Source organism: Pararge aegeria, chromosome 23, assembly GCF_905163445.1.
Source record: "Pararge aegeria chromosome 23, ilParAegt1.1, whole genome shotgun sequence".
In the NCBI taxonomy this organism is placed as follows: Eukaryota; Metazoa; Arthropoda; class Insecta; order Lepidoptera; family Nymphalidae; genus Pararge; species Pararge aegeria.
This window is the reverse complement of record NC_053202.1, coordinates 10218551-10506908: the sequence shown is the minus strand read 5'-3', so window position 1 is coordinate 10506908 and position 288358 is coordinate 10218551. Positions and strand designations below refer to the sequence as shown.

The following is a 288358-nucleotide window of genomic DNA, read 5'->3' as shown; positions in this document are numbered from 1 at the left end:
AGGGTTTTTTTCATTTAAAATTCTTTTCAGATTCCGATCAAACCAAGGAGGGGACTTATTTTGTTTATGCTTGATAGTAAATGGGACAAATTTTTGAATGGCAATATTTAAAATGTCATAAAAGATTTTGAGCATGGAATCAACATCAGCAATTTCTTTAAAAATGTCTTCCCAATTTTGCTGTTGCAGGTATTTACAGATAGCATCATAATCTGCTCTACGATAGTTTGGCTTAGGCATATCGATTTTGAAAGGGAGTTTTATATCATCAGTTACGGACAAAACCACTTCCAAAGGTGGGTGCAATAAGTCAATAGCAGTTAGTGCATTACTGGATTCATATACTTTACATGTAATGTTTGTTAATACTAAATCTAAAATTTTATTAGATTTATTAGGAATAACATTAGCTTGACTAAGTTTATGTAAATACATAAAGTCCAACAAGTGAGATCCAAGTCCGGGAATAATGTAACCGTCATTATTGTCCTTCAGTAATGGCCAATTGATATAACTCATGTTAAAATCTCCTAATATACAAGTATATAAGTTCTGTTCGCAGACAGCATTACTATTATCAAGGTAGCTTTCTAACGAACTCCGACTGACTGGAGGAGGCAGATATACAGCACAAAAAGCAATATTATGTTTTAAGAACTTGCCAGACTTTTTAGAGCAAATCTCAAGCGTTACCCAAACATCTTCGCAATCACTTTCCCAGATACTCATACGTTTAGATATGTATTTATTATAGACAGCTATTAAAACACCACCACCATCCTTTTTGTTTTGAAATCCAACACTTTCTCTATCTCTTCTATAAACTGTATATCTGTTATCAAACAATTCATGCGACAATATGTTGCTATTGAGCCAAGTTTCTACAAGTATAACAATATCATAATTATTACAGCTAATTTGGGTGAAAAGATTGTGAGTTTTAGTACGTAAGCCACGGACATTTTGGTAATAAATTTTTAACGACGCGTATTTTAAATTAAAAAGAAACCAGTTCTTGGTATGACATAGGTACTAAAACTAAAATTAAATGATTTTATCCAAAGAACTATTGTCTTTTATCCAGATAAAGGACGACTCTTCATCTTTGCGCACAAATATACGGCCGTTTCTGACCCAAGTAAATCTGTAATTCATCTGCTTAGCCTTAATTCTCGCAGCAGCATGAAGCATTTTGTTAGCAGGAGAAAGGTGCTCAGCAACGTAGATCTGCGTTTTTACTCCAGAAATACCAATCCGTTCACTATTTAATTTATCATCTGAGTTAGCTTTGTTATATTTTATTACAGCAGCAAGCATTCCATCTCGCAATCTAGGTGAGACGAATTCAACTACAATAGAGCGTGGTCGATTTGTTTCACGTTGTAATTTTGCAACTCTAGTGCAAGTTAAGATTTGCTCGCTTGTTAACTTACAGTTTACGACTTTCCCTATCTCAGTAACGATATTAATTAGATTTTCGTGTTTCTTTTCAGGTACGCATTGTATTTCAATGTTTTTAGCCCGAGAATGTTGTTCTAATTGACAAATTCTACCTGTTAGATCAGCAACAGTAGATTTCAAATACTTATTTTCGGTTTTCAATTCCATAAGTGAGTCTTGAGTAGATTTCTGTTCCCGTAATACGTCTTCAAATTGTTCGCTCATGTGTTCCATGGATTTAATCATATCTAACATTTCATTCTGAATTGGTTTTAATTTTTCATTTAGAGCGGCCAAAAGGGTGCTGTTCAGCTTAGAAAGCATTTCGTCAAATTTCCTCTGCATTATACTTTGGACGATGTCGCTGATGTCGTCACGCGTGATGGAGTCTGTACGCATAATCTCAGGGGGTGAATTTATGGCGGGTCGCTTATTGCACCTAGATGCTGGTACGTTACGAATAGGTGTGTTTTCATCTATACCTTTTCTTGGCAGCGAGCTAACACAGGTAGGGCATTTCCAAGATGCACATCTTTTAGGGGTGCAAAAATTTTCATCAACCCCTACGCAAGAGAGATGGTACTTTTCTTTACAGCGCGAATAAGCAAGAAATTTTTCACCATCACCCACTTCGCTACAACACCCCCAAGCAACTCCGGAAGACATGGCACAGAGGTAGTGCACCAGCAATATATATACTCGTAAATAAGTCTGTTTGGTACTAAGAAATCCTCTGAGTACTTTAAGCGTCCGAAAACTCCGTTATTTGTAATTTTTAAAGACAAACTTATAAGGCTGTATGATTGTAGGTCGTTGCCTGATTCGCCTCGAGTGTGTTGAGAAGTAATAAAAATGTCTATGACAGTCAAGACACTTTTGTATCTATTTATGCGGGTAGGTACAAAAAAAAAAAACACAATTACTCTTTAACGTCAAGACTGTAGAAATTTAATTGAAAGAATTTCATAGGAAAACGATAATGTTCCGCTGAGATAACACTTCACCTTTATCATTACACACTCAGGATCACAATAACCTTCACTTTGTATCAATACTGTATCTGAATATGTTATATTTGATTTGTTTATGTGTAGCAATACTAGTTACTGTAGTGACTTTGACATGAATATTTTTATAAATAACTGGCGTACGCAGCCCGCTTCGCCGGGCTAGATTTTGCTTTATTTTATTTAAACAATAAACTTACATCGTTAAATTTTTATATTAAATCATTTATTTCTCTCCGTATTCATTCTCTTCTTCTCGAGCGGGTGAAAATCATTATCTACACCCATGTACACCCAACAATAGAATATCATTATAGTAAATAAAAGCTGTATTTGACAGTTTGACAGTTCAAAAATAGGAGTGCTCCGATCGTCACCAAACTTTACAGGATTACTTGCCAGGTCAATCCGGAGATTCCCTGAAAGTTTCATTGAAATCGGTCCAGCCGTTTCGGAGCCTATACGGAAAATACCCACACACTTTCTCTTTTATATATATAGAAGATAGAAAATAGATATACATAAATATTTAGAATATATAAATAAACACCCAGAAACTGAAAAACATTAATGCTCATCACACATTTTCACATATAAGTAGCGTGCCCACCTGCTAAAGCACGGGAATATGGAGTGGGAGAAATGTACCCCCTTATTTTATTTTTTTATTTAAACAACTTTATTGCATATAAAGGAAATACACACTGGAACACTTACATTAACATAAATTATATGCAAAAGGCGGCCTTATCACTAACAGTGATCTCTTCCAGGCTACCTTAACTATTGGAATAAGGCAATGAGAGACGGGAAATCGCAATAATATATATATATATATATGAAAAAAAAAATATATATATATACTATATACATAAATAATTAAATAAAATAATAAATGTAATAATATAATATATATAAATATAATATATATTAGATAATAAATATGCATAAATACACACACATATACATATAATATTAACATGTTTACAGTGACAAATAGTGCCTCCTTACACGACTTTTAAAAATCCCAAGGGATTTAGAGCAATTTACACCTAAGCTTTTTTTTCGTTCAAGTAATCCTTTATATTATAATAGGACTTTTCTGTAAGCTTACGTTTTATATAAACTTTGAACTTATTGAGAGACATCTCAAAGATTTCATTTGGTAATTTGTTATAAAATAATATACAATTGCCCTTGAATGAATTAGCAATTTTGTGTAGTCTAGTAAAATGCACAAGTTTATTTTTGCACCTAATATTAACATTGTTACAGTCCATTTTCTTTTTAAATTTTGTTATATTTTTATGGACATAAATTAAAGTTTCAATGTGTATTGACTATGCACCGTCATTATTTTAACTTCTTTATATAATCAGGGTATATAGTTTTTAGCTCGACCTGCCTGTGCTAACTCTGCAGAGCGCTGGCGCACCGGTGAAATAAATATCCAAATAATATATGTGTAACAATAAACGGGGATAAATTTCTCCTATTCCATGATCCCGTGATAGGCAATATAATTAACGTGTCCACATGCTAAAGCACGGGAAAATAGAAAAGGAGAAGTTTACCCCCGTTTATTATTATTCATTTATTCAGAATATTGGTAAGAGTACAGAATTGACACAATAAACATGGTGCCACGATAACTGTTGCAGTAGTATAAACTGTGTCGCAACAATTAATGCCCACCTCCAACAATAAATGTATAGTACCAATGAAACAAAAGTAAATGCCAATAAAAAAAAAGAGAATAAGAGTCAATTAAACAAAGATAAATAAAAACATGCAGCGACTTATTTAGTGCGGGTGTGTGTGTGTGTGCAAGTGTGTATATACATGTGTGTTATTACACATATATTATTTAGATATTTATTCCACTTGTGTGCCAGTGCTCTGAGAGTTGATAAAGATGGGGGGATAATTGTCTGCTGCTTAGTTTTGCATGCAGGTGGGTCATCAACCTTGTTGGTCAATTATTTATATGAAAAAGAGGTGAAAGACAGACAGACAGAGTAGTTTCACTGTCATCACGGGGAAATGATCGCAAATACAATTAAAATTAAAACTTTACATCTACTGCTGGACTACGCTAAGGACGCGTGAGAGGTCGCCATTTCAGAACCATAGGATCCAAATGTCCATCGGTTCCTCGAGCTACGTGCCCCACCCATTCAATTCCGCGACTTGTTGAGCTATGTCTGCAATTCTAGCCACGGATGCGCCGTAGCCTTCGACCAGACCTAATCAAAGAAAATTACGAAATTAAGAATTTCTGGGATTGAAACCGGGACCTCCCACTTAAAGCCACAGCGCTCACTGTTGTGCCGGGGAGATCGACAAAAGCATTCTATAGCAAAGTCTCCTACAGATAGTTTACTTGAAATATAATTCCCAGCTTTTGTATGCGAATTTGAATTCAGTTATAAATTTATTATGTTCGAGTAACTTTGTAAACCATATTTTATTTCGGAACTTAAATTTGAAAATGTCAGCCATTCTGGCTGGCTGCTTGTGGTTTAGGCTTATGTCAAAGAGCTGGGGTGAAGATTTAATCCATAGATCTGCAAATCCTAAATTGTGGCCCATGGAATCATTTTTTTTTTGTCGTGGGTGAAAAGCTTTATGGCTACCTCTGTCCTTTTGGGCAGGACAGAGGTTATGTGAGACTCGTTTACCTGACCTAAAAACCACCACAGCATTTCCCTCTCGTTGGCTTTAGTAGACGTCCGGGGAACCCGTTGTATACTTCCTAGACGTCTACCAACCGCCCCAACCAATTGCCAGGGCTACTACGCTAAGGAGGAGGGGCTCAGGAGCTTGACCCCCTCTCAGACAGTAGGGAGACTCATATAGTAACAGGTAGCTAGGGTCCACGGAACCCTGGGATTCCGCACGATGAGAAGGGTTTCACCATGAAGGGGTCACCTTGGTGGCCAAGTGCGGATTGGTAGGCTTCACACACGTAGATTATGCAGAACTCTTAGGCATGCGGGTTTCCTCACGATATTTTCCTGGACATTTCAAACTAGTGATTTCCAGTTCTTTAAAACCCACGTAACTTCTTGAAACTTGAAAGTTATATCTATTATGTTATCTTATAGTTATAAGTTATGCCCTTATGGTTTAGGCTATTAGAGCGTCAGTTTAGCCCATCGAAATATTACGAATTTTACTTATGTAAAATAATGCCTCTTCAGAAAATTCCACTTGCTCTCTGACTATCACAGTTACTATACAGCGTTTTCTGGACCGTATCTATTTTAACGAGTTTTGCATAACATAAGGTAACCGAGTCATAAGCAGTCGGTGTCTATTCAAAAATATGTATTAGCTGGTTTCCGTAAAGTCTATCGTAATCAACATGATTACATTAGACTTTACGGAAACCAGCTAATACACCATACAGATTCTCCTGCTTTTCGCGGAGTATAGCAAAATAAGTTTAACTTTAATAATAAGAAATCTCACTTGTTTTTATAAATGATTGACTAAACTTATTTCAAATCACCATTATAAAGCCCTGATGGTAATCGCGACCACCATCGCGGAATACTAGTAAGTATTTAGCTCGTTTCCGTAAAGTCTATCGTAATCAACATGATTACATTAGACTTTACGGAAACCGGCTTATACATATTTTTTGAATGGACTCCGACTGCTTATGATTCTAAGCATTTTTTGTAGCTTAGTAAAGCTTTATGAGGCTCTGGTTTATGGACACAGTTCGGCACTTTATGGGACTTGTTTCTTGCATGCATTGCGAAATGATGCTTTGTTTATGGGTATTCCGCGATGGTTCTCTAATTACCATCAGGCCTTTATAATGGTGTTTTGAAATTAGTTTAGTCCATCAATCATAAAAACAAGTGAGATTTCTTATTAAGAATATTAAACTTATTTTGCTATAGTCCGCGAAAAGCAGGAGAATCTGTATGGTGATTACACCAAGGCAAGTATAAATTATTATACTTGCCTCAATCTTTATACTCCACACCAGACTGATCTTAGGCAATGTACCCTCTACGCACGTTTCGCTCCGAAACCGGAGCATCCTCAGGAGATGTTGACTTGACAATAAATAATTGTTAAGTTGTTAACTTAAATCCGTAAAGTAACGCCTGCTTTTATCCAATAAGTGAGATTTCATTTTAAAGTGGAATATTATAAAACAAACTATCACTTGAAGATCAGGAAAATAAACATTTTCCTTTGACGGAAACTAATCGCAGTTACAAGTTGCATCGTTAAGGCACGAATCACTCGAAAAATAATCTACAACGACTGTTTCTGACATGTTTCTCAAATAAACTTGAACCTTACATCCATGCAATAAATCACAATTTTAAAGTATGAATCGTTTTGGGTAGCCACGTTTAAATATTGGAAAATAGGACATTTTAGAAGTTCAAACTCGCGAATAAAACTGTTGCCTTGGGTTGCCTGTTAGAGAACGCTATGTAGCGTAAGGCTACAAAATTCTACCAACTATGCTGCTATTTTTTTTTTCGTTGGTCAAAGATACATTTACGCATCCGGTCTTGAAATGACTTAGGAACTGCGTCATTTTATGACGGGGACGTGGGACTTGCCAGCCGTGAGGCGACTGGAATACCCACTAAAAAAGACCAACGAAGTGTGTTCAGTGGCGTTCCTAGGGTTTTGAATTTGAGCAAGCCCAGTTACCTAAAGGACAAATTTAACTCGTCATGATCTCTAAGTCACCATTCTTGTTGTGCTAAATGACAAACCATATCAACAAATCTTTGAAAAACACTACGGTTAGGGTCAGCACGCGAATTATGATAAAGAAGTTCTATGCAATGTTTGCCAAAATTAAAAAGTAATCATAGTAATCCCAAGTGTTTCTTCAAGTTCGTCTCTCTTTAATTCTTATGATGCCTGGTAATTTATGTCGTAACTAGCCGCGTTCCAACCATTATTTTCATTAGAATTTTTTTTTCAATAATTTACCTTTTGTTCGCCAATTATTTTTTGATTTCGCCACAGAAACAATTTGCACACATTGAAACAAATTGAGCTCATTTTTAACAATATTTACTATAATTTTTAAGAAAACAAACAAGTAAAATGCATTATTCAACTCAAAAAAACAATAATAAACTCCTAACTAAGTAGTTACTCATCAATAATAATGAATCTGTCAAGTGTCAACTAGTTGTAACGCAAACAATAACACGCGTGAAGTTGTTTCAATTCGCTCGCTAGTCATCTTTACTAACTTCAACTCGCAATCTGGCATTTGATCTCCAAACTAAATTATTAAATAATCTAGATTGTCTCTGCTAAATACATTGAAATTTCTATGAGAGAGAATAGTAAAATAAAAGCCCCATATAAGCAAATGAGTGTGAGCGAGACAAAGCGGGGCCTCCGATCGCGTACGAAGACACGCGAAGAGCGCGATAGTGATAGTTCGGCGCGGCGCCGCGCCGTTCGGCTGGTTGCTACCACAGAGACTACCTGTCAGAGTAACGTAGTGCTTGCAGTAAAGTAGACAAAGAGTATATACATTATTAAGCAAAAGTTAAAACATTGTATTTATATCCTCATTGCTATCAAGTTTTAATTATTTTGTTAATTTCATTTCGGAATAGTCGAGAAAAATTTAAAAGAGATATTTATTGTAACGCAAGCCCGGCTTTTCGGCTTGTATGGTAGTACCGCCACTGAGTGTGTTGCGTATGTTATAACACCTCGGCGCTATTGAAATACTCCGGACTATACTGCTATTTGTGTTTGTATCTCTGTAACTACTTCTTTTTGGCATGTTCATTCATTCATTCAAAAACATTTCAAAGGCATGAAGCCTTAGCAGAATTCAAATTATCTATCATAATTTTTTTAAACCAAAATATGACCAATTAATCATTTCGTTAACATTAATCGAGTCATGATTTTATAACTTTTAGTAGAATAGATATATATATATTTGTAGTCATATTCGATCACATCTCCAATCATCATACTTGATCGTTCTTGTCCAGTGCAAACCAGATATTTGGTGACCCTATTTTAGAGTGCAGTGAATACTGAAAAGACAGGTTTTAAAATGCTACTACCATACTAAAGCTTGCACGTTTATATAGCTATAAATCTTCGAAAATAGGTTCTCTGATAACGCTAAATGCAAATTTATATCGAATCTGTAGACTAAGCTCAGTTTATAATGCCGGCACAATGTTGACTGTTTATGGTTTTGTCTTTATGGTAAGTGTGCTAAAGAACTTCACAATCTTGTTTCTGCTTTACCATTTTACAGTAGAAGTCGTGTGTGACATCTTAAGAAGTCGTGTGTCGTGTCATCTATAAAGGTCGTGCGTCGTGACATCTAAAGAAGTCATGCGTCGTGACATCTAATCAACTTACACTAAAATATTAACATACAGTATCTACGTTTTGGATACGAGACTCTCAGGTGCGAAATACCCTTCCGGCGTCTGTGTTTCCTGTTTCGTCTCACTTGACTAACGCTTATTCATTCGTGTCTAAATGATTAAGGCAAGAACGAATAAGTTAGATAAAATAAACAGTTGTGTGCAGCTAAGTACGTAAGTTTTTTGACGACCGCCCTGGCACAGTGGTGGGTGTATGCGTGTCTTAAGTGAGGGGTCCCGGGTACGATTCCCGGCGGGAGCCATTTTTTTTTCTGAATTTTTTCAAGTCTGATCTGGTGGGAGACTTCGGCCATGGCTTGTTACCACCCAACCGATAAAGACGTGCTGCGAAGCAAATGAGCGTTCCGGTACGATGCCGTGCAGACTTATTGTCGCGCCAGTCTTGACGGCCGACTGGCGCAGTTGGCAGCGACCCTGCTTTCTGAGTCCAAGGCCGTGGGTTCGATTCCCACAGCTGGAAAATGTTTGTGTGATGAGCATAAGTGTTTTTCAGTGTCTGGGTGTTTATATGTATTTTCTAAGTATTTATGTATATATAATTCATAAAAGTATTCATCAGTTATCTTAGTACCCATAACACAAGCTACGCTTACTTTGGGGCTAGGTGGCGATGTGTGTATTGTTGTAGTATATTTATTTATTATTATTATATTTAATGTAATGGTTTGTAGTAGAATAAAAAAAAGGAGATGTAAAGTTGAGTCCTTCGGAGATGGACTTGACAGATTTTTCATCTTCACACATTATCACCATTATCACTAACCACCCGATAGCTAAGGATAGACATACAATGAAATTATGCTTAGGTATATTGATATACTTCGCGAAAAGCAGGATAATCTGGTATGGTTTTATTTATAATTTCTTCAATCTATAAACCACATCAAACAGAACTTCATCGTAGTTTTTCATTGCAAAGTCAACATCTCCTGAGGATGCTTCGGTGTCGGTGTCGGAGAGTACATTGCCGTGTATCTGTGTGGTGTGGACTATAAAGATTAAAGAAAATATCAATAACACCGTACATATTCTCCTGCTATACGCGGAGTGTAGCAAATTAAGCTTAATTTTCATTATATATCATGGGTGGCTATAAGACTGATATAAACGGTAGGAGAGTCGTAGCTTAGTGGTGAAAGCGCTCAGGCCGCGATTGCTAGAGAGTCGCTGGTTTGAATCCTGTCGGTAGGAGAGTAGTAGCTTATTGGTAAAAGAGCTTAGGCCGCAATTGCCAGAGAGTTGCCGGTTCAAATCCTGTCGGCTCCGTAATTTTTTATATAAATTTTAAATTTATAAAATTGAAAATGTATATAAAAATTTGAAATGCAATTAAAGTATGGGTAAAAACACAAAAAATTATAAAATGGGAAAAAAGAAAGTCTGTATATCAAGCCAAACAATTTGTCATTATATAAAGCCAAATGTCGCTCTAAGTTTCGCAGGAGTTTTCCTCACGTTCAGGGAATCAGGAGGTCGCCGGGTAAATGGATTGGTCCCAAGATGATCCAAGTTAATTTACCGGCCTTCATACTAGACTTACAACCGAGCAACTTAACTTCTCTCGTTGGAGAGTCTCTCTGTGTGTTCTATTTTGTTCCTCCGATTTACCGGACCAATTGGTCTCACGATGATATAGAGTATTTTGGTCCTATGAGAAAAAATAAATATTCAGCTCATTGTACAGGGGAAAATAGTGGCCTTAGCCACCTGGTCGAAGAAGAATATCATAGCTAAAAAGTATACGCCAATAAAAAAAACGAGAAAAGTACCCGATTGTTGTTCCGTGCAGCTGAGTCCAAAGTCCAGATAGCCTTAATGGTGTGCGTGAAAATATTTATGGTTGGAAAAATAGATTGCTACAGGCACTGGTCATGGAAAATATGAATAGTTACTAAAAGTAATTTTTATTACGTTTGGCAGAATGTTGGAATGATATACATGACACCAGTTGTCTTCAATTGTAAATTATAGTGCATTCTACAGGATTGTTTTTTTAATATAAATAAGAAAACCTTCATACAGATATATAAGACATATGTAAGACTTTTATTGGAGTACGCTTTCCAGGTCTGGAGTCCCTATTTTGTTAAGGATATAGAAATGCTTGAAAAGGTTCAGAGACGAGCCACTAAACTGCCAAGAGAATTGAGAAATCTTTCATATGGGCAAAGGCTTGCAAACCTGGGACTCAGCACCCTCAAAAGTAGGCGAGAAAGAGGCGATCTCATTAAACTTATAAAATATTAAGTAAGTATTACAACATTCCGAATTTTGAGGAAATATTTTCAATAAAGAGTAACCCCAGATTAAGGGGCTATGGTCTCAAACTTGAATATCAGCAGGCATCGTCTAATCCTTCCAAGCACTTTATCAGCAATAGAGTTATACAAATGTGGAATGTCTTGCCTGAAGATGTAGTGACTGCAGAATCACTGAATCAGTTTAAGAATAGACTGGATAAACATCAAAAAGACAAAGAGCGCAAGAAATGATATAGACGCATCATCGAAAGCTGCTTAGTGTATTATATAATAATAATAATTGTTATCCACTTCGTCGGTTCATTGTAGGACTGTCTTATATATGGACCTCGTCGCAACGGCAAGGAACTACTATCGGCAACGGTAGCAGTTCGCACATTAGCGGAGCAGTTGGGGCATTATGTAGCCGATGCGGAACCAGGGGACGCCAGAGGAATCTCGCTATTATTGTAAATGTTAGTAGACCAGTCGCAATTGACCAACAAGGGGTAGATTCAATGTATCAATATTGGATAGAAGCAGGCGTTACTTTGCAAACATCATGATATGAAAATTGAGCTTAATTTGCTATCCTCCGCAAAAGCAGAAGAATTCTTCAATCCTTATACTCCACACCAAACAGATCTTCGGCAGTGTACATTCTTCACCCGTTTGCTCCAAAACCGAAGCATCCTCAGGAGATGTTGACTTTACAATGTATAATTGTTAAGTCAACAGTCCAGTCAACAAGAAGATCTGTGGTTGGTTAGGCCATGGGAGGTTGTTGGTTTTTTAAAACATTACTCATTCCTCTAACACAATTTTTTGGGTCAACAAGTTTTTGTCGTTTCATAACTTTGTCTAAACGTGAGGTCTAATATACTTGAAAGTTGTGGACGAATAAACGAAACAAGAATCGTGATAGAGGTCAACAACAGGATCAATGCAATAATTTTAATTTATTTTATAGACCGAAGCTTAATGTCTACTCCCCACGAGCAAGTGATTGCTTGTCGCCATAATATATTAAACGCTACATAACCAACGAAAAACAGAAGCGTTTGATATGAGTGGTCTTCTAGGAATGTCCTTGGGGAATACAAATGCCTTGTTAACCTGTAAAAGTTTTAGTACCTTTCTCATAATTAAGTACTTAATATAGTGTTTATTTAATAGATAATAAAATTCATTTGTTAATCGCTTTGTAATTGTCGTCCACACGCGCAATCATGGTTAGTGATGATGAAGTCTGAGATGGTAACGGGCAATCTTAAATTAATTACCAAACTAAATAACCAAGTAGCAGTTTCAGTTGTCACATGTAGTTGTGGATGAATCCATGTTACATACGCAGTGACGTAGCCGCGGCTCGCGTCAGCAGTTGACCGTGGATGTAATTTTGATACGATGGTGCTTTAAATCTACCCACTTACAATTTCCAATTTATATATTGTGCGCTCGAAGATGCAACTTTATATAATTACCCTCTTTTTGTAAGCCTGTAAGTTCCATTTAAGTGGAAATTCCTTTATGGAACAATAAATATCTTAAACCAGGAACTTATGAATAATGGCAGAAGTATTAAACCCAAACCTCTTGACAGTTTTTACTCAGTATCGTACTGGAACGCTAAATCGCTTGGAGGCGACGGCCAACCCAACTCACAAAAAGTATCTTTGGGTGGTAACTGTCCGCGACCGAGGTAGCCACTAGACCAGACCATAGAAAGTTCATAAATTACAAATTCACAAACTGCCCTTGTAGGGTAACGAACCCGATATCTCCGCTCATAAACAATTTAGGAAACAACTCTGCAAGAGTTTTTAAGACACACGCGAGTATACACGAACGAAGAAACTCACCAGATTTATTTGCAAACTCTAAAAAATTATCGCTTGATTTAAGGGGTTTTTTAAGAACCGTAAAAAATGCGGTTGACTATTAAAGTCGGATATTTTTTAATATAGTGAAAAGGATGTCAAGCATAACGAAGGTTATGGAAAATGTTGGAAGTCCCCTCAAGCAGTGGACGTTTATATTGATTGAGAAGATGGTGATGATGATGATGACGTATAGTTTTAAAAGCAATTTGAGGATGGTTTTTGTAACTCGCTGCTAAGCTAAATAACCCTCGTATTTGGAACCCTCGTAGCTTTAGTTTTAAGTTTACGAATGTGGTTACCACCATCATCTCAGTACCGTGTAATTCTTATGTACGCATCAAAAGTGCCACCTATGGGCCTACTTGAATAAAGATATTTTTGACTTTGACTTTGACTTTGAAATATAGTTTGACGGCCGACTGTCGCAGTGGGCAGCGACCCTGCTTTCCGAGTCGATTTCTGCGGTTCGATTCCCACTACTGGAAAATATTTGTGTGTTGAACATAAGAGTTTTTCAGTGTCTGGGTGTTTATCTGTATATTATAAGTATTTATGTATATTATATATATTATATATTATTAATAAAAATATTCATCAGTCATCTCAGTACCTATAACACAAGCTACGCTTAATAGTAGTAGTAGCTATGTAAGCTAGTATATTTATTTATTTATATTTATAGTTTTCCTGCAAAAAACTCGAGCCGAGACAATAAGGCTAGGAACGTTTCATATTGTACATGCAAATACGACACGCTTTATGAGCGGAATGAAGAGGGACAGTCCTACGGGAATACAATGACATTGCCAACCTACGTCTGCTATAATGTAGTTTAACATTTGGTACGAACTTAATATTTATTTTTTGACCTTGCATGTCTTCAAGTGATTTTAGAATCTAAAGTGTCTCGTGTAAAGTCCATTTTACTGTGTAATTGAAAATTGCTCACGTGAATTTTCTTCGGAAATTGCCCGACTAGTTCCGAAACCATTTGAATTTCTTAGTCGTGGCTGTGACCAAAACTTATTACTCTGTTCGACACCCCAACCCATACTTATGGGCGTACTTAACTTATACTCCCAGCGCAGATATCAATCAGAGATGACCCTGATGATCAAATAACTACCGACTTCCTACCGGCTCTTCTCGGTGGAATCTGCCCTTCCGAACCGGTGGTAGAGTCACTACAAACAGACTAAATAGACGTTTCAAAAGTACTTTTAAACTAGGCCTACATGAAATAAATAAATTTTGAATTTAAATTTTGCTGCTGGAAACGATTGAATGAACCAAAGCAGGAATAGAGAAAAATCGAAAAGGTTGCGAGAGTCGTTACCCGAGAAGAGGCTAATATTGACCCGGCTAAGTTTATTGTGGGCTCTTCTTAGACCAGGGCGCGTTTGGGACCCTCGTTGCTTTAGGTTTAAGTTGGCGAACGAAGTTATCACCGTCCCCTTAGAATTATGTAAACATATATGTATGAGTGCCTGTGATAGGCCCCCATGAATAAAGAAATTTAGAATTTTATATTTCCTAATATAATGAGAACAAAAAAGTCTGACCTCACAAACTTACAACGTTGATTTAAGAATATAATTGTGTATTAACTTACTAACATTTGTAATTGTTGAAAGAGATGTGAGAATAAAAGGCTTTTTATTTTTTATTTATTTATTATCCTTCACTGGTATCATACACATACTATGGATTGTAGCTTAGAACAAAACTTCATGCCAACAACATCAACGTCATCGAATACGAAAACGAAAACGTCATCATATGCGAAAATAAAAACGAAAACGGCATCGTATACGAAAATAAAAACGTTAATGTAAACAAAAACCATCGTATATGAAAACCAAAACGAAAACGTCATCGTATGCGCAAATGAAAACGAAAACATCTTCGAATACGAAAACGAAAACGTCATCATATGCCAAAATAAAAAAGAAAAAATAAAATCGAAAAGTCAAAGTCAAAGTCAAAGTCAAAAATATCTTTATTCAAGTAGGCCCACAGGTGGCACTTTTGATGCGTACATAAGAATTACACGGTAGTGAGATGATGGCGATAACCACATTCGTAAACTTAAAACTAAAGCTACGAGGGTTCCAAACGCGTCCCGGTCTAAGAAGAAGCCCACAACAAACTTAGCCGGGTGTTTTTTTTTTTTTTTTTGTTATCGCCATCTCACAATGTCATTTTAAATTATTAGAAGAGCAACCTGGTTAGAGCAATAATTTACACCCAAGCTTTTTTATCGTTTACGTAGTCCTTTATACTATAATAGGACTTTTCTATAAGCTTACGTTTAATACAAACTTTGAACTTTTTAAGAGACATCTCCAAGATGTCAATTGGTAGTTTATTGTAGAATTGTATGCAATTTCCTTTAAACGAATTATGAATTTTATTTAACCTAGTATATTGCACTGTAAGTTTATTCTTACTTCTAATGTTTAAATTATTGCAGTCACATTTTTTCTTAAATTTAGAAATGTTTTTATGGAAGTACATTAAATTTTCAAATATGTACTGACTATACACTGTCATTATTTTAAAATCTTTAAATTTATCTCTCAATGACTCTCTCGGACCCATTTTGTAGATAGAACGAACAGCCCTCTTCTGCAGCACGAAAATAGTGCTAAAATCAGCAGCATTACCCCAAAGTAAAATTCCATATGACATAATGCTGTGAAAGTAACTAAAATATACCAGTCTAGCAGTTTCTACGTCGGTCATATGGCGTATCTTCTTTACCGCATAGGCAGCAGAACTAAGCCTGTTCGATAAATTATTTACATGAGGTCCCCATTGAAGTTTAGAATCTAACGTTATTCCTAGAAAAACTGTCGTATCCTCCAGTTTCAGTTCCTCATTATTAAGTAGTACAGTGGTTTTCACGTGTTTAACATTAGGTAAAGTGAATTTTATACACTTGGTTTTTTTTCCGTTAAGAACCAAATTATTAGCTTCAAACCACTGTACCACTTTAGCGAGAGAGTTGTTTACGTCGTCAAAAGCTAGTTCACGTCGATTTATTTTAAAAGTCAGTGATGTATCATCGGCAAACAGAACTATCCCGTGTTTATCCTTGGCAAGGTAAGGAAGGTCATTAATGTAAATAAGGAACAGAAATGGTCCTAATATAGACCCCTGTGGGACACCTATTTTCATAACTGATCCATTAGACCGTTTTCCATTCACGTCGACTTTCTGAATTCTATCGCGTAGATAGTTACTCATTAAGTCTAGAGCTACACCCTGAATTCCATAGTGGTGTAGTTTCCTAACTAACGTTTCGTGTTGAACACAATCAAACGCCTTAGATAAGTCACAGAACACACCAAGTGCATCACGTGACTCCTCCCAGGCTTCAAATATGTTTTGTATTAGCTCAACACCTGCGTCGATTGTTGAGCGACCCCTTGTGAAACCAAATTGCTTAATATGAAGTAAATTATACTTATGAAAATGGTAAAGTAATTGATTTAAAATGAGTTTTTCAAAGATTTTACTGAAAGTGGGTAGTACGGATACTGGTCTAAAGTTAGTGGGGTCAGAAGTACTACCCGATTTAAACAATGGAACTATTTTACTAAGTTTAATTAAGTCAGGAAACACACCACAATCTATACAATTATTAAATATTAAGGCTAAATCGGGTGCAACAATATCAATTAATGATTTGACAACGTTTACGGAAATGCCCCACAGATCATTTGTTTTTTTATTAATTAATAATTTAAAGGCTTTAATAACGTCAGAGCCACTAACATGCGTGAATTTAAAAGAATGGTTACACTCAGGCACATTTTCCTTTAATAGAGAGAGAGCCATATCTGGTGAAGAGTTTAATGATTCTGTTGTGTAGACGGGAATGTTGGTAAAGAAGGTTTCAAAAGCAGTAGCCACCTCGAAATCTGTTGTTAAGGCTTTATTATCTACATTAAGTTTAAAGTTAATATTTCGTGGTGTTACTCTTCCCGTCTCCTCATTAATTATGTTCCAAGTAGTTTTGATTGCATTGCTGCTATTTTTAATTTTATTTTTGATGTATCGCGTCTTTTCTAAGTGGCAAGCGCGTTTAAAATTCTTGGAAAACAATTTAACATAATCCCCAAACTTGTCACCAGTGTTAAATTGACGTTCAGCATACAATTCGTACAGCTTTTGCCTATTTTTATGAAGTTCAACTGTCGCCCACTCACTAAAATTTAATGTATCAGTAATCACAACCGACTTACTAGTAAATATAGAATGAAATAGTCTATTAAAGGTATTGAAAAAGGAGCTGTACATTGCATTTGGAGTCGCCCCTGAGGGTAGGAATGGGAGGTCATTTACTAGGCTATATCTCATTTTCTCTATGCGGTTGGATGTTACAGGAACAAAAGTTATTTTACGTTTAGAAACATTTTTCTTTACATTTTCAAATTGAATAATTTGACCACAATGATCAGAGTCTAATTTACTAATAATATTTTTGTTTATAGGAATTATATTTGTAAAGATGTTATCCAAACAGGTGGCGCTAGTAGCAGTTATTCTTGTGGGCTCCATGAACATATTTGATAGATTGTAAGTTTTAAATAAATTCAATAACTTGATACTTAAAGAGTCATTTTCTAAAATGTTTACATTAAAATCTCCGCATATTATTAACTTTTTATTACACTTTGATATTTTAAATAACACTTCATCCATTACCTTTTCAAAAAGTTCAAAGTTTGACAAGGGTGGCCTATAAACAGTAACAATTATAAATTGCTCTAGTTCAACCGAGGCTAGCTCTATTGTCCGTTCAACAGAAAGGCTAACAATATCGTTTCTGTTTTTAAATTTTAAATTTTTATTTAATAAAATTAAAGAGCCTCCATGAATCGCTGTAACCCTGGTGAACGAACTACCAACCTGGTGGTTACCAAAATTAAACAAATATTCATGGGTTTTCAACCAGTGCTCAGTTAAACATAAAATGCTAATGTTAAAATCATTTAAAAATAATTCAATCTCTAAGTCTTTTCCTCTAATACATTGAATATTTTGGTGAACCAAGTTGATATAATTAGAATTAGATTTTTTATTATATTTTTGGTTTAATAGTACATTGTGCGACCCCTTACTATAATTTTTTTCATATATGCCTGAGGGAGACTCAGTTGTCTGCTTTTCTAAGCAAGAGAAAGCCTCTGTTGTCTCCTTAACTAGTTTAAACTAAAATGACTTGGAATAATTTCCAAGGTTTTCATGTCAAAACTATTACACTGCTCAATAAAAGCAGCTGGTTTAGCCAAGTTCTTGGCGGTTATGGTAAAAAAATACGATAGCGAAACAGCTATCTGTTGTTTAAAATAGTGTGATAGGTAATATCTATCTCGGTACAAATTATAAGTAGGATTAGCACATTTGCTAAAGTCTATAACATGAAATTTCTTATTATATGTACATAAATTGTACAAAGTCATATTTAAATTATACCTAATAGTATTTTCTTGGTGTGGCAAGTTATGAAAATAAGGAAATGTGTATAATACAATACTATTTACATTTAATGTATTTAAAGAATCAATAAGTTTAATCAGCTCAGGTTTGTTAACATTCCCTCTATTTCCCATTATGATAATTAAATTAGTTTTACAGTCAAACATATTCCTATTTCTACAAATTGCAGCTACAATAGCTTTTAAATTTGAGTTGGGTAAACAGTAGTTCAAAACTGTGTGTCCATTCAACTGAGAGTTAAGATATAAGCCCATGTTACATCCAATTTCATCGCTGTACATAATTGTTTTTATTGAACTGCTACTATGAGCATTTGCTTCAATAAAGGAATTATTATTAATATTTATGTTTTGTGATTTTGAGTTACTTAACCTGACACACACCTTTCTCACATTAGAGGGTGATGACACTGATGACACAAACTGGGGATGACTGCCTATACTATCAAAACTATGGGTAGATAGTGAAGTTAATTTACCACTGGGTTGTTCTGTCTTATGCCATTCATCTGAAGTCTGTGTGTACTCAGATATCATTTGCCTTTGATACATATCAAACTTTACTGCCAGTGTACGTAAAGAAGTCTGTAATCTGGCTATTTGTGCTTCTAGGATTTGTGTGTCCGATTCATAACTTAATCTATTACTTTCTAACTGTGAACTATACATTTTAATTTCATTCAATAATTCTAAACGTTCTTTCTTTGGTTTCAGAGATTTAACAGAATTTTTATGTACTTTTAACAGTTTCTGTGTTTTTTTAATATATCGGTTAACTTTGATATACTTTTTTAGTTTCCTACTGCTGCAGGGATTGACTACTGTGTCTGATTTGACTATCAATATATTAGGGAAGTTGGTATTAGCAGTAGACATGTCAGCAGCAGCAGTAACCAACTGTGGGGCCCTATCAACTAATTCTTCATATAGGCTTTGAGTGTGTATTGCTGTTGTGTTATGGGCTGCATCTTCCAGTTCGGTGATCTGGTGGTGGGCATCACTTAGCTCCCGCTGCAGGGTAGTAATCTGGCTCAGAGCCTCCTCATACTCAGCACGGCACTCATCAAACCTATTTACTAATAACGGAAGTCTATCCCGCTCTTCTACAATGTCTACATACTTTATGTGCAAATCCGATAGTTCTAATTTTAGTCTATTATTATTCCCAAGGACTTCTAATAATTCCTTTTCGTTTTCGTCTCTTTCATTATTCAATTGGGTGCATAGCTCCTTGCTTGCCTTTAATTCTTTCAGGGCCAATTGTAATTTGGATTGCTCCTGGCGCGCTAAGGCTCTGCGGGTCATCATTTTGTAATTAATTAATTAATGAAACAAGGAGTAATCACCCAAAGAATGCGAAATGACAGGTAGGTTTCGGTATTGCAGTGTTTTGTTATAACAATTGCAGCGTTACACTTGGATAACGGGCAATTGCATATACACGTATGTGTTTTTTATGCGCTAAATAGTTGTTTCAAAGCCAAAACAGCTACTAGCACTCTTTAAAAACACCAAAACAGAAGTTTAAAATTCAAGTTTTACTAACCTAACTGTCACTTTGTTTACATCGACGAAAACTTTTCTTACGCACTTTTAACACTTAAACTATTAATATATACTACTATTTATTATATAAACTAGGCGATTAAATTGGATTTGGGCACTAAAAACACACAAAATAAATTAAAATAACAAAATAAAGTACAGAGATCTTTGAACAGCTGTTATAGGCGGTGTTGCCACACCAAGCAATCACAATGCACAAAAGCAAAAACGTCATCGAATGCGAAAATAAAAACGAAAACGTCATCGTATGCGAAAATAAGAACGAAAACGTCATCGAATACAAAACGAAAACGTCATCATATGCGAAAATAACGACGAAAACTTCATCAAATACGAAAACGAAAAAAAAACGAAAACGTCATCGTGTGTGAAAATAAAAACGAAAACGTCATCGTATGTGAAAATAAAAACGAAAACGGCATCGTATACGAAAATAAAAACGTTAATGTAAACGAAAACCATCGTATATGAAAACCAAAACGAAAACGTCATCGTATGCGCAAATGAAAACGAAAACATCTTCGAATACGAAAACGAAAACGTCATCATATGCCAAAATAAAAACGAAAACGTCATCGTATGCGAAAATAAAAAAGAAAACGTCATCGTATTCAAAAATAAAAAAGAAAACGCCATCGTATACGAAAATAAAAAAGAAAACGTCATCGTGTGTGAAAATAAAAACGAAAACGTCATCGTATGCGAAATTAAAAACGAAAACGTCATCGTATGCGAAAATAAAAACGAAAACGTCATCATGTGTGAAAATAAAAACGAAAACGTCATGGTGTATAAAAATAAAAACTAAAATGTCATCGTATGTGAAAAAAAAGAAAGAAAACGCCATCGTATACGAAAATAAAAACGAAAACGTCATCGTGTGTGAAAATAAAAACGAAAACGTCATCGTGTATAAAAATAAAAACTAAAATGTCATCGTATGTGAAAAAAAAAAAGAAAACGCCATCGTATATGAAAATATAAAAGAAAACGTCATCGTGAGTGAAAATAAAAACGAAAACGTCATCGTATGCGAAATTAAAAACGAAAACGTCATCGTATGTGAAAATAAAACCGAAAACGTCATCGTATGTGAAAATAAAAACGAAAACGTCATCGTATGCGTAAATAAAAACAAAATGTCATCGAATGCGAAAACGAAAACGTCTTTGAGTACGAAAACGAAAATAAAAACGAAAACGTCATCGTGTGTGAAAATAAAAACGAAAACGTCATCGTATGTGAAAATAAAAACGAGAACGTCATCGTATGTGAAAATAAAAACGAAAACGCCAGCGTATGCGAAAATAAAAACGAAAACATCATCGTATGTGAAAATAAAAACGAAAACGTCATCGTATGCAAAAATAAAAACGAAAACGTCATCGTATGTGAAAATATAAACGAAAACGTCATCGTATGCGTAAATAAAAACGAAAACATCATCGAATACGAAAACGAAAACGTCTTTGAGTAAGAAAACGAAAACGTTATCGTATACGAAAGCGAAAATAAAAACGAAAACGCCATCGTATGCGAAAATAAAAACGAAAACGTCATCGTGTGTGAAAATAAAAACGAACACGTCATCGTGTGTGAAATTAAAAACGAAAACATCATCGTGTGTGAAAATAAAAACGAAAATGTCATCGTTTGTGAAAATAACAACGAAAACGCCATCGTATGCGAAAATAAAAACGATAACGTCATCGTATGTGAAAATAAAAACGAAAAAGTCATCAAATGTGAAAATAAAAACGAAAACGTCATCGTGTGTGAAAATAAAAACGAACACGTCATCGTGTGTGAAATTAAAAACGAAAACATCATCGTGTGTGAAAATAAAAACGAAAATGTCATCGTTTGTGAAAATAACAACGAAAACGCCATCGTATGCGAAAATAAAAACGAAAACGTCATCGTGTGTGAAAATAAAAACGAAATAGTAATCGTGTATGAAAATAAAAACAAAAATGTCATCGTATGTGAAAATAAAAACAAAAACGACATCGTATGCGTAAATAAAAACGAAAACATCATCGAATACGAAAACGAAAACGTCTTTGAGTAAGAAAACGAAAACGTTATCGTATTCGAAAACGAAAACGTCTTTGAGTACGAAAACGAAAACGTTATCGTATACGAAAACGAAAATAAAAACGATAACGTCATCGTGTGTGAAAATAAAAACGAGAACGTCATCGTATGTGAAAATAAAAACGAAAACGTCATCGTATGTGAAAATAAAAACGAGAACGTCATCGTATGTGAAAATAAAAACGAAAACGCCATCGTATGCGAAACTAAAAACGAAAACGTCATCGTATGCGTAAATAAAAACGAAAACATCATCGAATACAAAAACGAAAACGTCTTTGAGTAAGAAAACGAAAACGTTATCGTATACGAAAACGAAAATAAAAACGATAACGTCATCGTGTGCGAAAATAAAAACGAAAACGTCATCGTATGTGAAAATAAAAACGAAAACGTCATCGTATGCGTAAATAAAAACGAAAACATCATCGAATACGAAAACGAAAACGTCTTTGAGTAAGAAAACGAAAACGTTATCATATACGAAAACGAAAATAAAAACGATAACGTCATCGTGTGTGAAAATAAAAACAAAAACGTCATCGTATGTGAAAATAAAAACGAGAACGTCATCGTATGTGAAAATAAAAACGAAAACGCCATCGTATGCGAAACTAAAAACGAAAACGTCATCGTGTGTGAAAATAAAAACGAAAACGCCATCGTATGTGAAAATGAAAACGAAAACGCCATCGTATGTGAAAATAAAAACGAAAACACCATCGTATGCGAAAATAAAAACGAAAACGTCATCGTATGCGAAAATATCGTTTTTATTTTCGTTATCGTTTTTATTTTCGTTATCGTATACGAAAACGAAAATAAAAACGAAATAGTAATCGTGTATGAAAATAAAAACAAAAATGTCATCGTATGTGAAAATAAAAACAAAAACGACATCGTATGCGTAAATAAAAACGAAAACATCATCGAATACGAAAACGAAAACGTCTTTGAGTAAGAAAACGAAAACGTTATCGTATTCGAAAACGAAAACGTCTTTGAGTACGAAAACGAAAACGTTATCGTATACGAAAACGAAAATAAAAACGATAACGTCATCGTGTGTGAAAATAAAAACGAGAACGTCATCGTTTGTGAAAATAAAAACGAAAACGTCATCGTATGTGAAAATAAAAACGAGAACGTCATCGTATGTGAAAATAAAAACGAAAACGCCAGCGTATGCGAAACTAAAAACGAAAACGTCATCGTATGCGTAAATAAAAACGAAAACATCATCGAATACAAAAACGAAAACGTCTTTGAGTAAGAAAACGAAAACGTTATCGTATACGAAAACGAAAATAAAAACGATAACGTCATCGTGTGCGAAAATAAAAACGAAAACGTCATCGTATGTGAAAATAAAAACGAAAACGTCATCGTATGCGTAAATAAAAACGAAAACATTATCGAATACGAAAACGAAAACGTCTTTGAGTAAGAAAACGAAAACGTTATCGTATACGAAAACGAATATAAAAACGATAACGTCATCGTGTGTGAAAATAAAAACGAAAACGTCATCGTATGTGAAAATAAAACAAAAACGTCATCGTATGCGTAAATAAAAACGAAAACATCATCGAATACGAAAATGAAAACGTCTTTGAGTAAGAAAACGAAAACGTTATCGCAAACGAATACGAAAATAAAAACACTAAAAACGAGAACGTCATCGTATGTGAAAATAAAAACGAGAACGTCATCGTATGTGAAAATAAAAACGAAAACGCCATCGTATGCGAAACTAAAAACGAAAACGTCATCGTGTGTGAAAATAAAAACGAAAACGTCATCGTATGCGTAAATAAAAACAAAATGTCATCGTATGCGAAAAAAAAACGAAAACGTCATCGTATGTGAAAATAAAAACGAAAACGTCATCGTATGCGTAAATAAAAACGAAAACATTATCGAATACGAAAACGAAAACGTCTTTGAGTAAGAAAACGAAAACGTTATCGTATACGAAAACGACAATAAAAACGATAACGTCATCGTGTGTGAAAATAAAAACGAGAACGTCATCGTATGTGAAAAAAAAACGAAAACGCCATCGTATGCGAAAATAAAAACGAGAACGTCATCGTATGTGAAAATAAAAACGAAAACGCCATCGTATGCGAAACTAAAAACGAAAACGTCATCGTATGTGAAAATATAAACGAAAACGTCATCGTATGCGTAAATAAAAACGAAAACATCATCGAATACGAAAACGAAAACGTCTTTGAGTAAGAAAACGAAAACGTTATCGTATACGAAAGCGAAAATAAAAACGAAAACGCCATCGTATGCGAAAATAAAAACGAAAACGTCATCGTGTGTGAAAATAAAAACGAACACGTCATCGTGTGTGAAATTAAAAACGAAAACATCATCGTGTGTGAAAATAAAAACGAAAATGTCATCGTTTGTGAAAATAACAACGAAAACGCCATCGTATGCGAAAATAAAAACGAAAACGTCATCGTATGTGAAAATAAAAACGAAAACGTCATCAAATGTGAAAATAAAAACGAAAACGTCATCGTGTGTGAAAATAAAAACGAACACGTCATCGTGTGTGAAATTAAAAACGAAAACATCATCGTGTGTGAAAATAAAAACGAAAATGTCATCGTTTGTGAAAATAACAACGAAAACGCCATCGTATGCGAAAATAAAAACGAAAAAGTCATCGTGTGTGAAAATAAAAACGAAATAGATGCGAATTTAAAATTAAAAACGTCATCGTGTTTGAAAATAAAAACGAAAACGTTATCGTATACGAAAACGAAAATAAAAACGATAACGTCATCGTGTGTGAAATTAAAAACGAGAACGTCATCGTATGTGAAAAAAAAACGAAAACGCCATCGTATGCGAAACTAAAAACGAAAACGTCATCGTATGTGAAAATAAAAACAACAACGTCATCGTATGTGAAAATAAAAACGAAAACGCCATCGTATGCGAAAATAAAAACGAGAACGTCATCATATGTGAAAATAAAAACGAAAACGCCATCGTATGCGAAACTAAAAACGAAAATGTCATCGTATTCGAAAAAAAAACGAAAACTTCATCGTATGTGAAAATAAAAACGAAAACGTCATCGTATGCGTAAATAAAAACAAAAATATCATCGAATACGAAAACGAAAACGTCTTTGAGTAAGAAAACGAAAACGTTATCGTATACGAAAACGAAAATAAAAACGATAACGTCATCGTGTGTGAAAATAAAAACGAAAACGTCATCGTATGCGAAAATAAAAACGAAAACGCCATCGTATGCGAAAATAAAAACGAAAACGTCAACGTATGTGAAAATAAAAACGAAAACGTCATCGTATGCGAAAATAAAAACGAAAACGTCATCGTATGTGAAAATAAAAACGAAAACGTCATCGTATGCGTAAATAACAACGAAAACATCATTGAATACGAAAACGAAAACGTCTTTTAGTGAGAAAACGAAAACGTTATCGTATACGAAAACGAAAATAAAAACGATAACGTCATCGTGTGTGAAAATAAAAACGAAAACGTCATCGTATGTGAAAATAAAAACGAAAACGCCATCGTATGTGAAAATAAAAACGAAAACGTCATCGAATTCGAAAACGTCATCGTATACGTGAATGGAAACAAAAACGAAGACGTCATCGTATACGAAAATAAAAATGATATCGAAAACGTAAACGTTATCGTATACGAAAATAAAAACGAAAACGTCATCGTATGTGAAAATAAAAACGATAACGTCATCGTGTGTGAAAATAAAAACGAGAACGTCATCGTATGTGAAAATAAAAACGAAAACGCCATCGTATGTGAAAATAAAAACGAAAACGCCATCGTATGCGAAAATAAAAACGAAAACGTCATCGTATGTGAAAATAAAAACGAAAACGTCATCGTATGCGAAAATAAAAACGAAAACGTCATCGTATGTGAAAATAAAAACGATAACGTCATCGTGTGTGAAAATAAAAACGAGAACGTCATCGTATGGGAAAATAAAAACGAAAACGCCATCGTATGTGAAAATAAAAACGAAAACGCCATCGTATGCGAAAATAAAAACGAAAACGTCATCGTATGTGAAAATAAAAACGAAAACGTCATCGTATGCGAAAATAAAAACGAAAACGTTATCGTATGTGAAAATAAAAACGATAACGTCATCGTGTGTGAAAATAAAAACGAGAACGTCATCGTATGGGAAAAGAAAAACGAAAACGCCATCGTATGCGAAAATAAAAACGAAAACGTCATCGTATGCGAATTTAAAAACGAAAACGTCATCGTATGCGAATTTAAAAATGAAAACGTCATCGTATGTGAAAATAAAAACGAAAACGCCATCGTATGCGAAACTAAAAACGAAAACGTCATCGTATGCGTATTTAAAAACGAAAACGTCATCGTATGCGAATTTAAAATTGAAAACGTCATCGTGTGTGAAAATAAAAACGAAAACGTCATCGTATGCGAAAAAAAAAGAAAACGTCATCGTCTGTGAAAATAAAAACGAGAACGTCATCGTATGTGAAAATAAAAACGAAAACGCCATCGTATGCGAAACTAAAAACGAAAACGTCATCGTATGCGTATTTAAAAACGAAAACGTCATCGTATGCGAATTTAAAATTGAAAACGTCATCGTGTGTGAAAATTAAAACGAAAACGTCATTGTATGCGTAAATAAAAACGAAAACATTATCGAATACGAAAACGTCTTTGAGTACGAAAACGAAAACGTTATCGTATACGAAAACGAAAATAAAAACGAAAACGTCATCGTGTGTTAAAATAAAAACGAAAACGTCATCGTATGTGAAAATAAAAACGAAAACGTCATCGTGTGTTAAAATAAAAACGAAAACGTCATCGTATGTGAAAATAAAAACGAAAACGTCATCGTATGCGAAAATAAAAACGAAAACGTCATCGTATGTGAAAATAATAACGAAAACGTCATCGTATGCGTAAATAAAAACGAAAACATCATCGAATACGAAAACGAAAACGTCTTTGAGTAAGAAAACGAAAACGTTATCGTATACGAAAACGAAAATAAAAACGATAACGTCATCGTATGTGAAAATAAAAACGAAAACGTCATCGTATGCGTAAATAAAAACGAAAACATCATCGAATACGAAAACGAAATGTCTTTGAGTAAGAAAACGAAAACGTTATCGTATACGAAAGCGAAAATAAAAGAAAACGTCATCGTGTGTGAAAATAAAAACGAAAACGTCATCGTATGCGTAAATAAAAACGAAAACATTATCGAATACGTAAACGAAAACGTCTTTGAGTAAGAAAACGAAAACGTTATCGTATACGAAAACAAAAATAAAAACGATAACGTCATCGTGTGTGAAATTAAAAACGAGAACGTCATCGTATGTGAAAAAAAAACGAAAACGCCATCGTATGCGAAAATAATAACGAGAACGTCATCGTATGTGAAAATAAAAACGAAAACGCCATCGTATGCGAAACTAAAAACGAAAACGTCATCGTATGTGAAAATAAAAACAACAACGTCATCGTATGTGAAAATAAAAACGAAAACGCCATCGTATGCGAAAATAAAAACGAGAACGTCATCATATGTGAAAATAAAAACGAAAACGCCATCGTATGCGAAACTAAAAACGAAAACGTCATCGTATGCGAAAAAAAAACGAAAACTTCATCGTATGTGAAAATAAAAACGAAAACGTCATCGTATGCGTAAATAAAAACAAAAATATCATCGAATACGAAAACGAAAACGTCTTTGAGTAAGAAAACGAAAACGTTATCGTATACGAAAACGAAAATAAAAACGATAACGTCATCGTGTGTGAAAATAAAAACGAAAACGTCATCGTATGCGAAAATAAAAACGAAAACGCCATCGTATGCGAAAATAAAAACGAAAACGTCAACGTATGTGAAAATAAAAACGAAAACGTCATGGTATGCGAAAATAAAAACGAAAACGTCATCGTATGTGAAAATAAAAACGAAAACGTCATCGTATGCGTAAATAACAACGAAAACATCATTGAATACGAAATCGAAAACGTCTTTGAGTGAGAAAACGAAAACGTTATCGTATACGAAAACGAAAATAAAAACGATAACGTCATCGTGTGTGAAAATAAAAACGAAAACGTCATCGTATGTGAAAATAAAAACGAAAACGCCATCGTATGTGAAAATAAAAACGAAAACGTCATCGAATTCGAAAACGTCATCGTATACGTGAATGGAAACAAAAACGAAGACGTCATCGTATACGAAAATAAAAATGATATCGAAAACGTAAACGTTATCGTATACGAAAACGGCAATAAAAACGAAAACGTCATCGTGTGTGAATTTAAAAACGAAAACGTCATCGTATGCGAAAATAAAAACGAAAACGTCATCGTATGTGAAAATAAAAACGAAAACGTCATCGTATGCGTAAATAACAACGAAAACATTATTGAATACGAAAACGAAAACGTCTTAGAGTGAGAAAACGAAAACGTTATCGTAAACGAAAACGAAAATAAAAACGATAACGTCATCGTGTGTGAAAATAAAAACGAAATGGTCATCGTATGTGAAAATAAAAACGAAAACGCCATCGTATGTGAAAATAAAAACGAAAACGTCATCGAATTCGAAAACGTCATCGTATACGTGAATGGAAACAAAAACGAAGACGTCATCGTATACGAAAATAAAAATGATATCGAAAACGTAAACGTTATCGTATACGAAAACGGCAATAAAAACGAAAACGTCATCGTGTGTTAAAATAAAAACGAAAACGTCATCGTGTGTGAAAATAAAAACCAAAACGTCATCGTATGTGAAAATAAAAACGAAAACGACATCGTATGCAAAAATAAAAACGAAAACGTCATCGTATGTGAAAATAAAAACGAAAACGTCATCGTATGCGTAAATAAAAACGAAAATATCATCGAATACGAAAACGAAAACGTCTTTGAGTAAGAAAACGAAAACGTTATCGTATACGAAAACGAAAATAAAAACGATAACGTCATCGTGTGTGAAAATAAAAACGAAAACGTCATCGTATGCGAAAATAAAAACGAAAACGCCATCGTATGCGAAAATAAAAACGAAAACGTCAACGTATGTGAAAATAAAAAAAACGAAAACGTCATCGTATGCGAAAATAAAAACGAAAACGTCATCGTATGTGAAAATAAAAACGAAAACGTCAACGTATGCGTAAATAACAACGAAAACATCATTGAATACGAAAACGAAAACGTCTTTGAGTGAGAAAACGAAAACGTTATCGTATACGAAAACGAAAATAAAAACGATAACGTCATCGTGTGTGAAAATAAAAACGAAAACGTCATCGTATGTGAAAATAAAAACGAAAACGCCAACGTATGTGAAAATAAAAACGAAAACGTCATCGAATTCGAAAACGTCATCGTATACGTGAATGGAAACAAAAACGAAGACGTCATCGTATACGAAAATAAAAATGATATCGAAAACGTAAACGTTATCGTATACGAAAACGGCAATAAAAACGAAAACGTCATCGTGTGTGAAAATGAAAACGAAAACGTCATCGTATGCGAAAAAAAAACGAAAACGTCATCGTATGTGAAAATAAAAACGAAAACGTCATCGAATGCGTAAATAAAAATGAAAACATTATCGAATACGAAAACGACTTTGAGTAAGAAAACGAAAACGTTATCGTATACGAAAACGAAAATAAAAACGATAACGTCATCGTATGCGAAAACAAAAACGAAAACGTCATCGGGTGTGAAAATAAAAACGAAAACGTCATCGTATGCGAAAATAACAACGAAAATGTTATCGTATACGAAAATAAAAACGAAAACGTCATCGTGTGTAAAAATAAAAACGAAAACGTCATGGTATGTGAAAATAAAAACGAAAACGTCATCGAATACGAAAACGAAAACGTCATCAAATACGAAAAAGAAAACGTTATCGTATACGAAAACGAAAATAAAAACAAAAACGTCATCGTATATGAAAATAAAAACGAGAACGTCATCGAATACGAAATCGAAAACGTTACCGTAAACGAAAACGTCATCGTATACGTATACGAAAACGAAAATAAAAACGAAAACGTCATCGTTTGTGAAAATAAAAAGACACCGCCATCGTATGCGAAAATAAAAACGAAAACGTCATCGAATACGACAACGAAAAGGTCTTTGAGTACGAAAACGAAAACGTTATCGTATACGAAAACGAAAATAAAAACGAAAACGTCATCGTATGTGAAAATAAAAACGAAAACGACATCGTGTGCGAATTTGAAAATGAAAACGTCATCGTATGCGTAAATAAAAACGGAAACATCATCGAATACGAAAACGAAAACGTTATCGTATTCGAAAACGAAAATGACACGAAAACGTCATCGTGTGTGAAAATAAAAACGAAAACGTCATCGTATGCGAAAATAAAAACGAAAACGTCATCGTTTGCGTAAATAAAAACGAAAACATCATCGAATACGAAAACGAAAACGTCTTTAAGTAAGAAAACGAAAACGTTATCGTATGTGAAAATAAAAACAAAAACGCCATCGTATGCGAAAATAAAAACGAAAACGTAATCGAATACGAAAACGAAAACGTTATCGTAAACGAAAACGTCATCGTATACGTGTACGAAAACGAAAATAAAAACGAAAACGTCATCGTGTGTGAAAATAAAAACGAAAACGTCATCGTGTGTGAAAATAAAAACGAAAACGTCATCGTGTGTGAAAATAAAAACGAAAACGTCATCGTGTGCGAATTTTAAAATGAAAACGTCATCGTATGTGAAAATAAAAAGGAAAACGCCATCGTATGCGAAAATTAAAACGAAAACATCATTGTATGCGAAAATAAAAACGAAAACGTCATCGTATGTGAAAAAAAAAACTAAAACGTCATCGTATGCGAAAAAAAAACGAAAACGTCATCGTATGTGAAAATAAAAACGAGAACGTCATCGTATGCGTAAATAAAAACGAAAACATTATCAAAGTCAAAGTCAAAGTAAAAAATATCTTTATTCAAGTAGGCCCACAGGTGGCACTTTTGATGCGTACATAAGAATTACACGGTAGTGAGATGATGGCGATAACCACATTCGTAAACTTAAAACTAAAGCTACGAGGGTTCCAAACGCGTCCCGGTCTAAGAAGAAGCCCACAACAAACTTAGCCGGGTGTTTTTTTTTTTTTTTTGTTATCGCCATCTCACAATGTAATTTTAAATTATTAGAAGAGCAACCTGGTTAGAGCAATAATTTATACCCAAGCTTTTTTATCGTTTACGTAGTCCTTTATACTATAATAGGACTTTTCTATAAGCTTACGTTTAATATCATATCGAATACGAAAACGAAAACGTTATCGTATACGAAAACGAAAATAAAAACGAAAACGTCATCGTGTGTTAAAATAAAAACGAAAACGTCATCGTGTGTGAAAATAAAAACGAAAACGTCATCGTATGTGAAAATAAAAACGAAAACGACATCGTATGCGAAAATAAAAACGAAAACGTCATCGTATGTGAAAATAAAAACGAAAACGTCATCGTATGCGTAAATAAAAACGAAAACATCATCGAATACGAAAACGAAAACGTCTTTGAGTAAGAAAACGAAAACGTTATCGTATACGAAAACGAAAATAAAAACGATAACGTCATCGTGTGTGAAAATAAAACGAAAACGTCATCGTGTGCGAATTTTAAAATGAAAACGTCTTCGTATGTGAAAATAAAAACGAGAACGTCATCGAATACGAAAACGAAAACGTTATCGTAAACGAAAACGTCATCGTATACGTGTACGAAAATGAAAATAAAAACTAAAACGTCGTCGTGTGTGAAAATAAAAACGAAAACGTCATCGTGTGTGAAAATAAAAACAAAAACGTCATCGTGTGCGAATTTTAAAATGAAAACGTCATCGTATGTGAAAATAAAAACGAGAACGTCATCGTATGTGAAAATAAAACGAAAACGTCATCGTATGCGAAAATAAAAACGAAAACGTCATCGTGTGTGAAAATAAAAACGAAAACGTCATCGTATGCGTAAATAAAAACAAAAACGTCATCGTATGTGAAAATACATCGTCATCGTATGCGATATTTAAAAATGAAAACGTCATCGAATACGAAAACGAAAACGTCATCAAATACGAAAAAGAAAACGTTATCGTATACGAAAACGAAAATAAAAACAATAACGTCATCGTGTGTAAAAATAAAAACGAAAACGTCTTCGTATGTGAAAATAAAAACGAGAACGTCATCGTGTGTGAAAATAAAAACGAAAACGCCATCGTGTGTGAAAATAAAAACGAAAACGTCATCGAATTCGAAAACGTCATCGTATACGTAAATGAAAACAAAAACGAACACGTCATTGTATACGAAAATAAAAATGATATCGAAAACATAAACGTTATCGTATACGAAAACGGCAATAAAAACGAAAACGTCATCGTGTGTGACAATAAAAACAAAAACGTCATCGTATGTGAAAATAAAAACGAGAACGTCATCGTATGTGAAAATAAAAACGAAAACGCCATCGTATGCGAAAATAAAAACGAAAACGTCATCGTATGTGAAAATAAAAACGAAAACGTCATCGTATGCGAAAATAAAAACGAAAACGTCATCGTATGTGAAAATAAAAACGAAAACGTCATCGTATGTGTAAATAAAAACGAGAACGTCATCGTATGTGAAAATAAAAACGAAAACGCCATCGTATGCGAAAATAAAAACGAAAACGTCATCGTATGTGAAAATAAAAACGAAAACGTCATCGTATGCACAAATAAAAACGAAAACGTCATCGTATGTGAAAATAAAAACGAAAACGTCATCGTATGTGAAAATAAAAATGAAAACGTCATCGTATGCGAAAATAAAAACGAAAACGTCATCGTATGTGAAAATAAAAACGAAAACGTCATCGTATGTTAAAATAAAAACGAAAACGTCATTGTGTGTGAAAATAAAAACGAAAACATCATTGTGTGTGAAAATAAAAACGAAAACATCATCGAATACGAAAACAAAAACGTCTTTGAGTAAGAAAACGAAAACGTTATCGTATTCGAAAACAAAAATAAAAACGAAAACGTCATCGTGTTTAAAAATAAAAACGAAAACGTCTTCGTATGTGAAAATAAAAACGAGAACGTCATCGTGTGTGAAAATAAAAACGAAAACGTCATCGTGTGTGAAAATTAAAACGAAAATGTCATCGTATGTGAAAATAAAAACGAAAACGCCATCGTATGCGAAAATAAAAACGAAAACGTCATTGTGTGTGAAAATAAAAATGAAAACGTCATTGGGTGTGAAAATAAAAACGAAAACATCATCGAATACGAAAACGAAAACGTCTTTGAGTAAGAAAACGAAAACGTTATCGTATTCGAAAACAAAAATAAAAGCGAAAACGTCATCGTGTGTAAAAATAAAAACGAAAACGTCATCGTATGTGAAAATAAAATCGAGAACGTCATCGTGTGTGAAAATAAAAACGAAAACGTCATCGTGTGTGAAAATTAAAACGAAAATGTCATTGTGTGTGAAAATAAAAACGAAAACGTCATCGTGTGTGAAAATAAAAACGAAAATGTTATCGTATGCGAAAATAAAAACGAAAACGTCATCGAATACGAAAACGAAAACGTCATCGAATACGAAAACGAAAACGTCATCGAATACGAAAACGAAAACGTCTCTGAATACGAGAAAACGTTATCGTATACGAAAACGAAAATAAAAACAAAAACCTCATCGTGTGTAAAAATAAAAACGAAAACGTCATGGTATGTGAAAATAAAAACGAAAACGTCATCGAATACGAAAACGAAAACGTCATCAAATACGAAAAAGAAAACGTTATCGTATACGAAAACGAAAATAAAAACAAAAACGTCATCGTATGTGAAAATAAAAACGAGAACGTCATCGAATACGAAAACGTTATCGTAAACGAAAATGTCATCGTATACGAATACGAAAACCAAAACGAATACGTCATCGTATGCGCAAATTGAAACGAAAACGTCTTCGAATACGAAAACGAAAACGTTATCGTATACGTAAACGAAAATGTCATCGTATACGAAAATAAAAACGAAAACGTCATCGTATACGATATAGAAAAACGTCATCGTCTACCTCATGTAGATAGGCAGTAATTCTTATTTAACTTTACTTCAGTTATAAGAGGATAACTTAAGAAAAGCTAGTCTTTAACGTGAAGAGCTATCTTGAGTATTACTTATTTACAGTGAAGCACTTTCCTAGAGATTCCACTTACCTAGTTTAATCCTTAATGACCTTTACGGGTCTTCTTCACCCAGTTTGCTAAGCTTTCTGTAGCTACAAATTGTAATTTGCTGCCGTGAGAAGTTTAAAGAAATAGGCATACTTACTGTAGCTTCACAATATATTTATAACAATATAGTATTTGTAAGACAACATATTAGTCTTTATAAACAAAAAGTGGACATAAACAGTCGACTTACAAGAAATGGTCATAAATTAGTGTCATCTGCATATCGTCTGCGTAAGGTACAGGGATCATTTGTGGGATTGAGTATACGCTTTTATAATATGATTCCTAAGGTGATTTTGGACCTGCCAATGCACAAGTTTAAAGAATTTGTTAAAACACATTTATTAGAGCGAGGTTACTATACAATTGATGAATTTTTTAATGATAAGGTTGCTTGGAAGCATCCGGCTCCGCTTTCAGCTCTCACAAGATAGAAAAATGAATGTTAAAATACAAAATGTAAATTGTTGATGTTGGAAAAGAGCAACTGCTGAGTTTCTTGCCGGCTTCTTCTCGGTAGAATCTGCTTTCCGAACCGGTGGTAGAATCACTACAAACAGACAGACTTGACGTTTCAAAAGTGCTTATATTAGGCCTACTTGAAATAAATGAATTTTGAATTTGAATTTGAATTTGAATTGCCATATAAGGTTTAAGTTATATTTTAATATACGAGGTAAATATATAAACCGTTATCGTTTTCATTCAAGTAGGCTCACAAAAGGGACTTCTGATGCGTACATACATGCATACATTTTTATAATAATATTAATTATTATATAATATTAAATAAATAAATAAATATACTATGACAATACAAACAAAATCTACCCCAAGTAAGCGTAGCTTGTGTAATGGGTACTAAGATGACTGATGAATATTTTTATGAATAATATTATACATAAATACTTAGAATATACATATAAACACCCAGACACTGAAAAACAATCATGTTCATCACACTTACATTTTCCAGTAATGGGAATCGAATCCACGACCTTGGACTCAGAAAGCAGGGTCGCTGCAAACTGCACCAATCAGCCGTCAACATGTAGATGCGATTACGAATCGGGTACTTTTCTCACTCGTGTAATTTTCTGCGTAAGGAATTAATACTATGTCCAAAATGACAACAGCAAATCACCGTTTACGTTATTTTCTATGTAGAATGCGTCATTGCGGCTTATCTATTCATCTAAACTATCATTTATTTAATCCTTTATATATGTAGCGGTCTCCACATTACCGAACTAGATGGCGCCACTAAAATCCTGCATCGCGCTAGCGAAGTGTTCACAAATATTGACTATATATACAACATCCAAAGATGAATATTCGGACCTCGCACCCCGAGCACGATCACCCGCTCGGAGGAAGATCTTCCGATTGTTACGGTCGAGCGTATCACCATAGCTCCCGTACATATATAATATACTAACTTCATTATTTTATTAACCAAAGTTTTATTAGTTATCTTAATATTATCATAGCGTAATCATTAATTCTTACGAATTTTACCGTACACCATCGTTTCGTCCACAGTAGGTAACCACAATGGAAATTCATTAACCCTACCTACTCACTACGTCGATCAAGATATTCCATATTAGTAAGGATTCCCTCTATAGAGAATAGATTTACGTCAGTTAAAGTTTTAGAATTGGTAGGTACGTTCTCGAATATTGTTACATTAGATAAATAAAAATCAGGGATTTATATCCCTATATCCCTATAATATAAAGAGGAAATTTTGTAATTAAAAAAAAAAACAACTCTTAAGATATTTGCAATTATTTATTTATTCAATAAGGAAATCTTGAGTGGCAAAAATTGGTCTATAAAATTATTTCAAATTCAAAATTTGTTTATTCATGTACGCCTAGCACAGGCACTTATGAAGCATTCATACATATATGTTTACATAATTGTAAGGGGATGGTGATAACTTCGTTCTCCAACTTAAACCTAAAGCTACGAGGGTTCCAAACGCGCCCTGGTCTAAGAAGAGCCCACAACAAACTCAGCTGGGTACATTTTTTTTGTTATCACCATCTCACAGTAAATTTATATTGAGCTATTATAAGAAGCCTATTGATGATACACAAAACTTATGTACATATTATGATCGTCAGTAAAGGTGGCAAGATTACACTACTGCAACGACCTTACTTCCCCAAAGTAATCGTAACTTGTATTAGGGATACTAAGATGACTGATTTTTTTTTTCTTGAATAATATACACGCCACGCTTACGTTCTGGAATGCACTCCCTGATGATGTTTGTCGCTCTAAATCCCTATAAGCTATATTCAAAAGGCTTGTTAGGCATCACTATTTGTCATTATATTAATAATAAATAAATAAATATACTACGACAATACACACATCGCCATCTAACCCCAAAGTAAGCGTAGCTTGTGTTATGGGTACTAAGGTAGCTGTTGAATATTTTTATGAATATAATACACATAAATACTTATAATATACAGATAAACACCCAGACACTGATAAACAATTATGTTTATCACACTAACATTTTCCAATTGTTGGAATCGAACCGACGGCCTAGGACTCAGAAAGCAGTGTCGCTGCCGACTGCGCAAGTCGGCCGTCGAATTATGTTGTTTGTATAAATGCATTGATATATCTATAGAAAGTATATATAAATAAATAATTAGTTCGGAATGTAGTTAAATCTTATATACATTTTGTAATATTTTATGAAAAGTTAATTTGTAGAAATTTTAAAAAATCTAACTGTTCATCATACAACTACCTCAAATCAAAACCAACATAAAAATGTACACAGTTCAAGCAATACAATTTGTTGAATTCTCTTCTAATAATAGCCATTATGTTTTGAGAGGGCCCCAGAAATCGTGGATATAAAACGTTAAAAGCACTCGTATATTCGTATATAATAAACATTTGCCGCTTCAGCTTTGAGTCGTTACGTTGCGAAACGATTACGAAACATGTGACATCTTGCTTATGTGACATTTTGAATGACTGTGAATCGCTTTTACGATGTACAGTATCACTTTGATATGACAAGAGCTGGGAAAGATATATATCCGAATACAAGACTATATGCGTTTTGTTTCCACTGCAAGCTAGCCCTTCACAGCCGTCACACCTGGAGTAGGTATATAGTCAAAGATGGTAGCGGGCTAAACTTTTTTTAAAGTAAAAATTGACGAACCTAATCTAGCGGTGATAGCCCAGTGGTTATTACTTCGGAGGGTCGAGTTCGAATCCCAGCACGCCTCTAACTTTTCTAAGTTATGTGCGTTTTAAGCAATTCAATATTAGTTGTTTTAAGTTTAAAGAAAAACATCGTGAGGAACCCCGCGTGCCTGAGAGTTCACCATAATATTCTCAAAGGCTTGTAAAGTCCACAAATACTGTGGCAGCGTGGTAGTGGACCTATGCCTAATGTACACCAGTACCAGATAATGTAGCCCTGAGCCACTTGTTTCCAACGGCTCCCAGAGTGGCCGTTGGGGTCATCAACGCACCAACCGGTGCGGGGTTGGTATTCCAGCATCTTGGGATCTCAACGTCTATCAGTTCTCCGAGCTACGTGCCCCGCCCATTGCTACTCAAGCTTTGTGATTCGTTAAGCTATTTTTATTATTTTTTATTAGTGTTTTTACCTACACATGGAGGAATGATCAATTTTATAAATTTAAAATGCATATAAAAATTTTCGGAACCGACAGGATTTGAACCTGCGACTCTCGGGCAATCGCGGCCTGAGCGCTTTTACCAATTAAGCTACGGCTCTCCTACCGTCGCGGCCGAAAATTAGTATATGTCTTTCACATCAGTGTTATAGCGACTGTAGCGTCATCTAGTAGGAAACTTTGCAGTTTCGATCTACTTTATTCAAAGTTTTATAAATTTTAAAGTGTTAAGCTATTTCGTTATTTCTGGTGAAGTGAATAAATCGCCACAAAAGTCCAGAATTTGGACGTCAATCGGTTGAAATGATGATGATGATGAGTACATAGAAAAGTGATCGACTAATGAGGGCTTAATTGGCCTCTACTTCTTCTCATGTAATTTCATCATCCTAGTTTTGATATGATTAGTTTTTAGCATACAGAGGTACTCCGAACATAGCTCTCTCCATCGCTCGCTGAATTGCTCTGAGCCACAGGTAGTTAGTACGTATTTCAGCGTCGAAAGCTTCAGTGCTCTGGTAATCCAGAGTGCCTCTGGCGTGAGTCGAGCCCATTATTGCGCCCAATGGTCGTAAGTACAGCGAGATACGTCAGCCCGCGTTCAAACTACAATATTTTCCACTCTGTATCGGAATCCCACTCGACAGCCGGCGCTCAGTGATGTATACCGCGCCTTTCATGCTAGGGTTGCCACTTTTTTCTGTTTTTTTTTAAGTGAAACTTTTATTACGATTACATCGGCTCAAACTTTTCCGGCTATGTGTTGCATGTCGCGTGACGGTCGGCCGCGGAGTAGGGATAAAGTGATAGGCGCCCGTAGTTCGCATCAGCTGACCGTGTAGTGTTTAGTGTATAGACTATCACTCATTAGTCCCAGTGCTCCATAAAATATTGGTTACATTTATGATAAAGATGGAATTAATAATAGAATGATAATTGAAACGCGGATCAAAATGACTCAACGATCAAAAAAATATTGTTTTCAGTTTTTTGATGTGTGTATAATCTCAATCTAAATAATTGTTAAGTATTATGTATGTAGTACTCTAAGACACAGAGTTATTTAAAAAAATTAGTTGGGGACCTAGTCTACTTTTATCATTTCGCATAATCAACCCCATTTTATATATAGAATAGAATTATAGAATAGAATTAAGATTGATGAAGCGATTTATATACCCTTAATGGAATATCATTCCGAAAATTTTTAGTTAAATGTCTGTAATTGGAAAAAAAATCACTTTTACCGTGGTTTCATAAAACCACACATTGCTTTTTTTTAAAATAATAATTGACGGACCAAGCAGATTGCCTACCTGATGGTAAGTGAAAAACCATCGCCTCTAAACATAGCAAAACTTCACAGGGCATGCAACGAGCACGTCCTGCAACGGGCCGTCCTGTGTCCATTAATTTGAAGCGTAGGTGTTAAGCCATCCCATTAAAACCTCATGTACCTGTAATTATATGGTAGTTTAAATTCTTTTTAGCATTGTATAGTATACTAAGTATTAGCCAAGTACTTTTTTTTTTTGGTTAAAACTTGTTACGTGGAATTTATGCCCACTAAAGTGCCACTAAATGCCATCTTGCGCAAAAGGTGGCAACCGAGGGGTGCCACCTTTTGCTAGCCTGGGAGGGGGAGGCTCCGAGGTCTCCATAGAATTGAAGAAATCGCCACAAAAGTCCAGAGTTTGGACGTCAATCGGTTGAAATGATGATGATGATGAGTACATAGAAAAGTGATCGACTAATGAGGGCTTAATTGGCCTCTACTTCTTCTCATGTAATTTCATCATCCTATTTTTGATATGATTAGTTTTTAGCATACAGAGGTATTCCGAACATAGCTCTCTCCATCGCTCGCTGAATTGCTCTGAGCCACAGGTAGTTAGTACGTATTTCAGCTTCGAAAGCTTCAGTGCTCTGGATTAAAGTGTGCCTCTGGCGTGAGTCGAGCCCATTATTGCGCCCAATGGTCGTAAGTACAGCGAGATACGTCAGCCCGCGTTCAAACTACAATATTTTCCACTCTGTATCGGAATCCCACTCGACAGCCGGCGCTCAGTGATGTATACCGCGCCTTTCATGCTAGGGTTGCCACTTTTTTCTGTTTTTTTTTAAGTGAAACTTTTATTACGATTACATCGGCTCAAACTTTTCCGGCTATGTGTTGCATGTCGCGTGACGGTCGGCCGCGGAGTAGGGATAAAGTGATAGGCGCCCGTAGTTCGCATCAGCTGACCGTGTAGTGTTTAGTGTATAGACTATCACTCATTAGTCCCAGTGCTCCATAAAATATTGGTTACATTTATGATAAAGATGGAATTAATAATAAAATGATAATTGAAACGCGGATCAAAATGACTCAACGATTAAAAAAATATTGTTTTCAGTTTTTTGATGTGTGTATAATCTCAATCTAAATAATTGTTAAGTATTATGTATGTAGTACTCTAAGACACAGAGTTATTTAAAAAAATTAGTTGGGGACCTAGTCTACTTTTATCATTTCGCATAATCAACCCCATTTTATATATAGAATAGAATTATAGAATAGAATTAAGATTGATGAAGCGATTTATATACCCTTAATGGAATATCATTCCGAAAATTTTTAGTTAAATGTCTGTAATTGGAAAAAAAATCACTTTTACCGTGGTTTCATAAAACCACACATTGCTTTTTTTTTAAAATAATAATTGACGGACCAAGCAGATTGCCTACCTGATGGTAAGTGAAAAACCATCGCCTATAAACATAGCAAAACTTCACAGGGCATGCAACGAGCACGTCCTGCAACGGGCCGTCCTGTGTCCATTAATTTGAAGCGTAGGTGTTAAGCCATCCCATTAAAACCTCATGTACCTGTAATTATATGGTAGTTTAAATTCTTTTTAGCATTGTATAGTATACTAAGTATTAGCCAAGTACTTTTTTTTTTTGGTTAAAACTTGTTACGTGGAATTTATGCCCACTAAAGTGCCACTAAATGCCATCTTGCGCAAAAGGTGGCAACCGAGGGGTGCCACCTTTTGCTAGCCTGGGAGGCTCCGAGGTTTCCATAGAACAACACGGTGCCACCTTGCACGACACCCTCAGGTCACGTCGCGGGGGAAAGTTTTCAAGTCAACGCGAAATGTGAAGCACATCAACTTGTGCCACATTTAGCTGCTGTCAGTAACTAGTTTGGGCCTAGTTTATTCCACGTTTCATACACAGTTTCATGACAAATGATACGCAATATAAAGAATACGCAATAAAACGAAAATACGTAGAAACGTGATAGTTTTTGTGGTGGTGTAAGGTCTGAATTAGTTGGCACTTGGCAGTATGGTATAGTAACTTCAGCATGGCTCTTTTTTGGATTTCTGCACGCTGGGTATTGAACTACCGTGGTTTTTTGGACTACTAAAGTTAAAGACAATAGTCAAAGTCAAAAATATCTTTATTCAAGTAGCCTCATAGTTGGCACTTTTGATGAGTACATTACATGAGAAGTACACGGTAGTGACATGATGGCGATAACCATATTCGTAAACTTAAAACTAAAACTACGAGGTTTCCGCGTCCTGATCTAAGAAAAAGCCCACAACTAATTAAGCCGGGTGTTTTTTTGTTATCACTATCTCACATTGTCATTTAAAATTATTAGAATAGCAACCTGGTTAGAGCAATAATTCACAACCTAGCTTTTTTATCGATTACGTGGTATTTTACACGTTACCTAATAATACTTTTCTATAAGCTTACGTTTAATACAAACTTTGAACTTCTTAAGAGACATCGCCAAGATGTAATTTCCTTTAAACAAATTATGAATTTTATTTATTTTGAACTAAAGTTAATAAAGTTGTACCCTGTACATACTCCCGTTTTAGTGGTATCTTTAGTGGTAAATTAATTATTATGCTCGTGATGTCTAGTTTACTAGAATTACTGGTAAAATAAATTTGAACATCTATTTTTTCTAATTTTCGTTAACGCGTGTGACAACCCTAGCCAGTGTACGGTACACGGTTAGGAACTGTAAATAAACCCGGATGCTTTATTGCAATGGGTTCGCTAGGGTGATTATCGGATGCTTTTCAATCTTGATTTCCTTTTACAGGACGTTGCGGACGCATCGACATGGAAAACCTTTCTGTGCTTAAAAAGAAAGGCCTCCTTACAATTTTACTGAACTTATAATAAGTTTAAGTTTCTACTGCTCCATTTATAATCATCATTATCATGTCGACCCATTAATGACCCACTACAGGAAACGGGTCACCTTCCAAAATGGGTTGGGGTTAAGGCCGTCCACCACGCTGGCCCAGTGCGGATTTGTGGACTCCACATACCTTTGAGAACGTTATGTAGAACTCTCAGGCATGCAGGTTTCCTCACGATGTTTTTCTTCGCGTTTAAGCAAGTGATCATTTTAAATACTTAAAACGCACATAACTTAGGAAAGTTGGAGGTGCTGGGATTCGAACTCGGCCTTCCAAAAGTGAAGTCGAGCTCCCACTCCCACCCACTGGGCTATCACCGCTTTACTATTATAATATAAGTCAGTAATTCAGTTAGCATCATTATTTATATTTTTGTCCCTAAAATTAGCCCTTGCCTACAATCTTATATATTTTTTTTATTTTATTCCACTACAACTTATTCCTTAACTAAAATATCACCTGTTGGTGATTATGTAGTCTAAGCATACATTAAAACACATTTAACAAATCGTGGTTACTACACGATTGATGAATTCCTTAACGACATGTCTGCTTGGAAGCAGGCCACTCCGCTCTCATCTCTCACAAATCAGAAAAAATCTAAGGATTGTTAAACTTTAAATTGATGTTGAAAAAGAGCAATTTGCTGATTTTCTTGCCGGCTCTTCTCAGTGGAATCTGCCTTCCGAACCGGTGGTAGAGTCACTACACACAGATTGACTTGACGTTTCAAAAGTGCTTATTAATTAGGCCTACGTGAAATAAATGAATTTTTAATTTTGAATTTGAATTTTAAGATGGTAACGGGCTACGCTTTAAGGGGTGAAGAATTTATATTACACCCAAGATCGGTTTCCAAGCGACATCGTACAGGAAAATTCAAATCGCTAAGCGGTGGGGTGGTACCTAGTCACGGCCGAAGCCTCCAGACGTACCTTGTGGTAAGTTTTATAGTACAGTCTTAGATGTTAGCGTACTGAGCTGTTGGGGTATGGCAGTTATATTAAATACATCACCCTAATAGTCTTCTAAGCGGAATCGTTCCGGAACGCTAAATCACTTGACGGTTTGTCGGGTAACTAGCCACGGCTAAAGCTGCAACCAAATCAGGTGAGTGAAAAATTTAAGATTAATTATTCCACTGGGCATCGAACCATGGACTTTCCACTTATAAGACCACAGCGCCACTACTGAGTCAGCGAGGTTATCAACCCAGAGTAAACATCCTCAGCCGCTTAATATCCCACTTCAAAGCATAGGTCTCCTATCTCATATGGTAATTAGAAAATAGACCCACCGCGCTGTTCCAAAGCAGTTTGGTGGGCTTCAACTGAATTGTAACTGACTATGAGGTGATATCGTAGATGAGCAATATTTACGTAAAACAAAATTATCAAAGTTACCAGTAAACATTTAAAAATAAATGTACTTATGAGTATTTTTACTTGAATTAGCGGCACTATTGTATAATGTATTAACATATTTGTTCAAACTATTGATACAAGAACGTCTCATAACTAAGTGTACCATGGTTTTATTGAAAATATCAGGATGCCGATGAATAAATAATTGCAGCGAGTAATTAAACTGTTTTGTCCGCTTATTCCAGAACACTTATCACGAGAACCCGGGATGGGTCAAAATTTTTAAAGTATTCGGTAAAAAAATTTAAGTCAGCGGTAGTAATAGAGATTGTTAATCTCAAGGAGGGAAATAAAAGAAAATCAGACTGACTGGATGACTATATTCAAATTAAAGTTTCATCTCTCAGTCATGCAGGTTTCCTTACGATGTTTTCCTTCACCGTTGAAGCAAATGATATTTTAATTTCTAAGAAACGCACATAAATTATAAAAGTTAAAGGTTGGATAGAAGCAGGCTTTACATTCCGGAAATCCATGTTATATTATGAAAATTAAGCTTAATTTGCTATAGTCCGCGAAAAGCAGGAGAATTGTTATTATTAACAATTATTCATTGTAAAGTCAATATCCCCTGAGGATGCTCCGGTTTCTCAGCGAAACGGACGTAGACGGTACATTGCTGAAGATCTGTTTGGTGTGGAGTATAAGGATAGAAGAAATTATAAAATACACCATACAGATTCTCCTGCTTTTCGCGGACTATAGCAAAATTTTCATAAAAGTTAAAGGTGCGAGCTGGGATTCAAACTTGGCTCCCAAAAGTGAAGCTGAAGTCATAACCACTTGGCTATCCCCGCTTCGGTTTTTTCAGGTTATTTTAAATATACTTTTTTTTTTGTAATAGACAGACAGAGCATTACATTTTTTTCATCTTGATCAGTTAATTAACTTTTATTAACAGTTAAATAGTATTGGAAATAAAATAAATAAATAAATATACTACGACTATACACACATCACCATCTAGCCCCAAAGTAGGCGTAGCTTGTGTTATGGGTACTTACCAAGATTACTGATGAATATTTTTATGAATAATGTACATAAGCACTTATAATATACACATGACCACCCAGTCACACACAGCCCAGAATCCCGAGGATCAAAATCGAAGTAACACTGTAATTTTTTTACCGATTGGCATCCTCACTGGTATTGGTTGTGGATTGGCCGTAAGGCTTACTAGTGACTCGATTGGAATATCCAGAAAAAGGTGGTGACCATTTTTTACGGTAAAAAACTGTTTTAGCTTAAAGCTAAATCATGAAACGTCATTATCAGCGTGACGGGCAGAATTAGGACAATCCCGGACATACTGGCGCGTTTGGTCAGCCTGAGAGTAACTAATTACTTGGGGTCATAGATTAAGGACGACAGATAACTCATAGGAATGTTTGTTTATCATACGTAATGTTGCTTGATATCTATTACATATCTATCACGTATCATTAGGAGTCTTTACCATTGTTATTTACCAGCCTACCGCCAAGCGGTACGATGCGATGCCACGAAAATTCCGATCAGGGGTATGAGTTTAACATAACTACCATATATGCTGGCTTACCTGTTAGGGGGTAACAGGTAAGCCAGCTACCATCTTACACTGCGTCATCATTTTAAAGATTAGATTTAATTAGGTGAGATTGAAATCAATGAGTATCGAAATAATAAAAAAAACAAAAAAAAAATAGGCATATTGGATTATTTTATAACCTATATCTAATAGGCATGATGATAGTAATAAAGAATCGCTAAAATATTGTATTCATCCAATGATATGTGAAGTATTATGAATAACATATTTTTATTTATATTCGAAATGAGATTGGTATTTATTTTCAATAAATAAAACTGCAAATTCTAGCGATCCGCCATGACAGGTGAAACGCCAAATTTAAAATTCATAATGACGTCACTTATATATAAACATTGTTTTGTCCCGCTTGAATTTTGAATATCTGTGTGTATCAAGTGTTTTGTAATTTCAAACTATCAGTTGCTAAATATTCTGTTATCAATGCCAAAATTAAATAATCTTTAGCTATGGTACCGCCATGCGAGCGTTTTCGCAGGAAATAATTTCTTTAAATTTAATTTGCAATTTTTATCATCAAAATCTTTAATAAATTGTTCCTTCCGAACATCAAAGTGCAGTTTTTAAAAGATAGTCACCATGCCTATTACATTTCAGTATAAATAAATGTTATGGTATCCATTTTTTCTCGGGGGGTCCTGAAAGAAATATAAGTGTTATAGATTGAAACCAATACATACATTTTAACAATGCATACAAATAAAAGTAAAAAGTGATTAATAAGAATATCATAATTAACTCACGGTTTTTCCTTTTTAATAATATGACATTATTTGAAAAAATGCATTCCATTTTCATACGGGATTCGATTTTGAAAAGGGATTCGATTTTCAAAATACAGCGGTTTCAAAGAGGTAGAGCTACAGGTGCGCGTTGACCTAGCCGAACAACAGCGAACGAATCGCCGGCAGGCAGCGTTCAGGCCAGGCCAGTTCGAACTCAGCATTCCCACTGTAAGGACGTTAGTGATACGCCGCGTGAAAACCGTTCGTCGTGAAACCGAAAATACGATTTGGAAATGGCCGTTATTACAAGTTACACAGTGAAGTGTTGTGAAGTTGCGAAAAATTGTTTTGTGACTTAAAAATGTTTATTAGTTAGTTTCTAAGACTGACAAACCCTTTAATAAGTTTAATATGGTGTTGTTTTAAGTTTGTTTGCTCGAAGTTGGTGAGAATTGATAAAACAATTGAGTATCTAGTAAGTCAGTTGGACGTAATATTTTGTGATTGGACCCTGGAGGCTTGTTTAGTTGCTGCTTTGACGTAAGTAAAGTTTTTACCTTACGTTCGGAAAATTCTTGAAAATTAATCGCAAAGTTTTTGGAATGAAACTTGCTATACTTTCATGGTTTTATAAAGGTGATTTAACATTAATTATGGATGGTGAATTAGGTATATATATTTTATTAGTTTTGAACAAAAAGAAAAACTCATGTCGAAGTTATTCCATCATTGCCAATTACTTATCTAAGTATATAAGTTATAAAAAATTAGGAATTATGAATAAGTTTGTCCAACTTTATTTGTGTTGTGTGAGTGTGTTGTGTGAGTGTTGAATAATAATTTATTACTTAATCCGATTACGCGACGTGCATTTTTATGTTAATTTTCACTTATATACTTGATTCAGCGGAATGGAGAGGCACATTCTGTTATTTTTACATTAATAATTACAAACGGGTCGAATTGGTGGCTATGATATTAAATTAAAAAATACTCTCTCATTTGGAGTAGTTATTAATTTGGCATTCTGCATTAAGATTATTTATTGTTTTGATTATATTATATTTATATTTTGACATTATGTAGAGTAAGTTCTCTAAATATGGACTACCATAAGGATTTGTATAAATAAAACACAAAATAAGGAAGCGAAATCAGTCTTTTTGAATGCAATTAGTACAGAAACTATTTTAGAATTATAAGCAATACTTAAAATGTCTTAAAGAAACAAATTATTTAACAAACTAATTTTTTCTATAAAATATGACAAATTGAAACATTTTAAAATAGGCAGCTCAATATGGACCACTAGGTTTTTTAAATGGACCTATGGTGTCTAATATGGAGCACACTAAGTTTAATAGCGAATAACATCCATTTTTATTCAACAATTATAATTACGTTCCTCAGTGTAGTAGTAACAACCACCATAGATACAAATGAACCATCGGCATTCTTACATATTACGCAAGTCACTGTTGAACCTCTTTCAGCTGATGTTGTAGACTTTATTTGTCTTTTACCTTTTTCGGCCAATATTTCTGGTATTTTTGAAGGTACCACCGTTATTCCGGTCTCATCAACATTGTATATATTGTTTGCCGTATATTTGAATTTATCCATAGCTTCATCTAATAATGGATGTACATGTACATTCTTGCGTACTATGTGTACTTAACATGCATATGCAGCTAGATCGGCCTCTAACTCGGCGGGAAATGTTGCTTTCCTCCCGAGTTTCATATTTGTCACCTCCTGTAAAGGCTTCTTTTTAAAGAGATAAACGGATGAGTGTGGTTTTTGGCACATTATAGATTTTCGATGCTTTTAAGTATCCCATTTTGCGCACTTGAATAGCCAATATCGCCATAGTCATAGAATCTTTGTCCCATTTTTGCCTATTCCTTTGTTTAGGTGTTGTCGCCATATCCTAAAACAAAAAGTGAACAAGGCTTACAATATATGGTCTATGGATCATATATGCACTAGTCCATTTTCAAAACCATTCATAGGTCCATATTACAAAATGATGCAATATCAAAGTTATAATTTCGTAAAAAAATAATGTTATAAGATACAGCCACGAAATATACTAGATAAATATAAATATACTATATTACTAGACGAATAATTACTATAAAGTTTCCCGAATGGGGACAGTTCAAATATAATGATTATAATTGTAGCTGTAATAATGTTACAAAACTTACCGAAAATTTACATCAAATAGCGCTCTAATCTCAAAATGGTTGCCGCTGACACGTACGCACATCTAGCTCTGTTAGAATTCCCTGGCGGAACGCGACCAGGTAAGGCCATCAAATGCAGCTAACTTCACATTGATAACAGCGCCATCTTGCCTAATGTTGCTATGGTCCATATTATAAGACTGGTCCATATTTAGAGAACTTACTCTACCTTCTTGATGGTTTTGATTTACTTATATATAAATGTCATTCAAAATTCCATTATGATGAAAATAAGTACCGAAATAAATACTGTTGGTAACGAATATTGCCAAAAAAATTTTTTTTTTTTTATTACTTTAAATTTGAATTTTATAAATCAGCACTAATCATTTATAGAATACAAATTCAGTTTTGCATAGAAAGAGTTACTTGGCGGAAGACCATAGACTATTTAAGCTCAGTACAGGCCTTTTAGAACATAGACCCAACACGCAGCTCCAATGCAAATTCGCGGGCATCAACGGCTATTGCATTGTACGAAAATCGAATACCTTACTATCGTTTTTATATGTCCCCACGTTGTTCTAGTGGTTAGCATATTGCATTACGATTTTGAGGTCCAGGATTTGATCCCGGATCTAGCCAAGGTTTGTTTTTTCATCGAATTTTTCCGATAGACGTTCTTAGTAAGAGACCGCAGTAAGGAAATTTTCATTTTGACCTACCTCCTAGTCCCGAAAATTGACTGCGATCTTTAAGGATATCCGGAAGTAGATTCGGTAGATTCCGAAGCCTCATCCACTGACAGGACTTTTGGAGGGACTAGGACAAGCAAGCTCCGCTTTTATCTCACACAAGATAGAACAAAGATTGTTAAATTGTAAAACGACGTTGGAAAAGAGCAACTGCTGAGTTTTTTGCCGGCTTCTTCTCGGTAGAATCTGCCTTCCGAACCGGTGGTTGAGTCACTACAAACAGACATACTTGACGTTTCAAAAGTGCTTATATTAGGCCTACTTGAAACAAATGAATTTTGAATTTGAAATTTGAAGTTTGAATTTTGAATTTGAATTTTGAATTTAAATTTTGAATTTGAATTTTGAATTTGGGAGTTCCAAAAACTACGGTCCCGAGCCTCTTATTTCCAGCGGCTCCCAGTGACTCGCTTGTTCACCTCGTTGGGGGCCGAGCAACGCTGCGCTTACCAGTGGCGGGGTATACCAGTACCATAGTACCACAACGTCTCTCGGTTCTCCGAGCTGTGTGCCCCACCCATTGCCACTTCAGCTTCTCGACTCAATAAGCGATGACGGGTAACTCGAGTTTTTTTTTTTTTTTAAATTATAAATATACTACGACAATACACACATCGCCATCTAGCCCCAAAGTAAGCCTAGCTTCTATTATGGGTACTAAGATGACTGATGAATATTATTAAGAATAATATATCTACATAAATACTTAGAATCCCGAATATCTTGCTTCCAGGAAATCCCCCAAGTTACCAAGAAACGAGGAGGTAACTGGTCTCAGCTAAAGCTTTTACGAGAAAACTGACCTCCCTGGCGCAACGGTGAGCGCTGTGAATATAAGTAGGAGGTCCCAAGTTCTATTTCCGGAATAGATAATTTGCGAATTTATACTTTCTGAATTTTCTCTGGTCTGTTGGGAGGCTTTGGCCGTGGCTAGTTACCCCCTACCGACTAAGATCTGCCGCTAAGCGATTTAGTGTTCCAGTCCGATGTCGCGTAGAAACCGATTAGGGGTATAGCTACCATACTCCTAAACAGGTAAGCCAGCTTCCATCTTAGACTGCATAATCACAGTTAAGGGCTAACTTGTAGTGGAATAAAAAAAAAAGAACGAGATCAGAGGAGAGAAATTCAGTAATTATAGACTCTCAAATGGTCCGTACTAACGCGGGCTCTTGAACTACTTGCAAGACCACGCTCACCACTGCGTCATCAAGATTGACAATACTGATGATGATTTTATTCCGGTAACAGACGCAGGCATAGCACGTAATAAAAAACTCTCAAAGGCAAAGTAAACATCACTCATGTAATGTATAGTAAATATATGCCAATCATCCCAGCAAATATGTACAAGCAATTTGCTCTGATGACATAATATATAAACGCTATATTATATCTACATTAAAACTGGACGCTATAGTAACAATGCATCAAAGGTTATATTTGCCTATCAGTAATCGCGGTAGGTGTTAGTTCTCGGTCAAAGATATTAAACCTTATATCTATTAGTCACAGATAGGTCAAAGCGGCAAGGTCATAAGTTAGAAATAATGGCCAGTTGGCTTTTATTCAACCACGTTTTCAATTGCTACCAAACGTTATTTTATATAATGTTTCGTGTACCTAATTAGGGTTATTAATATCTTAATAAAATTATAAATGCAATAGTGATAGTCAGCGTAAAATAAAGCAATCTTTTACACCACAATAGATTGCGACACACATTTTTTCACGTAAGACAGTCAAAGAGCCGAATGGTATGATTTATTCTGTAATTTCTTCTCTAGTATGAGAAATGAGGCATGCGCTCGGAGGTAAGTATTAATCTGAATAGGGTAAATATGAATTCATACAGTGTATGAATTCATATTTATATTCATACAGTGTATGAATTCATATTTATATTCATACAGTGTATGAATTCATATTCATATTTATACATCATTGAAAGATGAAAAAAAAAATGTTTTTTGCAGAAAGTGGTACTTTTATACAAGTATATGAAATTAAAGTGGAGACTTATAAATTTTGCCTATTAGGCGTGCAAGGAAAATCCATCTTTACAAGATTTCATTTTTTTATGTGTTTTTATGTGTTACCAATAAAAAAATAATAAACTCTTAAAAACTCATTGACAATTTATATCATTATTACAATAATTAGGCTATTTTAATCCAGCTCCGCCTCCGGGAACCGGTTGAGGCACAAGCAGACCTGACGTTTAAAAATGTTTTAAAAGATTTTTTTATTTTATGGCCTGTGTTATCAATATAATTTTACAGTTCCTATTTTTAGAATTTTCCATCTTTTGAAAGATGAGAGCGGAGCGGCCTATTGCCATGTCGTTAAGAAATTCATCAGTCTTAACTTTAGTGTAAGATACCTTTGGGGTACTAATGGGGCTGGCTGAAAACCAGTGCTGCGCGTTTTAGTTTGCAGCTATACTGAGCCAGCTCCTTTGTCACACATTTTTTTTTTAATTTTTATACTTTAACAATTATTTTATTTCACAAATCTAACATTTTATACAAATGTGTGACAATAAATACGATTTTTCTTTCTTTCTTTGGAATCATATTATAAAAGCACATATACTCAATCTTACACATGACTTCAGTACTTTTCGCAAACAATATACTGATGTCACTAACTTAGGTACGAGTTTGTCTGTATTTCAGGTAAGTCGGTTGTCTATATCCACTTTCCATTTGGAAAGAGCTATGTTTTCCCATACAAATACTATATTGTTATAAATATATTGTGAAGCTTCAGTTAGTATGCTTATTTTTTTTATTTTTCACAGAGGGGTTCGCGTGTTTTAAGTTTAAATATTAAACAATAGCTCTTTTCTGCAATATGAATACAGTTAAAATATATAGCTTTGCCCCATTATAAGATCTCGTAAGAAATTACACTATGGTATATGGTGGATTATATAGCCATAATATGACGGTGAACTCATCCCGCAACTCTAATCTTAGCGGACATATCTTCGGTCATACTCGGACTTCATTGTCAATGACACCGGGTATTTACGTTACGTTAATTTACGTTTTTTAAATGCCAGAAAACATTATATGAATTATTGCCAAAATATATGCCCTTGTCACTTTTTTCATCGCTGTATTACTCAGTTAATGCTATTCTAGTAACATTCTATAGCACAGTGCAGTGTGGATTGGTTGATTATTATAATCATCATGCCAGCTATTGGACGTGCAATGGACATAGGATAAGTATTAGTGTGTAATTGTTCGTAAGTATGTATATAATAATAATACACCCTACCAATCGGTTTCCCTTGGTTTTCCTAATCCTAAGGTTGCCTGGAAGAGATCGCTACTAAGCGATAAGGCCGCCCTTTGTATCCTACTTTTTAAGTTTATTTTTGTTGTGTCCATTGTTTTTTTTTACTATTTGTGGTGTACAAATAAATTGTATAAATAAAATAAATAAATAAAATAGGAATTTTTTGGAGGGTCCCGAACTCCACGCTCGTGTACCGTTCACAATTAAAATATGACTTGCTTCAACGGTGAATGCAAACATCCAGCATCTTGTATTTCTTGGAGGGTCTTGATTTCCACGCTCTTGTACCATTAACAATTAAAATATGACTTGCTTTAACGGTGAATGCAAACATCCAGCATCTTGTATTTCTTGGAGGGTCTTGATTTCCACGCTCTTGTACCATTAACAATTAAAATATGACTTGCTTTAACGGTGAATGCAAACATCCAGCATCTTGTATTTCTTGGAGGGTCTTGATTTCCACGCTCTTGTACCATAAACAATTAAAATATGACTTGCTTTAACGGTGAATGCAAACATCCAGCATCTTGTATTTCTTGGAGGGTCTTGATTTCCACGCTCTTGTACCATTAACAATTAAAATATGACTTGCTTTAACGGTGAAGGCAAACATCCAGCATCTTGTATTTCTAGGAGGGTCTTGAATTCTACGCTCTTGTACCATTTACAATTAAAATATGACTTGCTTTCACGGTGAAGGCAAATATCCAGCATCTTGTATTTCTTGGAGGGTCTTGAATTCCACGCTCTTGTACCATTAACAATTAAAATATGACTTGCTTTAACGGTGAAGGCAAACATCCAGCATCTTGTATTTCTTGGAGGGTCTTGAATTCCACGCTCTTGTACCATTAACAATTAAAATATGACTTGCTTTAACGGTGAATGCAAACATCCAGCATCTTGTATTTCTTGTAGGGTCTTGAATTCCACGCTCTTGTACCTTTTATAATAAGAATATGACTCGCTTTAACTGTGACGGAAAACATCGCGAGGAAACCAGCATGCCTGAGAGTTCTCAATAATGTTCTAAATCGTGTGGAATCGTGTGGAGTCATCTTCTTAATATAATCCGGTGGATTATCCTCAGAAGATGTTGACTTTACAATGAATAATCGAACACACAGAGGGCATGGAGGGTACATTGTCGCAGATCTGTTTGGTGCGGAGTATAAAGATTGAAGAAATTATAAATAACGCCATACAGATTCTCCTGCTTTTCGCGGAGTCTAGCAAATAAAACTTAATTTTTGTAGGGCATTAGTGTTTTAGAACATACAACCACTACTCAAATCGAATGGGATTTTTATCCATTATTATAACTCGATGTCAGTGATAATAGCAGAAACCGACTGTCTATCGTTTTTTTCGAGGCACGAGTTACCGCCAATTTTATAATTCCAGCCTACTAGGTATAGATATTTCTTTAAAAAAACTCAAAACCTGTTAATCACTAGTTGAACATATCCTGTCCATCCTCTAGTGCAACGAAGGTAGTAGGTACTCTGTAATGATATCTTGTCACAACCACCTCCATATTTGTTAATTCTTAGGGCCAGTTGTCAACTGATTGTCTATCCAGTTGTACACTCATTGTGAATTAATAAGGCTGGTAGGTTAACATTAATTAGAAACAAACTTATTGAACATAAATGCTGGCAATATCACGAAATATAGCCAACATTTAAGAACGCTACTTTAGCCCGCCAATCTGCATTGAAGCACCATGGTGGGCCCAAGTTCTATATTCCGCTCCCATATCTATAAACACACACAGCAACACACATAAAATTAAAACATGTATTTGATCTTTTAGATCTGGTGAAGTTATTAAGTCATAAAAAGTGGTTTACATTTACATTTGATCAACCAGGTGTTAGAATGAAGTATTTTTAAATTCCAACCTTCGGGTAACCTAGGTAAATAATAAAAAAAAGATTTACGCTGCTTTTCCGGTAAAGAGCACTGTACTAGTGGAATCACAATAAACAAATAACAAAATTGAATTTTATTGCTTAAACATATAAAATAAGTGTGTATTGTGATATGTTCATATCTTAACATAGTATAAAACACATAGTAACACGTACTCTTTGTACGCCTAAATCGAATGCCTAATGATTGAGGCATTCGATTAAGGCGATGTCTTTAGAAGTTTCACCAACTCTCTCATAACTATTGGTAAACGGTTGGAAGTTGCCTGTGAGTCTCCTAAGATTAGGCGTAATTTTTTTGTTAGTGAAAACAGGCTTTAGACCTTTCAAACTACGCAACAGATTTTAATGCATTTGTTTTTAGCGATATATAGAGTAATTCAAGAGGAAGGTTTTTATGTAAACATACATATTATAGAAGAGAAAAGCAAAAAAATACAAAGCTTTGTCATTTTATGTCGTAACAAACATATTTTTGTGCGCTTCGATTGCAAACGTTGGCTAGACATTACGAGAGATTAAATTAATGTGCTACGGAATCTATATCTATATCTAAATCTATATCTATATATTATATATAAATGAATTGCTGTTCGTTAGTCTCACTAAAATTAGAAAACCAGCCCAAGTAAAATCAAATGACTCCTGCCACTTATTAGGTACGTGTCGTAGGTACTATGCACGTGTCAGCCTTTTATCTTTAATAGGGTTGTCATAAAAACACTTAGAATGTTTTAAATTAGTTTGTATGGCAAAATAAATATGCTTCGTTTGATTTAATATTTATACTGGGTGATTCCTTATGAAATATACTTTTGCACTCTTCAACAGTATTTCGTAATTCCGTCACACGTTGTAAAACACTTGTGAGCTCTCCATAATACTCAAAGGCGTGTGAAGTCCACCAATCCGCACGCCGCAATGGCCAGCGTGGTGGATCACGGGCTTAGACGTAGGTCTTAACAACAGAATGAGAATATTCTGGAAGAGCGGATAAGTGGTTTTTTTTAGACGACAGACGTCAGACGTCAGATAAGTTAAAAGGGTTTGTACCTCAAGAGGTAATTACGTATAAGTATGTGTCAAAACTAGCTGACCTTAAACTCGTACGTTTAGTACGGCAATGGCATTGAGCGTAGATACCGGTGGACCTAATCTCTTCAAATATTCGTTGACTCATCTTTGGTTGATATTTTGTTTACAACATTTTTCATTGATTACCTGCTGCTATTGGTCGCAGCTTGATGTGTAGCCAACAAGCCTTCCTTCATAAATGGTACTTCCAATAAATTCTCAATTCGATCCAAATTTTTTTTCTATTTTCTAAGATAAGAGCGTTCCACCAAACAAACTATTAAGCTTTATAATATTTTTATAGAGATAATGACTTCATGCAAATGTCTAGCGGGGTTTATTTCGGAGTTATGTGCGTTTTTAATTTAATCAATTCAAATGTTAGTTGTTACATTGTCAAAGGAAAAGATCGAATTTCTGGATCATCATCTTGTTGACTTTACGTCGTCTGGTAATGCAGTATCATTTAGATATAAATAATAATATAATAAATAAATATACTACGACAGTACACACATCGCCATCTAGCCCCAAAGTAAGCGTAGCTTGTGTTATGGGTACTAAGATAGCTGATGAATATTTTTTTATGAATATAATACACATAAATACTAATAATATACAGATAAACACAGAAAAACATTCATGTTCATCACACAAACATTTTCCAGTTGTGGGAATCGAAGCCGCGACCTTGGACTCAGAAAGCAGGGTCGCTGCTAACTGCGCCACTCGGCCGTCCATGATATGTTGACTTTACAATTCACAATTATTGCAAGTTCGGATTTTCTTAATGTAGTGATGATGTTCAACCAATGACTTCGCGTATATTCGTCCAGAACTAAAAATATAATGAACTAGCTGTTGCCCGCTACTTCGTCCGCTTTAGTTTTTGTTTTTTAAGTATATTTTTAATTTCTTGTAAAAAAAAACTAATTACATTAATTAGTTTTTAGTTATATTTTTTTCAATTAAGTGTATCTCTAAAAATAACTGTAGTGTTTAGGTATAAAAATGAAAAGGAAGTCCTTAAATTTTTTGAACTCGCGTTAACATTGAAGGTCGGATTGGAATAAAATTAAAAGTATTTTAGTGCTATATACCCGTAATAATAAAGCTATTCAATGATTAAGAATTAATACTGCGATATAATAAATAAATACACTACGACAATACACATGTGTGTATTGTCGTAGTGTATTTATCCATCTAGCCCCAAAGTAAGCATAGCTTGTGTTATGGGTGCTATGATGACTGATGAATTATTATATGAATAATATACATAAATACTTATAATATATAGATAAACACTGAAAAACATTAATGTTCATCACACAAACATTTTCCAGTGGTGAGATCGAACCCACGGCCTTGGCTCAGAAAGCAGGGTCGCTGCCCACTGCGCCAATCAGCCGTCAATGTAACCCACTTCTGTTTTGACCGACTTCTGCTTTCTCATAAAATTTGAGAAAACAAAAGCTTCTATTGCGACTTGACAGATAGATATGTTCTCCGCGGATTTTTTTGTACCTAATATTGAGTAGGTACTTTAATCGTGTTCTACATAATTTTAATGTATCATCATATGTTTTCGCACACGTCAAGTAATTAATTTTATAGGTAAAATTTAATTACTTTGGATTACATCATTGGAATTAAGTATTTAATTTTTTTATTAAAAATATGAAATAATTAATGCCTATGTTATTTTGTGATAGTTTAGCTGTCGTTTGGCGAAGAAATGCTTAAAATGAGCAGGTACTTTCGGAGCCTATTGGGTACAAACAAACAAAAAATATCATTCCTCTTTATTATTATAGTATAGTTATATTAGTATAGATTATGTTGTGGTAATTACTATACAAGTCTTCTACAATCAAATCCGCGTCTACGCTTTTTGCGACGTTTTAATCTTTGATGAACATTGTTTTTGCTATAGGTTTTTACGCTATCTGTCGACTTTGTAAACGTTAATGATAATATGTACCCATTTGAGATTTTAACCTATCGCGTACTAACAATTCGATTAAGTAACATGAAAGTAACCTGTATATGACAAAGCAGCGGTGGCAGATAGACTTGAGGTTAGGGCTTCAGTTATGTGCGTTTTTAATTTAAGAAATTAAAGTGTCACTTGTTTTAACGGAAAGGAAATCGTCGTGAGGAAGCATGCGCGCCTGAGAGTTCTCCATAACATTCTTAAAGGCGTGTGCAGTCTACCAATCCGCACTTGGCCAGTTCAGCGTTGTGATCTGGGGCGTAAACCTTGCTCATTCTGACAGTTAACTCGTATGCCCAATAGTGGGCCGGTATCATCAGAAAGATAATGTTATATAGAGTTCTTGCGATTATTTACCGCTTAGGACAGCCTCCAACCTCATATAATAGAGGCTTTTAGACTACCAAAGAATGTAAAACTATAAAAAAAAAGTTAAAAAGGTAAAAGTCGTTAAAGCCCACCACGCTGCTCCAATGTGGTTTGGTGGGCCGAACGATTATTATAAAGCACGACGGGTCAATTTAAACTCCGAGGCTCAACGCCAATTTCTTAACACCGGGCTTGTTGCTACCGAGAATTCTTTAACAGAAAAACCTAACAAGTTTTAACCTGACCCAGGATTCGAACCCAGGAGCTCGTGATCTGTAGTTAAACATGCTTACCACTAGACCAACGAGCCGCTCAATACGATCATAATTTTTTTTTGCCTTTTTTCGGGTAACTAACCGTGCACCTAGGTGCTTCTCCTACCGTTTGGTGAAATGGGAATTCGTATTTACCCATACACCCATTGCGTTACAGTAGGAATTAGTTCTAGGCTAATCTTTGAAATGGCCAAACCGATTTTGATTTGACTTCGAAAGATATGTTTGAATTAGAAGACTAGGTTCTTCTAACCGCGTGAAATTCTTAGTCTTTTTCGGAAATTTTCGGAGTATTTCCTAGCCTTTATTGCGTAAATATTGTAAGAGAAATCAATTTTAAAGAAAGGTAAATGGGCCTAAACTATGGGCATTGGAAAAAGAAAGAGTTGTCTTTGACATTGAATCCATATTTGACGGCCGTCTGGCGTAGTGGACAGCGACCCTGCTTTCTGACTCCTAGGCCGTGGGTTCGATTACCACAACTGGAAAGTGTTTGTGTGATGAACAAGATTGTTTTTTCAGTGTCTGGTTGTTTATCTGTATATTATAAGTTTCTTAGTACCCATAACACTAGCTACACTTACTTTGGGGCTAGATGGCGATGTGTGTATTGTTGTAGTATATTTATTTATTCATATTTTTATAAATGCAAAAGGGTGTTGTATGGTCTCCGTATCACGTATAAATAATTCTTATTCAATTAAATTTGTGGTTTGAATATGAGGTTTTTTTTTATATGTTTAGATTAGTAGGAACACTAAAAATAATTAGTAACTTACTATCTTATTCACTGAATTCGATCATAGTATGTAAACATAATCAAAAAAGTAGGTAGGTATAACAAAACAGCACATACAATTTGGCGGCCTGACCGATTCAGAATGGCGAATAAAAACAAACACATAAAATAGCTACCTATTGGTGTTGCATAAATGTATAGGTACCCCATACAATAATATTTAAAACCAAATCCAAAATAAAAATAATATGTAAAAATTATGTTTAGGTACTAAAAATAATAAAATAAATTAAGTAACTTTTTATTTTTCATCTGGCGTCTGAGTTGACAAGAGACATTTAATGTAATTTGTATGATTTTTACTTTCTGCTTTGTTTTCTGAAAAAAAAATAATGGCTAAACCGAATAAAGACGAGATTAGAGTACAAAATAAAATATTTGTAAAATCCTTATTTTGTTTGTTTATTTGTCCTTCCGTTACGCTGTAACTTAGCAACCAATCAACGTGATTTTTTGCACAGAGTTAGTTAAAAGGACGGTTCTTTTTATCCCAGGAAAACAAAAGGCTCCCATGGAATTTTCTAAAAATACGTGATAAACTTTGACAACTTTTTTTTTCTTTTTTCGCTTGGTTGTTGGATCAATCGGATACAGAAGGCAGTAGTCATCGAAACGGCGCGTATTGTGAGGAGGTTCCTCACTCTGGAGCCCTAACCGCCGGTTGCTTTTGCATTCAAAAGCCCCGCAAGCGGAGGGTTGATTTTTTTTTTATAAATTTTTAATAGTGTTTTCTATTTTATTTTTAAGCATTGTTAAAAATTTAAAAAATTAATAAGAATAAATGATAGAAAAATAAAAATTCTTATTCAATTTATTGAACAGTTTCAAGAAAGAATTAAAATTGTATTTTATTCGCGGCCAATTTTCCTGACATTGTCCTAGTGTGTGGGTGGATTTTCGATACACTTCAAACTTGTATGGGATTCAGACGATGCAAATAAACCTCATGCCTTTGTCACTAGTCTTGAATCAGAACTTGTGCAAAACATCGTCATATCCGTGATAAAGAAAATCCGCATCAAGCCTGTGAAACGATGTAGCCATAATACCACAGTAAACAATGAATGAAGACAGTCATACAGAGGTGGGCTTGGTTACACCGTTTGCGTCTGACATATCTCGGCGACAAGGGTCTTTGAGCGTGCCAGCTATATGTAGGTAATCTGTGCATTCATACTTTAGATACGCATCTACGAACACTCTATTTAGTTGTTAATGAAAAGAAAGAAAGAAATTATGAAAAATCGTATTTATTGTCACACATTTGTGTAAAATGTTACATTTGTGTCATAAAATTGTTAAATTATAAAAAAATGTGTGACAAAGGAGCTGGCTCAGTATAGCTGCGTATTAAAGCCAGCCCCATTATCTTCGTCGTCACTGAATCCTCGCGACTAAACAATAACAAAATAATCATAAAAAAGGACAAGAACATAGAATATAATATAATTGAAAATGTGCGTGTGTGTGTGTGTGTGCGTGCGTTTGTTATAGAGAACTCAACACACCATTGTATAGTGTGATCAGGATTCTTGTTCTGAATTTTAGTATTAAAGATTTTCTTTTTCCATTATTTCTTACTAGTAATACAGTTATTTTGCAAAGTGGGTAAATAATTAAACGTTTGATTAGAATAAATATACAAATGCCAGATATTTTATTACATTGATTAGCATTTTAATGATATGCTAATAAGATTATATTGGATCATAGCCAATGTTAATGACATTGTGTCTTTGGGATATTTTGTTATTAATAATGGTGCATTCTTGTATGAGCCGAATGTCAACTCATAATATTCGACATAAAACACTCATTGAAAAACTTACAAACGTACTAGTCGCCCCTACGCTTTTCCTGATTTTCTTATCATGGGACCATCTTTGAAATATCTTCTTTCCAAAAAGAATAAAAACCATCCAAATCGGTTCACAAATGACGAAGTTATCCGCGAACAAACATAAAAAAAGCATATGTACATTCGAATCGAGTAACCTCCTCCTTTTTTTAAGTCGGTTAAAAATATTCAAAATTTCTTTATTTATGTAGGCCTGTCATAGGCACTTATGAAGAGAAAAAGAAAAGGAAAGACTAACAAACAAAAAAAGTAAAGCTTTTACAAAAATGTATAACAAACTAATGTCGAATTCACTGTACATATCTAATGGTTATTAGATACTGTTCACTGTTAAAAGAGGTTTCTTTTAACAGTTAACTGTTAAAAAAGGCGCGACTTGCACGAGTGTTAATGTAATTCCATACAAAAGACGTATTTTAATACAAATTGCGATAGAGGGCGCTAATGTGTAGCACATTAGCGATAGTCACATTTTTCCAAGAACCATGGAAATAAGGCGCGCACAAAGAATACGTTTTCTATAGAAGCGAACGTAGGTAGTAATATAAAAAGTACATTGTCATTTGTATTATAAGCATGTTGCTTTAATGTTAAATGTAAAAGTGTTTCATAGTAATGGGCTTTGCTTTGCGGAAGGTAGACCTTTTGTGGAAACAACACTTTGTAATCATATTGTATAAACATAACCTACTGTACGTTATTGTATGAAAATAATATAGACCTTTGAAAAGTAGATCAATACTACAATGTTTCCTAATAGATGGCGCTACAGTATCTATAAGACTGATATAAATGCATATGCCAATTTCGGCATCGGCAGTCGCAGAGCCGTAGCTTAGTGGCCATAGCAAGAAAGTCGCAGGTTCTATTGCTGTCGATTCCGAACATTTTTATATGCACTGTAAATTTATAAAATCGATATCTCCTCCAAGTGTAGGTAGAAACACTATGAAAAATCATATTGGATAGAAGCAGGCGTTACTTTGCGGAAATCCATGATATATTATCAAAATTAAGCTTAATTTGCTATACTCCGCGAAAAGCAGGAGAATCTGTGTGGTGTAATTTATAATTTCTTCAATCTTCTTCAATTTCTTCAATCCGGAGATCTGTTTGGTGTGGAGTATAAGGATTGAAGAAATTATAAATTACACCACACAGATTCTCCTGCTTTTCGCGGAGTATAGCAAATTAAGCTTAATTTTGATAATAATGAAAAATCATTAAATTTATGAACATGTGAAAAATTATTTATTTTTCATTTCATCATCAATAGCTTAAAACGGTTCACTGCTGGGCTAAAGACCTCCCATAACCGAACGATTTGCTTATAATCCCCACGCTGGGCAGACGGCTTGATAATCGCAGTAGAAGGGAAGAGGGGTGCATAGAGGGTATGCATAGAGTATGCAGATGATATAAAATTAAGAAAATCTTCAGTCATCATCAAAAGCCTACAAGCGTCTACTGCTGAACATAGGCCTTTCCAAGAGCGCGACACTACACACGGTCCTCCGCCTTTCTCATCCAGCCGCTTCCAGCCTTTTTAAGGTCGTCTGTCCAGCTGGTCGTCCCACACTGCGCTTACCGATTCGCGGTCTCCACTCTAGAACACGTCTGTCCCAACGGCCATCGGTCCTACGACAGACATGACCTGCCCACTGCCACTTTAACTTGCTTATCCTTTGAGCTATGTCGGTGACCTTGGTTCTTCTACAGATTTCGTCGTTGCGAATTCTATCCCGAAGAGAGACTCCCAACATAGCTCGCTCCATAGCGCGTTGCGCGACTTTAAATTTGTGGATCAGGTCGACTGTCAGTGTCCACGTCTCGGCTCCATATGTCATTTCGTACTGGATACTTTGTATATATATGTATGTACATATATATACGCACGTAGGGTGCGTTGTTTTTTAACTCTCTTTGATTTGTGTAGAAGTGTTAATAACCAATTTAAACTTTAATCCTTGGTCACATTAATCTATATATATATAATGAAAATGGTCTTCGTTTGAGGCTCAATCACGCCTAAACCACTGATCGTATCGACATGAAACTACCACCATTCGATGCGAAATTTTTCCTAGATGGTTTATGGCTATCTATTTTTTGAATTCCAACATTCCTTCATTTTTTTATTGCTGTTTTACTTTTATGAACATTTATCCCGCTAATAAAAACAAAAGATAAGCATTTTCTCTTGATTCTTTTGTTTTCATGGATTTCAACAGAGTGTATTAAACGGATTATGGTTTTTTACATTCAGCTAAGAATTTACTCACGGTAGTGGAGAACGGCTGGACCAATTGGGCTTTTTTTATCTTCAGAATTGTCAGGAGAAAGTTTTGTATGTAAGAAAATTTTAAAAAAGCCCGATAAAAAGTTAAAAATTTCGATGATAATCGAAGAATTCCCATCTATATAGTCACTCACCACGAAATCTCGGGAACCATAAGACTTAGAAACGTGAAACTTGGTAGGAATATTACTTTTGCTATGTAGAGGTCAGCTATGAATAGATTTTAAGAAATTCATTCCCCAAAGGGGATTGCGGGGGCGTTAACAATGAACAATTCCCGTTTATAAACTATAGCTCCTATAGTCTTCAAATTTGGTAGGAATCTTCTGTAAGAGGTGTAGAAATAGGCTATGAACGAATTTTACGATAGCTCACCCCACAGGGGGTTGCGGGGGTGGGTATTAACAATTAATATTTTTAATTTTCCAGCTAAAGCTCCTACAAGCTCCAAATTTTGTAGGAATTTTCTATAAGTGATGTAAAAATGATTTATGAACAAATTTTACGATATCCCACCCCAAAGAAGATTGCGGGGGCGTTAACAATGAAAATTTTCAATTTCCAAGCGATAGCTCCTATAGACTCCAAATTTAGTGAGAGTGTTCTATATGTAATATAAAAATGATCTTTGAGCGGATTTTACAATGAATCACCTCCAATAAGGTTCGCGGGGGTGGGTGTTAACAATAAAAAATTTCAATTTCGAAATATAGCTTCTAAAAATTCTAAATATGGTAGGAATCTTTTATTATTCACATAAAGAACATCTCAAAATGGATTTCAATAAAGTCTACTTCCGACAGGAATTGCGGGGGTGGGTGTTAAAATCTAAAATTTTTATTTCTAACCTGTAACTTCTACAGACTCCAAATTTGGTGGGGATCTTCATGTATGTAGGGATATTCGTGTTTTTCCTTACAACAATCGTCTTTTTGGCAGCGGAGAAAAAGTCATTGAGAGGTTTCATAAACTTAACTTTACATGTAGCTATCCAATCAACGGACTAAGAATTTTACATTCATTTTACTTTTGCAGACTACATAACCGACGAATTCTTTTATTGCGGGATCGCGGAAATGTAACAGATTAAAATGAATGCATTTTCCAAGCACATGAGATGTGGAAAAGAAATTTAGTTACTTATTCCAATAGAATTCATAAAAAACATGCACAATTAATTTTCTATAAAAAATTGATGTCACGGAGAAAATTTTAGTTAACAGAAAATTCGTCGCACTTGAACCTAGACAGATTTCAACTTCACATATGAGACTTGCAATGACTTTAACTTAAACTTTCAATGCTCATTTCAAATTTTTTTCTTCATGTCAATTATTATTAATTTTTGGAAGAAAGGCACGGAAATGTTATAATGATTGCACATTGAAAGTTACAATTAATATTAGTGAGAAAAATCACCTGGATGAAAGATACAGGCTAAATCGATGGAATTTGGAATTTGAGTAAGTCTAAACAATATCGATGCTTACAGTTCTATCCGCGGGGCCTATTTATGTTCATACAAAAATAAAAAAAAAAGGAGAATAATAAAAATATGAAAAAAATAAATAAAAATGAAATATAAAATGTAATATATTTCCTTTTTCAATTCGCCCAGCGAAGCGGGCTGGAAACGGCTAGTTTCTTTATAAACTTAAAATAATTTGAAACTAATCGATAGCTTGACGATTCAATTCACAAGCTATTTAGTTTTCACGTATATTGGCCCCCAAAGACTGTCCCACTGGTTTTCTTTAAGAACGATCTTTATTTGGTGCTTTAAGTTACATTAAGAGATGATCTAAGCTCCGCTTTCATCTCTCACAAAATAGAAAATTGAATGTTAAAATGAAAAATGTTACCAGTTGATATATATTATGAAAATTAAGCTTAATTTGCATTTTAAATTCAACATTTCCTGAGGATGTTATTTCATTGTTAAGATTTTATCTTAACAATTATTCATTGTAATGTCAAAATCTCCTGAGGTTGCTCCGGTTTCGGAGCGAAAAGTGCGTAGGGGGTAAATTGCCGAATATCTGTTTTGTGTCGAGTATAAGGATTGAAGAAATTAGTAATAACACCATACAGATTCTCCTGCTCTTCGCGGAGTATAGCAAATTAAGCCTAATTTTCATAAAATATCATGGATTTCCGCAAAGTAACGCCTGCTTCTATCTAATATTTCTCACAAGATAAAAAAATGAATGTTAAAATGAAAAATATAAAATGTAAACAGTTGATGTTGAAAAAGAGCAACTTCTGAGCTTCTGGCCGGCTTCTCGGTAGAATTTGCCTGCCGAACCGGTGGTAGAGTTACTACAAACAGACTGGCGTTTCTCAAAAGTGCTTATATTAGGCCTACTTGAAAGAAATGAATTATGATTTTTTTTTCATCTGATGATCTCTGTTTTTTTTATTTGCGCCTTAAACCGTTTTATACATTACAGACAATCAGGGCTCAGTATAAAGTAGGCTACTTGTTATAGCTACCTAAAGTAATTGCTGCTAATGTAAGCAAACATTAAGATGGTACTTCGTAGAATTCAGCCCCTAATGGGGTAAAAAAAGCGTAAATTGAATGCCAAGTTAATGAACGTAGTGGACGACGTAAATTTTATGTAATAATAAATACATATTTATTATTACATAAAATTTCACATACATATTCATTTAATAATAAATCTAGCGTGATAGCACATCGGGTAGGAGCTTGACTACACTTTCGCGGGGTCGGGTTCAAATCCCAGCAAGCTTACTTACCGCTACCATCTTAGACTGCATCATCACTTACCATCAGGTGAGATTGCAGATAAGGGCTAACTTGTAGTAGAAAAAAAAAAGTTGATGGTTTATTGGTTGTTAGGGTGCGAAGGCAAGCAAACCAGCACACTCTCGCATTTATTATATTATTTATCTTATATTTTAGGACTTCATTTTTAAATTTTTTAGATTTTTATTTTTTACTAGCTGTTGCTCGCGACTTCGTCTGCGTTTGATTTAGTTTTTTGATGTGGCATTCAATTTAGTTGTAGTTCTAAAAAAAAATAAAGAATTCAGTATCGCTTAGCCTTAAATGAGGGGTTTGCTTCTATCCCCTATCTCCAACCACATTCATCAGATCAACACAGTTTGGGCAAAATTAAACACATATTATAACCTCTATAGTACAAAAATAATTATTTAAATCGGTCATAATTTGTCGGAGTTATATATAAAAAAAAATAAAGAATTCAGTATCGCTTAGCCTTAAATGAGGGGTTTGCTTCTATCCCCTATCTCCAACCACATTCATCAGATCTACACAGTTTGGGCAAAATTAAACACATATTATAACCTCTATAGTACAAAAATAATTATTTAAATCGGTCATAATTTGTCGGAGTTATAGTGTAAAATCGTCAAACACTTTCAACAAAGGAACCGAGGTTAATGTCGGGATAAAAAGTATCCTATGTTATTTCCAACACTTCCAAGAATATGTGTACATAGTTTCATGAGCATCGGTTAAGTAGTTTTTGCGCGAAAGCGTAACAAACAAACTTACATTGACATTTGTAATATTAGTAGGAATTTATAGCCTTGATATCGGGACCTCCCGCTTTTAAGACCACAGCGCAGCACTGAGTCAGGGAGGTCGTCATTTTGTACACCTAAAATGACGTTTGACTACGTGCAACGAACTCTGATAGATTAGAGTTCAGCAAAATGATGCTTCGCCAGAACTTACGCGTAGTAGGTAGGTCTAAAAATACCTCAAATTCACTAATGTGTACAGAGACAGAATTACGCAAATACACGAAACGACGCCAGGTGATAAGAAAATATGCTAAAACGAATATCATCGTATTTTTAATGAACGCGGCAAAAAGCTACGTACACATGACCTGTTGGATACGTGCGTAAAACCTTTTTTATTACAGCCAATGTGTAAGGTGGCAATATACTACCAATTATACAATTATAATGTATGACTAGCTGTTGGCTGGCAATGCCCGTATTTATTGTTTTTTCATAAATCCCACGGAAATAGATTTATAATAAACTGCCATCTGTTATAAAATAAGCTAAATCTACGTTTATTTTTAAGAATTTTTTTTAATTCTACTTCATAAATAATATGTCAGTATAAGCAGTATACGTATACGATGATCTTTGTTTAAGTCGTATGTTTTTGCTCGGTAATATTTGTGAAACTACCCGATTGTACGAACATTTTACTTTAAGCTGCATTAAGTTGTGCTTTATAGATTTATATGTGCCTTCTATAGTGTACGCTCACAACATGTTTTATTTTTAAGTTTAATGTTTTTCTCAGCTAAGCGAATTTTTTGTAATTATTTTGAGAAATAAAGATCTTAAACCACAACCGTACATTTTTCCGGGATAAAAATAGCTTATTATATTATTAGCTTACATAGTGATTCGGGGTGTATTCTATCTCCGGCTCAAATTTTAGTCTAATTGGTTCAGTAGTTTTTGCATAATTTCATGATTGAATACATTGATTAGGCCAATTTCGCAAATCACACTGCGCACTTTAAGATTACTTGGATTATACCAAACTCTTTCTGGTATATTCCAAATATTATAATCATTACCATTTTGTAAATGGTTTATTCAAAAATATTACAATATGCATCGTCTAAAATAGCATACTGACCGTAGGTTTAGAAATGGCAGTTTTGCTTTATTACGTTGGCCATAGCTACTAATTGAGAACTAAAATTTAGAACGAAAAAATGCAAGTAGATTTCACAAACCGCAATCTGTTCGTTGCGTTTTTCATATGATATGTACACGTAGCTTAAAGAGAACGGCTGATTTAGGCGAAAGGTTAATGATTTGTATGGAAATATTATTCGCTGACTAAAATAATAAAATAATAAATGTCGGCCCCACGTCCTCCAAGGTATGGAATTTTAATGATTCACTTAATATTCACCTATAATGAGTCGTGACATCGAGAGTATTTGAAGTGAATTCTGACGAGCTCTTTGCATTAATATCCCCCTCTCTGGGCTCTGATGATCGTATCTTACTGAGAAACAAATGTATGTTAAAAATATATAAATTTTAAAAACCCCTGATTTTCAATGTATTGTACATTATTCTACTAGTCAAGCCTTTCGAGGGAATTTTGATACAAATATGAAATATTCGCCATGTTGTGGCGGCAGCCATCTTGGATTTGAAATATGTCATAGTGTATAGTATTCTAGTGAATTCCTTTCATTTGAAACCCATCATTGTGATGGTTGTGAGAAAATATGTATCCGCCATTTTGTGGTGGCGGCCATCTTGGATCGACTTTAATGAAACATAGCTTAGAACGATTCTGACTAATTCCACCTTTCAAACAAAAATAAATAAATAAAAAACTGTTCATCACACACACACACACACACACACACACACACACACACACACACACACACACACACACACACGCACACACACACCCATTCACACTAACACACACATTCCTGGGTTCATTCGGAGATGAAAGTCTTTGGTTCTCTTTCTGTTTCCTTGTTTTGTTTTGGGTTAATAAACGTGAAAAATAAAGGTGCTATTTATTTATTTAGTTTTGTTACAAATTTGCATATGCACATAAAGTTTTGAATTTGAATTTAACGTTCCAGTCCAGAACTGTATTCGGTAACTGGAATAGTGTGGACCGACTTTAACAGTGAAACCAGCAATCCATTATGAGCTGTCATCGAGAATTTCGTAACCGAGAATAATTTAGTGTGTGCTCTCATTGATAATGACCAAGTCTCGCAACTCAGTTCTTTAACCATAAATAGTTGTGAGATCCTCGAATATCTCACAGCAATAAATATTACACATATTATATTAAATAAGATTGTTTAGTGCGATTTCCAAATCAATATATTTTAATAAAAACATAAAAGATTTTAAATTTTTATATGGTAACAGTAAGATGTCCTTAGGTTAGCTAATTACGTAATAAGTTAAGACAGAATGTAAGTAGGCAGTTAATAAACGCATTTTTTTTTGTTCCAATACAAGTTATCCCTTGACTGTAATCTCACCTGGTGGGAAGTGATGATGCAGCCTAAGATGGTAGTGAGCTTACTTGATTGTGTATGGTAGTGATATCCCTAATCGGTTTCTACGCGACATCACACCGAAACACTAAACCGCTTAGCGGCACGTCTTTGTCGGTAGGGTAACTAGCCGCGGCCAAAGCCAGAGAAAATTCATAAATTATAAATTCCCAAATTGTCCCTGCCGGGAATCGAACCCGGGACCTCCTACTTAAATTTAAATTTGCAGCGCTCAATTTTGCACCAGGGAGGTCGTCAAAACTGCAACCATCTGACCACTGCTGGACATAGACCTTTTGTAAAGAGTCCCAAAATCCACGGACCTGGGTCGCTTGTTTCCAGAGGCTCCTAGAGGAGGCGCCAATCCTAGTGTACCCAACTTCCATCGGTTACACGAGATTTGTAATATACATATAATCACGTGAAATTTTGAAATTGAAACCGACATAACTATTATTTTGAATCAATTATTTTATTTATTTATTTTACTTGCATCGATGACTTAACATAGTCGTGAGGCCCTATCAGGACGTTGCTATAAAAAACAGTTTGACCCTTATAATTAACACAAATACACTTCGTAGGGTTCGTAGAAATAGATAGTAGAAATATATATATATATATATGTCAGAATAATTAGTCACTATTAGAGATCGACAAGTTAATAAATCTATTTTAATATTAAACAATTGCTCAGCCAATTGTTTAATTATTGAATTGTCAAGAAAATCCATTGAAATAATGCGATTAGTTAATTAGATAATTAAGTAGTACTTCACAATAATAAAAGTTATTTATGAATATAATAGTGTTTATTATAAGCGAATTTGATCAAAGAAAGATTTGAGTTATGTTTAAATAAAATAAAACCAGCCGGAATTTGAGCCCGGAACTTCTTGCCGACAAGGTTACAGCGCGCACCGATGCGCAGACGGCCTATCAAATATTCACGACCTATTTATGTGTTAAATTGAAACAAATGATATTAATGATTACTGCTGTCAAACGGATGAGGGCAAATTTATAATTATGAGTAATGACAAAACTGTTGTTGCATCCATCAAATGTTTGTTTGTTGACTATGCTCGGCTCAACCGTTGAACCGATCTCGATCAAATTTGACATAGAAATACTTGGCATCCTAAATTCATTTTATCCCGGAAAAAATAGTTAAGTCTGAAATATAAAAAATTAAAATAATAAGTCGTATTAAGTATCAGTTTGCATTATAAGTAATGATTTTTTTATTTCTATAATATAAATAAAATATATAAATAAATAAGTAAGTATAATAATATACATAAATAAGTTATTTTGGGAGATTGAAAAACACAAAAAAGCGGAGGAAATCGCGGACAACAGCTAGTTCAATAAAAACTTATAATACCTGTGTGTAAAATCAGTTCTGCTTTTCTTGATTATTCTATTAATATAATCATCATCATCACATCCACCCACTACCGGCCATATGGAGAACCACAGACATGCAGGTTTCCCCATTAAAGCAAGTGATAATTTGCTGAAAACGCACATAACTTGGAAAGTTACAGATGCTCGGATTCGAACTCGGTCCCCGAAAGTCGATTTCCTACCCACTGGGTATTACCGCTTCTACCATCAATCTTATATAATCACCCAAACTACATAACAAAGTCGCATTCAGTACGATTATGTACCTACGTATGTTTACTGGTGAATTAAACTTTGGTGATAATATACGTATTATGGAAAATAACTAAAAAAAACGCTTACTCTTTTTGCCGTGTGGTAACGGAAGATTAGAATACAGTTAACGATTTTAAACTGTAATTTTTGTGGTTAATCAACATTTCTTAAATATAGGGTACATACCACGATAATAGTTTGGATTAACCGATATTTCGACCCAGTTCCATGGATCGTGGTCACGACGGGACTGCGTAGGTACGAGATATCAAGTCGGATGTCACGGGCAGAATCTGACTACCCGCTTTCATGTTCTTTTTGTCGGTATTTCACGAACTGTTCGCCACACTACACTGACAAGGTCTCTTTTAAATTGAGAAGCTGTACGATGCTTTCTTGGTTTGCCTAATTCTACCACTGGATTCTACACACTTGCTAATTTAAAACCGTCCTCACGATTGAAGTTTTTGTGCTTCCGAATTTCAATAGCTTCACGAACCAGTCTTGGAATATAATGACGGTCGGTGAAGAGAACTTAAGGTTTATGTAGCTCTATCCAGTGCTGGGTGCCCCCTTGTAGAATGTGCTCCCCAATCGCGGATTCACCAGCGATTTCGCCGCGCTAATCGTCCAGTCCCGTCGTGACCACGATCCATGCAACTGGGTCGAAATATCGACAGATCCAAAATATTATCGTGCTATGTACCCGTTGAACTATATTTAAGAGAGTACCAGTTGTCACCCCCAACTCTAACCTGGTTAGAGAAATAATTCACACCCAAGCTTTTTTATCGATTATGTCCTTTATACTATAATAGGACTTTTATATAAGTCGAAGTCAAAGTCAAACTATCTTTATTCAAGTTGGCCCATAGGTGGCACTTTTGATGCGTACACAAGAATTACACGGTAGTGAGATGATGGCGATAACCACATTCGTAAACTTAAAACTAAAGCTCCTTTTTCCGCGGTTTCCGTACGAGGCGATTAAGAGAATATAATATACCGAAAAACGTAAGCGAAGCGAAGCGAAGCAGTGATAGCCTAGTGTGTAAGGCTTCGGGTTTCCTTCCTTTCCTGGAGACCGAATTCGAGGCCCGGAACGCACCACAGACTTTTCGGAGTTATGTGCGTTTTTAATTTAAGAAACTTAAATATCAATTGTTTTAAACGGTAAAGGAAACCTGCATGCCTGAGAGTTCTCCACATTGTTCTGAAGGGCGCGTGAAGTCTACCATACCGCACTTGGCCAGCGTGGTTGACTGCGGCCTGAACCTTTCTCATTCTGAGGGGAGACCCGTGCTCTGCAGTGGGCAGATAAATGGGTTGATGATGGGCAGCAACGTCCTCCGTGGTACTACTACCATCCACTGTGATCACCAGAACGTCTGCCAAGTGTGATGCTTATTGGCAAACTCATGTTGGGAGAGGCTCTTTGGCCAGCTGACGGTTATTGGCTATTCCTCTCAAGGCGTCAGATGATACTACTATATTAATAATAGAACCAACTTGGGTACTTTAATATTATTGTCTCCCTATATACCCTCTTAAAACTTATTTTCTTATTCTTAACAACGCGTGAATTTATTTATATTACAAGGGTTGTTTTAGAAGTTTAAGGACTTTCTAGGTTCGAACTTCGAACTCAATTGAGTAAATCTAATCTGGAACAAGGTAAAGTTCATAAACTAAATTCTGACCTTCTGTACAGGCTTTGTATTCACTTTTATACGAATAATACCTACTTTATAGGCACGATACATGGTTATAGTTATTTATGCAACTAAAGGGGAATTATAACACTGATGTGGGGAATAATGGTATCACATGAGTGTTTTAATACCTACTTATTAACAGTTGCGTACAGGCATTAAGCGCTATTATTAATTTAACATACATACTGCGTAAATTATAAATAGGTTACATCACAAAATGTTAAATATGTACCCAAAGCATACTTTCAAAAATATATTTTTAAAAATTCCGCATAAACCGCGTGACGTCACCTGTGTGTAAATAAAGCGATCCAATGAATATATGCTTTTGTGAGGTATCATTTACTTTTTAACACTACTATTATCTTTCAAACTTTTATTTGGATAAAAAGAAAGTAATCGTTGAAAGAACACTTCCAGTAATATTTACTTCTGACACACAGATAATGTAACCGTGTTCCACACCTTTGACGTCATCTGTCTCGTTGGGAGTGAATAAAGGATTGAAAATATGATGGTTTTTAAGTTTTATTTCTTGATTTAAAATTATAAATATGCATTTTTTAATAACAATTTTAATTGGGCAATAGTTTCATGTTACGAACATTCTATATATATAAATGTTTATAATTTTTTTGGGTGCACTAAACTTCAATTATTTTTAATATTGCTTGTGGAGATCGGATAGAATAAATGACATTTCACCGTGCATAATTATGTAGTATACAGTATATATTTTTGGCAAAGTATTCGTAATAGTATACAAAAATTCAAATTAAAAAGTATATAAAAAGTAATATAAATAGAACTACGTATATAAAAGAATCCTCAAAAATAGCGAATATTACTTTGATATACCTAGAAATTATACCATTTCGTTCGGTACGGAACATTTAATTTTTTTTAATTATTCTAACAATTCATTGCTGTACACGATTGTGCCTACAAACAAAGTTCTTATCAACGTTATCAGTCATACTTTAAAATATTATCTAACTCATACGCCACTCTTAAAGACATTGAAAGATTGTGTTTCTTTGAATAACAATAATCTATACAAATAAATAAAATTGAAGTGTCTAAAATAACTGTCATATACTATGATAATTTCTATGATAATACCTACAAACGAAAATAATGGTACTTCTTGTTTGTCTGTCTTGTTGTTGATCAGGACGCGTTTGGAACCCTCGTAGCTTTAGTTTTAAGTTTACGAATGTGGTTATCGCCATCATCTCAATACCGTGTAATTCTTATGTACGCATAAAAAGTGCCACCTATGGTCTACTTGACTTTGACTTTGACTTTGACTTATGTGTTAATTGGAGATAATCTTAATAGCCGAATCGATTTTAACGAGATAAATAAATCTTCTACAATTTCTACTTTTAGTAGAACAAGAAACGAGTAAACCCTAGTAACTTCAATTACTAATATTATCTCAGAACTGGCTCTTATCTATGTGACGCATAAAGTGCATCTTTGCTTAGCAACCTTAATGAATGAATACAACATAAAAATACAGGAAGAATTATAAATAACTAGTTATACACGATGTATACAATTATTATCGCTACATACGAGTAGGTACGATCTTTTCCAGGCAACCGATGGCGTAAAACACAGCTGAGTAGCTGAGCTGATGTAGGTGGTGCATATAAAAATATTTATAAATATATACACATATTATATATACATATTAATTTTTACATAAATAATAGGTATATATAAAATGTAATAATCGTGAACACACTACACGCACGCACACACATACCGCGTACGACACCCGCCGAAGAGGCTCTCCTCTTCTGCGGGTGTCGTACGCGGCGACTTAAAGAATATATAAGCATGAATTTGACGGCCGACTAGCGCAGTAGGCATCGACCCTTCTTTCTGAGTCCTAGGTCGTGGGTTCGAATCCCACAACTGGAAAATATTTGTGTGATGAACATGATTGTTTTTCAGTGTCTGGGTGTTTATCTGTATATTATTATTATTATTATTATAGCCTCTTTATTTCCATAACACATTTTTATCAATTATTAATACATTATAATATGTGCATGCATAAAAAATGATATCTATTTATATATATATATATATATTAAATTCTTAGTAATAAATAATAAAATCAAGTTTCACTATGGACCCCTATACGGGTGAAGGCCTCCTCCATTTTTCCCCACGACTGTCTGTTCTTTGCTTTAGTTAACCAATATTCACCGGCTTTTCTTATTATTTCGTCAGCCCATCTTTCTTTCGGTCTACCTATCGGTCGGTTATCTGTATATTATAAGTATTTATTTGTATTATATTCATAAAAATATTCAACAGCTATCTTAGTACTTATAACACAACCACAAGCTACGCTTACTTTGGGGCTAGATGGTGATGTGTGTATTGTCGTAGTATACTTATTTTATTTTATTTATGAAGCAGAACAGACAGCAGTGATGTCTGTGATACTACTACCATATACTGTGATCACCAAGCCGTCCGCCCAGCGTGGTGATTCTGACCAAACCCTCCCATTGAGAGAGGCCTTAGGTCAAGCAGTGGACTGTTATAGTACGGAACTTTATCATCAGTTTCACTTGTCCAACTTCTGGGAGAACTTCCTAACTAATTTTGGTGAAATTTTGCATAGTAATACTCGTAGTTTGAGACCGAGTGATGGGCATATGATACATTTTATCCTATAGGTTCCTGCGGGAGTTTTAAAATCAAAAATAAACGTGGTCAAAGTTGCGGGCCACAGCTAGTAATATTATCTTAATATTGTCTTATATCAATCTATTTCAAGAATGAATCCCTTTTGGAGATCCTATAAAAACTTTAGACATTAAACCCAATCTCGGTAAAACTTTTACGTCCAAGAACAAAGAACTTGCGTAATTATAGATAGGGGCTCTCAATTAAGAAAAACATTTTACAAAATTTCTACGTTTTGATCGGAAACCATGGTAACATCATCAAAGTAAACGGTATAACTTATCGGACGATCACTTAGGAACGCCAAATTATCTTAGTATCTTAGCTTGTATTGTATTGCACCAAAGAACTCTATTTTCAAGCAGCCAATATACCGAACTGTATAAATTGAATTAGTAACTTTTTGTTTATATATTTATTTATTAGGACAAACCACAATGGTTCTTCTTCTTCTTCCTCTGGGCTTGTCTCCGTACTTGGTCGGCCGGAACCTTCCGTTGTACGTAACTGCAATGGTTATAGAAACAAATGACAACGATGGTCCTGCATGAGTACAAACTGTTTTGTAGATAATCATTACCATTCCATCACCCTTCATAAAATTAAAAACAGATTTTCAGAGTACAAGCAAAACAGAGGAATTACTATGTCACAAACAAAAGAACCACTTCACAAAAATAGTTGATAGATATATAATGCGCCTGTAGTGCGAGTGTGTGTGTGTGTGTGTGCGCGCGCTGATGGAACTGACTACTAAGAAGGGTTCAAATTACTCCATCATTATAATATTAACTATTAAACTAACTATTAAAATATTTCCTAACAGCTGGGTTTGAATTTCTTATCCAGTACCCTGATGCCTCTCTTAGGGTACTTTTTACGCCTGCCAAAATCCCTACTAATATTATAAATGTCAATGTAAGTTTGTTTGTTACGCTTCCACGCAAAAACTACTTAACCGATCCTCATGAAACTTTGTACACATATTCTTGGAAGTGCTAGAAGTTATATTGGATACTTTTTATCCCCACGTTAAGCTCAACCTTAAGCTAAAAGAACCGTCCTTTTGGAGAGGGGATGAAAGTGTTTGACGATTTTATACCAAAACTCAACAAGTTATAACCGATTTGAGTTATATATTTATGTACAATAGAGATTATAATATGTGTTTAATTTTGCCAAAACTTTGTGCAGATCTGATGATAGATGACAGAACTCCTCAACGGACAGCAGCAAACCTCATTTAAGGCTTATCTATACTGAATACTTGAATGCCAATTGAATGCTACATCAAAAGACAAAATCAAACGCAGACGAAGTCACAGGCAACAGCAAGTAGATAATATTGGTGTCACAGAACTGCGTAGGTCTTTCTTCAGAGGTGTTTGTACTTGACGCCACGTGCACTTGTAGGCCATACATGTAATTTGAGTGGCAAACCACTGCCATTCTAGTTCTTATATACATTGTGGTGAGCGGAAGCGCGAGGCGTTAATGAATCAACATCATATGGAAAATTAGAAAAAAAACTCAAAACTCTGATCGATTTCGGGAGATATTATAGTGCACAAATGACATGCGCACTCTTTATTCCATATCTCTTAGTCCGATGGACGGCAGTTCTGATTCGCCTCTCCAAACCCGGGACCTCCTGAACTGGAGTCGAACGAGCTCACCACTTAACAAACGAGGCAGTCACTATAAAAAGCATCGCTGTGTTCCAATAGTACATCTTTATCATCATCATTATCAACTACGCCAGTACTACATCAGCTACGTCAGTACTACAGTAGTTAGTTATCAGTATGCATTTTAATCCTTACGTTTTCTTTATTCTAAGGTTGCCTGGCAGAGATCGCTACTAAGCGATAAGGCCGCCTTTTGTATACTGACTCTGTCTATGTTTTTTTTAATTTTTCATCTGTTTTTTTTTTTGTGTGCAAATAAAGAGTATAAATAAATAAAGTGTTGCTTTGTTAATACAATCAGGTGCGCCACCCGCGTGGTCCATCAACTATGCTATAAAAAAGAAATCAAAGTTACTGACATCCGGTATACCAACTATATTTCCCACTATTCATATAAAAAAATTAAGCAAAAACACTCGAGAATACATTAGTTTCAATGTAATATTTCACGTCGCGTAACACGAAAAAACTCGCGCCTCCGCAAAAACATGTTCAAAGAAAATAAGCGTTTTATCTTAAAAAGAATCTAGAATCTAAGCCCAGGATACAAATGGCTTGGATGCGGTGAATGGAGCAATAAATCGCAGACGTGGCAACGCCCCAAGAGAACTCCTAACTTCCAAATGTACAAAAAAGGGATTGCGATTTCAAGATCAAAGTCTGGATACCCTGGCAAAAAACTAGCAGCTATTGGGTTTTCATCGTCACTATTACAACACTACGCGGTGTATTATCTACATAAATTAACAGCACCATCTTTTTGACAATTATTATAAAACAACATCTTAACCCCTGTTTTAAGATGTTGTTTTATAATAATTGTCAAAAAGATGATATTATACAGATTATTATTTAATTGTATCACCTACTCTTAAAATCACATCTTAAATATATTAAATTTGATAAATATACCTACTATTATAATACACACATCGCCATCTAGCCCAAACCAAAGTAAGCGTAGCTCTTGTTATGGTTACTAAGATAGCTGATGAATATTTTTACGAATATACTACGATATAATATTTTTGGTATATTTGTGGTAATTAAATGTCATGTTTTAGTGTTAAATTAATAAAAATGTCTGCAGATTTATGGTATTTTTAATTTCATTTCAAAATAAGAAGTAAAGTCACCATTGTAATAATGGAATACCAACGAAAATCTACAATCTTTTTAAGTCGGTGCCAGTGTAACAAACATTACTACACATCTTATATACTATTCGCTATAGCTAATAAACTATATAGTACTTAGCTCAAAAAGAACCCATTAGTTTATCCCAATTTTTTTTTTTAATTTTTTTTCGAAGAAGGCATTTTTCCATTTTTATCTTTTTTGAAGTCTACTCGAAATTATGCAGCCCATTAATATCCCATGGCTGGGCGCGTCTTATTAAGAACGTCTAAAGATCGATTAATAATTAAACTTGTAGGTAATTAAATGTATTTATAGTTAATCTATTGACATACAAAATGCTATCTCTGTTTCGTATATATTTAAGGTTATTTCTTATCAGGTATATAACTACTTGTGATACAACTTGACCTATTGTTGTTATCTGGATTAAATGGCTGCTAATTCAACGCTTAATTCCAAAATAAAAAATCCTTGCATCACCCCTAAATTGGGAATGGAACCCGGGATCAATGGTGTAAATAGTTTTTGAAGATGATATAAAAATGCTTTTCATAAACGAGTTACTAAAAATACACAGTAGGCAGTGATTTTTCGCGTGTATGGTGTGCACGCCACTGCCAGGGACCTCTTGGTTATAAAAACAGCGTCCATCACTGATACAGAGGTCGCGAAAAGTCCATATCCCAAAAACTAAATCATGTCGGGTATTGAACACGGTCGGCCCGAAAGACAGGCTGAAGAACTCACTGTACCTGATTTCTCGCAGTAATAACTGAAGCAGTGCTTCACTCACAAACTATTAATGGTTCAGCATCTTACAGACAGTATATAATGTACCTCTAAGGCATGTGAAGTATTATTTCGGTCTTCACTTACACGTTGTATATAACTAATTTTAACATACTAATTCTTACTAATACTATAAATGCGAAAGTGTGTTTGTTTGTCCTACCTTTACGCCCTAACTAAGCTACCAATCAACTTGACGTAGTCAGTACATATATGAAAATTTAATTTATGTCACAATGTAACAATATAAATATTAGAAGCAAAAATAAACTCGTTGTGCAGTTTACTAGGCTACACAAAATTGCAAATTCATTCAAGGGCAATTGTATATTATTTTATAACAAATTACCAAATGAAATCTTTGAGTTGTCTCTCAATAAGTTCAAAGTTTATATAAAACGTAAGCTTACAGAAAAATCCTATTATAACATTAAGGATTATTTAAACGATAAAAAGGTGTCACGAGTGTGAATTGCTCTAGCTTCATAGCTTAATTTAAATTTACTGGAAGATGGTGATAACAAAAAAATAAATTTACCCGGCTAAGTTTGTTGTGGGCTCTTCTTAGACCAGGGCGCGTTTGGAACCCTCGTAGCTTTAGATTTAAGTTGGCGAACGAAGTTATCACCAATGTTCAATTATGTAAACAAATATGTATGAACGCTTCATAAGTGCCTGTGATAGGCCTACATGAATAAAGAAATTTTGAATTTGAATTTGAATTAGATGTTTGGCATGAAGTTAGTTAATAATAATAATAATTATTTATTTCAGACGTTTCCATCCATAGATTATTAGTCTATTAGTAACAATTTTCGCTTAACAACATAGTAATTTAGTATTGATTAGTATAAATAATAAAAAAAAAACAATACTCTACTCGCCCGATTGCTACGCTACATCCATACAGTGGCACAGTATAGGGCAGTCGAATCTGGAAGCAATTAGTTACGGAGGATATTTTCATCTCAGGAAAACAAACGTCTCCTATGGGATTAGTTAAAAACACGGGTGGAGAACACGGGTGACAGTTAGTATCTTTATAAATTATAACATATATGCTTTCCTGATTTATAACCTACTAGCTGTTGCCCGCGACTTCGTCTGCGTTTGATTTTGTCTTTTGATGTGGCATTCAATTTAATTGTGTTTCTAAAAATTAAAGTATTCAGTATAGCTAAGCCTTAAAGGAGGGGTTTGTTGCTGTCCGCTGAGAAGTTTTGTCTTCTATCCCCAACTACATTAATCAGATCTACACAAAGTTTGGGCAAAATTAAACACATATTATAACCTTTATAGTACAAACATAATTATTTAAATCGGTTATAGTTTGTCGGAGTTATGGTGTAAAATCGTCAAACACTTTCATCCCCTCTCCCAAAGGATCCGAGCTTAATGTCGGGATAAAAAGTATTTTATATTACTTTTAACACTTCCAAGAATATGTGTACAAAGTTTCATGAGGAACGGTTTTGTAGTTTTTGCGTGAATGCGTAACAAACAAACTCACATTGACATTTATAATATTAGCAGATAGATAGATAGATTAGTAGATAACCTATATTACTGTTAAGTATAATTAAATACAAAGAGATAAATTCTTCAACCTTGACACTTTTGTCAGTACTCCCACCTGTTTTTCCCGCCATTTTATTGGACTTTCCTTTTCGAACTGGGTTCCTGTCATTATGAATTTCTACTCCAACTTTTACCAACCACAGATAATGCATAATTTTGACCAGTCCGAACGAAGATTCCTTATTATCTTTAATGTACATACAAAGGCAGGTTTGCTAACAGTAGGATATATCATCATAACATTATCTCACAATTATGTAAACATATGTTTTGTCGCTTCATATTATGTGCGTGTGGTGGTAGGTCTGCATGAATAAAGATTTTTTTAAGGTTAACGTAACTGCGCTTGTATATGCAATTTGACTTATAAGTAAGTATGTAATTCAGTTAGTAAAATGGTGTTAGCACAGAGGGTTTTTTTTATTCCTCTACAAGATAGCTCTTGACTGCAATCTCACCTGGTGGTAAGTGATGATGCAGTCCATGATGGCAGCGGGCCAACCTGTTAGGGGTAGTCATAATACTAATAGTTCTCTACGCGACATCGCAAAATCGCTTAGCGGCACATCTTTGTCGGTAGGGTGGTAACTAGCCACGGCCAAAGCCTCCCACACCTCTTACTTTTTTAGGCTATGTGCGTTTTAAGCAATTAAAATATAATTTGCTTCAACGGTGAAGGAAATAATCGTTAGGAAACCTGCCTGTCTTAGAGTTTTACATAATGTTGTCAAAGGCGTGCAGAGCCCACCGATCCGCACTGGGCCAGCGTGGTGGACTACGGCCTTAAACCATTCTCATTGTAGGAGGCCCGTTTGTAGTGGGCAATGAGTTGATATTTATTTATTTCGGTTCACAAACAACAACGCGGTATCACATTACATAATGGTATACATAGTACAAATACTGACTGCAGCGTCAACTGCGTATTACAAGAACAATATGATGATAAAGTACGTTCAAGTATATTAACCAACTGGACCCTTAAAAATTCGCCAGAAATACGCGGATATTCACGTCGTCGCATGCCATTAGTCAGATCTTAACAGATCAATTGACGCTTCCTCTATTTAGACGACCGTGAAACTGCGGCCGATGCCTCGCCACTGTATTAACTGTGTTCGATAGCCGGCAATTTTCCTATTGTTGACTATCATTATTGCAAATTAATTACAAGAGAAACCTATTCGGATACTGGATAGAAGCAGGCGCTACTTTGCGGAATTCCATGATATACAATTTTTTATTTCTAACATGAGAATCTCTGACCGTGAAACTGCGGCCGATGCCTCGCCACTGTATTAACTGTGTTCGATAGCCGGCAATTTTCCTATTGTTGACTATCATCGTGAATTATTGCAAATTAATTACTAGAGAAACCTATTCGGATACTGGATAGAAGCAGGCGCTACTTTGCGGAATTCCATGATATACATTTTTTTATTTTTAACATGAGAATCTCTGGCAATCGCGGCCTGAGCGCTTTGAGCATTACGCTACGGCTCTCCTACCGCCGACGTCGAAATAAGTATATGCCTATTTCGACAGCCGGTTGGCGCAGCGGGCAGCGACCCTGCTTTCTGCGGCCGGCCGTGGGTTCGATTTCAACATCTTGAAAAGTGTTTGTGTGATGAACATTAATTTTCAGTATCTGGGTGTGTATTATAAGTATTTATGTGTATTATATTGATAAAAATATTCATCAGCTATCTTAGTACCCATAACACAAGCTACGCTTACTTTGGGGCTAGGTGGCGATGCGTGTATTGTCGTAGTTTATTTATTAGTATATTTATTTATATCAGTCTGATAGCAACTGTAGCGCCATCTAGTAGGAAACATTGTAGTTTCGATCTACTTTTGAAAGATAAATATTACTATGCGACACTTTTGAAACAAGGGATGACACATTGCTTAGCATAATTTTATAATAATACTAAGTGTTTTGGAAAGGTAACTTTCTAAATTCCATATAAAGTTCGGACAGACATGATTGAACCTGCGACTCTCTGGCAATCGCGGCCTGAGTGCTTTGACCACTTAGCTACGACTCCTCTACCACCAATGCCGAATTTAGTATATGCCAGTAAAAAAAAACTTTATTTGCTTTACTCCGCGGAAAGCAAGATAATCGGTACGCTGTGATTCTTTCAATCTTCATACTCCACACAGAATAGATCTTCGGTAATGTACTCTCTACGCACGTTTTGCTCTGACACCTGAGTATCCAAAACACGGCTAGCATGAGCAGGAGACAATTATATCCCCGGGGAAAGGATAAAAATTTATCTTCTCCCACAGCTTTATCAACTCTCAGAACACTGGCGCACAAGTGGAAATAATATCCTAATAATATATGAGTATTGACAGGTATATTACAGCTAATAGACCTGATATAGTGCTAGTCCATCGATCAGTGCGCCGTGCAATAATTGTTGACATTACTATTCAAGGAAAAGGAAAAAATATCTAAATACTTGGACCTTGCTTGGACCTTGAGGACGAGATTACCGCCATGTGGAATGTTGAGTCGACCGTTGTTGTTCCGATCGTCGTTTCAGTCAATGGTCTTCTCGCGAAAAGCTTCGACCAACATCTTAAGAAGCTTTCGCTTGGTTGTTGGATCAAGGGTCGGATACAGAAGGCAGTAGTCCTTGAAACGGCGCGTATTGTGAGGGGGTTCCTCACTCTGAAGCCTTGACCACCGGTTGCTTGGGCATTCAAAAGCCCCGCAAGCGGAGGGTGGAAGTTTTTTTTTTTATAAATTTTTAATAGTGTTTTTTAATTAATTTTTAAGCATTGTTAATAATTAAAAATAATAATATGAGTATTAATAAACGGGGTGATAAACGACTAAGACACCGGGAGGTATCTTTGAATCGCTCGAATCCATGTAGGACTGAGGTGCATCGATAATGCAGTCGTATTTATATCAAAATACCCACCAACTCAATGTCACGAACATAAATATCTGGCAAATATGAATTTATAGTTATCAAAAGTTTAATTATTTATCCACTTTAAAAATGTACTGTAACAGGGGGTAAACTTCTTCTATTCCATTTTTCAGTGATTTAGCAGGTGGAAACGTTAATTATACCCCTTGTAAGGAGATATAATCGATATAATTTTTATCTCTCGCCCGTGCTAGTCTTGCTGGAGATGTTGGCTTTGCAATGAACAATTGTTTACCCCATTTTGTCTAGTTACAGGCGTGTTTAATTATGTATCTAGGTACGATTTCCGGGTCGGGTCAAATGTTGTTAGGTAGGAGATGAGCAAATGCTGTGTTTCCTGCCGGCTTCTTCCGGTATTCCCCCTCTTTTGCTGAAAAGGGTAATATTTTTATAAATTTAAAATGCATTTAAAAATTGATAATTCCTCCAACTGTAGGTAAAAACACTAATAAAAATTATAAAAGGTAATATTTGTTGCCACTTTAACAAGGAGTAATAAACATTACTAAAATCGGTCAAATGGTCATAATCGGACACGTATATTTCGTGCGATGTTGCGAATTGACTCTGACGTTGCGATCGAAGTGCGATCAACACAAGATTGAATGTGCGTGTCGATCGAATTTTTTAACACTATTAAACCACGGGGCATTCTCTGTATGCCTTTAAATTTAAATAACAAACTGCGCCGCTGGTAATACAGCGTTTGTATCCTCTTTGGCCGATAACATTGCCAAAGAGGATACAAACTGCAACCTGCGTAAAATACTTAATACTACTATACTAGTCTGGTATGCTAGTTAAATATATACCACTCATACTAGTCTTACAATAAAGTAATAAAAATCACATATATACACAATTTTTACAAAAACTAGGGATTTCGTACAGCAATCAAAGCGTAAATCCGTCAGTACCTTATCTACCAGCGTACAATGTTATAGGTAACTACTGGAACGTTTACGTCATGATATTTTTAATAAATTAGACGCCTCGTCAAATAATACCGATAAGCTACCGAAATCCTAAGATTTAATCTGATAGCTGAGCGATACTGTATATCCGTGCCTGATAATAGATTTAACATGTTAAATGCACCGAAAACAGTAGGGAGTTTTACTATCTCTGACAGATTGAGCTCGATTGTGATCTCGCAATGTCATGATAATATGTTATGTGATATGCTACCGTATTTTAACTTTGGTGACAGTAAAAATAAATTAAATTAATAAAATTTTTATTTTTATTTAATAATAATAATTAATAAATATACTACTAATATACTACGACAATACACACATCGCCATCTAGCACCAAAGTAAGCGTAGCTTATGTTTTGGGTACTAAGATGACTAATATTTTTATGAATAATATACATAAATACTTAGAATATACATGTAAAGAACTCTTTTCTCGAGTTCATATATAGAACCTTTTCTTAAAGTCACCGATGTTTTTAAAGTGATAAGTGATATTTAAAAAAGATATTTAAGAAGCTAAGGGCTTTAAATGTTGTTTCTTGTATTTTCACAGAAACGCAATTTCGTCTTTATTTCAACTACCCATTGAAGGGAGTATTATAAACATTATTATGTACATATAACACCCAGACACTGAAAAACATTAAGGCTCATCACAAAAACATTTTCCAATAGCGTGAATCGAACCCACGGCCTTGGGCTCAGAAAGCAGGGTCGCTTCAAACTGCGCCAATGGGCCGTCAATCATAAAAGATTAAATGCTATTTGCATGTTATTATAGTTACCTGACTAGAGTTGTCACCAACTTTCCTCTTCCGTGAGTGTCGTACGAGGCGACTAAGGGAATTTAATAGAGAACGGCCAGCAGCGTCCTCAGTGCTACTACTACCAGCTACTGCGTTCTCCAAAAAGATTGCCTGGCGTGGTAATTATGAGCAAACTTCTCCCATTGCGAGAGGCCTTTAGTCCACAGGCTATTGATGAAGAGTATATCACCTAAGGACGCGGAAACAGTAGTAGTACAGCTTTTTGTGAGAGAGCTCTTCCAGGAAAGTACTATCGGCGTGGTTACTTCTACGGCCAAGAAGGGTTCTGTGTTTCGGTCTAACCTCAGGTGCCTGTGATTACAGGCACATGTGGCATAACACCCACGCCTCAGTTGATGGACACAGGCTATGTGGTTCTTGGTTTTTCGGCGATGTTTTTCGACTTACCATCAGGTGTGCCAAAATGAGACGCAGAACTATAAACAGTAGGTTATCTTAAAAAATAGAATAGACGAATGCCATGTCGTTGCCATCATCATACCTACATAGGTAATGTGTTTTTTTATCATTTCATCATTTTATACAAACTCTGAACTTGTAAATTGCAAAATAAATACTTTAAAAATACATTGTTACATTATAATAACCTATGGATTCTTGGAAACATGTTTATTATTGTGAAGATGTTTGATAAACACTTACTTAATAACTGTTTGTACATGAAGCAAAATGAGTATTTGCGTAATTGAGATTTATTTTGTACCAGCTTATGTCGTCAACTTCGTCCAAATGTTGTTTTTGACCTAGCGACAGCTTGTAATTAATACTTATAGTATACAGATAAACACCCAGGCACTGAAAAACATTATGTTCATCACACAAACACTTTCCAGTTGTGGGAAACGAATCCACAGCCTTGGACTCAGAAACCAGGGTCGCTGCCCACTGCGCCAGTCAGCCGTCAAATAAATAACCGCATGGTAAATAACCTTACAAAAAATTATTTTCTACGGCCTATTAAAACACCGGCACCGGAACACAGCATTGCAACAATGCTGCTTTGCGACAGAAATAAGCATGGCTTCACCGGAGGAGCTCTGAAAACTTCTACTACAATTTAATGCCTTTGCTTTTGCTCTAAGCTAACATGCAAACCTAAAATCAAGTGAATCCTGTTACTTTATTAGGTACGCGTCGCGTATCGAAGGTACTATGCACGTGTCTGTCTTTTATCTTCAATAGCGTTGTCATAAGTAAACACTTAAAATGTTTTGAATTAATTTGAGTTTTAAAATAAATATACTTCTTTTGATTTAATATTTTTAAACAATATTGTTGTTCACCCTTCAACAGTATTTCGTAATTCAGTCACACGTTGTACATATTTATTTTTAATAATGTATTTTTCTTCAAATATATATAGATATACGATCAAGTTTTGTCGAAAAAAATTACATATTAAATAAATTATAGTGCAAATAATATCTTGAGTTGGTGATAACAGACAGTCATTATGGGTTTGACGTACGACAGCCGCAGAATGGTCGAGGTTGACGACACAGTCACTTGACAGATGAGGTGACGCAAAGCCTTTTGTCTTTGTTATAGTCTGACTATTATGCACAATCATAACAGTACGTCACTAATGCAGTAACAACACTAGCGAAACGACCTCTAATATTAATGGAGTGATACAAGTTAAATTATAAAAACCCCGCAGGATGATTACGTATCTCGCGACAGGCTTGCGACGGGCGTAAATCTTGCAATCACTGCTGTCAAACGTCACTTTGCCATACAATAAATAAACAAAAGTGACGTTTGACAGCAGTGATTGCAAGAATTACGCCTGTTCCATTGTTTAAAACGCCCCACGCACATCTCACTTCACACTCGCTGAATGATGTTGGCTCACAAACTTTCCCATTTTCCCCATGAATGTCAGCTGTTATATGGAATTAAGTGACTAACTGCCTATTCGAGAAACACTACTAAGTGGAATGCCGCAAAATGGCTGAAGTTGGCAATTTGTCTTTAACTTACTCTCTCGTTGTACTGAGTTAAATGCTGAAAACCCGAGCATATTTTTAACATGATACCACACCTTCGTTACAGTTTCGTTAGTGCAGTTCTAGTCATTTAAGACTAAATGTTTTCCTAGTAATGAATCAAAACATTGCAAAGCGAAGTTTCTCGCTTAAACTCCATTTGAACCTTTGAAATCAGATCTTCGTCTTCGTCGTTTACTTCATTACTAAAGGTCGTGTTCGGATTCAAGTTCATTCGTTGCGATTTTTACCCTCCATCGTGTTCTATCCTCGGCGTTTTTGATAGCTTCTCTGATAGACAGGCATGTGAGCGACTTTATCTGATCAGACCAGCGACGAGATGATCGGCCACGTGGTCAACAGATATACGGTGATGAAAGCAGATATATGCTGCAAAGTTTACCATCTTTAATGTCTAAGTTAGCATTTATTTTGTATTTTTATAATCGGCGGCAATCGACCAGACCGAAGAGGCGATTAGTTTAATTAAATTCAAAATCACATGACTTGTAAAACGCAATAAGGAAGCACTGTATGAAATGAGCGCTTCAAATGCAAATGAGCGTCGTGAGTTGCTGACAACGGGTGACCATCGTCGGCCTCACGCGCGACAGCCGCAGAATAGTTGAGGTTGTCGACACAGTTACTTACTGACTGACACACGAGTTGACGCACATTCTTTTTTTAAACCTAAAGCTAGGACCAATTTTAAATCCAAGATGGCCACCACAAAATGGCGAATTACATTTTTTTACAGCTTCTTCAATATGGGTATTTTTTTACAGCTTCTGCAAAGGCTTGACTAGTAAAATACTAAACACGTAACAAAATTTAAAATTCATGATGTCCGCCACCACAAAATGGCAAGTTACATTTTATTTCACAACTCTAGCAATATGCGTATCAAATGAAAGGGCTTGTCTGGTAGGTCACTAAAAGCTCTGACTAATTTCAAATCTAAGATGGCCACCACCACTGAATTTGGAGAACTTTTTTTATATTTAATATGGGTATCACATTAAAACGATGATTCAAAAATCGCCATTTTGTGGCAGCGGCCATCTTGGATTTGAAATTTGTCATCGTTTTGAGCTTGACTTCTAGAATAATGTTCACCATATTGAAAGTCGGCAGTTTTTAAATTGTTATAGCCTGACCATAATGTATGACAATAAATAAGAAGAAACGTTTCAGTAGTGCGGAACACCCTAAAAAAAAGTTATGTCCAGCTGTGGACGTCAATCGTTTGAGGTGATGATGATGACGATGAAATTCAAAATAGTTGAAAAATCCAAAAGAGCACGCCTCATAATCTCATTCATTACAATAAAATTGAGATTATTTGTAAATAATAATTAGAGCACAAGATATGGGCTCCGCACATACAGACACGCGGATTTCCAAGAGGGATCTTTTTTAAACAATTTTTTAATTAGTTTAAATAATAAAAAGACATTTATAAATATCATGAGTGTTAAAAATAGCTTTTTCTCTACGTTTGTCTATTTACGAGTATATTCACTTATAAAAGCAATAAAGAATAAAAAAAGTTACATTTTGAGTTGGAGAATCACTCGTTGTGCGTAAACTGACAGTAAAACCCATCTCAACGCTTCGCTTATGAGGCGTGCAATTCATAGATTTCAACTAGGCCAAGTTTATAAGCACTTTTAGTAACCATGATTTGTTAAAGCCTCTTAATATTGACCCATTAACGGCCCACTACAGCGCACGGGTCTCCCACTATGAAAAGGGGTCTGACCGTAGTCCACCACGCTGGCCAAGTACGTATTGGTCTACACACGCATTTGAAAATAAATATAAAGAACTCTCAGGCGTGCAAGTTCATCGTTGAAGCAAGTGCTATTTTAAATACATAAAACGCACATAACTTGGAAAGTCAAAGGTGCGTTTTGGGATTCGAACTCAGCCCCCTGTAATTTCAGCCGAAGTCTTTACCTAGTCATAAACGAGACGTACAAATTAACGTAGTTTCAGCCTGAAAGTGTTAAGTAGGTATAAACGTAAAGAAACAAGTAGCACATATTACAGTAGTTAATAACCTATTTACAGGCAATTTCCATGTAAAATGCATCGAGGAAGTACGTTTGAAGCATAATGCGAGCGCTTCAAATGCAAATTAACTCGTGAGGAGTGAGGGCGTTCAAATGCATACGCTTTTTAACGAAGATCATCATAATACTAACAAGTTATATGTACTTAGCGATTGTCTGAGTTAAACGCTCTGTTATTGTTTTGCGCACCTTCACAGTGCTATCCTACTTGATGATGGATGGATGGATGGATGTTTCTTACTCTTTCACGCAAAAACTGCTGAAGCCATTGGACTGAATTTTGGAATGGAGATTGATAATACCCTGGATTAACACATAGGCTGCTTTTTATCCCAGTAAAATGTACGGTTCCTGCTGGATTTATGAAAAAACAAAAAATCCAGTATGAGTACGAAGCCGCGGGCAACAGCTGGTAAATTATGAAAATTAAGCTTAATTTGCTGTTACGGGTATCTCACAATAATTATTCATTGTAAAGCCAACCTCTCCTGAGGATGCTCTGGTTCCGGAGCGGAATGTGCGTAGATTGCCTAAGATCTGTTTGTTGTGGAGTATAAGGATTGAAGAAATTATAAATTACACCATACAGATTCTCCTGCTTTTCGCGGAGTATAGCAAAATAAGCTTAATTTTCATAATATATCATGGATTTCCGCAAAGTAACGCCTGCTTGTATCCAACAGCTGATAACATTTTTCCGGGATAAAAAGCAGTCTATTTGTTAATCCAGGGTATATCCCACCGCTGATCTTCTGTGAAGCCACACGTGACGTTTTGACGGTAGGCACTGACTGACAGGACAGAACTATGGATATCCTATAAATTACAAGTATTGTAAAATTAAACAAAAAAGTAAATACTAGTATGGATATGGATCGTTTACTATTATTGCAAGAAATAACGTAACTACTTCGTGAAGATAACACAGCTGCGTCGTCAGAGTACGTGTTACGTACTCGTTCGAATTATTTACAATGTTATTGTTTCCAGTATTTCCTCCATGCATTTTTATTTTGCCGGAAGTCATAGAGGCGCAATCTTTTATTCAAAATAAAACAACAACTTTATTATTTCACATTTGACCCGGAAACAAAAAGAAAATCGATATTTACATTTGATTTGAAAAAATAAATTGAGAAAAATATGAAGCATTACATGAATGATAAAAAAGTTTGGGTATAAATTTCTCTATAGTAGTATAATAGCTAAATATTAATTCGACTGTGGTGATAACATTATCATTCAACAAACTAAGTAATAAAAATGATAAAATGGATCTTTTTGTACAAATCTTTTAACTTGAGTTAGTAAATCTGTTGTTCAGGACTTATCAATCATTTTAAGTACTTTCACAATATTTTAAGTAGCTATAGCACTTCTCAGTGTTGGTCATTCATATTTTTAATAATAATAATCTTAATATATATAAATCTCCTGTCACGATGTTTGTCCGCGATGGACTCCTAAACTACTTAACCGATTTTAATTAAAATTGGCTCACCGTGAGCAGTCTGGTCCAACTTAAGAGATAGGATATCTTAGATCTTTAATTATAGTCGCAATTTTTTTTTTATTGCAAATTATTTGTCACATGTTATATATATATGTATATATATACTACAATACTCACTTAAGGCTAAGCGATACTGAATACTTTAAAAACAAAATCAAACGCAGACGAAGTCGCGGGCAACAGCTAGTAATAATAATAAAAATCCTTTACAAGATTAATAACTAAAAGATTATCAATTAATATTAACAATATGGCAAATGGCCGCAAACTCACCCTTATGCTGTGCATTAGCAACAATGCTCAGCGCTGATTTTCAGTCTACACCAGTATCAGACTGAGCAAACAACCGCGACGCCCGTTGCGTTATTAATATAACTAGAGTAAATTTAAGAAAGAAATTTAAATAAAAAATAAAAAATCCAAATAAACTGTAGATGATAAACTGTACTTTTAGACTTACACTATTCATAAATCTTTTCACTTTTTACTATACTTCCCGTGTGAGCATTTTCCTTTCTTACTATGTAAATTCTATCTGTGAAAACTTGTAATTGGCTGTACTTGATTACTTTACTTCTTTTTTGTTATTTTTCTGTTATTCGCTGTAAGTTTTCCTGTACAATAAAATAACAAAAAAAAACCGTGTGGAACCCTCCCAGCTTTAATTTTAAGTTAACGAATGCAGTTTTCACCATCACTAACATTAGTGTTACATGTTAAATGTATGAACGCTTCATAAGTGCCTGTGAGAAGGTCTACATAAATAAAACATTTTGGAAAACGAATTTTGAAATTCAAATTTTTTTGTTCCACTACAAGCTAGCCCTTTACTGCAATTTCACTTGGTGGTAAGTCATTATGCAGTCTAAGATGCTAGCGGGCTAACCAGTAAGGGAGTATGGTAGTCATAACCCTCCCTAATTGGTATCTACGCGACCTCGCACCAAACACTAAATCGCTTAGCGGCACGTCTTTGTCGGTAGGGTGGTATCTAGCCACGGCCAAAGCTTCCCACCAGTTTACACAACCTCATGTTTCAAAACTACAGAGTGTAAAGTTTGAGGTTTTCTACCAAAGTTTACTTATTATATCGCGTGAAAGTTAACTACGATTTATATGATATAGAAAAAGCAGCATCTAGTTGCAATACTAGGAAACAGGCTTGTCAGTAGATGGCGCTCTTTTCATTTCATATAAATCGAAGTTAACTTTCACACGATCGAATAAGTAAACGGAGGCACTGGTCTTCTCTCTTTTTTTTATTCTATTACAGGCTGGTCCTCGACAGTAATCTCACCGCTGGTAAATGATGATGCAGTCTACGATGGTATCGGGCTAACCTGTTAACGGCTATAGCCGTTATATTAAACCCACACCCCTAAGCTGTGTTTATCTTGAGCCGCAAATCCAATCAAAGTCGAAGTCAAAAATATCTTTATTCAAGGTGGCACTTTTGATTGACAATACATGAGAATTACACGGTAGTGAGATGATGGCGATAACCATATTCGTAAACTTAAAACTAAAGCTATGAGGGTTCCAAACGCATCCTGGTCTAACAAGAAGCCCACAACAAACTTAGCCGGGTGTTTTCTTGTTATCACCATCTCACATTGTCAAAGATATTTCTTTCAAGTATCAATCAAATTTTGATATTTTGTTTATTTCTTTCATTTCAGTTATAGTAGTTGAATTTTGATAAGATCCCTCTCTACGAAACAGGGTTTTATTTAGAAAGAAAGTAATATATTATTATTGGATATTCGAACAATAACCCTAGCTTCTGGCTAATTTCTTGGAAAAATAAAATCTAACGAGAAATATTATCGCGTAATATCCATGAAAAGTAAATAATGGGATACATTAAAAGTGTAATTTTACAGAGAATCTTGTTTACCAAAGTAATAACTGCCGACTTAAAAACCACGGGTTGTAATAAGTTTAACGTGCCTTTGTGATTCTGTAGCATCGTATTTTTTGATCGGATGAGCCGACTTTGATTTGGTTCTTTGTTTGAAAGGTGAATGAATCGGGAGTGATCTATGTTTGATGAAAATCGGCCCAAGATGGCCGACGCGATTTTCATAGTTCCTCACAACTCCCTCAATTAGGGTATCAAATGAATAGGCTAGAGAAGAGAAGAAGAGTAGAATAATGTAAAATTAATTGGAATTTAATTTTTTAGCTGTCCCGGCGACCTTGGTATCGCGGATAATTTTTTTTTTTTAATGAATTTTATTACTTATTATCCTATTCCGGTCTAAGAGGGATCCAAATAATCAAATATCATAAAAATTGGTCCAGCCGTTCTTGAGTTATAACTAACACAACTTTCTTTTATATATATAGATTGTTACTCTGTTTGGGAGAAACAACATCACATATAAGTCACAGCCAACATAGAATTATATTTGTGTGCTTTTAGCTTATTTAATTTTTATTTAGTTACCTAATTTTAAGATCTTTTCTTCTTTTTTTTTCTTTATAGTTTAAGTTCTCATTGATATGTTTTCGTGAAGCGTGTACTCTATATGTTAATTCCTATGTGTTGTTTTTTTCCTAAATAAAACATTATTTATTATTATTATTGTTTCTTTCACAAAATGTCATCGCTCGCCTACGCCGAAGATGGGGGAAATTGTCTGTAGAAACATTAGAAGTGATGGTAATTTATTCATTCGCATAAATCTGTATAAGTCAACTTCTGACGAGTTCCTTAACCTTAGACAAGACAAAACTCTAATATTTGATTGTATCAAACTTAAGATTTTTGGTTACTTGACCCAGATAGGCCGTGGGAATTCTGACAGAATAATCGCCGAGTGGTCGAAATTATTATTTTTTATTATATGTTTGATAAGGTTATGTTGCCAAAGACATTTACGTCTTAACATAATAGCAATATTTACTTAATTGAAAAAGTTCTTTTTTAAAAATACTAATTCTTACAACCTGGGTATCTTTTAAAACAAGAGTAGCCATCTTCTAGGCAAGCGCGTCCCATCTACACTTTCCAACAGTTGTGATTGTGGTCAAACGCTACCAAAAAAAACACTTTTTTTTTTTACAAGAATACACAACTTTATATATGGTACGGGTAATGCTAGAAGATGCAGTACACCTGGGTTAACACGGGTTAACACGGGTTTACTTAGTATTACCCAAACGTTTTGGGTAAAGTTCGAATAATAAGTAAAATTAATTTTAATTCGGATTTTACCCATACTCACCTAGGTTTACCCAACTCTGGTTAGGTTAGTTAAGTTTAGGTTATGCTAGTTTATTTCACTATTATTTGGACATTACCCAAAAACCTTGAGTAATACTAAGTAAATCCAGGTAAACCTAAGTTTATTCCAACTTCCAAACTTATCACAGGGTCTTCGGTCAGGGTATACATAAAGCAGATAAATAGCATAAAATAGAAATAATCCCCTCCAACATGAGCTATATAAAATAATTTGGGTATGCAGTGCTTTTGTGCATGTATGAAGTGCACGCCACTAGTACAAATATATAAATATGCCTTAAAAACAAAAGCTAATGCGGACGAAGTCTCGGGCAATAGCTAGTTAGTAATACTTTGCAAATACAGCGGAGTCACATAACGAATAGCGTATAACGCAGTGTGTTACCGCCATAACGCTGAATCAAAAAGGCAGTTATCAAAAAGTGCCTACTAGCCAGCTAGTTAGCTTTTAGTGGGTCATATTCAATTCGGTACGATGCCGCGTAGAAACCGATTAGGTATTGTAAGCCTACTAATAATTATTATAAATAATCACATTAATAGTATATTGTGCAACTAGTGCGACAAGTTGTCGATTGCCCACGAAAGCGAAGTTGAACGCACGAGAGAAGCGAGTGCGGTCATTCGCTTGAGTGGGTAATCGATGTCGCACTTGTTGCACATACTATTTTGTATTACTCATGCGGGGAAAGTAGTACACTCGCTCTTGTGGTTGAAAAAAAACCGTTTGCCCATTTTAAAATTTGAGTGCGACAAGTTTTAAAATGGGCAAACCGTTCTTTTTCAACCGTAACAGCGAGCGTCAAGATACTACTTTCCCCGCATGAGTGATACAAAAGTTACTTATATTTGTGATATTGATGCAGTATTTTATCTTGATAATTGTTGCACTAATATTTGTTATTTTCTCATTCGAAATTCCTATAAATATACGTGTGAATGATATTAATAATAATTAAAATGTAGAAACACAAATTAGTTATAAAATAATCAATCAACGATACTTTTTGAGGGTACATCTGTGCGGTAGTTTTTTAATATAGGGTGAGAGGTTGTCATACGTCGGACGTAGCATTAGACGATATTTTTTGAGCGCGATTGGTATAATTCCAAAATAGTATTAAATCAGTGTTGTTGAAATGTATTTAAAGTTCCTGTTTTCCTGGTGCTAGGCCTTCAGTATGGCTTTAATAGGCAGTGATAACCTAGAGGTTAGGGCGTCAGCCTCCCTGTCGGCGTAACAGAGTTCAATCCCGTGTCGAATTCCAGATTCGCCCAAGCAGATATTTTACACTTGGTATAGCTGGAATATGTTTCCTTCGGCAAGTTTTTTTGCGTGTTGAAAACTATCCCTTTTTCTAGAATGCAATCTATCTAAGTGAAAAATTTCATCATAATCAACGCACCTCTAAATCTCCAAATTCTGTGCCATTTTAGTTCATCACTTCAACCGATTGAAGTCCTGCTGGATATAGGTCTTTTGTAGAGAGTTCCAAAATCCACGGTCCTAGGCCGCTTGTTTCCAGCGGCTCCCAGCGACTTCTTTGATGTCGTAGTCCACCTCGTTGGGGACCGTCTACAAGGCTAATATTGAAGAATCAAAAACCACTCCAGTTTAGTATTGTTTCTCAAACAGGCGGTTAGTCACTTCACTCCATTTAGCAGTTCACAGTAATTATTTTATCTTCATCAAAGCGTATGTTATTTATTTTATAACCTTTTATCAGTCTGTTGCACTATCCCGATTTCCCTAACTTAATTCTCTACCATAAACGGTTTTCTGGAGGAGATCGCTTAAAGCGATAAGATCGCATTATATATATTTATTTTTATTATTTTTGTTATTTCTTGTTTTTACTTTTAATTAGTGCAATAAAGACTTAATCTATCTATCTTCATATTCACAGTAATATTTCTAAACGCTTACCATAAAATGGGGAAAAATGAGAAGAGATGAGTGAGACGAGTGCGGGCTGTTTTCACTGTTTTTGGACACAATGCACATGCATGCAATAATGGCTGAATGAGGGTTCTGTGTGTTCTTAATTCTATGTCAAAACCCTCTTTTTTCGGAGAGGAGACTCGTGCCCTGCTGTGGGACGGTTATGGGTTGATAAAGAACCCATTCTCAGCCTATTCTTTTTACAGCACATTTTTCTCAAGTGCTAGTTAAGATATTTTACAAAATCCTATGAATATAAAGTACGTGAGGAAATGCTTAACTTTATAGAGCAGTTGAAAATAAAAGCCCTAGTCAGCTGGCCCTTTGCAATAACCTTCCAAGGGTCCATAAATTACTGCGACTTTCATTAGATTTGCCGTGCAAGACATACGGCCTCGCTGCTTTTATCGCCCGAGCAAATATTTTACACTTGGTGGAGCTGGAATATCTGTTTCTGTGCCAAGATTTTTTTGCGCGTTGAAAACTATCCCTTTTTCCGGAATGCAAACTATCTATGCGTAAAATTTCATCATAAGGTTATTTTTATATTTATATATTAATTATATTATGTTCTTTTGATCTATTTGTGTACACTTGTTTATGTATTAGTACCTATGTAGCAGTAGCGTGCACTTCATACATGCACAAAAGCACTGCCTACCCTGGAATTGATGTATAACTCGTATAGGAGGAAAATCATTGCCGTTTTATGCAATTTTCCTGCTGTATGCATACCCTGGTAAGAAACCCAGTGCACGCCACTACTATGTAGTTATATACATGTATATTATTTTTATATTCATGAAAAATTTGTACCACCAGCAGTCTATTCTCCTCTTCTTTTTTTCCTGATCGATTCGATCTCTGACAGAGATCGCTATTAAGCGATAAGGCCGCCTTTTGTATTCTGCTTCTTTCTTTATGTTTCTGTTTTTATTATATTTTGAACTAGCTCGCAAGTCCCTGTCCAGTTAAGGGGAGCGGAGATTTTATGCAATCCTATTGGTTAATATTTCTCTATTTCTCGGCCTCGGTGGACTGACAGCCTTAAGGTGGACTGACAGCCTTAAACTCCAGCAGGGGCAATTTGATAATTTTTAATTTATGTTTTCTCTGGTCTGGTCTTGTGGGAGGCTTTGACCGTGGCTTGTTACCAACTTCCAAGAAAGAGGTCCGCTAGATTTAGCGATACGCTGTCGCGTATAAACTGACAAGGGGTATGGGCTTACTATAACTGCATCATATTAGCCCGTTATCTAAGACTTCATCATAACTTACCAACCGGTGAGATTGCAGTCAAGGGCTGTGTTTTAATAACGGAATAAAAAAAATGTTTTTTCTATGCAAGTTGTATGTTTATGTGTGTGCGTATGTATGTTTATGAAGGCTTTTCAGACTACGTTTCTCAAGATACTTCACCCCACGTTGTATCCAATTAGTGAAATATAAATAATGAAACGTTAAGGGTCTTACCTGACCGAAAAAGTGCGACTTTTTAACATAATACAACATGCTGACTTACTGAGCGTAAACGATATAAAGATAAAAATATATAAATTTAAAACTTAAAAACTGACGCTCATTATCCCACTGGCCTTTTATACCTCCTTGATACACCATTTGTTACCCATAATAAAATTAAAAATATGAAATTTACACACAAGAATTTAGATACATACTAGTTACATTAAAAACAGCCTAGTATATTCTACCATGCGGTTTATAAAGTCTTGACCTAATTGTAAATTACATGGTGTAATTGAAATTATAAATAAAACCATACAGATTCTCCCGCTTTTCTCGGAGTTATAGCAAAATAAGCTTAATTTTCATAATATATCATGGAATTCCGTAAACTATCCAAACTAAATCTTGTTGGGATAGAGCTGATTGGTCCCTTTGACTGGAAAAAATAATTAATTAACTATCTTAATTATGTGCAAAGGTCCTTAAATAGACTGTAGAAATTAAGTTGGTCCTCGAGGACTGAGGGGATGTTATAAATTATTTAATCAAATCTCTGACCCTAATTTATCAAATTTCAAACCCCTTAAGACGTTAAGAGTTTGCATATTAATTCTACTCAATTTATTGGCCTTAGTTGGCTATTCATCATCATTATTGAAGTATTTTAAAATTAATAACGACTAAGACAGAGGTATCTTTGTGTCGTCTGAGTCTCTCACAAGACTAAAGTGTACCAAAAATGCACCGTAATTCTATCGAAATACCGAGCGGCCTTATCGTTTAGTAGCGATCTCTGTCAGGCAACCTTTGGATTAGGACAAGATGAGCGAGAGCGGACAGGTGGTGTAAAATAATTATAAACCTACATTCAAATAGCTAAATACAAATAAATAAAAAATTTCACAATTAAGAAATATGTAATAAATAAATATAAAATAATTACTGTGAACTGCTAAGTGGAATGAGGTGATTAACCGCGTGTTAGAGAACTACTCTAAAGTGCAGTCGTTTTTGATGCTACAAAACTAACCTATATGAGTCGAGTGTGTCTGTATGTTTTTAGTTCTGTGGTTCGGGCATTCTCCGTCATTTAAATGAGCAAATTAGCAAAATTCTTCTTATGTTCGAAAGGGGTTTATCTCGAAATGGTCTTATTTAAAAACCCCTAGAAGATTTTCGGGGTTAGACAACGAGGAAGGTCTTGAATAATTACAGCACATAAACTGCGACAGCTTTATCACATAAATATGCATTGTTTACGCAATAACATAACATAACATCACACAAATGCAGATTATATAAAATGAAGAAAATCTCCAGTACCAGTTATAAAAAAGTCAACATCTCCTGCGGATGCTTCCGAATTGCCGAGGATCTGTTTGGTGTGGAGTATACGGATTGAAGAAATGATAAATTACATCATACAGATTCTCCTGCTGTTCGCAAAGTAAATTAAGCTTAATTTCCATAATATATTATGGATTTCCGCAAAGTAACGCCTGCTATGCAATATCGACCACGTTGGTGTTGGTTAAGTGTTTTGTGGAACCCGAGGACTGGAGTTCCGTTTGCCGACTCACTGCGACCTGTACTAATAGAGGTATTTTTACAATACATAACCTAAACTTTATCTATTCACACACACATGTAACCTCGTACAGTCAGTTGGTTGGAAGCATGTCGGAAGCATTCACCACAGTTGCCTGGGTCAACGATTTCACCGTATCTGTCCAAAGAGTAGGTAACCCTAGGCCCTCTTGCAATTTTTAGTTGAGTTAAGTTTTTTTTTACTTGGTGCATCATTTATTTTTAGTAATCGTCACAAAATAACTGCTGCATTTATTGATAAAGGTCCATTTGGTACGGAACCCTGAAAAAGATGCCACACTGATTAATTTACAAGAAAATGTTTATGTTGGTAACATTCCAACGGTTGCTTTTTAATTTCAAATTGTAGAGATAGAACCAAAAAGTATTTCGCATTAATACCTAGAACTGAAATATTTTTGGCTGCATCCATTAAAATATTTATAAATCAGATTACGGAATTCACGGTAGATAATTTTAATAGGTTTTTTGTTATGGTCGTTTTTAATCAATATGATGGAGTCAAGTGATACAGCTTTCATAATATTGAATCATTCATCACCACTACCCGCCCAGTACAGAGAACTGGTCTCCTTTCAGAATGAGAAAGGTTAGCGAGATTAATGAGAAAGGTCATGTGTGTATTGTCGTAATATATTTATTTATTTATTATAATGAAAACATCGTTCAAACTATTTAGGAGAGCTAGATGACAACCACACATATATATAAGTATTTTATTATCCGTATAAACCTTTCCCCAGACTTAAACGAATAGTACAAGAGCTAAATTATCCAAATCGCCTTTCCCGACTACTAACGAACAAAATTGGTTTTTATAATATACTAGCTGTCCCGGCGAACTTCGTACCGCGGAGCATTTTTTTTAATGAATGTTATATTTTAATACTTATTATCCTATTCCGGACTAAGAGAAATCCAAAAAAATCAAATATCATAAAAACTGGTCCAGCCGTTCTTGAGTTATGAGTGGTGTGGTTACACCACTTTCTTTTATATATACAGATAAATTACGAGATGTCCCGGCGAACTTCATACCGCGGATAATTTTTTTTTAAACATTTTCCAGTGGACCGAATTGTGAATCTAAACCATCCTCGAATCCCCTTGAACTCACAAAAAAATTTTCATCAAAATCTGTCCAGCCGTTCAGGAGGAGTTCAGTGACATACACACGCACACAATAAATATATTTATAAAGACGAGAATTTTATATATAAATAATAATAAATAAATAAATAAATATTCTACGACAATACACACATCGCCATCTAGCCACAAAGTAAGCGTAGCTTGTGTTGTAAGACAGCTGATGAATATTTTTATGAATAATATACATAAATACTTAAAATATACAGATAAACACCCAGACACTGAAAAACATTCATGTTCATTACACAAACATGTTCCAGTTGTGGGAATAGAACCCACCGCCATGGACACAAAAAGCAGGGTCGCTGCCCACTGCGCCAGTTGACCGTCAAATATATAAGATATTATTAATATATGTATTAATATATATAGATTATGTTATTTTTATTGAATACTTAGAATTTTACCTACTAAGATACATATTATAATGCAATCACGAGTGCTATAACGCTACATCCGTGCATGGCCCTTATCATACGATAAGCAGATTAATGTCAGCCATTAACACAGCTCGTAAACAGCTAAACCGCAATCCGAATTAATATTATACCCGCATTTATTACCCGATTACGGCAGGATAAGGATGTTATGATTTTAGCTATGATTCTAGTTGTATCTTTCTAAGGGTTCTGTACCCTGTTCTGAAAGGTAAAACGGGGTATGATAAAAAAAAATACCGAAAAAATAACGTCTTCAAAAAAAAAAAAAAAAAAATATACAACCACAATTCACACATCGCCATTTAGTCCCAAAGTAAGCGTAGTTTGTGTTTTTTTTTTATTTAATATATAGACAAGTGCTTCACTGCAATCACAAATGATGGTAAGTTGTGATGCAGCCTAAGATGAAGCGCGCTTGCCTAGAAGATGCCTATTCACTCTTGATTTGAAGGTACCCAGATTATAGGTATCGGGGAAGACGGAAGATGGGAGGGCATTCCAGGCCTTTGCGGTGTGGATGTGGTGGAGAAAGGAAGAATCAAAACGCTTCGTACATGTCGATGGTATTTCAACAACGTAACGTTGCAGATTCTTTCGGTACCTCGCAGTTCGATAGTAGAAAGGAGATGGTTTAACCAAATCGAATAGCTCCTGAGCACACTCAGTGTTATAGGTACATATGTTTGTGTTATAGGTACTAAGATGACTGATGAATAAATTTTATGAATAATACACATAAATGCTTATAATATACACATAAACACCCAGACACTGAAAAACATTCATGTTCATCACACCAACATATTCCGGTCGTGGGAATACCCACGGCCTTGGAGTCAGATAGCAGGGTCGCTGCCCAATGCGCCAATCGGCCGTCAAGTAGTAATAATATCATCATCATACCAACCGATAGACGTCCACAGCTGGGCATAGGTCTTTTGTAGGGAGTTCCAAATTCCACGGTGTTGTGCCGCTTGTATCCAGAGACCTTTTTTTTTAATCCTGGAGAAAAAAATAATGTCCGACTTGCACGGACTAAAACCACCCCCCCTATCTGCCAGGTCTGCACGGAACCGCTGGGCTTCACGCCGACCTTCTTTAAGCGTTTTATCTCATTTCCATCTCATCTCTTTCTCGTTCCTCTCTCCTCACCATAATGCTTCTTAGCATTTGTGCATATTTTTGCCATTCCTCTTCACTGGAGAGCATGCACGCTATCAGACTCTGGGAGTCTACATTACTGCTCGCTGTAGCGGCTACCTGCGACGCACCTAATGTCGTCCGTCCACCTCGTCGTGGGTCGACCAACGCTGCGCTTACCAGTTCGGGGCTGCCATTCCACTAGTAATAGAGTGTTTGTCAATTCTAGTAGTCACAATTTTTTGGCTAGTAGAATGATACAGACACTGACACGTTAAACTCTCAAAAGTCCTTTTTGCGTCGGGGTTTAAAAATAAATTAGAATATCAAAGAGCATGTACGAGACGTTGTAAGCGAGGAAGAAAAATACACGACCGAATCGACCGTGGGGTGAATATTTAACGTAGTAGCATTCGATAGTTCTCACATACATCATGCATGATCAATTACATGTAACGGATATAGAATGGAATCGCGAGTGTTCTTGAATTATTCCTATTGATTTTCAAAGTGATTTTTTATTTACGTTCTATTTAGTAGAGCTTGCGAAAGAACTCGTCTATGGAAGTGCTGTCGCCATATTTATTTCTGTCGGTCTTACTGACGTAGTTACTGGTAATTACAGGCACTTAGTAGAAAGTGTGACTTGCATGCCCTGCGAGGTGTTGCTCTGTTTATAGACGACGGTTTTCAATTTACCATTTTGTAGTTGTGACAGTGGCGTGCACAGAGGGTATGCACAGGGTATGACGATGATATAAAATGAGTTATATTTATCCAGTACGAGTCATACAAACTTAAGCGTTAGCTTTTTATAACTCTTACTTCTATTTTCTTTCCAATGCTTATCCTTTAGTTTGTTATAACTCGTACTGAAGTTTTTTAATATTTTATATAATCTGTATGCAGATTATATATGCACGCCTCTATGCACGCCGCTGATGATATTTATGGTACAACATAATGTAGCAGAAGACACTTATTGAATTGTGATCAGGTCACGTAGGACGTCGTAGCTAGCTAAAAATAGCGGTATTTCCAATCTGGAGACTGATATTATATTTTACTTAGGGAAACTCGTTAAAAGTATTGTGATAGGCGGCAGTGATGGAGATAATGGTAAAGAATGTTGTCCATTTATTTTGAGGTCGTATAGAAAGCTTGTTGTAAAGTACCCTGTAATGCAGAAAACAGATCATAGAATTCCCGTCGTTATTGTGTGCTTTTTGGCAAAGGTTCCTCAAACTGCGGCCCCTGGACTCAGTATGTTGTAACTTCTGCCCATAAAGCTTCCATTTTCGTGGCTTCGTGTATTGCAGTATACAGATCATAGAATTTCCCTGGTTTCTGTGCGCCATTGGATTCGGTCTGCTACGACTCTTGCCCATAAAGCTCCCATTTCCGTGACTACCTTTATTGCAGAAAATAGACAACAGAATGTCCCTAGTTTCTGTGTATCTTTTGGCAAAGGGTCCTTTCTCCAACTAGCGCCATTGGATTCTGTATGTTGTGATAATTGTCCACAAAGTCCCTAATTTCGTGGTTTATGCAGAAAAAAGACAACAGAATGTCCCTAGTTTCTTTGTGTCTTTTTGGCACAGACTCCTCTAACTGGAGCCATTAGATTTTGAGTCTCTTGTCTTGAGTGAGAGTATCTTGTCTCGTCGATTGTCCGGACATCATCCTCCCATTTTTGTGGCTACCTTCCTTTTTTTGCTTGGCATCCCTAAGATAACACTGTCACCCTTTTGTACATTTATCTGAACTGCATCTAAGTAGATTTCCACTTTAGTTGGTCAATTCGCGTATGTATGCTGGTAAGTTTGCTTTTATCCTAATAACTTGGATACCACTTATTATATATTATTTAGACTTATTATAATTATATTATATTATATTCTTTTAATCATCTTGTACCTCCGCTGGGAGAGGAGGGTTTTTGACAACTGTTTTCTGATCTGCTGTCACCACTTCGTAAGGGAATATAACAGAGAGCTGGCAGCAGCATTTTATGTGCGGCAATTTTTTGACATTTTCCTAAAACTGAATTTAAAACTTGTCCTGTATATGTAATAGAAGCTCTACCTATGTGGCAAACTTATTTTCTTTTACAAAGTGTTGATTAATCACGAAAAACTCAATTTAAAATCTTTACTTGATTATGTGATATGTCTATGCCGAGTTTATGAAGAATGTAGACACCCAAATTCAATTGAATATGGAAACCATGTTTATACATTCCAAAATGTAAATGAAACATCTGCGGAAAGATGCTTTTATTTAGATTGAAATGAAGTAAATCAGCGAAATTAGATTTTTTTACGCAAAATATAAACAACATAAAATATGGAGCGGATAAAAAAATTCGTTCATTTGGAACAGCGTTCATTTCGTGATTCGGTGAACTCGTTAAATCCGGCAATCAAACATTGATGATTGCTTTCGGTTATTCATTATTTTCACACATTTATACTAACTTTTCTACCGGGGATTTCTATTTATGTAATCTTGCATTTTCAGTGACTTTCACAAAAGGCGGAGGTGTCTGACTAGATTTTTTTTTTGTTTATTGTACGTTTGGATGGTTTTTTGTGTATTGTACGTATTTCATACAAAACAAATATAATAATTTAACTCTAACCACACTTATATATGTTATATATGTAACCTTAAAAATACTAATAATTTCGAGCGTTAAACTGATAAGCCCGATTGGGGTTTTCTTACACCGTAAAAGATACGTCAATTATGTCAATTCAAAATGTTTTTGATGTGAAACATCTATAGACGGAGGGTAAACCTGATTTTTGGCGTGGCGACACAGGTCGTGGCGACGCATCGCCAAGCTATATGATTTAATTTTTGTATTTCGTATGTAACAATAAAAATGAAAATAAATTTTGTAAAAAAACAGTCATTATTATCCGACTTATAAAAAAGTGTGGTTATCGATTTGGTTGTATTTTTTTATTTTATTTGTGTAATGAATTTGTAATGCTTTATCTTTTCATTATGCAATATCTACAATAACTTACAGAAAACGATTTTTACGTTTCCAGTCTACGTTTACGTCTGCCAGGCGTCCCGTGACGGCTCATAATTTTTTTTTTTTAAATCTTATACTGATATATAAAGCTGAAGTGTTTGTTTGTTTGTTTGGTTATTTAAATGCGATGATCGCGAGGCACTAACTCGATTTGAAACATTATTTCATGTATTATAGCCGATTTATCGAGGAAGATAAGACCAATAGGAGCAAAGCACTAATGAAGAATGTGTTAAAATCGGGGTTTTTTTTTTGTTTTGAGAGATTTTGCTGCGCGCGCTGCGTAAACGGTTAAAGCTTCAATAAAATAATGTACTTCAAAGTTGTTCTCCTTTGAAAGTTCTAAAGAAACGTCCGCGACGGAAAATGTCTAATTTTTAAGGTCGACTTATACGCGGACGAAGTCGTTATTTATTTACTAGTTGTTCGAACCCGGGACCTCCTACTTAAATTCACAGCGATCACTGTTGCGCCAGAGTCATCATACAAATAATAATCGATGCTTTGATTATTGTCGATATCCCTATTGATACAGATTGTGTCTCAGTTTGCTTAACAATAATCGAACTACCCACTCGTATTTACTTCCAATAATCTTACTTAATTGCAACATTCAATCTCCAATTTACGTTAGTACACAGTGCATATTCAACTGAATATTAAGTAAATTCAGGAAAATTGAAACTTCAAAACCCCCCAATTTTAATATAGTGTACACATTCTACTAGTGAAGCATTTTCATTTGAGATAATTGAAAAAAAAAATGTTATTCGCCATTTCGCGGTGGAGACTCCCGGCTTATTAATCTTTCAAATAAAAAAAATAAAAATAACTGTTTGGGGACAAAAAATAGCATATTGATGCGTTCATTACATTTAAAATATGTACACAGAAGTGAGTTGATGGCAATAAATACATTTGTAAACTTAAAACTAAAGCTACGAGTGTTCAAAACGCGCATTGGTCTGAGGAGCCCACAACAAACTTAGCCGGTTGTTTTATTGATTTTATTTTATTTATTTATTAAGGGCACTAACAATTTACATATTTACGATATACAGTAATAAACTTGTACAATATTCTACACATTCCCTTATATGTACATCGATAAAAAGTGACCATAACATTCACAAAAATTAATAATAATGACAGATAAACACAGCAAAAATAATCATAAAAATAGGAAGGAATAGGTGTCAATAATAATAATTTATTATCACAATCTCATTATTTTTCATTTTAAATAAGTACAATGAACAAAATAAAACTTAGAATGTATAAATAAAAACAGAAATCACAAGTATTTCCAAGTGATTAAATTGAATAACTCAAGAGTCAAATTAAAAGTAAATAAATTTTATATGATTCAAAGAAAAAACGAAGCAAATCAAAGTGGGTCGTAACTCTGAAGTAGATAATTCATATTTAATGAAAAACAGCACCCAAGGTCAAAAAAAAAATATTTATTGAATGCCGCAGAACAGAGATTTATATTGTAAAAATCACATCTATTATATCTTCAGTAACCCCTAGGGGTTAAACGAAACGATGTGAAGACCTAGGTCTTCACATCTCGAAAACGTTGATCGTTTGCGTTAGAACAAGCTATTTTTTACGTTAACACACTTTTAAATTAACATGACACTTATCTTCATTATTTTTTAATCAATTTAAATAAAATAAAATATTAATGATTTCAAAATACTTACGAGTATAGATTTATAAAAGACATTTATCTGGGGTGGCTAAACTAACCTCCTTATTATTTTTAAAGGCTAACATTGATATAAGACCTGAGGAAAGTTATCATTGCACCTCCTCATCGTACAAGGTGACTCACGGACAGTGCCGTGCACTTAACACATGCACCAAAGCGCTGCCTAACCTAACATATTCATATAACTGGCAACAGAGGAGGATTTTTTTTAGCCATTTTACTTCTTTATATATATATTTCTATATATTTCTTTACCTAAGAGTATTATTTATTTATTTATTTTTTTCTATAGACTTCGCCTAAACATTAGGCATTCGATTTAGACGATGTCTAGGTTTAGTGAAAACCGGTAAATAAGACTTTAAAATAACGAGACGTACGGAAGGGTTATAAGTAAGGTATACTCGTGGCTAAAAGACGGCCGATTATCACAGGCGCACTAATTTCTGAGTTGACTCAGAAGCCTTGAGGCTGGGTTCGATTCGCAGAACTAGAAAATATTTGTGTGATGAACATGAATGTTTGTACCCATGACACAAGCTACGCTTACTTTTTGGCTGAATTGCGATGTGTTTTTGTCTAAGTGTTTTTATTTATTATAATTATTATTTATATATTTAACGCGTGTGAAACTGCAGAGAGTAGGTATCTTGAAATTTAGAAAATTTAAATTAAATGTACAATGAAAAAAAAACAGTTTTCGAAAACGAAAGAAGGAGGAAAACTATATACACACACTCTTACTAGGCGTGCGCTTGAAATAGATCGATGCCCGACTACTAGTTTGAAATGCAAATTTCATTGTGGACTTGAACACTAACTTTAGTAGATCCAATTAAGTGTCTCAACTCGAATATCGCCCAATCAGAGTAAATCCGCTATTAAAACTTGGGATATCCGAATTATTGCCTCCGTAATTATACTGTTGAAACTTCTTCTTCCTTCTTCTTCCTCCTTCTTCCTGAGTCGCTTCCTCATTCCTGAGGATTTGCCCCCTTCACTATGTTTCTCCATCTCCTCCGATTCTCCACCACATGATACGCATTATAGACGGGACGGTCGAGTGCTACCCTCACCTGGTGCGTCCAACGTCTCGGGCTACGTCCTCGTGTCCTCTTTCCTTCAATCTTCTCCGTGAGCATCAGCTTTTTTATACTGCTCGAGTCTTTCCTGGCTATGTGACCGAAGTACTCAAGTGTTTTCGCAGACAGATTGTGGATAGTCGAGTTTACTCGATCCAGTTGATTTTCAAACTCCGTCGTATCGGGCTACGTCTGCGTGGCCTCTTTCCACGTGACCAGCTGAACCAGCTTTCCGAACCAGTGGTAGATTCATTACAAACCGACATACTTGGCGTTTCAAATATGCTTTTTAAGTACCCTACCTACCCTACTTGAAATAAATGAAATTTATATTTATTAATTTCAATAACTGCAAACTTTAATTATATCTATAGGTAAACAAAAATAACCTTAAATAACCTATGTACCAAAATTAAACTAAACAAAATCTAAAACGTCAGACAGTGAGTTATAGTGCCTAAGATGATGGCAGTATTGCCCCTATGAATGGCCAAACTAATTATTTCTTAACCCTTTTTGACAAATATATCTATAATTTAATTTCTTAAATTATTAAAACTAACGAAAAGTTAGAAGTGTAACTTTCGACATTGGGAGACTGAGTTCTACGTTCCCAGGATGAATTAATTCGGTTTCCCATTTTAAAATACTCCAATCGTAAGGCAAAGAATTATAAGTTTTATAGCGAGAAAGAAAATCTGTTGATCTTTCGACTGAGTCTCAAAGTAAAACCGTGAAGTGAAAAGAAAGTTTAATAGCACGAATTGTAATTCAACTAGTTTATTTAATTTCGCGAACTTGGTAAGCTCTAGTCTTTGGAGACTGCTTCACAGTTCGCGGGAGAACTGTTCATAATATTTTAAACTACTTAAGACTTTCTTTACAGTTATAAATCGTCTTAATCAACGACGAAGTTTTCTTCTACTGTAAGAAAAATAAAATTTTACTTAATTGATATTTTTAAAAAGCGGTAATGTCCTGCTCAATATGACGGCTTATTTTCCGTTTGATTATAAGTTATTTGTACTTATAAATACTATTTTTTATTCTCCGATATTTATAGTAGGTATATGTATGTTCAATATAATATAATTTTTTATATTCCTCTTTTTGTACCATTTTCGTTTATATGTTCGTATGTAGTTATTTAAATGTAGGTTTATAAAAATATTACACCACCTCTTTCTTCACGCTTATGTTGTCCTAATCCTAAAGTTGCCTGGCAGAGATCGCTATTAAGCGATAAGGCCGCCTTTTGTTTCTACTCTAATCTTTGGTTTTCTCTGTATTTGGCCTTTATTTTCTTATTTTTGGTGTACAAATAAAGAGTATAAATAAAAATAAATAAACAAAATTCATAAATTATCTGGGACTTATATTTAGGGTCGCATCAGGGTCCAGAATAAAAAAATGTTAATTTATGTTAATTTATTAATTATTATAATATTAAAACTAAATTTATTAACTATGCTCGGCCGATTTGTGGCACGAGCTCCCTAGCCTAGGTCTTATAATGAATTCTCTTGGGAATCAAGGGCAAAAAGATATCGCATCACGATTCAAAGATATCCGTCAGAATTCGATGTGATACGGCCGCTTCTTGGATAGAGGCATATTATGGTTATCACGTAGGTATGACTACGGAACAAGTTAAACTATATGAATATGTGCAGGATTCTTATGACTTTTGTAGAACCTGTTACTCGATGACCTGTGAAGTGTTGCTCTGTATAGGCAATGTTTTCCCACATACCATAGAGATGGCTCTATGTTCTGCTTGGCCCTATGGTATGTGAGAATTATTGCTTCAAAAGTAAATTTTTCATTAAAGAACAGTGGTAATAGCCCAGTTTGTAGAACTTCCACTACACTTTCGGGGGGACGGAGTTCGAATCCCAGCACGCACTGCTAACTTTTCTAAGTTATGTGCGTTTTAAGCAATTAAAGTACCTACTTCAACGGTGAAGAAAAACATCGTGAGGGAAACCTGCATGCCGGTTAGTACTCCATAATTTTCGCAAAGCTGTGTGGAGTCCACCAATCCGCAGTTGGCCAGCGTAGTGGACTACGGCTTTAACCTATTCTCATTGTGAGTGGAGACCCGTACCCTGTAGTAAGTAGTCTGTTAATGGATTGATATGATGATGACGCCGATGAATTTTACTTCCGGCATTTTGCACAATACCCCAACCCACCGCGTCTCACCGCTTCTTTGCTGCGTCAAGAATATTATAAATTTCTCGCTACACTGATTATTAATAGCTCAAGCTATTTTGACCTAATTTTGGAGTTCTCAACACCTTCAAATTGAAATTGGAGTTACCACATTTGTTTCCACTCGAGAAACTAAAGCACTTAACTTAGCGAATCAATTAAACTTAAGTATAGAGTTACGCCAACCAATTTATAATGTGACACCGCTTAAAGCCGTTTAAGACCGAGTTTAAATTTCATGCAATCTTTGACTCTGGTTTAAATCCTAATAACGCGTCTGATTGGTTTAGCTGGAAGTTTGAAGAGAATTGGCTATTGAAGGCAAGCTTATATTAAACTGCCCATAATCTTTTTTTTTCAAAGCCTCAGCGCCTGACGACCAAAGTCTTAAAACAGTAGGTGTTGCCAGTGATGACTAACGGATCCGAAACGTGGTCGCTTAGTATGGCCCTCATAAGAAGGCTTAGAGTCACTCAGGGAAGGCAAGAGCTATGTTAGGAGTATCCGACGACCTCTCTGGCGCAAATGTGAGCGCTTTAAATTTAAGTAGGAGGTCCCGGGTTCGATTCCCCGCAGGGGCAATCTGGGAATTTATAATTTTTGAATTTTCTCTGGTCTGATCTGGTGGGAGGCTTTGGCCGTGGCTAGTTACCACCCTACCGACAAAGACGTAAAACCCATTAGGGGTATGGCCATACCTACTCTTTAATAGGTTAGCCGGCTACCATCTTAGACTGCATCATCACTGATTACCATTTGAAATTGCAGTCAAGGGCTTACTTGTAGTGGAATAAAAAAATCTCTACGTGATCAATTCAGAAATGAGGGGCAGCGTAGAAAAATTAGAGTTACCGACATAGCTCAAAAAGTCGCAAAGCTGAAGTGGCAATAGGTACCGATGGACGTTGGGGTTTCAAGATGGTGCAGTGGCAACCTCGCACCGGTAATCGCAGCGTTGGTCGACCCCCAACTTGGTGGACAGACGACATCAAATGAGTGGCGGGGAGTCTTGGATACAAGCGGCCCAGAATCGTGGAGATTGGAACTCCCTACAAAAGACCTATGGCAGTGGACGTCAATCCATTGATCTGATGAAGATGATGAATCTTTTTTTAGTGGTGCCAATTAATCAATTTTTAAATTCAAATTCAAAAATGTTTTATTCATGTAGTATCACAAACAGGTATGGAGCGTCCAAACATATAAAATGTTACCACTTTTGTCAGGTGATGATGATAACTACATTTGTTAACTTATAACCAAAGCTTTTTCTGGAGGGTTCTAAACGCGCCCTGGTCTAAGAAGATCCCACAACAAACTTAAACAAAATGAAAGTCCTCTGTTGCACACAGGTCTTTTATAATGAGTCTTTTATGCCACGCTCATGTGCTGCTTGGATCCAGCGGCTCCCTGCAACTCGCATAATGTTTTCCGTCTACCTCGTCTATGATAACTACATTTGTTAACTTATAACTAAAGCTAGGAGGGTTCTAATCGCGCCCTGGTCTAAGAAGATCCCACAACAAACTTAGGGGTGTTTTTTTTGTCACGTAAACACAGTATTGGTAAACTTGGGGTTTACCAATTCTGTGTTTACGTATTAGTAAACTTGGGGTTTACCAATACTATGTTTACGTGACAAAAAAAAAACACCGCTAAGTTTGTTGTGGGATCTTCTTAGACCAGGGCGCGATTAGAACCCTCCTAGCTTTAGTTATAAGTTAACAAATGTAGTTATCATAGACGAGGTAGACGGAAAACATTATTCGAGTTGCAGGGAGCCGCTGGATCCAAGCAGCACATGAGCGTGGCATAAAAGACTCATTACAAAAGACCTGTGTGCAACAGAGGACTTTCATCAATTGACATGATGGTAAATGGAAAACCGTCGCCTGTAAACAGGGCCTTAAAACTTCTCAGGGCCCTTTACAGCATAACATATGTAAAAAATAAATATCAGACGGAGCTCTAGTGCAGAGCGGGCGCGACATTCAAACTCCCGTTAAAATTAATATATATTTATAAACCCACCCGTTGCATCCATACGAAGCCGGGCAGGATCGCTAGTATTAAATAAACCATACAAGCACCCAAATAACGTTGGTTTAATACAACTGTAAAGGTAGTGTGTTATTTTGACTATATACGTTAGAAATTGCGGGATACAGACAGCTGTTTAATATGAAACCAAATTATCTCATGAATTTAATTAACTAACAAAATGGGTATGTTAATTTTAGTAAACTAATCTTGTTTTTACATGCGAGTGTAGTGTAATATGTTCATGTTGCCCTGGTAATATGCGAAACATTTTCGGTAATTCGCTGTACCTTTTAACTTCATCCGCGTTTCTTTGGTACGATATGATATTCATACATGCCAAGAATAATTAAATAATTAACTATCACTAAATTAAGATGAGGTGGAATCCTTATTAAAACGTATTTTATGTAAAATTGAATTTCTCTATAGTGGATTTTCATGCACTCCCACACACACGCTCACACACCACACGCTCACACACACCACACACAAACACACGTAACACACGCACTTCAGCGATATAGTGATACCACTTTGTTTATTTCCCAAATAAACTATTTTATTTATTTATTATAGTCAATGTACTACGTAGATGTACTAAAAAAACCGGCTAGTTGCTAGTCAAGACTTGAGCACGTTATCTATAAAAACGGCAAAAAAAAATGTCTGTTGTATCCGCAAAATTTATTTTATTTAGTAAGTATTCGTTCTTAAAATTCATTTATTTCAAGTAGGCCCAGTTTATAAGCAGTTTTAAATCAATTCAGTCTGTTTGTAGTGACTCTACCACCGGTTCGGAAGGCAGATTCCACCGAGAAGAACCGGCAAGAAACTCAGCAAATTGCTCTATTTCAACATCATGTTACAGTTTACAATCTTTAAAATTGTCTATCTTGTGAGAGATGAGAGCGGAGCCTACAATAAGCAGACTTTTAGTTTAGAAATTCATCAAACGAGGAGAGCAGCCTTAAGTTTATAGTATTTTTTATTGTATTAATTAAATAAACGGATGCCCACGTAATGGTCAGAGAAAAACCATTGCCTATACGTCCTGTGCCCATCAACCTGAACCATCCTGAAGTATAAATAAATATACTACGACAATACACACATCGCCATCTAGTCCCAGAGTAAGTTTAGCGGTACTAAGATAACTGATGAGTATTTTATGAATAATATGTATAAATACTTATAATATACATATAAACACCCAGACACTGAAAAACATTCGTGTTCATGACACAAAAATTTTCCAGTCGTGGGAATCGAACCGGCCTTGGACTTGGAAAGCAGGGTCGCTGCCCACTGCGCCAATCGGCCGTATGTTATAAGCCTCATGCGCAGGCGGATGAGGCGCGCAGACGCGTGAATCCGAAGTAACTACAGAGTTTCTTCAAATTCGAATAAGCAAAGCGGTGGTACTTTTGTACGTTGTAGTAGCGGGACAAGCTCTGCTCATAAAATGCTCTACTACTACCATTTTGAAGACACCTAAGAAGATTTACAGTACAAGCAATGATTTGCACTGGTGCACGCAGATCTTGTTAACCGTAATTTTGCTACGAACATGTCGGTATGGCCGTAGGCAACTGCAATTAAATTGCTAGCCGAGACTAAAATTGCCGCAATCTAGCCAGCCTTTGATTAGGCCACGCTCCGTAACCCTGCAGATTTGCAAGGAAATTGTCTATTTAATGTCACCTGAAGACGAATTAGATTATACTAGCTTTTACTTGTGACTTAGCTAGCGGGGTTTTGTTGCGCGTATCGTAGCGTGCGTAGGAATTCGCTAAGAAAGGGTTTTTGAAAATTCCTACCCTAAGAGGGTTAAATGGGGGATAAAAAAATGTATAAAAACCTTCATTTATCAATTCATTTAACAAGTCAATTCCATGAAACTTTGATTTTAGGTTTCCGATTAAAAATTAAGAAATACGTGTTTCACATATTTTAAAAATTCAAAACTCCATAGGCATCAAATAGGGGATGAAAATTTATATAAAGGTTTCTGAGTTTTTAAAGTAATTTACGTTTATATTTTTCTAGTAGCAGCGAGACATTTTTTTAAACCTTTATAGTTAAAATTTACCAAATCAAAAATTTAACTTAACGTGAGCGAAGCCGCAGGCTAGCCGCGAAAGCTAGTAGGTAATTAAGCTTTGTGTTAATGTAAAACATATCTTTCGTTCGTTTATATATTATATTCTATGTTATTTTCACTTTTTATGATTGTGTTATTGTTGTCGCGAAAATTCAGTGATGACGAAAATAATTGGGGGAAGGGGGGCTGGCTGAAAACCAGTGACAAAAATTTAACATTTTACACAAATGTGTGACAATAAGGACGATTTTTCTTTCTTTCTTTCTATATTATATAATCTATATATATAAAAGAGAAAGTGTGTGCGTATGTTCCGGCTATAGGCTGGACCGACTTCAATGAAACTTTCAGGGGATCTCCGGATGAACCTGGCGAGTAATCCTGTAAAGTTTGGTGACGTTCGGAGCACTCCTATTTTTGAACTGTCAAATACAGCTTTTATTTACTAATATAATATTCTATTGTTGGGTGTACATGGGTGTAGATAATGATCTTCACCCGCTCGAGAAGAGAATAGAAGAGAATGAATACGGAGAGAAATGAATGATTTAATATATTATGAGACTTAAATTAAAAATTTAATGATGTAAATTTATTGTTTAAATAAAATAAAGCAAAATCTAGCCCGGCGAAGCGGGCTGGGTACGCTAGTACTTTATAATTAGTTTTGTTTTTGCCCTCACTCTTTGCACGTTTTTTCTTGCACGTATCAAGCTGGCCTTGCGTTTTAACTATGTATCCAGCCGTATTATAAGCCCGGTCCTATTTTGATATTGGATTTATACAGGTCCTACAATATTCGATACAAATAACAACGCTTTCAGCCGTAGGTAAATTCAGTTTGTAAACTACGATACGATACGTCAGAATTGATGGATTGTGTATTGTTTGATTCAGTGTTCGTATTTCCTTTTAGGCAGTGTATTACTAAGCCTCTGCTTTACCTATGTCTGTCCGTCTGTCCATCGATCAGTCCATCTGTCGGTCTAATGCTTTAGTTGTAGCTTGTTACCACCGCACTAGACAATTTGTGCTGTCAAAGATGGCGTGTGGAAAGCGATTACGGATATTTAAAAAAAACTGCTATCCTACCTCTTCAAGGTTAACCTATTTTTGGCGCAGTGGTGAGCGGTTTCATAATCGGTAGTATCTTGCGTGCTTCAGATAAGGAATTCGATCCCATGCACGCACTTCCAATAATTCGGAGTTATGTGCGTTTTTTATTAAATTATAAATGGCTTTAACGGGAAAACATCGTGAGCAATGTCTGAGATTACTCCAGAGTGTTCATAAGACGGCGTGTGAAGTCTACCAATTCGCATTTGGCCATCGTGGTGGACTACGTCGTAAACCCTTCTTATTCTGAGAGGAGACCCGTGCCTTGCGCCGTGGTGATTATGGAGTTGGTTTAAAAAAAAGAAATACTATTTTGGTCCTATTGTTAAAATAATAAGAGTGAGCACAATAATTAAGACAAAGGCTCCACTCAGCCAGGCCTTTTAGACTATCACGAGCACTTTCGAAATCTTCCATAAACCCTCGAGGGTTGTTTTACTCAACGAGTACCCACTTCAGTTCGTTCGAATGTACGTTTGAATATTTAAATAATAGTGACTCCGAAACAAGGGGTGGGGGGTTTGAAAATTTTCGAGCATACGACTTAGGGACTCATTTGAATAGCAATGTCTCATATGTTAGTTAGTTAAATGATAAACTTGCAATGGATAAACCAAATAACTGTTTGGCTTACTTACTCGAACCTTAATCTCTTGAATACGATCTTGGATAAAAATACCACAAAACTGTACAAGTTACTGAAGATATCTGAAGGTACCATCGCTCATCGCTTAAGCTGTAACCTACTTCCAATTCATATTATAAATGCGCAAGTTTGGAAGGATGGATGATTGTTACCTATTTTTTGAAACTTTACAGCAATATAGGTTATACTCTGTAAATTGACCATCGTCATCATCAAATTCAAATTCATTTATTTCAAGTAGGCCTACTTTATAAGCACTTTTGAAGAGTCAAGTATGTATGTTTGTAGTGACTCTACCACCGGTTCGGAAAGCAGATTCTACCGAGAAGAGCCGGCAAGAAACTCAGTAGTTGCTCTTTTCCAACATCAACATTTACAATCATTTTGCTATCTTGCGGGAGATGAGAGCGAGGCTGGCTGCTTCCAATCTACCTTGTCATTGAGGAATTCATCAAATGTATAGTAACCTCGCTGTACTAGATTCGTTTTTACACATTTTTTAAATGTATGCATCGGTAGGTCAAGAATTTCCTTAGGAATCATGTTGCAAAAGCGTATACTCAACCCCACAAAGGAGTTCTACACCTTTCGCAGACGATATGCAGATATCACTAATTTATGTCCGTGTCTGGTAAGTCGATTGTCATCATATAAACCCATTAGCGGCCAACTACAGAGCTCGGGTCTCTTCCCACAATAAGAAAGGTTTGAGGCCGTAGTCCACCACGCTGGCCCATGATCTAAGTTTACATATTTCGATCGTTTTCTGTAATATAAATCCCACGTAATAAAATAAATAGAATGTCTTTATTCAATTATATTCGAGATATTACAATAATATATACTATCAAAAATATATAATTGAACACATGTATTTCAGAATGGCAACCTCACTTCTGTTATTCTATGTATCCATCATGATCTTATTGGAAAATAAATATTATATCAGTTTCAATACAACATAAATATTATACCTGGCTTGTAAATAAAAAAAAACTGAATATATGTGGTCGCTAGTAATCATAAAAATGAAAGATAACGAATATTGGATCTACTTCAATGCCATTAATACTGGGAACTTCAATCGATCAAGATTACAAGTGTCCTTTCAATTTAGGCGTCTTTTGTGATCGACTCGATTCAGCGATGTGTAAACCTCAGCGTACTGTACTCCAACCTTTTTGGTCAAACTGAACTACGAGTTTACGTGCCTTGAAGGTCTCTTAAGAGCCCAATAAATTATGCAAACTAATATACATTTTGAATTGCAAATACAAATAAAAAAGTTAGTTTTTTTGCTTTAACTTGCTAATCTGCGGAAGTACCTTTCGGTTTTTTTTTAAATTTTCTATATTTTTATTTAAATATTCACCCCAAAGGGATTTAAACAGGGGATGAAAGTTTTTATTAAAGTCGGTATATTTTGGAGTTTAATCGAGGAGAAGTATGTAGATAATTGCAAAAATGTATGTTTCAGGATACATAAAAACTCCATCCCCAAAGGGTTGAATAGGGGATGAAAGTATATTTGCTAGAACAAGTTGAACTTAATAAATATCGGTGGGTCGGGGATATAATAGGTATAATGCGTAGGATAGCGGTCGTAAGTTTGTATGGGAAATTGATCCGATGTTATTTATACGCGGACATTTGCCTACGGACGTCCACAGCAGTGACGTGCAAAGTGTTTGTTCAGGACAGACAGGTGATAAGAGTAAATGGAAAATTTCATCTTTAATTCGTTATAAAAAACTATGATAGACACCGTTTGTAATGTAAGTGAACGTGCTAGTGACAAAATAAAATAAAGTTTAAATTGGCTCAGGAATAGCTAATTTAAAGTTTATTGTATTTTGTTTGTAACGAGTGGATGCCAGCAACTTTTTCTGCGTTGACATTTCTAATTTTCCGTGAGAGAACAGTTTCCACAGTGGCTCAATTTAACTATATATATATAATTATTACAAATACACTAAGTCTATGTCTTAGGATTCTAATGTTAGTAGAAATATTATAATTATAAGGATCAAACTGTTTTATTATTGCTAAGCCGTGACAGGGCTTCACGACTATGTTAAATAAATAAATATACTACGACAATACACAAAACGCCAGCCAGCCCCAAAGTAATCGTAGCTTGTGTTATGGGTACTAAGATGACTGATGAATATTTTATTATTTATTTTATGAACAATATACATAAATACTTATAATATACAAATAAACATCCAGACTCTAAAAATCATTCATGTTCATTATACATACATTTACAAGTTGTGGGAATCGAACTCACAGCCTTGACGCAGAAAGCAGGGTCGCTACCCACTGCGCCAATCGGCCGTGAATGCAAGTAAATAAAATAAATAAATAAATACATAAATAAATAAGATGGTAGCAGTAGCACAGACGACGCTGCTGCCCGATCTCCGCTAAAACACCCGCGAGAAGAGTAGGGGTGGAGACAACTGTACTCTAATCTGCCGTCACCACACCGCGGCACTCAAACTTACCGTCGATAACAATAAATATTTATGTCGGCGAAGAATAGTAAAAAGTTCTAATCGGAAATCTTTTCCCACCGCGCAAATAACTTTGATTTCCATCTAGATCTTAGCAGTTTTGGGACCCCAATAAAATCTACATGGAATTGCCTAATAAATTGTCTTTTATGAATCCTAAAAGTGGACTTGGGAGTAAGATATTAAAATCGTATTTGTACCTAATAATAAATATTTAATAAAAATTGGCATCACTATGCCTTGTCACATAAACCCTGTGTGGTTTGAGACGAGGTGATTGACCTAGTTATTGTTAGTTGTATTACTTATTCGGGCGATTGGCGCAGTTCGAAGCGACCCAGCTTTCTGAGCGCAAGGCCGTGGGTTCGATTCCCACTACTGTAAAATGTTTGTGTGATGAGCATGAATGTTTTTCAGTGTCTTATAAAAATATTCATCAGGCAATTTAGTACCCATAAGACAAGCTACGCTTACTTTGGGGCTAGATGGCGATGTCTGTATTGTCGTAGTATATCTATTTATTTATTTATTCATAGCGTTTTTCCGTACAAATAACTCTATGTGAAACTTTTTTTTTTTTTTACTTAAAATCTTTATTTTTACACCACTGCACAATTTAGGAAAATAAAGGATGAATAGAATGAGACACAAAGACTGGAGTAGAATACAAAAGGCGCCTTTATCGCTAAGAAGCGATCTCTGCCAGGCAACCTTAGGGTTAGGACAACATAAGCGAGAAAAAAATAGGTGGTGTATTAATTATTATATTCAAATAACTACATACAAAAACATAAAAAACGCAAATTATAAAAAAATATATGAAATTAATATAAATATATATATATATCTTATATCTTTAAACGAGCTCGGAATCGGCTCTAACGATTTTCATGAAATTTAGTTTACAGGGGGTTTCGGGGGCGATAAATCGGTTTAGCTAGGATTCATTTATATTTGAAAAAACTGCAAAAAATATCCTTTTTGAGAGATTCTGATGCGTGCGATGCGTGAACGGTAAACGTTACGCCAAACGACGGAAGCATGTAGTAAGTATATCGGAATCTATAAAACAGTCCGCGACAACATACGAATATTTTTTTAAGTCGGCTTATTCGCGGACGAAGTCGCGCGGGTCCTAGTATATATATATATTACCTATATATAAATAGGTATGATACATATATATATTTAATAAATAAAGGGGAAAAATACCAGTCATCTTATGTCGCAAGATAATAGATTTAACTGCGTTTTTAAACATATCAAGCGATTTTGCCTGTTGTATGTTCGTTGGGAGAGCATTCCAGTATTGAATAGCTTGCACTGTGAAGAAAAGCATATTAAACTTCGTCTTGTAGAATGACATGCAGTGTCTGCATACGACATGATCTTAAGTTATATGGCATTCCTACAAAGTTGACCGGATGCTTAGTAAGGACGAAAAAACTAACAAACTTTAACATTTGAGATATAAAACATCACATTTTTTTTTCTCTACCAGCCTTTAACTATCTTGGGTTAGATTTCCACAACTGGAAAATGTTTGTGAGACGAACAAAAATGCTTCAGTGTTTGATGTTTATACAAATAAATAAATATATATATATAATAAATACTATAAGTATTTATTTATTTTTTATTTATTTAAACATCTTTATTGCGTAATAAAGGAGAAATTACAAATATAGTTAAACAAAAAATTAAAAGCAAAAGGCGACCTTATCACTAAAAGTGATCTCTGCCAGGTAACCTTACCGATAGTACACAACAAAACATGAGAGACGGGAAATCGCAATTAAAATAAACAATACATAAATTTACACACTTAAGTACATACTACTAATAACTAATATAATAAATTATTAAAAGAGATAAATAAAATAAGATATAAATATATATATATAATTTACTATAGATACATAAGTACACATGTACACACTTTATGTATATTATTCATGAAAATATTATCAGTATTAGTACCCATAACGAAAGCTACGCTCATTTTGGCGCTACACGGCTATGTGTGTATAGTGGATAGACATTTATTTATTAATTTGTATGGTGGTGATGACTTATGGATCTGAGACATGGTCGCTAAGTATGGGGAGGCTCAGAGTCACTCAGCGGGCGATGGAAAGAGCTTTGCTACGAGTATCTCTACGTGATCAAATCAGAAATGAGGAGATCCGTAGAAGAACTAGAGTTACCGACATAGCTCAGCGAGTGGCAAAGCTGAAGTGGTAATGTGCGCGGCAAATAGCTAATGAACCGATGGGCGTTTGGGTCTTAAGGTGCAGGAAAGGCGACTCCGCACCGGTAAACGCAGCGTAGGTCGGCCCCCAACGAGGTGACAAATAACAGCAGGCGAGTCGCTGGGAGCCGCTGGAGGCAAGCGGCCCAGGACTGTGGATTGTTGAACTCGCTACAAAAGACCTATGTCGAGCAGGTGAAGGCAATTGGTAATGATGGTGATGGTGGTGGTGAAGCCTCGGTCGAAACTTACCACTATATAAAAACTAAAATAATATTTTCATATTCATAAGCTTTCATTTTGAGCTCTTTTTACATGATACTTACTTTAACGGTTGACATTAATATATCGGTCGCACAAAAGGCGCCTAGAGCGAGCGGGTTGTATTGCCTTTTAACCCAAAGCCCCACTTGATCTTGATTGATCGGAGTTTGCGAAGTGTTAGGATGATGACCCCTATATAACAGCTCGGTGGGTTTTATTGAATAACGTGTCAGATAGAATATTAATATGTACCATCATCATATCAACCCACTACCGGCCCAATGCAGGGCACGGGTCTGGTAACGCTGGCCCAGTGCAGATTGGTAGACTCCACACGATTTTTAGCAAATTATTGAGAACTCCCAGGCATGCAGTTTTCCTCGCGATGTTTTCCTTCACCGTTGAAGTAAGAAAGTGATATTTTAATTGGGTAAAATGCAAATTAAATAAGTTAGTAGTGCGTGCTGGGGTTCGAACTCGGCCCGCCCATTGTGAGGATCGCAGTCCTAACCACTAAACTATCACCGCTTTTGACGACCTCCTTGGCAAAGCAATTAGCGCTGTGGTTTAAAATGGTAGTTCGAGATTCAATTCACGACAGGGTCAATTTTCAAATTTAGAATTTCTGAATTTTCTTTGTCTGGTGGGAGGCTTTACGACACAGACTTGCCGCCTAAGCATTTCTGTGACAGAGCTCGTCTGGGGAAGTACTATCGCCATACTTATTTCTGGCGCCAAGCAGTATTATTGCAATGCTGTGTCTAACTCCACACCAAACAGATCTTCGGAAATGTACCCTCTACGCACGTTTCGCTCCGAAACCTCCATCCTCAGGAGATGTTGACTTTACGATTAATAATTGTTACAATGGATAACGTTCGGTGTGGAGAATAAGTATTGAAGAACTTATAAATTACACCATACAGATATCATACAGAAACTTGGGATATCTTCTAAATTAAATGTCCAAATGGAATGATGACTATGCAATGTATATATAATATATACTTTTGTAATGGCTACGTTTTTGTGGCGCTGACGTCTGAGACTCTGGGCGGAAATCTTTATTAACATCGTGTCCCAAAAATTGGTCTTGACGTCTGGTGACCCAAGAGCTGGCGCTTATTTAGCTCAACGGCTAAGTCTAGTCCTTAACAATTATTCATTGTAAAGTCAACATCTCCTGAGGATGCTCCGGTTTCGGAGTGAAACGTGCGTGGTGGGTACATTGCCAAAGATCTCTTTGGTACACCATACAGATTCTCCTGCTCTTCGCGGAGTATATCAAATAAAGCTTAATTTTCATAACATATAAAATATCATGGAGTTCTGCTAGATCGGTCAATTAATACTATAAAAAAGTCTTTACTAAACTTTGATTTTAATAATTGATCTAGAGTTATTATCCAGAGATGAAACAAAGGAATACACTTGTTTACAGACTTCCGCATAAACTATCCTCTTCCCATAGTGAAGCAGCGAGGAAAAGTTCGATAGATATGTTGAGAGCAAGAAATTCTTAGAAAGTTCAGGACATACCTTTCCACTCTGTACTATGAAGATTATATTACATTGTTTGTAACTTGCTGTGGGGAAAGTTTGTCTTTAATTTAATAAGGAACCATATAGGTTTATTGATCAAGTGAAGCGAGGTCGTAAAGTTTACTTCGGCGAAATTGCACTTGGTCTGTGCTACTCTCAAGGCTATACGGTATTATTAGTAAGGTTAAAGTAGTAGTAGAACTTTTTAGAAGCATAAACCATTGTTTACTAGTATCATATAAAATAATGACATATAGCCAATACATATTTGAAAATTTAATGTAAGTATGTTCAATGTTATAAGCAAAAATGAACTTGCACAAAATAAGCAAAATAAGCAATTCATTTAAAGGGATGTGAATATTTAACAATAAATTACCGGTTGATATCTACACTGTTTGTTTGTTTATAATATTTTTACTTGAATAAAAACAAGAAAAATCCAAGTAATGTTGTAAACTTGGATTGAAACTTATGTAGAGGGTACATTGCCGAAGATCTCTTAGGTGTGGAGTATAAGGATTAAAGAAATTGTAAATTACACCATACAGATTCTCTTGCTTTTAGCGGACTATAGCAAATTAAGCTTAATTTTCATTTTATCTCATGGATTTCCGCAAAGTAACGCCTGCTTCTATCCAATATTTCAATACTATAAATTGCTTTCGTTCTCATCGAACAATATACGCCTTTCTCATTATTAGGAACGGAACACTTAGCTCGTATTATTATAGTCCAATCCCGTTCCCCAGACTATAATAATTGTTATTATTCCGGGCATTCGTAACCTACTGCGAAGCCATTTCTATGGGAGGCTTTTATATTTTATTTTCATACTCAACAAGGTCGGCGCTGTTATTTTTAGCAAGGATAGTGCTGCTTTAATATTATTGTTAATTGTAATTGTGTAGGTTCGTTTGTGCTTGCAGGTTGTGGATAGATTAAAAGAATATACGTATGCACTTTGTCAAGGTTTAATTGCGACTGGTTATTAGTATTTCACATTATTTAATTGGGATGGCTATGCTTGTGTGCGCTGTGTATGTATAATAGGAGAATGTTTGTATGCGTGTTAGCTGGAAGTATGAAAGAAGACGTGTAAGTTGTCACATATTTAGTACTTAGCCTTATTTAACTCAACAATTATTAAACAGTTATTTCTCTGTTATAATAAAATAGATAGCATTAATAATAGTAGTATTATTTAAACATAACGTTATAATAGGGAATTTTTATGCATTTCTTTCAATTGCAACATATTATTTGTTTTCTATTTTATTTTCTATGAGGAATGTTCACCCATTTTTGAATTTTTCAGTATTTTTAGTTAGTTACCTTTTATTATACGCCGCTGATTTTTTTTTTACATTCTTTTGTTAGCAGGTATATAACCAGTATTTAGGGGAACCTTCAAAAATATATCATAAAATAAGTAAAAGATTGTAATAAGTCGAAGTTTTTACAAAGAACTAGTAGTACAGCTTTTACATCTTCTGATGACAATAAAACAATGAAATTGTTGTTTTCTCTTTAATTCCACCACCCCTGTAGCGTTTATGCTTAAAAATATCGTAATAACTGAATATATGAATTTTTTACTTAATAATATTTTGCTTAATTATTTACGCACTTCTCAAAATAACTAACACAAGTCTTTTGTTTACCTACTGAAAGAAGACTGTTAATAAAATTGCGTTATCCAACATACTGGTGCGCATATTTACTAACCCTACGAAACGCTTAAATCGAATGCCTAATGAATTTGGGTGATGCTCAGAGAAAAAAAAAACGTTTCATTAATCGATTGGTGAAAGGTAAATATATGTCTAGGATTTTATTTTCTTCGATTTTGCATTGCGTTGTTCGTCGTTAGTGAAATCGGGCATAAGTCTTTGCTGAAGTACGTCTCTAAAGCTTAAAGGAATCACAGCACTCTCTAGTCTATTATTTCTAATATAATTCAAGAAGACCTTCGCAGATTTATCCATTATTCAACGTTGGCTTTCGCCCAAGATGACTTATCATTGACACCCTGCGTCGTGCCAATATCACAAAGTAGCCGTGAGTCTAAATTTATGTGTAAGGGGATATTGTTAACGGGCGTGGTAGTTTGACAGGCGATCCAAGATGGCGGATGATCGAGCGGTGCGGGCGGTTAACATTTTTTTAAATAAATGTACCTTTTTAGGGAGTTTCTGAGTGCTATGCTTGGTTTTTATAGCGACTAAAATAAGATTATTATTATGGTCATTATATTCTCAGTCTTACTAAACATTTTTGACCGACTTCGAGGAGGTTATCCAAAGGAGCAGTTAGCATAAGGCTATTATAACCTAGTTGCAAAAAAAACATCTAAAAATGATAACAAAAAAATTGCCAAAAGAAAAACCTAAAGTTGGTTTTGTCAATTTTTCAAGATATAAGTACTTCTTTTGGCGCGATAGGGAAAAATGATGAGAGTAAATTTTTACGATGCGCGCGCACACCGTCACCAAAAATCGACACACTGAAGTTAGCTATAAGGTTTGTCATTGTACACTTTCAATTGTCAAAGTCTGCGGGCGCATTCGGGTGATTTATTTATTTATTATTTAGTAACCGTTAATTTAATATTTATTTAATAAAAAATTTTATTTAATTTTTAAAAAACATTTGCACACTCTCTGAAAGTCGATTGTGAAAGGTCTGTTTGATGAAATGTGTACTTGTTATGTACCCACAATTTGGCAAATAAATAAATAAATATTATACACTGCAGTATGGTCGTCGGTTTCCCTCCCCACTAGGTAAATAAAAGTGTAAAAGGATTCGAAGGGAGTCGCTGGCTACTTTTCGTTGCAGTTATATCACCAAAATAAACATTCTCATTCCCAAGAATAGTCGCTGTCAGGCTGGCGTTCAGTAGTAAAAGTATGCCAAAACAAATATGGCTACCGCTATATGAGGCTTAACACCTACGTCTTAGGTACATGGGGTGGAACTTTGTAGGTCTAGAAGTGTTATGGTGAAGGTTTTCCACGTCAATTATAACTGATAAAACTTTCCCTGAACCCTAAATCAACATTGACAGATAAGATTTGGTTTTTGGACAGTAACCCTAATATTTTTTCTGAAACAAAAATTGCTTCCACTAATCCTTGCAACATTTGCTATCTACTACTCTAAGACTCGTGTAAGTCTGATCAGTTATTACAGAGATTAACTGGATTAAACAGACAGTCGTTTCTGACGGTTTTCTGACCCACTTTTGCTTAGTAGATTTTATATAGTCATCGTTGTATTATTGTTCACCTTTCAGGCAACTTTCGCAAAGTAAACCTTTTAGCAATCCAAAGGCATGACTGTGCAGGTATTTCTACGTCCGAAAGGTATATATTTACTCCTAAATGAGGTTGAAAGTTATTAAACCTTGATATTTATATAATTTATGTATTTCTTCAAAGTGCAAAAAAATTTAATTCTGTTCTATATACTTCTACCTAAATTCATTGTCAAATGACAAAATTAAAACACCCAATGTATGATTTCAATTATGACACTCCTTTGTTTTTTGTTTCAATCTCTTCTGCGCAAAGGTTTTCACACCGACAGCCAACTTCTTACTGCTCGATGCGTGGTATGTGTATGAATTTCAAAAAACGAACAATGTTATTTACCCACGTACCCGGATTAACGTCGCGCGCCTTAAAAAAAGTAACTTAAAAAAATCCCCGCCATTTTCGTTTTGTTTACAAAAAAAAATGTGTTTTTTTTTGACACACACCGCCAGATATCATAAAGATATTTAGAATTATATTTTTCGAAATCCATAGAAAATAAAAATAACCTTCCAACATTAAAGAACATATTCAATGAATTTTAATATCTTCACTATGCAACATGTGTAATTACAAAAAACAATGAATAATTATTTCATGAATGGTTAGTTTACTTGTATATAGTCAATTATGATTGATATTATTTTCTAAGTGTTTCAGAGATTTCATATTACAGGAGTCTTGTACGGAACTGTTGATAACTACGAGTAGGTATTAAAACACTCATGTGATACTCGTCTTCGCCTCGTCTGATAAACCCATGCTCGTGTTTAAATAAACAATATCTTTTATTATACAACAGTTAGTACATAAACAACTATTTCATATTATTCGGATAAAACATAAATTCTTTATGCTACTAATTATTTCGGATAAGTGACTTTTTTAAAATTATCTATTTATACTGATATTTCCCCCAATTAAACACAATTCGTCCTGTACTCGTCGATCCCTGGAAATCTAGCTGTGTTCCTTGAGTGCCTTTGCTTTGTTTATACGCTGTGGTATTCCATCTACCATCAAAAATTCAAAATTCATTTATTTCAAGTAGGCCTAATATAAGCACTTTTGAAACGTCAAGTCTGTCTGTTTGTATTGACTCTACCACCGGTTCGGAAGGCAGATTCTACCGAGAAGAAGCCGGCAAGAAACTCAGCAGTTGCTCTTTTCCAACATCAGCAATTTACATTTTACATTTTAACATTCATTTTTCTATCTTGTGAGAGCTGAAAGCGGAGCCGGATGCTTCCAAGCAACCTTGTCATCATGGGTCATATCCTTGGTCAGTCAATTGTTACTATGAATTGACTTTCAAGCAAGAAGAAAAAAAAATGAGCCACAGCCAGACACGCCTGCATACACAAACACGTCAAAATTAAAACACCTTTTCGTTTTAGCGTCGAGGGGTATCATAAAACATTAAATAAACAAACTTTTACTGCAAATATTTAAAGATGCGGTTATAACAATATAAAAGCGGTTCTAACATTTACCGTCACCTCTATTTCATTTTTACGCCACAAATTTTATTGAGCCCTAAAATATTATGGCACATACTAAAAATTTGCTTACCAGATACTATATTTTATCGCGATACAAACTCAGCAGATGAAATCAAAGATATATAATAGCTCTGCCAGTGTCAGATACGATAATGCTAGTATATCAATCTATAAACATAAATATGTCCAGACTGACTAGCATATAACCTACAGCCCAAACGGCTGAATATATAAATTTCGAACTTTTGAGAGAATATTCTACAAAGAGAGACTCTTTGAAATTCCACACCCAAGGGGGTTAAATAAAAGAAAAGCTGTTGGTGAACCAATTAACAAATAAAAAAAAAATCGGTTGTCTGTAAATTCGGTTTACTGACGATAGTTAAACGTGACAACGTGATGGAACAGCACCAACAGACTGATGGAAAGGTTGCATTTTTGAAAAGAAAATTTAAATTTTATTTGTTTGATAGATATTTTTTATGGATATAGAAAGTAGATAGATGGAAATCACAATTGAATTGATCAAGTTACATTTATTTGTACTCATAAATACAATTATGTAAATTTTTTTTTACAATGTACATGGTTTCTATCATCATCGTTGCTATAAACAATTGACATTACATTGACTTTGCACTGCAATGCATACTTGAAGAAAACACGTTAATGTATTATTGTATAGCAGCTTTCCACGCGCGCGCATCGTTCACTCAAGTAAGAGAGAGACAGTTGTCGAACGCTGCCGAGCTCGGAGGCCGATTGTGCCTCTTTGTCGCTCGTTCCGCGCTCTCGCTTGCACTTCAAGTCTTAAATGGAACGCCTCAGAACGAGGTAACGCCGCATGAGTCATGTTTTTCGTGCGTGCAGCCGGCTCCATCGAATTATAAGACGTTGTCACGTCAATAAAAAAATGAGGTGGGCCAAATGCTTGGTCCGTTAATTAAAACTAAAAAAAAACTCCACAAATAAACTTCTTCTCAATATATGAAGTCTAGTTATTAAAGTTTTCAAATATCAGACTAAAACCCCCGTAGTTTAAAACCGTTTAATTATTCTGATTCAACTCTACTGAGTTAATCTCCACGTTGAAAATGTTGAGGAAATGAAACTTCAATTTTAAAATTTTAAAGACCAACAGCTCGGGGGATAAAAACTTTTTCAATAAATTTAAACTCATAAAGTAAGTTTTGAATTAAAAGATGATTGAGCACTTCAGACGCTGTCCGTTGATATTTAATTTTGATAATGGAGAAATGTTATACTAATCTTTTTTAAATATAACATCGAGCGATTTTCTTCCTCTTTTTAATCACAATATTTGTGGGAGTTACTCTTAATACGGCTTAATTAACGCTGGCTGGCGCGCTGGCTGGGCAGCGACCCTGCTTTCTGAGTCCAAGGCTGTGGGATTTATTAATGTTTTTAATAAAATAAAAACATAGTCTTCTATCGTAAGTCATCATAAGTTTTAACAGAGTATGGAAAATTAATTGGCGTTAACGGCCGATTGGCCCAGTGGGCAGAACCTACTTTCTGAGTCCAAGGCTGTGGGTTCGATTCCCACAACTGGAAAATGTTTGTGTGATGAACATGAATGTTTTCAAGAGGCTGGATGTTTATCTGTACATTATAAGTATTTATACATATTATTCATAAAATACTCATCAGTTATCTTAGTATCCAGAACACAAGCTTAACTTACTAGATGGTGATGTGTGTATTGTTGTAGTATATTTTACTTATCAATGTTGTTATATTATTTAAAAATACTAATAAGTATCTACTTCATAATCTACAACTTTTAAATGTCAAAAAGTCTCCTCTCTCATGGGAAAGGGTTTTAGATAGAGGGTTTTTTATACCCATCACGCTATTCCAATGAGAGTTTGTGGGCTGCAGATCCAATTATAAGTAAGGCAAAAGAAATAATAATAATCAACAAACCATTGCCTGCCCAGTTCAGGGCAAGGGTCTTCTCTCAGAATGAGGGGTGCGTAGGCCATAGTCCACCACACTGGCTCAGTGCGGATTGGTGGACTCCACAAACGTTTTAGAACATTATAGAGAACTCTTATGCATGCAGGTTTCCCCGCGATGTTTTCCTTCACCTCCACAAGCAAGTGATATTTCAATTTCTTAGAACGCACATAGCTTAGAAAGAATAGAGGTGTTTGCTGGAATTTAAACTCTGCCCCCATAAATAGAATTAGCTCAAATGTGTTTAATGATAGACTAATGGTGATATACACGGGAATTTGTCATTCCTAATGTTTAGATGTGACAATTCAAGGTGTTTTATTTGCTTTCCACACAAATTTAAATTTATTGCGGCCAGGTGTATTTTAAGGAAAAATCGCCAAATAGCCAGAGACTTGAAGGTGAAAATTATCAATGATCATACCACTGTCTCGTTGGCCTAACTCCGAAATTAATGTCAAATCTTATCCAAAATCTATAGATAGAATTGAATTTTGTCGTGCTATACTCTTCAAACACCTCCCTGTGGAAACGTTTCTTCTTCGTCTTTTCCTGGGCTTGTCTCCGTACTTGGTCGGCTGGAAACTTCCGTTGTATGAAGTGCCACTGGTACGGCTCCCCGCTGGGTCACTCCAGCCAGCCGAGCTCACTCCAGAAGCTTAGCAGGCCGTCCAGGTCACTAAGTGTAAAGCACTGGGCGACCTTGGGAGTGATGCTGGGGAGCCAAGGTATGCTGCGCGATGCTCTGCTACTCCTCTACATCGGAGCATTACGTGTGTCGTTTTCATCTCCCTCCGTGCATTAATAATATACGTTTATTTGTCATATCAACTTATTACCGGACCACTACAAGGCATGGGTCTCCCACGATGAGAAGAGTCAATACGTATATTATTTTGATAGTTTTTCCACCTGTGCACCAATACTCCGAGAGTTGACAGCTGAAGAAGAAGATAAAATTGGATCCTTTTCTCGGGCAGCAAAGTGTCTCCTGCACGGCTAGCATGGGCAGGAGAAAGTTATATACCCGGGGAAAGGAAGAAAATTTATCTTCTCCCACAGCTTTATTAACTCTCAGAGCACTGACGCACAAGTGGAAATAATATCCAAATAATATATGTGTAATAAACGGGGGTAAACTTCTTCTTATCTATATTCCCATGTTTTAGCATATAATCGGGGCTCAATCGCCGCTCTTTGACACTGTCATAACCTTGAAGTTGGTTATCAGCTACAGTCGATCCAAAACAGTTGATGCATGCGCACACAAGGTGATTTGAAAGTTGAACTGCTGACATGACATTTTGCAATTTATTTAGCTACTTGTGGCTAAAGTAGGTATATAATAGTACCATGTTTAAATTTGGAACTGCTGGGTTCTTGGTAATAGGGTTGCGTGTTGGATATAATAAAATACCTTCTAAGACGTGGAACTTTTAACGCATTTATGTACTTAATAAAGGGAAGTTAGGCCGCGTTAAGGTTAGCGCGCATGATTTATTTGACTTTGAAAAAGCGCTTTTTAATTTTAAAGAACCGTGTTCATTTTATACACATCTTTGGATGTTTGGGCCCCCTCTATAAAGGTGGCGTGTCACTGTGTTTTTAATTTTATTTTTGGGAGGCAAAGAAATACTTTTTTCATATTTTGCAAACTATTTTCATTCATTCACCCAGGTTTCGAAGATATACTATATTTTAAATTGCAGCAATTGAGGTTATTTCTAGATGATTTTTAATTATACAAAGTTATTTTAATCTTTAAAAATCAACTAAAAATAACCTTAAATTCAAAAATTTGAAACTTCAAAAATAAAATGAAATGTCTTTATTATTAATTTTTTTTTTAAGTTGCAGATATTTAGATTATCTCTAGTTTATTTCTTAACTGTTGCCCGCAACTTCGTCCGCTTTTGTTTTGTCTTTCGAAAGACATGTGCCTCATAAATGTAGCAGCACTTTATGTATTTAGGATGCCTGGTTGCCTGCCTGGTTTAAAATCGTCGAACACTTCCGTCCCCTCTCCCAAGAGAACTGAGCTTAAATTCGGGATAAAAAGTATCCTATATTACTTCTAATACTTTCAGAAATATATGTACAAAGTTTCGTGATGATCGGTTAAGTAGTTTTTGCATGAGAGCGTAACAAACAAACTTACATTCACATTTATAATATTACTAGCTGTTGCCCGCGACTTCGTCTGCGTTCGATTTTGTTTTTTGATGTGGCATTCAATTTAGTTGTAGTTCAAAAAAAGTTAAAGTATTCAGTATGGCTAAGCCTTAAATGAGGGGTTTGCTGCTGTCCGCTGAGGAGTTCTGTCCTGCATCTCCAACTCGTTTGGGCAAAATTAAACACATATCATATACCTCTATAGTACAAAAATAATTATTTAAATCGGTATCGGTGTAATTTGTCGGAGTTATGGTGTAAAATCGTCAAACACTTTCATCCCCTCTCCCAGGAACCGAGCTTAATGTCGGGATAAAAAGTATCCTATATTATTTCTAACACTTTCAAGAATATTTGTACAAAGTTTCATGAGGATCGGTTAAGAACTTTTGCGTGAAAGTGTAACAAACAAACTTACATTGACATTTATTATATATTATTATGGATAGACACGTTCTGTGTTTCTCGCATACTTTGTTTATGCATTAATTTGTGGCGTAGGTGTTTAGCCTCATGTGCGTGTAATTACACCAGCAAAACCACCACCCCACCGGAACAGCAATGCTGCTTAGCGGAAGAAGTAAGCATGGTAGTACTTCACCGGACGAGCTCTATCACGAAAAGCTGAACAACTACTTTGCACATCTGAGCTTAATTTCGGGATAAAAAGCATCCTATATTATTTCTTATACCTTCAGGAATATGTGTACAAAGTTTCGTGATGATCGGTTTTGTAGTTTTTGCATGAGAGCGTAACAAACAAACTTACATTCACATTTATAATATTATAAGTAGGGAAGTAGGGATAGGGATGTAGTATATGCGAGAGACACGTTCCTAAGTCTCAGGTTGATGAGTTTACACTGTGGCCCTTTGCCTGAAGTGCCACAGTGTACCTACATGTGAAGTGTTTACTTAAAGACAATAATTTTTCAGTTACCATTATACAAGATACACATATGTGAATAAATGAAATAATTAAAAAAAACGCGACGAAATAATAAAAACATGGCAATATGTACTTGTTAGTTAAACAAGTTTATTAGGTGTTTGTTTTGTGCGTCATCACTTGGAAGATAGTGTGTGAAGTGCTCCTTAGTAAGACAATCATACTCGAAGTTGATAAACAAAGATAAATTCAAGTCATCGTCGTTTATTATTCATATTTTACAAATTTTAGTCACAAAACCGTGGCGCGTGTATAAAATGCCTTCTTAAGAATCAAGAGGTAATCGGACACTCTTTAAATCGTAGCACTAATTCCATATTTTTTTATGGCCTTTCGCCCATCGCCAATTGACGGCCAATTGACGCAGTTTGCAGCGACCCTGCTTTCTGAGTCGAAGGCCGTGGGTTCGATTCCCACTACTGGAAAATGTTTGTGTGATGAGCATGAATGTTTTTCAGTGTCTGGGTGTTTATATGTATATTCTTAGTGTTTATTCATAAAAATATTCATCGGATAATAAATAATAATAAATATACTACGACAATACACACATCGCCACCTAGCTCCAAAGTGAGCGTAGCTTGTGTTATTGGTACTAAGATGAATGATGAATATTTTTAAAAACTCTCCTCCTATACGAGTTATATCATATATCAATTTTAGGGTTGGCAGTACTTTTGTGAATGTATGACGTGCACGCCACTGATTGGGAAACCAGTTAGTCCAGGCTAAAAGTCTCCACGACGGAAGGGATTCCCATAATGACAAGATTGCATGGAAGCAAGCCGCTAGGCTTTCATCTCACACAAGATAGAACAATGATTGTTAAAATGTAAAATGATGTTGGAAAAGAGCAACTGTTGAGTTTCTTGCCGGCTTTCCGGTAGAATCTGCCTTCCGAACCGGTGGTAGAGTCACTACAAACAGACATACTTGACGTTTCAAAAGTGCTTATATATTTAGGCCTACTTGAAATAAATAAATTTTGAAATTTGAATTTGAATTCATCGTAGCACCCGTGGAAAGAGGAGCGGTGGTGAAAACTGTGTTCTGATCTGCCGTCACCACATAAACGCCCATTGTCAGGGTAATTTGAAAACAGAACATGCAAAATTTTGCTTCACAGTATTCACACACCATAGAGCTTCAAAAACCTTCTTTGTTAGCCTAACATGGAAGCTTTTGCGATTATGAGGATTATCATATCTGGCGTGGTACATTATTTGCGTCAGACACGCTTTGGAGCTTCTTAACTGTATTTACTTTGGCAAATTCGTCGCGGTTGGGCGCACGTGCAATATGCAACGTCGTTAAGAAGACTAATGACGTGATTTAAGTAGCGGTTAATAATTCATGACTTGATATATTCTAACGCTAATTGGAAATGCCGAGGGCTATGTTAGGAGTGGCTCTAAAGGATTATCTTTGAACTTCTATTTAGAACCAAGATCCCTAGGGGAACCGAGGTCACTGATACAGTCAAATTATCAGCATATTAATATAATACTAACTGACCCGTGCAACTTCGTTGCACCAAATCGGTTATTACCGGAAAACACGAATAAAATGACTTTTTCTAAAAAGGAATCCTAGCTATATCGATTTATCGCCCCCGAAACCCCCTGTATACTAATTTTTATGAAAATTGTTGGAGCCTTATTGGAGAATTGCTTGTTTAAAGATATAAGGTTTATAAATATACTTCTACAATATACACATCGCCATCTAGCGCCAAAGTGAGCGTAGCTTGTGTTATAGGTACTGATGAATATCGTTATGAATAAAATACGTAAATACTTATAATATACAAATACATATAAACACCCAGGCACTTTGAAACATTCATGTTCATCAAACAAACATTTTCCTGTTGTGGAAATCGAATCCACAGCCTTAGATTGCAGTCTAAGGCTGTGGATTCGATTAAAGCAAGGTAGCTGCTCACTGCGCCTGCTTCAATTCTTCAGTACGGCACTCTGCAGGATGTGTTCCTCGCATGCCCTACGAAGTTTTGTTCTGTTTAAAGGCCACGGATTTCCTCTAACCATTAGGCGGGCCATCTGCTTGGACTATATAACATCAGACTTTTTTTTATTATTAACGATAAGCCAGCGCTTGACGACAATCATGCCCGTTAGAAAGCAATGATAAGGTATAAGTTGGAGCACGCTTGCCTAGATAAAGCCTTGAAGGTACTCAAATTATACGTGGTAGGAAACACATCTTAGCGGCACGTATCAGAAACGTGGATAAAAATCGTTTGGTACGTGTTGATGTAATATCAACCACATACGGATGCCACCGCTCACGGTGTCTCGCTGTTCTGTGGTAGAACGGGGAAGGAGGAACAAGATTGTGAAGTTCCTGAGAACACGCACCGAAGTATATCCGGTAAAAAACCGATAAACAGGCAACAATTCGTCGGTGCTGGAGACTATGTAGTTTCGCCTGTGTAACGATTTGTCGCCTATAATTCTCCTGGCACGATGATCCACCGAATCTAAAGCTTCAAGCTAGTACTTGGCAGAGCCACCCCACAGATGACTACAGTACTCCATGCTTGTTAGCTTGGCTTTAGATGCTGCGTGTGATTTAAATTCTGGAATGGCAAAACACACGTTGGTTGACCCCCAAAGAGCAGGTAGCCACTGGAAACAAGTAGCAAGAGACCTTGGTATTTTAAACCATTGGATGACATGATGACGATGACGATACTGCGACTGATATAAAATATAATTTTTGATTGCAACCGGCTAATAAGCAACTATGTAAGTTACAGAGCTGGTTTTATCACCATTCAGAAGCACAATGACGATTACAGGATAAATTTACAGACAAATAGAATTTATTGGACTTAGTGGTAAAAAAAAAAGTAATGCACGCTAACCATTCCTTGGATGGCATAAATCATTGTGTATTGGGGTGATAAATTCCAGGTCTTTGTATATAAGGTATGCGTTGCGTTGGTAGACGAAAATAATAATATGGAATGGACAATGGAAATGGCGGTTAATAGTCGAAGGTGAATAGACGAGTTGGATAGAACTAATTTATTTATTAAGTTGAATTTATAACGAATAAATGTTGGTATTTTTAATAGAGATCTGGCTTCTCCACTTTCACCGGAAGCTAAAATGCTATAAAAAAGATTTATATAACTATGCAACGAGGAGTATAGTAAGAAGTAAGTGTAGTTAATAAAGAATGTAAATCTATGAGGGTGACATGTTTAAACTTGAACAAACTTTCTAATAAATAAAAAACGTGTGTGTACTTTTGCACACGCATTAGAAGTTTTGCTTCTTTGGCGTAACAAGGTTTCTTTTCAAAATTCTCATCATTCGCCTTATTCTACGTTTGTAGATAGAACGACACTAACAATAGAATAAAAGGTATTTTATATGTAAAGTTTTATTATAACACATTATCTAGTTATATTATTATCGGACAACCAAGTTTCACTGAACATTAAAATTTGAGATTTTTGTACAATTTAATCAATTACCTCACCGGAATAAGTCCGCAGACTTTGACAATTGAATTGTAGTATTCTGTGAATCCTTTTTTGAAAAACTAAAATATTGACAGCTTACTTCAGGGTGTCGGTTTTTGTAACGGTGCGCGCGCATCGTAAAAATTTAATGTCACCACTTTTCCTTAACTTGCTAAAAGAAGTATAACTTCATAAAAATAATTAAAAATTGTTTTTTTTGAATTTATAGTCTGTGTTAGTTCGTGGGTATGTTTTTGTATGTTTTGTACACAGATTTATATTAGAGTATGTGAGATTTTCTACTTACTCATTCGATCGTGTAAAAGGTAACTACGATTTTATGTATTTCTAAGACCTCCTTTCAGTAGCAAATTACTCTGTTTGCAATGACTACTGACTTTGACATAAAATGTGGGTGAACCCTGAATAACTGAACACTTCTGCGTAACCCTTCCTATGCAATGACCCTGAGTATGCAAGCGTAATGTTATGGTGTGTGATAGCGTAAACAATGCATATTTGCTTTCGCTTTTTTAAAAGTTCCGTTGGCTGTCTCCAAACTCTTAATCGGATCTAGTATATGAAATTAAAAAGTGTCTATTTAGTAATAAACGCCTTTGAAAAAAAAAAGAATTTTGCAAATCCGTTAAAAATGACGTCGTTATGCCCAAAAGTACATTAAAAAAACTTTCAAATTTATAACCTATAGATAAATAGTGAAAGGCTTCTGAATTTAAAAAATGAATGAACGAACGACGAATATAAAAAATTGCGTTGCAAAGAAAAGATTTACAACCAAAAGACGCCATTCCTTCCGATCTTGAGCTAAATCTAGTATATAAATATAAACGCCCATTACATAAACGGTGTAGCGTCCCTTTGTTCGCTTTAATTAAACCAAGGGCGTCATAACAAAGCACTTTTAATTTTGATAAGGAACTTTTATTAACACAGCGGACAGTAGGCCCTTTACAAAAAAATTGTGGCCAAGTTGTTTTGTTTTACGGCGAATATATAGCTTAAGTGATTTTTTTTCATCCACCTCCCTCGCAAAGCTGTGTTTTTATCTCAGTTAGATCACCGGCTGGTGCAAAATGGTATTTTTAATTACTGAATTAGGTATATCTTCATATGACGGCCGAGTAGCGCACTGGGCAGCGACCCTGCTTTCTGAGTCCAAGGCCGTGGGTTCGATTCCCACAACTGGAGGTTTATCTGTATATTATAAGTATTTATCTGTATTATATTTAGTTTATTCATCAGCTATCTCAGTACCCATAACACAAGCTACGCCTACTTTGGGGCTAGATGGCGATGTGTGTATTGTCGTAGTATATTTATTTATTTATTTATATCTTCATATGTCTGATGGAAATATCTGGCTGTAGCTAGTTCATCATCATCATATCAACCTATTACACACACTACAAAGCACAGGTCTCCTCCCATAAGAAAAGGGGTTAAGGCTGTACTCCACCATGCTGACCCAGTAGGATTGACGTACTCCACGAACCTTTGAGAACATTATGAAGAATGCATGCATGCAGTTTTCATCACAATGTTTTCCTTCACCGTTAAAGCAATTTATTAGAAATAACGGTAGAACAAGAGAATAAAGACGCGCACAATTATAGACGTCTATTTCACTTCAAAATTCAAAACACAAATGATCCCCTTACATTCGTGCCCCGCCTTTTTATATTGTTTTTTGATTATTGACACCTGTCAATAATCTTACTCATTCAATAATATAACAAGTGTGATGAACATAAATTTTTTTCAGTGTCTGGGTGTTTGTATGTATATTATAAGTATTTATGTATTTAATTCATAAAAATATTCGTCAGTCATCTTAGTACCCATAACACAAGCTACGCCTACTTAGCTAGATGGCGATGTGTGTGTTTAGCATATTTAGTATTTATTTTCCGTGGTTCAAAGTTTTTTCACGATAGGCGGGCTACATGCACGATCAAAATGACAGTACCTTATTTACACCGATGTCGTATATCCTGAATTGCGTCAACGTATACTTGTAAATTTAGTCCCTCCCATTACGAATTCCCCACTCAATTCCTTCGGAAGGTTGAAGAAATAAACTTTATTGCCTCGCGGAGACGTGTGGAATGAATTAATTTTAAGCTGCCTGCGTGGATCATAAAAAATGAAGCACTTTCTATTTGCCCCACTTCGTGCGTAATGTGTATGCCCGGGCAAAGATATTTGCCCAGACGTTTCCTCAAGTATGCATAGCTAACACATATAACTGGAATTAATTCCGTCTTTGTTGGTAGTGTGGTTACCAGCCACGGCCGAAGCCTCCGACAGAGCAGACCAGGAAAATTCTGAAATTATGAATTCCCCAAATTCCCTCTGCTAGAAAAACAACGCATATAAATATTACCCTTGGATGTTAGTATTATAAAGGTTTCATAGGAAACTATAATGACACATAATTGTATTTTTTAAAGTTTGCAGAAAAGCTTTATTTTAGAGCCATATAAAGTTTGCCCTTAGTATAATTTTGAAAACTAAACTGGGCTCGAGATGTTTTCGTTCATCAATTCTTTGTTTTCCAAACTAAATAGTTTATTTAGCTACGCCACTTTTTTTTAGCCCTTTACCTCATATACTGGTAAGTGATGATGCAATCTAGGATGATAATGGGCCAACCTGTTAGGGGTATAGCATTTATATTGAACCCCTAATCGGTCCCTACACGACATCGTAACACAACGCTAAATCGCTTATCGGCAAGTCATTGTCGGTAACTAGACCAGACCAATTAAATTCAAACTATAAATTCCCAAATTGTTCTTGCCGGGAATTGAACCCGGAACCTCCCACTTAAAACTAAACCGCTCACCGCTACACCATGCCGTTTACATTCAGTTTAAAGCTCAGTTTAAGAGCTTCATGACTCGTTGAGTATTTTGGCAAATGAAGTAGATACGAATTTATGTAGAACTAGTTGCTGCCCGTGAGTTCGTTTATTTTGAGTATTTAAAATTCACTTTAGCCCTCGATTACGATTAAATATGTACTATGGCCATTGATTTAATATATAAGCTCGCTGACTTTGCATTGACTGAATATGTAAGCGTCCAAGATGCAAATTATTTCTACGTAAAACTTTATTAAGATAAGTTTAGCGGTCTTGCCATGATTGTTACGTCTAGCTTGCATGCTACAGATAAACATAAGATACATTTAGGTCAGAAAAGCTACTGGTAAAAGTTACTTAAAGGATTTTAAAAAAAGACTGTTTCATATCATTACAGTGCGACGTTTAAAGCAACGACAAAAAATCTATATTTTATGAATGGTGCGACGTTTACAGGAACGACGAGAAATCGATATTCTTTAATAAAGAACGGAAATTAGGTTAGTTAATCTACTTAGCAAAATTAATTATTCATGTTTTTTTATGCTTGACTAGATAGAGCCGAATTTAATTTATGCGGGTAAGAATAGCGGTTGAATGAAATGGGCTGAATTTTGCCCGGGATTTCCGGTGTCTGACGTTCGTACGAATCGGGCAAATGGGGCGATCAAATAATCCAATATTATTTTCAATGGGCCACTCTTGCTTGATGATATAGCAAGGGTTGTTTGGGATAAAAACTTAAAAAAATCGATGTATACTGACTTTTTATATCTTTACTAGCTGTTGCCGGTGACTTTGTCCGCGTTTGTTTTTGTTTTTAAAGCATGTTTTAAATCATATACTCTTTTAAATAAATAATTGAGGGTAGTTTTAAAAAGAACTTTTTCAATAAGTGTATCTCTAAAAATAACTGTTTTGCTTAGAAGTCCTTAATTTTTGAAAACGTGTAAAGGAATTTCGAAATACTGTTAAAGGGTGCTTAGATAATATCTTCAGGAATCTCACACAAGATAGAACAAAGATTGTTAAATTGTAGAATGATGTTGGTAAAGAACAACTGCTGAGTTACTTGCCGGCTTCTTCTTGATAGAGTCTGCCTTCCGAAACGGTGGTAGAGTCACTACAATCAGACAAACTTGGCGTTCCAAAAGTGCTTATTCTATAATATATATTCTATATATATAATAGGCCTACTTCAAATTAAATGAATTTTGAATTTTTGAATTATCTTGTTCCTGTAAAAATATTGAATCTTCTTACAGGGGATTTCTCGTGTCGATCCTTATGCATTGGAATCAATAGAACGTATTGTCGGTGGAACGTATTAATTTACCAATTTCAAAAAATTTTTAATGCACAATTTTTTTTTTCAGTTTACGTATAAACATGACAAATACGCTTATATTAATTGCGGCATTTGTGGTCGAGAATCGTGGCATAGTTGGCATATCACCCAGGCCGCGCTAGCCATAGTGATGCGGGTTCTATTTTTATATGCATTTTAAATTGATACTCGCTCAATCGTAGGTAAAAAAATTACAATTATTATAAACTTCACCCCTTTACTCCCTGTCTTAGCAACAAATCAACTTGATTATTTACATATAGTAATTGAAGAACGGAGAGCAACATAGGCTATTCTCTATCCCAGGAAAACAAAACGGTTCCCACGCGATTTGTAAAAAAAAAACCCGCAGTTACCGCAGACGAAGAACGCGGACCACAGCTAGTACTTTATTAAAATAAATAATTAAATATAATACGACAATAACAAGATCGCCATCTAGACCCAAAGCAAGCGAAACTTGAGTTATATATATATATACATGAATACTTATAAAATGAATATAAACCCAAGACACTGAAAAACTAACATGTTCATTGTTCATCACACAAACATTTTCCAGTTGATGGAATCCAATCCACAGCCTTGAACTCAGAAAGCAGGGTCACTGCCCACTGCGCCAATCCGCCGACAAAAAATATAAAACTATGAATTTTACGTTAGGTGTGGATAAAAATGGCCGTGCCGTCACCTGTATACGCTGGCCTTTAATCGACGTTTAGTAAACTACGCCATGTGAGGGGAAAACTGAATTGTGTGGGGTAAAGCGAATTTGTGTCAAATCGACTTGTCACGGATATCCGGGTAACGGCCTGCGGGTGAACTAACGTGCAAATAAGCGGAAACGGTGTTAAATTGTTACTGGTTTTACTGAAGTATTTCCACTAGGTACATCTGTTGACGGTGAAGGAAAACATCGTGTGGAAACCTGCATGACTGGGGGTTCTCCAGTTGTGGCAAAACAGTTGGTGGGGTACTCAGAAAGTAGGGTGCTGCCCACTGCGCCATTCGTATGTATGATGTATTGCACTAAACTGCAATAGAGAATGACTGGCGTAAATTTTTGAACTTAAACCAAGTTGTGGAAACTTTATTGGTCTATGTGATACAAAAATACGGCATTACTTTTATGTATAATTATACTGTTTGTTTCCCTTGGAAAGCTAATAAATAAAATAAAAAATAAATAAAATAATAAATTGACGGCCGATTGGCGCAGTGGGCAGCGACCCTGCTTTCTGAGCCAAGGCCGTGGGTTCGATTCCCACAACTGGACAATGTTTGTGTGATGAACATGAATGTTTTTCAGTGTCTGGGTGTTTATCTATATATTATAAGTATTTATGTATGTTATTCATATAATTATTCATCAGTCATCTTAGTACCCATAACACAAGCTACGCTTACTTTGGGGCTAGATGGCGATGTGTGTATTGTCGTAGTATATTTATTTATTTATTTAAATTAACCTGTGTAGGTTGTAAACAGCAATATAGAACTTGCAGCGCACTTCCAAGGAAGTTTCTATATTCAAACCAAAGTGAATATTAAATGTGTGATGTCGGTGAATATAATACAACTTATTACACTGCGCAAGTTTCCAGGCAAGTAGGTACCTACCTACTCTTATTAACTAAGACTAGTTATTTGAGGTACGAATATATAGTTATAATATATAGGCTCTTTATTTTACAATCAAATCGGTGCTTCCAAAGGCTGACTTAATGCTAAAACACCTTCTACCCAGCCAACTTTCGGAGTTGCGAGAAAAAAAAGTGATGGTGGCAGAAAATAGAAATATTATCTATACTTATAATAAAACTGTAACTGGAAGATTTCTGTACATTTAATATATTTTGAAAATTTTGACTGGGGTATTCTTTATAATCGATACTGAGTACAAAACAGATTTTTATTTAATTTTTGTCTGTCTGTCTGTCTGTCCGGGCATTACGTGAAAACTACTGAACGGATTTAAATAAAATTTGGTATAGTAGTAGCTGATATTCCGGGTCAACATATAGGATACTTTCTATCCCGATAAACAATAAGTTTCCTCCGGGAAACGGGCTGAAAATTTTTATCAATTTTACTTTATAGCTCCGTTAAATTAGAACCGATTTCAATAATTCTTTTTTTATTTGAAAGTGAAGTGAAGTCTATGAAGAATGTATTGTTTAATTTTGATGAAGATCTGATAAATATTTTTGAAGATAAAGGACATAACTCTTCACAAATAACAGCAAGTCGCAAGGAATATGGGACAACGATCGAATGCATGCGTACCATCCTACTAATGTTATAAATGCGAAAGTTTGTGAGGAGGGATATATGGATATATAAACAAAAATAATGACAACTTACTAACTCAGTATACCACGGAAAATAATAGTAGGTACATAGCTAGCTACGATGATTATGATGTTAGCATCAGATCTTTTCTAGCTTCTCGATTGACTCATATGCGGACGAAGTCGCGAGGGTCGGCTAGTTATAATTAAATTCATATCTAACTTAAATTATACTTCAAATTAATGAAAAAAAAATGACTACATACATAACCGACCGTATATAAGCCGAATTCAAAAAGGTTAATGACTTAAACACGTTATAAATAAAGTATTACGTGGCTGCAATCACACCTAATATAAGTTATGATGCAGCTCGAATGTCTCTGTTGATTTCAAGGATATATTTAAGGTGATTGGGAAAACGGAAGGGCTGGGTATTAACCCGTTGCTGCGTGAAATAGGATTGGAAACGGAAACACACTTTAGAATCTATAACATGAAATAGGGGTTCCGATTATTATTTTACCTTCTTTTGAAATGCTGTACCAGATGACCCAAATTAAATTTGTAAAGAATTCGATTAGGATTTCTAGAGATGTCTCGAACCCGTCCACGCTTAACAGTTAAGTTTGGGACAAACATAAGATTTTTGTACGTTCACCAAATGAACATATTGCTTGTTATTAGTACTTTTAAGTTTATTTTATTATTATAATTCCAATCTCTCTGAGCAAAGTGAACTCTGTGTGTGTGAAAAGATGACTTCAAAAAGCAATATTTTGAAATACACAATTCATTCTGACGGTCGATTGGTGCAATGGTTAGCGAACCTGTTTTCTGAGTTCAAAGCTGTGGGTTCGATTTCCACAACTGGAAAATATTGAACATAAATGTTTTGTAGTGCCTGGGTGTTTATCTGTATTTTATAAGTATTTATGTATATTATTTATAAAAATATCCAGTCATATTGGCACCCATAACACAAGCTATGCTTACTTTTGGGCTAGATGGCTGTATATTTAGTAGATAATAACAACACATACTATTGTAGTACATTTTCTTTAGGTTTTTTTGTGGCTGTCTGCACATTATTCAACTAGATGGCGCCACAAAGCTCGTGCGATGTGATCACAAATAATGTTGTGTGTTTCCTTACTGAGAGTTTTCCCAATGGTGATGAAATGTATTGACTGTATTCCTTTGATTTGCGTGTAATAAAGTTTTTTTTTTCTTCTTCTAATTAACTAATCGTGTGCTAAAAAATTTTGTATGCTCTTTTGAACAGCGTTTCAGTAACTAGGGGCTTGTATATTGTTGACTTTGACTAGTTTTAATTAATTTTTCTTCTTTTGTTTTAACAGTTTATAATAATTTGCACAAGTCTTAGCTATGTATATATGTTATGTTGTGAGTAGTGTACAAAAGTATATTATTGTTTCAGGTGAACAAATACAGACTGCGTCAAAGTAAAGAACTGCTGGTAAGTTAGACGCATATAAAAACGATTAATCTATCTTAAATATTATATATTTAATAATATTTATTAAAAACCGATTTCATTTTTGACACGCCTTACCCCGTCGTTACCATAACCGTTAGAACCAGGAATAACGTGGCTGCTGGACTAGGGGCTGTGGCTTTCTTTTTTCCTTAGAGCCTTCGAGCTAGACCGATCACACCAGCGTCGCTGCTTGCAATAAATTAATTTGAATTGGCTTAGTGGCACGTCTTTGTCGGTAGGGTAGGGTAACTAGCCTCGGTCAAAGCCTCCCACCAGGCCAGAGAAAATTCAGAAATAATAACTCCCAAATCCGGAAATCGAGTTCGGGACCTCCTGTTTAAATTCAGCGTTGTCCGCAAAGTGTTGCACCAGAAAGGTCGTCGAAGGTCAATTTAATTCAATTTCATTTTTCGCTCAAACATCATCATGATGTTGGTAGACTTCGCACATGTTTGAGAACTAAATAAAGAACTCTTAGGCATGCTTTTTAAATGTTATATTGAATTGTTTAAAACACACATACCATAGTAAAGTCAGCTCATATTCGATCTCCGCCTCCTCGAAGGTGAAGCCGAAGTTCTAACCACTAGGCTATCACCGCTTACAATATTATCACTTGAGCATAATTATCTATGAGTGCTTCTTATAACATCAGAAGTGGGATTTTCGCGTGCTAAAGCATCTGCGCCGTCGCTTCCTTGTGGGATTAGCACTAAGTACCTACTCGTATTGTAATTTGCGCTGGCGTAAATTTAATAGGATTGACGAGAAAACAATAACATGTACTTACCTTGGCAACCTAAAAATTTTAAGTAACGCCGGTTTCCTCACGATGTTTTCCTTAATTTTTAAAGCTGGTGATATTTTCATCATTATCATCATCATCATATCAACTTAAGGGCCCGCTACAGGGAGGAGTATCCTCCCACAGATCGAGGTTAAAGCCGGAGTCCGCCATGCTGGCCCAGAGCGGGTTGCTGGACTCCACACGCCTTTGAGAACATTAAATAAACGCTCAGGGCATGCAGGTTTCTTCACGATATTCATCCTTCAAAGTCGAAGCAAGTGATATTTTAATTGCTTAAAACGCACATAACTTAGAAAATAGAGGTGCTGGGATTCGAACTAGCCCTCCCCAGACAGTAAAGTTGAAGTCCTACCCATTGTGCTATCACCGCACGCACCAGTGATATTTTTAATTCCTTAAATTAAAAACGCACATAACTCCAAAAAGTTAAGGGGTGCGAGCCGGGGATCGAATTCTGACTTCCCGAAACGGAGGCCGAAGCTCTAACCACTAGGCTATCGCTGCGTATTATAACGCTATTTTTCACTTAAACTTATTGAAAAAGTACACAGATTTACGTCCCGGAAGTTCCCGATACCGACAAAAACTATTCACTCAAATACAGTTATAGCAAGTTTAACCGAACTTAAATCTTTGCTTTGGGAAAAAGTGTTAAACTTTCAACGGAGAAAGTCAATATTCGCAAACAGAATCCTAGATGGTTGTACGCTTTTTGTTCGTATTATTTCTCCTTCGGTTTCTTTTACATTGGTTTTATTTTTTAAGTTTTTCTTTTATATGTGAACTAAAAGTTTTCTCTTATTTACATCAAAATAAAATGAAAGTTTCTGAATGTCATTTCGATCAGTAAACGCATCTTTGCACCCTTTAGAGACGATTGACCAATAGAGAACGGTGCATGGTGGACAGCATTTTGTCTCCAAACTCCTACTAATATCAAAGTTAGGTAAGGTTACCCTAAATATTCAAGTTTTGTTGGGTAATTTATGAGTGGAGGGGAATACATCGTCCGCCAGTTCAGTTTTTACGATGCGCGCGCATACAAAAAACCGGCACACTGTAATTATCCAAAAGGTTTGACAGTGTACACTTTTAAATGTCGAAGTCTGCGGGCCCATTTCTGTGTGTACATTTAATTAATTCAATTGTGCAAAAATCTCAAAATTTAATGTTCATTGAAATTTGGTGGATAATGAGATAACTAGATAATGCTTTGTAATAAAACTTTCAATGTATTAAAAACGTTTTTTCTATTGTTAGTGTCGTAGAATAAGGCGTAAGATAAAAACTTTGAAAAGATTTTTATCTTGGTACGCCAAAGAATTACCTATAACTTCTGACGTGACTGATAAGTACACACACGTTTTTTTTAGCAATCCATATTCTGTTATTATTATAAGTATTACAGTAAATATGAGAACTTATTAATAGCGTATATAACCGTTCGCTCCATTACTACCTATCCTAATTTTATTGGAGTTGACTTCGTTTTATATATATAAGTAATAGTTAATTTATTATATAGGGATATCTAATATTTTAATTTAAAAGTATTCTGCTTACCAGCCAAATACAGAGCACGAGTCTCCTGCCGGAATGAGAAGGGTTAGGTAAGTCGACCACGCTAACCAAATGCGCAATGGTGGACTTCACACGATTTGAGAAGACTATGTTCAGTTCAGCTTTCAGGCAAGCATGTTTTCTTGGTTTCCCATCATCACACTTTAACCGAAATACCTCTGCTGGAAATAGGTCTCACGGTCCTGGGCGGCTTGTTTCCAGCGGCTCCCAGCGTCCCTTTTGATGTCGTTTGCCCACCTCGTTGGAGGGCGACCAACGCTGTGTTTACCTGTGCGCGGTGGCCATTCCAGCACCTTAGAACCCCAACGTCCATCAGTTCGCCGAGCTATGTGTCCCGCCCATTTTCAGCTTTGCGACTCGCAGAGCTATGTTGGTAACTTTAGTTCTTGTACGGATCTTCTCATTTCTGATTTGATCACGTAGATATACTCCAAACATCGCCTTCTTCTTGCCGGCTGAGTGACTCTGAGCTTTGTTTTCTATCACCGTTAAATTAAGTTATATTTATTTACATAAAACGCGCACAACAATACAAAGCAAAGCAGAACTCCTAACTATTAATCTATAACCGCTTCATATCCACCACAATAATGCTCAGAACTAAAATTGTAGCAGCGGGAATCACCAACTATAATAGATGTATCGATCTTCCTGCCAATACGTCTATCAAAACCATCGGTTTATATCGCCCAGACGTAAATAATCCGCTGATGGATTCTTCCAAAACTAAATTTAACCGCTCGGTGATAGATAAAATTCGAAACGTTTTTGTTGCTTTACTGTCATCGCACAGAATTTAGAACATACAGAAACCGCGTGCATGACTACAAAGCAACAAAACCACTCCGCTTTAGTAGTGTTTCTCGAACAGGCGGTTAGTCACTTTATGTCACTTTGCGAACATTATGGAAAAAAAATTTAATTTCTGGCCATAGGTAGCTCTAAATGTAGTTTAATATTATCATCAATGCAACCGATTGACGTCCACTGCTGGACATAGGTCTTTTGTAAGACGTTCCAAACTCCACGATTCTGCTGCTGCTGCTGCTTGTATCCAGCTGCTCCCCGCAACTCGCTGATGTCGTCTGTCCACCTGGTTGGGGGTCGACCATCGCTGCGTTTACCGGTGCGGGGATGCCACTCCAACACCTCGGAACCTCAACGTCCATCGGTTCTCCGAGCAATGTGCTTCACCCTTTGCCACTTCAGCTTCTCGACTCGTTGAGCTATGTCAGTAACTTACAGTAACTACGGATCTCCTCATTTCTGATTTTCCTCTCTCTTAGGAGATACTCCTAACATAGCTCTTTCCGTTTCCCGCTGAGTGACTCTGAGCCTTCTTATCAGGCCCACAGTTGGCGACCACGACTCAGATCCGTAAGTCATTACTGGCAACACGCACTGTTCGAAGACTTTGGTCTTCAGGCACTGAGGGATTTTGGACGAAAAGATGGCACTAAGTTTTCCGAACGCTGCTCATCCAAGTTGGATTCGGCAGTTTACCTCTTTCTCGAAATTGGACTTTCATAACTGGATCAGATCACGTTATACAGACACCGGAACATTCTCAGGAGGTGTTGACTTAACAATGAATAATTTCTAAGTCAGTCGACAACAACTTAGCAGTTACTGTTCATTGCAAAATTAATATAAAGATTGAAGAATTTATAAAGTACACCGTACTGATTCTTTTTGCTTCCCGCGGAGTATAGCAAATTGACCATAGTATTCATTGTATACCATGGAATTCCGCAAAGTAACACCTCTTCTATCCAATATTTTAAAATTGTTCAACGTTCAGTATTTTTACGCTCGCATAGGTTGCTCAACAAGCACATATCTGCGTAGGCAGCCATCTTAAAATGCGAAACGTAAATTGTGTACGGATTACTGTTATCGTTACATTCGCGTTGCGTAAAACATTGTAACGTGAATGTACTTACGTCATAACGCTATACGCATTTATATTTTAATTTAATACAACATTCAAAATAGCAATCCATATCCGCTAGAATCTGGAATACTCTTCCGGCAACTGTTGTTAAAGTTACGTTAAATCCTTACTTAATATTATAAATGTGATTGCGTGTTTGTTTGTTTGTCTTTTACGCCCTAGCGAAGCAACCGAAAAACTAGATTTTTTGCATAAAGTCAATCAAATTTAATTTAACTTATTTCTTGGAAAATTAAAAAAAGAATTCGCTAAAATGGTACATCAATTTAATAAAATATCTGGCACTTATCTAGTCATATTTACCAAAAGTTTAATTATTTACCCACTTTTTAATATTTCAATTTTGAATTTGATGAAACTGTGTGCATTGGTTTATCAACAACAGATCCCTCAGCAGTTAGAGGCGTTTATATATTTTATTCCATCAGCCGGCATTCAATTTCCTGGCTGTATATACCTTCGTTTCCGGTATAAACAAAGCGCTCGCAACATCAATGGGCGTTATTATTCCCATGACAATCGGTTTAATGAAGGTTTTTTTTAAATAACAGCAACGGGTTTTTTTTAATGTAGGTACCTGTCAACCAAGCGAACTCGGCACTTGACTACACTATCTAGGGTACTATTGATTCGTCTGTAGTTTATACTTTAATAATACTTTTGAGAACTGTCATTCATTAAGTATGTATGAAAGTTCTCAAAATAATATTTTACTAATAAAATTTTTAATATGAATGTATTTTTGAACATGAATGTTTTTCAGTGTCTGGGTGTTTATATGTACCTATATTATAAGTATTTATGTATATTATTTATAAAAATATTCAGTCATCTTAGTACCCATAACACAAGCTACGCCAGGGGCCAGGAGACGATGTGTGTATTGTCGTAGTATATTTATTTATTTTATTTTATTTTTAATTTTTGCCAACCCTATCGGAAACCCGCGTGACGTAATGCTCTCTAGGTACCTAGTTGGCTTGGACGAGTTACGACCAAATTGTACCCTCTTTTTTATTATTGCTCTAATATATTTATATCTCTGTAATTACTTATTTTGTAAAGAGGACTTAATCGTTCATTTCATACCTGCCTCGTTATTCATAGTTTATAAAAATTGGTACTAGCTGTTGCCAAAGTTTTTCATCGGCATTTATTACGTTTTTTTTACAAATCCCGTAGGAACTGTTTGTTTCTCTAGGATGATGAGTAGGATATGTTAATCTCCGTCATCTCAGCTAAATGTAGGCCAAAAATTTGATTGATTGGATTTAATCACTAATTTAGGGCGTAAAGGAAAGACAAATAAATAGACAAGCACATCACATTTATATTATTACACGCGACTTCGTCCGAGTACAAGTCAACCTTGAAAGTTAGACATATGCTGTAACGGACTTTATTTTAGAACATTTAAAGGGCTACAACTCTGTCATACATGATTTTATCGAAACAATAACCGTTTGCGCAGCGCACGCAGCGGAAGGGGGCTCTCAAAAGAGGTAAAAACCCCCGATTTTTATACATTCTTTAGCTTTATGTTTAAGTATAAGATTAAGTACGAATGAATAAAATAAGAGCGTAGCTACACATACGCCTACGCCTCAGATTTAAAGACAAGACACTTTGCAGGACAGCAATTCGAAAGAAGCAAAATGCAAAGAGCATGCAGCGTAATGTTTCTTTGTTTATAGGCTATGTTTATTCATTTATCATCAGGCAGGCACTTATAAATTCCAAAAAAAGATATTGAAAAACATGTCTGCACAAATTTTATGGTTTAAAAATGGCATCAAAAATCCGCCTTTTTTTGTAATGCATTACAAAAAATGTTCGAGTCACACAGTTATGATTTTTTAAATTATAACTATCACATTCAGTAACTGATCTATCACTGTAGTTTCCTATCTTTAAACAAACAGTTTAACTAAGCTCATCAATGAGCATATTATGACGTCACAAACATGGTGTGTGTGTGATTGTAGATGACGCAATATGACGTAATGAATGACTTGTATTTATTTAATAGCGTCAGGCAGGCGACATGGCCGAAGTTTAAACACGAATGGGTACTGGTCTACTCAATTATTACGAAGAGGTATAGTTTGTGAGGTTTTAGGGGGCAATCTCTGGATCTACTGAACTGATATTGAAAATTGTTTCACCAATAAATAAAGCCACATTATTTATGAGTGCCATAAACTATACTATTAACTGAAACGAACGATTCGTTTTCATTTTTTCATTTCATTTTTATTCCATTTCAATGCCTACAAAAAAGTCACCGACAGCATATGTATAAATTATATATATTTAAGTAACAAAACGTAGTTCATTTCATAATTGACAAATTTTGTTAAGCTTGTTTTTTTCGCGTCATAAACATCCCTATACTTTTTTACGTTAACTTAGAAGTTGTTTTTTCACAGCTTTAATGGACTGTAGAACTGAAAATATGGTTTTAAGTTTAACACTTTACCGAGATAAAGGACAGACGGAGTGACGGACAAGAAAGTGGTTCTGTAAGAATACGGTTTTTCCCTTCTCCGCATGTCAATACGTAACCCTGAAAATGTAATCTTTTCTACTTATAACATTAAAATAAATATACTACGACCATACCTACATCGCCATCTTGCCCCAAAGTAAGCGTAGCTTGTGTTATGGGTACTAAGATAGCTGTTGAATATTTTAATGAATATAATAAACATAAATACTTATACGCCGATAAACGCCCAGACACTGAAAAACAATCATGTTATACAATCATGTTAAACAATCATGTTATATTACACACAAACATTTTTCAGTTGTGGGAATCGAACCTACGGCCTAGGACTCAGAAAGCAAGGTCGCTGCCCACTGCCATAGTCGGCCGGCAAAGATTGGTACATTAGTAAAGATAATACATAGAGGATTATATTATGGCTTTTGGATAATAATAGTATGACTCGTTTTTCCCTCTAATTAAAAGCTGAAACTGTTTTAATCATTACCCTTCAATATGCCTATAAGCGTAGGCTGTATTTCTCGCCGGCAAGAGGCCTTTGTCGAGGCTCTGAGTAGTAAGTTAGCGTGACACTTAGGCTACTCTATAAAATTATTCATGACTCACTTCATAGTAAGAACGTTGTGTATCTCTACCACTACTTTAATATTCTCGTTTGTCCTTCTATTGCGTAGTGACAGGGCTACGGGTAAACATGTTTTTTGCATCTTATTTATTGTTTGTATCTCCAAAAGTTATCCCATAGCAACATTATTAATTTGTGATGATAATTATCTTATAAATAAATAATAAATATACTACGACAATACACACATCGCCATCTAGTCCCAAAGTAAGCGTATCTTGTGTTATGGGTACTTAGATAACTGATGAATTATTTTTATGAATAGTATACATAAATACTTATAATATACATATAAACACCCAGACACTGAAAAACATTCATGTTCATCACACAAACATTTTCCAGTTGTGGGAATCAGAAAGCAGGGTCGCTGCCCACTGCGCCAATCGGCCGTCAAATAAATATAAATGTTACGTTATGAAATAAATATAAATTTTACTTTTCAATATGTATCTTTTACATATTGAAAAGTAACATTTATATTTATTCTTATTATTCAAGTCTTTTATGTACACAAATCGTAGTTTAGTTACTATGCGCGTGTCGGTCTTTTGTCTTCAATAGGGTTGTCATAAGTAAACATTAGAATGTAATGAAAAATAAATATGCTTCTTTTGATTTTATATTATTACATGGTTATTCCTTATTAAATATACTTATGCACCATTCCACAGTATTTGGTAATTCCGTTACACGTTGTATAATGTTACTACATTGTTATGTTGTTTTACTACGTTCACATTGGACTACAGAAGATAAATTGGATATGGACTGTTTTCGGCCATATGCATTGTTGCAAAATTATTTTGGCTTACCAACCCTGTAAACAAAATGTACACAAAGACCTGGAATTTTATGACGCCAATGCAACATAATCTATGGCATCGAAATAAAGCTTGGAATTCCATCGTAAATGGAGCTTTTTGGCATTTGCATAAATTAGTTGCCAAGAATATAGTTGGCAAGAAGCAGCCCGCGTGATTGCACTAACATATTATTTCGTTAGTAGCGGTGATAACCAGGAAAATTAGGTCAAATATTGGCTTCCCTTTCGAGGGAGAGAATTCGACCCCTGAATTTGTAAAGGTATATGTGTTTTAAGCAACTTAAATATCAATTGCTGTAACCGTGGTGGGGACCACCGCGAGTTTCCGATGTTCTTGCTTCACCGTTACTTAAATTTAAAACTGGCATAACTCCGAAATATTAGAGATGCGTGCTTGGGTTCGAAATCTGTCTCGTCTCGTCTCTGTCTCTGATCCGAAGCCTTATCCATTAGGTTACCACACTGCAAAGGCCTGGATTGCCCTCCCATCTTCCGTCTTCCCCGATACCTATAATCTGGGTACCTTCAAATCAAGAGTGAATAGGCATCTTCTAGGCAAGCGCGCTTCATCTTATGCATCATCACTTACCATCAGGTGTGATTGCAGTCAAGCACTTGTCTCTATAATTAACCTACTCCTTCTTTGTAAGTCGATAGTCTCTAAAGGGTCGCTCTATCCTCTTGTACAGCCAAAAATTGGTTTATTTCGTCCATAGCGACGTTTGAACTTTGAACGTTACTCACGAATCCCGGACCGCTAATTTGTATTGTATTTTGTTTCACTCGCGAACTTTACTAATATTCGACACCGAAGGGCCATGAAAACTACACTATAGTTACCCGTGGAAAATGTATAGTAATAATTAATAATGTCTTTGCACTCGGAATTGTTCTTAATGTTCAAAATGTAACTGACTCTAAAAAAAAACACTGACTCATTTTCAGCAACTGAACTATAACTAACACTGTCAAATGTCATCTGTCAGATGTCATATGTCAAATGTCACTTATTATGATCATTGTCTTGTCACTATTGTCCGTATGACGCCATCTAGCTAACAAATAGTAAATTCGCTTTCTCTCCTTTTTAAAAAACAGTTGATAAAATAATTAATAATGTAAAAAGAACTCTCTAAAAAATAACCACGCTGACAATAGAGCTCACGAAAGGCATTTCATGAATTTTTCAAATTCCACCTTTCAAAGCATTCCTCTCGTACATAATAATGAATATTTAATTCAAACGTGTTCTCAGCATAAAGCATGCATTAGAGTGGAAAAAATACCGGAGGCGCTTGAAGATTCGAGAATAAATTTCATAAATTATGCAAAGAAGAAGCTCTCAACACTCTTGCTAAAAGTAGGTGGCTTATGGGATTAATTCACGGGAAAATATTATATGTGGACCGTTTGGAATACGATCGATTTTCCTCGTTGAATACTCGGTTAACGTAAGCTCATTTCTTAGAACCAACTTCCAAAAGGAAGTTTAACTTGAACTTAGCGAAGTTTTTGAAGTAGAAAACTTTTATTGAGCACTTTTTTTGGTGAACAAAAATCCCCTTTTCCGTCCAACTTTAATCCTTGATCATAAAGACTTCTTTATATACTAAAATAATTCAAAAACAATAATATAATAGGTCAACAATACAACAGGTATTATCCAGTTATAAATAATCACTAAAAAATTGCTATGTATTTATGATATTATGAAAAAAATATTTATTCATGTATTATGAAAAACGTATTTAAATTCGAAGTGAGATTGGTATTTATATTATTTTCAATAAATAAATAAAATTACAAAATCTAGTGATCCGCCATGACATTTGAAACGTCGAATTCATAATTTGGCGATCGAGTGGCGCAGTGGGCAGCGACCCTGCTTTCTGAGTCCAAGGTCGTGGGTTCGATTCCCACAACTGGAAAATGTTTGTGTGATGAATGAATGTTTTTCAGTGTCTGGGTGTTTAGCTGTATATTAAGTATTTATGTGGATTATATTCATAAAAAAAATATTCTTCAGCTAACTTAGTACCCATAACACAAGCTACGCTTACTTTGGGGCTAGATGGTGATGTGTGTATTGTAGTAGTATATATATTTATTAATTTATTTATAATTAAGACGTCACGTCTATATAAACATAATTTTGTACCGCTTAAACTTCGAATATCTCTGCATGTATTAAGTTTTTTATGTTTTCAAACTATATATTGCTATATTATTGTTATCAATACCAAAATCTATTCTATAGCTATGGAACAAGGACTTACTAAAGCTCTAATTGGCCTATGACGTCACGAGTGCGGCCATCATCCGGCGAGAGTTTTGCTGGAAATATTTTTTTTAAATATAATTTGCAATTTGAAAATGATATATGATACTTTCTGAGAGTTTAGCTTTCTTTTAGTGAGGTAATGGTTAAAATAAGTCCACCTCCAAGTTTTCGGCACAATCAAACAAACAGAAAAGTCTTTCCCCCTTATAATATTAGTATAGATTACGGGACATTACCTAATTTGCTATGTCAACAGTATCTTACAGTTCTTAATGATAACAATCGTAAGTGCCCATAACATCTTGAAGAGCTATCATATCAGTTACAACTAGATAATGTCATGAAGGAAATACCAAAAATATCGCGAAAAACATTTGTACAGACCAAATGATTAAAATATCACGATTAGATAGGAACAAATATCCTTGTGGGTTCTTTAAAGAATTAAGATATTTATTAAAATCCAAATTGGTAGCCCCTGCGAGCGCATTCTAACCACAACACACCACAACACATAACTTTAATCAAGACTGTAAGACTGTACCGTCAGAGTTTACATGAACAAATACAACGTGTAACCGAATTATGAAGAAATACTGTTGACGGGTGCATAAAAGTCAAAAGTCAAAATTAATTGTATTTCCGCGCAAACTAATACAAAGAATTTTAAGTGTTTACTTTTGAAAACCCTATGGAAGATAAAAGACCGACACGTGCATACGCTAGGTGACGCGTAGGTATCTAATAAAGTGACAAGAACCACTCGACTTTTGCATGTGATGTATAATCAGATACAGCCCGTATCTGATTTTTTTCAGTAAAAGTATGGCAATGGTTTACTCAAAAACTATTAACGTTTCGGTTTCATAGATAAGTCTCGGAGAAAGTAAATAATCTACCTCTAAAGCGTCTGAAGTATTATTACGTTGTATAACCGCAGTTTAATGCTCGAGGTTATCCAGAATTTTCTTAGGTTTCTCCGTAACCCGAAGTAGGATTTTTGGCCTCCCTAGGGGATATATTGTTACATCAAGTTTGCCAATTAGGCTGTTTCAAACAGATTTTGAAACATGTTTACACTCGCATTACAGATAGGAACATGTTTTTGCAAAACACGACTAATTCTAAATTTTTAGGGTTCCGTACCTAAGGAGTAAAACGGGACCCTATTTTTTTAAAGTTTGACAATACACACATCGCCAAAATAAGGACGGCGATCGATCTTTAAGTACATAATTTATGAAAATACATATTCTCTGTCAAAGCTTCGGGGGGTAGGAGCTTAACTTCACTTACGTGGGGCTGAGTTCAAATCCTAGCACGCACCTTAAACTTATATGTGCGTTTTAAGTAATTAAAATATCATTTGCTTCAATGGTGAAGGAAAACATCGTGAGAAATGCATGACTGAGAGTAATGTTCTCAAAGGTGTGTGGAGTCCACCAATCCGCAATGGGCCAGCGTGGCGAACTAACTCCTTTAACCCCTTCATTGTGGGAGGAGACACGTGCCCGGTAGTGAGCCGGTAAGCCTGGGTTAGTGAGCCTGGGTTGATAAAACCTTTGATTAAACCATCTAACTCTATATAAAACCAAGAGTTATTAATATAACGAGAAATAAGTTAATGTATGCATTGCCACTGTTACATTTTTCTTTAAAGGATATTTAAAAAAAATCTAATTGCTTTCTCAATTTGCTGTTAAAAATAACAATGAAACTTTTTAAGCCAATGTTAATGAAAGCGGAAAATTAAAATAAGCCGAGTTCCTGGTCTACTGAGAGTATCTCATTAATTTTGATTACAATGTTTTGTTTTAAAGCAGAAATGTAAGCTGCTTGATTTTTGTTGTATTTTGGGTTAGATTAAGATGTTAATTATATATTAAATTTTGCGATAACACCCACTATCGTATTAGACACAACCGATTGGAACGTCCACTAATGAAAATAGGTATTTCGTAGGAATTTCGAAAATCCAAAAAAAAATTGTCCTAGGCTGCTTGTTTCTAATGACTTGAGTTTAATGTCGTCTGTTCACCTCGTTAGGCTTCCGCATGTAGGTACGTTTAATAAGTAACACACAAATATTCTATTTTTATTGTTTACTAGCTGTTGCCCGCGACTTCGTCTGCGTTTGATTTTGTTTTTAAAGTATTCAGTATCGCTAAGCCTTAAATGAGTATAGTTGTATATACATATAACATGTGACTGTCAATTAATTATAGACAAATAATTTGCAATAAAATAAAATTGTGACTTTACTTAAAGATCTAAGCTATCCTATCTCTTAAGTTGGACCAGACTGCTCATGGTGTGCCAATTTAATTTAAAATCGGTTCAGTAGTTTAGGAGTCCATCGCGGACAAACATCGTGACAGGAGATTTATATATATCAAGATTTATTACTTCATGTACATACATGAGAGATTACATGATGCAATAAATTTGTAGACATTATTTTTATCCCTTTACTGAACCTAAATTATTGCTATAATTAAATTATTTATTTTGCAATAGATTGAAGTATTATATGTCAACTTAAAGTTCAAAAAAATATGATAATAGGTACTAGCGGACCCGCGCGACTTGATTCGCGTATGAGTCAATCGAGAAGCTAGAATAGATGTGATGCTAATATCATACGGCGGCCGATTGGCGCAGTGGGCAGCGACCCTGCTTTCTGAGTCCAAGGCAAGGTTTCTGAGTTCGATTCCCACAACTGGAAAATGTTTGTGTGAAGAACATGAATGTTTTTCAGTGTCTGGGTGTTTATATATATATTATAAGTATTTATGTATATTATTCATAAAAATATTCATCAGTTATCTTAGTAGGTACCCATAACAATCTACGCTTACTTTGGGACTAGATGGCGATGTGTGTATTATCATAGTATATTTATTTATTTATTTATTTATCATAATCATCGTAGCTAGCTATGTACCTTCTATTATTTCACGTGGTATACTGTAGTTAGTAAGTTGTCATTATTTTAGTTGATACATACATACATACATCCGTACATCTATTCTCACAAACTATCGCATTTAAAATATCGGTACGCATGTATTCGATCGTTGTCCCATATGCCTTGCGACTTGCTGTTCTCTGTGAAGAATTATGTCCTTGATCTCCGACAATATTCATCAGATCTTCATTAAAATTAGGCCCAGTACCCAATGTCAAATATAAAAAAAAAAAAAATTAAAATCGGTTCAAATTTAACGGAGCTATGAAGTAAAATTGATAAAACTGTTCATCCCGTTTCCCGGAAGAAACTTATTGTTTATCGGGATAATCCTATATGTTGACCCGGAAATTCAGCTACCACTATGCCAAATTTTATTTAAATCCGTTTTGTAGTTTTCGCTTGATGCCCGGACAGACATGCAGACAGACAAAAATTAAATAAAAATCTGTTTTGGACCCAGTATCGATTATAAAGCATCCTCCGGTGAAAATTTTCAAAATATATTAAATGTACAGAAATCTCCCAGTTACAGTTTTGTTATAAGTATAGATGTCAACTAAAAAATTGGTTGTCTGTAAAGTCGGCTTACTGACGATAGTTGAACGTGAAAACTTCGTAAGAAAATACTGATGGAATGGTTGCATTTTTCAAAAGAAAAATTTAATTTTATTTGTTTGATAGATATTATCGTTGCTATAAACAATTGACACCACATTCACTTTTCACTGCACTTCATCCTTGCCAAATGTATTATTGTATAGAAGCTGTCCATGCGGACGCATCGCTCACTCAAGTAGGAGAGAGACAGATGTCGAACGCGGAGGCCGACTGTGCCTCTTTGTCGCTCGTTCCGCGCCCTCGCTTGCACTTCAAGCCTTGAATGGAACGCCTCAGAGCGAGGTAACACCGCATACGTCATGTTTTTTCGTGCGTGCAGCCGGCTCCATCGAATTATAAGACGTTGTCACGTCAAAACATAAAAATAATTTCGATTTATAATAATTCAATAAATCAGATATAGAATTAAGATTTAATGTCTTTAATGCCACAAAATTCACAATTAAGATGTTCTATCATGTGTTGAAAGGAATAGCGTCATATTCAATCCCTGTGGAACAGCTATACATAAATGCCTACGAATTCAGTGTAATGATGGTTTAAGGGCTTACCACGTTATTGTACTGCTTCTGAAATGTTCGCGAGGGCTCATACTGATGACTTTTTTGCCTTCAGAAGAATACGCATGGCATCCTTGGTGAATAATACGATTCTACAGCAAGCTATATATTAAACTGCATGTTGAGCTGCCTGGAGGCAGAAATTCTTTAAATAAAATGAATCCAATTCAATTTAAAAACAAAAATTAAAAAAAAAAATTGATTTCGTTTTTGATTACCCCTACTAATATTATAAATGTGAATGTAAGTTTGTTTGTTATGCTTTCACGCGAAAACTAATGAACCGATCTTCATGAAACTTTTTATACATATTCTTGGAGGTATTAGAAATAATATAGTATACTTTTCATTAATTAAAAAAAACTTACGTAAGATAAAAAAATGTTTGTGAAAAAAAATCTCATATATTATAGGTGTAGACTATGTAGCAGTACGCAGCCTCCCAAAATTAAGCGGGCGAAGCCGCAGGGCACATCTAGTTCTGTTATATAATACTGTAGATGGGTCATAGTTACCAAATAAAGAATTATTATTATTATTTTGTATTTTTGTCGCTCACAACATGTCCAAATACCTGTTGGGAAATAATAATACAGCTTCTATAATGTCAATATCGGTATTAAGATAAGTCTAGTCAAATATTTAAGCGCACTAAAAATTATTTAGCCAACCATTCAAATAAAATTGCATTATAATATTGTAACGTAACATTTCATCGTAACTACTGTTCTTGAGTTCAGTACTCAATGCCAACTGTAAAATAACTTTAGAACATAACATAACTTGCTAATATTACGTGTGTACCCAAGAAGTTCGCGAAGTTGTGTTCCACACAAATTCTTACTTTAACTATGATAAATTGTTTTCAGTTTTCATTTGTGAACTGTTAAACTAACATAAAATGTAACGAGAACAAAACTTGGTTTCCCGGACATGTTTCTTCTTGTTTGGAGATGTACGATCTGAAGTTCTGGAACGATCTTAGGAACTAAGTTTAATAATATTAATAACTAAGTTAGTAGCGTCACGAGAAAGCTTAAGCTGAAACCTTTGAGTCATTAGGGATATCTTGAAGAGCCGAAGTAGTATATTATAAAAAATAAAATCATTTTATTTCAGGAATATACAAAATTTAACACAAAATAAATATAAAAGACAGATCTTAAAAATAAATAAATAAAGAAAAAAAAAAAAAACAAACAGTAATTAATTAAAATCTAGAATTAAAAATTAGAATACATTAAATTTCAATTAAAAAATAAATTAAATTGCAATTAAAATCCAACTATTTTATAAAATTTCGTGTTTGGAATCTGGTGCACTTTTCGCTTAATAAATACGCTGTTTGGGGATGCCTGAGCGACGACTCTAAAGAGCTTATTATTGGAATTTACAACATAAAAATCATAAGAAACATCAAGATTGTGTATTTGTAGGGATTCTACCGCAACATAGTTATTCGTACGGGCTTGCCCGAACTTCTCAAGAAATAGAAGTACTTAAATAAAGCTTACGCTCGCTGCATCACGTGCGAGCTAGTTAATATCACAGAATTGCGAATATTCAGAAACTGTTTACACGTCTTATATTGGAGCATCAAAAACCACTCCACTTCAGAATGGTCTATCGTACAAACGGTTAGACACTTCATACAATTTAGCAGTTAACAGTAATTATATTACCTGGAATGTTCTAAACGATCACCATAAAATGGGAAATTAGGTAAAAGTTTGTGAGCTAGCAAACGCGGGTGTAAAATGAAACGTGTGCGGGGTGTTGTCACTGTTTTTGGACACAATAACCTGCATATAATAATAGTTGAATGAGAATTCTGTATGTTCTTAACTCAATGGTTAATATATTATATTACAATTAAGGAATTTCCTAATGACAAAGTTCCATGAAATCTGCTTCGCGCATCTCCAGCAAGATACAAAAATGATTGTAAAACGTTTATGTTTTTGAAATAATTAAATAGGTCCGTTAAGCGAACTCAGTACCCTTTCATATATAAAGCTACAGTCACCAGTGCACGTGTAGGAAACAAATTCTCGGTATTTAACTCAAACGTTCCAAATGAATTTTGAACGCATTAGCGAAACGTAGCGGTGATTATGTCAGTTCCGTGCAGTTGAGCGCGGGACGGGTACCGAGAGAATCAACTGGATGACTGTCTGAAAATCAAGGCTAGGCTACGCGTTTCGGCTGATATTCGTCTAACCAATTGTATTTACACACATCTACAAAGAATATATATCATAATAATAAATATATTTATATCATACATACATCTATAATAATTTTTAAAAGCAAACTACAAAAATCGCAAACTAACTCAATTGTAATACCGTGTATTGTACGGATTTCGAAGATTCTGAGTGTTGATTTTTAACAAAATACTAGCGGACCCGCGCGACTTCGTAGTAAATAGTCGTTTGTTGTTGCGGACTGTTTTATAGAACTTTAAAGAAACAACAATTCCGACAATTCCAATATACTTACTATATACATACTTCCAAAATTGAAAAGGTTTATAATATTTCAGCTATGCCTATACAAAAATCACGTCCATCTAAAACTCCGTTGCGCCGATTTTGAAAGACAATAGTGATGCTATCCTGTAGAAGCTGTTTGCTTTTCCGGGATAAAAAGAAGCCTATGAGCTACTCCAGACTATATTGAAGGTATCTCTGCCAAATTTCAACCAAATCGGTTCATTATTTGTGGCGTTAAAGCGTAACAAATATCCATACATACATCTATCCTCACAAACTTTCGTATTTATAATATGAGAAGGATGGTACGCATGCATTCGATCGTTGTCCCATATGCCTTGCGACTTGCTGTTATCTGTGAAGAATTATGTCCTTGATCACCGACAATATTCATAAGATCTTCATTAAAATACATGATGATAGACAATACATGCTTGGTAGTATACACTGTCAAATAAAAAAAGAATTAATAAAATCGGTGCAAATTTAACGGAGATATGAAGTAAAATTGCTAAAAAAATTCATCCATTTCCTGGAGGAAACTTTTTATTTATCGGGATAAAGGTATCCTGTATGTTGACCCGGAATATCAGCTAAAACTGTACCAAATTTTATTTCAATCCGTTCAGTATTTTTCACGTGATGCCCGGACAGACAGACAGACAGACAGACAAAAATTAAATAAAAATCTGTTTTGGACTCAGTATCGATTGTAAAGCATCCCCCGGTCAAAATTTTCAAAATATATTAAATGTACAGAAATCTTCCAGTTACAGTTATATTATAAGTATAGATATGTATACCTAATAATAAGTTTAATATTATTGCTTATCAAATAATATTACATCAATGTGATTTCTCTGTAAGTAAATATATGTAAACCTATTGTTTAAGAGAAATAAATGATTCTCTAACCTGAAACATGTACTAGTAGTAGATCTTTTTGTGACAGAAGAATTCTCTTCCGGGGAAGTACTGTCTAGGGCCTAGGGTCACTGGTAATGATAATCTCTTCTTTATAATGTCACTTTTTTGGTATAAAATAAAGTTATTAACTTTTTTAATTGGATAACGATACTTTATTTTGACAGCTGGTTGGCACAGTAGCGAGCCTGCTTTCTGAGTCCAAGGCCGTGGGTTTGATTCCCACAACTGAAAAATGTTTTTGTAATAAACATGTATGTTTTTCAGTGTCTAGGTATTTATCTGTATATTATAAGAATTTATTTATTTAAACAACTTTATTGCATATAAAGGAAACACACACAGGAACACTTACATTAACGTAAATTATATGCAAAAGGCGGCCTTATCACTAACAGTGATATTTTCCAGGCTACCTTAACTATTGGTATAAGGCAATGAGAGACGGGAAATCGCAATAATATATATATATATATATATATATATTATTGCGATTTCCCGTATCTCATATCTCATATAAATATATATATATATATATATATATATATATGTCGTCGCGGAGGCTGAGCGAGACATTGTTATAATAATTCTAAGAAACAAATAAGTTGTATTTTGGTTTACGATTTATGATTAATTATAATCTATTGGCATTTAATCTCGTTTGCTTTGAAATAAATTTTAATATCAACGAACAGTTTAACCGGCAGAACCGGTGACCCAAGTTAGGTCAGCATTTCAGCATCTTTTTTAAACGACGGCAAGACGCCTTCTCCGATATATACATTTATATATATTATACACATAAATAATTAAATAAAATAATAAATGATAATTATGTGTATTATATTCATAAAAATATTCATCAGTTTAGTACTCATAACTTGTGTAATGTGTAATGGGTACTTTGGTAAATGATGAATATTTAGGCTAGAGTGCGATGTGTGTATTATCGTAGTATATTTATTGATATAATCAACAACGAGTCATTATAGAAAATTAGAATATATTCAAACAAAAACAACCTGATACTAACAATAATGTTTAAGAAAATATCGTTTAATAAGTTTTTTAACTATCCATTTATTGGCATGGTACCCAAAACGCTTTGGCCCCTTTGAATATCTAGACTACACCGTTGGTCTAAATAAGCGCCAGCTCTTGAGAGCCTAGTGGCCCTGCAGCTTAGTGGTCAAAGCGCTCAGGCCGCGATTGCCAGAGAGTCGCAGGTTCAATTGATATTTCCTCCAAGTGTAATCAAATTAAAAAAACAATTCAATTTATTTCAAGTAGGCCTATAATATAAGCACTTTTGAAACGTCAAGTCTGTCTGTGTATAGTAACCTCGCTGTAATAAATGTGCTTTAACACATTCTTTAAACTTTTGCATTGGTAGGTCCAAAATTACCTTAGCAATCATATTATAAAAGCGTATACTCAATCCCACAAATGACTTCTGTACCTTTCGGAGACGATATGCAGATGTCACTTATACCACCATCTCTTGTAAGTCGACTGTTTATATCCACTTTTTGTTTATATAGACAATACTGCTTTAAGCGTTGATAGTAAGTCTGTTCACTGGCTTAGTAAAGGTGGCTTATATATGTCCAGTAAACACATATATTTATCTAATCGCAACTATGTTATGTTTCGTTCTAGCAACTATTGCAATCTTAATATTATCTTAAGTGCCCAGTTATACGGACGAGCAAAATACTTGAGGACGTTTACAAAGAAGCGTAATCCTTTCAAAACTTGTTTTTTTTTAATGGCTTCCATCACTTATGAAAATTAAGCTTCATTTGCTATACTCCGCGAACAGCACGAGAAACTGTATGGTGTAATTTATAATTACTTAAATCCGTATACTCCACACCAAACCGATCCTCAGCAATGTACCCTCTACGCACGTTGACTTTACAGTGAATAATTGTTAAAATAATTGTTAACAATTATTCATTGTAAAGTCGATCTGTTGGGTGTGGAGCATTGGCGTGCATAGAGGGTATGCATAGGGTATGCAGATGATATAAAATGAAGAAAATCACCAGTACGAATCATAAAAAACTTAAGGATAGGCATTGTAAGTGTTATAAAAACCTACCCACAAGTATTTTTAACACGAACTAGAGATTTTCATCATTTTATATCATCTGCATACCCTGTGCATACCCTATATGCACGCCACTGGACTGTGGAGTATACGGATTGAAGTAATTATAAATTACGCCATACAGATTCTCCTGCTGTACGCGGAGTATAGCAAATTAAGCTTAATTTTCATAATATATTATGGATTGCCGCAAAGTAACGCTTTCATCACCATAATCTTCATCATTACTGGCTTACTATAGAGCATGCCTCGTTGGTCTAATGGTTAGCAAGATTAACTACAGTTCACGAGGTCCTGGGTTCATATTCCGGGTCGGGCCAAAAACGGTTACGTATTGTGTTTTTTCCGTTAAAGAATTTCTTGTGCCTCGAAGAGCATGTTAAGCTTAGCCGTATGTCCCGCTTATTATCACTTACCTTATAACACTCAGAAAACCTGCAACGAACAAGCTAAGTGGGCCTATGCTCTAAAGCCGTCTCTCATAGGTACAGATTATTTTTCGAAAACTTTCACTAGAACGTACCAGAGAAAATTCAGAAAATATAACATCCGAACTTCCCCCACCGGGAATCGAACCCGGAACCTCCCACTTTTAAGACCACAACGCCTACCACTGCGCTAAGGAGATGTTAAAAATTAGTAATAAGTACATAATTTTAATAATACTACATAATTAAAAATACAAGAGAATTATAAATAAATTAAAAATTTAAAAAACCAACTTTCAATATACATCTATATTTTATCAAATTTACATTGACTTAACAATTATTCATTGTAAAGTCAACATCTCCTGATGATGCTCCGGTTTCGGAGCGAAACGTGCGTAGAGGGTGTATTGCCGAGGATCTGTGTGGTGTGGAGTATAAGGATTGAAGAAATTATAAATTACACCACACAGATTCTCCTGCTTTTCGCGGAGTATAGCAAATTAAGCTTAATTTTGATAATATGTCATGGATTTCCGCAAAGTAACGCCTGCTTCTATACAATATACAATATACTCTATATTATTCAACTAGTCAAGCCCTTCGAATTGACGGCCGTTTGGCACAGTGGACCGTGGGTTCGATTCCCACAACTGTAAAATGTTTCTGTGACGAACATGAATGTTTTTCAGTGTCTGTGTGTTTATATGTATATTATAAGTATTTATGTATATTATTTATAAAAATATTCATTAGTCATTTTAGTACCCATAAAACAAGCTACGCTTACTTTAAGGGCTAGACGGCGATGAGTGTATTGTCGTAGTATATTTATTTACATTATTTGACACCCATACTGAGAGAATGGATACTTAGTGAATTAAAAAAAAAACACCATTTTGTGGTGGCCATCTTGTGATCGTGATCGTATTTTGTGATCTAACAAAAGTTATTTAGAAATTCAAGACGGTTTGACCACGCTTAAACAATTTCTTGCTAGCTAAATCCTGCACAAAGGATACCTACCATCTTCAGGGCCGCAAACTTATACTGCGGGCACAATTAATTCCAAACTTTCATCTAAATGCTTATGACAGTTTCTTGCGAACTCTGTAACTTGTTTTTGCTTTTCCGAGCCGAAATCACTTCTGTCGTTTGCGTGGAAAGGTAAGTTGAAATTTACTTGTATTATTTAATTACGCTTCCTAGCAAACGAACTTAAGTATATTGTATTACTAATTTTAAAACTCCCGACGGTGTGTTATTGTCTGTGTGTGTGTGTGTGTGTGCGTGCGTGTTTGTTTGTGTGTGTGACATAAAATAATAGGGCGTGATTAGTAGAATAACATACACTATTACAAATTTCAAATCAAAGATGGATATTTTTCACACCTCAGTCAATACGGATATCAAAAGAAGGGGTTAAACTAGTAAAATAATGTACACTGTATTAAAAATCGGGGTTTTTAAATGTTTAATTTACATATTATTCTCTTGTCATACTAATTTTGTTTTATTATTATATATTTGTATTATTTATAATCTTTTATTAAATAATTTAGACGATCTCCCTGGCGCTGTGGTCTCATAACTTTGTTGGTCGTCGTAATGTGTTTTAAAGTGCGAGATCCCAGGTTTGATCCCCAGCAGGGGTATTTTTGTAATTCTCAATTTCCGCGTTTTCTCTGGTGTGGGGCTTCGGCCGTGGCTAGTTAACATACTACCGTCAAAGAGACGCCGCTAGCGATTTAGCGTTCGGGCCCGATGTCGCGTAGAAACCGATTGGGGTTTAATCATAGAAATCTTTATTACGAGACACAGTTTAATTTAACTGCCATAGTGTAAGCCCGTTGCTATCTTACACTGCATAATCACTTATCGCCAGGTGGGACCGCAGTCAAGCCAACTTGTAGTAAAAAAAAACGCATACAATAACTTCTTCAAAGTTTAAAATTTAGTGTAGGAAAATTTTACGATATACGAAATGTACGCTGACCGAGTTAAAACAATCCAGTTTAAAATAATATCCGTATTACGAGACTATTCACACTTCATATCATCACAATGTGTTAATATTAATATTTATCACCCATGCAAACAAAACAAAATATCAATAGATCTAAACATAATGTTGGAAATTCAAATCGAAACATCGCTTTTGGTTATTGTCTGCCTAAATTCTATTGCTTATGTAACGCCGGCGTATTGTGTAGAGTTAATATTGCCAAGTTGTGAATGGCTATTTTGTATCGGCGTGAAATTGTTTAATATTTGATTCTGATATAAATGTAGCAATGTACTACTTTCTAATTGTTTTGCGTAGAATTTTAGAACATTAAAAAGTCCCATTATAATCACTTCAACCGATAGACGTCCACTGTTGGACATAGGTCTTCTGTAAGTAATACTTCACAGTCCAGCGCACCAACTTATTGACGTGTCCAACAATGCTTGATGTCGTCTGTCCACCAGCAAGGCTAGCACAAGCACGAGACGAAAATTATATCCCCTGTACCAGTGGCGTGCATAGAGGGTATGCACAGGTTATGCAGATGATATAAAATGAAGAAAATCTCCAGTACGAGTTATAAAAGACTTAAGGATAGACATTGTAAGAGTTATAAAAAGCCTAGGATATTTATATAGGCCTTATTATCCTATACTTATTAAGTATTTATAACTCGTACTGGAGATTTTCTTCACTTTATATCATCTGCATACCCTGTGCATACCCTCTATGCACGCCACTGCCCCGGACAGGGGATACAATCCTGTTATTTGTATATTATTTCGACTTGTGTGCCAATGCTCTGAGAGTTGATAAAGCTGTGGGAGAAGATACATTAATATCCTTTCCCGTGGTATTGTACACGTGGTGACCGAATGTTGCTCCGTCAATTATTACAAAAAAAAAATACAAGCAAATACATTATATACACAATCTCCAACGTAAAACGCAAATGAACTATGTCCATAACGTAGTGGGTGAAATATTAAACACCCACTCGCTCTCAGAAAATATTGTGAACTGAGTTTTGATTTATCTTGATCATATTCGCTTGAGTGGGCCATAAAGCTTGTTTAATAATGATACATTATTATTGTGTTTATGTTTTACGTCTTAGATTCTTTGCACCGATTATTATAATAGAGTAGACCAGTGGTTCCCAAACTTGTCATTTCCAAATTCGGGAATTGCATAAAAATAAACACGTTTCTTATCCACTCTTTAACTTTTTAATTTTAATAATAAAATCTCGTTGCTATATCGGCAACAGAAATACAATATTATGTACATACAGATTCGTGAGAGACGACAGACGGACGGACGGACATATTGACAGCGGAGCTAAGTTAAACGTTTTTGTCTTACATTCATATATTGATTTCGGTTTGATTCCGTTCTGTTCAAATAAGAAAAAGCTTCAACTTGTAAAATTGTAAAACAAGAATTTTTTTTTTAAGAAGGATTTATTTGATTTTTGCATTTGCCATTATTGCTTTTATCCGCAAAGTGTTGATTAATCAATACATTTCAGTAACGATTTAAAAATTAATCATAGTAGAAAAACCACCCTTACTTATGTATGAGATACTAAATAGAAGTAGGTAGTTTCGGCAAACGTACACTATTATCAAGGCCCACTCAAGATTATCTCGCGATCCACCCGTGGGTTACGACCAATACTTTGAGAAACGCTGGTGTAATATAAATAGCTACTGATAAAGAAAACGTTGTATAAATTGCTAGTAACATGATGCTACAGTAATTAATCTTTGCTACTAGTTTATAAATTCTAAATAGTATATGAGTATTTTCGTTTATTACGATTATGATTTCAGTTAATATTTAAACATATCTACCCTAATAAAGCCATGTTTAATTAAAATTTACTACCCAATGGCGCATCTAGGTTCGGGATAGTTATACCCTTCTTCATTTAACCCGAATATAACAGCAGATGTTTTTACAGGTCGATTAAATGGTCCGCAATATTTTTGTTTTTAAACCACCTGCCACTTTTGGGTCGTCTCCGATGATTTTTTTTTAAATTGAGTTTAATATTCGCAACTTTTTGAGTTTTGTAAACGTGAAGATATGATTTTTATAAATAGTTACATCGTTTTTGAAGTTATACTTCTTTAACGGCGCTAGGAAAACATCATGGGAGTGAAACCAAACGATGTAACGAAATGCGCGCGCACGATTTTGGCGCATAACCGAATTTGCGAAACCGAGTGAATGAATACATCGTCCGCCAGCTAACTTTTTACGATGCGCGCGCACACCGTCCTAAAAAACTGACACCTTGAAGTTAACTATAATCGACATTTTAGTTTTTCAAAAGAGCAGCAGGTTTATTATCAAAATTTAGCTTAATTTGCTATACTCCGCGAAAAGCAGGAGAATCTGTGTGGTGTAATTTTTAAAGTCAACATCTCATTAACAATTATTCATTGTAAAGTCAACATCTCCTGATGATGCTCCGGTTTCGGAGCGAAACGTGCGTAGAGGGTGTATATCCGAGGATCTGTGTGGTGTGGAGTATAAGGATTGAAGAAATTATAAATTACACCACACAGATTCTCCTACTTTTCGCGGAGTATAGCAAATTAAGCTTAATTTTGATAATATATCATGGATTTCCGCAAAGTAACGCCTGCTTCTATACAATAGCAGCAGGTTTGACAGCGTACACGTTCCATTGTCAAAGTCTGTGGGCTCATTCCGGTGATTTAAGTGATTCAATTGTACTCGCGTCTGAGAATTGGAAAGTCTGATATCTTGGAGCAAGATATCAGACTTTGCAATTCCTAGACAAGGGCAAGGCTTGCTAAGATAATTCAGAAATTATAAATTCACAAATTTTCCCGCCGGGAATCGAACCCGCGACATTCTGCTTAAATTCATAGCGCTCACCTTTGCGCCAGGGAGTTCGTCAAAAAGTCTTTATGTACCTAAAGATAACCCTAGCAAAGCCATGTTTAATTAAAATTAATTAACCAATGGCACATCCAGGTCCGAGATGGTTATACCCGTCTACGTTTAACCCAAAAATAACAGCAGATGTTTGGACAGGGAGATAAAACGGTTCGCAGCGGTACAGTAGCAAGTCAGAATGCGAACTGCCAATTTACTTGAATTTTAGGGTTGTCGCTTACATTGTTTCTGTTGGCGGTGTCACTCATTAATCTCTAGAGTAAGCTAACCTCCATGGCGTAAAAGTGTGAGCTGTGATCTTATGAGTAGAAGACCCGGCATTGGATCTTGAGGAATTTTTTATTTTGCAATAGATTTCCGCATATAAACTGATCTCGTTTATTATCAACGGATTTAAAAACAAAACAGGAGGTTCTCAATTCGACTGCATGTTTTTTTTTGTAAATTTGTTACGCGATTACTCCGCCAGTTGTACACCGAATTTGAATATTGCATAGAAGCAGGCGTTACTTTGCGGAAATCCATGATATTCGAAAATTAAGCTTAATTTTGATAATACACCGATTTTGATGTTATTTTTTTTTGTTTAGTATGCCATACCTCAGAGATGTCCCATTTTTCCCTAAGAGATGTTCATTTTTTTGGTAAAGATGGAGGGTTCATGAAAACACACACCCATAGCCATTTATGTGTATTTTTAACGCAATGGAAAATAGCAACTGCTGAGTTTCTTGCCGGCTTCTTCTCGGTAGAATCTGCCTTTCAAACCGGTTATAGAGACACTACAAACAGACAGACTTGACGTTTCAAAAGTACTTTTATTAGGCCTAAGATTCATTTGAATTTTTGAACGTAACTTAAGCATTTTCTTAAGCAAGACCAAGGATTGCAACTGTTACTATACAATACTGACTATTACTTGTTACGCTTTGATTATGGTATATACCTAAGGTAAGCAGCTTATTTACTTATTTACTACCAAAAATTAAAAATTAACATAAAAGAGGACAGGAAAAAGCTAAAAATTCAATATGTAACGTCATTTCGACCAGTCATCTACTTACTATAACGAAAATAATGTAATAGTGAAAAAATTTCAAAAACAACATTCCCTGTCATTTCAATCGTGCTTAAACATATTTTTATCTTGTCAAAAATGTTGTCAACGTTTTTTTCGTTATTATTTAAAGAAATAGTTAGATAGTGACAGCCCTGACGTCCGACGTGACTTTGTCGTTATATGTTTATTATAACTCTGACGGACGTGAACAAAACAAATGACATTTTAATTATGTTGACAACTACCTATTGTGGCCAAGAAAGAAAAAAAAAAGGCCAAGTGCGAGTCCGACTCGCGCACAAAAAAACATGTCTGTTGTATCGGAACCCCCTTAAATACATTTATTATGCAATAATTTTTGAGCACTCGTTGTTTATAGCGCAACAGAAATACATTATCCGTGAAAATTTCAACTATCTAACTATCACAGTTCACGAGATACAGCCTGGTGACAGGCAGACAGACAGACGGAAGGACTGTGCAGTCTTAGTAATAGGGTCTTTGAAAACTAGTTATATGTGAGTTTGGTGTGCGAACTGAGTATTCCGTACCATTATGAACATGGATGATAAGGCGGTATTAATGTTTCGTAAAATAATATAAAACTTTTAGTGTTTTCAAATAACGGTCTTTTATAACCCTCCTGACCATAATACCCATAATACCCATTCGAATACCCAGTTGCTGCTAATGTAAATTGACAGCACCAGTGTATGACGCTGTACTTCTTAAATTTTAAAGCTTTGTCTGTGTTCTGTGAAATTTACACAGCTAAGAACAGACAGAAAAACTCATTGGTGCTCGATTTAACATATCTTTTGAAACTTAAGACGAGTCAAATAAATAATCAAATATTCTGCTGCATAAATTCTGTGTGAAACTCCTGTCGCAAACATAAATCGTCACAAAGTTTAGCCCATTTAAACAGACAGACGAAATTAAAAAATGTTTATATGGCTTTTGCCTACTAATCAATCTTCCGAGTTAAATAAAAGCTGTTATATTTAAATCACAGACATGTACAGGCTTCAATTTAATATATTATGAAAATTAAGCTTAATTTGCGAAATTTTGTAATACTTCGCGAACAGCAGGAGAAACTGTATGGTGTAATTTATAATTACTTCAATCCATATACTCCACACCAAACAGATCCTCGGCAATGTATCCTCAAAGACACATTGATTACACAATGAGGGTACAATGCCGAGGATCTGTTTAGTGGGGAGTATACGGATTGAAGTATTTATAAATTACACCATACAGATTATGCTGCTGTTCGCGGAGTATAGCAAATTAAGCTTAATTTTCATAATATATTATGGATTTCCGCAAAGTAACGCCTGCTCCTATCCTATATTCAATTTAATGTATGCGAATATATTGTGTATGTATGCAAATAGAGATATTTTTTTCTCAGAGCGGCAACCCTATCACTCGACGACTATGCACCTAAATAATGCCACTTCATGGAAGTCAACCAGTTGAGAGTTTAATTACTTCGCAGTTGTATACGCCCTCGATTGCATTCGTTTCATTTGTTTATATTTATTTATTATTTAAACATCTTTATTGCGTAATAAAGGAGAAATTACAAATATAGTTAAACAAAAAATTAAAAGCAAAAGGCGACCTTATCACTAAAAGTGATCTCTGCCAGGTAACCTTAACGATAGTACACAATAAAACATGAGACACGGGAAATCGCAATTAAAATAAACAATACATAAATTTACACACTTAAGTACATACTACTAATAACTAATATAATAAATTATTAAAAGAGATTAATAAAATAAGAAAATAAGATAAATAAATATATATATAAATATATATATATTTTTTTTAATTTAATAAATATATATATATATATATATATATTTATTTATAATGCCTGAAAAAACTATTGATTCGCATGAGATTATATACATCTGACAGCCGACTGGCGCAGTGGGCAGAGACCCGGATTTCCGAGTCAAGGGTAAAGATTTAAAAATATCAAAGAACTAATGAGCGGGGACAGGGCGGGTGGTGGGTACATTCAAGCTATCGAAAAACAAATTCAGTAACATACATTTTGAAAATTAAGCTTAATTTTTATAATTAATTATGGATTTACGCAAAGTAACGCCTGCTTCTATCCAATATTTAATAACATACACTGGGAATCGATCCCTAGACCTCATGATCATTTGAGCATTCTAACCACCAGATAAACGGGGCAGTTGATAGGAAAACAGCAGATTAGAATTATTAACTAAAATAATTAACAAGATGGTTAATAAATTATACCTTTTCGGGGCAATAGCAATTTGTGGGGAGCGAATGAGTTTCGCCTGGAGCGAAGTTTTCGAAGTTCGAATGATTTAAATTTCATTGACTAAACATTTGCTCAGACTTTGTTAGTATATCTATATTAGGAGTTGGAGTAAATGTTTGTTCTTCGAAAGACATGATTTTAATACGCGATTTATGCTAGTAACACACTGTACTAACGTACTTACCGTTTGTAACGCATTAATATAATTTGACATTTGATTTAGTATGAAAACCTATGCGATACAAACAAACTCATCGTATGTATCCCACGCAAGGTCAACCTAAAATGTTCAGATCGGCATCGGAAGGTTGAGGGAATGTCCGAAGCCCATCCCAGTCTGTTTCTAGAACTCACGAGCAAGTCATAAACAATAGTCCTTTGACAAAAAGTTTCAACAAAAAAAACCGACTTCTGAAATAAATGTTATACTAACTAAAAAGTATATAAATTGTATAATTAACAAATCAACAAAAGTAAATGTATAGAAAAAGTAACGAAGTATTTGTCTACACTATCCCATAACGAAACTGAAGATTAATTACAATTCTTAAAATAAATTCCAAAATAACACACATTCTATAACATTCGTTCAAAATTCAAAATTCATTTATTTCAAGTAGGCCTAATACAAGCACTTTTGAAACGTCAAGTCTGTCCGTGTGTAGTGACTCTACCACCGGTTCGGAAGGCAGATTCTACCGAGAAGAAGCCGGCAAGAAACTCAGCAGTTGCTCTTTTCCAACATCAAAAATTTTTATATTTTTATTTTCATCGTTAATTTTTATATCGATATTTAATAATCTAAAAACTGAAACGGTGATAGCCTAGTGGGTAAGGCTTCGGCTTTCCTGTCGTGGAGACCGAGTTCGAGCCCGGGCACCACTGACTTTTCGGAGTTATGTGCGTTTTAATTTAAGCGTTATTTACTGTTATCATAAAGATAATTATAACTTTGTACCTATTCCTTTAGTGTAGCACTACTAATCCTAGTTTAGGGCCAGAATTTTTCACCTAACATATCTCGATAGAATTGTATCTAAATATGGATTGCTGTAATAATTGTTTACTTCATTTAACTGTCATCTTATGTGTAATTTTGGATACCACTATAGTTGTACGTGTTTCTTTGTGCACTTTAAAGCATTATTATTAAAGTATTACTATTAAACAAGCTTGATTACTCTGTGCTACAACTATTATAGTAATGGTTTTTAATAAATATTAATCGTTTAATTTCTTTCAACCTCATTTGGCAGCCCTCCACTTAATACAGCTTTCAATCTTTTATTTATATATGTACCTTCTGGTTACATGTCTGGAATTTAAATACACATTGCCTAACAACTATTTAAAGATGTAGCCGTCTCTCGAGCAATAAAAGTCTTCGTTGAAGAATAAAGTTCTGTTCAAACTGAGCTAATCTTGCGCGGGACGCAATCCAGATCAGATGGGCGGGTCACGCAGGACACAAACTGTAACGCCTCTAAGGACTACGTTGGAAACCGCGGATTGGCCTTGTATTTTTTTTTTATTTTTCCACAAGTTAATCCCTGACATTTGTGATGTCTTCTAACCGACGCAGATAGTCGCTCAAGAACACGAAATTTAAGTAGTCTGGCCCAGACACCATACATACCGGAACATTTCTTGGTGATAGCCAAATTCAAATTCAAAAATTCTTTATTCATGTAGGCCTCTATCACAGGCACTTATGCAGCGTTCTTATATATATGTTTACATAATTATATGGGGATGGTGATAACGACTTTCGCCAACTTAAACCTTAAGCTACGAGGGATCCAAACGCGCCCTGCTCTAAGATGAGCCTACAACAAACTTAGCCGGGTAATTTTTTTTGTTACCACCGTCTCACAGTAAAATAGTATTAAGATATGAAGTTAGAGCAATTCATAGCCAAGCTTTTTTATCGTTTAAGTAATTCTTAATATTATTATAGGATTCTTCTGTAAGGTTTTATATAAACTTTGAACTTATTGAGAGACATCTCAAAGATTTCATTCGGTAACTTATTATAAAATAATATACAATTGCTAATTCGTTCCAGGGCGGAACGAATTAGCAATTTTGTATAGCCTAGTAAACTGCACAATGAGTTTATTTTTGCTTCTACTATTCATATTGTTACAGTCCATTTTTATAAACACAAATATATATTTTTTAATTATGTACTGACTATGCACCGTCGTTACTTTAACTTTATCCTTTAATGACTCAAAGCAATAAATAGCAATGCTAAGCATAAGCAAATAAGCATGCCGGTAGTAATTAAAAAAAAAACATCTATAAAGTTAGCATAATTGGCGGGAATGATTTCCGACCCGCACCCCACGTTGTATCCGTTTAGTTTGAACAGAGCCTAATAGTAGTTTAATATTCAAGTTGGTAGCTCTGTTTTCCAATTGGCACACTGTGGGGCGTTACATTATCGCCCATTAATGTTTAACTACCCTTAGATAATCCGCAATAGCTCACCAAAGTAGTGTTCTTGAAGTATACCTAAATAGTACTGACGACCTGTGTGGTGTATTGGCGAACTTTGTGGTTTCTAAATTGTAGATCACGGTTCTAATCGCCAACAGGCAATTATAAAATTTACTCTTTCTGGATTTTCTCTGATCTAGTTTGGGGACAGGGCATGGCCGTGTATAGTTTTGTTTTTCTATAGTACCTACCTAAAGACACGATAACTAATTTGGATTTGTGGAGACTGTGCCACGAAGATCTAATTGAAATCCAAATACGTTGCCGCAAATGGAAGTCGATTGGTGGGACCAGGGCCACGTTCCCAGACAGGCTCTTGACTGGAACCCACAGGGGAAGCGAAAAAGGGGAAGACCAAGACAAACCTGACGGCAAACTCGAAAGCGGAGGCGCAGCTACTTATGTTCTTTTTTTTGCTTCGCTATTGATTGCCTACACCGCTAGCATGGACAGGAGATAATTATATTCCCGGGGAAAGGATATAAATGAATCTTCTCCCACAGCTTTATCGAAGAAGAAATCATTTTATCCTTCCCCCCATAATGGTCTCCCGTGCAGGTTACTCTGTTATTGACCGAAAAACGAAACCTTCCTTTGTATAAGATAACATGACGTAACCAATTAACAAAGTAGATATTTTTATTTACCCAATTAATCTGATGCTTCATAAGAGGAAAACCCCTTAAACCCTTATGGGCCCCAGGGGTAAGCTATCATCATAAGCAAATCCAAATTTCAGCTTGCCTATTACAAACTTTAATTGCTTTTTATGAGGGTCCTTTAACTCCACGCGTTTTGTTCTCAGCGTAGTTTCGCCAAACTTGTTTGATCTGAGGGTTCAAAAGGTATTAAAACATCCGTAATTAGATCCCTACCGGACTGCCGGATCCATCTAACATCCACTTTATAGGGATAAGTGCCTCATTTCTTACCCTCAATTATTAATTAATTTAGTTAAAAAACGATTAATTAACGAACGCTTTTTGAATTAATAACGAATTGTAACGGAGTTACTGTCACTTAAAATGTTTTTTTTTTGACGGCCGATTGGCACAGTAGGCAGCGACCCTGCTTTCTTAGTCCAAGGCTGTGGTTTGGATTCTCAAAACTGAAAATTGTATGATGAACACGAATGTTTTTCAGTACAGACAGACACTGATATATTATATATGTATTTATTTATATTATGCAATAAAATATTCATTAGTCATCTTAATACCTATAACACAAGCTACGCTTACTTTGGGGCTACATGGCCATATGTTAATTTTCGTAGTGTTCTGGGACAGACGTCCAAAACTGCTTGACCGATTGTTATCAATTTTTTTCTGAGAATCGGTCGTTATCAATTTTTCAACCTATAATTGTTTTTAAATTATTTGGAGAACTTTTTTTCATTATATCATATTGTTTTTATAACTAAGCAATCCGAAGTATTTTTAAAAACCCAAAACAAGCGCGGACGGGGTCGCGAGCAACAGCTAGTATTAATATATGTATAAGATGATATGATAATTTGGGTTATTGCTTCGCTTTATTGCTGAGGATAGGCCGATTTGTCAGTGAACTTCTAACAAACGAAAGTTTCCCAATAAATCCTCAAGCGCGGATCCTGGAATATAAAGACTTGATTATTCAAGTTAGTAAAAAGTTTTTTGTTCAAGTCTAGCTTTTTATGGGCTCGTTCGACTTTTTGGCATTTTTACGGTTGGATATTTTTATATTTTACCCCCGGAGGCTTGTTTTTTTATGATACTATTCTTTTCGTCATTATATCCTGGTATTATATTTCATCAAAATTTGTCGTTTTATGACAAAGTTATTATTTTAAAGTTATTAGAATTTAATGTATCTGTAAACTGATAAATGATGATTATATCATTTGAAGCGGTGATAGCCTAGTTAGTGGTTAAGATTTCATCTCCCTTTTTAGGGACAGCGAGTTCGATCCCTGGCGCCCCTCAAGGAGATAAAAAGATCAAAAACTATTTATAATCTATGTAGTTTTTCACGGAAAAAGACTTATTTTTGACCATATTTTCTGACTAAATCGTTGTCGTTCGCTTTACACGATTGAGGGAGTTGTGAAATAATATGTAATCCGCCATTTTGTGGAGACGGCCATCATGAACCAATGTTTTCAAACATAGTTAAGAGCACTACCGTCTAATCCTACCACTATTATAATCCTACCAATAAATACTACCAATTATAAATGTGAAAGTGTAGAGGTTTGTTACTCAAACACGCGAAAACCGAGTTGCCGAGGGAAAATTTAAAATTGTATACAAGCTAAGCGGGCTGAAATTTGGTATGCATGTCACCTATGCTATGAAAATGACATGTACTTTCTACACTAATCTCTCAAATAGTTCAAAAGTATATAGTTCGGTAGACCCAGTTGAAGTCCACGCATACTAAGTCGCGGGCAGAAGCTACTAAAAAATTAAAAGACAGATTGACACCTGCACACACTGTCACGTAAAACTTATAATACGACTCCGTTTTTTAGGCCGTGAGTTAAAAAAAAATTACAACTTTGCATACTAAAAAGTGCTAAGCAAAAAAGTGTCAAATACAGGTACTTTAGGTATTTGGGAAACGTACCTAGTCATCATCAGAGCAAACTCTGAAATAGTAAAACGTAGATATTATTTCTAGTTTCCACAGTGTTTTCTGATGTACAGAATTTAGAACATACGGAAGCCGCGTACACGACTAATATTGAAGCATCAAGAACCACTCCAATTTGGTAGTGTTTCTCGAACAGGGGGTTAATCAATTCACATTCACAATTTACAGTATTTTACCTCTAATTTCTTAAAATTTTACTATGAAATAGGGAAAATGAGAAAAGTCTTTTGAGCTAGCAAAATTCCGCGGGTGCGAAGTCATACGAGCCAATAATGGCTGGATGAGGGTTCTGTATGATCTTTATTCTATGTTCTGATGTGAACTAGCTTAAAGTGGAATTCCATTTACGCCACCTGCGCTGTGGGTGGGTACAAAGATAACATTAGTCTTCGTTTCACATCCAGTGGCACAATACCTCTCGAATACAGAATACCTACATGTAAGACATGACCGATTTCCAGTTTGCTTGGAAACCAAGTTTAATAGAATCAAGTTTTACTAAACGTTCGAACGTTTAAACTGACATCCCTGAACCCAGTTTTGAAACAACTGAAATTCTTACTTATTCTTTCTTATCTTTATTTTCTTTCTTATATTGTAAATGCCAAAGTTTGTTTGTTTGTTTTTGGTTCTGACCCCTCCAAAGTGACGTTGAAAGAAATAAAATCTTACCAATTACTTTCTTACTTATATTAAAACTAGTTTCTACCCGCGACACTGCGTGGACTTTATGTTTTGTTTATAATCCTAATTGATTATGATATTTACCACTAGCCAGCGTATAAGTCAAGAGGCGTGGAGTAAGGTGGCGTGACATACTTAAGACCAATCAAAATTATTATTTTTAAATAGCGGAAACTACACAGACGTCTAACGTAAGCGTTACTTCCGTCAGAAAAAATTCTGAGCTAATAGTCGCGCCTAAAGAAGTTTTACTTTAAAAAACCTCACAAGTTGAAATCACGTAAACTTTAACGTAGTACAACCGAAATAAATGACGTATGAAATCTTTAGTGCGGCATTAAACCATGACAGAAGGTTCGATTATCGATATTAAAACGCACCCTTCGTGCCAGTCTGTTCGCGGTTGGCTTTTGTGTTCACGTCTGTCAATGTCACTGTATATAGGTCTTTAGCACGATAAGATATATAGATAGCCCTTGACTGCAATCGTAGTGAATTAAACCAATACCCCCGTTTTTTTCGGGGGAAAATTTCCTTATAATATACCAGGCCTACTATATATCTTAATATATATAAATCTCCTGTCACGATGTTTGTCCGCGATGGACTCCTAAACTACTTAACCGATTTCAAATTAAATTGGTACACCGTGAGCAGTCTGGTCCAACTTAAGAGATAGGATAGCTTATCTTTAATTATAGTCGCAATTTTTTTTTATTGCAAATTATTTGTCTATAATTAATTGACAGTCACATGTTATATATATATATATATATACTACTATACTCATTTAAGGCTTAGCGATACAGAATACTTTAAAAACGAAATCAAACGCAGACGAAGTCGCGGGCAACAGCTAGTAAATATATATATATTTATATCACTGCCCGAAGTCTTCGAACAGTGCGTGTTGCCAGTGATGACTTACGGATCAGAGACGACCTATGTGAAATGAAATGAAAATACACTTTATCGTAAACCAAATAAAAAAAAACAAGTATTAGAAAAAAGAAGGAGAAAAGGTACAATATGTGCCTCATAAGAAGGCTCAGAGTCACTCAGCGAGAGATGGAAAGAGCTATGTTAGGAGTATCTCTACGTGATCAAATCAGAAATGAAGAGATCCGTAGAAGAATTAGGGTTACCGACATAGCTCAACGAGTCGCGAAGCGGAAGTGGCAATGGGCGGGGCACATAGCTCTGTGACCCGGACGTTGGGGTTCCAAGGTGTTGGAGTGGCAACCCCGCACTGGTAAACGCAGCGTTGGTAGACCCCAAATCAGATGCGCAAACGACATCAATCTAGTCGTGAGGAGCAGCTGGATACAAGCGGCCCAGAATGGTGAAGTTTGGAACGCCCTACAAAAGACCTATGTTCAGCAATGGACGTCACTCGATTGATTTGTTGAGGACGATGATACCCGGCTTAACGGGGGTTTAGCTCGGGTTATGTGGACAATTTTTTTTTTCCCCGGCACCGGTGTGTTCTTGGGAGAGGTGCCATCGTACCGGAACGCAAAATCGCACAGCGGTATATGTAATAACATTTAATTGAAGTCGGATTTTCACTAAATGTACACACCGGCATATATAGCGGAACTTAAAAAATATGGTTTTATTTTAACATCTACTTACTACGCTTCTTTTGTTATTTAAAGTTTCATTTGTTTTACTTTAAATGAGACCACATTCAGAACAGATTTTGCGAGTAAAGGCTATTTGTGAAATATTATGTCACTGTATATAGGACAGCTATTGCTATTTGGTATATTGGTAAAAATTGGTATAATGGTATATTCTTAATTTATTTATTGTATCAAAAATATAACATATTTTGTACATTCTTCGCACCGTTAGGCCTTGTCGACTTGTCAGAGCACATATTTTTGGTTTTAATCTCCGGCGTTGGCAATTTACTTTATTATTTCTTCATTCGCTCTGGTTTAATCCGATGAGAGAGTTGTACTGTAAAATGATTGTTTACTAAGCAATGGTAAGATTCGTTACATTATTAATCAAACATAACTAAAAATCCTCGAACACAGAACGAACGCATTCATTCTAGGCGAGTTGTTAACTTATATCACAACTATAAGTGTCAGATTTAATAGTAGTAATAAGTAAGGTAACATTAAACAGAATGCGAGAAAGGGTTCTTCTTTCGCCGCGTGACAATCAAATATACCACTTTTCATGACGTCCCATTTGTCCAATCAGTAGCTAACAGAAAAACGAAGCCTATTTTCAACGGCCTTCAATAATATAGTGTCCATGGATTTCGGATTTTGTGGGACAGGCAGGTAGTAGTCAGTGGCGTGCATATAGTTTTTGACCAGGGTATGCATAAAGCAGGAAGATGGCATAATATGGAAAAATCCTAATATTATCCGAACTATATAAAAAATTGGGTAGGCTATGCTTTTGCGCACGTATGAAGTGCACGCCACGGGTAGTGGTAGAGCTTTTTGTGACCAAGGAGATTGCTTACCTAGTAAGTGGAAAACTATCGCCAATAAATAGAGAAGTATCGCCAATACTTCGAAGGGTGAGCAAAGAACACCAAATCTTCATTGTGGTCGTTCTTGAGGGCACTCCGCATGGATTCCTTCATGGTATGGAAGCCATGGGAAGCCGTGGGGTACACCACATAAAAATACAGAAAAATTGCAAATCTACACATAGTGTACAATTTGGTGGCCTTAAACCATGACAGAAGGTTCGATTATCGTTATTAAAACGCACCCTTCGTGCCAGTCTGTTCGCGGATCACGTCTGTCAATGTCGTTGTATATAGGTCTTTAGCACGTAGATAAGATATATATAGCCTTGACAGCAATCGTAGTGAATTAAACCAATACCCCCATTTTTTTTCGGGAGGAATTTCCTTCTAATATATGAGGCCTACTATGTATATATATATATTAGCTACTTAGCGATCATAATATTATCATAATCATTATGTATGACTTAGGTTTTGGCGTTCCATGGGTTGCATCTAAAATCGTCACAAGTCTATGAGATAGAGAAGTTTGCAGTATGCTCTGGTAAATAAGCTATACATCTTACGTATTCAAAACGTGGTTTAGTCCGGAATATATTCGCAATTATAAATTCATTTTATTACTTTTCAGTCGTGTAAACTGTCATCTTACTTCATTTGTCAATAAACACATAAAAATAACATTCATACGGCCTAATAACCTAATAACTAATATTGACGGCCGACTGGCGCAGTGGGCAGCGACCCTACTTTCTGAGTTCAATGCCGTGGGTTCGATTCCCACTACTGGAAAATGTTTGTGTGATGAACGTAAGTGTTTTTCAGTGTGCGTGTTTGTCTATATATTATAAGTATTTATGTATATTATTTATTAAAATATTCATCAGTCATCTTAGTACCCATAACACAAGCTACGCTTACTTTGGGGCTAGATGGCTATGTGTGTATTGTTGTAGTATATTTATTTATTATTTATTAAATTTAATTTATTAATATTAAAAAAAAAATATAAGCCGTCTAACTGTTTATTTATGGGCATGGTACCCAAAATGCTGGCCGTTATTGACCCTTATATTTATTATAAATTAAAGAATATATGTCGACAATACACACATCGCCCCAAAGAAAGTGTAGCTTGTGCTATGTGTATTAAGAGGACGGATGATTATTTTTATGAATCTATATAGATTTAACATTCAGATAAACAATATGGCCACCCTGTGTAAAAAAAGGAAAATAAAAGACCCATTTTGTTATGTAATTTATTTTTTCCGCACAGATGAGCACAGTTACTACTCGATGATGCTATGAAATATTCCTATTTGCAAAATAAATAAATGCCCTGCAAAATGTAAGAAAACATTTTATTTCATTATATTTTCTTTACTGGTACTTACCTCGATCTTACGTTACCTACATTTATTAGGTTTGAATTTAAGAAATTGTTATTTCTCAGATAGCAAGGGTAAGCAACTGCCGTTTTTCTCACCAGATTCTTCTCGGAAGAAATTGTATTTGTAAACGATTGATCGATTTGACGGCCGATTGGCGCAGTGGGCAGGGACCCTGCTTTCTGAGTCAAAGGCCGTGGGTTCGATTCCCACGACTGGAAAATGTTTGTGTGATCAACAGGAAGGATGTTTTTCAGTGTCTGGCTATTTATGTGTATTTTATAAGCCATTAAACCTCTTAGCACCCATAACACAATCTACTCCTAAGCCATAGTGCATCACGCGGACCCAGTGCAGATTGGTGGAATTCACACACCTTTGAGAACATTATGGAGAACTCAAGCATAACGGTTTACACACGATATTTTCCTTCACCGTTGCAGCAAGTGACATTTTAATAACGTGAAACGCACATTACTTAGAAAACAGTTCCGAACTCCATCCCCCGAAAGTGAAGCCGAATTCCACCACTGGGCCATCACCGCTTTATATTAGTTATAAGTAAAAAGCGATAGCAATCACTTATTCACCCTTTATAAAACCTCAGGACGCAGTTCGTTCTAGATAAAATATAAATAGTACCTATTTAGCCTGGTGGCTTGAGATACAGGTTCTACCTAGTTCAAGCATCAGTCCCCACATTATAAATGTGTAACCAAATAGCCCGTAAGCAACATTATATTGTACTCATACTTATAAGTAATGTGGACAAATAAATAAATCATTCAAATCATTCATTTATGTTTGAAGTGAGATGAATAAAACATCTCAACTGGATTTTATTCCTCAGTAACTAGCACAATTAGTTGCGTTGAACAATGCCCAGTAGGTAAGTCTCTAGCACTTTCTATTTAATCAGGCTAATGTAGCGGTGATAGCTTGGTGGGGAAGGCTTCGGCTTTCCTTTCATGGAGACCGAGTGCGAGCCCCGGTACCAGTGGCGTACACTTCATACATGCACAAAAGCACTGCATACCCAAATTATGTTATATAACTCGTATTGTAGGGGAGGTTTTCCATTTTACGTCATGTTTGCAGGGTATGCTTTATGTATACTTGTAGTGGGCCGGTAGTGGGTTTATATCATGATGATGATAATTTATTATGATAAGATATACGACTCAACGTGATTTCTGCTTCATGGATACCAAACGTTCATATTGCTAACAACCAGGGTAAAATCGCGGGTACTCTTGTTGAAATATTGTTATAATAATAATAATTAATAGATTTTTGAAAGTTGAGCTCTTTTGTTGGAGACGAGAAAGTGGGGTATGGTATTGATAATTTTTCACCCCGCGTGTCTCACAAAGGCCCCCCTAAGCCATTAGATTCGGTCCCGAACCGTTTTAATAGATTTTGCATCAGAATTGATCGAAGTCGATTCTTTAGAAAACTGACACGACTTTTCATAAATGTTTTACCCTCTTCAGGTCATAAAGGAGCACTCAAATCTTTCTGGGTGGAATTTGGTTATTGGATCGATCCTGCCCAAATGGTTTTTTAATGTTATTGGTACCTACGGCTTATGCCTTAGGGTCAGTTTTCACAGATACACTGGATTTATTTACCTACACTGGATTTATTAGTGTACTACCTGCTGTACATACTGTATTGCTTTTTAATGGTTAAAATATGATATTGTATATATTTGAACTTATTAGATTTTAGAGGAATGTGCAGCGTCTAAATAAACTCACGTGAGTTTCAGGATGCGAAGAATACCAATTTTAGTAGTTATTGTCTTAACAATTATTCATTGTAAAGTCAACATCTCCTGATGATGCTCCGGTTTCGGAGCGAAACGTGCGTAGAGGGTGTATTGCCGAGGATCTGTTTGGTGTGGAGTATAAGGATGAAAGAAATTATAAATTACACCACACAAATTCTCCTGCTTTTCGCGGAGTATAGCAAATTAAGCTTAATTTTGATAATTGTAACAAAAAAAATTAATAAATAAATAAGATACGCGACGCATCGTAACGTGACTTACTCTCTTATGTCTAACCATGAAAAAGTGCTAAAGAGTTTGTTTTGTTGTTTGTTGGCTATTTCTTTAGTTTCTTTGTCTGTTTTTTTTAAAGACCGCCTCGCTCGTAGTTTAAATACAAAAGTATGTATGTATCTATTTTCCTCTTCATCGGTTTGTCCGTGTCCATTTGTCTTTATCTTTCTGAAATATTTGAATTAAATCTGTTTCTCTGTAAGTTTCTGCATGTCTATTTGTCTATCTGTATCTATTTATTGTTATCTCTAGGTCGTATAGGTTGTCAGTTTCTATTGATTTATATTTGTCTCTATGCGCGTCTGCATATAATGTGCTAACGTAGTTAATCTGTTTCTATTTTATTTATATATTTTATTTATTTGACTTGCATCCATTGTCTTAACAAAGTCATGAGGGCGTAGCAATAAGGAACAGTTTGACCCTTATATTTAAATCGTGTAATATATATATATATATATATGTGTGTGTTATTAATGAGTCACTATCAAACATCGTCAAGTTAATAAATCTATTTTAAATATTAAATAACTGCTCAGACAATTGTTTAGTCATTAAAATATGTTAAATCATCAATCTACCCATATCCATCCGTCTCTACCTGTCTACACAAGGGTGTGTTCACATCGAAATGCGAAGCATCGCAACGAGAAAGGCACTGTCCTCCCTGGCGCAAGGGTGAACGCTATGAAATTAAGTAGGAGGTACCGGGTTCCATTCCCGGCAAATTATAATTTCCCATTCAGTTTGGGAATTTATAATTTCTGATTTTTTTTTGTCTGGTCTGTTGGGAGGCTTGACCGGGGCTAGTTACCACCCTACCGACAAAGACGTGCCGCTAAGCGGGGTATGACTACCTTACTCCCTAACAGGTTGCCCCTCTACCATCTTAGACTGCATCATCACTTACTACCAGGTGAAATAACAGTCAAGGGCTAACTTGTAGTGGAATTGAACGCGTTAATCTCTGGGTTTTTTTTAACTTTAAATAAAACACAATTATATTTACTGACAATACTCGTATTAAACAGTCTTCTGTTTAATCGACATAACAATTCTTGAACCATGTGGAAATTGAATCCAGGACCTCGTGATGCTTAATAAAACATCCTAACCCCTACACCAACAAAGTAGTAAAGGTTAATCCATGTAAAGTCGGCATATTCAAAATAAACGATTTCGTACCTATTTGGGAGAGATTATGGAAGCTTGTGTAGAGTACGGGGCCGTGCAATTCACAATGGTTCATCCACATATTCAAAATTGCTAGAATGAAATAAACGTTAGTTAATATTTGCGTACATGAGTGGATACAGGTTTAGCTTTATCAAAGCACATAGCGTCAGATTATCGGTCTCTATCCGTCTGATTTTATCTTTTATTTTTACCTTTTATTCTTTTGTTTTTCTCCGTCTCTCTCTCTCTCTTGTCTTTTGTGTTTATTAATATTTAACTCTTTATTGTAGTGTACAACCACTATTCAAATAGGAAAATAAAAGAAGAATAGAAATACAAAGACGGAAGTAGAATGCAAAAGGCGGCCTTATCGTTTGTTTGTTTGATGAACGCGCTAATCTCTGGAAATCAATCAGGTTAAGATTTTTTTTTCTTTCAATCCCCCAAAACCTAACTCAGGGGAGTTAGTGTGACTTTTTAACTCGTAAACCTAACAATTTTTGGCTCCATCTAGAAATCGAATTAAGGACCTCGTGCTGAATAGTTTTACATCTTAACCCCTTGTAGGTGACAAGGCATAAATCCACGTTCCGTTTAAATCCATGAAAAGTAGGTAGGCGTACTCGAAATAAACTATAATATACCTATTGAGAGAGGTTATGGAAGCTTGTGTAGAGTAAGGGGCCTAACAATTCGCAATGTTCATCTACATATTTAAGCTTGCTACAATGAAATAAACGTTAGTCGATATTTGCGTGCATGACTGGATACAGGTTTAGTTTATTCAAGCAAATATAAACTTTATTTAAGCACATGGCGACCTGCGCAATATAAGAGGATCATAAAATTTTGCTTGCTGCTTCACGAGTCTTTGTCCACGTGAAATATTCATAGAAATATTATCAGAGGATCAGTTAAGTAGTTTTTACGTGAAAGCGTAACAACTTACATTGACATTTATAATATTAGTAAAGATAGGGATAGGAATAGAGATAGGGATAGGGATAGGGATTGGGATAGGGATAGGACTTTTCTATGGTTTTACGTTTAATACAAACTTTGGACTAATTAAGAGACATGTCCGAGACAATATAAAAATGAATCGCCGATTTTTACGAAAAACGTGGTCAGAACTACATACAAGTTAATTGCGAAAGTTTTCTCGCAAGCCTATACCCAAAGCTCTGCCATCAATCAACAGTGTAATAGGAACCTTTCCAATAAGCTTAGGCTCTGTCAGTCTGTCAGTCCCTTTATTGAGAACGACCAATTGACAGCCCATTATTTTGTTACGGAAACAGCTGCGCGGTGTACTCGGTATAATTAAGACTCAATAGGAATAAGATACTTATTAATGTACATAGTATTCGGTGATTATCACTTTCTTGTGATAGTAGTGGTTAAAGCCCACCAGCCTCCACTGGAGCATTGCGGTGGGTGTTTGCTGTAAAACCGCCTCCTTTGAGAGAGGATCCTCGATAGCAAAAACTGGGTCCACTTCTACCTACCAGTTTAAACAATCCATCCAAATCGGTCCAGCTGTTTTTCTGACTAGCCGGAACATGACAGACAGACTTGTCATTACAATGACAGACAGACGTTATTACGGAATAAATACTTTACTTTCATGTCTTCATTGATGATAATATGAAAGTAAAATATTCGATATCGGTATATATAGTTCGCAAAACAGGTAAAATATGTATTTTAGCTGTGCAAAAAAAATTGTATAAATGTATGTGTTATGTTTAAGTACTTTTGATTCCGTTTTGCTTTTATTTTATGAAGAATAAAAAAAGTTTTCATCTTCATTTTTATTTTTATCTCATCTCTCATAGGAGGGACGGTTTGATAGCATAGACGCATCACACTATTCCAATGTGTTTTGGGGGGCTGTTATAACTATTATCACAATATCACATACCGGGATTCGAACCCAGGAACTCGTAATTTGTAGTTTAACATGCCAAGCACTAGACCGGCGGTTACGGCACTTAGTTTCATATTCATTTAGTCAAAAGCTGTTATTTGTCATTACATACAAAACTTTTACTTGTATTTATTCTATTAGTTGTTGATTGTTTATTATCGTAATATCTTTTCAAATTAAATAATGAATGTAATACTTTTATTTGAGTGTTTTTTGATAGTTAATTAGTGTCAGAAATGTTGTGAATGAGACAGTCTCTGGTTTCTTGTAGATCTCTACGACTGTAATTGAGTATTTCGCCGTTTTCGGCATTTCCCTCGTCATTTTGGACAGTTTCATTATTTTTTTGTCACTCATCTGCGGATAATGTTCTATTAGTTGTTGATTGTTTATTATCGTAATATCTTTTCAATTTAAATAATGAACTTCAAAACCTAGCTGTGAATGAAATTAACATATAAACTGTAACTGGAAGATTTCTGTACATTTAATATATTTTGAAAATTTTGACCGGGGGATGCTTTATTATTGATACTGAATCCAAAACAGATTTTATTTAATTTATGTCTGTCTGTCCTCCGGGATGAAAAGTTTTATCAATTTTACTTCATAGCTCCGTGAAATTTGTACCGATTTTCATAATTATATTTTTATTTGACATTGGGTACTACCAAGCATGTATTGTCTAATTTTAATGAAGATCTGATGAATATTGTCAGAGATCAAGCATATAATTCTTCACAGATAACAGCAAGTCGCAAGGCATATGGGACAACAATCGAATGCATGCGTACCAATATTATAAATGCGATAGTTTGTGACAATAGATGTATGGATGTATCAACTAAAATAATGACAACTTACTAACTCAGTATACCACGTGAAATAATAGAAGGTACATAGCTACGATGATTATGATGTTGGCATCACATCTATTCTAGCTTCTCGATTGACTCATACGCGGACGAAGTCGCGAGGGTCCGCTAGCAGGAGGGAAGTGCAGCCATGAGCAGTAAAATGACTGATGAATATTTAAATGAATAATAAACATAAAAAATTGGTTGCCTGTAAAGTCGGTATACGGGCGAAAGTTTTACGTGACAACGACTTTGAGTGGTAAAATAATTTTAATGTGAATATTCATTCGTATAGTAAGAAGAAGGATGAAATAATAGTAACAATTTAAAACATTTATTTATACAAAGAATTATATTTAAAACATTAATTTATACAAAGAATCTCGCACTGAATTTCATATTAACAAAATTTTATTTTTACCTTTACACATACATACGTATTTATATACAAATATACATACAATAACTTGCAATACATTTGCGTACAATGAAACAGCGTTTACTACAAAGGGACGCGTGCCTTTCACTTTTTATGTCTGTCTCTCTCGCTCTTAGGCGGGCTAACCATGCCCGAGTGGAAGGGACGCGTGCCTCTCACTCGCTCTCATTGTGAGCGCATAACGTGAGCGGAGCGTAACGCAGTTTCTTGAAGTGTCACCCGGCAAACCAATTTATAAGACGTTGTCACGTCAAAACCTATAATATACATATAAACACCCAGACACTGAAAAACATTCATGGTCATCAAAAAAACATTTTCCAGTTATGGAAATCAGAAAGCAGGGTCGCTGTCCACTGCGCCAGACGACCGTCGAACGGATATTTATACACACATCTAGATGCCAAACAAAATGTCCAATCAAACTAATTACCTACTCATGAAGAAAGCGTTTCGCCTTGCATTACAACGAAATAGGCAATTACTGTCCAACTGTTCCGGGCAAAGCGTTAAGTCACCTTGTTAACTACGCTCACCTATACCCCAATTACTGTGAGACGAACTTGGCCGTTCACCCCCATTGCTAAACTTTGATGCAATAAGTAACTGGAAGTCATTATGCTTTTGGTTTACGTATAAGACCCGTACAAACAAACCAACATACAGCTATCTATCTATCTATATTGTAATGAGGCCCGCTTCAGCGGATGCACTTCGACCCCCCGGGATCTTTTGTGCTCGCCCAGTCCTTGTATCCCCTCACCCTAAATAGCTTCAAATATCCACTCTAAGAGTTTGATCATACAGCTATAATAAACAACGTGTAACCGAATTACGAAATACTATTGAAAAGTGCAAGTATATTTCATCACCCTATAAAGTTATTAAAACAAAAGAAGCATGTTTATTTTTCCATACAAACAAATTCAAAGCATTCTAAGTGTTTACTTATAACAACCCTATTGAAGATAAATGACCGACACGCGCATAGTACCTACGCTACGCGACGCGTACCTAATAAAGTGACGGCAGTCCCATGATTTTAATTTTGCATGTGATGTTAGGGCTGTATCTGATGATCATGAAAAACTATGGCAGCCTTTTACTCAAAGTCTACAAGCGTTTTGGTTTCACAAATTAGGCTGTGAATTAATGTTTCGGTTTTCATTTAAACGTTGTATAATAATATAGAAAATCCCCCGAATTTAAATAAAAAGTTAATTCTACTAGTCTAGCTATTTCATTTAATTATGGGAGTTGTGAAAAACTATGTAAACCGTATTTGTGGCAGTGGACATCTTGGAACTACTTTTATCAAACAACACTTCCGAATATTTCACCTTTGAAACAATAAAGAAAATCAAAACCGATTCAGCCGTTTGGTGAATTACTATGACACACACACCCACACACATACACACACACACACAAATTATGAGCGGAGATCCTTGCCCTGAAGTGGACCAGTTTATATGATTCGACGATGGCTTTCTCCTCCTCTTACCATTAGGTGTTTCATAACCATCTGCTAGCTCTGTCAATTAATACTACTAACACGTCGTACAAAATGCCACCCTGTGTCTATCAAAGCCAGAAGTCAAAGTCAAATATTTCGTTATTCAAATAGGCACATAGATGGCACTTTTGATGCGTTGATTATATAGAAAATGTGTACATAGCAGTGAGTAGTGATGGCGGTAACTACAATCGTAAACCTAAAACTAAAGCTACGAGGGTTCCAAACGCGCCCTGGTCTAAGAAGAAAAACAATAAACTTAGCCGGGTGTTCTTTTTGTTATCACCATCTCACATTGTCATTAGAAAATATTTAAGAAGCAACCTGGTTAGAGCAAGCTTTTTTATCGTGTACGTAATCCTTTATACTGTAATAGGACTTCTCTATAAGCTTTCGCTTAATACAAACTTTGAACTTTTTTAGTGACATCCCCAAGATATCAACCGGTAATTTATTGTAAAATTGTATACAATTTCCTTTAAATGAATTGCTTATTTTGTGTAGTCTAGTGTACTGCACTGCAAGTTTATTTTTGCTTCTAATGTTCAAATTATTGCAGTCACATTTTCTTTCATTTTGATATATTTTTGTGAACATATCTACATAAAATTTTCAAATATGTATTGGCTATAGACTGTCATTATTTTGACATCTTTAAATTTATCTCTCAATGACTCTCTCGGACCCATTTTATAGATAGCACGAACAGCCTTCTTCTGCAGCGCGAAAATAGTGCAAATATCAGCAGCATTACCCCATAGTATACATAGCATAGCATTACCCCATGGTAAAATTCCATATGACAAAATGCTGTGAAAGTAACTAAAATAGACTAGCCTAGCAGTTTCTATGTCTGTCAGGTGGCGTATCTTCTTTTCTGAATAGGCAGCAGAACTAAATAAATAAATATACTACGACGATACACACATCGCCCTCTAGCCCCAAAGTAAGCGTAGCTTGTGTAATGGGTACTAAGATGGCTGATGAATAATTATATGAATAATATACGTAAATACTTATATAGATAAACACCCAGACACTGAAAACATTCATGTTCATCACACAAACATTGTCCAGTTGTGGGAATCGAACCCACGGCTTTGGCTCAGAAAGCAGGATCGCTGCCCACTGCGCCAATCGGCCGTTAAAAACTAAGCCTGTTCGATAAATTATTTACATCTGCGTGCGACGTAGGTGTTAAGCCTCATGTGACTGTACACTTGCAATCACGCCTTTCAGACCGGAACACAGCATTGCTGCTTTGTGGCTGAAATGGCGGCAAAAAAAAGTACTTCCCCGGACCAGCTCTGTCACAAAAAGGTCTACTGCTACTGAAGATAGATTAGATACTCTACGAAACTAAAAAATGGAAACATAATTCTCTATCAGTAGACTGTATTGTTTTATTCTATGCCCATTGTTATTACTCCCAGAATTCATGCCGTGACAGCGCCAGCGAAATAACACCACTTTATGATTCACGGGACCGTAACAGGTGTCGGCAAAACCCGAGTTTCAAAGGGCCCGAAGCCCGTAACGATTTATAACCCGCATTCGTGCAACGTAACAACATAAAGTAAAATTTATACTGGGTGATTTTTTTGTCAGTGTCCAAATTTTTCGAAGCGCTCCGTGTTGTGCGTAGATTCCATTTATAAAAATATGTAGGTCAAACTTTAACACAAAAATATTTTTTTCCGAAAGGATCACTTTTCAATACAGTGGGGCTGCCGGGTCAAATTTACTGTGGAGTTTGAACAGATTTTTCTTTGAAAACACCAAATCTGTGGAACGTATGTAGTTGTGTACAAATGCTGTAGTCAGTTGCGTTCTACCGGGTACTTCGAGTGTAAGCATATTTAAGTGTATTTTGAAACAGGTTTCAGCTGTCAATATTATGATTTGACCGCCTAACTTTTCCGCATTGCGCCTGACGACCGTATTTTTGAGCCATAGAAAATTTACCAAGTTGAGTACCAAAACAAAAAGGAATACTTTTAAAAGGGCAGGACGTGACTAGAGACAGCTCATGTCCAAAGGTATATCTTTCAGAATTGAATGCTGAGTACGTAGGTACTCCATGTATCATTCGGGACAAATTAATAACTTCCGTGGTGTCATAAAATTATTTATGCAACTGCTACGTAATAACTAATCACGTATAATAACTAAGAAATAAAATACTATTAAGGTAACTACAATTTTGGTAAGTATGATTATTTCCATGAACCATTATTATTGATGCCAGTTATAATCGAGAAGGTAAAATACTTGGGCATTTATGGAAATGCCTACTATTATAAGTCGTATAAATATTTATATTTATTTATTTATTTTGCATCCATGCCTTCACATAGTCATGAAGCCCTGTCAGGGCATAGCAATAACAAACAGTTTGACCCTTATAACTATTACAAATACACGATATCAGGATTCTAATTAGTGTTAGTAGAAATATATATTAGGTGTCAGAATAATTAGTTACTATTAAAGATCGTTAGGTTAATAAATCTATTTTAATATTAAATAATTGCTCAGCCAATTGTTTTTCATAAAATTATGTCAAAAATTACTGTGGTATGTCATGAAAATAAATTGAAATAAGACGATTATTTTATATTATATAACATAGTATTAGTATACATTAATTATTTCCTATTATCTACTTTTAAAATATACACTCGATTAGATAATGCATGTCGTAATTTTGAGGTCTATAAAGTTAGAAACTCATGAATATTGTAGAAACATTTTTGTAATAACCATTCTTTGAACCACTATGTTGGTTAAAAAAAAATATCTGTATTACCAGACTAAACTAAAAGTGGTCCATCTTCATACATATAACTTGCAGTGCGGTGCAAAATAAAGTTAATCGTGTCATCATAACTAGTACGGTTATTTTAGAATGAAACACGGGTGTCTAAAATCTTGGATTATGAGCCTTATATCGATGTTATAAGGTTCTCGTTTCGACTTGCTCGCTGTGATAAAAATTATATTTTATCTTGTAACAATGTTTATTTAACAGAATCCAGGCGCCTTTAAAATGCATTACATTTTAAAGTTCCAGATAAATCGATTTCAATTGAAACTTTGTATTAGCAATTGAAATAGAAATCCGAATGTGATTTAAGGGAAAGAAACTCTTATCGGGTTCCTATTACACCGAAGCGTAATTTTGTAGTGGGTAGAGTATTCATCTCTGTTGATGAAGAACGATGAATTATTTATTATTTTTGTAATAACTGAAATTTCTCTTTAAATTTTTGTGTAGCCCTATTTTTTAATATACTCGTAAGTTTAGTAATACGTGGACAATGAAGTACATTGTGCTAATACTATTTTATTTTTAGCTGTCTGTTTTTGTCATTCTTGTGCATGACTGTCTGTTGTCCCTAATAAATAAAATAAAATAAAATCACCAAAATATTAATAGCTTTGAACACGAACATTAAGACCCGTTAGTTGTTGGATAGACGCAGGCGTTAATTAGGAGAAATCCATGATATATATAATAAAAAAAATAAGTTTAATTAGCTAAGCTTAAAGTTGGGGACAAAAAAAAGTATAATAAGGCGATAAATTTGGCGAATTATTCATTGTAAAGTCAACATGGATGCTCCGGTGTCGGAGCGAAATGTGCATAGAGAGTAAATTGCCGAAAATCTGTTTGGTGATCAGTATGAAGATTGAAGAAATTATAAATTACAACGTACAGATTTTCCTGCTTTTCGTGATTGAAGACCCTCTAAAGCAATCAAAATTTTTTTTTTTAAGCTTAAGTTATTTTTTATCAGTCCATATTTAAAGTTATCATTTTCTAAATGACTGGCGATCGCCTGATATACCAATTCCGATTACCCTCCGACGATGAGTCAAGTTACGATACATTGTAAATGGCGGTTCGAATCGTACAAACAATAAAAGCAATCTTCTTTTCAATTCCGAGATATTTTCCTTCACTGTAACAATGGGCTCTCGACCACCTGGAGTAGTGGGGGGAATTAAATTCACATACATTTTATCTGTAGACCCTTGCATTGAAAAAGAATAAAAAGCAAACAAAAATACGCGTATTTTAATTAATTACACTCCGTGTTTTTGGGTAACGTTGCTGATAAGTGACGATGCAGTCTAAGATGGTAACGGGCTAGCCTGTTAGGGGTATGGCAGTTATATTAAACTCCTAACCGGTTTCTACGCGAAATCGTACTGGGACGCTATATCGCTTGGCGTCACATGTTTGTCTGTAGGGTGGTAACTAGCTATGGCCAAAGCCTCCAACCAGACCAGACCAGAGAAAATTCAGAAATTATTAAACTCCCAAAGTAACGAGGGTCGAACCGGTCCAACCACAGAGCTCACCGTTGAAGCATTTAAGTCGTCGATAGTTGCTTTAAATACAAACTGTCGCATTTTCATATTATAATATTATCACTTAAACTTTATAATCTATGAGTGCTACTAATAATATCAGAAGTGGGATTTTCGCGTGCATCTGCACCGTCGCTTCCGTGTGGGATTAGCGCTAAGTACCTACTCGTATTGAAATTTGCGCTGGCGTAAATTTAATAGGATTTACGAGAAAGCAATAACATATACTTACCTTGGCACCCTAAAATTGTAACCATAATATGATGTTATATTTGTTTTACGAACGTTCTTATAAATTTCAATATACACATACAAGTACCTACGCTTACTGGCGTGTTCTGAAAGACGCTTTGAAGAACTAAACCTATGTGAACAGTGTATGCTGATTTTAATTTTAATTTTTATATTTTAATTCACACACACACACACACACACACACAAACCAACACACACGCAGGGTTGAGCGCTGTTAATTCAAGTCCCGGGTTCGATTCCCGGCAAGGGCATTTAGAGAATTAATTATTTCTGAATATTTCTGGTCTTGACTGGTCGGAGGCTTTGCCGTGTCTAGTTACCACCAAAATGACGAAGACGTGCTGCTACACGATTAGTTCTTCCGGTGCGATGTCGTGTAGACACAGATTGAGGAAAAAAAATGTTTTCAGATTTGACTTGACAGTGACACAAATGCTTATGGGAGGCTTCGGCTGCAGCTGATTACTGACATATAACTCCCGTCAAGCGATTTAGCTTTCCGGTATACTGAGTAGGAACCAAGCGTTATTGTATCCTATACCATTGTTAATTGTACTACTGTTTATTGTTCACTGAAACAATGTTCACGTGATGATATAACGGCCATTTTATCAAATAACGTAAGTAGACGGCTGACTGGCGCAGTGAGCAGCAACCCTTCTTTCTGAGTCCAAGGCCGCGGTTTCGATTCCCACAACTGGAAAATGTTTGTGTGATGAACATGATTGTTTTTCAGTGTCTGGGTGTCTATCTGTGTATTATAAGTATTTATGTGTATTATATTCATAAAAATATTCATCAGCTATCTAAGTACCCATAACACAAGCTACGCTTACTTTGGGGCTAGATGGCGATGTGTGTATTGTCGTAGTATATTTATTCATTATTAAATTCTATGCTGTCCTAGTCATTGAAAAGTCATCAACTCATTACCTGCCCACTACAGGGTACGGGTCTCCTCTCAGAACGAGATGGGTTTAGGCCGTAATCCACCACGCTGGCCAAGTACGGATCGGTAGACTTCACACGCCGTTGACAACATTACGGAGAACTCTCAGACATGCAGGTTTCCTCACGATGTTTTCCTTCACCGTATAAAGCAAGTGATATTTAAATTGATGAAATCCAATACGCACATAACTCCGAAAAGTTAGTTAATTGAAAAATACTCATCATATGTTATAAAGAATTACTCATCATCCGCAGTCTTTTAACATCCCACTGCTGGGCACTGCTCTTATAGGAGACACGAGGTAAGTATAGTGGTGCGTTTAGCCTAGTGATTGAAACCAAGTATCCCTTTTGAAATTATATATGAGCGTTTTTTAATTCAAGTAATTAAATTTCACTTGTTTTAACGATACTTCGATAGTCGGTGCAGTTAAGGTATCGGCTGCACTTTCGGTGGGCCGAGTTCAAGTCACAGCTCTAACATCTAAATTATGGGCCTTTCAAGTAATTAAAATATCACAAGACGCACTAATTCTAACTCTTTTGTAGTCTAATTCAATTGTATAGTTTCAGTGGTCATCATCCGTTTGTCGCGACTAAATGGTTCTTTTCGAAAGAATATGCTTAAGTTTCGTTAAAAATACTACATAATCGCTACAAGTACAAAAAAAAATCTAAACAAGTTTATAATTGGCGGAGTAATCGAGTAACAAATTTACAAAAAAAAAAAAAACGTACAGTCGAATTTCGAACCATCTCCTTTTTTCATAAAGTCGTTTGAAAAACGTCTAGCAGTGGAATAAACCTATTCTGAAAAGTACCTCCTCAATTATTGTTGCAGCGATCGATGCAACCGCAATGCGATCAGCGAGCAATTTACAAATTAGGTAAACGTCGTTGGTAATGCTAGGAATTATGAAAATGACGATGAATGCGTCAATTTCATAAATGTTTCAAAGTTAAAGTCAAATATATCTTTACTCATAATATTCAAAACTGATATCATCACAAAAACGTATTACCGGCCCACTACAGAGCTCGGGTGTACTTCCACAATGAGAAAGGGTTAAGGCCGTAGTCCACCACGCTGGCCCAGCGCGGGTGGGTGGACTCCACACACCTTTGAGAACTGAAGGCCTAGCACCAGGAAACAGGAACTTTAAATAATTTTCACAACACTGATTTTAACACATCTTATATTTTGGAATTCTACCAATCGTGCTCACACAATATCGTCTAATGCCACGTCCGTCCGCCTCATCGTATGACCACCTCCCACCCTCAATCAAAAAACTACCGCACAGATGTACCCTCAAAAGTATCGTTGATTGATTATTTTATAACTAGTTTGTGTTTCTACATTTTAATTATTATTAATATAATTCACACGTATATTAATAGGAATTTCGAAAAAGAAAATAACAAATATTAGTGCAACAATTATCAAGATCAATTACTGCATATAACTCAATATCACAAATATACGTAACTTTTAATGTAGTTATTTATACGCTAGCTATAATAATTATTAGTAGGCTTACAGCTCGGCCTTCCTGTTATGAGTGAGTCCCCTCGCTCTCAGGTTTAATTTAACAATTTTAAAATTTTATATATAAAAAAAAAATAAAATCTTTTAACTTAAGACTAACTCTTAACTTAATTTTATCTCTACTTTTAAGTATTTTACATATTTATTTTATTTTTATAAATTAATAGATTCATTGATTTATAATGAACTAACGTGCCATCACAGAATTATTAAATTTAGTTCATTACATATTATAATATACACTAAAGTAAAAAAATAAAAATAAATAACTAAAAAAAAAAAATTAAATATCTCGTTTTAATAAATTAAAATATTTTTTTTTTTACGAGATGATGAATTATTTCTTATAAGTATTACGTAATTTTCTTTTTAGTATGTATTAAGTGAGAAGTATTTTTATTATTTTTGTGATTACTATGTTACAGTGGCTTTATGTGATAATAAACAATATTATTCTTCGTCAGAATCATTTTCTTCGCAACTACTTTCTAAATCCCTAGAAAAATTTAACCATGGCTGTATTTTGTCTACTGCAACAATGGCTTCGTAGCGACGATTATTTTTACGTGATAAAGGAGTATCTTCAATGACATACCTGTCATTGGGAAGAGTTTTTATGATGCGGTATGGGCCCTGATACTTTACGACTAGTTTTTGCGACTGCCCATCGTGAGGTACTTGCCGCTCTACTCTTACTAAGTCGCCTTCAGAATAATGTTTTGGGGCTTTTCTGTGGCTATTATATTTTTCTTGGTCTTTTGTTTGCTTTTCTATTATCTTTTCTCTTGCTTCTTCTCTACTACATACCAATTCCTCCTCAGAAGACACATTAACGGTGTCATTTAAAACTGCGCTGAGGATACCTTCACTTCTACATTTAATGTTAAAACCGAAAAGCAACTCTGATGGTGTCTTTTGAGTTGTTTTATGTGTTGTTGTATTTAGCCCTAGCTGAATGTCTAGAATATTGTCATCCCAAGTCCTTTCGTCTTTACCATGATTTAAAGTTGAGAGTGCGTTCAAAATGGTTCTGTTAAACCTTTCCACCTGCCCATTTGCTCTAGGAGTTGCTACTGCATTGACAACGTGCTTAATACCGCAGAACTTTGTGAACTCTTTAAAGATACCGCTTGTAAAGCTTGTACCTTTATCTGTAATGAGACGTGACGAAACACCAAAGTTACTAACGTGATCTTTAAGAATCTTAATTGTGGTAGAAGACTTAGTGTCCCTAACAGGTCTTATATTGACAAATTTCGTGAACCCGTCCACTATAACTAATAAGTAGCAGTTACCTTTCTTGCTTTTTACAAAGGGACCAAGATGATCCGCGTGGATCGTATGAAAAGGCACGCTAGGTTTATCTATAGGGTGAAGCTCTCCTTCCCGCCTTCCTCCCGGTGCTTTATGATGCAAACATTCAAGACAAGAGGACACATATTTTTTTACAAACTTTCGCATCTTTGCAAACCAGTAATTTTTGCGGATTCGTAGCAAAGTTTTATCGAAACCACAATGACCAACGTCGTCATGGTTCATTTTAAGAATTTGCCAACGAACTCCTTTCGGCACAAGCCACCTTATATCCTCTCCGATAATTCTGTATACACGATTATTTTATAATTTGTAATTTTTGTGAATATCCATTATTTGTTCTGTATTAGGAGACGATAGGATTTCTCTTATCTTCTTTACTTCCTCGTCAGCGGATTGTACAGTTACTATCCAGTCTTCTTCACCGTTTTCGAGAGTCATAACGTCAAGATAAGTTGGGGTTTCCATCTCACCATCCCCAACTGGATTTCGGCTTAGCGCATCAACATGGGACATACGTGACCCAGGTCGGTACTCAATTGTACAATCAAACTCCTGAAGCTGAATCCACCATCGCGCAATTCGCGGTATCAAATCACGTTTGACCAAGGTAGCTCGCAGTGCGTTGCAGTCCGTAAATATTTTAAACTTAATACCTATAAGATAGACTTTAAATCGATTGAGGGACGCAACCACCGCCAGCGTTTCAAGATCGTAAGAATGAAATTTTCGCTCTTCCGTGTTAGTTTTTCTACTGAAATATGAAACAGGCTGGAAAACCCCATTGCAATTCGCCCGTAGAAGGATACCGGCTAGGCCTTCCTTACAGGCATCCGTGTGAACTTGAGTGTCAGCATTAGGGTTATATAACGTAAGAATAGGTCTATTTACCAACAACTCTTTTATTTTATTAAAAGCACAATCTTGGTTGTCAGTCCAAGACCATTTGGCATCTTTTTTTAACAAATCCGTTAGGGGTGCAGCCAATAAAGCATAATCTTTGATAAACCTCCTAAAATATCCCGATAGTCCCAGAAATTGTCTCACCTCATGCTGATTGCTGGGCTTAGGAAATTTAGCTACAGCCTCGGTTTTACGTGTACCAGGACGAATTCCATCTGAATTTACTTCGTACCCGAGAAAGTCAATCGTTTCAAGGAAGAAATGGCACTTGCTTAATTTTAGAGTGAGGCCACCTCTTTTAAGCAGTTCCAAAACTTCTTCTAATCGCTTTAGGCCTTCGGTTACGTCTTTCGAAGGAATAAGGATGTCATCCATATAGACTAATGCATATTTAATTTTTGCCTCAAGCAATATTTTATTAATTGTACGCTGGAAAACCGAGGGTGCGTTTACTAAACCAAATGGCATCCGGTTATATTCATACTGGCCATCGGGCGTCACAAAAGCAGTCTTGTGTCGTGATTCTTCCGCAATTGATATTTGGTAATAACCCGAGGCCAGGTCTAATGATGTAAATATCTTGTTGCCAGTCAATTGGTCGAGTTGGTCCTCGATGCGAGGGAGAGGGTAGTGTTCCTTTTTAGTCTTGCGATTCAACGCTCGGTAATCAATGCAAAGACGTTTATCGCCAGTTTTTTTCTGCACTAGTAGAATTGGACTAGCGTATGGCGAGGTTGACTCCCTAACTATGCCGTGGTCGACCATCTCCTGTACCATGTTTCTGACCAAAGAACGATCAGCATACGACATACGGTACGGTCGATAGACGACCGGTTCCGTGTCTTCAAGCTCAATCACCATCTCCGTAAGGTCTGTAAAACCCAGATCATGAAGTCCGGTCGAAAAACAATTGCGGTATTTTTCTACTAACTCCTGTAACATTGTTCGTTCATCTGTACTCAAATTGTCGTTACAGTTCAAATTATCGCTTTTCTGGGTTTCATAAAATGTAATATTGCATGAATTCAAAATATGTTTGTACGACTCAGAACTCTTAGGAACTACGCGTGATAAAAGTGTTCCCTTTTTAATTGCAATGATGTTGGCAGAAACGTTATAAATTAAAAGGGCACCATGACCATTTCTAACTTCGTAGTCTCCCGGGAGAAGGTAGTGTTCCTTCCCTTCGGGGCCCCTTACCGATCCATTTACAAAAACTTGACCACACATATTCGGTTCAGCGATGATTTGAACAACACGTAATGTGTTTGCTGGTATTTCCGTATCTTTACTTGCTACTAAGCTAGTTTTAATATTCTGAATCTTTTGAAATATTATCTCCGTGGGAGTCTTTGTAATAATTATATCTGGATTTTCAGTAAAAGAATGACCTAATAAAACTGACTGAGTAATAACATAATCATCGACGATATACATATTCACAGTTTTCTTTATTCCTTGTACTTCAACAGAAACTATTGTCATACCTACTGGAGCAACAAGGTTGGCACCAATAGCTCTGAGAACGGGTAAATCATCCGATACTACTATTTCTAACTTAAGTTCTTTTGCTTTCGAAAGCCTAATGAGAGAACACTGACTTCCTAAATCCAAATGACAATCTATAGGGTTATTATTTATTTTAATAGTGATTATATATTTGGCAGTGTGGTCCTCCGTTTGACTTAATTGAGACACTTGTTTTTCAGGTTTATCTTTATTAGGATTTTTATCCTTCTCACGATCCCTATTAGTCTTATTTTTAAAGCAATGAATAGATAAATGGCCTGACTTCTCGCAGATAGAACACCTTGCAGGGGGTTTACTGCATTTGAAGCTCGGGTGACCAGGTTCATCGCAATTGTAACATATCATCTTCGTATCGAATTTTAAGCCACCGGATCTAACAGCCGATATGGTACTCCTACGCTCATTTCGAAGTTTAAAATATGATTCGTGATTTTCGCGGCTTTGACCTACTTTGACAGTTCTAAGATATTTTAAGACCTTTTCCGGTTCTAAGAATTGTGCAGCTTGTGCACCAACCTTTACAGCCCTATCTTCAATGCCATACAGTAAACAATCTACAGCCTGGCGTCCATAAATTTTACATCTATTTAACAAATTCATCGTAGCGTAATAATACAGTTCAAGAGATTCTCCATATTTAACCCGCTTAGCCAGCATTTCAGTCAAGAGTTCAGCGTAGTCTTCACGAATGGGAAATGACTCTATCAACTTGTTTTTCCATTCGATCCACGTATACTTCATAGTTGGTAAACTCTGATACCACGACTTAGCTACACCAGTTAGTTTTGGAAGAGCGTAATGAATGATTTCCTTATCCTCCCACCCGTAAATTTCAGAACATTCTTCCACCTTTGTAAGCCAAGTTAAAATTGTTTGCTCTTTTGACATAGGATCTCAGAACTCAGGTATAATATTAGTATTAAAAGTTAACTTTGACTTATCTGAACTCTTGACTGACTGCAATATTGACAAAAATTTATCTAGTATAGCATCAGTATTAGAACTATTTTTTTTACGCCGCCTAGAAACAGATGGTTGCGGCTCACCTGACTCACTTGATGAACTCATATTCCTTTTGCGTCTTGTTCTGAGTCTAGAATTACTTACCTCGTCCGCTCGTGTACAATTGTTATTCGTTTCAGCTCTTCCCCTAGTATCATCTTGTTCCAGATAATCAGCGTTAACCGCTTGTTCTCGTGCAAATACAGGAGTGCAAAGAGATCTTTCTATTACTCTTCGCCCATGAATTACAGTTCGCTGCTGACGCTCTCCGTCGAGCTGCTCATTTCTCTCAACCTCGGTATGGCGCACCCGCGATACCCTTGGTTGCTCTGAATAACAGTGTCTAGCTCTCCTGACCTGTCCCTCTAACCTGGGATCTCCTGGCCAGCTAGCATGACTAGAAGCACCTTGCCTCAGATCTAGCGCTTCCCGACCCTGACCCTCGAACCTGGGTACACCTGGGTCTGCACTAGATCTATCATGGCTGCCTCTACAACGGTGATCATCAACACGATCCATAGCCAAGAGCTGAAACTGACAAATTTCAGTTTAGACACCTCGTTTGTAACAACCACAGTATTAAACCTACGGCTATGAGTAATAACTCATAATAAAAACAATCGATATCTCAGGACAAGAAGGAAGGAATTCCTATTAGGTTATATTCATTAACTACAATGCAGTTAATGATAATAGATAAATAGATAGATACTCTTTATTGCAACACTTACAGAGAAAACAGTATATTGAAAAGAGAAAAAAAACAAAAAAATAACTTAACAAAAAAAAAGTAGAACAAGATAAAATGCACTAAATATGTCTTATCGCTTCAACCGATCTCCTCCAGGTAACTCATTATGAAAAAAAAATATCATGATTATCTCGTAGATAAGGTATAACCTAATTCTTAATGTTAATTACTAAAAATATTTTAATTCTTACTTTTATTTTAAAGAAACCGAAATAGATTTGCGTGCTGTTAAGCAGAATTTGGCTAAGGAAAGAACAAATTTTAAATTGAAAAGAAATACATATATAAACAAACAGTATCAAAGTCAAACTAAAATCTGACTAAGAACTTTAGAGTGTTATGTCATTGCAGTGCCTTAAATTATTGGTGTAGTCCCATTACGATCGTAACTCTTCCTATTTAGTATACTGGTATACTTTAGGATTTAGTTTGAAACTAAATTTATTGTGATTGTTAAAGAGGTAGAAAAAAAAAACAATAAAAAAGTAATTAAAAAGTGATAGTTGGTAATTGGTCAATAACATTGATTAGCATAATTTGCTTTCCATTTTCGTAGATAAAGATAGTGTTTCCTTGATAAAACATTGATAATAGGATAAAACCGACTTCTGATATTTGCGTGGGAATACGAATAAAATAAAATAAATGTCAAGTAGGTAGATGTACCCACGCGATACTTACGTTTTACGTTGGCGTGGAACAGAAAAAAGTATTATTTTCCTTTTATCCCACTTCTGAATTGAAGGCCTAGCACCAGGAAACAGGAACTTTAAATAATTTTCACAACACTGATTTTAACACATCTTATATTTTGGAATTCTACCAATCGTGCTCACACAATATCGTCTAATGCCACGTCCGTCCGCCTCATCGTATGACCACCTCCCACCCTCAATCAAAAAACTACCGCACAGATGTACCCTCAAAAGTATCGTTGATTGATTATTTTATAACTAGTTTGTGTTTCTACATTTTAATTATTATTAATATAATTCACACGTATATTAATAGGAATTTCGAAAAAGAAAATAACAAATATTAGTGCAACAATTATCAAGATCAATTACTGCATATAACTCAATATCACAAATATACGTAACTTTTAATGTAGTTATTTATACGCTAGCTATAATAATTATTAGTAGGCTTGTTCGTTATTTACAACTCCGAGGCATGCAGGTTTCCTCACGATGTTTGCCTTCACCGTTGAAGCAAGTGATATTTTAATTACTTAAAACGCACCTAACTCAGAAAAGTTAGAGGTGCCTGCTGGGATTCGAACTCGGCCCCTCGAAAGTGAAGTCGAGCTCCTACCCAATGCGCTATCACCGCTTCAAAAAATATATTATGATACGTAATCTTACATAAAATTATTTTATTTTATAAATCACTAGCTGTTTCCCGCGACGTCGTCCGCTATTGTTTTTGTTTTTCGAAAGACATGTGCCTCATAAATGTGGCAGCACTTTATGTATTTAGGATAGCTAAGCCTGGTGTAAAATCGACAAACACCTTCGTCCCCTCTCCCAAGAGAACTGAGCTTAATTTCGGGATAAAAAGCATCCTATATTACTTCTAATACCTTCAGGAATATGTGTACAAAGTTTCGTGATGATCGGTTTAGTAGTTTTTGCATGAAAGCGTAACAAACAAACTTACATTCACATTTATAATATTAGTAGGGATTTCAAATATTTTTTCTTTTCATCAGGTGGCATTTTGATGTGTATACTACATAAAAAAATGTGTAGGTGCATTGCAGTGAGATGGGTGGATGGCAGAATTTAAAAGAGTTGTTTCACTCAGGCCTGTTAGCCTATAATAGAGAGAGCTATATCTGGTGAAGAGTGCAATGATGGGGTGGCGTAGAAAGGAATGTTAGCAAAACAAGGTTTCAAAAGCAGATGTTAGGACTTCATTTTATAGTTCGCCGCCAGCTTGAGCAGGGTTATGGTTGCCAGCGACAGTGCCATTGCTCATATTGTTAAAAAAATATAATACAGTGAGCTTACAATACAATTGATCTGTTATGGTCCACTGTTATGGGCTATCGAGGAAGCTAAGTCATCAGCCACAGATTTAAAGTAACATGAAGGGTCTACTTTACAGATGAATATTCTGAGGGATATGTCCTTCGAATCCTTTGACGTCCGATTTGTGCAGTGGGCAGCGATCTTGTGTCCAAGGTACTGTGTTCGATTCCCACAACTTAAAAATGTTTATGTGATGAACATGATTTGTTTCAGTGTCTGGGTGTTTATTTGTGTATTATAAGTTTTTATCATTTATGTATCCTATTCATAAAAATATTCATCAGTCATCTTAGTACCAATAACACAAGCTACGCTTACTTCGGGGCTAGATGGCGATGTGTGTATTGTCGTAGTATATTTATAGCCATATATAAATAGATAGATTATGGCGGAATTTTTTAATATTTACACTTAATCCTGCAAGTGGTCAACAACCAGTGCCTATCCAACCATATTATACACAAATAAAAATATTGGCAAAACAAAAATTATAGTAGGGTGTCCTATAACTTTTGTTTTTTGCGAATATTTTTATTTTATAAGTGATTTTCTTGCGAGGAGCGCTAAGTTACAAGACTTGATACGAAAGAGTTTTATTAAAAAAGTTCCGTATGATGTTATTAGGGAAAATAAAAAACGTGTCTTCTATCGCGGTATTATAATAATATGAACGAAGTTTTCCGATTCTTTTTATTGTACACCAATAAACTTTTTATGTAGGTTATATTTTATGAATTTTGTATTTGATGCCGTAAAATCGATGTGAGAGAGAGTTTATTCATCCAAGCCAATCAATCTTAACCGTATTCGGTCGACTGTTTCGGATTCCGGCTGAGAGCGTCGCTGGTGAGCTGACTTGACTCGCATAGTTAGTGCTAAACCTGTGGCTGCATTCACTACACGTCAACACACCGGCAATATAGTTATGTGATACGGTCGCTGGTGGTCGGGTTTAATAATAAAAATAGTAATAAGAAGGCAGTAGTCCTTGAAACGGCGCGTATTGTGAGGAGGTTTATCACTCTGGAGCCCTGACCACCGGTTGCTTGGGCATTCAAAAGCCCCGCAAGCGGAGGGTGGAAGTTTTTTTTTTATAAATTTTTAATAGTGTTTTTTAATTTATTCTTAAGCATTGTTAATAATTTAAAAAAAAAGAAAAATAATAAATGATAGAAACAATAATAATAATATTTATTTATTTCGTAGCTTTAGATTTAAGTTGGCGAACGAAGTTATCACCATCCCGTTACATTATGTTAACAAATATGTATTTCTTTATTCATGTAGGCCTATCACAGGCACTTATGAAAAGTGCCTGTGATAGGCCTTCATGAATAAAGAAATTTGGAATTTGAATTTGAATTTATTTGCCAAATTGTGGTACATAACAAGAACACATTTCATTAAACAGACCGTTCACAATCGACTGTCACGGACAGTGTGCAAATGTTTATAAAAATTAAAAAAATATAAATTACATTACAATTTAAAGAATAAAAATACAATTATCAGAAATAAGTAATAATGTTATTTTAAATTAATTAGGCAAATAATACAATTACAAATGTTATACAGTTATAAAAGTTAACTAAGTAGGTATATTGCTGTCACTAAGGTATTCTTTTACACTGTAATAGTTTTTATTGTTTTTTTGATCATAGTTTGACTGACTCGTGCCTATTACAGATAGGGTAGCTCTCAAACTTTTTAATTTGTTAGAGATTCATATACCTACATGAAAACTTGAGACGTGTTTTTAGATAAAGGAAAATGACAATGCGTATTTCTCTATTCTAAATAAGTTAAAATGAGTTAAGCTAATCTAAAACTGTGTTATGATAGTATATCAGCAATTATTGAAAAAAATGTCGGAAAAGGTAACAAACATTACTTAAATAATTGTTTTTTTTTTTTAAATATATATATACAAGTGCTTGATTGCAATCACACCTGATGGTAAGTGATGATGCGGTCTAAGATGAGGCGCGCTCGCCTAGAAGATGCCTATTCACTCTTGATTTGAAGGTGCTCAGAATATAGGTATCGGATTTAATTTCCCATAAGTTGTTGAAATGAAAAATCGCAATATATGGCATGTATGCAACAGAAGGATAAATAAAGTATATGTAAGTTAGTGTATCATGAAGTTTTGACGATCCCAAACGGTGTAAATACAAGTCTTCACCGCAAAAACCAAATATATCCTCTTAAGTCAAGCAGATTTAAAAGTGGGTTACACGAATTTTCGGGATCACTTTAGATCCGGAAAACCCCTTTTGTGGCTAACCTCGCAGTTTTTTCCTTTATTTGCATACGTGATTGCTGAATTATTTAACCGAAAGAGGAGCCGCGGTGTGAATTCGTGATTTTTTAGCATTGCAAAAATAACCCGAGGAATGTCTGCTTCGTTAAAACTTTTATTTCAGTTAATGGGGTAACGATTTGAAGCGCACACCTGCGTCTTCTTGAAGCAGAGCTTCTTAAAGCACGTTAGAAACCCTTACACCTTTAGTTTTAAGTTGATGAAAGGAGTTACAGCGGTAATAGCCTAGTGGTTAAAAGTTCGGCTAGACTTTCGAGGGACCGAGTTCGAATCCCCGCACGCTCCTATAATTTTCAAACTTTCCTAAGTTATGAGCGTTTTAAGAAATTAAAATAACACTCGCTAAAACGGTGAAGGAAAATATCGTTAGGAATCCTGCCTGCCTGAGTTCCCCAATCCGCACTGGGTGGTAGACTACCGCCTACGCCCTTCTCTTCTTTTTTAGTTTTAAGTTAATGAATGTTGTTACAGCGGTAATAGCCTTGTGGTTAGGAGTCCGGCTACACTTTCAAGGGACCGAGTTCGAATCCCCGCACGCTCCTATAATTTTCAAACTTTCCTAAGTTATGAGCGTTTTAAGAAATTAAAATAACACTCGCTAAAACGGTGAAGGAAAATATCGTTAGGAAACCTGCCTGCCTGAGTTCCCCAATCCGCACTGGGTGGTAGACTACCGCCTACGCCCTTCTCTTCTTTTTTAGTTTTAAGTTAATGAATGTTGTTACAGCGGTAATAGCCTTGTGGTTAGGAGTCCGGCTACACTTTCAAGGGACTGAGTTCAAATCCCCGCACGTACCTCTAATTTTCCAACTTTCCTAAGTTATGAGCGTTTTAAGCAATTAAAATAACACTCGCTATGACGGTTAAGGAAAACGTCGTTAAACAACCTGCAAGTCTCAGAGTTCTCCTTCATCATCCTCATCATGTCAACCAATGGACGTCCACTGCTGGACATAGGTCTTCTGTAGGGCGTTCCACAATACACGGTCCCGGGCCGCTTGCCTCCAGCGGCTCCCAGCGACTCGCATGATGTCATCTGTTCGCCTCGTTGGGGGCCGACCTACGCTGCGCTTACCGGTGCGGGGTCGCCATTCCAGCACCTTAAGACTACTAAGATACTTTTTATCCCGTCACTAAGCTCGGTTCCTTTGGGAGATGGGATAAGTGTTTGACGATTTTACACCATAACTCCAACAAATTATAACCGATTTAAATAATTATTTTTGTACTATAGAGGTAAATGTGTTTACTTTTGCCCAAACTGTGGTTGGAGATAGAGGACAGAACTCCTCAGCGGACAGCAGCGAACCCCTCATTTAAGGCTTAGCGATACGGAATACTTTAATTTTTTTTAGATCTACAACGAAATTTAATGACACATCAAAAAACAAAATCAAACGCAGACGAAGTCGCGGGCAATAGCTAGTAATAAATATTGTAGTCAAGCTTAAATACGTTAAACAATAAAAACATTCAATGGTGTATTCTCTTGTTATAAATATAATTAAATTTGAAAGGTGCCTATTCATAAACATTCCCTAGGGGTTAGAAATTGAAAAATAATTGATTTGGAAGCCGACAGAGTGGAGTTATGAAAATAACTCAAACAACTCAACCCAACAACAACATTCGGCCCATTTATTTTCCTATCCAAATGGATTCTATTTATTTTATCGGAAACTTAAAATAAATCATTGACATTTTAGCTGTTTCTTGAACGCTCACTTCGGGCGACCCACACAATTGTGAGCCTAATTGGATTTTAAATAAGAACACTCGAAGTTTAAACCATTTTATCGTATTACCGGGCCATTACAAGGCACGGGTCTCCTACAATGAGAAGCCTGGCCCAGTGCGGATTGGTGGACTTCTCGCAGCTTCCAGAACATTATTTAGAACTCTAGGGCAGGTTTCCTCACGATGTTTTCCTTCATCGTTGAATAAAGTGGTATCTCATTCGTTTACACTCCAGAGCCTTATGAACTAATTTGGAAAGCCAGTCCACTGAAGGAGACAGGTTCCTCCCACATTGAGAAGGGTTTAGTTTATTTAGGCCGTAGTATACCACGCTGGCCAAATGCGGATTGGTAGACTTCACACGCGCTTGAAAATATTATGGAGAACTCACAGGCATGCTGGTTTCCTCACGATGTTTTCCTTCACCGTTAGAGCGTGTAATATTTAAATTGTCACGTAACTCCGAAAAGTCCGTGGCACGTGGCGGATCCGCTTCCCAATCCCCAGCATTAGAGGAAGTAAGGTCACTTATCTAATTTCAACACAGATATTCATGTAGCTATACTTAAAATTATAAATGTGAAAATTTGGATTGTTGTTAATTACGCAAACAACAATCAGAGTAATCACGGCGGCTGAGCGGATCTGGATGAAATTTAGCACAGAGACAGATTATAGTCTGGAATTACACTTTATCTCGGAAAAATGTACGGATGCTATAAATATTAAGCGTAATATTCTATACCCCGCGAAAAGCAAGATAATTTGTATGCAATACGATACAACGCGTAAGTTGTCGAAGCTTTTCGTGAGAAGACTGAAACAACTATCGGAACAATAACATTTGTCTCAACACTCCACATGGCGGTAATCTCGTAAACAAGGTTTTGATACTTTTTCCTTTACAGCTTTCTCCAGATTATCGTCATGTGGAATAGTAATGTCAATAATTCGATCAAATAGCACTAAATCAGGTCTATTAGCTTTAATATACCTGTCGGTGATAATCATTTGAGTCCAGTAGAGCTATTTTAATACTATTTAATTATATTTTTTAATAATATATTAAGCTGAGCACCTTGGAACTTGCACCAATGACATCTTGGAATCGGGACACTTCAATGAATAGGAGGGACACTTTCCATTAAATAAATTCGCCTACTTAATGGGTTTCCACACTCAGCTGCACAGAATATGGTGTGGTGGAGAACGTATTTTACATTTTGATGGAATGAGTCTATGAGACGTTCCATTTTTAATACAAATTTTGACGGCTGATTGGCGCAGTTTGCAGCGACCCTGCCTTCTGAGCCCAAGGCCGTGGGTTCGATTCCCACTACTGGAAAATGTTTGTGTGATGAGCATGAATTTTTTTCAGTATCTGGGTGCTTATATGTATGTTCAAAGTATTTATGTATATTATTCTTAAAACTATTCATTAGTCATCTTAGTACCCATAGCACAAGCTACGCTTACTTTGGGGCTAGATGGCGATGTGTGTATTGTCGTAGTCTCTTCTTCTTGCGGTGCCTCTCCGACTAGCGAAGGTTGGCAGTCAGCTTCGTAAATTCTTGTCTATCTTTCACGAGGCGAAATAATTCTGCTGCACTCGCGATTCCAGTCCACTCTCTGATATTACGAAGCCAGGACTTTTTTCTGCGACCAACGCCTCTTCTTCCTGCAACCTTTCCCATCATAATAAGTTGAAGAAGCTCATATCTCTCGTGCCTTAGCACGTGCCCCAGATATGCAACTATTCTAATCTTGATGGTGTGCAAAAGTTCACGCCGTTGGTTGACGCATCGCAGAACTTCCTCATTGGATACTTTGAGAGTCCAACTAATGGCTAACATACGTCTGAATGTCCACATTGCAAATGCTTCTATGCGTTTCCTGAGGTCTTCTTTAATAGTCCCTATAGCAGTATGGGCCAGATGTAACAATGCAGGAGTCGAATGCGCAAAGGGATCTTAAGTCTGCGGTTGCAGAGTACTTTTTTCATCTTGGAAAAGGTACTTCTAGCTATTTCAATCCGAGACCTAATTTCCTGATCACTGCTCCAGGTATCATTGTCGTAGTATATTTATTTATTTATTCATTAATTTGTATATATACCAACTGGCGGTATAAATATAGTTTTTGGAAACATATCCATCAATAAATTTAATTGATGTATATAATGTAGCGGTTAGTTAAATATAATTCAGAGGCTTTAAAAGCGCTTTAACGCGTTGAAGGCAAAGCTCTTTAAATAAAGATAAAAAAAAAAAAAGTTTATGCTTAGTCGTACAAGAAGTAAGGCCATTTAAATAATTGCAACACAGCCATTTATATCAGCATAAGCTTCCCATTATACATGTGGGTCCTAAGCCGTCAAGTCAAAGGGAACTAACTAATCTTACTTTCGCAGGGACGAGGCTGACCCTTATTTGATACCACGCAAACTCAAAGACAAACTTAATGAACGGATTAAAACTGTCTTGCATATACATTAAAGAAATATACTAATATATTATACCCTAATATGTTGAGTTTGCAGGGCGGTAGTAAATCTCTTTTTACAAATACCACGGGTACCGTCACTGTTTCCGGAAATTTATTGTAGTACTTTAATCATGTACTTAATAACTTGTATATATCATTAATAGTTTTCTCAGGGAACGCCATAAAATGAATTTATATATACAACATTCTTATACTTTTAGTTACATTAATGCACTTTTCTTAAAATGATTTAATTTTTTTTTTTTAATTATAGCCTATGTAACTTCGTGATGCTTTAGCTTTATATTGATAAAAAAATGGTTGGAATAGGTCCAGAACTTTGGACCCTTTTTGGTACAACAAACAAACCAAAAAACCTTACCTCTTTATAATATTAAAGTAAAAAGTAAACTACACAACGTGTAACGGAATAAGGAAATACTGTTGAAGGGTGCATAAGTATATTACATAAGAAAACAACCTGTAAAAATATTAAATCAAAAGAAGCATATTAAAATATTTAATCAAACTTCAAAACATTAAATGTTTACTTATGACAACCCTATTGAAGATAAAAGACCGACACGTGCATAGCACTTACGCTACGCGACGCTTACCTAATAAAATGACAGGAGGCACTTGTTTCTACTTTTACACGTGATGTTAGGGCTGTCAGATTTCTTTCAGTAAAAAACTATTGCAATTGTTTACTTTAAAACTATTATCATTTTGGTGTCCCAGATAAGTCTTAGAGACAGTAAAAGATGTACCTCTAAAGCATCTGAAGTAATTTTTTGGTTTCCATTAACACGTTGTATATTAAAGTCTATAACACTAGGGCTATTCAGGAAAACGCGACCACAGATAGATTTCTGGTTTCCAAAATGTGAAAGCTTCGGCACTATCACCATTGACATATTTACTCAATTGTGTAAAGCTGTCGGGAAAATTTTAGCGTCTCTCGAATTGGAATTCAATACGCTGCAATGTGGCAGTTGATATTCTACGTCGGTAATCAAATTTTATATTTCTTTATTGCATTTACCACTGCAGTGCGCATTCAGTATATTGTTTTGAGGAAAAAGAAAGAGTTGAAATTCTTACTAATGTTACAAATGCGAAAGTGAATTTGTTTGTTTGTCCTTCCTACACGTTCTAACTAAGCAACCAAATTTAGTAGTTTTAAAGCTTTTTGTGATAGAACTCGTCTTGGGCCCTACAATAGCCATGCTTATTTCTACCGCTCAGCAGCATTGTTGCGATGCTGTGTTATATATATATATATACGACACAGCATTGCAACTATACACAGCATGACATACATATGTATATACTAGCTGTTGCCCGCGACTACGTCTGCGTTTGATTTTGTTTTTTGATGTGGCATTCAATTTAGTCGTAGTTCTAAAAAAAATGACAAGTATTAAGTATATTTAAGCCTTAAATGAGGGGTTTGCTGCTGTCCGCTGAGGAGTTCTGTGCTCTATCTCCAACTACATTCATCAGATCAACACAAAGTTTGGGCAAAATTAAATACATACTATATAATATAACCTCTATAGTAAAAAAATAAATATTTTTAAATCGGTTATAATTTGTCGGAGTTATGGTGTAAAATAGTCAAACACTTTCATCCCCTGTCCTAAAGGAACCGAGCTTAATGTCGGGATCAAAAGTATCCTATATTACTTCTAACACTTCCAAGAATATGTGTAAACAGTTTCATGACGATCGGTTTAGTAGTTTTTGTGTGAAAGCGTAACAAACAAACTTACATTGACATTTATAATATTAGTAGGATAGGATAGGAAGGATAGGATAGGATAGGATATATATATTATATATATAGTATTATAAATGTGAAAGCGTGAATGTTTGTTACTCAATCACACGAAAACGGCTGAACAGATTTGAATGAAATTTGGCTTGCATGTAGCCTTTGAAATGGAAAAATCCCGTAAAATAAGAGGATTCCCGCCGGAATAAAAAACCTTAATCCACACGAACGAAGTCGCGTGTATCGGCTCGTTTTTACTTTAAAAAAAAAACGAATCAACTAGATTTGTGGTTTAGACTTAGTTAAAGAGAGTGTGTAGGTAACTTCTCATCCAGGAAAACAAACTGATTTGTATATATTCTTAATAAAAGTGGACGAAGAAGTACAGCTGTTATGTAAATAATATTTTGTAGCGATGATTCTCTGCGGCCTGTCATTTATTTTATCATTTGTAGTGAATTGGGGTGATACGGTGAAGGGCGGGAGCAAATATTTGTATTTGCGTTTAATAATCAAAATAACTGTCCGATGGCCCTCGCGATAAGCAGGTGATTTATTATTATAGCAGTTGATTCATTACATATTATCTGTGCGATTTTTATCATTGGAGCACTTTTTTTTAATAGGCATTATGGCAGTAATAAAGAAACGCTATAATATTGACCATATTACTTTATTTCTTTCGACTCTAAAATATAATTTTTATTAATACATAACTATAACCTAAAATAAACTATTTAAAAACTAAATAAAATCTAAAACTTCCTCGAAACCACCACAGCGAGGCACAGTTCCTAAGATGCTGGCAGCATTGCCCCTTTGGATGGCCAAACTAATTCGTTGGCCAAGGTAACTGCCCGCTCTAGGATCACCGGTAGACTCGATAACCCTTTTCGATAATTCTTTGAAAAGGGCTCTTGCCTCCGGACCCCACGGTCCCAAAGTCTCTACTCCAAAAGGCACAAAAATGAAGCTGCTATCCAGGTTTTCATATTTACGCCTCTTGGCCAGCTCGGCACTGGAAGCAGCCGCACCTACCATTGACGAAGTGGCCTGGATGTGTGATGCAGCTAGGGTTTCAACACAAGTTGCATCCCACAGAAGTGACCTTCCAATATATAATAATAATGTATATATCTAATGATATGTGATTTATTAATACTCCGAAACGCATTATTATTTATATTAGAAGTAAGATTGGTATTTATTTTCAATAAATAAAACTGTAAAATTTAGCGATCCGCCATGACAGTTGAAACGCCGAATTCAAAATTATGACGTCACGTCTATACAGCGTGAAACGGAATTACGAAATACTTTTGAATGGTACATAAGTTAATTTCATAAGGAATCGCCCAGTAAACATATTCAATCAAAAGAAGCCTATTTATTTTTCCATAAAAACTAATTCAAAACATTCGCAGTGTTTACTTATGACAACTCTATTGAAGATAAAATACCGACACGTACCTAATAAAATGTCTGGAGTCACTTGATTTTTTCAAATTCAAATTCGAATTATTTTATTGCATATTACAGGTTCAGGTTGGATAAAATTACAAAGATGAAGTCCCAATGTATATGGCCTCTTTGAGCGTGCAACAATTACAAAGTATTATATTTTGCAGACTAAAGATAATTATTTAAAACTAGTATATTAAATGCCATATTTAAACTAATAATAAAATTCATTAATATTTATTTTACTTTTGCATTTGGTGTTAGGGCTGTAGTTATCTGATTTCTTTCAGTAAAAACTATGGCAATGCCCCATCTACACTCTTACATAACAGAATAATTAAAAAAAACTAAATTTAATCGAAAAAACCTAACATGAAATGATAATATGCACATACAAAAAGTTACAAATAAATAAAACTAATATCTAAAAAAAAAATTCGCTGGAATGAGATACATATTTTGGTCTTACAATAATTATTTGTGAAGCACTCAACTAATTTAATGGTATGCAAAAATTCAAACGTTTTCGCGGGATATATTTTTTTTGCTATTTGTTTCAATAAAACCTTTATTTTTTTTTTCAAAAATGAGATATTTTTTGGATATAGCAGATACTATATGGCGATGTGTGTATTGTCGTAGTCTCTTCTTCTTGCGGTGCCTCTCCGACTAGCGAAGGTTGGCAGTCAGCTTCGTAAATTCTTGTCTATCTTTCACGAGGCGAAATAATTCTGCTGCACTCGCGATTCCAGTCCACTCTCTGATATTACGAAGCCAGGACTTTTTTCTGCGACCAACGCCTCTTCTTCCTGCAACCTTTCCCATCATAATAAGTTGAAGAAGCTCATATCTCTCGTGCCTTAGCACGTGCCCCAGATATGCAACTATTCTAATCTTGATGGTGAGCAAAAGTTCACGCCGTTGGTTGACGCGTCGCAGAACTTCCTCATTGGATACTTTGAGAGTCCAACTAATGGCTAACATACGTCTGAATGTCCACATTGCAAATGCTTCTATGCGTTTCCTGAGGTCTTCTTTAATAGTCCATATAGCAGTATGGGCCAGATGTAACAATGCAGGAGTCGAATGCGCAAAGGGATCTTAAGTCTGCGGTTGCAGAGTACCTTTTTCATCTTGGAAAAGGTACTTCTAGCTATTTCAATCCGAGATCTAATTTCCTGATCACTGCTCCAGGTATCATTGTCGTAGTATATTTATTTATTTATTCATTAATTTGTATATATACCAACTGGCGGTATAAATATAGTTTTTGGAAACATATCCATCAATAAATTTAATTGATGTATATAATGTAGCGGTTAGTTAAATATAATTCAGAGGCTTTAAAAGCGCTTTAACGCGTTGAAGGCAAAGCTCTTTAAATAAAGATAAAAAAAAAAAAAGTTTATGCTTAGTCGTACAAGAAGTAAGGCCATTTAAATAATTGCAACACAGCCATTTATATCAGCATAAGCTTCCCATTATACATGTGGGTCCTAAGCCGTCAAGTCAAAGGGAACTAACTAATCTTACTTTCGCAGGGACGAGGCTGACCCTTATTTGATACCACGCAAACTCAAAGACAAACTTAATGAACGGATTAAAACTGTCTTGCATATACATTAAAGAAATATACTAATATATTATACCCTAATATGTTGAGTTTGCAGGGCGGTAGTAAATCTCTTTTTACAAATACCACGGGTACCGTCACTGTTTCCGGAAATTTATTGTAGTACTTTAATCATGTACTTAATAACTTGTATATATCATTAATAGTTTTCTCAGGGAACGCCATAAAATGAATTTATATATACAACATTCTTATACTTTTAGTTACATTAATGCACTTTTCTTAAAATGATTTAATTTTTTTTTTAAATTATAGCCTATGTAACTTCGTGATGCTTTAGCTTTATATTGATAAAAAAATGGTTGGAATAGGTCCAGAACTTTGGACCCTTTTTGGTACAACAAACAAACCAAAAAACCTTACCTCTTTATAATATTAAAGTAAAAAGTAAACTACACAACGTGTAACGGAATAAGGAAATACTGTTGAAGGGTGCATAAGTATATTTCATAAGAAAACAACTTGTAAAAATATTAAATCAAAAGAAGCATATTAAAATATTTAATCAAACTTCAAAACATTAAATGTTTACTTATGACAACCCTATTGAAGATAAAAGACCGACACGTGCATAGCACTTACGCTACGCGACGCTTACCTAATAAAATGACAGGAGGCACTTGTTTCTACTTTTACACGTGATGTTAGGGCTGTCAGATTTCTTTCAGTAAAAAACTATTGCAATTGTTTACTTTAAAACTATTATCATTTTGGTGTCCCAGATAAGTCTTAGAGACAGTAAAAGATGTACCTCTAAAGCATCTGAAGTAATTTTTTGGTTTCCATTAACACGTTGTATATTAAAGTCTATAACACTAGGGCTATTCAGGAAAACGCGACCACAGATAGATTTCTGGTTTCCAAAATGTGAAAGCTTCGGCACTATCACGATTGACATATTTACTCAATTGTGAAAAGCTGTCGGGAAAATTTTAGCGTCTCTCGAATTGGAATTCAATACGCTGCAATGTGGCAGTTGATATTCTACGTCGATAATCAAATTTTATATTTCTTTATTGCATTTACCACTGCAGTGCGCATTCAGTATATTGTTTTGAGGAAAAAGAAAGGGTTGAAATTCTTACTAATGTTACAAATGCGAAAGTGAATTTGTTTGTTTGTCCTTCCTACACGTTCTAACTAAGCAACCAAATTTAGTAGTTTTAAAGCTTTTTGTGATAGAACTCGTCTTGGGCCCTACAATAGCCATGCTTATTTCTACCGCTCAGCAGCATTGTTGCGATGCTGTGTTATATATATATATATATATAAATATATACAACACAGCATTGCAACTATACACAGCATGACATACATATGTATATACTAGCTGTTGCCCGCGACTACGTCTGCGTTTGATTTTGTTTTTTGATGTGGCATTCAATTTAGTCGTAGTTCTAAAAAAAATGACAAGTATTAAGTATATTTAAGCCTTAAATGAGGGGTTTGCTGCTGTCCGCTGAGGAGTTCTGTGCTCTATCTCCAACTACATTCATCTAGTGTTGCCCAAATGCAAGAACAAGACGAGACTTAGCCAGTCTTGGTCTTGGTCTTGCGCCAATACACCTGGTCTTGGTCTTGGTCTTGGTCTTGCGCTCCCAGTCTTGGTCTTGGTCTTGGTCTTGCAGCAAGAGTCTTGCAAGTCTTGCAATTACCTATTAGTCTATTACTATTTATTAAAGTTTACTTTAAATCTTAGAAAAACGTTAGAATTGGAACATTGTGAGCTTGAATTAACATAGCCATAGTAAAGATCAAGCAGATTAATAAATAACTGAAGATTTGATAAGAAATTCGAAAAATCAACTGACCTATATGTCGTTTTCCATGGAAGTAACTGTTTCTTAATAAACATTTATGATTTATAAGCTTACATTTGCTAAAACATGTAAAAAAACAAATTAATTACAATAACTTGACTGTATTTTAAAGAACAATACTTATCTGTCTAGAAAGAGATTGAACCCTCAACTTATAAGAAATTTAATAAAAGAGTTTTACGATTTATCATTTATTTGAATAAAAAATAAAATACAACACAAATCAACAGCTTTATCATTAGGTTATGATACTTTATATCAATTCTTTTGACCAAGAATTAATACAAAGTAACCATCTGGCTGACTCATCACTTAACCTATTTCTATGTTTTCTAATTACTAATGATGCTTTAGAAAATAACCTCTCAGCAGGTACTGAAGTTGCAGGTATTGAGAGAAAATCACGGGCCATTTTCGATAAAATCGGATACTCTGTCTCATGCGTCCTCCACCAATCTAAAATCACCAATCTGAAACTTATTTATTCTTTGGAACACCTGTAGGTACTCTTAAAATTCGAAATTATTTTGCATGAATAGTGTCAAATGTTATGATTTCGGCGCGGCGGCAACGATTGTTTTAGATTTCAAAAGAAGCCGCCGGCGCGTGTATCATAACCATGTACTTCCGAAAAGCGGCAAATTTCTTTGAGAAGTAAGTACAAAACCTTTGATGCCGCATTATCAAAGTGCCGATGGTTAAAACATAACTATGCATGCACTCAGTTTGATTTTAATAGATATTTTTTTATTCGCTATGTTTATGGTATTAGTCGTAATGCGCATAGGTCCAGTTTTTCATATTCTTTGATATAGTTTTTTGCGTCTCATAGAATTCCTAAGCGTACCTACCTACCTATACACCGAACTGTTACACCTAACTACTCCGTGAAATAGCGCTAAGTCCTAGCTGCAAGACGCAAGAGTCTTGCAGGCTATGTCTTGTTCTTGCTCAAGTCTTGCACGGTCAGTCTTGGTCTTGGTCTTGCTAAAAATACGCGGTCTTGTTCTTGGTCTTGGTCTTGCAAAAACGCAAGAACAAGACCAAGACTGCAAGACCAAGACTGAATTTGGGCAACACTACATTCATCAGATCAACACAAAGTTTGGGCAAAATTAAATACATACTATAACCTCTATAGTAAAAAAATAAATATTTTTAAATCGGTTATAATTTGTCGGAGTTATGGTGTAAAATAGTCAAACACTTTCATCCCCTGTCCTAAAGGAACCGAGCTTAATGTCGGGATCAAAAGTATCCTATATTACTTCTAACACTTCCAAGAATATGTGTAAACAGTTTCATGACGATCGGTTTAGTAGTTTTTGCGTGAAAGCGTAACAAACAAACTTACATTGACATTTATAATATTAGTAGGATAGGATAGGAAGGATAGGATAGGATAGGATATATATATTATATATATAGTATTATAAATGTGAAAGCGTGAATGTTTGTTACTCAATCACACGAAAACGGCTGAACAGATTTGAATGAAATTTGGCTTGCATGTAGCCTTTGAAATGGAAAAATCCCGTAAAATAAGAGGATTCCCGCCGGAATAAAAAACCTTAATCCACACGAACGAAGTCGCGTGTATCGGCTCGTTTTTACTTTAAAAAAAAAAACGAATCAACTAGATTTGTGGTTTAGACTTAGTTAAAGAGAGTGTGTAGGTAACTTCTCATCCAGGAAAACAAACTGATTTGTATATATTCTTAATAAAAGTGGACGAAGAAGTACAGCTGTTATGTAAATAATATTTTGTAGCGATGATTCTCTGCGGCCTGTCATTTATTTTATCATTTGTAGTGAATTGGGGTGATACGGTGAAGGGCGGGAGCAAATATTTGTATTTGCGTTTAATAATCAAAATAACTGTCCGATGGCCCTCGCGATAAGCAGGTGATTTATTATTATAGCAGTTGATTCATTACATATTATCTGTGCGATTTTTATCATTGGAGCACTTTTTTTTAATAGGCATTATGGCAGTAATAAAGAAACGCTATAATATTGACCATATTACTTTATTTCTTTCGACTCTAAAATATAATTTTTATTAATACATAACTATAACCTAAAATAAACTAATTAAAAACTAAATAAAATCTAAAACTTCCTCGAAACCACCACAGCGAGGCACAGTTCCTAAGATGCTGGCAGCATTGCCCCTTTGGATGGCCAAACTAATTCGTTGGCCAAGGTAACTGCCCGCTCTAGGATCACCGGTAGACTCGATAACCCTTTTCGATAATTCTTTGAAAAGGGCTCTTGCCTCCGGACCCCACGGTCCCAAAGTCTCTACTCCAAAAGGCACAAAAATGAAGCTGCTATCCAGGTTTTCATATTTACGCCTCTTGGCCAGCTCGGCACTGGAAGCAGCCGCACCTACCATTGACGAAGTGGCCTGGATGTGTGATGCAGCTAGGGTTTCAACACAAGTTGCATCCCACAGAAGTGACCTTCCAATATATAATAATAATGTATATATCTAATGATATGTGATTTATTAATACTCCGAAACGCATTATTATTTATATTAGAAGTAAGATTGGTATTTATTTTCAATAAATAAAACTGTAAAATTTAGCGATCCGCCATGACAGTTGAAACGCCGAATTCAAAATTATGACGTCACGTCTATACAGCGTGAAACGGAATTACGAAATACTTTTGAATGGTACATAAGTTAATTTCATAAGGAATCGCCCAGTAAACATATTCAATCAAAAGAAGCCTATTTATTTTTCCATAAAAACTAATTCAAAACATTCGCAGTGTTTACTTATGACAACTCTATTGAAGATAAAATACCGACACGTACCTAATAAAATGTCTGGAGTAACTTGATTTTTTCAAATTCAAATTCGAATTATTTTATTGCATATTACAGGTTCAGGTTGGATAAAATTACAAAGATGAAGTCCCAATGTATATTGCCTCTTTGAGCGTGCAACAATTACAAAGTATTATATTTTGCAGACTAAAGATAATTATTTAAAACTAGTATATTAAATGCCATATTTAAACTAATAATAAAATTCATTAATATTTATTTTACTTTTGCATTTGGTGTTAGGGCTGTAGTTATCTGATTTCTTTCAGTAAAAACTATGGCAATGCCCCATCTACACTCTTACATAACAGAATAATTAAAAAAAACTAAATTTAATCGAAAAAAACCTAACATGAAATGTTAATATGCACATACAAAAAGTTACAAATAAATAAAACTAATATCTAAAAAAAAAAATTCGCTGGAATGAGATACATATTTTGGTCTTACAATAATTATTTGTGAAGCACTCAACTAATTTAATGGTATGCAAAAATTCAAACGTTTTCGCGGGATATATTTTTTTTGCTATTTGTTTCAATAAAACCTTTATTTTTTTTTCAAAAATGAGATATTTTTTTGATATAGCAGATACTTCCGAACATCAAACAGCAGTTTTTCAAAATTAGTCATAATGCCTATTCAAAACAAATTAACCTTTGACTGCGATCTTACCTGTTCTGTGAGGATGGAGTCTTAAACTGTATCTGTTAGTTTAGGGGCACATAATTTTGGGGGTTTAGCAGTTATATTAAACCGATACCTCTTATATATAAATCTGTTATTACAAAATTTGCTCGCTCACAATCGAAGAGTCGTTTTCGAGTATCAAACTCGGTATGGTCAAAGTAAAATGAACCTAATGTCACTCACTATAGAGTCGCAATTGCTGTACTTCTGATTTTTGTTTTAACAACGTTCTGTCAAAAGCCCTAGCGGAAGAATTGTACGCAATTATATGAATCTATATATGAATGAATATGGTCGCTTACTATGGGCTTCGAGGCTTAAAGTCACTCAGCGGGCAATGGAGAAAGCAATGTTGGGAGTAATCAAATAAGGAACGAGGAGATCCGTAGAAGAAACAGAGCTACCGACATAGCTCAGCGAGTCGCAAAGCTGAAGTGGAAATGGGCGGGGCACATAGCTCGGAGAACCGATGGACGTTGGGGTTCCAAGGTGCTGGAATGGCGACCCCGCACAAGTAAACCCAGCGTTGGTCGGCCTCCAACGAGATGGACAGACGACATCAAACGAGCCGCTGGGAGCCGCTGGGAGCCGCTGGAATAAGATAGATTTAACTCTGATGTACAAGTATTTCGACACTCGAAAACTACTCCTACGGTCAGACTTGAGAAAATTCAGAAGTTTGAAATTCCTAGGCATAAATAAACAAAATTGAGATCTAAGGCATAACGTATTCTCCGAGGAACGGAGGTAGACAAGAACTTTTTTAAATATACTTTTTTATTGAGAACCCATTATATAGAAACCACGCAATCTAAAAACACGCAATTAAAACTTCTGTACGCGTTTACAGCAGTCGTTAGTTAGAAGTTACTAACCAACTTTGTATTCATTAAAAGTTTTATAAACCGCCATGTCTTCTAAATCTATGTAAATAAGGAGTTATTAGTTTTTAGGGTACCGTTCCGTTACGGAAGTTACCCTTTTTCTTTTTAATAATACTTGATGTACCAAGCGAATGGCCGAATATTGTAAATGGAGTACGGTCGCGTAAATCCAGAGCAACACTTCAAGGGGAATACCAGGAACACCTCCCACAAAATGTCCACCAACCTAAAGCGAAGGTTTTAAGCTTAAACTATAAAAAAAAGCTTGGGTGTGAATTGCTCTAGCATCATAGCTGAATATAAATTTACTGTCAGATGGTGATAACATAATAATTACCCGGCTAAGTTTGTTGTGGGCTCTTCTTAGACCGGGGCGCGTTTGGAACTCTCGTAGCTTTAGGTTTAAGTTGGCGAAAGAAGTTATCACCGTCCCCTTACAATTATGTAAACATACGTATGAACGCTTCAGAAGTGCCTGTGATAGGCCTACATGAATAAAGAGATTTTGAATTTGAATTTGAATTTAAGCCGCATGTGCCTGTAATTACACCGGCACACAGCATTGCAACAATGCTGCTTAGCGGCAGGAATAAACATGGTAGTACTTCCCCGGACGAGCTCTGTCACAAAAATCTCTAAAGTACTGCTACATCTGGTGACGAACACTGGCTTATTTTTTACAAGAAGAGTGGAGGAGAGAAAAGCTCTTCTCAACCCTTAACCGGCCCACTACAGGGCACGGGTCTCCTTCCACAATGCACAACGCTGGTCCAGTGCGGATTGGTGGACTCAACACACCTTTGAGAACATTATTGGGAAGGCACGCAGGTCTTTACGATCTTTTCCTTCACCGTTGAAGCAAGTGATATTGAAATTTTTAGAAACGCACATAACTTAGAAAAGTTAGAGGTCCGTGCTGCGATTCGAACACGCACCCCCGAAAGTGGATTCGAAGTCATACCCACTGGTCTATCACCGCTTTATAGATATTCTTTATCTTGGTGGAAATCCATCGTTACCCTCTCTATTACGCCATTTACCAGTGGTGGAAACGGTTACTTGGTAGTAGATCTTGCTCACCGCTTAAATGTCTAGCACATCTCTGAAGAAATAAATGCGGAAGATATCTTTTGTGAAGAGTTTTCTTTAAAGAGTAACCTTAATGGCTTAGTAGTGTGATGCGACAAATAAAAAAAATATATATTTGTACCAAGGCGATACATACATCGCCATCCAGCCCCAAAGTAAGCATAGCTTGTGTTATGTGTACTAAGATGACTGTGAATATGAACAATTAACAAAAAAAAAAATAGAACCATAACGCAGACACTAAGAAACATCCATATTCATTTCACCTTGGGCTCAGAAAGAAGGCTCGCTGCTGACTGCGCCAATCGGCCATACTAACCTGAGACTCGATTCCAGGACCAGTGATCCATTGAACATGATCCCCAATCTGGCTATTTTAACAGATACCCCTGTCTAATGTTGATTTATCTAACTGCCGAGCTTAACATTGCCAAGTGGAACATAATAAATTGTCTATTAATGCCATTTTGAATCCTGCTTTCCGCCACAAAATTGCGAGGCGGTTACATTTGTAACTTTAATCGCTTAATTCAGCGTTTCAGCCCACCCGGACAGCTTTAATCCCGGCAAGGCATGCATTATTCATAGATAGGCTCTATGACGTTTTATAAATAGACGGAATATAATCATACGCTCTCCAACGTGTTGTCCGCTGCCTCGTTACGTGTTGGGTTTGCGACGAGCGAAGCACATTCGAAATTTTGGATATTGGATAGAAGCAGGCGTTAATTTGCAGAAATCAATGATATATGTACGGTAGCTATGGTGATACGCTCGACCTTAACAATAGGAAGATCTTCCTCCGAGCGGGTGATCGTGCTCGGGGACCGAGGTCCGAACATTCATTTTTGGTAGTTTCATATATAGGCATTCTTCGTGAACTTCACTAGCGCGATGCAGGATTTTTGTAGCGCCATCTAGTTATGTAATGTGGAGACCGCTACATATAGACCGCTAAATAAAGCTTAATTTGCTATACTCCGCGAAAAGCAGGAGAATCTGTATGATGTAATTTATAATTTCTTCAATCCTTATACTCCACACTAAACAGATCTTCGGCAATGTACCTTAGGAATTTAGTAAAGCAGTGAATAGTAATAGGCCAATGGTGATTAGATACGCAGATGATGATTATGATGATATATTTCTCCCGTTTACTGGGGCTTAGTTTATGCCGGGCAATTACCTTGTTTTAAAATCATCGGGAACCCGAGCAACGCATCTACACTAATACAAACATCGTGGACAGGCTACAAAGCGCACCGAAGCCAAATTTCAATTTAACTTAGTATTCCGAAAGGTTTTTGCCGTTTATATACTCCGTTCTTTACTTAATAACATTCTGGACTGCCTCGTTACACTATTGATTAGAAAGCACGACTTGGGTTTTTTAAAATGGATCGCAGGGTTTATCCGCGAAAACTAGAAATACCTGTACGGTACAATCCCTTATTTCTTAAATATTTACAAACCACTAGCAGTGTACAGGGTGTATTACACCTAATTATTAATTAGTTTTGTTGGAATTGCTTACTAAATTGTTCTCGATATCGATGCATAGACGCACACACATTAACTTGATTATCCTGTAGGATTCTATAGTAAAACGCCAGTTTTGTGTTTTACATTCAGCATAGTTTAACTGATATTGGAAAATCTGTTCTTAGCCATTTTCGGTTTTTCGGTACGGGATTCAAGGCCAATAAAAAACACTGATATTAGTCTAGTACCTAGATTAATTTCTTAAATAAATAATATCGGAAAACGTTATTCCATTACTTCATGAATAATGAAACTGTTTTATTTTTTTTTTTTTTTAAATTGAATTTTATTCGTGTATACCGGAGCCGACTCGGACAAAATTTGAATTCCATTTAGTTATGTGATGAGTTTTTACTGTAAGCAGAAATTTTTCACTCCGTACTTTGGTCACAAATCATGCCTACTGTGTTGGTTTTTATTGTTAGAAAACAAAATACAGACAGAAAGATAGACTACCTCTATGGCGGAGTGGTGAGTGCTGTCATCTTATAAGTAGGAGGGTCACGGTTCACGATCACCGTCAGGGACAATTTGGGAATTTAATTTTTTTGGATATTATTTGTTTCTTTAGTTGTACACCACATGCAGTGAAAGATATATACAAGAAAACAGAAAAAAAATAGAAGCAGAATACAAAAGGCGGCCTCTGCCAGGAATCCTTAGAATTAGGAAAAAAAGAGGACAACAAACCGCAGGTGGTATTTCTTCTGGTTTGATCTGGTGGGAGAATCTCAGGCCGCTCATATATGTATATATATAACATGTGTTATTGTTTTGACGGCTGATTGGTGCAGTGGGCAGCGTCCCTGCTTTCCGAGTCCAAGGCCGTGGATACGATTCCCACACCTGTAAAGTGTTTGTGAAATGATAATGAATGTGAATGAATGAATGAAAACACTTTTATTGTACACCACATAAACATATAAAAAAAAATATGTAAAAATATTAAATAAATGAGGTTCAGTGGATGGATTTTTATCTGTATATTATAAGTATTTATTTATATTATACATTAAAATATTCATCAGTCATCTTAGTTCACAAGTTCACTTACTTTGGGACTAGATGGCGATGTGTGCATTGTCTATATATATATGTGTGTGTGAATATATATATATAATAATGTAACAATCTATTTGTGTATATATTGTTACATTTTAATTTGATTACTCATGAATTTATGTTGTATATATAAATGTATTGGTATAACCCTTCCGTTGGGAGAAGCCTATGGCCTAGCAGTGGACTGTTATAGGCTATATTTGATGATGATATAGGTATATGTTATATGCATAAGAAGTAAAAACAAGATTGTCCAAATAATATATATATAGATAAATATATATAAAATAGATATATAGATAAAACATAAATATTCGTCGTCTAGTCCCTGAAAACATCGTGTAGATTCCACCGCACCTCAGATTCAAACAAAAGCGTGTGACCGAAAAAGCGTGGATTTCTCTAATCATAAATCTAAAGAAAAGGGAAAACCTCGAAGACAAGTCCCTTTGACCGCGGCGTGGTTTGAGGAGATAAAAATGTCTTCGTGTTTTTGGAACTGGAAATAGACCTATTTTTCCTTGTCCGAAACTCGCTATCCTGCTATTTTAACTTAGTTGGCAAAATGTTTTTTTTTTTTTTATTCTACTACAAGTGATGATGCTATCTAAGATGGTAACGGGCTAACCTGTAAGGGATATGACAGTTATATTAAATCATACCCCTAATCGGTTACTACGGGAGAACGTAACGGAACGATAAAACGCGTGGCGGCATGCCTTTGTTGGAAGGTTGGCAAGTAGCCCCGGCCTAAGCCTCTCAAAAAAAAATTAAATATTCATTTATTTCAAGTAGGCCTAATATAAGCACTTTTGAAACGTCAAGTCTGTCTGTGTGTAGTGACTCTGCCACCGGTTCGGAAGGCAGATTCTATCGAGAAGAAGCCGGCAAGAAACTCAGCAGTGGCTCTTTTCCAATATCAAAAATTTACATTTTACATGATTTCTCACCAGAGAAAATTCAAAAATTATAAATTCCCAAATTAACCCCGCCGTAGATCGAGTCTGGGACAACATATCGACCCAGACTGACAGACCTAAGAACGGGTTAAGAATGATGCTATTTATATACCCAGTGAAACAATTCACAAGGGTATATAAGTTGTGTATGTATTGTATTTTTATTCGGGCCTTGTTTCATATGTATACAGTATTCGAACATATAGTTTTAAAATAAATCTATGAACATATATATAAAGTATATATATATATATATATAATTTTTATCAAAGTGTTTTACCTACATTTGGAGGAATTTTGTAAATTAATAAATCTTAAAAGGCATATAAAAATTTAGAAACCGACAGGATTTGAAACTGCGACACTGGTAACGCGGCCTGAGCGCTTTACGACTACACTATTAATCTATGGCTCTCATTTGAAGTTAATATAAATATTATTATATATTAAGTTTACGAATGTGGTTATCGCCATCATCTCACTACCGTGTGGTTCTTATGTACGCATCAAAAGTGCCACCTGTGGGCCTACTTGAATAAAGATATTTTTGACTTTGACTTCGACTTTATATGCCCTTGTTATCTCCCATAGGGACTGTGGCGCCATTTATAGGAAACAATGAGAAAATGCATAAGTATAGCTCATGGGAAGCGTGCGGTGACGATGACGCGAGTTCCACGCTTTTTGTTCACCAAAAAAGTGCTAAACGAACCTAAAGAAGTTTTCATTTCTAAATCCAATATAACAAATAAATACGAATAATCCCGCATAGAATTAGGCACATGTCTTACTGCCGACGATGAATTCGAATCGAGTAGAGCTAGAAAGTTCACGGGCAGTGGGAAGCGAGTGTGCAGTTCCGATGGTTTGGACGGCCTATTTGCGCAGTAGGTTGTGGACCCTGCTTTCTAAGTCTAAATCTATGGTTCGATTCCCACAACTGGAAAATGTTTGTGTGGTGAATATGAATGTTTTTCAGTGTCTGGACGTTCATCTATATATTATTAGTATATATAAAAATATTCATCAGTTATCTTAGTACCCATAACACAAGCTACGCTTACTTTGGGCCTAGATATATTTATTTATTTACTTATTACTTTTTTCGCTGGTCTATAACCGGGTATGTCTGGTCGTTTATCTATATACTATTAGTATATATAAAAGTATTCATCAGTTATCTTAGTACCCATAACACAAGCTACGCTTACTTTGGGCCTAGATATATTTATTTATTTACTTATTACTTTTTTCGCTGGTCTATAACCGGGTATGTCTGGTCGTTTATCTGTATATTATTAGTATATATAAAAGTATTCATCAGTTATCTTAACACAAGTTACGCTTACTTTGGGGTTAGATACATTTATTTATTAGTTTTATCGCTGGGCTGTGAGCGAGTGTGTGACTGCGATTTGCCTTTAGTTGATCCCTCGGCGTGAGTTCTGCCTATATTATGAGAGATGAGTGCAGAGCGGCCTGCATCTAAAAAACCTTGTTTATTAGGAATTCATTAATCGTGTAGTATAGTTAGTCGCTTTCTCGTCAGCGGTGAGACAAGTGCCTAAACTTCACCGCAAACATTATATAACCGGTGTACTTTGATTTATCAACCGTAGCGGATACAAAAGATTCATGACGCAAAATGTAGATTTATGTATTTTTCGCTCGCTCTTTTATTAGTTTTTATGAATAGTCTGTCTCGATTTAGAACAATAGCAGATTCGTTGGTCACGAACGTCAAAAAACGTTTAAGGTGTGTAGCTCTAAGGCTGGACGCATACTTATTTCCTGGTGTGAGATTTTCTACTTATGGAATCGAAACAACGCTTGTTAGCGACAACCCATAACTATACATAAGCCGCATCGGTTTATGCATAGTCATCGGCGAAGATGATTGTTGAGATTGTTTAATTTATTTTCATACATTTCTTGTAGTCACTAGACGTTTCCAGGTGCCTTTCGATTGTCCCATGAAAAGCACCTAACTTTTTAGTAATTCGTTACTCAATAAAATATCTTACGCAAGCAATTTGTTTCATACAGATTGCTTGCGTAAGATATTTTATTGAGTTGATTAGAATTTGTACCATAGAACAAATTTATTAATATATAATGAGGATGCTCCGGTTTCGGAGCGAAACGTGCGTAGAGGGTACATTGCCGAAGATCTGTTTGGTGTGGAGTATAAGGATTTAAGAAATTATAAACTACACCATACAGATTCTCCTGCTTTTCGCGGAGTATAGCAAATAAGGCTTAATTTTCATGATATATCATGGATTTCCGCAATGTAACGCCTGCTTCTATCCAATACGTCAATAATTATTGTAAAACAAAAGCAACAGCAGTAGCTCACGCGATCTAAGCCGGCATATGTGCGGCTATCCTTAAGAAGTAACTCAGCAGAATTGTTAGCAACGTACGACAGTTATCATTCAGGTTAATAGCCTATGTCCATGTACGTATGTTATCTAATGGGCAGTTTATGTACGTACGTACCAACGCCATAATGAAAATGTTTTTATAGCGGCGAGACTATTAGCGATTTGCATCTATTCTTTACCCGACGACCTCATCATTTGTAGCCCATCAATATTCCACTGCTTCTCACAGGCCACATTGATCAATAGATTTTATTAACTTAAGCACAAACCCACCATGCTGTTTCAAAGTAGCGTGGTGGGCTTGAATATTACTTGATAGAAAAACACAACAGCTAACAATTAATTACTGGTCCGAACCGGGTATTGCACCGCGGACGTCGTGATCCGTTGTCCATGTAGTGACATAAGTCATAATACACTGACATAAATCACTACATTGCAGTGTATTATGTCTGGTTAAATTCCTCTCCCATATAAAAGGGAGGCATGTGCCAAGAAATGCGGAATGAGTAGGCTGAGGATGATAAGAGACCGGTACCACATTTTAAGGGGTGGTGATGACCAAATCAGTGCCGTGCACTGGGTTTCTTACCAGGGTATGCATACAGTAGGATAATTGCATGAAACGGCCAAAATTCCCCTCTAATACGACTTATGTAAAATAATTTGGGTATGCACTGCTTTTGCACATGTATGAAGTGCACGCCACTGGACCAAATAATGAGGTACTGTTACCCTTGTCTTGCATCCCTCTCTTTTTTGACAAAGGAGACCTTTGCAAAGAAGTAACCAATCGGCACGGGTCTCGTTTCAGAATGGAAAGGTCTTAGGGCGTATTCCATATGACCATGTGTAGATTAGTAAACCTTTCACGCCTTTGAGAACTCTCAGGAGATGAAGAACTCTCAGGCATGCAGGTCTCGTCATGATGTTTTCCTTCAACGTTATAGCGATGTTTAATTTCTTAAAAGGAGGCTGAAGTCTTACCCACAACGCTCTCACTGCTTTAGCAAGACATTGATATGCTAAAAATGATGAATTTGGGAATATCGAGATAAGGACGATATCGCGTGTCAAAGGCTATATGACGCCATTACAAATTCAATATGGCAAACGTAAGACAGTTATCATTCATGTTTCGAATACCCTACACCCAAAGATTAACTAATGCGTAATAAAATTTCGAGACATGATTCGTGGTTTGTACGTACGCCATCATGGGAATGCTTTATTTTGTGCCCATCAAAAACACGTTTGACATCTTTATGCAGTGTTCCAAATTTTATGGCGAGACGATTAGTGATTTGCATGAATTATTATTATAATTACTGCTTGAATCCCTTTTGAGACTTTGTCGAATGTTGTTTGCTACATTTCGTTAATAAATAAATGAATATACTAACTACGACATTACACACATAGCCATCTAGTCCCAAAGTAAGCGTAGCTTGTGTTATGGGTACTAAGATAACTAATGAACATTTTTTATGAATAATATACATAAACACTTATAATACATAAATAAACACACAGACATTGAAAAACATTCATGTTCATTACACAAATATTGTCCAATTGTGGGAATCGAACCCACGGCCTTGGACTCAGAAAGCAGGGTCGCTGCCCACTGCGCCAATCGGCCGTCAACATAGCATAAATAGTTTTGTTTTATTTTTGCCGTGACGTCATAAGGTTCCCAGCTGAAAATCAGTGTCCTGCTTTTTACCTGTTTGTTTAAACCCCCCCCTAAAGGGGGAGTTACCCAAACTAAAAACTACCACGGCATGACTCTCTTCTTCGCTTTGTTAGACGCTCAGGGAACAAACTATCCGTACCTATCCGTTCTGAGTGGCACTCTTGTATTAGGATAACATATGCTGTTTGTAACACTAAACATGAATACCAAAATGTATTTAATTTATTTCAACCTTAAATTATTATTTTTTACTTATTTAAGGATTTAAATTTAACTAGCGTTGTAATTTCCACTTGTTTGTAATTTTTTTTAATTTAATCTTATTTCTGAACGAGATGATCGGTTTTCACTGATTGGACCCTACCTGGAAGGCTGTGAGTTTTGGCGAGAGATTTGGGTTTTTTTCTTCTTGGATCGTTCTCTGAAGGGTCAGGGGGTAAAATGCGCGGTTGTAAAGCATAAGTTCAGGTTGTCATAGTTTATAAAGTAAATTAATTAAGTGATATTTTTACGGTACGTTTATTTGCATCCTTCCGTGGCCTCATCGCTATCCTACTACAGTTCTAATACATACTGGTTTTAAGCGGTGATAGCCCAGTTAGCAGGACTTCTACTTCACTTTCGGGGGGCCGAGTTAATTACGTTTTCCCTGAGAGTTCATCCAGTTCAGTCCATAATGTTCTCAAAAGGTGTGGAGTCCACCAATCCGCACTGGGCCAGCGTGGTGGACTACGGCCTTAATCTCTTCTCATTGTGGGAAGAGACCCGTGCCCTATAGTAGGCCGTTTATTATTTTATTTGTGGTGGATGTCTCTTAATCCCTTTCTCCCATGAGAGACCACAACGTCCATTTGTTCTCCGAGCTATGTGCACACGCCATTGTCTCGGGAGCTAAATCTGTTGTAAAGTTTTAGTAACTCCTAATGCCATCCACTTGAAATTAGTTTGGCTTGAAAGCAGTTTGGTTATATAACCTGTTTTTTTAATTATATTCATTTTTCTCAGGTCTAATTATAACAAACGGAAAGAAAAATATTGTCATTGCGAAAGGGCATAAAGTGGGAGCGTCGAAAATGTTAAGAGGGGTTACCAGGTCAAGTGGATCACATGAAACCGCTCAATTTTAACGTTCTATATTTCTTTCATATTGACCTGAAAGACTGAATGAACGACTGTTTTAGTTTTTGACTAAAAAAATTGCAAACCACACTTAACACCGAAGTTAGGAATAGTGAAATTTAAAAAAAAAACAGTTTGCAAAATCAAAAAGCTCAAATATATTATTATTATATATATTTTATTTATTATTAAGTGATAATAATAATTAAATATATTATTATTAGCACTATTTTACCTCCACATTTAATTTAGAAATCAGAAATTCATCAAATAACTACTACAATTTTCCTTCGCAGGTAGGAAACTTTTAATGAACGAGTTAGATTTGCTATTTTTTTAATTTTCTTGTGTTTAACAACGTAGTGTTTGTATCCTCATTACCGGCAACCGTGTTTACCGGCAACGTAGTCTTTACAAACTGATTGTTTTACGCTTGTTTTAAATTTTAATCTATGATCAGAATCAAAGATAATTTAAAACAATTTTAATTATAATGAAATTTTATAACAGCTCTTTTTGTGTTCAATTATTAACGTTAATTGGATGAAACGCGACGCCCCTGTAATTTTAAATTTCATTACAGGAATTTAATTTTCCTTGCTAACAATCATGATGAATATACGTACCTAAATTGGCGAACAGATTTCTCCGAAAAAATTTTAATTACAGCTTTATTTTAAATTTTAGTAGCAGTAGTGGAGATTTTGTTACAGGCTCGTCCGGGGAACTACTACCATACTTATTTCCGCAACCAAACAGCTTAACTGTGTTCTGGTCTGAAGGGAATAGTTACCTTTGTACAGGCACATGTGGATTTACACCTACGCCTCTAGTACAATGACGGCAATTTGTAGGACATGTTGGTCTATTTATAGGCAATGGTTTCCATTTACCATCAAGTAGACCATCTGCTCGGGCCTTCAATTATTGCTAAATCAAAATAAATAAATAGATATACTACGACAATGCACACTTCGCCATCTAGCCCCAAAGTAAGGGTAGCTTGTGTTATGAGTACTAAGATGACTGATGAATATTTTAATGAATAATATACATAAATATTTATAAAATACATATAAACACCCAGACATTATTCGCCGTGCAAACGGGCATAAGAAAACTAACCGCAAGGATCTCGTGAAGCTAAAAATAGTAAATTATTTGAGAGAAAAGAAAAGATTTTTCCCACAAGCGCAGTTTTTATCGAAATCAGAATCAAAACAAACAGACTTTGCAATGCGATAAAAAGAAAGATTTCTGATTTCACTTGATACTGTTTTCTTTCTTGAACTCGTAGTGGCTTTTAAGAAACATTTTTAAAGCATCGTTTCTTTTCTTTTCAGATCGGAAATTTTCTTCACCAGCCGCTGACACTAATGAAGCAATCCACTGGCGGGATATTGAACTAGAAGCCACTCCAAACGGTTTTCCACAGCAATAAAACAACACGCGCCGACCAAAGACTGCAACAAAAAAAACCAAACCCTATTAACCGATAGAAAAAGAACATTTTCCCCCAACAGAAATATACAATCCAATGGCTCTGCTTGGAATTGAAAGGACAATCCAAGCGATATGTCAATTAAAGCACATTCTCGATCGTAATCAATTACGCCATTCGAAAAGGAAACAACTTCATGACGAAGTAGTTTTTCAAACTTGACTTACATTACGATCGGGTCTTAATTTGAGTGACTCAGATAAAATAAACAAAATAGTAAACCCGATGAATGGTAACGATAAGAGAGCGGGAATAATCATCACCGAGGCCTCACCACTCGTATGGCGGCTCAAAATCATAATTCTTACTGTTCACGGCCTGGCTTCGTTACTTTACCTTCGTGTCTTCTCATACTCGTCTCTTTTTTATTACTAGCAGGCACGGCATCCTCAGTCGAGTTCAACGACACAGATCTCAATACCACCGACCCAAATACAACGTTGTACGACACAAATTCGACATCACTTAAAAATCTGCACATAAAGCATACGAAATATTCTACTTTAGTGACTATAATTTTGGCGATAATCTTCCTGATTGTCATATTCGGGACAATAGTTGGGAATATATTAGTTTGCGTTGCCGTTTGCTTAGTGAGGAAATTGAGGAGGCCTAGCAATTATCTGATAGTGTCACTAGCTGTTAGCGATCTCTGCGTAGCGGTCATGGTAATGCCAGTAGCGATGGTTTATGATTTAATGGGAACTTGGCCGTTCGGGACGGTCATTTGCGACTTCTGGGTATCCAGCGACGTTTTGTCCTGCGCTGCGAGTATTCTCAACCTGTGTATGATATCAGTTGACAGATATTACGCAATAACGAAGCCATTGGAATATGGGGTGAAAAGAACGCCCAAACGAATGATTTTCTGCGTCTTCATAGTATGGATGAGTGCAGCATTAATATCGTTACCGCCATTATTATTGTTGGGTAATGAGAAGACAGAGACTTCATGTTCGGTCTCCCAAAACCAGGGGTATCAAATTTATGCGACATTCGGCTCATTTTATTTACCACTGGCTGTGATGGTCGTGGTGTACTATAAAATTTTTAGTGCTGCGAGGAAAATTGTAAAAGATGAAAGGCGTGCGCAGTCTCATCTAGAAACGCATTGCTATTTGGAAATAAATGTCAAGAATGGTGGTGCAGCCGAAGCTAAACTTCTGGGTGCTCAGCCTGTTCAACCACCGACAAGAGGTTCTACTGGTAGCACAAACACAACGGTGAGCTATAGTTTAAAAAACCACAAATGACCTTCGTACTATACAATAAAAATAACACGTTGAACGTAGTGAATATCATAATTCAGCATCACTGACTTGCATGTGGTCCTTAGTTAAATATTTAAGCAAAACTTTAACACATTATAATATTTTTTTCTAAACAATTGAAATAACACGTTGTACGTAATGAATATTATAAATCAGCATCACCGATTTGCATGACGTGCTTAGTTAAATGTTTAAGCACAACTTTTACACATTATTATATTTTTTATCATACAATTAAAATAACACGTTGTACGTAATGAATATCATAATTTAGTACACTGATTTGCATGCGGTGCTTAGTTAACTATTTGAGCATAACTTTTACACAATATTGTATTTATTACTAAACAATTAAAATAACACGTTGAACGTAATGCATATTATAAATCAGCATTACTAATTTGCATGTCGTGCTTTTTTAAAGGTTTAAGCATAACTTTTGCACATTATTACATCTTTAAATAACATTACAAAGTAAATGATTTAAAGGTGAAGCTGTTTGTTATCCAAATAAATGAATATGAAAAAGCTCAATAAAGAGTCGTCTCATAATATCAGTAGTTTATCTTTGTAACACACAACAAAAAGTAAAATTGTTGCGATTACCATTCTTAACAATAAAATATAAGGTTAATAGTATCATTGTTTTAATTGAAACTCCATTCTTTCAATAAAGTGTAGAGGAACCTGAAATACCTCTTAAGAGTAGCTAATATTTGTGTCTGAAAAAAAAATGTTTACTTGTCTTAAAAGTTCATCTACATTAAAATCTCACTGCTGGGGATTTATTTCGTCTTTTATAATTATACATATATAGAGCTTAGAACAATCACGTTATTGCAGTGCTGGTTAAGAGAGCTAAGGCAGGTTAACACAAATGACTGAGACAGATGGCATAATGAGTTTTCCGAACCAGAGAGGAATAGTGTAGGCCATGTTCGAATCTTAGAAATCATCTCGTTGCAAACTTGGATCACCGCTGTTTTGTGTAACCGTTTTGAGGCATCGCAAACTACGAACTAGTTTTTACTCAGTATCCTTAATCTCAAGTATAACTGTTTACTTGTTTTTGTGTGTTTGTATTATCAGTATCACTGTTAATTAATCTAAATTTTCCTTTATCTTTGTTACAGTGTAGTATAGATAAAACGGAAAGTGCCATTGGTAGATGCTTCACGGGGCAGCGGAAATCAAACGAGTCACAATGCCCAATGTTACAGCAACAAGCACCAAAAACACCCACAAAACCAATACATACCATTAACAGACCAAACTCCCAATTGGCTCCAATGCCGGAAATAAGGCACCCACCTAAGGAGAGAAGAAGACTATCCTCTGAGAGTAGTAACAAATTAACGACGAGCAGAATCCGATCATCACTATCAAATTTTGCTCAAAAGAGTCACTTCGCCAAAGATCTCTTACAACCTACGCACTCTCCACACCAGAAGAAGCTGCGGTTCCAGCTGGCCAAGGAGAGGAAAGCTTCAACAACACTCGGCATAATAATGTCAGCTTTCATAATTTGCTGGCTGCCCTTTTTTGTACTTGCACTAATAAGGCCTTTTGTGAAAGAGGACACTATTCCAGATGCTGTGAGTGCTCTTTTTCTGTGGTTAGGCTATTTGAATAGTCTGTTGAACCCAATTATTTACGCTACTTTAAACAGAGACTTCAGAAAACCATTCCAAGAGATTCTCTTCTTCCGGTGTTCCAACTTGAACCACATGATGCGTGAGGAGTTTTATCACAGCCAGTACGGGGGTCCAGATCAACACTACTGTGTCAATAATTCATCTAAAGCTCCCAATTATGATGAGGGCGTTGAAATAGTTTCGGCTGTGGATAGGGAAGAGACTAGAGCGTCTGAAAGTTTTCTATGATTGTCAATACCCGAGGTCGTTTGTCGTGACCTGGATACTGTGATCTAATTAAGACTAAACAAAAAACAGTGTATAAGTGCAAAAACTAATCATATGGTTAGAAAATTGGTATGAACAATAACTGCAAATGGTATATCGATTAAACTAGTCGTCAACTTAACTCTGTCTGTAAACCTTCTTTTCACATACTCGTAACATTCGGTCCGGAAAGTTGACTTGTAAATATATAACAAGTGATAGGTTTCATAGAATTAATATTATAACATTGTAAGTGTAGACAATCATTATATTGTACCAGTTATAGTCCAGTCACTGAGTGATTTTGCCTTACAAAATGCTGGGAAGCAATTTATGTAGTTGAAGTGATGATTCTCATAAAAAATGCGAGTTTTTTTTTATTTCATCAGTTGAGCAATGCTGAATGAAAGGTTGTGTTAACTTAGTTGATGCTTGATGCTTACCTACATCGATCTTTTTAAAGTACTTTTAATATAAGCCTAAGTATTATATATTTTAAAATTAGAAGATTCGAGTAACATTGTTATTTGTACACAAGATGAATTTTTCTAAACCAGATTTTTTATAAGAATATGTGTCTCTTGATAACTAGCATGTCCGATGGAAACAATAATGGTGACTAGGTTGGAGCGCTTGACTTCAAAACTTACTTACTCTTACTAAAGTTACAGCAATCCGTATTCATCTTTACTGGGAAGACTACGAGTCGCTAGTCAGCCGTAACATTTCACGAAAATTTTTTTCCGACTTAAGAAGATTTTACTTCAATAATTTTCAAGTATAAAAAAATGTATAAAATAAATCGATCTCAAATTCTTTTCTAACTACCCAAGGAGTGAAAGAATCACTCATACATATCGAATAAATGAAAAAAATATTTCTATGATAATGCTTCCAAACATCGTCTACATTTTACTGAGCAAGTATGCTCTAGATAAGTTATAGGTAGTAGTTTATTGCTCAATGCTCAGGAGACGAAATACAGCAACGGAAGTTTTGTTAATTAAGTCGAATAGTTGTCATAAAAATAATGCGGGTGGACAAAAAAATCAGTATAAATTTTACTCAGAAACGCACAATTGCTCTGTAAACGATGTAGGCGTTCCACCGAAGATAAACAAGTTTGAGCTAAGTTTAAAGATAAAGGATCGATATTTGAGGAAAAATATTACATTTTGTGTCAATAATATAGAGTTTAACATCCCGTACTTTGTATTCTCCATAATTAAATGTAATATAAGCTGAACTTACTTATTTGCGTCGGATCACGCTCGACTGTTTCTTGTCAAAGCAGTTTATTCGAGTTTCACCCTACTTAAAACATCAGCATCATCATCATCAACACCACCCCCCCCCCCCCAATAAGAAGGGGTTAAGGCAACTTTAAAACATAATTAACCCATAATTTTTGTAAAAAAACTTTTTAAATCTCCATTGACTGGACTGTAATAATTGTCAAAGATATTCTTTAATGTAATTAAAGTTAATGTATATTTCAGAATGACCAAAGAGTCCTATAAAAAAGAATTTATGAGGTTAAATAATATGTTGTGAATTTATTAAAACTTGGTATTAATTTGTATTATATTGTTATGAGTGATACTGGTGTTGACTTAGTTGAACACAAATCCTGAACTAAACCAATCTGGCAAACCTTAAAGTAGTGCTAACCTTTTCCAAGTGTTTCTTGGTAAAAGGGATAGAAATAGTAAGCTCAAACTAATTTAGTATGGGCTTTGTGGACATCTGAATAAACACCATTGTACTGACAAGCAAAAGGAGCCAGTATTGTAATACATGTGATAGTAGATATAGTGCTGTGTGTTGTTTAATATAATTTGTAGTGCTTTTATAATACGCATAATATTAGTTTACCCAAAGATTTTGTACGTAGATATGCACAAATACCGAGAAATTACGTCACTACTCTGTACACGTGGCCATCTCTTTTAGTAGCGTATCTTAAAATATCAAATAGGTGAGATCACGCATTTTACGCACCAACTTGGCTAATGTGATGTGGATTGGCGATATATATACTAGCTGTCCCGGCGAACTTCGTGCCGCGCATCATATTTTTTTGATGAATGTTATTATTTTAATACTTATTATCCTATTCCGGTCTAAGAGGAATCCAAAAATAAATAATATCATAAAAATTGGTCCAGCCGTTCTTGAGTTATAAATGGTGTAACTGATTTTTTATGTCAACTCAGACGGGAACGCTGCCGAACGGGATAAACAGTATCCTATGTCCGTCTCCTGGCTCTAAGCTACCCACCTACCAATTTTCAGCCATATCGGTACAGCCGTTCTTGAGTTATAAGTAGTGTAACTAACACGACTTTCTTTTATATATATAAGATATATATATATATATATTAAATATATATGTTATATATTGAATACATATATGTATGTATACATTTATATCTGTTGTGTTATATATTAAATATTTATATATATATAATTAAACTTTGTACGTTTTCATGTCTCGGCATTTCCGCTCGCGCTCTACTCCACTTACACAGTCCGTAACAAAAGCGTTAAACCTGTTCTTAAAAATGAAATGTCCGTTTAGAGGTAAATATTTATTTTAATTACGAGTATCAAGCTTATATTTCAAATGCAACTGCGAAATGTCTTGCCGGCTTCTTCTCGGTTATCAGGCATTATCAGGCATTATCAGGCATTATCAGGCATTATCAGGCATTATCAGGCATATACAAGAGTGCGTATAAAGTAGGTAAGTGCTACTTCATACGCATATTAATTCATTTTGATATTTTAATTTTAAACTCAATATCAAATCTCTCTTGAGCGATAAGGCCGTCTTCTTTTTCTTCTTATAAATCTTATATCTTATGTGCGTAATAATTACTTCAATCAACAAATCAATCGATTTGTCGTAGTAGTAAAGTAGTTCAAGTATGTCTGACGTTTCAAGAGTGCTTATATTAGGCCCACTTTCCTACCGCTTCTAAATATACCGGTCACCTGTCATTAGTTGAGTGAGTTCCCACATTTTCAGGAGGACAGATCGTTTTTTTGTACTACTTATGTAATAATCCGTTTTCATTTGTCAAACGTGAGTGCATATCTACAATGATTTAATCTTTAATGTTGCCACGCTATCATTGCCTGTATTTAGTATACGATATTTTTGGTTTATTAATGATATGAATGTATCTGTGTTTAAAATACTATGTACGGATTAATTGGCACTGCCAGCTAAATAGACGTAAGTTAAAATAAATACCTTCGTGAAGATTTTCACATTTGAATATGGATTAATTTATTGGTGTACCTCAGCGTCTATAGAATTAATAGTTTGTCATTTGGACAATAAGTTTTGTACATTCATCATCATTACATGTAGTTTAAGGGAATCGGTTTTAGTTTTATCATGTTTTTTTAACTCTATTTAAACCGCAATGTGCAATTTTATCTTAATTATTTTTGTTAGTGAGATTTAATCTAATTGAAGCGAAGCTTCTTTAAGCACTTTCAAGACGTTAGGGGATCGGGGTCTAATTCACTTAAAGTGAAACAAGCAAGCTGCTTGTCGTAACGCCCAAACATATAATAGCTATGGGAAAAACAAGTTGTTTAAATAAAATTCGATTTTATTTAGATGCGTAAATAGTTTCGCTTCTAAGAGTCCCACGAGACGTAACTTTGTCACCAGTGATTTATTTATTAGCACTTGAATAGGAAATAATAAATGTATCTTTGCACTCGACGACATTTACGCGCATTTGAAACGCAACTATCTGAAATTGTAAAGTAATTATATAACAAATTAGGTATATCGATTTAATAAGCTACCTCTTCCAAGTAACCAATCTTAAACTTCATCTTCCCCTGCCATGTGCCATGTGCCATGAGAACAGTTTTATGAGAAAAATAAAAAGTTTAATTGAATCACTGTAACGCCTAATTGATATAAAATCGTTTTAAAAGCCGTACATTTTCTACTAGGAGCGTCCATATCCGATCGATGTGTGGCTGGCGTCTTTAGCTTTAAGTCGCAGTGTCAGGTCCATGCGAATAAAACTTAACGATTTTAAGCGTGCAAATCTTCTTACATGGAATGCAAGACGGCAGTCCAATACTAACGGGTGGAATGGAACAAAAAAGTTATTATTGACGTGCGTTTTTCAAGCGTTTTAACGCCGCGCAAAGATCACGTCGTGTGCAAAGGCTGTAAATAGTAATTACTTTTTAAGCGTAGAGCAAACAAGTCAGTATTGTATATATCATTAATACTAAACCAAAATTAACATAAGCAATGTAAATAATTAACATATAATAGGTATATAATTAGATGAGAATAAAGCAGATACCGTGTGGGGAAACTACGCTTGGAAAATAAAAAAAATAATAATTTGACAGTTCAATTTGATGTTGTATTTTAATGAGATAAATGTTCTTCGGTGTAGTTTCTTTCCATAGTGAATATTGTGATCATGTGTAATGTATCATAGATAACTTTTTTCTTTGTCACATTTTCGAATATGGTAACCATAATATATGTCGTTTTATATCAGGTAACTTTATTTGACGAAAAATCGATTATTTTATCGCCAAATAAATTTTTAACTCGGGAACAAATCTACCCAAAGAAATCTTTCAAACGGTCAGTTTTGATTCTCATATAAAGTTTATTTGGTATTAAAAAAAATTAGCCCTTAGTACTGCAGTAAATAATTATGTGTAAAAATATGTATATGTATTGGTAATCGATATAAATAGCTTATTTTCACAAAGACTTAAGGTTATGCGTGGAATATAATAAATATATAAGTTATAACTATTTTGGTAAAGATTGTACTTACAAGTGTACCGAAAGAATCTGAATTAGCTGAAACTAAAGAATACTATTAGGAGTAGTTTCCCTCTAAAAATAATATACAGACAAACACCCAGACAACCGAAGCAGTATAGCCCAGTTGGTATGAGCTCGATTTCACATACGGCTGGCCAAGTTTTAATCCCAGCACGTATCTCTAACTTTTCTTACTTTACTTTAAGTAATTAAAATATCACTCGCTTCAACGGTGGAGGAAAATATCGTGAGGAAATCTGCTTGCCTAAGAGTTCACGATAATGTTCTCAAAGGTGTGTGGAGTCCACCAATCCGCACTGGGCCTGCGTGGTGGACTACGGCCTTAACCCCTTACCATTGTGGGATGAGACCCGTGCCCTGAAGAGGGCCGGTAATAGTTTGATATGACAAAACACCCGGACACTGAAAAACCTTCATATTCATCACACAAACACTTTTTCTAATGGTAGGAATCGAACGTGGGGGCCTTGGTCTCAGAAAGCAGAGTCGCACAAACCCACTTTTACATTTATAATATTGATAAGAATTAGGTCTACAATAACAATTATAGCTACATGTTAAACTATGTAACAAAAAATAATAAAATATCTGCCACCACCAAAATGTCCAAAACATTTGGAAACAGTCCAAAGACAATTTGTGCTGTCGCAAAGGCGACCTATATATTAAATAAATCTAGTAATTTTCTATTTACACTCCATTATACTGACTCGGATGACTTTATTTTTCTATGTTAATATTTCATTTTTATATTTCAGGCATAGACCTATGAATTAGTTAGGCCATCTTTCCTACCGAAATGGTTTGTATTACTTATTAAAGGGATATTACAAAACGGTCTGGTCTGGTGTGGTTCTTGGAGGTACGATTTCGCATAGAAACCGATTAGGGGCAATATACAATAGATTAACCCGCTTAAACTGCATTATCACTTACCAACGAATGTTAGGTCAAAAGCTAACTAGTAGTAATAAAAGGGGAGTAATAAAAGGGGAGTAATAAAAAATATGGCAGCCTTTGATATATATTATCCAGCATAGACATAAAAACAAAAGATTGGGAAAACATATTTTTTTTTTATTCCACTACAAGTTAGCCCTTGACTGCAATCTCAATTCTCACCTGGTGGTAAGTGATGATGCAGTCTAAGATGGTTAATCGGTTCCACACGACATCGCACCGGAACACTAAATCGGTTAGCGGGACGTCTATGTCGATAGGGTGGTAACTAGCCACGGCCAAAGCCTCCAGACCAGACGAGACAAAATTCAGAAATTATAAATTCCATGTCCTCGGCCTCCCATCATATCGACCCATTACAGGGCACGGGTCTCCACCCACAATGAGAAGGGTTTATGGCCGTAGTTCACCACGCTGGCCCAGCGCTGTTTGGTGGACTCCAAACACCTTTGAAGACATTATGTAAAACTCTCAGGCAAGCAGGTTTCTTCACGATGTTTTCCTTCACCGTCGAAGCAAGTGATATTTTTAATTACTAACGCACATAATTAAGAAAAATTAGAGTTGCGTGCTGGGATTCAAACTCGGCTCCCCGAAAGTGATGTCGCTCTTACCCACTGCGCTATCACCGCTTCATTCCTCGGCCTTGCCCCTCTAATTTACCCTCCATCAACCTATTGGGCTCCATTGCATTCTTAACAGTTTAACAGGTTTGCCGAAGGGTTTCAGCCCATCACGCTAGCCAAGTGCGAGTTGGTGGACTTCACACGCCTTTGAGAAAATTATGAAAAACTCACATGCTTGCGACCTGCAATGTTTTTCTGCAACGTTAAAGCCATAACTACGGAAAATTAGAAAAGAGTTTAATCCTAAAGATATATAATAAACAATGTGCAATATAACTGTGTTAATAATCTAGGCCTATCTAGGTATTTGTTAATTATTTATTAATTAATTCTTAAGGTCTTTCTTTAATTCACTTATTAATAAACGCTTAAGTTATAATAAAAAATATACGTTTGCTTGGAACGGAAAATGAAATCATTTCATAATTACCTTTGGAGGTAAGTTTTTGGTTCCCTAGTAAATTATTATCATAAACTAAAAATAAAATAGTTTATCAATATTTAATGTTATATTATTATTTATGTTGTTTTTTTTATATAAACTTTTATCTTCGTTAATGTATTTGAGAGATTTGTATCTTCTTGTTGTACCGAAAAACTAATTAAATTACTTCGTATGGACAGAGGGATTATTAAAAAAAATGTGTGTGTGTTTAGTGTGACATAAGAAGTGAAACTTCTTTATGAATTCATTTTTTTTTAATTATTATAACAATTAATGGATGTTTACTAGATAACAGACTAACAGTCGTATTAATCAATAATTGCTAGTTTTAATAAAACTATTTACATTCACTGATAATTACAATCAAAAACTGAGGTTAACCCGAAATAACTTTAAAAAATAATATTATATTCACACACACGTGTTGACCGTATTAGAAATAAATATGGCGCTTAACAGAAAAACGCTACAAGATGGCGCGTAACAGAAAAATGTTAGATTGCTATAAAATTTCTCCCATAAGTCGATAAAGAAGTTTCACTTCAAAAACTCACACAGCTACATATTGGTGCTAATCGTCAAAAGAGCACCAGGCGAGCGAATAACATAACCCTATATTGCCAATTTGACAGTGCGATTTATCTCAATACAATAAGTGATCTGACCAGTCAGATGCTGTATTTTCGTTTAAACTACGAGTATCTAACAATGTTATTCAGTATGTGCCCAATGACAAAAATGCAATGTAGTTTATTTGTGGTCCCTAATTTAACATGAGTTTTCGATTCTTACTTAGAGATGGCGCTGAATTCTTTATTGGTGGATCAATTTACTGTATAATATTTATTCTCAGAACCATATCTATTTATTTATATCAATGTGTTCTCTCATTTTAAAGTAATCTGTAGTGAACTCTTCAACAGGCAAAAGTAGGTAAATCACCAATGTAACCAATGCAATAGTTTCGTAAAGTTTATCCGCTTTAACTTCTAGATGTGTAAAACTTTATATTTTATTTTAAATAATACTAAATTAAATGTATTCTTATTATGTACATGTCATTATTAATCTTTATATATATTTGTCAAAATGGCGAATACTACATTAATTTTGATACAGTATTAAGGGTGATATTTTAATGACAAAAATCCTTTGAGAAATAACGTATAGAGATTGTGTATTACTGTTGTCTTGTAAAATATTTGTAATATATAATATTATTATGTGAATCGGTAGTGATCGAGTACGATCCTATATTGATTATTGTGTTTTTTCTTATGTAGTAGACCTAAAGTGATGAAATAAAAATAGATTTGGGATTTTTTGTGTGTTATTTTATACTTGAACGACTTTATTAATTGACGTGGCATTACTTATTTATTTGAATAGTTACGTATTGTGCTAGCATTTTAAACGTGTTGTCAGTTGAAGTGTTACAAAATAACAAGAAAACTATTCCGGCGTTATGCCAAGTTTATTTTTAAGGCTCTTATAATATATTATATAATAGTAGAGGTCCCTCGCGACTTAATCCGCGTAAAAGTCAACTTTAAAACATAGACATATTCTGTCCCACGCTTTTTTGAGAACTTTTAAAGGGGAATCACTTTTTCATGCGTGACTTTATCGAAACTTCGTTTACGCAGCGCACGTAGCGTAAGCTCTTTAAGGAAAACAAAACCGATTTTGAAAAGTTCTTCAATACCCGATTTTGAAATTGTTGCTATGCTCCAATCAGTCTTAGCGTGATAATATATACTCTATATCCTTCTCCGATATAGGCTTTCCATCACTGAAAGAAATTTTCAAATCAGACTCGTACCTGAATATATCAGCCGTTTAGTTGCTGTATAGATACATAACCCAGATACCGACTGCAGCGCCATCGGTCGAGCTGATTTGTGAATCTAAACCATTCAGGGTGCCACCCAAACGCATACCAGAAAAAATTCATTCAAATCGGTCGAGCCGTTTAGGAGCAGTTCAGTGATACACGTACCTACAGTAGAATTATATATAAAAAGATATGTATGTATATTAAATAATACTTTTTGTCTTTAACTATAGGGCCTTGTCGGTCTGGATGCTGGTCAAAGCCGATAATTGAGGTAATAGATTCGACTCCCCGACCTACTCAAAATTTCTAGATTTGCGGTTTTAATAATAACTTAGAAGTACCTCATGATAATCGTCAAGACCCGCCAACCCGCATCAAAGGCTGATTAATAGGCTGAGAAGTAGTAGAAGAGCCACGGGCCAGCATCTTAATGCAGTAGTTTTGGACGATCATAATATAAAACACCTTCTGGTCTACATGAACGTTTGATGTAATCTGTGCACCACGTCGGGGGTCTTCCAACGCTACGATTACCAGTGCGAGGTTGCCATTCCAGCATCTAGAGTCCCTAACGTCCATCGGTTCTCTGATCTATATGCCCCGCCCATTGCCACTTCAACTTCGTGATATTTGAGCTTGTCCGTAACTCTGGTTCTTCTAAGGATCTTCTTATTCCTGATCACGTAGATACACTCCTAATTTTTTTTTTTTTTTATAAATATACTACGACAATACACATATCGCCACCTAGCCCCAAAGTAAGCGTAGCTTGTGTTATGGGTACTAAGATGACTGATGAATATTTTTATGAAGAATATACATAAATACTTAGAATATAAATATAAACACAACACTAAAAAACATTCATGCTCATCACACAAACATTTTCCAGTTGTGGGAATCGAACCCACGGCCTTGGACTCAGAAAGCAGGGTCGCTGCAAACTGCGCCAATCAGCCGTCAAACATGGCTCTCTCCATCGCCCTCTCGTCGTCGTTTTACTCTGAGCCTTCTTATGACGCCCATAGTCAACGTGGTCGTTGGCGAGCCATAAGTATTCACTGGCAACCAGCACTTAACTTTGTTCATCTACAACTTACATTTGCATATATCGGGGGGCCGAGTTCGAACTTGTGCGTTTTAAACAATTAAAATATCACTTGACACCACGGTGAAGGAAAACATCGTGAGGAAAACTGCATACCTGTAAGTTCTCCATAATGTTCCCAAAGGTGTGTGAAGTCCACCAATCCGCACTGTGCCAGCGTGGTGGCCTTAACCCCTTTTCATTGTTAGAGGAGACCCTTGCCCTGTAGTGGGCCAGTAATGGGTTGATATGACGATGATGATGTATGCCCCTAACAGGTGAGCATGCTACCATCTTAGACTGCATCTTCACCCACCAGGTGAGTTGCATTCAGAGGTAGTCAAAATGTAGTTGAATAAAAAAATAATTGTCTTTATGATAGCCCAAGCAACGTAAACAGTAAGCACTAAAGATGTGAAAGTTCTCTTAGCATAATCCATTACCTTACAAGCCCAGTAGACTGTTTAATACATAATTCAATTTCGTAATTTCCCCAAGTGTTAAAACCTACGCACCATTAGATGTAATCAATCATTTCTGATAAGCCCTCTTTGCTGAATAAGTGTAGGGTGTCCATGTAATAAATCGTGAAAAGAGTACACCTTAAAAGAGCCACGCGCCAGCATGCTGTCCTGTAAATCTTAATGCAATCGTAACTGCATTTTTGATGATCATAATATAAAACATATACTTGTCTACATGAACGTTTGATGTCATCTGTGCACCTCATTGGGGGTCTTCCACGTTTTCACTTTTACGTTTAGAAGTTTGTATTTTTAACTCCCGACGCAGGAACGACGTGTGTGTGAGCGAGTGTGTGGCTTTGTGGCTCCCAAACGGTTGAACCGTATTCATATTTGTTTTTTGTTTGGTAGGAGAATTAGCCGGGAGTGTTCTAAGCAATGTTTATTTGTTTGAAATCTTTATTGCACACACACATTTTATACAAATTAAACGCAAATACAGAAGAAACTTTATATAAAATAGAGCGTCCAAAGGCGGTCTTATCACTAAAGCGATCTCTTCCAGACAACTTTTGACGTTATGAAAAACGAAGGAACGGGTTGGTGCAGCAATTTATGTTTAAAATATATATGTATTTGTTATATATACAAAATAAATGTAATATACTACTTACTCATAAATTCTAATACTACACACATATTAAACATAATATATATAAGTACATACATATGTATGCAGTATATACTATCCATACACATGTTTGATGAAAGTAGAAGAGGGATACCGCCCCACAAAATGCCGGATAATATATTTCTTCACTCCCTCAATATTGGTATCAAATGAAAGGGCTCGTAGATATTAAACAGTTTGATTAATTTCAAAACCAAGATAAAAAATTTGTGTAGTAAAAAAGTAGTAGTAGTGAGTTTGACTTTTTTATTCAAAGTAACATAAAAGCGGCTGTTTGTAACTTAACCACGCTGAGACGGCTCAACGGATTTTAAATAAAATTATGAAGAAAAATAAACCATCTCCTGCATTACATAGAGGTATCTATTTATCCCAGGAAAATGTTTTCGCCGCAAGGAAAAATTGAAAATCGAAGTCACGAATGGAAATAGAGTGCTTTATAAATAGGAAATGTCCCGATTAAGCCGAACGGCTAGACATTCTAATAATAACTCACATTGATTCACTATTTCGGGGTACACTCTAACGGCTTTAGCTTGAGTAAGGGAAAATTAGCCTATTTGAAACATGTGTGAAGGAAAATTTGCTAGCCTATTTGGGGTCTTTTGGTATGCCATAAACATTTGTAACTTGGTGACTCGCCAATATTAAAAGGAAAAGACGTGTTTTCATAATATATACCTTTGTACCACCGGCCAAGTCTTATAGCCTTTTTCACTTAACCTAGGAATGCCTAATGACTTAGGCGATGTCTTTAGAAAAAGAACGAACGTGATAACTATTGGTGCAAAAGTTGATGTATGCCTAGGAGTAGGCGTTAATTTTGGCATTGAAAAAAACAACTAAAAACCAAAAAAACTAATATTTACTAAACCTTTTTTAATTTTACTTGGCACCGAATATTTATAATTTTCTAAGTCATAGTCAGATTATATAATATATAATATGCTGAACTGATTTTAATGATATTTTTGGTATACGTTTAGGTCGCACCCTGGATGGTTTAGATTCACAAATTAGCCCGACAGATGGCGCTGGGGTCCGCTAGTATATATATAAATATATATATATATGTATATATGTATATTATTATATATGTGCTCTTAGCTATTACAAAATATTCGGCTAGGTAACTTTAACAGGGAAGTAAATATCTCGAATTATTTTTTTACCTTTTAAATGGAGAGTGTGAAAATTTGCATGAAACTTTTTATGTTGGGTGTATAGAAAAAGATTAATGCAAGGGATACTCAAAGTTATTCTCATCGTGGAAAATTTTAAGCAGATGAGCTCAGAAATAACATTATACAAATATAATTAACATCGATTTGTAGATAAACTGTTGCATGTTAGGTAAACTTAATTTTTAGGGAAAGTTTGCCGCATTTTATCTGGGTTCTAGGTACCCTTGTTTATATAGAACTTATCTGTGGAAATCTGTTATTAGTTTTAAGTCAACCAATTTTTTAAGCATTTAGTATTTACAACTAAAAGAAAAATAAATAAATGTAAACCTTATTAAATATTTTATTTAAAGCAAATTGATCTGCGTTAGGAATACAGGAATACATGCGTCAAAAAATTTAACAGCCCTGTTACGCACGGGGTTAGAAAAAAGGGTTGTTTTGAAACAACATCCGATGAAAATGAATTGTTTAAATTTTTCCAACATAATTGCGAAGTAACGTGTTAAACGATAACGCTAACATTTTTGTTCGAGCGGGAGCTCAAATATACAATTTTAATCAAAGTAATTAGAAATATGGTCTGAGTTTTTTTATGGGCAAGATAAATATTTTTTTTTTTTTATTCTTATATCCTCGATATTTCAAGCCTTTTGATGACCTCCCGCAAACCCCCCCTCCTAGCGCAATGGTGAGCGGCAGAGGTAATTTGGGAATTTATAATTTCCGTATAATCTCTGGTCTGGTCTGGTGGGAGGCCGTGGTTAGTTACCACCCTAACAAAGACGTGCCGCTAAGCGATTTAGTGTTCCGGTACGATGTCGCGTGGAAACTGATTAGGGGTATGACTACCAAACTCCCTAACAGGTTAGCCATCTACCATCTTAGACTGCATCACACGTCACCGTAAGATTGCAGTCAAGGACTAACTTTAAGTGGAATAAAAAATAAATAAAAATAAAAAAGTTTGGTCGCTATATTTTTTTGTACATTATGAGGTTTATAATTGTAGCATATATACCTAAAGTGAAGGTTTCAGTTCAATTCACGATTTCTAATTTAAATTCTCAGTAGGAATATTAACTCAAGTTACTAAATACGGTTTATCCGACCCTGTGATAACGGATGTCGACCTATAAGTCTAAATTTTTAAAAATGATATCGTCATTTTCAGAAGTCGTTTTTAGGCACAGAATATTCATCTTTACACAAAAGGATTAAAATTCTATGTCATTTTACTATCAAGACCAAGATATATTTCAAGCGGGTGTCGCACGAGGCGACTCAGGTAATATAACAGAGAACGGTTAGCAGCGCCCTCTGGGCTACGATACTATATTTTGTTAGGTGAAACCGGGGGACATAGCTAGTTATAATATGATAAGAAAATATTGTTTTTCAGTCAAAGGGACCGTAAAAGAGATAATATCGTGCGTAAATATCGTGTAACCTTCGTGAAGACCTTTGTGATAGCTAAATAAATAAAAGAATGAAAAAAATTACAAAACGTCGGTGTTTTATCGTCGCTGTCTACCCTCTTTCCGTTTCGGTCCCGCTATTCAAAATTTAATTCATTTTACATAGGCCTTATTTATAAGGACTTTTGAAACGTCAAGTCTGTCTGTTTGTAGTGATTCTATTGGTTCTGACGGCAGATTCGGATTTTTTAATTATAGCTAGTGACAGTCTTAATTGTATAAAGACTAGCGAGACTACAGATCTTAATCTGTAGGTAGTCTGTGTAAATCTGAAATTCAAAAACAAACGTATCGATGTTTTTTAAATGGTTTTATTCCACTACAAGTTAGTTGCAATCTCACCTGGTGTATTTATATTATATTTATTTATAAATATGTATATATATGTATTTTTATATATATATATATATATATATATATATTTATTTTATATCTATGTGTATGTATTTCTATTTATTTTCGAATATATATGTATATATAATTGCACTATCCCGCTCTCTTGCAGCTTTTCCTTCTGCCAGAGGTTGCCTGAAAGAGATTGCTTGCAGAAATAAGGCCGCCTTCAATTCTTGTTCTTTTGCTTATTCTATATTTTATGTATATTTTGATGTTTGTGTGCAATAAAGTTTTTATTTTTCTTCTTCTTCTAGTCATCAACCAAACAAACATACTTCATCAACCAAAGGTTGTCTGGAGGAGATCGCTTCAAGCGATAAAGCCGCCTTTGCGCATATAAATTTATTACCTTTTGTTTTGTTCAATTTGTTTTTTTTCTGTATGTGCAATAAAGACTGTCTATCTATCTATCTGGTGCTAAGTGATGATGCAGTCTCACCTGGTGTATTTATTGGACTAACCTGTTCTGGGTATGGCAGTTATTTTGAACTCACAACCTAAATCGTTTTCTATGCGACATCGTAACGGAACGTAATTTGTGGGTAGGGTGCAGTGGCGTGCATAGAGGGTATGCACAGGGTATGCAGATGATATAGAATGAAGAAAATCTCTAGCACGAGTTATAAGAAACTTAAGGATAGGCATTGTAAGAGTTATAAAAAGCCTACCTTTGAGTATTTATAACTCTTAGTGGATATTTTCTTCATTTCATATCATCTGCATACCCTGTGCATACCCTCTACGCACGCCACTGGTAGGGTGGGTAGATAGATACAGCCAAAGCCTCCCACCAGACCTATATTAGCCTTACGAAGATATTATATTAACCCTGAAAACCTTACACTCCTTTTCCTTTCTGTCAGTGTGAAATTGTCTCGAATAAAACATGATATCTCTTTTCGCGTCTGGAAAGCGTAAAAAAAAGCAAGAAAAATCCTCACTTATCAAAATAACATACGTTATATTATGCTATTTTGATATATCTTTCCAGTCAGCCAGTGTCGGGAGAGCGTGAAAGAGATTATAACGTATCCCTAGCGTACCCTCGTTACGGCCATTGTGACAGCTAAATAAAAAATATATATACGCATAATACGTAGACAAATGTTCGGTGGTCTGTCCACTAAGACTTCAGAGGCTGTCCATTCACCGCTACCACGTAAATTTAAATTCAAAAATTCAAATTTGTTTCTTCATGTTTATTTAAAAAAAAAATATCCTCGAAAATCTTAGGAAACACTTAAATTGATTATGTGCGGAAGTCGACCTTATCTCTAAAAGTGATTCATTTATTTAAAGTAGGCCTATTTTATAAGCATTTATGAAACGTCAAGACAGTCTGTTTGTAGTGACTCTACCACCGGATCAGAAGGTACTACTATGATACTAAGTGAAGTACCGAGTAAAATAATTAAGAGATACTCACTTATAAATCTAGTTTACCTATGCTAAAGGTTGACTTCACAAATGATTTCTGTTAGTTTTTAGGGTAAAGTATATATTACACACATTAGCTGCGTCGCCAGTTCCTTATTCTTGGCTGGATCTTGGCTGACACACAATCGTGTGTTTTGATTTTCAAATTGTAAAAAAAAGTAATATAAAATTTTATTCTAATTGTGTTTGTTCTTATTTCTTTATCACACTTGTTTTTTATAATTTTAAAACATACTGTACATTAAAAAGTAATGAAAAGATCGTTTACATTATAATACTAGTAAGAATAAATAGACTTTTAGTTTATTAATATTAATTATTACTGTTTTAAATTACTCTGTTATATAATAGTGTAGATGGGTCATACTTACCAAACAAAGAATTATATTATATTATATCTATCATTTTAAGTAAAAAAAAAACTATTAAAATTTATAAAAAAAACATCCACTCTCCGCTTGTGGAGCTTTTGAGTGCCCAAGCAATCGGCGGTCAGGGCTCCAGAGTTAGGAACCTCCTCACAATACGTGCCGTTTCAAGGACTACTGCCTTCTGTATCCGACCCTTGATTCAACAACCAAGCAAAAGCTTCTTAAGATGTTGGTCCAGGCTTTTCGCGAAAAGACCATTGACTGAAACGATGATCGGAACAATAACGGTCGGCTCAACATTCCACATGGCGGTAATCTCGTGAGCAAGGTATTTAGATACTTTTTCCTTTTCCGCTTTCACGTGGAATAGTAATGTCAACAATTATTGCACGGCGCACTGATCGATCGACTAGCACTATATCAGGTCTATTAGCTGTAATATACCTGTCAGTGATAATGGCTCGATCCCAGTAGAGCAATGCATTGCTATTTTCAAGAACTGACGCCGGGTCGTACCTAGTAAGGCATCTCAAAATCGATAAGGCCAAACCGAAGAGCAAGTTGTTGATGAACTATCCTTGCTACTTGATTATGTGTGTGCAAGTATTCGCCGTTAGCAAGATGATAACACCCGGAAACTATATGCCTGAGAGAATCCCCAGGGCGATGAAACGCTCGACATATGTCTAGAGTGCCATCTTTCATAATGTGTTTCCGGTAGTTTCTCGTCTTGTTGACTTCGTCCATAATTGCAGAGACAAAACCCTCGGTTTCCACAAATAGGTCAGCGAACTGTAACCAGGAAACAGATGCGATTTGATCTACATCGGGTCCCGACAGGGCCTTGTAGAATCTGCCATGCAACTCCTCCATACCGCCACACGATCTGAGTTACTAAGTACTTGTGGCCCTTACGACACCTTTACTTTATTGTTATTAGCTTAGTAAGCAAGACAGAAAACAACCTTTCAATAGATAAGCGTTCTTATCTACAAAGACAAGGATCCTTTCAGTCAGATAGCAAGGTCTGGGGGACTGGCATTGAAAAGGTGCAATCTATCTAATTATCGGACTCTCACCTACGGTTTTTGTTTTTGCTATAGTCTTACTTAATATTGTAAATGTGAAAGATTGCAAGCGGTGATAGCCCAGTGGGTTGGCTCGTCTTCACTTTTGAGGGGCCGAGTTCGAATCCCAGCGCGCACCTCTAACTTTTCTAAGTTATGTGCGTTTTAAGTAATAAATATAACTTGCATCAACGGTCAAGGAAAACATCGAGAGGAAACCTGCATGCCTGAGAGCTATACATAAAGTTCTCAAATGTGTGAAGTCCACCAATCCGCACTGGGCCAGCGTGGTGGACTACGGCCTTAACCCCTTCTCATTGTGGGAGGAGACCCGTGCTCTGTAGTGGGTCGGTAATGGGCTGGTTGAATAAATATACCAAAAAGCTCTCGGCCTGCAGTACATTAAAACTATCAAATTTTATAATAATAATAATAATAATAATAATAATCTCTTTATTAATACAACTAAGGTCCACCTTTGTTGGTAATACAACTTAAACGACTATGTTAGTATTAATTAATTATATTATATTATAGGATAAATTCAAGACAATTTGCTTCATTTCAATTTTGTTCTACGAGTATTTTTATAACTTGATAGTTTGTGAATAATTAATATTGCAAATTTACATAGACACTCTACTTGTTACTACTCTGTAAATAACATTGACAATTGCGCAAACCACGACTATATAGTTTAGTTAAGAAGTTACTAACATGTTTTTAAATTCATATAATTTAACTACTTCTAAACATCAAATCTACGAATGAACTGGGTTGTAATTGAAAATGTTAGGTGTGATTTGATTTTTTTTTTGGTCCTATATGATATATTTATCGATAAAACACGAATAAAAAAACATTTTCTAAAAATGAATCCTAGCTAGATCGATTCATCGCGCCCGAAACCCACTGTATACTAAATTTGATGAAAATCGTTGGAGCCGATTCCGAGATTCCAATTATATATATATATATTTAAATATATATATATATATATATATATGTATATATATATATATATATATACATACATATATAGATAGACAAGAATTGCTCGTTTAAAGATATAAGATTTATGTTTATTATTCATAAAAAATATTCATCAGTTATCTTAGTACCCATAACACAAGTTGCGCTTACTTTAGGGCTAGATGGCGATGTGGCTGTGAGTTTTAAGACAATACATGCCTTAAAAACTATGCTATTTGCGACTGCTATTGCGATGGGACTTAAGTTTATTGTATTTGAGGTTCAGTTCCAAATTCAAAGATATAAGGGTTTGACGGACAGACAGATGGATGAAATACAATTTACCCCAGGCAATTATTAGGCTGTCGCTTCGGCCGGTCGATTATCATGGATGGTAACATAATAAAATAGCTAGAGGCAATGAAATGCCAAGAAACAAGCAATAACAAATGGCTGCCACTGGCGTAGACAGTGAGGGACGCGTCCATTTGGGTCCGACAAAAAAGGGTCGGATCGTCTATTCGGGAAACCAACTCTGCTGGAAATGGTTCAATAATTGGATTGTGGGGAAGATGCTTAAATACAGATCGTGATGCTTTGTTTACGCGACTGCCTAAATAATGAGTGTAATGTTTTCGGAGTTCATGTATGTTTATATGTCATCATCATCATCCGCAACCTGCGATAGCCTCACTGAAGGACATAGGCCTCCTTTCTCATAGGAGGTACGATTTTTAAATTATAAGCCCACCACGTTTTTCCAATGCGGATTTGTGGGGTTTAATGTCAATGATCACAGGTAAGTGGTTATTACTAGGACTGATGGCTTAACGTGCTCTCCGATACTCGGGAGTTGGCAGCAAAAAAACAGAAATTCTTTATGAGAAAAAACACATTGACCATTTTTCGGCAGACCCCGGCTTCGAAGTCGGGACATCGTGATTTCTGATACGTAATGGATAATATTTTATTTAGGATATTTTTGTTATACAACCACAACGTATAATGGAGTTTAAATCGTTAGAATGCAGTACTTAGCGGTACTTAGCGTAAGCTCTCAAAAGGAAAAAAACCCTCGATTTTGATACATTCTTCATTGGTGCTATGCTCCTTTTAGTCTTACCGTGATGATATTTACTCTATATCCTTCTTCGATAGACGGGCTATCCAACACTTTTGAAATCAGAATCGTCAATAAATAACCAAGATATCGACAGCGCCACCTGTCGGGCTGATTTGTGAATCTAAAACATCCAGGCTGTCACCCAAACGTATACCAAAAAATCTTTCGGATCAGTCCAGCCGTTTAGAAGGAGTTCATTGATATACACACGTACAGTAGAATAATATATATAAAGATATATAATTTTTTTTTGTGTTTATTCTTTGTTTGAACTTTAATTTTATTTTTACTTTTTGTTAAATTTAATTCCAAGTTGTACCTCATTACATTAACTCATTACCGGCCCACTACAGAGCACGGGTCTCCTCCCACAATGAGAAAGGGTTAAGGTCGTAGTCCACCACGCTGGCCCAGTGCGGATTGGTGGACTCCACACACTTTTGAGAACACTATGTAGATCTCTCAGGCATGCAGGTTTCCTCACGATGTTTTCCTTCACCGTTGAAGCGAGTGATATTTTAATTACTTAAAACGTACATAACTTATAAAAGTTAGAGGTGCGAGCTGGGATTCGAACTCGGCCCCCGAAAAGTAAAGCTCCTACCCAATGCGCTATCACCGCTTTGTGTACCTAATAACAATAAATAATAATAATTTAAAAGAAAAATAATAAATGATAGAAAATAATAATAATATAAAATCTCTTGCCATTATCTAATTTAAAATCCCAAGAAGTTCAGAGTTCAGTTGTTTTACTACTTTACGATTATTACATATAGGGATCGTGTCTTAAGTGGCGGGAAGAAAATATTGCTTGCAAAAAAAAAAAGATCCGAGGCAAAGTATAAGCACCTCTTCATAACGGGAAGAGGTATCGAAGCGGTTCACTTTGGTATTTTTTTATGGATAAATGTTTTCTACCGCTATATACTCTTGCGTATAAAACCGTGAAAATAAGTCATTCGTTAGTAGGACAAATAATTAACGATAAAAAATTTAAAACTGTGAAGCAACGTCAATACAAAGTTACATCGCACATTCAATCACGATCTGTCACCGCTGAACTATAAGCGATGGTGGTGCACATTTGCCTGGTCAGCGTGGATTATAATTAGGTTAAGATAGAGGTTTTTTTGTACTCTATTGAATTCTGACACCTGATTCCTGTTTCGTGTATGGAGGGTAGAGGTAAGGAGAGTCATCTTATATGGGAGAAAAGTTGAAAAAGTGTCCAGTTGTATGCGCTAAATAACAGTTCAAAAATACTCCACAATGGCGCTGGTGGATGCACAGGGTATGGTATGAATGTAGCAATCGTAGATGAATTGAAGTATGCCGAGTTAAAAAATTTAATGTCATTATCGACTAAAGTAGTTAATTATTGAGAATTTCAACGACTTACGTTGTACAAAATATTGTGGTAAATATAACCTTACTTCCTTGTTTATTTTTCAAGCCTACTCTAACAATATTTGGCGCTTCTTTTAAGAGTTACCTTGATGCAAATGTGGCGCCATCCTAATTTAATACATTTTGACGGACACTTTTTCATATACACAGATGATCCTCCTTACCTCTACCCTCCATAGTTTCGTGAATATAGTTCAACGGGTACATACCAGGATACTAAGGAAAGCATCGTACAGCTTCTCAATTCAAAAGTGACGTTGGCAGTGTAGTATGTCGAACAGTTCGTGTAATACCAACAAAACGAACACGAAAGCGGGTCGTCAGATTCTGCCCGCGACATTCAACTTGACATCGCGTTCCTCTGCAGGCTCTTCGAGACAAGATCCATACAACTGGGTCAAAATATCGACAATCCCATTATATTATCTAGGTAAATAACTATGTTAAAGAAATTTTGAATAACGAAAATCTTAGTTTAATTTAAAATTCCTATTATCCAATTAAAATTTTATATTATGAAATTTCCATTATTATTATTACCTTGACTTATTCTTGGTGCAGTGGTGAGCGCTCTGGCATTGTAAATGGAGGTTCTGAGTTCGATTCTTGGCGGGGACTATTTGAGAATTTATAATTTAAGAATTTCCTCTCGACGTGCTGCGTGGTGACGGCAGATCAGAATCCAGCCCTCTTTCCACTCTAACCGCCTCGCGGGTGTCGTACAAGGTGACTAGAGGAATAAAACCAATTATACAAAAAATAATTAAAAAAAAACAAAATAATATGTTTAAATATAGTCGCTACATTAAAATTCTTGATCATGTTTATAAAGATCGCCAAAGTGCGTCGTTGCGTAAATCTTTTATCCGCCACAGTAATAGATCAAGCGGCGAATGTATTGATTTTTTATTGGCAAATAAATTTACTATGGCAGATTTATGGAACTTCCACATACAAGTGCGGCGCATGGTTGAATGTTTTTTTTTTTCGGACTACGCCCGTAGGGTAATTTTTTTTGGGTTTATGTACGAGTCATTTATTTTCCACTCCTGGCGTGCAGCCTAAACGATATTAAAATATAAATGCCGTGGCTGTTTTCTTAGTTGTAGCTATATATTAGAGGGGTGTAAGTGGGTGTGGCTAGTACCAGTCAGCCTCCCAAATTGCCAACCTCACCTGCACGTGGTGCACCCTGCTGTTTAACCGACGAGGCTCTGGCGACCGACAAGTGGCGGTATAACCACTTCGAATTGGCTAGGCTGAACAAATGGCACAGACCGGTGTCGGGCAGCAGCGACGCCGGGGCGATCAGTCTAGCCCTGCGATGACCAACCCGCCTGCCCAGCGTGGTCATTATCGGGCATATCTTTAATTGGAAGGAGAAAAAAACCACAGCCCCTAGTTCCCGGCGGCCCCGCTATTCCTGGCTCTGGCAGCGGTTATGGTAACGGCGGGGCAAGGGGTGTTAAGAATCTCCGGCAGAGATTCCGCTGCCAACCCCGACGACTTGACCTGGCAACATACAACGCACGCACGTTGAGGACCGATGGAAAGGTGATTGAGCTGGAAGAAGTGGTGAGCAAGTTGCGCTGGGATATTATAGGATTGTCTGAAGTCCGGCGAGAGGGGGAGGACTCGATAATCTTGGAATCCGGCAACTTGTTTTACTACCGGGAGGGTGACCAACAGTCACAGGGTGGTGTCGGGTTTATCGTCCACAAGTCTCTCGTCAACAATGTTGTAAAAGTCGAAAGTGTGTCGAGCAGGGTAGCATACCTTATACTCAGAATTACCAAACGGTATTCGTTGAAGGTCATACAGGTATACGCGCCGACTTCGGCACACCCAGACGAGGATGTAGAGGTTTTGTATGAGGACATTTCAAAAGCCATACATGCCTCGAACACCTACTACAATATTGTGATGGGGGATTTCAACGCGAAGCTTGGCGAGCGAACTGGTTCAGAGTTGAGGGTGGGGCAATTTGGGTATGGGCAACGGAACCACAGGGGTCAAATGTTGGCTGACTTCATGGAGAAGGAGGGCCTTTATATGATGAACTCCTTCTTCAAGAAGCGGCCACACAGGAAATGGACCTGGATAAGCCCCGATGGTTCCACGAGAAACGAGATCGACTTCATCATGTCGACCAAACGGCATGTATTCAATGATGTCTCTGTGATCAACAGGGTTAAAACCGGAAGTGATCACCGTATGGTAAGAGGCACATTGAGTATAAACGTTCAACTTGAAAGAGTCAGACTGGTGAAGTCTACACTCCGGCCTACTCGTGCCCATATTCAAAACCCCGAGAGCTTTCAACTAGAACTACAGAACCGGTTCGGTTGCCTAGCAGATTGCGACACTGTGGACGATTTGAACAACAGGCTGGTGGAAACTGTCCAAACAGTCGGGTCCAAATTCTACAAGGCCCACCGTAGAAACAAGGCCAATAGGTTCTCAACCAATACACTCAAGCTTATGACGGAGAGGCAAGAGATGAGACTACAGTCTATAGCAGACGCGTCCGCTTACCGGCGGATTAATAGGCAGATCTCTAAATCACAGACTCGTGATATGCGGCACTTCAATACAGAGCGTATTAAAAATGCCATCGAGCAAAACAGAGGCTCTAAAGTGTTCGCTAGAGATCTGTCTATCGGTCAGAGCCAGTTGATGCGACTGAAGACCAATAATGGTAGTCTTGTCTCTTCCAAACCTGAGATCTTGGGTGAGGTTGAGAACTTTTATGGACAGTTGTACACCACAGTACAGACGCCTGTTGAAGATTTGGCTAAGGATCCTAGAGCCAAATTAACTCGACACTATACCGAAGATATCCCAGACGTCAGCCTATACGAGATTAGTGTGGCTCTCAAGCAGCTTAAAAATGGCAAGGCGCCGGGTGATGACGGAATAACGGCAGAACTCCTGAAGGCAGGTGGAAAACCGATACTGAAAGTCCTTCAGCGATTGTTTGATTCCGTTATTCACCAAGGCACAACGCCAGAGGCATGGCACAGGAGTGTGGTGGTTCTGTTCTTCAAAAAAGGTGATAATACCTTGTTGAAGAATTACAGACCCATCTCGCTGCTGAGTCATATCTACAAGCTGTTTTCGAGAGTCATTACGAATCGTCTCGCTCGTAGGTTTGATGACTTCCAGCCTCCCGAACAAGCCGGTTTCCGTAAGGGCTTTAGTACCATAGACCACATTCATACGCTGCGGCAGGTTATACAGAAGACTGAAGAGTATAACCGGCCACTTTGCTTAGCGTTTGTGGACTATGAAAAAGCCTTTGATTCGGTGGAAACTTGGGCTGTGTTTAGGTCACTGCAGAGATGCCGAATTGACTACCGGTATATCCAAGTGTTGCAGTGTTTGTACAAAAACGCCACTATGTCAGTTCGTATACAGGATCAGACTACGAGACCAATCCAATTGCAGCGAGGCGTGCGACAGGGAGATGTTATCTCCCCGAAACTATTTACCGCTGCGTTGGAGGACGTCTTTAAGCTTCTGGAATGGAACGGACTTGGCATCAACATTAACGGCGAGTACATCACTCAACTTCGGTTTGCCGACGATGTAGTCATAATGGCAGAGACTCTGGGAGACCTAAATACGATGCTCGATGGCCTCAGCAGAGCTTCTCAACAGGTTGGCCTACGAATGAACATGAGCAAGACGAAGATTATGTCTAATGCTCATGTTCCGCTTCAACCAGTAATCGTTGAGAACACTGCACTCGAAATTGTTGACGAATACGTATACCTAGGACACACGATCCAGTTAGGTAGGTCCAATTTCGAGAAGGAGGTGAACCGCCGAATCCAACTCGGATGGGCAGCGTTCGGGAAACTCCGTGCCATCTTTTCGTCAGAAATCCCTCAGTGCCTGAAGACGAAAGTCTTCGAACAGTGCGTGTTGCCAGTGATGACCTATGGCTCTGAAACATGGTCGTTAACTATGGGCCTCATAAGAAGGCTTAGAGTCACTCAGCGGGCGATGGAGAGAGCTATGCTCGGAGTATCTCTACGCGATCGAATCAGAAATGTGGAGATTCGTAGAAGAACCAAAGTTACCGACATAGCTCAACGAGTCGCGAAGCTTAAGTGGCAATGGGCCGGGCACATAGTTCGGAGAAAGGATGGACGTTGGGGTCCCAAGGTGCTGGAATGGCAGCCCCGTACTGGTAAGCGCAGCGTTGGTCGACCCCCAACGAGGTGGACAGACGACATTAAGCGCGTCGCAGGTAGCCGTTGGATCCAAGCGGCTCAGAATCGTGGAACTTGGAACTCCCTACAAAAGACCTATGTCCAGCAGTGGACGTCTATCGGTTGATGTGATGATGATGATGATTAGATAGATTCGTCGCGTACGGGTAGTTCGATTCGGACGTTTATAATGTAATGTAATGTTATCTAAGCCGCTGGCCCAAATTATAAGATATGGCGGGTCAAGTAATAATTAATGAATTCTTGACGTTTGTTCAAAACAAAATAGATGTGTTAGACGAATTGAGTATAGTGCAAATTTGTGCCACCAACTTTTTGGATGCGGAAATTGAAGCTGGAAAGAGTACTCTGTACAGTGCGTGTGGTGACAAAGTACGTATTGTACAAAGAAAAGGAGATGACAAGAAGAAACGCAACATAAAAGATGTCATCAAATTACTGAAAGAAGTGGACCCTGATGCACAACCGACTTTCGTTGCCAAAGACCTGAACCGGTTGCCACCGGTCTCTTTTGACTATGTCGATGTAACTCGACTTTTAAAAGACATGACGACCATGAAGACAGAACTCTCCGAGTTTCAGATGAGAATGAGCACGGAAATAGTTGATTTGCGCAACTCGTTTGAGCAACAAACATTTAAGTGCAAGGAGGTTGGTCCGCTGCATATATCGCCCGATAAAACAAAATCGCTACCGCTTACGCCCGAACCATACGCAAAGAAGACATGCCCGACAAAACCGGTTGAGACGATGTACACGCCGACGTACAGAGACATTGTGCATAAGGCACCGCGCTCTCGACGTGCTAAAACCACCCGTATTCATAGTAGTCAGGCGGATGGGGATCGTGTACTAGTTGATAGCAGGCTAAAGTTAAAATCGAATGAGGTAGTTAAGGGACAATTACCTGTATGCGATGACGATTTTACTTTAGTTATGAATAAGAAACGCAAACATAAAATTAATAACTTGCGAGGGACATTAGAAAGTTTTGGGAAGATAAGGGTGGTAGAATCACAATGTTCAATTTATGTCTCACGAGTTATGAAGTCTGTTACTGAAGCTGATATTAACGACCATATTACGGACAGGGGCGAACAATGTAGTAAGGTCGAATTGCTTAAGCAGTTCCAAGAAACATCGTTCAACTCATTTAAAGTAACCATACCTACCAGTAAATTAGAGACATTCCTGAATCCCAACTTTTGGCCCGCTGGACTGGTTTACCGTCGTTATCGAGAACGCAGATTTCCCACCGTCTTTAAATAATCATTTAATGGACAGAGCTAACAACCTATCAATAATTAAAATGGTCACGTTCAACTGTAGAAGTATAAAAAGATCCATAGAACAAGTAAGATCCTTGTGTCAGTTTGCTGATATTGTGGCGCTACAAGAAACGTGGCTTTTACCTCACGATCTTGGTTTCATCAATGAAATTAATGACGAGTTCGGATGCTTTGCCAAATCTTCTGTCGACACCTCCTCGGGCGTTCTAAAGGGGCGGCCATACGGTGGCTTAGCGCTGATGTGGAGGAAATCAGTATTTCCCAGTGTTACTTTAGTAGACTGCACTAGTGATAGATTGGCCGCAATTCAAGTTAACTTGGATTGTCGTCAATTTTTGATTTTGAGCGTTTATCTGCCTACAGACTCTGAAGAGAATCTGATTGTTTTCACGGATTGTCTTGCCAATATATCTGCGCTAATAGATGACAGTAACGCTGAAACCGTATATGTTTTGGGGGATTTCAACGCTCACCCTGGGGCCAGATTTGGGGCTTAAACAATTTTGCTTAGATCACTCCTTGATATGTGTGGATAGAGAACTTCTTTCGGCCGATACACACACGTACGTAAGTGATGCACACGGAACCAGGAGATGGCTTGATCATTGTGTCGTTACTTGTGCTGCACGTAATACTGTTAAATCTGTTCATGTGGAATATGGTGTGTACTGGTCTGATCATTTCCCAATGGTTATTACTTGTGAGATGGACACGGTGATTCGTAAAGTTATTTTAACCAACGCGGACTCCCTACAGGGAATATAGTGGGGTCATAGACGGGATGACCAAATTAAATTATATACAAAATACTGCTGTGATAAATTAAGTTCCTTATATTTGACTAGTCATTGTGATAATTGTCGATCTTATAATTGTAACCAACATTTTTATTTAATTGATGATTTTTATAATAATATTGTATCTACACTACAGTCTGGCGCTAAAAACAGCGCGGACATTCCGAATGGTGCACTGAAAAGGCCTAAGAAAATCTTTGGGTGGAACTATCACGTAAGAGAGTGTCATCAAATGGCAAAATTGTATTATGGATGGTGGAGCTGTAATGGTAAGCCTAGTACCGGTGAACTTTATAACAACATGATTGAAAGCCGTAAGGTATTTAAAAACAAACTGAAGTGGTGTCAAAATAATGAGGAAAAAATTAAATTAGACGCGTTAGCAATGCACAGGACAGATAAAAATTTCATTAAATTTTGGCGTACTACAAAGTCTTTAAATCATAGATCCAGCGTACCTGAAACGGTAGATGGAGTGAATGACAAATATAAGATAGCAGACTTATTTTCACACCACTTCAAGGTCAATCCCTTTCCGGCTCGTACTGCATTAAACCCTACTAAGGTAACTGTAGATATAACAGACACTGTAAGTTTTACTGCTGGCGATGTGGCTAGTGTGGTTCATCAGATGAGTAAGGGAAAGTCTCCTGGGTTCGATGGTTTAAGTCTTGAACACATTATGTATGCTGGCGAATCAATATTCAGAGTTTTGGCCACCCTGTATAATACTTGTATAAACTTTGGCTATTTACCAAAACAGCTTATGAAAACCGTGGTAGTTCCAATCCCCAAAAACAAAACAGGTGACCTTTCCAGCCTAAAAAACTACAGACCGATTTCGCTAGGTACTGTGTTAGGAAAAATACTGGAAAGGTTAATACATCCGAGCTTAAAGAATAACATCAAGCTGAATGATGCACAGTTTGGTTTCCGTCCCGGTCTTTCAACAGACTCGGCGATTTTCAGCTTAAAAGCAACCGTGAGCCATTATGTGAACAGAGACACATCAGTTTACGCGTGCTTTCTCGACTTAAGTCGTGCTTTCGATCTCGTAAATTATAATTTACTTTGGGAGAAATTACACGACTCTAAAGTCCCTCTAAAAACGATTAATCTGTTGAAGTACTGGTATGGTAACCAAGCAAGCTATGTAAGATGGGGCGACGCGACTTCTAGTGAATATAAGCTAGAATGCGGTGTTCGTCAAGGAGGATTGACCTCTCCTGACCTTTTTAGCCTATACGTGAACGACCTGATTGAGAGACTGAGAAGCACCAAGATCGGTTGTCATATAGGGTCCACTTGTATGAACAACTTTAGCTACGCGGATGATATGGTTCTTCTCAGCCCCTCTATTAGAGGACTTCGTAAACTAGTAGCAATCTGCGAGAGTTATGCTGCAGAACACGGTCTTAATTATAACGTTAAGAAGACAGTTACGATGGTGTTCCGATCTGGCAGAGGTCCGGGGACTATTCCGGGGGTTTTCCTTGATGGAGATTTGCTCGAGAGAGTTGAGCGGTTCAGATACCTTGGACATATTGTGACTGAAGGCCTTGTCGATGATGAAGATGTAGAGAGGGAACGACGTGCTCTGGCTGTTAGATGTAATATGCTCGCACGTCGCTTTGCGAAATGCAGTGACCAAGTTAAGGTGACATTGTTTAGAGCATACTGTTTATGTTTCTATACATGTCAACTTTGGGTAAAGTCCACCAGACGCGCTGTCAACAATATCAGGGTGCAATACAATAATGCTTATCGTATCTTGATGAAGTTGCCAAGGTACTGCAGCGCGTCGGACATGTTCGCTAGGTCCAGAGTACCGGATTTCTTTGCGATCATAAGATCGCGAATAGCAACATTTTGGAGTCGTTTGCGAGCCTCCGATAATGAAATCCTAAGCACGTTGGCAGAGGGTCTGGACTGCTCGATTTTCAAGCACTGGCTTTCGGTGCACCGTGAGGCAAATAGAAAATAAACTGTAGTGATTTTTGTAAAGGTTAGGTATAAGAATACCCATAAAATATGACAAACTATGTAATTAATGATTATTATTATGACGGACGAGAGTTTGCAATATTTTTATATTGCAATACTGTTACTTATTATTATTATTTTGTTATTTAATTTATCTTTTTATATTCTTATAACTGGGTTTATACCTTTCAATAAAGATTATTATTATTATTATTATTATTATATTGCCGTGCTCAGGGCTCACTACACTACAACATGATTCCGAAGGATATTCGGTAATTACCAATGCATATGACGGCCGACTGGCGCAGTAGGCAGCGACCCCGCTTTCTGAGCCCTAGGCCGTGGGTTCGATTCCCACAACTGGAAAATGTTTGTGTGATGAACATGATTGTTTTTCAGTGTCTGGGTGTTTACCTATATATTATAAGTATTTGTGTGTATTAAATTCATAAAAATATTCAAAAGCTACGCTTACTTTGGTGCTAGAAGGCGATGCCACATATTGTCACATTTATTTATTATTTATTTATAGGTTTAAGTAATGTGCTAAAGGATATTTATTACAGCAAGGTTAGATTAGGTTAGGCTAGTTTTTTACACATTACTCCAGACTGTCCCTTTGTCCCTCATTGGTCTCTTGGTACAATGCAACGGTGTGAAGCCGGCACGGGTCATCAACACCATACACCCATTACGGACCCACTACAGAGTCTCCATTTAGAATGAGAACGGTTTAGGCCCCATTCCACCACGCTAACCACGTGCAGATTGGTGGAATTCACACGTCTTTGAGGCCATTAAGTAGATGACATGCAACTTTCCTCGCGATCTCTTTCTTCGCCGTTAAAGCAAGTGATATTTAATTAATAAAAGGAACATACGAGTAACAGAAGAGCGTGGCGGGGTACGAACTCGGGCCCCCGAAACGTAAGCGGAAGTCCTACCCACTAAGCTTTCGCCGCTTTTACACGAGTCACTAGTATATAATAAACATATTATATCCTATGTAACGAAACCTTAAAACATATTCTCGCGTGCTAATTAAGGCAGAGCTTGCAGTAACAACCTCTCTTTTGGCGGAAACATCGTATTAATTAAGGAATTGTTCGATACGAGTTTTAAAATATTAAGCAGCGATTAATTAATTGCCAATTAATCAAAACACGGGTGGATTTGGGTTTGTTCTTGAGGTTTTTTATACAATAGGTACTCTATACATTAGCCCTTGACGTCAATCTTACCCGATAGTAAGTTTTTTTTTTTTTAATAATAAATAAATATTTTTTTTTTTTATAAATTTTTAATAGTGTTTTTTAATTTATTCTTAAGCATTGTTAATAATTTAAAAAAAAAAGAAAAATAATAAATGATAGAATAATAATAAATATACTACAACAACGCACACATCGCCATCTGGCCCCATAGTAAGCGTAGCTTTTGTTATGGGGACTAAGTTGACTGATGAATATTAATAATATACATAAATACTTAGTATATACATATAAACACCCAGACACTGGAAACCATTCATGTTGTCAGCTGTGGGAATCGAACCCACGGCCTTGGACTCAGAAAGCAGGGTCGCTGCTAACGGCGCCAATCGGCCGTCAAAAGATAGCAAGTGAAGATGCAGTGTAAAATAAACACGACCTGCATAGTGAGCATTGTGAATAATAATAAATATACTACGACAATACACACATCGCCATCTAGTTCCAAAGTAAGCGTAGCTTGTGTTATGGGTACTACGATGACTGATTAATATTTTTATGAATAATATGCATAAAATACTTATAATATACAGATAAACACCCAGACACTCAAAAACATTCATGTTCATCACACAACACATTTTCCAGTCGTGGGAATCGAACCCACGGCCTTTGACTCAGAAAGCAGGGTCGCTGCAAACTGCGACAAAGACCACCAGAAATCTATTTTTATTAATAAAATATCGTATGCAAATCTTGAACAATGCAGCTTCACAATACAAAAACAGCTTTTGGAATCAATCCAGTATTTTTCGAGATCCGATCGAGAGCTTCCAACGTTTTGAACAAACAAACGCCATCTCCATAATACTTTGTATAATGTGAAGATGACGTCAATGCTTACGTATTATTAAACGCCATTACATTAACATTTTCCATGCAGTAAAACATTTAGGGGTACTCCAAATAGAGGCGGGAGCGGTTACGGTCTGCGCGGAGCAGCGCTGTAGGTTTTTTATTATTCTAATACAAGTTAACATATGTCTTGAATCTCACCTGTTTGTAAGTGATGCAGTTCAAGATTATGGTAGCGGACTAGTCTGTTACGGGTATGGGGTATAATATTAAATCCTTACCCCCAATTGGTATCTACGTGGCATCATACGCTTAATTATTTGGCGGTACGATAACTAGCTTGTGGCAGGAGCTTTCTACAAGACCTAAACCAGAGAAAACTCCCGCCAGGAATCAGACTCGGAACCGCTTACCACTGTGCTAGGGAGGTTCAAACAATTGGCGCCATTTTTTAACTATTTAATTTTCTGATACATTTTCGTGAAGAAAATCGAGAAGTCATACGATTTGAGAACACTTTCGGTGGGCCAGCAGGGCTTGCAGTCGCGGGCATTGTATTGATCGCGTCTTGCTCGCCTCCGTTTAGGGTACGCTTTACCTAGTCCCCCTGTTTTGTTTGGGGAGCATCATTTGTGAATGACTGGAGTTCAGACGCCAGACCGAAGTTCAAGGTCGACCCAATAATACTTAGATGCTCAGCGTAGATAGCTGTTATAGCACCAACGAAATCTGAGTACAAATTATTCAGACCGTGATTTTTAAAAGTCCTGTTGGCTTGCAGTCGCCGGCTTTCTGTAGTTCGCGTCTTGTCCGCCTACGTTTCGGGTACGCTTTACCTAGCTGTGTTTCCCCTGTTTTGTTTGGGAAGCATCATTTGTCAATGACTGGCGTTCAGACGCCAGACCGAAGTTCAAGGTCGGCCCATTAATACTTAGATGCTCAGCGTAGATAGCTGTTATAGCACCAACGAAATCTGACTATGAATTATTCAGACCGTGATTTTTACAATGTTTTATTCTTGCGAAAATTAAGTCGCAGAAACATTCTTTGTTTTTTTTTTTAATGGAATGGAGATGGAATTTGTAGAATTTGGAAGATCAGGTAAACGCTTTTAACTAACGTTATACTCGTAGAAAATTTTATCTCCATCAACATTTGTTAAAAGGTAAATGACCTTTTTTTATTTTAAACATTTTGTCGATCTCCATGTTTCAGTGATAAGTTTGATCTTATAAGTATGAGGTCTATGGTTCAATCCCTGGCAGGAAGTTTGTATTTTCTGAATTTTCTTTTATCTGGTCAAGCTATTTAGAGTTATCGTACGATGCCGCATAAAAACCAAACGAGCGCGAATTTTATATTAAAATAAATAAATATACTACGGCAATACTACACACATCGCCATCTAGTCCCAAAGTAAGCGTAGCTTGTGTTATGGGTACTAAGATAACTGATGAATAATTTTTTTGAGTAATATACATAAATACTTATAATATACAGATAAACACCCAGACACTGAAAAACATTCATGTTCATCACACAAATATTGTCCAGTTGTGGGAATCGAACCCACGGCCTTGTACTCAGAAAGCAGGGTCGCTGCCCACTGCGCCAATCGGCCGTCAATATTATCCTATACTTTTCTTTAGAGAACATTGTACTGTATATTGTGTTGCATTTATTTCAGACTACAAAGGTCCATGTGTTAGTAATTCAATCTTAATATCTATGTTAGTTAATATAATTAATGTTACTACAAACTAAAGTTGACATCCAGTGCGCTTTAAATACACTCCTGCCTGTCAGCTAAAACCTTTAGAATAATATTGGAACTACTCTAGACCTTACGTTTGAAAGACGCGACATTCTGCCTAATAATTGCGAAGAAGCCATCAAATCGGTTCTCCGCAAACATACCAAACGCACTGCAGTATCGAGGCAGTCCCAACATTATTCTGAAGATATTATATTTACAGTACAATAATGCGTTTAGGGTGTGTGATGGGATTGCCTCTCTTGCAGCGCGTCAGGGACGTTTGCCGAAGTGCATATAGATTGTTTCTACATGATCGTGCGAAAACGGTGTACATCCTTGGTACGCAGGGTTCGGGCTAGTTCCAGTGGCCTTCTGAGGGTACTTGCTGGCAGGACTTATTGTCAGTACCTGTGCCATTGCTTCATGGTACACGTGTTTTCCAATCGGACATGCCAGAAGGGTTTTATATAAACTATTTCCTTAGGCTAACTAAGTTTACTAACATTTAACTTTGTATTTTACTAACCATTTATGATCCAAGCCAATCGAAATAAATATATATATTTTTTTATATTATATTGGACCCATTAATCTAACTTCTATAACACTCACTTTATATTAACATACTCGTTAATGCAGATTGAGATCTATATTTTCTTTTTCGTTTACGTGTAGGCCGCAAAGGCAGGACCTGAAATTATACTACCAAATACAGAGGTCAGGGTAACCACTCCTACATATTAATGAAGGTGATATTAGGACATGTGTTTGTGTAGAAATGCCGCAGTTTAGCAATCATAGGCTTGCCATCAAAATTCGAAATTCGAATTTTAGGCCCCGTTTTTTAAATTTTTTCCAAACGTCAAGTCATCTAACAACACATCGCACATGGAGATGTGGAGTAACTAAGATTTTTTTATAGTAATAATTGACGGACCAAATAAGTCACAAAAAGCTTAACCATGACTGAAAGCAGTGGCTGGCATAGAGGGTATGCGCAGGATATACAGACGATATAAAATAAAGAAAATCTCCAGTACGAGCTATAAATAATAAGTATTTAGGGTAGGCTTTTTATAACTCTTACAATGCCTATCTTTAAATTTTTTATATCTATTACTGGAAATTTTCTGCATTTTATACTAATGCATACCCTTTGCATACCCTCTATGCACGCCACAGACTGAAAGTACACCTCAGGTTGATTTACACAGAGCGGCACTTTGTAGGGCCGTTCCTTCCATGCCCTTTTAAAGTGTTTTTTTATAGGCGATGGTTGATCATCATCACATCAACTCATTGGAAGCCCACTACAGAGCACGGGTAGGAGGCAGGCCGACAATGGGCAGGGCTGCGCTCAACTGTGGTCAACTGCACTCACCTCGGAGTCGCGCCTACGCAGTTCGAGCGTAGTCGTACCTACGCTCGAAGTGCAAAGGCTACGATTCTCAACATAAAACGACTTGCTCAGGGCAACTACAATGTTACAATTTTCTTCTACCGTATATTCGTTGGTATTACTGTATGATTGTTATTCGGTGGTACTGCGTACCTGAAGCAGCTTATGTGACTTCTGTTTGGAAGCTTTACATATTGTACGAAACACAAGCAGTTTATTTTTACGGTTCCGCCGACAAATGTTAAAAACGTACACAAGAATGACACCGAGTGATGTTTCCTAATTAAGGTTGCGCTATCTTTATTCATTATTTTATGTATTTATTCAGTACACACATATAATTAGATTATAGATAAGATTTGAATAAACATGAAAAAGGACAGGACGTGCAAAAGACAACTTTTTTACTATTATATATTATTCTAACTTTATGCTCTTTATGTCCTTACTTAACTAAGCAAAAAATCCACAAAATTTTTGGTACATATTTGAAAGAACAGAGAGTAATAAACGCATATTTTTATGCCAGGAAAAGAAACAGTTTCCACGTGATTTGTAAAAAACGCGGACGAAGAGTTCGGGTAAAAGTCTATCAGGTATTACTCTCAAAGTAATAACGCAGCGGATGTGTATAAGTGCTTTTTCTCACCTCCATTCCTAAATAATCTAGTGAAGGGTCGACAAAGTTTGCAACGAGAGAGTTAAGTAGGTACTCTTACTTGTAACTTCGCAAATACTTTGTACACAGACCCAACGGGTTCCCAAAGTAAAGGCTGCCGCATACCGACATTGTGTTCCAAATATTTTTAACTAACGTATGCCTGCGACTTCCTGTGAGTGAGATTTATAAGTGTTTTAATAGCTGAGGACTTGTGATATATGAGGCTTATCACCTATATAAAACGCAGACAAAGAACACGGGCAAAAGCTAGTCAATGTACTCAAATTATAAATGCGAAAGTGTATTAGTTTGTTTTTTTTTACTTAACGACTTAACTAAGCAACAAACTTGAGTTTAGGGATAGAGTTATAAACGAAAAGGGACATATACTCTTTTTATGCCAGGGAAAACCTTTTTTTTATTCCAGTGAGATTAATAAGTGTTTTAACATGACTGAGGACTTATTATGGGTACATGAGGCTTACCACTTAGGTAAGTACTCGTACAACGTGTAAATGAAAACCGAAATAATACTTTACAGGCTTTAGAGGTACGTTATGTTCTATCTCTGAGACTAACCTGTGAAACCGAAAACCGAATAGTTTTTGAGTAAACCGCTGCCGTAGTTCTTGCTAAAATAATCAATAAAACGAAAAAGATGTGACACTTGTCACTTTATCGGGCACGCGTTGCGTAGCGTGCGCGTGTCCGTCTTTTATCTTCAATAGGGTTGTCATAAGTAAACACTTAGAATTCTTATATTTTGAAAAAAAGTAAGCCTCTTTTGATTCTATATTTTTACAGGGCGATTCCTTATTATATATACTTATACATCCTTTAATATTATTTCGTTATTCTGTTACACGTTGTATAAGGCCTGGGGCCTTATAGAGCAGCACAATTGATAACATGTTCCTCGCATGCCCTGCGAAGTGTTTCTCTGTTTATAAGCGATGGTTTTCCACTTACGATCAATAAAGAAAGGCATACAATATTTTTATTAAGTCCGCTTAACTGACAATCAACTGCTTACTCTAATATAAACTATAGCACTAGTTGGCATGTGTATACAATTGTGCCTTCTCGATGCGGACATAAGGCTGCTGATAATAGCTAAAAAAAAAATTAAAATAATAACAAAAACATTGTGGAAATCAAATTACCCTTCGTCTTACTGTTACGCTTTATGTAGCGCACGCCGAGTAATCTCTGAGATAGCAGAATGTTTGACACTTTTGTTATATTAATTTTGTTATTTTGACGGCCGATTGGTGCAGCCGATTGGCAGCCAAGTGCGGAGTCAACTGGAAAAACCACAACTGGAAAATGTTTGTTTCCCGAAACAGGAATGTTTTTCAGTGTCTGGCTGTTCAAATATTTACAATAAATGTTAATGTATTTCTTAAAAAAAATATTCATCAGTCATCTTAGCACCCATAACACAAGCTACGCCTACTTTGGGGCTAGATGGCGATGTGTGTATTGTCGTAGTATATTTATTATTATAAATATTGTGGAAAATGTCCATACATAAACCATAGTTTTATCACACAGATGCCGTTTATTATCCGCAGGGTGATTACGTATCTTACAACAGGCTTGCGACGTGAATGGCGTGAGTTTTGACGAACAAAAGTGACGTTGGACAGCAACGATTACAAGATTTACGCCTGTCACAAACCTGTAGTGAGATACGTAGATCTACTCAGCGGGACTTGTATAGTAGTTTTACGCGTCTGAGAAAATGTACGTTTTAAATTTTGTTTTAGTCTGCGGTCCTCTTCGTGACGTTGCTAATTAAAAGGGCTTACAGAGGGATCTCGTGAAGGATTCCCGTTTGCGAATTCAATTCCATTCCAAAGTTTAAATTGTGTTTTTCATCTTACTATATAATTTATTTGTCCTGCTTATGTAGCCTACTTCTGGAAGCTAGTAGAATAAATTGAAACTTTGATCAGTTACCAATATTTTAAATAAGAGCTATTAAGATTATTAAGATATTTATGAACCACAGTAGCTCCCAGAGCTACTTAAATTAACTACTCAACTTTCTTAACCTCCCACGCAGAAAGAGGGGTTTTGTAGTTTAACGTACATACTTCTGTTTGTAACTCAAAAACTTAAAAGGTCAAGTGGCGTATATTAACAAAATGCTTTATTACGTTTTGCGGTGTGCATAAGCGCATTTATTAGTAAACTTAATAAAAGCAAGAACACGCTTAAATAAAATCCTAAATCACCAGGTTATTCTTACAATATTTTTTCACATATGCCACGGTTATTCATAATAAAAAGTAGTACATTCTAGCTTCATCAATATTCTGAAGGTTGTCCCGAAAAAACATAAAAATATAAATACACTCCGACAAAATATTAAAAAACTTGAGTTTGGATGAGTAATTACTTAAGCAATTACCTATTTCTTAACTTAAGCTTAACACTAGGTATGCTATCGCTGAAGATAAATATACTAGCACAAACGCAATTTGCAAGAAATTGCATTCGATACATAGGATTATGGCCAAGATTACTTCTGGTTTTGGACAGCAAAAAGTCTTACGGTTTTGGAGGCGGCTAACTTCACGTGGAACTACGAATTTTAAAGGAGTTTTACGAATTTTAATGAGTTGTGTAATACACAACATTACAACTCCGCTAAGCCTTTAGAATGTAATCACTTGTTCTACGTTTACATACCATATGTTTCAATTCGCAAATCTCTCACTAAAGGTATCCTAATAGACTAAGAATTTGAACGTTTAACAACTTTACGTCACAGCTGTTAAAAGAACACGGTTTGGTTAGAATACCTTCTCTCTTAATTCTCAACAATCAGTTTAGTGTGCCAAGAAAATGTTTGGAAGGTGTCTTAAAAATCGACACAAATCCTGTTTACAGCTGGGGTCAGTAAAATATATATTGACTCATTTTAAAAAGGGGTCGAAGAAATGGATGCAATTAATAAACTCCTGAAATCCCCGGCCGAAACAGGGCGGCTCGGAATCCACTTTACATAAAATATAAATTTAAAATTTAAAACCCCCGACTTTCAATGTTATGTACAGTTGTACTAGTCAAGCCTTTTCATGAAAAATCAATGAAAAAAAATGTTATCAAAATTAAGCTTAATTTGCTATACTCCGCGAAAAGCAGGAGAATCTGTGTGGTGTAATTTATAATTTATTCAATCCTTATTATCCTTACTAACAATTATTCATTGTAAAGTCAACATCTCCTGAGGATGCTCCGGTTTCGGAGCGAAACGTGCGTAAAGGGTATATTGCCGAAGATCTGTTTGGTGTGGAGTATAAGGATTGAAGAAGTTATAAATTACACCACACAGATTCTCCTGCTTTTCGCGGAGTATAGCAAATTAAGCTTAATTTTGATAATATATCATGGATTTCCGCAAAGTAACGCCTGCTTCTATCCAATATTTGAAAAAAAATGTATTTCACCATTTTGTGATGGCGGCTATCTTGGACAAAATCAAAATAAATTCCGGAATAACCGTTCGGGAAATACGATACCACAAATGGGCGCGTACACAAATAGTCAAGTGCTAATCTATAAGTTAAAGATAAAAGCTCCTAGCTAACAGATAGAGAAGGCGCTATTCTGTAAATCCGGCGATCTGTTCTTGCGGTTTTTTAAAGCGGATCTCGTACCGCTCTGTTGGATCTTGCCCGGGGATTTCAGGAGCTTATTAATGACGCCATTTTCTTCTACCGTCTTATAAAATGAGTCGATATTTTATTGACCCCAGATTACTGATTTAATCGCCTTATTTAGCTAAATGCATTGTATTAAACTTTAATTTTCTTTTTGAATTTCGAAGGGATGATTTAAGTTTCTAAGTTTGTGTGTCACACAAATGTGTCTGTCTATGTGTGTAAGTGTGTGCGTGTGTGTCCGTGGCAGCGCATTTCCCGAACGTATAACCCGTTTTTGGCTTTGATTGTAGTAGGGAATGTTCTTATGAAAATTAAACTTAATTTATATACTCCGCGAAAAGCAGGAAAATATGTATGGAGTAATTAATAATTTCTTCGGAAATGTACCCTCTACGCACGTCTTGCTCCGAAACCGGAGCATCCTCAGGAGATGTTGACTTTACAATGAATAATTGTTAAGTGAATAATTCGCCAAATGTGTGGCGTTTTATACCTTTCTGACCCATCTTATCTATCTGAGCCACTCCCACCGCATTAGTGCTTCTGAATATGTTCAATAGAGCTAAAGATCTATGCTGTCCTTTTCTTTTCTATTCTATACTATTCTATTCTGTTCTGTTCTATTCTATTCTATTCCATTCTATTCTATTCTATGCTATTCTGATCTACCCTGTTCTATTCTGTTCTGTACAGTTCGGTGTTCTCCTGTTCTGTTCTATTCTATGATATTCTGTTCTGTTTACTTCTGTTCTATGCTATTGTTCTTTTCTATTCTATTCTATGCCGTTCTGTTCTGTTCATTTCTTATCTTTTCTGTTCTGTTTTATTCTATTCTGCATAGATCAGAAGAAAACAGACCAGAACTGAAAAGTTAGGAATAAACATAACAAAATATAATTAAAAAAGAACAGAACAGACCAGAATAGCGTAGAACAGAATTGAAAACATAGAAAAGAATATAATCGAACGTAACAGAATTGAATAGAACAGAATAAAAAAGAATATAAAAGAACAGCATAGAAGAAGGAGAAGAAGAAGAAGAAACACTTTATTGCACGTATAACATACAGGGAAAGAAACAGTAAGGAGTATACAGTACACAATGTAGACATGCAAAGGCGGCCTTATTGCTGCAAGCAATCTCTTACAGGCAACCTTTGTAGATACTACTTACAGCAAGAGAACGGGATAGTGCCAAGAGTGTTATGAGTGTAAATATACGTCATATATAAATATAAAATATACATTATATATATAAATATAGAATTTCGTAGAATAGAAAGATATGTCAATGTGTGATATGTCTGTTTGTTGTGACTCTACCACCGGTTCGGAAGGAGTATACAGTACACAATATAGACATGCAAATGCGGCCTTATTGCTGCAAGCAATCTCTTACAGGCAACCTTTGTAGATACTACTTACAGCAAGAGAACGGGATAATGCCAAGAGTGTTATGAGTGTAAATATACGTCATATATAAATATAAAATATACATAATATATATAAATATATATAGAATTCCGTAGAATAGAAAGATATGTCTTTGTGTGTTATGTCTGTTTGTTGTGACTCTACCACCGGTTCGGATGGCAGATTCTACCGAGAAGAAGCCGACCAGAAACTGAGCATTTACTCTTTTCTAACAGCATTTAACAATTTCCCAATCATTGTTCTATCTTGTGTGAGATGAAACTGACCCGCAGCTCAAACCCACATATACAATTAGCCCAGACAAACAGAATGCTGGAAATAAATTCCGACAATTATTCAACTAGTGTGTTTGGGTCGAAATACAAAAAATACATAATATTATGAGCTTATATTTTATAGCAAGAGAGTCTTCCATTAGTCCATTATAAAAAGTGCTCTAAAATGTTCTGCGAAGTGCAAAAGCGCGTTCGGAAGCTTCTACACAGCGCAACTATGAATTAATTGTACGAACCGCAGTAACGCTGTAAAGTTATGACAATGTTAGCGAAATTCGCGCCTGCCAACTTCCCACTTAGAGCCGGAAGCATTTACGTTTGCATAACCAAACGTGATTATGTTCATTAATGGTTCCATCCAGACACATTATGTCAACCAATAGACGTCCACTGTTGGAGAAATAGGGAGATTCAAATGCCATGGTCATGTGTCGATTGGCTCCAGCGGCTAGCTTGATGTCATCTGTCCACCTCGTTAAGGGTCTACCGAATACAAAACATGGCTGCATAAACAAGTGCAATGAGCACACTCGGAGTTATGGATGAAAACAAAAGATTGCAACGCAAAGGAGGCCCTACCAGACCTCAACCGACGACTAAAAACCAAATTAATGCAACTTAACCGGGCTAAAGTAAGGACAGTTGTAGGTATGATAACAGACACTTCTCCATTTTAGGTATAACTTATGTCTGTGGAGAGCATGCATGGAGGCAGACGAAACACTGATACACGTAATTCTCCAATGCCATGGAGTTTCAGAAGCACGCGTATCACACCTTGGCTCCTCAGCAATACTCCATTAAGCAATCAGCGACCTGGGTGGCCTGCTAAGCTCTTGGAGTGAGCTCGGCTGGCTGGAGTGATCCAGCTTGGCCACACGTACAACGGACGGTTCACGTACAGTTCTTCCTCTTGCGGTGCCTATCCGATTAGCGAAGGTTGGCAGTCGGCTTCGTAAATTCTTGTACTCTGATTTTAAGAAGCCAGGTCTTTTTTCTGCGACCAACGCCTCTTCTTCCTGCAACTATTCCCATCATAATAAGTTGAAGGAGCTCATATCTCTCGTGTCTTAGGCCCAGATATGCAACTCTCCTGATCTTGATGTTGTACAAAAGTTCGCGTCGTTGGTTGACGCGTCGCAGAACTTCCTCATTGGGTACTTTGCAAGGCCAACTAATAGCCAACATATGTCCATGTTTATTCCACTACAAGTTATCAATTCACTACAATCTCACCTGTTGGTGAGGGCAAGTGATGATGCAGTCTAAGATAGTAACGTTAGCCCGTTACTATCTGATACAGTTGATACCAGATAAAGATATAGCAGTTTTATTAAACCCATACGCCCAAATTGGTTCCTACCCGCTATCGTACCTGAAATCGCTTAGCTGCACGTCTTTGCTGGTAGGATGGTACCCAGCAGCGGCCAAAGCCTCCCACCAGACATACAAACTAGATTATACTAAATACTAAATATACTACGACAATACACACATCGTCATCTAGCCCCAAAGTAAGCATAGCTTCTGTTATCGGTACTAAGATGTCTGATGAATATTTTAATGAATAATATACCTAAATACTTATACTATGCACATAAGCACCCATACACTGAAAAACATTCATGTTCATCACACAAACATTTTTCAGTTATGGAAATCGAACCCACGGCCTTCGAATCAGAATTCAGGGTCGCTGCCCACTGCGCCAATCGGCCGTCTATTATATAAACTCAATGTAAACTTCACTACCACTAACCTATTTGCTATGATAGTGCTGTCAGGGCTTAATCGATGAGAATAATGGGAAAATAGAGCATCCATAACCCTCCAACTCTTCCATTCTTGTATTGTAAAGATCATTTATCAATGACACATAGGCCTTGAGCGATCAGAACGAAGTTCAACGTCGATATGTACATCATAGCAACATAAATGAATATTAAAAAACATAGCGGCAAATTCACATTGCTCGAGTTTGATACAGTAACTTTCCAACTGAAAAACGAAAAGTCATTACATACATTATTTTTCTCAACGTTTTCTCCTTAAAATAGACGAAAGATAAATTATATGAATTTCCAAGACGCACAAACATTCAGACGAAGACTTGGATAGACATTGCATAAGCACCGCTCCAGTTGTTGAAAGCGTTTTAGTTTACTGCCAAGCTGTCTTTCATCATAGGAGAGTGAGATTTGAATTTAGACATACCTTATATAGATGAGAATCATTGGAAAATAAAGTATTCAAAATGCATCAGCTATTCCATTATTGTATTGTCAATAACATTTATCAATGAAAGAAAATCTTTATACATAAGTACTATACAATAGGCAGCATAAAATGGTCGTAATATGCATCATAACAAAATGAATAAATATATACACTAATAAATGAATAAATACTTACTGCAAATATAAATGGAGCTATATATTGTTCCAGTTGCTAAAGCAAATTTACAAAATCACTATACTGTCGCTCCGCTGGGTACAGGTTTTTTCTAATATAGAAGATAGATTCAGAGTTTAAGAACAACTTAATAGACGAGAATCATGGGAAAATGAAGCATCCATAAAACTCAAACTCGATTATGATTAGAGATGCCTTGAGCGATCATAACAAGGTTCAAGGACCATCTATCCATCATAACAACCTAAAGGAATGTTAAGAAATATAATGGCAAATTTACATTGCTCCAGTTGCCGGTTACAATAACTGTAACACTTTTCTGATCTTAAAAGTGAGTAGATTTAAAATGTCCGAAACCACTGATTTATTATGGTGGGAGCCTTCGGCCGTGGCTAGTTACCACCTTACCGACCGAGACGTGCCGCCATTCGGTGCGATGCCAGACGCTGACACGTAGAAACCAATAAGGGGTATGATTTAGCTAGTGATTATATATAGCCCATTTACATGGCTAATTACAATAATCAACTTAATTTTGACATAAACTTGTACTTATATTTTGTTACATCTAAGATACAGTGCGATGACTTCGCTCAGTCTCTTACAATGATTTTAAGTTCAATTTGTTCACGTGATCTTGTTACGTATCACAAACACTAGTTCCACTCACACGTCACTACACTGATCGTCAAAGGCTTTGGTGAGCTTCAGCGTACTTTTTAAGCTCAAAAAGTAAGGAAATTTTTTGGACAAAAAAAATTTAATCGGTTAAAAGCAAGAAATACATATTATCCACAACATTTCGAAGTCGATGCCAAGTAAAATATAACATAATGGTTTATTGTATCACTCATGCGGGGAAAGTATCTTGACGCTCGCTGTTGCGGTTGAAAAAGAACCGTTTGCCCATTTTAAAATTTGAGTGCGACAAGTTTACTTGTCGCACTCAAATTGTCGCGTTCAACTTCGCTTTCGTGGGCAATCGACAACTTGTCGCACTAGTTGCACAATATACTATTTCCAAAGCGAACGATATACGAGTACGAAGTATCAATCAATCAATCAATCAAAAATACTTTATTGCACACACAACAAAACAGAATTAAATAAAATTGAACAAAGGTACAATTCATTTAAATTTGTGTTACAAAGGCGGCCTTATTGCTTATAGTGATTTCATCCAGGCAACCATTATGAGTAAAATTTGACTCACATATGAATCCTAAAACTAGTAAGCCTTACTTGGCACCAACTTGAAAATGTTGAAAACGACCTTGGCAATCAAGATCCAAATTTCATGTAAAAAAAAATCTATCCTTCAAGTGCTTGCTTTGAGTTAAGAACCTCTTTCTTATTTGAACTCAGTTAATAAGTATTTTCCGTACAACGCTAGGTCTTCGAAGCAAACGACTTGTATATTCATTGTACAATTCCGACTATGAAACTGTTTGATCAAATAACTAGACACCCAAGTGTCCAATATTGGAACATTTGTTGGAATAACATTTATGTTATATCGACCACAACGCCGTTTCTAAACCATCCACTATGCTTTGTCAAATGATATGTGATGTACATTATAAAAAAATAATATGTGACCATATAGCGTCGTCGAAGTTTACCGTCTTAATAGGGTGTGTGTGGGTACGTGCGTGCGTGCGTGTGTATGTGTATTTATGTTTGTGCGTCCGGTGTGTGTGTGAATATGTGTGTGTGCGTGTGATAAGCCTGCTGCCGTATTAAACTGCATCATCCCTAAATTCCAGTTAAGATCGCAGTGAAAGGTTTGAAACTGAATTAAAACTAAAAACTATCTAATTGGCAAACAAACAAATACTGTATATATTGCATAGATTGCTAAAAATATACCTAAGTTCGGGATCGTCAGGTACCGTCTTAATACAGTGTGGGTATTGGAGAGTGCAGCTTAACTCAAGGTTTAGATTGAAATTCAGGTCGCCCAGAACGTTTCCGGTTCAAAGAGCATTTAACCTACTGAACTATTAGTAATGTCGCTCAACCGGCCCGTAATTTGAGAAGGCATTAATAATTTTGCTTTTTTTTACTTTTTACAATTACTTACCGTGAATCTGAAACCTGCGAATTCATATCTTTCATTTTTTTTCTTTTTCGTTTTAAACGAGCCATATTTAAAGGAGAGCACTGTCGCCTATAACAAAGTTTATAACTAGTTTAGGGACAGTTGATTTCTGTATATCCGTGTAAATTATAACATTAATATAAGTTATACCTATTGTGCAGATGTAATGTAAATTGTACCTATGTTTTATTGAACAATAAACAAATATTATTATTATTATTATAACTGTTGCCTGCGTTCATCGTCCGCGTATATTACGGTTTTTATGACTATAAATATATCACATTCTGATGGAATATGTCCGTAGCGAGATTCAGAATAAAATGTCTGCTGATGTTAACATAAGTTTGTCAAACTCTACTCGACTAGCTGTTGCCCGCGACTTCGTCTGCGTTAGATTTTGTTTTTTGATGTGGCATTAAATTTAGTTGTAGATCTAAAACAATTTAAAGTATTCAGTATCGCTAAACCTTAAATGAGAGGTTTGCTGATGTCCGCTGAGGAGTTCTGTCCTCTATCTCCAACCACAGTTTGGGCAAAATTAAACACATATTATAACCTCTGTAGTACAAAAATAATTATAAAAATCGGTTATAATTTGTCGGAGTTATGGTGTAAAATCGTCAAACCCTGATCCCCTTTCACAAAGGTACCGAACCGAGTTTAATGTCGGGATAAAAAGTATCCTATATTACGTTTAACACTTCCAAGAATTGTATATAATAGAACGAGTAGTTTTTGCGTGAAAGCGTAACAAACAAACTTACATTGACATTTATAATATTAGTAGGGATTTAAGATTAATGTAGGTAGACGTAGAATAAGTTAGTTTGTAAGATAGTAATTGTAGACCCGCAAAAGCTAAATAGTTACTTTAGTGACTCACTCTTTAAAAGAGATTAAAAAAAAAGAATATAAATAAATATATAAATATAATTCGAAAATACACATATCGCCATCCAGCATTTTGTGTTATGGGTACTAAGATGACTGATGAGTATTTTTGTGAATAATAGAAATACTTATAAAATACACATAAAACTGAAAAACTTTCATGTGCATCGCACAAACATTTTCTAGCTGTGAGAATGGGAAACCCACGGCCTTGGACTCAGAAAGCGGGGTCGCTGCCCACTGCGTCAATCGACCGTCAAATAGTTACGTTATAATAGTAGTTTGTAACATCTATATATATAAAAGGAAGTTGTGTTAGTTACACCAATTATAACTCAAGAACGGCTGGACCAATTTTTATGATATTAGATTTTTTGGATTTCTCTTAGTCCGGAATAGGATAATAAGTAATAAAATATTACATAAAAAAAAAAAGATCCGCGGTACGAAGTTCGCTTGGAAAGCTAGTTATTAATAAACAAAATTGAAAAAATATAGCCCATATCATATTTTGTTTGTAAACGTAAATGAATTATAAAAGTCGGTTCGGTAGTTTCATAGTGTATCGATTACATACAAACTAATATTTCATGTGAATTATACAACTTGTAAATGAAAACCGAAATACCTAATATTTCACAGGCTTTAGAGGTGCATTATTTACTGTCTCTGAGACTTATCTGTGAAATCTTAACGCTTATAGTTTTTTAAGTAAACCATTGCCATAGTTTATACTGAAAAAAATAGATACAGCCCTAAAACCACATCCTAAAGTGACTCCTGCCACTTTATTAGGTACGCGTCGCGTAGCGTAGGTACTATGCGCGTGTCAGTCTTTTATCTTCAATAGGCTTGTTATAAGTAAACTCTGAGAATGTTTTGAATTAGTTTGTCTGGAAAAATAAATATGCTTATTTTGATTTTATATTTTTACAGGGTTATTCCTTATGAAATATACTTGCATCCTTCAACAGTAAAATTCAAAATTTCTTTATTCATGTAAGCCTGTTTCACAAGCACTTATGAAGCGTTCATACATATATGTTTACATAATTGTAAGAGTATGGTGATAACTTCGTTCGCCAACTTAAACCTTAAGCTACGAGGCTTCCAAACGCGCCCTGGTCTTAGAACAGCCCACAACAAACTTAGCCGGGTAATTATTTTTTTTTATATTATCACCATCTCATCTTAAATTAATATTAAGCTTTGAAGTTAGCGCAAGTATAGTATATCGTAATTCCGTTACACGTTGTATAAATATTGAAGCATCTTGACTGGGCCGTGACCATATGCCATCTTATTAAGGCTAGCCAGGCGGTACCGTGCATTACCGCGTGCACTTATAAATGCTGTCGATCCAAAGTAGATATTCTTCCTTTGCTTCTAGAATATCGGGACTTTTCCTTGCCAAGTGGCAAAAAGTGAGAGCTGTCTTTGAGCACATAGACGAGACGAGTCTGGATCTTCAGCTCTTCCGGGATGGACAAGTTTATGCGATGCGCAGTCCATGGGCCACTTAACATTTGCGCCAGTACCACATTTCGAACACATAAATTCTGAAGAAGATACGATATTTTAGGGTCTTGGTTTCTGAGTGTATGAAAATATAATATATATGTGTATGAAACAATCAGTGATCGTATTAGATTCACTTTTGCATGTATTGAAGCATAGACATCTCTTTTTTAGAATTTCATAATAAAAAAATCGAAAATTGTAATTTTTGCCCGAACAGGGAATCGGACACAGTAACTAGTGATCCATGGTTGAGAGCTAGCTATCGAACAACGAGGTTATTAAACTCAATCGATACTAAGTAAAATCGAATCCGAACGAAATAACCGTTGCTTACTACATGCATATGAAGACATATACGGTACGCACACCAAATATATTAGACGGCCGATTGGCGCAGTGGGCAGCGTCCCTGCTATCTGAGTCCAAGGCCGTGGGTTCGATTCCCACAACTGAAAAATGTTTCGGTGATGAACATGAATGTTTTTCAGTGTCTGGGTATTTTTGTATATTATACTCGTAAGTATTTATTTATGTTATTCATAAAAATATTCATCAGTCACCTTAGTACCCATAACACAAGCTACGCTTACTTTGGGGCTAGATGGCGGTATGTGTATTGTCGTAATATATTTATTTATTTATTTATACATCTGTCTGTCTATCTGTCTGTCTGTTTGTTACAGCTAATCTCTAAAATGGTTGGACCTATTTCGACGGGACTTTTATTGGCAGGTAGCTGATGTAATAAGGCTTAATACACGTAATAGGCTTCAATAGACGTACCTTAGGCTAGGTTTATTTAAGAAATAATATTATCATCGTGAGATTATAAAATTAAGGACACCTAAACAAAACTAAACTTTGACGGCCGATTGGCGCAGTGGCTAGTGACCCTGCTTTCTGAGTCCCAAGCCGTGGGTTCGATTCCCACAACTGGAAAATGTTTGTGTGATGAACATGAATGTTTTCAGTGTCTGGGTGTTTATATGTACATTATATTTTGACGAACGATTGGCGCAGTTGGCAGCGACCCTGCTTTCTGAGTCCTAGGCCGTGGGTTCGATTCCCACAACTGGAAAATGTTTGTGTGATGAACATGAATGTTTTTCAGTGGCTGGGTGTTTATATGTATATTATAAGTATTTATATGTAATATAATTATTCATAATAATATTCAACAGCTGTCTTAGTACCCATAACACAAGCTACGCTTACTTGGAGACTAGATGGCAATGTGTGTATTGTCGTAGTATATTTATTTTTATATTTATTTATAAGTATTTATGTATAGTATTCATAAAAATATTCATCAGTCTTCTTAGTACCCATAACAAAAGCTACGCTTACTTTGGGGCTATATGACGATGTGTGTATGAATGAATGAATGAATGAATACACTTTTATTGTACACCACATAAACATAACAAATTAACAGTAAAAATTTAACAAAAGGTATACAATTTGGCGGCCTTATCGCTACATAGCGATCTCTTCCAGGCAACCAAAGGCGCTAAAAACAGCTCAAGAAGAGAGGTAGGTGGTGCATTTAACTGTACTGTGTTGCAAATAAAAATGCATAAACCTATATATACAAATATAATATGTACATATATCAAACTTACAATAAAATATATAGATAGTGATAATAATTAATATATACCTATATAATTAATATCAATAATAAATAAATATATACAATATTGTCAAACCACAAATAAAACAGAAGGGAATAGGCAAGTTAAAGATCCGCAGATGCAGACAGAAAATGATCTTTGACAAGTTTTTTAAAAATGGTAATAGACTGTGCCTCTCGGATTTCAAGAGGCAAGGCATTCCAAAATTGTGTATTGTCGTATAACATTTATTATTTTTATTATTATTAAAACTTAGTTGGAAAAGTTCTTTTTTTACACAAAAATACACAACTTAAAGTAGCTAGTGCAAATAAAACTAGCTGTTCTCATCTTGCTCGTAAAAAGTATTTTTCCTTTAATTAAGTAATTAAAACTTATCCTTATTCACAGCGTAAAAGCGGACAAAATGGTATTTTATTATTCATTGCCCGCTTAAAGGGCTTTAACTTTTACTAGAGCTCTATATGAAATTACTTTGTTATCATGTTTTCTTGAATAACCTATTTTCAGTCCTGTTCGGGAAAAGGGTCAAATGGAATATAAATATTGCCCTTAGAGGAGACAAAGTAATACGTGATGCAGACAAGAAAGGACATTGACTATACGCGGGCCATGCTTGTGTCAGGCAATTAGATATTTGATAATTCAAATTAAATATTTATATTAAGAAGAAGAAACACTTTATTGCACGTATAACATACAGAAAAAGAAACAGTAAGGAGTATACAGTACACAATGTAGACATGCAAAGGCGGCCTTATTGCTGCAAGCAATCTCTTACAGGCAACCTTTGTAGATAGGACTTACAGCAAGAGAACGGGATAGTGCCAAGAGTGTTGACAGATATACATAAATACCAAAATGTAAAGATACAAATAAATATATAATTTAGATAAATATACGTAATGACTTTGGGACTACAGAAATATCTATCTATCCAGAGTTTTATCTTTTATTTTAAAAGCACTTTCATCATCATCAAATGAACCGATTGGCGTCCAACGCTGGACATACGTCTTTTGTTGGGCGTTCCGAACTCCACGATTGTAGGCCGCTTATATCCAGTGGCTCCCCGCGACTCGTTTGATGTCGTCTTTCTACCTGGTAGTGGATCGCCAACGCTGCGTTTACCGTTGCGGGGTACCACTCCAACACCTTGGAACCCCAACGTCCATCGGTTCTCCGAACAACGTGCCCCCCACCACTTCAGCTTCGCGATAAGTTGAGCTATGTCGGTAACTCTAGCTCTACTACGGATCTCCTTATTTCTGATTTGATCACGTAGAGATACTCCCAACATAGCTCTTTCTATCGCCCGCTGGGTGACTCTGAGCCTCCTAATGAGGCCCATAGTTAGCGTCCATGTTTCAGAACCGTAGGTCATTACTGGCAACACGCACTGTTCGAAGACTGGTCTTCAGGCACTGAAGGTTTTTTGACGAAAAGATATCACGAAGTTTCCCAAACACTGCCCGAGCTGGATTTGGCGGTTCACGTCCTTCTCTAAATTAAACCTACCTTACTGGAAAGTGTGTCCCAGGTTGTATTCATCGACGATATTCAAATTAAAAAATGTACAAACCCAAACAACTAAAACGATGTTCTAAATTCATAGGTGATATATCAAATTCAGATAGCTCCAACAAAAACCAATAGTCGAGCGACACAATAAACTGAATTTATTGGTCGTGTGTTTTGACAGATGGTTAGCATTTTTGTGATAAATGTTTAGGAAGTATAATAATGTTATGAATGATATGTGTGTATCTGCTTGTTTCTCACCTGTTTTCGCTTTTACCACTGTGCCGATCTTTAATTCTCATAAGTTCAAAGTTTATATAAATAAATATACTACGAAAATACACACATTGTCATCTAGCCCCAAAGATAAGCGCAGCTTGTGTTATGATGATTGATGAATATTTTAATGAATAATATACATAAATACTTATAATCTATAAAAAGTTTAATCTATAAAAGATATTTATAAAAGACAAAGTGTGTGGGTATGTTCCGTATAGGCTCCGAAACGGCTGGACCGATTTCAATGAAACTTTCAGGGAATCTCCGGATTGACCTGGCGAGTAAACTTTGGTGACGATCGGACCACTCCTATTTTTGAACTGTCAAATACAGCTTTTCTTTACTATGACGATATTCTATTGTTGGGTGTACATGGGTGTAGATAATGATCTTCACCCGCTCGAGAAGAGAATAGAAGAGAATGAATACGGAGAGAAATAAATGATTTAATATATTATGAGACTTAAATTAAAACTTTAATGATGTAAGTTTATTGTTTAAATAAAATAAAGCAAAATCTAGCCCGGCGAAGCGGGCTGGGTACGCTAGTATACATATAAAAACCCAGCCACTGAAAAACATTCATGTTCATCACACAAACATTTTCCAGTTGTGGGAATCGAACCCACGGCTTGGGACTCTGGATATTGTACATACTTTATTACGAGTAAATTTAATACAATGAGTTATGAGGGTGTTAATATGTGTAATCGTTAGAAAGGGTTGGTTTTTGAAGAGGTGGCGGAA

General features: G+C 35.8%; 3 protein-coding genes across 3 annotated transcripts; 2 read left to right on the top strand and 1 right to left on the bottom strand.

The window, feature by feature from the left end:
* Positions 1–1044: 1044 nt before the first annotated feature.
* On the bottom strand, positions 1045–2106 carry LOC120634107. The gene has a single exon (XM_039904500.1). The coding sequence runs from the start codon at positions 2104–2106 to the stop codon at positions 1045–1047; it is 1062 nt and encodes a 353-aa protein (XP_039760434.1).
* A 44312-nt stretch (positions 2107–46418) lies between these two features.
* LOC120634195 (5-hydroxytryptamine receptor 1-like) lies at positions 46419–238603 on the top strand. The gene is made up of 4 exons (XM_039904655.1): positions 46419–46730; positions 143666–143704; positions 233945–235325; positions 236507–238603. Exons 3-4 carry the CDS (start codon positions 234384–234386, stop codon positions 237254–237256), a joined length of 1692 nt encoding a protein of 563 aa, XP_039760589.1. The 5' UTR covers positions 46419–46730; positions 143666–143704; positions 233945–234383; the 3' UTR covers positions 237257–238603.
* A 23519-nt stretch (positions 238604–262122) lies between these two features.
* Positions 262123–263178, top strand: LOC120634106. Its single transcript, XM_039904499.1, has one exon. It carries the CDS (start codon positions 262123–262125, stop codon positions 263176–263178), a length of 1056 nt encoding a protein of 351 aa, XP_039760433.1.
* Positions 263179–288358: the final 25180 nt, after the last annotated feature.

Excerpts from the sequence above, each read along its gene's own strand:
- LOC120634107 (XM_039904500.1), bottom strand. The coding sequence starts at position 2,106 with ATGTCTTCCGGAGTTGCTTGGGGGTGTTGTAGCGAAGTGGGTGATGGT.
- LOC120634195 (XM_039904655.1), top strand. The coding sequence starts at position 234,384 with ATGGCGGCTCAAAATCATAATTCTTACTGTTCACGGCCTGGCTTCGTT. Across the intron at positions 235,326-236,506 it reads CTGGTAGCACAAACACAACG|TGTAGTATAGATAAAACGGA; the intron begins GTGAGCTATAGT and ends TCTTTGTTACAG.
- LOC120634106 (XM_039904499.1), top strand. The coding sequence starts at position 262,123 with ATGGCGGGTCAAGTAATAATTAATGAATTCTTGACGTTTGTTCAAAAC.